Below are 288,358 nucleotides of genomic sequence, written 5' to 3' on the forward strand. Positions count from 1 at the left end.
AAAATAAATTTAAAAAACACATTAAACAACTCAGAAATTAAGTATAAAAAATAAATAAATAAAATAACATAAAGTAAAAATAAATAAATCAGAGAATCATTTAAAACAACAGCATTGAGGCACATCCTTATTATCTAAAAGGCTCTTAACACTACTGAGTCCGAGCCTGTTTTTCACTCTCTTAGGTAGTCTGCCATGCCTTGATATTTTAGTTTATTTCACCTAACTAAAAACATTGAGGCAAAAGTGGCATGTATGATTATATTCTAGAATACCTCAGCAATAATAACATGGGAATGAAAGGAATGTAGTAAAACAAGATTGAATTTAAATCAAATCTAAACAAACCCTTCCAAAAACATACTTTCAGAGGTGCTCAGACTTTGTACAAAAAATACATTGTAAAGATTTTGGAGCAAGGCTTTTGAACTCTGAACTTTGTAAACATAAGTGTTAGTTTTACAAAGGTGAGTTTAGCATTTAGAAAGTGTGTGTGGTTTCACTACTATATATTTATAATTTTAGAGTGACCTGTACCTTTTCAAAACTAGTGTCCCTACAAATGCATATTGATGAGTTAGGTGTAAACACACCTGGGACACCTCGGACAAGAACAATGGCCCTTACCTAATGGCCCTGGAATGGCCCTGGAATGTCTTTGTGGCCCGTACCCCCCACAGGATTTCTTGACACACCATGGCCCAATAGAGATCACTGAATTACCATACCCTTATCATATGAATAGCTGTCATTTGCTAATGGGCGGGTCGTTAGGAGCTGAAACCTCACTCAGAGACTGAAAAGTGCAAGAGACTAGTCCTATTCTCCTTACAAAGTGCTTATTTATATATTTGTTTCAAACTGTGTAAATTTGAAAAGAAAAGGGTTCAAGGTTTCTGGGGGTGTAATTTCTATGTCTCTCTGACAAAAACTGGCTGAGCTTTTAAAAGCAATTCCCCATAAAAACCACCATATCCCTGCACAGGGAGCGTGGACTTCAGAAAATCATGAATTTAGTCTTAGACTCATTCAGCATCAATTTGAGGGACTTTAGGGAATCCTGTACACAATCAAAAGCATGTTGAAGGTTTGAAACTGCTTGATCTATAGAGGGCGCTGAGGCATACAAAATTGTATCATCGGCATAAAAATGGACTTTGCAATGTTCTAGATGGTCACAGATATTATTAATGTAAAGTGAGAACAATACCGGGCCTAAAATAGAGCCCTGAGGGACACCAGAATTAATTACTAGGGCCTCAGATGTAAGGCCTGCAACATCTATACATTGTGTTCTACCCGTGAAGTAGTTTTTGAACCATCTGAGGGAGACATTATCAAATCCCAGGGAGTTCAGTTTGCCAAAAAGTATCTCATGGTTTACTGTATCAAAAGCTTTCGACAGGTCAATAAATAAAGCGGCACAACATTGTTTCTTGTCTACAGCAGAGGCTATGTAATTTACCACAAGGGTTGTTGCAGTAATGGTACTGTGGCCAGCTCTGAAACCTGATTGAAAGGGGCATAAAATTGAGTTTAAAGATAGAAAAGAGCTAATTTGCTCATTTACAAAGGATTCCAACATTTTGGCTAGGCATGGGAGCTTGGAGATCGACCTATAATTGTTCATATCATTTGGGTCTCCCCCTTTATGAAGGGGCACCACTAATGCAGATTTCCAGATGCTAGGAATGTAGCCAGAAAAAAGTGATAGATTAAAAATGTGGGTCAGGGGTCTGGCTATAATGGGGGCAGCAAGCTTCAAGAGACGTGGGTCTAACTGGTCTGCACCCACTGAGCTCTTCATACATTTAGAATTCCGAAGAGCAGAGAGGACTTCATGCTGTTGTATTGGTCTAAAAGAGAAGGATGTGGTTGGGTCAGTTCCCAGTGACCTGGCATCAACAGTGAAGTTATCTAGCACTCCATCCGGTACATCAGGGAAATTAGAAAGGTCAAACAAAGTGCCGCATTGGATAAAATGATTATTGAAAGCATTACAAACTTCCTTAGGATCATTAATTGCTTTATCTTCCAGCATGATCTGCTGGGGTAGTGTAGGTGGGGAAACCCCTTTAAGAGACTTAACTGTTTTCCAGAATTTTGTTGGATTACTACCACAAGCAGACAAATGATTCACAAAGTATTTGGATTTGGCCATTTTTACCAGATGTGTGCATTTGTTACGAAGGTGTCTAAAAGATTGCCAAGCTGCAGCAGAGCCAGTGGATCTTGCTAATGCCCAGGCCTTATTTCTATTAGTAGTGGCCTCACTTATATCATGAGTAAACCAGGGATTAAAACGATTTTTTTATCCTACATTTCTTAAAAGGTGCATGTTTGTCAGTGACAGCATGGTATGTTGTTGTTATGGTGATTGCTAGGATGCCACTAAAGTAGTTATGGCGGTTGCTAAGGTGTTGCTATGGTGGTTAAGGTGGTTGCCAAGGTGGTTGCTAGGGTGTTGTTATGATACTCAAGGTGGTTGCTAGGGTGTTGATATGGTATTTGAGGTAGTTGCTAGGTTGTCATTATGGTAGTGGTTGCTAGGATGTTGCTAAGGGGTTGCTAAGGGGTTGCTCAGGTAGTCAGGGGTTGCTCAGGTAGTCATGATGGCCTTCCTAAAAAGACAATCAAACAGCTTCAGCTTGTACAAAATGCAGCTGCTAGAGTTCTTACACACCTGCTAGATCTCTCAGATCACTGGAGAAAAATCTGTAAATCTGTCAGAACTAAACATGGTGACATCAAAGGTGCTCCAACTGTAGCCAGTTTCAAATCAAGACTTAAGACCCAACTGTTCTCAGATGCTTTTTGTTAACTGATCAAATGCACTCTACTTTTTTTTTATTCACTCTTTTATTAATGTCTTCGTATGTTCTTTTAGCTTCATTTTAAATGTTATTTTATAAAGCACTTTATTGTTGATCTCTTATTTTTCTATGTTCTTTTATCTGCTCATTTGTAAAGCACTTTGAAATGCCAATGTGTATGAGTTATATATGAGTTATATAAATAAACTTGCCTTGCCTTTCACAATTTATCATCAAATATTTATACCAACCGCATTTCAAGGGAATCTGATGAACTCTGATTTTTTTTTTATACAAGCCAATGTTTATACAAGCCAATAGGAAATATGTCTGACATGGTGAGGACAATGTCCCCGACAAATCATGTGCATATTGGATGAACCTTGAGGCAACCACAGCGCATTGAACTCATTCAGTGTTAGGGTGCGCTATGGTGTAGACTGGCCACACCCAAGGTAAATGTCCAAAGAATTATTTGCAAAACTTTGATGAGTCTTCAAGCATTCCAAAGGCATCAGATTTTTCTTTTTTCCGACTAGGGGGGCGTTATGTTCAATATAAAATCAAAAACTGTCCTGAGACAAATTGAAGTGTAAATATTCATGTGTTTTCAGAGATCATAAGCCCCTCAAAACAATGCGTGAATATTTCAAAAGCACGCATTCCATCCAACATGGCTGATTTCCTGTTGGGAAGAGTCAGATGCAACCCAACAAATTCAGCTTGATATGATGAGACCAATGACCATACCACATCTTGTGTGAGCAACTCCATCCCCACCATTCCTCGCGTTCGGAGGCACGATGGAAGTCCTCAACCAGTTTGATTTCCACCGGTTATGATGTGTGTGCCAATTTTCTTTCACTTTCAAGCATCACAAATGACTCAAGAATGAGTGAATGCATGCATGAATAAATACGAATATGCAGAAAACTACAGGGCCTTGCACCTCTGGTGCAGGCGCCTTCCAGTGGACACCAGAAGGCCTTGACTTAAGGAATGTATGAATTGAATTGTTTCAATGGATCACAATCCATAAGCCATAAGCATTAATAGAAAATGAATGCAAAAATAGAAAAATGTTCCACAGTAAATAATGATTATCACTCAAGAATGTTTCAACATTTTTTTAATGAAAATCTTATGTTTCCATATAAAAATTCACACAGGCATAGTAGTCATATCTTCAACTTAGCAGGCATTAAAAAACATTATACATGGAAAATATTAATTGCATTCAAAAACTCTACCAATTCCATAACATTCACATACTGCATGTAATCCAGTGGTTTGTTCATCTATTGTTGGGTCATTTGCTCGTTCATATGTCTTACCACAATATCAGTTGTCATTTCTTTCTCTAATTATAGGAGAACCTACAGTAAGTATTGTGAAGTAGTCTCGAGGACCAGTTTCGTCAAGTGAAGATATTCATTATTGTTTCTAAATGTGTGCTCTTTTTGAATGGAAGGCTGGGCTATGGCCTTTCAGAATATGTTGTATAAAGCATGCAGGGTTATTAAAAGTGATGCTTTTCAGTACAGATACATGTTATTTATTTAATATTTGTTGTAATTGTTTTAAAGATTTATCACAATGTGGAGTCAAAACACAAGCACATGTTGTGCAAGCTACATATTTCCTATGAGCCATTTTATCATGTATGAACACACAACACCAAGAGAATCTATGTACATTTACCTGATATTGTTATTTGTGTAATGTCATCCGTTTTAAGAGCAGTCGCTTCCTACAATTGTGTTCACCTTTTTGTCTTTGTAGATATGCTGCTCCTCCACCCCAGACTCTACACCCTTTGTTGCGGTATGGGAGCAGTTCAGTCCATTATGTGTTGGCTGAACAGACTAGCTTGGCTCCAACATACAAGTCAATGACAATTTTAGAACAGGTCACAAGAACATTACAACTATCTTACATAAGGTATAGGTATTTTCGAACGCATAATTAATTAAAATATAAACATTATTAATGGTTTTGGCTTCATTAAGAAATATTATGGTCTCATCCTTAAAAAAACCTATTCATGTTTTATTGTGATGTACATTAAGGTTCCTTTGACTTAGATTGATTTAATGCAGTAAGTAACATCAGACACACCTGGAATACAAAAATATATTACTGAATGTCTGTTCATGGCCTACTGAAAACAATGACTGCATGTAAAGTATAATTTGTTAGCTTCCATGAACAAACCAAGAACATCCACATTTATTTGTAGCTACTAAATAGTGATGTACATTGTTTTTTCTAACTTAATTTAACAATGAAATGTATGAAATAAAAAAAATGGTTTATGAATAACTCATTTAATTAATAACAAATCATTTTTCAACAAAAAAAAAGTCATGCCTGTTAAACTAAATTTCTTTAAGTTTCACAGTGTTGCTTAAATGATATGATTCCCCTACACCATGAACAAGCAACTAAATATATGACCAAAAATCCCAGAATGCATTCCAAATCATCTAACATGAATAGGCATATTGTTATACTGAAATAGCAAAAAATATGAACATGAAATACAAAGGATATAACAATAAACATAAATGTCCTGACATGTTCCAATCAGTATTTTTTTCTTGTTTATTTAATTTAATTTTGTATTACAAATCTACAGTGACAGCACAATAGTGCAAACAAAAATTCACAGTAAATACATGGCAAACGTTTGTGTTCTGTGTACATTACTTTATTAAATCTTTGCATCATTATGGTGCTACATTTTTTACGTAGTAGATATTCTGGCCCAATTTTTAATCGTACCATTTTAAATGAAGTGAAGACCTTAACCCTCCACCCATACTATGCCAGGTTTACCTAACAGTTGTACATTTCTAAAATGGCAGAACATGACCTCTTTCATTATAATAGCTATTTCCTTTTTTCTTCAGAATCACAGCTTTGGCATTTCTCAGCTTTTAGTGGACCTACAAATTGTTTCGGTCTCCTTCATAGTTTCTTATGGTCAGGACGTTCCGTCTAAATATGTGCACTTACAAGTTACTGACGGGTTTATACATTTATGCTAAGCCATCTATTCAAATGGCTTAAACCGTAATGTTGGCTCAAACCTGACTACTGGATTACAGAGTACAGTGGCTTTCTAAAAAAGTCAGATATCAGATTTGGAATGGAGGGATTGTGGTTGAAAGTCTGGAGGTAAAGAATGCCACTGAGATCTTATCACTACAATTTGAAATTGCATAATATTATTGCACAGCAACATGGAAGACTAGAAGAAGCAAACATAAGCATGCTGGTGTATGATATTGGCCTGGCATGAATCCCTTCTCTTCTCATTTACACAGAGGTGTTCATGTCTCTCCTTTTGCATACTGATTCCCCTTTCCATTCTGCTTCTAATATGTTACCTGATTGACCTTGATTTAGAATGGGATTGCACCCTAACCCTAACCCTTGATTTAGAATGGGATTGAAACTCAACACCTCAGACAAAACGAGTAACTTGACGGAATCTGAAAACAAATTTCCTGATGACACTACTATGACATCACAAATGTGAGGAAATGATCCCTACTTCTAAGACTCGTATGAAGACTAGCTATGGCCATAACTGTGCCTTTTGGAAAATGAGTATATTGCTGATTTAATAGATTCATTATGGCCATCAAATGTCATCTGTGTCTAACCTGCTCATATTCTATAGAGGAATTGTCATGAGAAATTCTGATTCTGTTAGTTTCCCTAATCAGTCCATGTGCATTAAAATGACATGGGTATATGGAGGGGGGGGGGATCTATTAATGAACATGTTTCAACCCTACTGACACATCTCTTCATGCATTAAAGCGAACTCTGATCGTATAATTCCTTTTATGAAACCCACACATTGGAGGCTACTACTATAGTGTCACCAAAATGTACTGATATTATGTTTTTGTGCATTTTGGCAAATTTGTGTAGTGTGAGAAACAGAAATGAATACATGTCTGTGTATGAATGTGTGCAGTGTGTTGTATTAGTGTCTGTATCAGAATGCTCCATCCACCTCCACTGAGTAGAGGCTAAAGTGGAGTTACTACATAGATATGAGCATGCCCTTAAATAAACCATCTAAATTGAAGGTGTCTATACATTTGATTATAATCATAACTGACATTAAGATTTATCACAGTATTGCAGGCTGCTCAAATAGAATAGTTAACTATGTACTGAAAAGGAAGTATTATCACTTGTTTTGGTATCTTTGTATAACTTTCAAATATAATAATAGCATTGTATGTAGTTCACATGAGGGTGTAAATATTAGGACGTAGTGGAAATGCTGTGCAAATAATAATACCTCTTGCAAGAAGTCCCCATAGCTCTACACACACAAAAAGGTCTGTATCACTGTTTGACTACGTTTTGTTAATCATGTTCTTGGTACCTATTTTTGGTCTTTATTACCTTTTTAGTCAACTTTTTCTACAAACGGAATTCAGTTGTTTTTGCCCTAAAAAACAAATAGAAAATAATATGGACAATTATTCTACATACTATACTGCCATTACAAACAAAAATATACCAGTTATGCACAGACACCATGTAAGCAACCTTGCAAAATAAAAACAAAATCCTCAGTAGATGCATACAGACAATATAGTGTCATGCATAAAGTCATTTTGGGAAATATCTGACCCTGCAGTTTATTTCTCAATGACGTATACTTTCATGCTGTATACACAAATGACATTGCATCACAAATTGAGAGGATACATTTAGTGTCATCATGAAATTGTGTCTCATAGACTCTGCTACAATGTCTAGATAAAAAAGGATCCCCATATTAAAAGTTTTCTTTGCAATTAATATTCTGACATTTTTCTGATTTATTTACAACTACAATAGGCAGTTTTCACCTACTGTGATCATTAAGCCTGAACAATCCTAAACATTTGAATATTCTTGGAACATCTCTGATTTTGGGCCTCACTTTCATTCATAAAATTCCACTGTTTGAAAATACTTCCCACTATATTTTTTCCTCATGCTATAATGCCATAAACATGATGAATCCTGTTACAGCATAATATCATAAACAAGGTGAATCATATTTTTGGATGACTTTTGGATTCATGTCCTCCTTTCTCCATTTCTGGAAATGGCAATCACCAAAAAACCTCATTCAACAGAAATAAACTATCATTCTATTTCCCCATATATTAGCAGCTGCTTTTCATTTCCTTTAACTATTTTCACACTGAACATGCATTCATTGCAGAATCCTCTTTTGGATGTAACGTCTGTCCTACTCTCAGTCAGCAGCCGATAACAAGCCAGCTGTCCCATTCGAATGAGAGCAGGAAACTTTACAACTTGAAATGCATATACAATACAGTAAATGGTCTGAAGTTTGAACAGTGATTTAAATGCCTTCTTTAAAATCTAGACATAGAACATATTGCTTCACAACAGCAAACTGTTATTAATAATAGCCATTGAGAGAAATAAAAGGGAATTAGGCCAACCAAAATCCAGTTATTATTTGTCAGAACGTATACATTACTGATTTGTCATCCTCCAAATGTGTCAAAAACATTTAAAAAAAAGGTTAGTGTATGTCCCTTTCTTCTTTTTGTTCTGAAAGTGTGTGATGTTCCGTCTCCTTCTTGTGATACATTGACAGAACTATTTTCAGTCCCAGTTTAGATCACTATGCCCTTGTCGTTGTAACTACACAATCAAGTCATACGGTGGAATGATGAGTAGCAACACATTGATACTTGTTCTAACATATTCTAAGTATAGGGTTAGGGTGCATATATGTACAGAGTGTCAATGAGCTATTACATACTAATAATGTATACTTTCATTCATTCTAAAATATAAATATATGTTACATTGTAATTACAATGTAACAAGGGCTGCCCTATTCTCATAAAATAAACAAATCTGAATGAGATAAACATGACAACACTGTAGAGAGGAATCTCTTGCCAAATTACAGCTCTCATTTCACAGAAGTACAGATTTCAGGACAGAGCAAAATAAGAGTCTTTCCCATACCGCAGTCTATCCTGCCTTTCAACAAATTCAAGCGATAAAACAGGCTATTTAAATTTTCCATTGTACACTCACACACCGCTCCATAGTCAGTGTTTCGACACATCACTGAGAGACCAGTGCTATGGATGCTGCTCCTTTGAGTGGAATTATAATAGAATTATAATGAATATCATCTGGACCACTGAACTAGCCTGTGTGTAGAATGTTGTCCATTTCTGTCCCTTTGTACCTACGTAATTTTGGCATGTTTTTGCATTTTATGAATGCTGAATTTGAATGGTATGAAAAGATTAGTTTCAGAATTATTGTTGCAGGTTTGAAAAAGTATCAACTGTGATGATTTAATGACACCCCCTCTTCACTCCATTTGAACTACACACCCTGAAACTTCTTATAATGGCCTGAACATTTGTTTACTTTAGTGACAAATCATGTAACCCTTATTGAAGACCCTGGACTAACAACACTGGCTTTTATTCACTCTTTTGCAAAGTATATCAAGCAAGTCAATAGGTAAGTCAATCCACTACTTTAGCGATGATGAGCTGAGAAGCGCCTCCATTCTGTTCTAGGATCAGCACCAGATGATGCTGTAGACTGATGGGATGTAGACAGTTTGGGAATAATTTAATTACCCTGCTTATGTGGCTATCATAAATGCTAACATCATATTTATCAAGAAAATACAAGCCAAGGCCACTCTTTCCTTTCTCTTTTTGGCTTCATCCAACCTGGACAATGACTTTAAATGATGTCATTACCCTGCTTGTTAAAGGAAAATGTAACCAATGGTATTGACACTTTCCTTTTTAGAGATTGGTTGAGTAAGTGGGTAGGACATTCAGCTATTATAATTATAATATTATTGGAGAACGGCCATTGTTAGAACTTTAAAAACACTTTCTTTACATACTACAACTGCCAGCCCTAATGGATGAGGAGGCACTATCATATTCATGGTTAATTTGGTGTCTGCCTCACACAGAATACTGAATAGTTAAGACCATTAAGTACTAAACTAAATATTGCTTTTCAACAGGTTCCAAAAGGACAGCAACACAGCTACATTACATTCACTATGCAGAACAGGAACTAGATTGTGTCCAGACATTATACACTGCTCTGGAGAATGTAGTGCACAATGGAAAATGTTTACTCCGGTCAGCATAGCTGTTTTTGCATGTTGAGCGCCATCTTTGCCTTACAGAGCAATAAGCTCTAGCAACCATGGACTTATGGAGCTGTGGGCTTCTTGTTGTACAGGACATGTCCCCTGTCACTCATCTGTTTTGGATCTTCAGACGTTGGTCACATGGTCGGGATTCTCCCTGACTTCGATGCATTCCATCTCTTCCCGCTCCCTTTCCCGCTCTCTTTCCCGCTCTCGCTCTTTTCGTTTGGCACGTTTCTTTTTCTTATGCCTTTTTTTTGATGGAGGAAAAAATGTCAAAAACACAGGCAAGATAACAAAACAATGCAGCACTGTAATACCAGCAGTCAGCAGAGAGCACTTGAACAGTGAATAGGTCAGGTTTGAAGGCACAAACAGCAGGGGAAACATCCCAATTACAAAACAACAGGCATTTTGCAAAATGGCTGCTCCATGCTCCTCTAGGGAGATCTTGATGCACTGAGTCCTCGTGTGCTCAGTGGCGAGTACAAAAGTGTAAAGATGGGGTGCACAGTGATCCATGGCAAAGTTGAGAGTGTAAATAAGGCACAGTATAGATATGCTGTCCATGTCTACATTCCATAGAGTCATCAAACCAAGCACTCCCAGCTCCACAGAAGTGACTGTCAAAATCAACCAAAAATTCCCCAATGGATTAATGACCAGGAAGAAAGTGAGGATGAGAATAGTTAACACGCTGAAACATGATGTTAAGATCGGAGCGATGACGGAGGAGCTGTAGCGGTCCATAAACACGAATGTGGGGTTGAACACGATGAACTTGATGCTGTTGATGAGAGAGAGTGGGCGCAATCTCTCAAGAAGTTCCACAACTTCCTCCCGTGTCTTTTCCGTTGTCCGTGCCACCAAATACATTCTGGAGGCAATTATGTCATACTCATCCCCATTTTTAGAGAAAATAATATCGTCGGTGAAATGCTGATATTCTGGGCTCCTAAGAAAAGAAGTTTTAAGGATGTTTATGAAATCACTTTTGGTTGATGCACTCACATTCACCACCCTCAAATAATGAAAGTAATTGTCAATCCATGAAATTTTATTGAACCCATAGCCAAGGGTTTTGAGGTGGTCTTGAACAGAAGAATTCCAGTATTCTATGGGCTCATAAATGTAGAATCCTATCACAGGGCTGTAATTGCTGAAATACTTCTGCTGTGTAAGGGCGTATGACACACTCGGGGAATCACTGGCGAGAAGGTTCACAATGTTAGATCCATCACTGATTTGTAAACATCCCATAAAAGAAAAGGAGGCATAAATTAGGTAGAGGATGACTACAAATGGTTTGACATAGGTATTAGTGATCCATTCAGTGTAGTGCTCTCGGAGAAAGTGCTGAATGAAATGGTTCTGATAGGGGACAGTGTCATGGTGTGTGGCGTGGTCGTGTCCATCACTCATCATGGTCTTGAACCATGCAGGCTGCCGGTCCAGGTACTCTATTGATGGTATCTTGCAGCAAAACACACTGTGGTATCGGTTCTGCTCCAATTGTCCTGCAAATACTAAGCAAGAACCAAAAAAGGAGAAGACGTAGAAGTAGTTCACCAAAATGGCCACACACATACTCTGGCAGAAGATCTTCACAGACTCAATATTGGTAAAAGGACTGGCACCCATTCCAAACGTGATGATATAGAGAGAACTTGTCATGGTATAGCACACCATTACATCAGCAAAGGCATCAGCAACTCTCTCCTTGAATGGCAGATTCTCTCTGGTTCTTCTCCAGCCAGCCAGGAGTTCGAATATTCCCTTAGTCCCATGCCCTGCAAAAAGAGAAAAGACAAATCTTAATCAAGTGGGTTTCAGATCAAGAACTTCAACATTTGTCAAAGGTTTGTAAAAAGGTGGCATGATGATTCTTTGCATAGACATTTGTAGGGATATTTGGTTGGTAAGTATTTGTATTTGTAATACCAGGAAGACCATGTCAACTGATAACATCAGAAATAAGTACCAAATAAAAATGTACCAACATACTGTGTTACACTCCCTCATGTACACACAAGCGTGGCGTGAATATGTCAGCATGTCAAGACCATTGTATTATGATCTAGTTACCATCATGTATTAAAGCCCCATTACACGATAATCGTGTTTCGAGACTCCCTAATGGACAGTGTGCACGTGTATTTGTTGACAACCTGAAGGTTATGGAACCGACAAAGACAACGGCAGAAGCGAAAGAAGCGTGTAGACTGACAAAGTAGAGTAATATCACAAGATTTTACACAAATATGACATTGTTTTATTTATCGGAGATGAACGCTAACATAACCAAAGAAATAATAAAAAAAGAATGACTAATTTCACATTTTCAGCCTATATACATTGTTTTCTAAGTGTTTGAATGTGGAGTATATGTAATCTAATAAAATGTTAGCGACATGCTTAATATACATCGGACAGGAGATTAACGAAGACTAATTAAACCTTTTGACGTGAAATGAACTTATTTGGATGCTAGCCTAAGACAGGACAGGTTGATGGCTTTGGGCATCTGGAAAAATTACAAATTTCCACGAGACAGGGACGACACATCTTTCATAAATAACATTGGCAGGGATGATGAAAAACTAGTGAGAATTGACAACTTTCGAACACAGCCAAACAACAAGCAAGCGCAACACAAGACAAGACATAGCAAGACAGCTAATAAGTTATTCCTGACCAGTCCAACAGTAAGAAGGCCAGCTTGACATCTGACTTGCATCCTTTTGTAACTTTTAGCTCTCGCCAACGACTAAAAACCAGTCCGAGACCGACTCTTTTTTGGTTACTCTCTTTTTTTCTCTTCCTATACTCCGACAAGGTATCGCGTCCTGTACCCCAGTTACACAAAGTTACAGGCATGCTGTGGTAGTGGCAGTTCCCAAAATAATTTTTAAGCTGTCATTTTAAGGTAAACTTGTAAGAAAGTATGTATATATATATATTATTTTATTCATAAGGTTGCGCCTATTCTTTACCTTTATTGAGTCCAGCCCCCCGCGGGGACAATGGCATAACCTCAAGATGACTACCTTATTGAGAGATGATGCCTAACATGTTCCTCATCCTTCCTCATGCAACAATTCAGCCCAACCGACAAAGGAGTTGGGGTATCTTTGTTTAGAACCAGAATATAACAGACACTGACAAATATACATAAAACATTTATTTATTTTATTTATGAATGTCTCAAACAAAAATGTATTAAATAACCAGGAACAACAACTTGTTAGATACATAACATAAATATATTTACAAACAGAAACCGTAACTGTAACAACAATATAAAAAAGTTAAACAGTAAAAAATGCCCCATTTCACCATTGGAGACGCTATAATGGAAAACAATTAAACAGTCTTAATATTTAGAACAAAATACAAGCAGTTAAATATATTATACAACATTACAATATATAGTCATGTTTAAGACCACCCTTGAGAAAATGTACCTTTTTTCTTCTGAACGCACAAATTGTGGTTCTTCACCAGAAGGGATATTCTAAATGAGCGATTAGTGAGAAGTTAAAGTGAAGTAAGACTACCGCTCACAATGCAGTCATGAAATTTGGGAATTCAGGGACTTATTCAAACAGAAAGCAGTCTGGGCATCCATAAGTGACACTCTTTTTACCCAGGGTTTCACAGCAAAATGCGGTGCAAGGAAGTGTCTGCTGTGTGATGGTCAATTGAGAAGTGACCACAATAGGCCCACGTAAGGATGACAAAATCTCATACAATCAATTTCATTTCTGAGGTAATCACTGCATTCAGAAGAAAAACTTAAATTTTCTCAAGGTTGGTCTTAAACCTTTGCCCATGACTGTATTTAATTAGAATTGAATAAATTACAAATATAAATTAGCATGTACCCTCTCCACGCAGAATAATAAAACTTGCCTGTGGAGAGGAATCATACAGGCAGATAGAAACACACACATACACACAGAGTGGGTGGGGGGTAGTTGACAGGACACATAATTATTAGAATTGTGGATATTGGACAGGCACGTGACTGCACGTGTGTCCTTCCACTGGACCACTCAAACTTCTCCCTCTATCCTACACCGCCTCATGTCCCCACGTCCTGATCTTCTTTCCCGTCTCTTTACATCTTTAAAATCATCTGGAAATTGCCTGTGAATAACCCTACACGTACCACATGCATTTAGCGCCCCCTCCCGAAGAGCTGGTGAAACTGTCACCGAACTGTGTGACCAATGTCTTTAAATAGTTGCACCAGCTCTTCAACAACCTTAGAAGCTAAATCGGTTACACACCCATCACGACTACCTATGTAAACATTAAAATCTAAAGTATAGCCTGAATCTGACATAGCAATAACCCACAACTTCAAACCCCAAGGAGTTGGTTTCCCCTGATATTTTAATCTGGATCGAGCTTTTGACTTTACCATGCGCTCATCTGCACTAAGATGTTGGCCTGCCTGTAAAAGCTGTTACATTTAGTTTAAGGTCCATTAAATAATGAAGAGGTTCTTGAATTGGTTCCCCAATACCTGTGGCTATCAGGGAGAGAAGTGAGCCCCATGTATATAATATCCCCCTTCAGTGTTGGCATACAACCCAATCTGAGCTGCATGCACGTGCACACACACAAACACACACATGCTTACTCCACTGAGGATGATGGGAGATCACTCTTCTCTTCGTCACCCAGCAGCTGACTCCAAGAGTCCTCTTCTTCGATGTCCATTCCTTCTCTCAGATGAACTGGAATCCATCTGGTGAAATGAGTATGGTCCATAGCATGAAACCATTTGGCCAGTTCTGTGAGGGCATCAAGGTACATGGAGAAAGATGCCTCTCGTAGTGACCGCACAAAGACCAGCATTAGCAGCCTTAGCTCAAGCAAACTTGAGCAACCTACCATTTTGAACTGGTGTTAGCACGTTAACTATTTATGTAGAACAGGGTATCAATAGGGGGAAAAAAAGATTACAATTGTTTTTCTTAATTTTAGATTTAAATGGGCTAGGCTACATCCATAGTGTCATGAGACCTCAGGACTCAGGTGGATGTTCTCGGGGAAAGCAGAGTTTATTCAGGTATACAGCCAGGGAAATAGGTGAATAGACACAAACAGGGCGGACTAACAAAAAAAGGGGTGACGCTCAGAAGTAATACAGAAATAAACAAACTACACTTAAATATGCTAATTAGAACGAAACCAAGGCACGCAGCGTAGAACGCCGGGAAACACAAACGGAGGGTAATTATTAATACAGTCAAACTAAACAAACTACCCAGAGTCGAACTCAGGTAACACAACGTCAGGGAAACACTTAATTTAACACACTAACGAGGGACTAAAGATGATACTAACAAAACCAAACCAAAATATACAGAGTCTAACGCTGGAGGAACACAAACGGGAATTAACTATATATCTAACAAAGGAGGAAGCTAAACAAACACATACAGAAACAAACTCAGGATTTTAAAAAACTACAGAGTCCTACTCTGTTTAACTCGCGCAAGGGCACGGAACTGACAATACACGCCACGAAGGCGGACTACAAAATTCACGGACGACCTGGGGTCGGGAGCACAGAACTGTGGATCAATCAGAGAATCACGGAATCAGGAAACTTTGGAACGACCTGGGTGTCGTGGAAACAGGAGAGCTCGGAACGACCTCGTAGCTGAACAATCAGAGAGTCGCGGAATCAGGAAACTTCGGAACGACCCGGGTGTCGTCCAGGTAGCCGTCCAACTACTTGCCCGCTGGACCCCATCCCATCCAATATCCTTCAAGCCATATCGCCTGCCGTCTTACCGGCACTAACACAGGTGATTAATGCTTCATTTAATTCTGGAACATTCCCTTCTTCATTTAAAGTGGCTCGGGTAACACCGCTGCTGAAGAAGCTGTCTCTCGATCCCACTCAGGTGGAAAACTATCGACCGGTCTCACTTCTCACGCTCCTATCAAAAACCATTGAGAGGGCAGCTTCCAAACAGGTCACAGAGTTCCTATCAAGGAACAATCTCCTCGATCCAAACCAGTCTGGATTCAAAAGTGGTCACTCCACCGAAACAGCCCTGTTGTCTGTGACAGAGGCCTTGAAAACAGCTAGAGCAGCAGCTCAATCCTCAGCTCTCGTCCTGCTTGATTTATCAGCTGCGTTTGATACAGTCAACCACCGCATCCTTCTGTCCATACTGTCAAGTATGGGCATTTCTGGCAAGGCGCACTCCTGGTTTGAATCGTACCTCACTGGGCGCTCGTTCAAGGTGTCATGGCAAGGTCAGCTGTCTGTACCTCACCACCTTACCACAGGGGTGCCCCAAGGCTCGGTGATGGGACCACTTCTCTTTGCCATTTACACCACTTCGCTGGGCCCTATCATCCGCTCGCATGGTTTTTCCTATCATTGCTATGCCGATGATACTCAACTGTTTCTGTCTTTCCCTCCTGAGGACACCACTGTCTCGGCGCGGATCTCGGACTGTCTTGCTGATATATCCACATGGATGAAAAACCACCACCTTCAGCTGAACCTGGCCAAAACGGAACTGATGGTCTTTCCAGCCAAACAGGCCATCCACCACAACATCAGCATCAATATTGACTCCTTGTCTCTTGTTCCATCCAAAACAGCAAGAAACCTCGGGGTCATTATTGATGACCAACTGACTTTCACGGACCACATTGCCTCTGTCTCTAGGTCCTGCCGCTTTGCGCTATTCAACATCCGCAAAATCAGGCCGTACCTAACCCAGTATGCCACCCAGCTGCTGGTGCAAACCTTGGTGAATTCCCGCCTTGATTACTGCAACGCCCTCCTAACGGGCCTGCCGGCTTGCGTGGTGAAACCACTACAAATGATCCAGAACGCGGCGGCGCGTCTGGTGTTCAACCAACCGAAGAGGGCACACGTCACCCCGCTTCTTATTGACCTCCACTGGCTGCCTGTAGCTGCTCGCATTAAGTTCAAGTCACTTATGCTTGCCTACAGAGTGCTTGATGGTTCTGCTCCCACCTACCTAAATGCTCTTGTAAGGGCAAATGTTACACCCAGGATGCTGCGCTCTTCTGCGCTGCGCTCTTCTAGTGAGCGTCGTTTGGCAGTGCCGTCTGTGCAAGTACGGCAGTCCAGACTATTCTCATTGGTAGTTCCACGTTGGTGGAATGAACTACCCAGCACTACCAGAGCAGGGGCGTCCCTCTCTACCTATAAGAAGCTCTTGAAGACCCAACTCTTCAGAGAGCACTTCCTGTCCTAACTGGCACTTCGACTAGTGCGTAACTTGCAATTACAGCAGTTACATTTCTGCACTTCTTTCTTTCTTTTTTATTTCATTTTGTTATATTTCTTATGTAAAGTAGTATTTATTTATTGTTACACCAGGTTCTATTGCTCGTAGCTTGAATATTCTCTCCCTTGTACGTCACTTTGGACAAAAGCGTCTGCTAAATGACTAAATGTAAATGTAAATGTAAATGTGTCGTGGAAACAGGAGAACTCGGAACGACCTCGTAGTCGTGGGATCAGGAAACTTCTGAACAACCTGGGAGTTGTGGACACAGGATAACTAAGAACAACCTCGTAGCTGCAGAAACAGGAAACTTCGGAACGCTGGCCATCTAGGGCAGTAAGTTCGACCAATTAACGCAAGACCAGACACCGGAGTGAGGGGAGTGAGGAGTATACTGTATGTAGGGACGTGCCAGGTGTGTGTGATTTGTGATTTGGAGAAGTGAAATGAAGTGCCGCTGGGAGAGTGGACGTGACTGTTGAGATGGATGATGTGCAGCTGGGAGAGTGCAAGTGTGCTGAAGGGGGCGTGGCCGGAGTGGATGTCAGCACAGACGTGACACACAGACCTAAGATTGACCTGACTATTCAGACTTGATTTAACTTTAACTGCCAAGTGACCCATTAAGGAAATCCCCAGTAAAATGGTCTTCTTTCAAAATCTAAAAAATGTATGTTTTCCTTGCACAGTATTCTCCAAAAGCTTTTGATCCTTTGGTTGTGATTGCTCAACCCGTATATTAAACTGGAGTGATAGGCAAAGTCATCCATAGCATCATGTCAAAGGAACATCCTCAATATATTTTGGAGGAATGTAAAGCACATTGTTAAACCATACTGATAGCTAAAACTTTTAAAAATCTCAATGTTGAAAGCCCAAACAGAACTACAATAAGATTTAGATCCATAATGTGTCCGTTGGGCCTTAATATTACCATTGGCATCTGAAGCCGGCAATCTTGCATAGGACCTCAAATGTTTGCTTGACCCAAACTAACGATCTTGTGAGGAAAGCCACATTCTCATATTGGACTATAAAACAGATGACTGTTTTAGCAGGCTCTCTTCCTAATGCCTTGAGGTAGAAATGAGTCCGGATATCAAGCGTTTCCAATCAGCGTTTGCAATGGTATTGCATTCCAAAATGGAACATATGGGAGTGTTGCCTCCCTCCTCCCCAGACTCAAAGCTCACAAGGGTTGCCAGGTTGAGGACATTGAACCTACACAAAGGAGTGCAAGACAAGCTCAACATCAAACATTGACAATGGCAAGCGACGAGGAGTCCTACACTATAAGTAGATCAGCAAATGTATACGTTTGCAGTGTTTCTATTGTTTGAAAATCATAAACCAGCTCATATGAATTTTTTATACCCTGTGAGTTGGAGTTACTTCTTCCCAGCCCCCCGATAATGATAACATATTGTTTCATTTAACAGATAACGTATAAATCACTTCACATCTATTTTGGAGTAGTAGCCTACTGTTCTTCCTTGTTGCAGCCCGATGCAGATCTCGGCTATGAAGTGCCCTCACCAGTGTCAAGTGAAGCCAGTGAGGGCTGGTCAGGTGCCGCTGACACGAGAGGCAGAGGGTGGAGAGGATGAGCTAGAGAGAGGAGGAGGAGGAGGAGGAGGAGAAGAAAAGGGTGCAGGTCCTAGTGGTACAAGAGGCAGAGGATCTAGAGGAAGAGCAACAGAGTTGCAAGTAAGTGTGCAGGTCCTGCATACCTGTCAAGTTAACATGACTTATACCAGTGAGGTCAGTGGTTAAAATCCGTGAAAATCCGTGAGCCATCCCCACCGCCCACACATACACACGGTAGACAACACGTGTAAGCATATTGTTACATTTGCGAAGCATTTCGTAAACAGGTCTGATTTGCCTCGAGATAAGTTGTTCTGTGATGCTGAATATGGAAAACTTTGTTGACTATAGTAGCCTAAAACGTAGCAGCCTACACATACATACTGAGCTGCACAGTGCAAACATGGCAGTCTCTCACTTGCACAGCAGTCTAATGTGATTCTGTGAGATTCTGTGAGATTCAGTGAGATCCCTGAGATTAAGTGTCATGTACATGAGACATGAGAAATGTTGAAAATCATCTCATGGATAAAATAAGACTTGACAGGTATGGTCCTGGTACAAGACACAGACTATAGTGAGGAAGAGCCAGAGAAAGGACGACAGAAAAAGGAGAGAGTGTTTAACGCTGGCGAAATTTGACAATCCATTGATTGTCACAAAATTGAATAAAGTCTTATAAAATGGGTATATGGTTTCCATTTGATAAAATAGACAAATAGCTAGTATGGGGATGATAATGAGTACTCTATTTGGACGTTAGTATCCGTTCAACATTGATGGTAATTTTTGTATGACCTCTAACAGAATATACAACCAGAAATCTTACATTTTAGCCTAAATCCAAAAGCAACAGTTACAAATGAATATAAGATGCATTGGATTATTGAATATTGAATATTGTATCATTATCAACTCTCGACACTAAATTCTGATTCTTCCAACTCCTTTTCCATTTCATTTTCTGTATTCACCTGGTCATTAGACAGTCACATGACTGATCACCCTAAGTACTTATACCTGGTCTCACTATACACCTGACATGGAACTTGCAAGTTTTTCACAACTTCAACTTTACAATTAACCCAACTGACTGCACACAACGTTCTAACCACCGAACGTAGTAGTTGACCTAGTCTGACTAGCTCCCTCCGAAGTATCTCCCTCCCCAAACGTCTGTCTCTCTTCTTCTCTGCTTCTCCACGTCTTCATCTCAATCCCATCTCAATCAAAATAAAAGTCCCTTCACACTTTCATCTCGATGAATGGATCTAAAAAAAATCCTTTCCAATATGAAACCTGGACACCTGTGACAAAATCTGAAATGCACTATAGCCGAGATTGAAAAAGTCACTCTTTCTGCTGTCAGATGGTGGCGCTATACCAGATACATATACTAGATTCTACATACACAACTATTCTCTCTCTCTATATATATATATATATACAGGGTGCGGTTTGTTGGGGGGGATGGGGGGAATTTACCCCCCTCTGGTTTTTACATCCCTACCTCAGCTGGATGAATTTCATCCACGGGGGGGACAACCCTCAATTATTTAAAAAACTATGAAAAAACAGGCAGGTTGTGACAGAGTTTTCTTACACTAATAGCCTACATCGCTGGCACTAACGTTAACCTGACCCGAACTGTCGGCAGTCTCGGAATTCGCGAACGTCCCCATGCACATAAATACATTGTATACATACTGAGTGCGAACGTGGATTTAGTGCCATGAATCACATCCTCACTGATGAGCGCAACAGAATGAACGTGTCCACACTGAAAGGTCTTCTTTTCATCACTGTTAATGGGCCAGACGTGCGTTCGTTCCCTGCTCAGAAGTTCGCAGAGATGTGGATAAAAGAAGGGCGACACGCTGCAGATGACGCGCCAACAGGAAAGCCGAAAAGGCCAAATTAAGTCCGACATCAGAGCAAACTATTCACTTAGTTTTATTAGGTGAATTATTTAAACATCCTGTGAAATCTTAATTGATTAGGTTTTGTTTTACAGTCTGATTGAGTTGCCCGTTGGCCTTATGTTCGCGTGATCGGCCCCTATCCGTGGTCCTGAAACTTAATTAGGCCACATCGCAGGTGTGGCCGTTGCAGAAAATGTAATATTTCATGTATTTTATATATTTTAGTTTGCATTAAATGTTCAACTGTTCAAAATGTAACCTAATAGGGCCTACCGTTAACTTGAAAAGAATTAGGCCTATTTATTGCTTTTTTTTTTTTTTTACAAATCGCACCCTGTATATACACACACACAACTATAAGTAGTCTACTTAAAGTATAAGACGTTTTGTACGCCCAATGTGTAAGGATGGCAGCAAGTCATCCTTCTGACGGTGAGCTAATTAAATCAAGCCATTACATGCAGTAATTACAAAATTGAAAATTTCACACATTCAAAATCAAGACTTTATATTGTACAGAACACAACACTAATAATATTAATAGGCGCTAATGTAGGATGTTGTTTAACTTCCAGAGATATGCTAAAACTACATATTTTTTTTTATTTGTTTCCATATAGGATAATAGTATAGTATGGGCCAAAAGGCCTTGACACGACTCTCGGCAGGCAGTCTCCTTTATCACTATACTGAAATGAAGCGATGTGGTCAACATGCACGTGTGAGGAGGCTCATGCCCTACACTAAACTTGTGCATGAACTAGCAGTTGTAAAGCCGGAAACATACACCAGTCTGCACAGGCAACATACTGTCCTTTTGTTATGTGGCACCTAATTGGCTTTTCATAGAAATGATGCCAGAAGTGACACCCATGGGACGACATGTTTAAAGATGTCGGTCAATTAGGTCCTTCCTGGGCTGAAGTAGCTAGCATAGCATCGGCCAGTGAAATGAATAGGGGTGTTACTGCCTCCTTCTCTCCAGGTCTATATAATACCTCCATGGTTGTCACCACCATTCATTTCAGATTCTTCCTGCTTGCCTTAATATCAGTCACTGGAACAACACCGTCCTCTTTTAATGTCCCCATCTAGTTTCACCCCCTCACACGCATTACAATCAAATACATATTCTTCTCTTGGTGTCCCCACTGTGCAGCAAGATTTCTCAATTTAGATGTTTCTATCTGCACTCACTCTATGCTTGACAACTCCTCACAACCATCCAGCATTTCAGTGTAATGTCACTGCAGTGTAGCTTTATAGCTGCTGTTTGTTTGTACTGTGCCTTAGTTATGAATGTGGAGGAAAGTGTCCAAATAAACATAATCGCGAAATGTTGTTTGATTCTGCTGAATTGTAATTGTACCTCACAATCAATAGGAATTAAACATCCATATAAATACATTTCTATTTATCTGTAGTATTGTTTAAATCAACCAGCTCTATCAAACCATGCTTGTCAGCAGCTGAGGCTGGACCTGAGAAGAGAGCAAGAGAAACATGGCATACGATTTAATATTGTTGATATGTTCTCAAAGGAATCTCTCCTGTCTGTGTGACACCAGATGGCAACAAAAAATGTTAGGTCGCAGCCACCATTTTTGTCTGTGGATGGTGCACCAGGTAGCCAGCTTACCCTACCTTTACATGTGCTATGACGAAGGAAATCTTTATGGCAGAATAAGCATTCCTGCATGCTGAAAATACCTAGTGTAAAAGTCAAAAACAGTACAAGTGTGGGATCATAACAGTATGTTGGAAGCACTGAACTGGATTGCACCATCAGTACATTAAAGGACCGAGGTCTCAAGGTGTGATTCAGATTTCATGACCTGGAGACGTTGGAACCACAATGCATTGTGGAGAAGAGAGAAAGTGAGCCTCACTGCTGGCCACTGATTGGTAGTTCAACTACATTCATATTTGCATAGTGATTCAAGAGGTTAAATGACTTCTTTTGCCATTTTCTGTCAACTTTATCTTTTTTTTTCTAAGTAGCTTTAGTTAACCAACTAGATTTCTCCTTAGGGTAGCTTTGCTGTAGTTCAACGTCTTCCAGTGTGAAGTAATAGGTAGCTTGCAAAGCTATGCTTTCAAAGTAGCTTCCCCAACACTGACAATATGTAGCCAACACATGTCCACCTATATTGCAAAATGGTATGGTCTTAAGGGTAGCTGTATGTTAATTCATCCACAGTGCCTTATTTACAAAATGTCAACTCACTAATTTGGCACTCATAAACAAAAAGGAAGTATGAAAAAAAGATGACTTTATACAGGCAATGAGGCAAATGGTTACTGCATGTTTCTAACACAAGACAGACATGCTGAAGCATCAACAGAGCAAAGGGAGACATTGCTGTTACTCTGTTTACCACTTAAGTCAACATGTGGTCTTTATCATGTACAGTAGCTACTACATTAGCTAGTTGGCTGGCCACTACAGAAGGCTATTCTTAACTTTGAGTGGTTATCTATCAAAAAAGTGATTGTCAACAACTCATTATTTTAACATCTACTAACTTTAGGTTTGGAAGTGATTAATATCTAAGCATTAGCTACTAATGTGATAGGATTTCACATAAGCCTGTATTTTGAATGAGAGTCAATAAAGCATGGTTTTGAATATTCCAAGCCTGCTGTCAAGTTGAGTATTTTTACTTTAATTGGGGTGGGGGAGGGGCCTATTGAAACACTTTTGTCCCAGGCCCAGGCATCATGCACGCCGGCCCTGCTAACACCACCACTGCAAGTCCGTGGTCAACCCTCTCCATCATAAACTAAATACCACCCCAGCCCCCCTCCAAATTCATTACATTTACATTCAGTCATTTAGCAGACGCTTTTGTCCAAAGCAACGTACAAGGCAGAGAATAGTCAAGCTACGAGCAAATTCATGTTGGGGCTTCCTCAGTTTCAAAAGTGACAAGCCGCCACTGGTCATTCCAATGATGCATTTGCCACCTAGTGTACTGAAGATGGTAAACACACCTTGAGACTTACGATTATGTTGTGATGTCTAAGAAAAACGGTTACTCATAGAAGTGATAAAATCATTTCGTTACCAAATAGCAGTGACATGATTAGGAAAACGTGATTAACAGCATTTTACATGACTCATCCTCTTCGATGAGAGTCAAACATCATAACCCTGTGCAATCAGCAGTATATAATTTGGAGACACTTACCCATGGCAAAGAATGGAATCCCAATAAGTGTAGAATTAAACTTTCCATCAGAAATGACAAATATTCCTGCTGCAGTCACATTGGCAATGCAAATAGTCAAGACTCCAAGCAGACCTAGGAAGGGTTTTCCTCTCAGGCAGTCTCTCATGGAGCTGGAGATGGTGGCTGCCAAAAGCACCAGGACCAGGCTGACCAGTACCTCACTCTTAGCAACCACTCCTGTTTTTTGGAAATCCCTCAAAAGGCTATAGGATGTGAGTGATTGGATGTGCAGATCCTCACTCATAGTGGACAAACGGTGGATGAGTTTGCAGAATTCATTTTCCCACTTCTCAGCTATAACATCCTGCACTGGCGGCCCATTGTTGCGGAGGTAGTAAGTTATCTGTACAGCTCTGGCAAACTTCACCTGCTGGTCACGGCTGTTGGAAATTGACACACCACCAAGCTGATGTCCAATGAAAGACACCCTACCATCCTGGAATACAAACAGTAAACTAAATTAAATGTAATCATTCAAGTGAATTTGTGATATTGTTATATATTTTTTTGGTTACCACTGGTGGGTAATTAATTAAAAAAAAAAAAAAACACGTACCACAAACAATTTGGTTACAGCATTAATAACACATAATATTTGAAAATATTATTATTAGCTGACTACTTTTTAACACTTAGGTAATCTAGTATCTTGAACATTATTCACATCACTCCTACTGAATTGTGTGACCTGCAAGTGTACCATTACCATCAAAATAATAATAGGCCTAAAAATGACCAGAGAATGACTTTGATTGTTCACTTGCAGTTGATGTAAGTTGTATAGTGTCCACTGCTCTTTGTTCAAAAATTGTAGCTTTTGGGGTAAAACTAACAAAACCAAGACAGCTGTTTGCATAATGTAGATTGAGTCACGTGAAGGCATGAATATTTAGTGTGTGACTAAAAATCATCTTTACAAAAATAATTTCATATTCCCACATAAACATTGCAAATGCTACTGGATGGGCCAAAGTTGTTTTAAATGGTAAGGACTTGAAAAGGTTAATTATATGAGGCTATGAAAAAATACTCTGCAAATATATAGCCTGTAGCTTAAGTGATGGGACTCAAAAACGGAATTTCTGCATGTCGACTTCAACAAACTGGGGGAAGGGTGTAAGGACTATAAATGTCCTTGTTAATTTAAAGTCAGAAAGGGCATTTTTGCGAAACACCTTAAGGGTTTTAGAGGACTTAGGAGCACAATTGAAGACAAGGTGAGCTGAAACACAGTCGCCAACAAAATAGGCTAACGCAACATCAGTGCGAACGACGTCAGTGTCTGTCTTCTTAAATGGAACGAATTGATGGTGATGGTGGACACAAATATAGTGATGCTGTTTTTAATAATGGCCTATTATTAACTATCAACAACAGCATTGCTACTGTCTTTGTAGCCTATTTGGTTGCACCACTCCAGCTAGACTATAATTTCTTTAAACAGGAAACCTGCGTTAATGTCACGTCTTAGCCTATATTCGGATACAGGCTAGGCCTACAAAAAACAGCCTATGTCGCCAAATACAGTCAGAAATAGAGGGCGCACATATCTACATCTGACAGCATAGCCCACTGTACACCTCTGTATGCGCTTCGGTGGTCTACTGAAGCCATGACCTGGATCATTAACAATTTCTGTGTGAGGGGCGCATATCAATGAAGCAAGCTTTCCTCCACTACGCCTGAACTGAAGAAAAGGCGATAAGGTTCATTAATAACTCGCGTAATCTATTCATCACCCTAAATAGTCAGCTCTCACAGGCTACACATTTCAGGGCCCATGAGCACAGTCAGTTTAGTTTGTCTCAAAAGAAGGCTGGGGATCAACACCATTCATTCATACAGCGTTAAAATTCCGGAATCTGTCAATTGCTGCGCCCCAGCATTGAGTAACCTAACCCAGACCTGGTGTTTTATGAATATATAACCGTGGTTAATTTGCATGTCTTACCTTTAATGTTGTGTTTGGATAACTTAATGACACCTTAGACAATGTGCTATTTGATAGAATAGCGAATCGGATATCTTCGAGTATTGCAATAACATCGTCCAAAAGACATCTCTTGTCCCGATGGCTCATGACACAAAGATGAGCGAAAGAATAGTTAAAACCCTTATAATTAACCCGCAAATCCAACACTTCCTTGTGAACTTGAAGGACCTGGTCGGCCAATTCAAGTACATTTCCACTAGATTTTGAGTGCAGGATGATCCTGCCATATCTGCCGGGAGTGTGTAGGTCTGAATATAGCTTGTTTTTAGACTGGTCGATCGGAAAAAGACTGTTGGCAAGACTCCGTTCTATTTTAGCCAGGCTGTGCGTCGGAGCAACCAGGATCTCGAGGTCTTTTTCTGGCTGTAATCTGCTCAGGACAGTGGATCCAAATATGATAGTCAACACTGCGGGAACGGTGAGGAAAAATACAGGGTGCCTGCTAACAAATAACCCAAGCCAATAGAAAGAAGCTTTGAGCCCTCTGTGTATCACTTGCCGCAGCATCCTCCTCCAGATCCAGCTTGCTGATGCCCCGTTTTGTCCTGAGAAGCACATGTGACACGTGGCTCCGATGTCCAGTCAGTTAGTCCATGTGAGAATAGGCTATAGCCTAATGTACCTCGTACAGCACTGCGGAAATGAGCAACTGATTATTCCAGGCAATTTGGTCGTTCATTTGATTTAAACCTGCCTCTCTTCTTTGAAGACACACAAGCCTCACTTGTTCATGCTGCAATGGCAGATGCGGTTTTCCCAGGAGCCTCTGTAGCTAGTGCTAACTACTCTTACGCTTGCGTAGGATTTATGACTGTAACCATGTGCGGTGTCAAGGAAAGACGAGAAAATGCTGATGGAGGGGCTATATTAAGAACAGATGCAAGCCATGTAAGAGAGATGAAATAATGTCATTTCTTAAATTGGTACTTAACCCAATAATTCTGAAATAATTTCCCAGTAGGCTACATCAAATTCATTGACCTGGGATGATTCACATTTTGTCTCAACCAAGAGTTTTTGCAGCTCTCGCTGTTTTTGTACTCTAAGTACCGTCACACAAATCATTCGTTGTAGTTACAGTTGTCGTTAAAGTGGTAGTGCTTGATTATAATCCATTATACTTTTCGTGAAAATCAGCGGAATTCTCTCACGTCCCTTTAGCTGCTTGTCCAGTGTCTTGGTTCTGTAACTGGGAAACGAAACCTTTATCTACCTTTATCTCAGCTCACATAACTACACCCGAGTTAAAGGAAAACTTTTGGATTTTTCAACCTGGTCCCTATTTTTATATCTTTTTGGTCCAAACTTTTACTAAAGACCATCGAAATCGGTCCAGTATTGAGTTAGAACACTAAAACCGGCAACTGCAAAACGGCTATACAAAGTAAACAGCTTGTTTTCACAAATAACAGGCTCGTAAATGTTATTAGAAGGGTATAATAACATGGAAAGGATCCATACAGAGATACAACTGTGTTTACCTCAATAAATGTACAGAAACTGTAGAAAATTACAGTTTGTACTGTTGTACTGTTAGGGTTTTACCTGTCTCGATCTTCTGGGTTCTGATGTAGCACCCCACTCAGTATTTTCTCACCTTTCCATCTTCACGCTCTTCATCTTACTCCCTCTTTCTCTTTCTCTCCTTTTTTAACGTCAATATATGAAGCCAGGCATTTCACTCCATCTCTCTCTCTTTCCCCACCTTCTGACACTCTAGCAACCACAATGACTACCTTAGCAACGCCCTAGCAACCAGCATAGCAACGACTTCACTTACCTTAGCCACCACCATGTCTACCCTTTTAACACCGTAGCAATCACCTCAAATACCCTAGCAACATCCTACCAACCACTACCATAGCGACACCCTCGTTACCACCTTAGCAATCACTTAAACCACCATAGCAACACCTTACCAACCAGCATAACTACCCTAGTGACAACCAGTAGCAACCTTAGCAACCACCTAAACCACCATATCAACACCTCAGCAACCACCATAACTTTCCTAGCGAGACTCTAGCAACCACCATAGCAAAAAACCCAACCACCCTATTAACACTATCTCTCTCTTTCCATCACAATTTAGCAACCACCCTGATTACCATAGCAACACCCTAGCAACCACCATAGCATAACAACCTCAACTACCATACCAAGACCCTAGCAATCACATTGACTACCAAAGCAAAACCTTAGGAAACCGCCATATCTACCCTACCACCATAGCAACTACCTCAACTACCATACAAACCCCCTAGCCACCACTACCATAGTGAAAACCATAGAGAAGACCGTACTGGGATGTAACTATCTAGCTCAAGATCGATTGAAATAAAAGTATAACATATAGTTACAGTGAATCATTTACTATCTAACAAAACAGCAACCACCTGCTGCACCTTAGCAACACCTTATTAATTGCCCTATTTACCCAGAGGGAAGAAATGGTGGAAATATTTGTTTTGGGGGATGCTGACTATAGCAACGGTGAATGCATATATTGTGTGGGTAACTCTTCAGAGGCTTCTGCCCCAAAATAGAAAGCAGTTTTCTTTGAAATCGTTAAAAATGAAACTTGTGCATTAGTTATATGATGGTTACAGCAGTATGAAGTCAAGAGCAAAGGGGCAGCCAGCCACTGGAGTGGAAAGGGTGGTAACTCCTAACTTCAAAGCAGGTCACTCCCTTGTCAAGTTTGATGGGCGTAAAAGAGGCTGTATGGCTTACATTAGGAATCGCCATAGAGCACAATCTGGGAGATGTGTGGAGACTTAATTTGGGTGCTCCACATGCTGTGTGCCGCTGTGTACAACAGGATCTTGCTTTTATGAATTTCACGGAATGTTGTAGCCTACATGTAGCCATGTATCTCTCACTCTCTATCTCTCTCTTGTTCTCTCTCTCTCTCTCTCTCTCTCTCTCTCTTTTGTTATCTATAGATAAATATTTATGTATTTATTTACAAAATATATAATAAATACTAATTAAATACATTAAGAAATATACAATGTAATAAATATGCCTGCAGTATTGTTCAAAACTTAAAACAGGATCCTATTCACAGGATGACAAAAAATAAAGAAATTGGCATGTTTTTCTCAGTAATTTGCTGCAGTTCTAGAATTCTATTGGGGTATAGAGGGGTAATATCTTAAAAAGTATAAGGTGCAGAATAATGGAAATAACATTTGCGAAGTGTCCTTTACAAGACCTACACAACAAAGTTTGAACAAAGTTTCTGTGTTACGCGGTTCAAGCTAAATTACACACTGAAATTGGTAAAAAGAATAACCAGAGAACAGTACAGTGCATTGCTTTACATGCGCTGAAACAAGAAGAAACTGAACAACAGTACTGTAAAATTAATAAGAAGAAGAAGCCTTGTATCCAAGATGACCTCCAATCTGGCTTTACAGTCCATCACAGCACTGAATCAGCCTTAGTCAAAGTTCTAAATGATCCACTTACTCATTGCATTTCATCATGGACGCATTTCAAACCTGGTTCTGCTAGACCTTAGTGCTGCTTTCGACACTATAGATCATCAGATTTTTTTAATACAGAGACTTGAACGCCATGTTGGTATCAAAGGTCGTCCCTGTTGGTTGTACATGTGCATGAGTCATCCAGTCATACAACATCTAATCTTAATTCAGCATGAATCTTTCAATGTAGAAACTTTGACAGACATCCAGTGGTATATACATGATACATACAAGACGAGTTTAGTGGGTATACACTGTGCTCATAGGGTTACTGTTACAGGGGTAAGGAGATTAGGAACTCCTCCCCCATACATCAATCAATGTATCTATCTATCTATATATTTTTTTCTTCATCTTAATATCTAACTTCCCCAGGTCTTTAATTTCTTTGTTCCTCCCCTTCACTCTCTCTCACTTTCCATCTGTCCGTATATCTATCTATCTATCTATCTATCTATCTATCTATCTGATTTCTTTCTTTCTCTGTCTTTCTAATTTCCCCATCTGTTTCATTCCTTTATCTCTTTGTCTCTTTACAGTCACTCTTTCATTCACTCTCTTTTTCAATACATCTATCCATCCATCAATCTATCTATCTATTCATCTATCTAAGAACACTTGCAAGGAGGCACTGGGGATTCATGTGGTTTGTCAAAAGCTGCAATCTGGGTTAAAACAAATTATACATATGGCAGAAGACACAAACACAAATTATACATATGACAGAAGACATAAAACACAAATTATACATATGACAGAAGACACAAACACAAATGAATACAACTTTGGGTACCTGCTTCTTTGTCACAGCATTGCTGTCACCCACTTCAGCTGTCTTTGTGTCACAGTGTCTTTAGAGTTAAACAACTCCTAAGTTACCAGCGATGTCTTGGTAGGTTGCATTCATTTTAATAGGGACATTTGTAGAAGAATTATAGAATTATGGCATTTTGTCACTATATAATATAATATAGTGCAATGGTCAGTGCTCACTAAATGAAACCTGTCCACAAACACTCAAGGCAACAATGTTTTGGTTACGTTAGTATTGCAACCACGGATACTCATCCTGACTTGTCAAAACTGATGTATGTTGCTCAACACACACAGACTCACAACATGTGTGTCGTAAAACTGGTTATATTGGATGAAGTCCGATCATCAGTTAGTCTATGCGGTGTATAAATCGATCACAAACAGATTATGTTAGTATGAAAGTTAGTTGTAATGTTAGTACGGAAGGTGGTTACCCCTACATAAGCACCGGCCCTCATTTTTAAAAGACATTGGCACATGGATTGCAAGGTGGGGCGACAGTGGTACAGTGGTACAGTGGTAGAGAAGTCGTTTAGTAATCAGAAGGTTGCTAGTTCAATTCCCTGTCGAAGCGTCCTTGAGCAAGACACTGAACCCCTAATTGCTCCTGATGTGCAGTGTGCCATCAGTGTAAATGTAAAATGTGTATACATTGTAAGTCTCACATATGTAAGTCGCTTTGGATAAAAGCGTCTGCTAAATGACTAAATGTAAATGTAAATGTAAGGTGTTTAAAGGGTGTTTAAAGACCATCAAAATCCTTCAGATTATTTCAATGAAATTCTATGAAAGACATCAATTATCATCTGAGGGAATTTAATATCTTTGGTGGCTGCTAAGGCGAGATGTTTCTACAGAAACTGAAATGTTCTACAGTTTCTTTACAGTTATTGAGGTAAACAAACACAGGTCTATCTCTGCAGGGATGCTTTCCATGTTGCCAGACATTTATAATGACATTATGAGCCTTTCAGTGGCAAAAAGATGGGATTACAACATATAGCCTAGCTGTTTTGTGGTTGCCGGTTATAGTGTTCTAACTCAATACTGGACCGATTTTGATCATTCATTGTCATAAGTAAACATTTTGACCCATAAAGATCTAAAAATAGGGCCCAGGTTGGAAAATCCTGAAGTTTTCATTAACCATCCCTTTATTTCTCCCTTCTCCTCCTGCTGAGCAGCTATTGTAGATGGGGTGTCCTTTCCTCGTTTCTCTGTCGATGTTGAGGCCACATGAATTTACATAGCCTTATGTCAGGAGAGGATTTTGAGACCCCATGATGACTACCTAATGGAAACGTTACCATTTTTTTTAATAAAAATACAATTTTTACCACTTTTTCACTTGTAGCCTAATATTAAAAGTGTGGTTTAATTCATAAAAGTACTGCAGTTCATTTTTGCTGGTTTGTGCCATAAAAAAAAATCATAATTTGTGCTGTTAGGGTTTTAAGTAGGCTACTTTCGAAGTCACTGGCCAAAAAATTTGAAGTTTATTGACTTAAAATCCTTAACACCACTAACAATGATTTTTACGAGACAAACGAACAGCAACTCTTTTATGAATTTACAGATGACATGGGGGATGAGCTTCACAGAGGCCTACGTTTGAAGCTGTGTTGCTTTTTTTGTTTGTTTTTTCTTTTTCAGAAAATCTGCTCATACTGGCCATAAAAACTTAGAAGCTGTGTTGCTTTTTTTGTTTGTTTTTTCTTTTTCAGAAAATGTGCTCATACTGGCCATAAAAACGTAGGCCTATGAGAACCTTCAACACCAGTGGGACGAAGGAGGACCATAGACATATTGTATATACATTTTTCTCTGTGATTTATTTCCAAAAGTGACAGGATTAAAACAAAGAAGGCTTGAAACATGCCACTTTATGTGTAGCTAATGGTTCTAGAATATATGAAGGTGTCACAAATGATGTGATTGATTGAAATGATTAGGAATCAAATATGTATCGTGTATAACACTGTGAGATACTTACACCTGTTCAAGTTGTTTTAAAGTATTTTTCTCTTCTATTTTAGGAAGTGGCAACTAAAACTACAAGCCTCAAGGAAGGCTGAAGAGAGCCTGTCAATGGACTGTTCTCTGCAATGACAAGACACTGAGGAGGACTATAGACATATAACATGGAGACAAATCTTTTTTGGGGAACTCCACGTAGATCATAAACCCTTGAATATAAAAATGACTCAGTGAAATCGGTTGCGAAATGTAAAGGCTATACTGATTTTTATCGAGAAAACCGCAGATCCACCGTTAACTTGCGTTTGTTTACAGGCCAGCTGTTCCCGAGGCAATATGGCGGCGACGTTAGCACGTCGCGGCAACGGGCTGAAGGGGTCAATGGGGCGTCTATGAGGAGGACGACCTTATTTCGCTGGTTGCCATGGTGACTCGTAGACGGCTTTTTGTGGTCGTTAATTCATAGTAAACGTACTCAGAGCTGATTGGACTAACTCGGATCAGCTGTTATGGAAGGGATAACTCAGTTTCCCATCCCTGGGTTTGTCAACTCAAAGTTAGACTCACAGTTTGTTAAATCTGCTCTCTGGAATAATGCCCAGTTGTATACACATTCGATCGCTTAGAATTGTGTGCTATCTGATATGCATTGCTTGTGAGACCGAGTTGGGCTAAACTGCTACCCAGCTTCTAACAGTCTTTAAAGTTATATGGTTGCCAACTGTACTACTGCCTTTGAAATCCATCTTCTCTGGCATCCCATACAATTCTGAATGCTACTGTCGGCCACTATACCTTTATGTGCTATACGCTCATTGGCTGTTTCAATGTCACTGTCATCAACATTTGCCCACTATAGGCAAGTAGCAACACACATTTAGCGTCTAGATTTCGAAAGATGATTCAGATTTGAATATAAATATTTTATAGGAGCCATAAGAAAGTTTTTAATATCCCAATAGCTTCTAGTCGTGTCTAGACCATGAACTCGTCACGTTTGACCCCGCGAGAACACAGAATGCCCTCGCTGCTTGAACTAAGTCCTACCAGTACGGGTGCTTGTTGGCTCCTGATGTTGTCTTTATTTCAAAGGTTATGTTGAACGCCTTGCTTGTGACTGCAGAATAGCTTGCCGGCATGTTTTGCTGGTATAGTGTACATGTCTCTGTTGGGCAATAATAGCGTGGGAAGCTAAGTTAGCTAGCTAGCGATGACACTGAAGCTGATTTTGCTTAAGAAGACAGATCTGCCAGTTGTGATTCGTTCCTCCATTCATTTGAAGAGAATAGCCAACTGTAGCACGGGTAAGTCTTTTACTTTGAGATAATAGCTTCCTTCTAAATTTGATATAATGCCAATCAATAACATGAATGATATGTTCCTAGTGACACGAATGACTCATTCACATTACATGCGATAATGTTAATGTCACATGCGAACCATGCGGTATGACAGGGAAAATAGCATAGGCTACATCATTTAAACTAACATTAATTCATTTCATCATTAACGTTTAACATAAACATTTAACAGTGTTCAGTGGGTGGTGTAATGAGAATGTTGACAATTTCTTCATACATCAGTGTTTATGTAAACGCCTGCCGCGAGGACATGCTTCTGATACTTGAAGGTTGCGGGGGACATTGAATCGACGTGCTTGTGATACCTTGTTTTCCATTATTTCTCTAGTAACATCTCCCTAGAGAAATGATAGTTGATCTAGCTACTGTAACTGCAACGCTTTGTTACCAAATGCTTCAACACCTTAGAAATGAGGGACGGTTGTGATCTGGTCGGTTGATTTGTAACCCTCAAGCGATTGGCTTGGTAAAAACTGACCCCATACTCAGGGCTGCCAGTGGAAATTTTGGGCCCCATTGAAATGCAATGGACTCCTTTGATTAACTCAGTCAATAATATAGGTCATAACTGTAAATGCATGCCGCACACACGTCTGTCATTGTGTCACAGATAGCAGTGGGGCTGCGTAGGCACTCATTGTGTTTTTACCTCTTCTGTTCTTCCTAAAGCAGCAATACGGAGTTCTATTCCAAAACTAGTAAGCTAACTTCCTCAAAGGCATGCAAAAACCTAGCAAACACCACTAAGAGTCCAGCTGACACTGATAGAAAATTGCCAACACACTAACTGGTGTCTTTTGGCAGTATAGCTGGCAATGTCTTGCCTGGGAAAGCTTTTCTTCCATTTTTGCAGGGGGTTCCAGCCTCTTACACATAGGGCATATCTTGGATGGCTAGTGGGGAAGACACAGGTGTTTATCTGTCCTTCTCATGACCATATGCTATCAAAATGAATTTGAGGATGGTACCAAAACTAGTTGCCTATAAAACCATACCTCAAAAAGTGTCAAATTGTTGCATAGTGTTACTTTAAGCTTTAGTAGAATTCTGCTGGTTTTTCTTGCATTATCACCCACAAGTTTCATGATATCGACACCATTGTAGAATTCACAGATCCGCCTTAATGCTTAATGCCGCTTACTTTCCTATTGGAAATGAATGGGCTATATCAGGGGTGGCTAACCAGTCCAGCTCAAAGAGCCACAACAAAACCCAACACCATTTCGAAGAGCCATCCAGACCATCAATGGCATGAAATGGTTCAAAATAACATAAGAGTCGAAGAGAAGAGAATATTAATTGTATTTAATAAATGATCATGTTTTCAAAATACAGGAGGGCAAGGTGGCGGTAAAATAACTGTAACAACCCACACACACACACACACACACACACACACACAATGAGATTGTTTTGAGAATAAAAAGATAAAGTATTAACCCACACGGGTAAAGTGCTTAAAGATTAACTAATAAATGTTCAAACTATAAACAAAAAGCGCAGTGTGCCAGCAAGGCACAACGCGGAGCTGCCCAGTGACTGCCAGAGAGAGTGGACGGGAAGAGAGTGGACGGGAAGAGTGTGGACGAGAGACCGGCCCAACCCATAATCAGTGTTCACAGCACCAGCATGACATGGCCTATAGGGGAGACAGATAGACAATAGCGCCGTAGCGCAAAACCAGCTATGCTAATAGCGTAACACACACAACTAACAAGGTGCCAACATCACAACAACAACATTAACAACAGTGACTCACGGGCCTAGTGACTTCATAAAGAGCCTAACTAACAGTTTCATTGCTATTTTCTTACCTGAATATTCCTATAATATTCACAATCTCAAGCAGGTCTGCTAACGTGGTCGATGTTCAGTTTTTTAGACACCAGGTGCTCTTGGTGAATGATACAGTGAAATGGAAAACAATTATCACTTTTGCACAGCCCTATGAGGCCATTTGCAGCCCCCAACATAGCCGGTGCGCCGTCTGTAGTTATTGCGGGCAGTTTTGAGAGAGACAATATCGCTCTTTGCAAACGCAATCAAATAAGACTGAGAAATTGTCTATGGATTTAAAATGGTTTTAACATTGAACCAGACATGGGTATGTATAGATTGCTAGCAGCGAGCCAAAGAAAGCAATGCTAATGTAGATTATATTTAGACTTGCAGTGCTTGCCAGTTATGAAACATTACTGATGAGAGTTTGGTAACTTCCTTGCACTTTCCCTGCTGACAAAGTGTTTTGCCGTCAGAGAACGCTAACTTCTTTCTATATAAATCTTCTGTGTTGTGTTTAATTTAGCCTGTTTTGTCTGCTGCAGTCTGGAAGTGAGCCCGGGCACTCTCTCTCTCTCTGAGAGTTGGCCCGTGCTGCTGTCCTGTCTGCCAAGCCCGTTGCAATAATTTGCTACTTTGTTTCTGATTAGCCACCTTCGTGTTCTCTAAGGATCAACTGATAAGACAGCTGTTGTTTTGGTGGTTGTTCCATGAGTTCAGGTTCTGTTTTTTTTCTAAATTGTCCCACTCACATAATGACTTGCACCTTAAATAATAATACTAACTACATTTTTTTTAACTTAAAATTGTGACACCACAATGTAAATGTTATAGATGACTATTCACACTGTCTACTGCTGGTAGAGGAATTTGCAACCACACAGTTCTACTCCTGTACGAGACGGCACACTACAGCACCATGGGCACAACTAGCGTTCGTTCCCTCCCTGTGGTTTGCACCAGTAAGCCACAACCTTGTTTCAAGCCACACACTCAGTTAAACATCCCTAAATAGAATAGCAGATTATATTTGAATAGACAGACAGGAAAAGCGTGTATAAAAATGAAGACATGTAATGTGCGACGAGGCGGAGGTTGAAGCTGGTGGCAGAAGTGCTCAAGCAGTATACAGACATTTGCCAAATAAATGTCTACCCCTGTGGTTCTGTTGTGCACCCATCTGGTAGCAAGTCCAGGTGACTGGGTTATAGACCCCAGAGATCCACCCTTTGGGCTGGTGGAGGTTTAGTGTCCCAATATCAATGCCATCACCAGGGCTACTGAGAAAAAGTATAAAGAATAAAGGACTCATTTGTCTGTTGTTGAACAAGTGTGACGAGCAAACATACAACGCCAATCTAATCAAGTTAACCTCCCTTAGCTACAAAGCAACAACAAGCTAACGTTAGATAGCTGATACTGAGCTAAACATGTTTGCTAGCCATCCATAGGCAGTAACATTATCTTTTACATTACCAAGTGACTGACCTCTCTGGGTGCGTTTTCAGGTTCCTGATAAAGTTTGATTTGGTTGATCCAGCATCTTTTGTGTTGATACCACAGACAGTTACATTTAGCGATTATTTCGTTTGGGCCTTGTGTGAAGTTATTATAGCCAAAGATCATGACAAATGGGACCTCAGCTGCAGGTGTTCTCACCATGATGTAGTTGCTGCATTTGAACGTCATTTGTGGCCATGTGCACCAGATGCGTAAGGTTATGTGTGATTAATAAGAGAGGGAAGGACATTCAGCATTGTCAATGTGCCAAAAATGATTAAATAAGTAGGTTGCAGCAAACTTGTGTCCCCATCTCTGGTATAGAAGAGCAGGAAAGTGAAAGTACTCCCTTGCCGTCACTAGCCTTGTCTTGTGTGCCACTGCAGTGAATCACAGTTGTTATTCCTGAAACACAATGTGTACACAAAAAATGAGATCACAAAACATGCTCAAGGGGAAGACCTAAGTAACCTGACTTGAAAGCCCACTCACCAATCTATTGAGCTGGAGCTGCTGGATGTCTGTCAGTCTTCTGGCCCATGGTTCTCCACTAGAGCTGTATCCAGTGCACCTGATTTGAGCACACAAGACAAGTGTAAGCATACAAAGAGTACAGGCAGAGTGGAAGAGAATTGTATCGATTTTGCTTTGTACCACTGATGCAAGTATTTCGACACGCTGTAACACCATAACCACATGAATTTGGTGCAGGTATCGTCCAGCTATCAGTAGCATGCCATGCTAAGAACCCCAGTCTTTCAGTTGGTAAGCTGTAAGCTAATAAATATTAAATAATTACTATTAGTTGTTTTTATAGAAAAGTTAGTTACGCACAAAAGTGCAATTACAAAATGGCAGCTGGTGAAATATTTGAGTGGCTGGTAGAAGAAAAAGTTCATTTCCATCCCTGCCCTGATGGCTCAAACTGAAAAAGCACCATCTTCACATGAGAGAGGCAAATGGACTCAGGACCCCATTTTGAGGGAACTCAAACATGTGTCATTTGACCACTAGGGGGTGCTACAATAAGGCTAATAACTGTTGATGTGTCAATGTGTTCAGATCATTTTGTGTGTCTGGTAATACTGTGGGAGGTCTCAAGGCAGAGACATGGCAGCTTGTCATATATAACTCTGGCCTTCAAGGGACCGCCTTATTACTGGGTTCCTTGCTTTGGCCATAACCTGCATCTGACTGTCAATAAGGTTGAGGGCCTTGGACTCAGCATGTCTTTCCAGGCTTAGAAAGACTATATGTGCATTCTCTAGGTCAAACTAAATGTTAGTGCTTTGGCACGAGAAACTAATTCTCCTTCATTCTCAATCCACAAAGCTTATCCCTTTTTCCATGTATTTCTAAGTAATTACTTTCAGCAATATTATCGTGACACTTTTGTGAATTATCATGATGTATTGTATCATGATACATGTATCATGATGTGTATTGTATCATGGGGTAGGTGGTGATATCCAGCCCTACAGTCATTCTAGGAATGTACTGCAAACGGTTGGAGTTGTGATTCATGTGCTGTTCTATGCCTTGTATCCAGTACACCCTTACATGAAAAATGTACCTTCAAACATATAGCGCAGATATATCTCGTCCTAAATGAGTGCAATTAACCTTCAACCCTGGCACTATCCATGTGCAGCTTATGGAATGTGACTTCTTTTCCAGTGGCTGTTAAGGGCTGAAGACTACTGGCAGTGCAGAGTTCAGAAGTTCATTTTTAACACAATGGTATTTACACTCCCCTAACTCCTGGTTGAATGACATTTGGTGAAGGTGCTGCGTGGATTTCAGAAAGTACTTAGTCACACACAGTTACAATAATCATTATGGGACATGTATAGAAACTTGATCATTCATTTCTGGAAGAATTGTTTACTAATCTGTACATTTGGTGGCATAAGAATTTTGCTTCATGAGGATATGAAAAAGTGAATACAACAGAATTGTGTTTTTATTGACGGGTTATGTTTTGTTCCATGTTATAAACTATCTTTCTTTTCTTTTTTCAAAGGGAAAAGCCATCTTAGACCACCTACACTTATGCAAATTCTGGAAACGGCTACCCTTGTCTCCCTCTCTGGTACTGGTTAGTTGCCTTGAAATGTTGCCTCCCATGCCCAGGATAATAAACGTACATCAGGAGAAGAGGAAGAGCTCCTTGGATTGTCATTTAATGGTCTGCTAATGAATCCAGAGGTAAGAGCTGCTGTATTTTCTATTTTAACTCAACCAAACACAACTAAGATGTTTCACTCAGTGAATGTTAAAAGACAGAGCATGAAGATGGAAAACAGAATTGGATTGTCAGACTCATTGCTTTTGATCTACCAAAGCCATCTGGGTTTCCCAGTGTGAACCACTACTTCCTTAATATCTGTTATGTCTTGGTATGCTATAAATCTGTTAAGCTTTTAAATAAGCGGCTTTTGCTTATGTAGTTCAAAATGTAGGTCATGCTGACATACCTTGCCCTTATCATAAAGCTTGTTATGGCTCTCATTATAACAATAGTTATATCAAGGGTAGTTAACTAAGATGTTCTCCATATCTTTCTCAGTTGTAGAGAAAATCCTCAATATTTGTGTTGCCAGACCTGTTAGAATGAAGTGATTGTTTAGAGGGAACAGTGAAAAGATATTTAACAGGTTTAGTCTTCCGTTATTCCTCTTTTCTGCATTTTTTTTTCAGTTTTTTTTTTCTTTTTAACAAAAGACTTTTTTGTCAGTGTTTGACAAAAAAAAATGTTGTCAGTATGTCACAGTGCAGTTTAAATCTCAAATTTGAAATATCAAAGCAATTACAAAAGCAATGAAGCTGCTCCTTTAGGCCAATCATTGTAGATTGTGCTCAAATGAAGGAACGGTCTTGTGAAACACCTGTTATTGGAAGTGTTATTCATAATTTACAATAATTACAAGTAAATTACTATATCAGTAGATAATGAAAAGGTATTTGAGTTTGAAGTTGCCTAAAAGAGATTGACAGCACTCATCTGCACTATTAAACAGGCTAGCTTATACAAGCAAAAGCTATTTAAAGGTATAGTCTATGATTCTGATCCAGTACAGTAATGCGGATGAATTACTGGTGATAGTGATTTTAGGCAATCAGTCCTCCTGAATTCCTCATAGCTTGCTAGAGTAGTGTAACGGCTGTGTTGGACAAGTAATATAACATAACACGACTTAATTACAACATAAGACACATAGTATTTGTATCTTCTGAGCCAGACATACCAATGTATATTCTAACGTGTGTTGTGATGAAAAGCTGCTAACAAGTACTGATCCTATTTGTAGATAGATTTGCTGTAGCAAGTAGCTTCACTGCTTTCCAAATAGCAGCAATATGGGGGCCAAGCAAATCAGCACGATGGAATGATCAGTCTAATTCTTAGGCATTAAGGACCATTTCCATCAATAGTGTTGTTGGAACAAAGTGTTACTGAGAAATGTTCACAAAATCACCAATGAATGATCCCTAATGTCTGGCCATATGCCCTCAACTCTTGGTGTGTTCACAACTCTTTTGGTGGCTTTTGATTGAACAGAAAACCAGAACTGCATGTACCGTAATCACATTGTGAGTTTGGGGTAATGAGATGGTAATGCTGGTGTTGTCATTTTCTGACATTCAAACACTCTGATGTTCAAAGTAAATTTGGATTACTGTAAACCTCAGTTTCTTTTAATTTTGCAAAACTACTAATGTGGTGCCTGACATAAACTGGCCTTTTAGCTATGTTAGCTAACATCAGTCAACATCATTTATTTTCTAACTAGCTAGCTCATCTTCCATCTCACTTGGATTCAGCATGGAAAGAGACAATGCTTGGTGTGTACTGGGTGTACTGGATTTCTCTCTCTTACAGTCATAGATCAGTTTTGAATGTTTGGAGACATAGACACATCAAATAACACACACATGATCAGATATGGCCATGTCCTTGGCAGTTGTAGACAACATAAGCACAGCATGGCGACACATGCATTTATAGCAGATCCTACAGAATGGCCCAGCTTGCAAAGGTCTGAGAACTCCTGCTGTTTCCTCTGTCCTTTTTTCTACATGAAATGTATTAAGCCAATCATTTTGCTCTCCTCTCCCCAGAACCTTGCCCTACTCTCTCGCTCTCTCTCTCTCTCTCTCTCCCACTCTCTCTATCACTTTCCAATTCCTCTTTCTCACACTATCTCTCAGTATCACTCCATTTTCTGTCCCTCTTTCCATCTTTACTCACTTCACTCTTTCTCTTCACCCTGTTTATATGAATATCCACTCTTTCACTATTCTTCACATTTTCCGCTGTCCATCAATTCCCACTCTTTTTCTCTTTCTTCATGTCGGCTTTCTTTTTCTTTTAGGTTCTTTATCCACTCTTCCATTTTTTCATCTCCTTCTTCCACCATGTCCTTTCTCTCACCATGTCCTTTCTCTCATTGCCACTTTCAATTGTTCTCTCTGACCGTGGTTACATGGATTCGAATAACTGCCTTAGTCGGACTGAAATCGCATTATCCGTTTCATGTAAGCACCTTAGTCGGATCGTAGTCGGACCGCACATAGTCGGACTAACACCCCTGGATAACTCGATCCGATCCAGTTGATAGTTCGACTATTGCGGCATGTAACGGTGAATTGGATAAGGAACTGGACTTTGCGTCTTTGCGCATGCTCCCTCTCTCCCTGCCAGGTCGTGACCCGGAAGACGAAAGAGGGATAAGTTGTCTCAACTGTTCATACTAATGACACGGTTTTTTATGAATATCCTGCAGACTGTCTCACAAGCTTATTCTTGTTGATTATGAACAAACATAACAGAAGAGGTCCGAAGATATGAGCACCTTTACAACCCCTCCTTAAACACGTATAAGGACGTTCCACATTTTATTTGCTTAAAACAACAGCAGTACTGTCAAATCAGCTGTCACTCGGCTATTACCTGACCAAGGTCCCATGGCAATGTTCCGAAAGCCCATTTTTCCGACAGCCTGCTGTTCCAAAATTGTGAGTACAGCAGCGTGAACCACTATAGCCCACATGCACATCCCAATGAATCACACAATCATAAACATACAAATGCCTTTATTTCACAAGCATTAACTTGAATTCAGAATATTATTATACACATGCATTTGCATCGCGATGATACAAAAATATTTTTATGATTGCCAACGCATGCATGCTTTGTCAGTGCTTGACAAGATCTGCGTAATGTCCTGCGACAATCTGCCGGTGATTTCCTTCGCATGAGTGGTAGCCTACCCCATATTCAAAACCAGAGTAGGCTAAGTTAACAAATATTGCCTAGGAAAAGTTATAAGCGTGATAGCCCGGTGAGCGTCTCCGCTCTGCTGTGCAAACGAAATGCTGTGTGTGTTTTTTGCCACTTAAAATATTTCTAAATTTTGCCTGCCCTCTAAAGACAGAGACGTGACAGGTGGAGCGCAATACCTTCCTTTATAGACAACAACGATCATACACTCCTATTGCACTCAAACAACCACACTCAAACGAGGAGATATTGTATCAATTAGCCTATTATGTATTGTATTAATTGCACAGAGTTCCAGTGGCGCATGCAGCCGTACACACTGTGCGTACCTTCTGCTACGCGAGAAGAAAAAAAAAATATCATGAACGCATATTTATTACAATGGGGAAACTATAAAATCGGAGTACGGACAACTAATGCCCAGCGTAGACGATGCAGATACAGAGCTGGAAACAGCTAAATGAGTTACAGCCAAAACGCAGTGCGTTTTATCAAGCCCTGGAAAGTTCGGCAAATTTCTACCCAAACATTCATTGTTTTTTATTAAACACTAAACTCAACACACTGTCAAAATGGCACGGGCTTTATGCCCTGGTGCAAGTTACCACGAACAGACTGTGCTACAGTCACACACCTGCACAACCTCTGTCCCAACACAGAACAACGACATGTACTTAGAACGGTAAGGAACACGGTCAGGGAACATCGCTGAGCGGCGCCAGTGCAGCACATAGAGTATAACAGTATGCTCCCGCCGCACGGCATTATGGGGCGACTATGCCGGCACGTCACAATATAAATGCATTTATTTCACAAGCATGAACTTTAATTCAGAATACTACACACATGGCATTTGCATCGCAAACATACTTTTATGATTGCCAACGCACGCATGCTTTGTCAGTGCTTGACAAGATCTGCGTAATGTCCTGCGACAATGTGCCGGTGATTTCCTTTGCATGAGTGGTACCCCATATTCAAAACCAGAGTAGGCTAAGTTAACAAATATTGCCTAGGAAAAGTTATATGCGTGATAGCCCGGTGAGCGTCTCCGCTCCGCTGCCCAAACTAAATGCTGTGTGTGTTTTGTGCCACTTAAAATATTTCTAAATTTCGCCAGGAGGACTATTTTTCGGAATATTGAGATTTCGGAATATGGGGCTTTCGGAACACTGGGCCGTCCCCGTGTGAATGTGCGTGCGTTTCTCTCTTGTTTCTTCACCTGTGAATAATGTAACTTATAAACACATCGGCCCAGCAGAAACAAACAAACAAACAAACAAACAACCCAAGAGGCAACACGCATTTCTGGACCGATGAACAGACGCGATTCATGCTCAATCAACTGTTGTTGTTATTGGTAGTGGTGAAGAGGTCAAGCGGAAATGGCTGTATCACCACTAGTTGTAATGAAAACAGCGCCACCTATCGTTATGGATATGACATGCTTTCGGCCAATGATTCGATTTATTCACTGCCATGTATATTGGGATAATAGCACTTGCCCCAAAAGATAGCATAGTCCGACTAAGCAAAGATTCGAATTATACCATCATGTAAACACACTGTCTGTCTCTCTGCCTCCCTCCACTCAAGAACATCAGAACAATCAAACCAAATCACAACCCAAATTAAAATACTATCCATATCTATCTATACTAGGTATCTATAAAGAGACTACGAATTAGTTAAGTATCTTTTAACTGTCAAAGATACAAAGCAGAGGCTCAGTGACCACAGCCTAGCAATTGAGAAAGACAGACACAAACATTCATGACTACCAAGAGAACAACACATTTGTGGTCATTGTATGACTGGTGAGATCAAGACAGAGATGCACTTTCTGTAACAGTTTGCTTTGGCAACACTGTACATGAACGGTCATGTTCTAAGTTCTAACCCTGTGCTTTGGCAACACTGTACATGAACGCTCATGTTCTAAGTTCTAACCCTGTGCTTTGGCAACACTGTACATGAACGCTCATGTTCTAAGTTCTAACCCTGTGCTTTGGCAACACTGTACATGAACGCTCATGTTCTAACACTTTGCTCTAATTTGCTTTTGTATAGAATCTATTGCTTGTTTTTTTCCTTTGTTGGTGGTGAAATTAAATGTGTTCTTATTGAAATTCTTAATGCATGCGTGGGGGGGGGGGGGGGGGGAATAAGTATACAAGATTGAAAAGATATTTAACAACTGCATAAGATTAAAATGGTATGTAAGTGGGCCAACGCATTAATGTACGAAATAAAACACAATATGAGGTGGTATTTCCAGTTCATCTAAGAGAGTGAGACAGTAGATTGTCTTCAATGATGACAAACATAGGGGGAGAGAGAGAAAGAAAGAAAAATAGATACATAAATTGAAAGTGAGTGAGTGAAAGAAAGACAAAGACAAAGAAGAGACTGAGAAGACCTGCGCAACACAATTTGTACAAAGTTTCGACGTTAAGCAGTTCAGCCTGAATAATTTGCAGACAATCAGTTCGAAAAATAATAATACTAACAATCGGAAGAAGCTTTGCAAGCACTGTAATAATAACACTAGGAAGAACAATATTGTGCTTCACTGTGCAAGCACTAAACATTCAACTGTCTTGCACCACTCCATACACCTGTATAACTAGGAATATGGGTCCTGCCACAATGATCAGTCAAGTGTCACAAAAGTTCACAGTGTGAAAGGTAAAAATGACCCGCATACCTTTTTTTTGGGTGTAAATACATTGTTTAATCTATAATCTATCCATTTTCAAAATATTACACTATGAAACCTATAAATATGACTTCGAGGTCAAATAAATGTGTATAATTTCATCTTTTCATGATATCCATCGTGGGTATGGAACATTGCATTGAAATGAATATGAAATGACACAGAGCAAGGCTGACCAGACAAGGAAGGCAAGGCAGCTATATCTTTTACAATTGATTTCTTTGCACCACGTATAGGATGACCCCTATATGCTCTTCATATTTCAGTTTATGAATAGACATTCAGTATTCATATGAAGTACAACTTTAAAAGAATTTCAGTCCCTGAATAAGTCACAGATAAAATTAGTCTTTCATTTTTCTATTTCAAAACCTGACAGGAAGTATGCATTCATTTTAATTTACACATCAATTACACAAGTTCACGGTTGATTTTCTCCCAACATGATTTTCTATTAAGATGATGTTACGTTAAATATTTTAGCTAATATTTCTGGATTAGCAGCACCATATCTAAAACATGATCCTTTATGTTAAAGATAATTAACTGTAAAGTTAAAGATAATTAATGATAACGATAATTAACTGTAGATTTAGAATATCCAATAAAGCAACTTTCCATTTTTTGACCAACTGGACTTATTTTGTCATGCATTGATAAGAGACCCCTTCCATACTTTCACACTCACACTCACACTTCTCACACTCCATCTCTCTTCATCACTCCATTTTCTTTCCTTCTTTTCATCTTCACTCACTTTACTCCTCACTCTTTCTCTTCACCCTGTCTATATGGATATCCACTCTTTTTCACTATTCCAATTTTTCTTTCTCCTACTCTGTTCATCAATTCCCAATCATTTTCTCCTTCATGTTAGCTTCCTCTGACTTTCAAGTTCTCCATCCTACCTTTCATTTTTCTTTTCTCTCTTTCCTACTTTCACTCTCTTTCCCCAGAACCTCCCTCCACTCTATCTATCTATCATTCTGCAGCTCCTTTTCCTCACCCTTGTTTTATTTCTCTATCCCTCCACGCTGTATCATCATCATTTAACTTCCCTCATATGGCAACCGTTGCTATGGTAGGATGGGACAAGAACCGTTCTGGGGTGGGACTTTACGAAAGGTGAATTGTATCCAGCTTCAAATCTAGGCTCAAAAACCAACTGTTCCCAGATGCTCTTTGTTAACTTATTTAATGCACTATATTTTATTCTCTATGTTCTTTAAGCTGATTTTATGCACAACTTCCTATCTAATCTCTTATTTTTTCCCTTTGTAAAGTGCTTTGAATGACCAGTCTATGAATTCTGCAATATATGTAAACTTGCTTTGCCTTGCCTGTATGTTATGCAAATCAGTCACCCTGTATATCCCCCATTGCTCATGTAAATGATATATGATTTAACTTCTTATTGTATATCCCTCATTGCTCATGTAAATGATATATGATTTAACGTCTTCCTGTATATCCCCCATTGCTCATGTAAATGATATATGATTTAACGTCTTCCTGTATATCCCCCATTGCTCATGTAAATGATATATGATTTAACTTCTTATTGTATATCCCCCATTGCTCATGTAAATTATATATCATTTAACTTCTTTTTGCAGAAAGGAGTCGTTAGGGGCTTGAAAGAGGATCGTATGGGTGTGGTCTGAGGGAAGCAATCCTGAATTCAGACAGAGCAGGTGTTCCCATCCACATTAGACATCATGGGAGATGTGGTCCAGATGCACTTTTCCACGCTGGATTACGTGATCTTTGCCATCCTGCTGGTGGCCTCCACAGGCATCGGGCTGTATCATGCCTTTTCTGGCGGACGCCAGCGGACCACACAGGAGTTTCTGTTGGCTGACCGCAGCATGAGCTGCTTGCCTGTTTCTCTCTCACTCCTGGCCACTTTCCAGTCTGCAGTGGCCATCCTGGGAGCCCCCTCAGAGGTGTACGCCCATGGCACCCAGTACTGGTTCTTGGGCTGCTCTTACTTCCTGGGTTTGCTCATTCCAGCTCACATCTTTATCCCTGTTTTCTATCGTCTACGCCTCTCAAGTGCTTATGAGGTACCAAAAACAGAGATGCCTTAATGTTGTTGATGAAGTGTATGTGGGTGTGTGCATGACAGTGTGTTTTGAGAGGATGAAATATACATGCTAGACAGCAATCATTAAAAGACGCACGTACTTTTAAGAAATCAGTGTTTCCAAGAGATACCGAGCTGAAATGTTTTGTGCAGCTGTGTGTTCTCCTAGAGCTAAAGCACATTACATAAAACTATGTACAGTGATAGTCCTTGGAATATGCTTAATGTGGAAGTGAATGTTTTTTGCTCCTGTTTGGCTGATTTCTTTTCATAATGCCTTTTGTCTGCTGCAGTACCTGGAACTGCGATTCAACAAAACAGTCCGCATCTGTGGGACCGCAACGTTCATTTTTCAGATGGTGAATGTTTTTATCCTTCTTTTGTTCTTTGCAATTTTCCTTTGTTTCCTTTCCTATATCGACGTTAATATAAATATTGTCTTGGTATTTTGTTTTTGTAGGTAATTTATATGGGAGTTGTCCTGTATGCGCCAGCACTGGCTCTTAATGCAGGTGAAAATGGAGCACATTTAGTCTACATTCTTGAGAAAATGTCCGCTTTTGGTAATGCTTGTTGTAATGCGTGAGCTTTGTCTTTACATAGTGACTGGACTTGATCTCTGGGGGGCAGTGATAGCGCTGGGTTTAGTTTGCACATTGTACACAACTCTGGTAAGTCGGGATCAACTTGTTTCTTGGCTTTTAATAAGCATTGTATTCACGCTGTCTCCTCTACCTACCTCATTGTATTTTCTGATTTTCAAGGGAGGCTTAAAAGCAGTGATCTGGACGGATGTATTTCAGACCATTGTGATGTTTGCTGGACAGCTGGCTGTGATTATAGTGGGAACTCACCAAGCAGGGGGCATCACTGAGGTGTGGAGGAAGGCCCAAAAAGGGAATCGAATCTCTGGTCTAGAGTAAGTGCCTTCTAGATTGGCTGGTGTGATAACAAATTGTAATCCACACCCTCACTTGAAATGCCCACAGGCTGTTTGGTGACATTGCCTTGAAGTAGGTCTGTGTTTTTTGAGACACATATGTATAACAGTGCTAACATTACAGCAACAGTGTTTTGGCAAAGAAAAATGCTGGTTGAAATAAAAACTTTGCTCCATTAGCATAGATTGAACATTTTTTTTAGTTGAAGTATTTAGCAGACGCTTTTATCCAAATAAACTATTTAACCCTCTGGAGTCTGAGACCTGTCAGCCACTTTTCAGCTAGTTTGACATGCCTTGACATTTTCATAGAGATGTTGAGATATTGTAAACATTTCAGTTTTTTCCAAAGCCAGTGGACTACACAATGAATATTGACGAAGTAGGTGTCAACACACCTGTGATAGTCCCTCTCCACACTATAATGGCCCATCAGTCTGGAATGTCAATGTGGCCCTTTCTGCCTGATGCACAATCATTTTACAAAGCCAGTGTGAATTGTAAGAAAAGAAGAGGGAATAAAGACGTTTATTGAAAATGCTGTAATCCCAATCCAAACATGTACTGGATCTAATTAAAATGTATAGAAGATGCAGTCACATAATACAATATGAAACAAATGTAAAACTAACAATAAAAGTTGTCAGTCCGTAGAATAGGATTTATGATCATTATAATAATAGAGAGAGAAGTTTAAGATGGAAGTTAGCTCACATTTACAAAATGAGTTGCTTTGGTCTGATATCGCTGACTGCAACATGTAGGCTAGAGTAGCATCTCGTACAGTTTTATGATATGCTGCACCAACACAGCAGAACTATAGGCAAAATGTAGAAATCAAAAATGTAGTCTGTGTGTATCAATCACGTGAGTTGGTCTGTGTGTACCAATCACATGAGTTGGTCTGTGTGTACCAATCACATGAGTTGGTCTGTGTGTACCAATCACGTGAGTTGGTCTGTGTGTACCAATCACGTGAGTTGGTCTGTGTGTACCAATCACGTGAGTTGGTCTGTGTGTACCAATCACGTGAGTTGGTCTGTGTGTACCAATCACGTGAGTTGTAGTCTGTGTGTATCAATCGCATGAGTTGGTCTGTGTGTACCAATCACGTGAGTTGGTCTGTGTGTACCAATCACGTGAGTTGGTCTGTGTGTACCAATCACGTGAGTTGTAGTCTGTGTGTATCAATCGCATGAGTTGTAGTCTGTGTGTACCAATCACGTGAGTTGGTCTGTGTGTCTGTGTGTACCAATCAGATGAGTTGTAGTCTGTGTGTACCAATCGCATGAGTTGTAGTCTGTGTGTACCAATCACATGAGTTGGTCTGTGTGTACCAATCGCATGAGTTGGTCTGTGTGTACCAATCACATGAGTTGGTCTGTCTGTACCAATCACGTGAGTTGGTCTGTCTGTACCAATCACGTGAGTTGGTCTGTGTGTACCAATCACGTGAGTTGGTCTGTGTGTACCAATCACGTGAGTTGGTCTGTCTGTACCAATCACATGAGTTGGTCTGTGTGTCTGTGTGTACCAATCACGTGAGTTGGTCTGTCTGTACCAATCACATGAGTTGGTCTGTGTGTACCAATCACGTGAGTTGGTCTGTGTGTACCAATCACGTGAGTTGTAGTCTGTGTGTATCAATCGCATGAGTTGCACAGCTGAGAAGTTATATTGTTCCTCCTATTATTCCAGCTTTTCAGCTGAAACCACTTTCATGTAGAAACTTCTTTCAAACTTTGTTGCTTAGGTACATTTTGTAAATAACACAAACTGTATTCATTTTTCTACACTTTATACTTTCTAAAATATAATCTTTAAAAATATTGAAAGCTCTCTCCCTCTTACTCATCTATCTATCTATTTCACTTTATTTTTATATCTTACATTTCATTACATTACTGTCTGTCTATCGGTCGGTTTCTTTATTTCTTTCTCTCTGTCATATATTTCAATTTTTTAAACTTAAATGTATTTCTCTTTCTTTCTCTTTATCAATTTGTCTGTGTTTATTTCTCTCTCCCCCCTATGTTTACCCCTAACACCCACTATAATCTGTATGACGTTTGTTATGTACGTGGGAATTGATTACGTTTGTGGGTGTAACAATGGGCTGTGTGTTCGTGTAAGCTGTTTATTGTATTCAGCAATTTAATATTCAGTTTTGTCAGTGGCTTTATTGGAAGAAAAAGTCTTCAAAGTGTATGTCAATGAAAGATTCAAGACAAAATTGATCTTTCTAACTTCTCTACTGTCTAAATACAAATCACGCTTTGAGACCCCTAATGGACGGTGGTACACATGTATTTGTTGACAAGCTGAAGGACAAAGACAACGCTAGAGGCCAAAGAAGCATGTTGACTGCTAAGGCAGAGTAATAATAAGATTGTACACGTCATATTTTATTTATACTTTTCTTTTTCACCCTATATTGTTTTCTAAGCTTTTGAATGTGGAGTATGTGTAATCTAATAAAATGTTGTTGTCGACATGATAAAGGCACATATTGTCCATAATATACACTGGACAGTGTCATTTATTACAAGCTATTGTCAAGGTTGCAAACTTCCAAGGCTTGGCTTGTTTGGCTTGAGATTGATTGATTTGGATGATCGCCTGAGACAGGACTGAGGTCCATGTCTACATCACATTCTTTCATAAATAACATTTGCAGGGATGTTTATAATGAAAAACTAGCGAGTCGACAACTTTCCTAACACGGCCAAATATCAAGCAAGCGCAACACAAGACACAGCAAGACAGCTACTGAGTTATTACTGAGTAGTCCAGCAGAAAGAAGGCCAGCTCGGTATCTGACTCGCATCCTTTTGTCTCTTTTAGCTCTTGCCAACAAATAAAAGCCAGTCGGAGACTGACTCTTGTTCGGTCTCATGCTCACTTCCTCTGACAACGTTTTCCTCGGTTTCTTTGTCGCCTCTGCCATGATGTCCTCACAGAGAATACTACACTAGCTTCTTATAGCTAGCAGAGGGGTCTACTTGTTGTGGGAAGTGGTGCCATGAAGCATTTCGTAGGTCTCGCGAGAGGTGTCTTGCCCAGTCCACCAAAGTTACAAGTTACAGTGCAATACCGGCATTCTCCGTATTACAAGTCAGTGTACTACCAAAAATATAGCTAAACTCTTAACAGAGGGACATTTTTTTGTGTATTCTTATGTGGGAGCTCTCTGTCACAATATTTATGTCAGAGATTCAAGATTTAAGTAAATGAAGTTTAGTCAAAAGCGAGGTACTCCTCCAATATATAGCACCCCAGCTCAGTTTTCACTCATACCCTGAGAATGAGTTAAGCTAGTCTGTTTCCTTGTCTGCTGTGCTGGGTCCACCAGCACAACAGACAAGCAGCCCAGCAGTGACTAATGGGCAGTGGATCAGTTTGGTTCAGGTGATGATGTCCAAAAGAAGTGTATTTTGAAAGACAGCGACACTGTTTGTGCTGGAGTCTCGGTATGTGGTTAAAGGCTGATCTAGTTGCCCAACACTCCATGGATGGAAATAGGGTCTCCATTTCTAAAGTGATTCTCTTTCTTCATGGTGGATTAACTTATGAGGGAAAACTGGGTCAGACTGTAAAAAGAACTGGCTAATTATTTACATGTGACCAAAGGTCATTGAGATAGTGACAGGAAATATACAAGCAAATTGTGGTGCTTAAGGCTGCTGAGACGTACAGAAATGAAACCAACCAGTCTTATTAGTTTTTCAACCCTTTCATATTGAAGTGATGGTGAAATGTTGAGGTTCCATGACTTCCCCACTGTTTTCCAGTCACATGACATAACAAAGACACTGTTGTTTTCCCTTCTTCTCCCCCGTCTCATTGCACTCCCCTGGTGTGGAGTAGCTTGAACCCTGACCCACTTGAGAGGCACACATTCTGGACCCTGGGCGTGGGCGGGATCTTCCTCATGCTGGCTCTGTATGGAGTCAACCAGGCCCAGGTGCAGCGATACCTCAGCTCCCGCACAGAGAAGGAGGCTGTGATGTAAGGTTCCAAAAACATGTTACTCTTTACTCTCACGTTTCATAACAAGAAAATGAGTACCTCCAGGGAACATGTATGAATAGGCCTTCAAAATATTTTTATGGGAAATCTGTCAATTTTATCATTATATTAGCCACATAAAATAAGCTAAAAGTTTGGCTGAATACATCATGGATGAGTTAAAGTGTTGAAGTTGCTACTACAGTAATAGATACATTGCTAATCTTTTGCTCTAATTAGTTATTGCCCTTTTCCACAGAAATCTGATCTAACATCTGTGCCTGTTTCCCCAGGTCCTGCTATGTGGTCTTTCCTTGCCAGCAGATTGTCCTGACGATGGGCTGTCTCATGGGACTGGTTATGTATGCACGATACGGAGAGGATAGTCCTTTGGATAAGGGCTACGTGAAAACAAATGATCAGGTTTTTGTGACACTAAAATTAAAGAATGTGGTTGAAGCTCAATTCCCTATTTCATTGATACATAGACAGCATTGTTATTGGGAAGACCCTCATCAGTAATGCCTGTTAAATCTAAGAATTCACAGAAATTCAATGAGACCAATTTCAAAATGGTTGTACTTTATTTAGTTCCATTTACATTTTATACTGGTGAAACTGATTGAGTTTGTGCCTTAAGAGTGGAATATGCAGCAGTTGTTTATAGCCATTATATAGGTACATAAGCAGACATACTCCCCTCCATACTATAATGAGTCTGTAGTCTCTAATCAAGAATTACAGTTTATTACAGAGATGCTGCATATGAAGGAAGTATGCTTTCTGACCTTATGTAACAATGCAGTGATGAGCCAGGCCAGCTTTGAGTGTATTAAGTATATTCCTGCACCTGCTTTCCCACTTGTGCTCTCAAGGGTGGCTCTATGAGGCTGCTGTTATTGTTAACATGTTGTTGAATTTCAGTGTGGTGGTTGTGGTGTACCCTGATGTGTTATAGTACATACTATATGACCGTAGTATACATAGTATAGTACATAGGTATAGTTGTAATTGTGAAAAGGGTGATGACTTTCAGGGGTGTTGAATACTTTTGAAGCCACTGTATGTCTGGAGAAAGTGATGGAAAACCACTCTCATTCATTTCAATGGTCAGTGCTATGCTAGCTCCAGTTCTTCCTCCAAAATATGAAGTCAACCACCTGACCTACAAACCTACCTTCCTGTACCTGCAAACACTGCATAGCCCATGACCACAGTGAACAAAACCCCACATAGCCCACACTCTTGCATGATTGAAACCAGCCAATGGAAAACAAACTACTTGGCACCAAAACAACAGGCTGAAACTAGCACCTTAAAGCCAACAACATCAAGGTTATGGGTTTGATATCTAGGGAGCACATATACTGATGGAAGATCATGTAAATCATAGATAAAAGTGTCTGTAACATGAATAAATGTAAATCTAATAAGCCCTAGTACTCAGATAGATGATTATTGCTAGTAAGGTAGACTAAGAATAAAAAGTGTCACCACAGTGAATCTGCTTTACGTAATATCTGGTAATGCAGTTTACATGACTAGTTTTAACCAAAACATGGCCTACTGTCCTCCATGTTGTATACTGTTCTAGTTCATGTAAAATTAGCTCATAAAAGATGGGAGCTGCTGTTTGTTAACAATCAGTGAGTTCATTTAATGTGGCTGACAGTGAAACTTAACCCTAGGTTCCATGTTGTTTGACATGCTATTGTCAGCCTGAATATGAAAAGGCTAAAGTAGTACTCCAGCTTGGATCTCTAGTTCCAGAATTACATCTTTCCCAGATCAGATTCTATTCTATAAAAACTTGAATGGACAACTGCCTCAGCCTGGCTAGGTGTTGATACTATAGATCTGGGGTTAATTACTATATCATATCTACAACAACTAATTTTACAATATCTGATTAGATGGTCATTTCATAATTCCATAGTCAGTATCTGGTCCAAAACATGCTTCATTATTTATTATATTCAAAAGGAAAAAAAACATCATACTTTTACTGTGTTCTTGTTTCTGTCTCCTCTCTGACTAGCCCTCTGTTGTTTCATTTTAGATGGTGTTGTACTTTGTGATGGACGTTCTCAGAGATTTACCTGGACTCCCAGGATTGTTTGTTGCTTGTCTGTTCAGTGGAGCTCTTAGGTAACCCCATCTCCTGCTGTCTCTCTTGTAAAATTAAACTACTCAGATATGTCACAGCTGGACAGGAATACAGTAATCACTTGTGAAGAAATTGGAGCACTAATAATTATTTTCTTACTTTGAAGTATACTTTACATACTTAAACGTTTTATTCAATTGCAGTACAATATCGTCTGCTTTTAATTCCTTGGCAACGGTTACTATGGAGGATTTGATCAAGCCCTACTTCCCTGCGATGAAAGAATCACGGGCCACCCTGCTCTCAAAAGGCCTTGGTGAGCATTGCAGTTATTTTACTGTTGCTAGGCTTGTATTCATGGGTTATTGAGTAGGGGATCAGATCTATGGTCTGGCATCTCTACCTGTACTTTACATAAACATTGTTCACAGGCACTACATGTTGCTTGCATTTAAGTTGTTACCATTGTCATATATGTATGCTTGTGTTGCATGTATTAGATATTTTAAACCAATCTAGCCAAATGAAGTGACCAGGCACTAACCAGTTACTTACCAAATTGACAAAGCCAGCTAAGGTTGTGCTAATCATATGTTAGTGTACCTGTTGCAATTTCTGTGTTTGTCTTTCAACCCCTGTTTTTCTTTACTGACTATTTGCTCTCTTTGATCTTCTCCCCACACTACTCCCGCCCTTGTTTACTTCTCCACAGCGCTAGGATTTGGACTGGTCTGCCTAGCTATGGCGTACATTGCCTCCCTCATGGGGTCCGTACTGCAGGTGAGATCAACTCATTTGTTTAGGAACATCCACTGCTCTCCATTTTAGAAGGCAATATTTCAGTACTCCTTGTAGTATGTACAATATTTTTCACCTAGTGTCACGATACACTAGGAAGGAACTCGGTTACAAATATGACACTCCAGAAATCAGATCAAAAGGTGGTTTCATCGAGACAAAGTCTCCAAGAGCAGAAACAGCCCAGGGTCAAACTGCAGAGGTACAAAGTAGCCACAGACACAATCCAAAAACAGATCAATGGAAAACAGGCAGAGTATCAAAAATAAGCCAAGCCTAATGAGCAATGGTGTAGAAAATCAGGCAGGCCTTCAGGCAGGGGCAGAGTCCCAAACAGGCAGAGGTCAGGAACAGTAAGCAGGCCAAGGTCAGAGTGAACAACAAATGAATAAGAATATTCTGGGAGAGAAACAGGCAAGCAGATTACCATTTAATGTCAACAGTAATGTGAAACTGTGCAGGCCTGTAGTTATCAGGCCTGTCAGAGTGGGAAATCGATCCTAGACGACCATAACTCAGAATGACATAATTCTGGTCTTACTTTTATGCCTAGTAATAAAAGCTAAATCTATTTACAAAGCCATCCTATGACACAAGCCAGCACGTAAAAATAAACGTGTTGTTTTTGCCACTGATTACTGTTGCACCACATTCAGTGCCTGTAGTGGATTGGCCTAGCGTGTAGTGCTGGAGTGGGCACTCGAAGGAGAGCACCTCCCTTTGATAATCGACTACAGGCGCTGAATAGGTTGCTATGTCAGAGACTGGAAGAAGACAGAGGTAAAACACTGACTGTACAAACAGTCATTTTCTACAGTTTCCTTCCAGTTATTGAGGTAAATAGATGCAGGTATATCTCTGTAGGGACAACTGAAGCTTTGAAGGCAAAGCTGGGCCAGACATTTGAGGCTATATTTGTATAAATGGAGTTGCATTGTAATACTGCATTGGATCCGTCCTCTAACAGCTCCACTACTGCCATAAGGTGTAGCCAGATAACTAACCCTGCAACCCCTCTGGAGCAGTGGTGAATGAAGAACCTGAAAACCATAGCTGAGTAAGAGTATAGATGACTATAGATTCCTTTACAGATTATAGGTCTTAAAGTATCTCATCTGAACAGTGCTTAAGTGTCAAAACTATGGTATTGCGTATAGGCCCACCTTATGATAGAGGTAGAATGTGTATCTGAGAATATCACTGTAACAGCACAAGTGACTCACTTTATGGCAGTGTGTTTTTGCAATAAAATTGGGGCTGAAATATTAGTGTCATAGGAGAATATATTCCGCAAATATGGCCGTGGGTGCTCTTCACCGCCTCCTATAACAGGTGGTGGCGCGGTTGGGGCAGCATCAGAGCTGCTGGCTTCTGTGTCCATCCAGGTGAAGAAGTCTGTATGGGAGGGCGGGGGAAGGTGTCACATGGATGGTGTCATTCCTCCAAAAGTAGCATCTATATCTCGAAAGTCAACTAGCCATATTGAGTCAACAACCTGTTACCTAGCGTTAATCAATGTCACTCTAAATTGAGGTGAGCACAATATTCCCACTTTTCTGTCCCGTCTGTGTGGAACCATTGTCAAAAAGCCAGCCAAACTATTCTTATTAGTATGCTAAGACAAAGACCTATGTTCTGCAAGCATTATTTTCTCGGACAGCCATGATTTACATGTGTTAGTAGGAGGCTAAGTAGAAGCTATGATACCTAATAGTTTGAAGGAAGTTCATGCAGATAGAGACAAAGGGAAAGGAAGAGGAGAGGTGTCTAAAGACCTATAGATTGAAAGATAGAGACATACAGAACAGGACAGAGATAAAGAGAAAGAAAGACAGAGACCATATAGAGCAGGGGTGGGCAATTAATTTCCCCAAGGGGCCACATGAGATAGTGGGACTGTTGTGGAGGGCCGGACCAATAGGCTGAACTCAATTCTGCTCAATATAAGTTGTATCTCTTTATAAAAAAACATTAAATTGTATGGTTTTGATTAACTGCTACTGGTAAGAGTAGATCTTACATTTAGGCTATCAAAAAAAATTGGTGCAGGCATAGTACGATCAATACACATGGCACACACACACACACACACACACACACACACACACACACACACACACACACACACACACACACGAGAGCAAGCTTGCAATGCAATAGTATAAGTATACAAATTAATAGTTATCAATTTTTATCAGCGCAAATGGTCACAGGCACGCCCACACGCACGAATGTAGGCCTACGGAAATAAAACAAATATCCCACTTATTATACGGTTACTTGCCAAAACAATAGAAGACATTTTTCCAAAATACCTTTTTTTAAGGATTTTGTTGCCGTTTAGTTCTTCACGCAAATGCGAAGCAACCCACCTTCTGCCTTCAAGTTTCAATGACTTTCAGTTACGTTAAATGACCGGACTACTTGCGTTGCGGAATGATATGAAAGATGTGAATTAGAAGCACAAAACCCGCCAATGACAGCAGTCATACATATTTCGCAGCAGTGAATTTACAACACCTGCCAACGTTGGGATGGCCCATTCAAATCAACGGAACTTTTTGGAACATTCTGAAGAGCCGTATAATAAGTACAGGTATTTACGTTTGATCCCTAATTTACAATTGACCTCCGCGGGCCGCACAGGGACAGCCAACGGGCCGCAAATAGCCCTTGGCCCGCACTTTGCCCAGGTCTGATATAGAGTGTAATAAGATTCCATTGAATTGAATTGAATTGAATTAATAAGAAGATAGAGTTAAATAAAGAAAGATAGGTAGTCATTATGGTAGTGGTTGCAGGGATGTTGCTAGGGTGATTTGAGGTTGTTGCTAGGGTAGTCATGGTAGTTGCTAAGCTAATTGAAGTTGTTGCTATACTGGTTGCTAGGCTGTTGCTAGGGTAGTCATGTGGGTTGTTAGTTTGGCATTATAGTAGTAGTTGTTAGAATGTTGTAAGGGTAATTGATGTTGTTGCTAGAGTAGTCATGGTGGTTGCTGTGGTGCTTGGTAGGTTGTCATTATGGTAGTGGTTGGATGAAAGGATGTTTCTAGGGTAGCCAAAGTGGTTGCTAGGTTGGCATTATGGTAGTGGGTCCTAGGTTGTTGCTAGTATAACTGATGTGGTTGCCGGGGTGTTGCGAGGGTAAACGTGGTGGTTGCTATGGTAATTGAAAGATGAAGAGATCGAGAGAGAGAAAGAATTTAAAGATATTGAGGAGTTAGATAGTATAAGATACAGAAAAAGATGAGATTGTAAGTGAAAGAGAGAGAGATACAAGAAATGAAAGAGATGGTGAACTTACACATTAAGGCAGAGAGAAAGAGACTAAAAGAGTGGTGCTTGGTAGGTTGTCATTATGATGGTGGTTGCTAGGACGTTGCTAGGGTAACATATGTGGTTGCGAGGTGTTGCTAGGCTAGTCATGGTGGTTGCTATAATTGAAGTGGTTGCTAGGCTGGTTGCTAGGGTAGTCGTGGAGGTTGCTAGAGTTGTCATTGTGGTCTTGGTTGCTAGGGTAACTGAGGTGGTTGCTATGCTGTTTATTGGGTTGTCAAAGTGGTTGCTGCGGTGGTTGAAAGAAAGAGAAATCGAGAGAGTGAACAAAATAGAGAGACAAAGAATTTAAAGATAATGAGGAGTTAGATAGTATAAGATACAGCAACAGTATCAGACAAAATGTTGTGTTTGGTGGTCTGGTTTATGGTGCAAGGTGGAGCATGTTCGGAGATATGGGGTCTGCTTACGTGTGAATGGTGTGAAGTCCTGCAGACAGAAGGTCTGGCTGACCAGTTGTATGTTAATAAACATGGCACCTCAATATACAAAGGCTTTTGGCGCCAGTTTACTTCATGTAAATTGATTTTGTGGGGGAAGCATTCACATGAGTTGTAGCTATTTAAGAAGGAAACACCAATATTATTCATGACTTACACTGTGTAATCACTCAACCCCTAAATAAACCTGTCAATTTTGATTTCAATCACCTTAAAATACAGTATTCAGACCACTTTGAGCTGTAGCTAGTGTTTGAAGCAACGTTTGTGATTAAAATTCAATTACCAGTATGTACAGGCATTGATGCATATAATAAACTTCATTTAGGAATAATCATTTCTTAACTGAACTAAAGAAAATGTTTTAAGTTTTTAAACTCACATTTTGAACTGCTGTTTGAAGCACTTTCACATTTAGTAATATTCAGATTACTTGTGCTGAATATCCTTACTCAAAGTCTTTAAAAGTGCTCTTGCTCATTGCAGTAATCCTGGTAGAAAAATGGTTCCATGGTGTCTTCCTTCTTTTTCAAACCCCTTCTCTCCTGGTCATCTTTCAGGCAGCACTGAGCATTTTTGGAATGGTGGGTGGTCCACTCCTTGGCCTGTTCTGTCTTGGAATGTTTTTCCCCTGGGCTAACTCCACAGTAAGTGAAGCGCAGCTTAAACCACCAATTCTAAACAACTATTGATTTGATTATAGATAATGTGTATAGGATGACCCTTCTTCTTTTCCCAGGGTGCCCTGGTTGGGTTGCTTGCAGGCCTACTTATGGCTTTCTGGATTGGCATTGGAAGCTTTGTTACACGTTTATCTAACACAGACTCTCTACCAGTTGTCAACACCACTACTATACCAAGTTTGGACAACACAACTATAGCCACAATGATGACCATCATAAATTCCACTGCATCCAGGTGATGTATGGATTATAATGTATAAAAAATGGACACCACTCCACACAAATGAACATGACAAGATAATCATATGCCTGAAGCTGGTATCGTGTGAAATTTGACCCATTTCACACAGAAACACTGATGTGATATGATTTAAGCATCCCCCACCCTCCAAAACCTGCACTTTTAGCATAAATACATTAAGCTTCTGATATTCACTATTTGTATTCCCTTTCAATACAACTTTAAAAGCCTTCCTCCTAAGAAAAGAGTTAGGAAGAGAACACAATCACTTTTTATGTAAAATAACATTACAATAATATCATTCATAATAATAATAAAATACCAACAGCTTTGTGCCTAAGTTTCTCTTGTCTGGTGTGCAAGTTTCAGCAATCTAATTACCTTTCTTAAGGTGGAGGATGCATTAACTCTGTTATGTCCCATTAGGGTTGTAATGAAGTTATTCATAAGATGATTAGCTCCTGCACTGAACAGAAGCATAACTAAAGAGCAACAGCTCTTTAAGTCTGAGAGTGATTGAAAATGTACTTCAAATACTAGATCAGGTCTTTGTTCAGCAAATTGACCGCAAATATGTTCAGACCAAAACCAGCGAAAAATAAACCACCTCCACAATCAATCAATCAGTGATTCACCGATCAAAGGGGTTCAAAGACAACCAAGCTGTAGATTTATTTAACAATGCCATCTTGACAACATTAAAACAACAAAAACAGAGGTGAACCGTAATGGTAAAGCTAGTTGTAAAATAAACTGTAGAGGAACTTTTGTTTGGGGTAAATTATGTGAATGAATTCACTGAAGTTGAATTGAAACTGAATTGAGGTTATAAATAGGGATGATGAAAATTAAGGTCCATCACAGGTCTGCCAGAGTTGTAGACTTGCTGGCGAGCAAACTCAAAATGATAAATGATTGGACTGTCATCCATGAATGGACTGCTTTGTAAGACACTGTAATGGCTTCCCTTGGCGGCCTGAAATGGGCTGCTGTTAAGTGAGAAACCTACAACGACCTTAATAAGCTTTCCTATCACCATAAAATATAAGGTAGGTCACTTAATTCAAATCCACACAGGAGCAGTAAACAAAAGTCTCCCCTGTAATCCCCGACTACGACTAGCAGGAAAGGTTAACAACAGGCTAATTAATACAATACAATACTTAACAATGTCTTTGTTTGAGTGTGGTTGTTTAGTGCGATGGGATAGTATGATCGTTATTGTCTATAAAGGCATTTCAACGGGAAAATCTCCCGTTCATCGCGTCCATTAGCGCCCCACCGGTCACGTCTCTGCGCCCCACACTTTGAGAAACGCTGGGTTAGCCTAATGTCATGATCATCAACATTTGTGGATCTTATCTCAACATATTTCAATACAAAACACCACTGGCCAAAATAAAGACAATGGGCCTCATTCTCGAACGCAGTTAAGAAGGAATTTCTTCTGAACTCCACTTACGATGTTTTAGGGCATTCATGAAAGTTTTCTCATCTGAGATTCGTTCTGAACTTAAACCAGAATTTCAGAACGCGAAATAGCAGTTGTAAATCGCCCAAAGTTTTCTTAAATGCAATGAGGCCCAATGGATGCTTACCATTACATTCAGATTGGATGATTATTTAAGCTAATGTATTGCAAGGAACTATTAGCATGCTCTGCAAGAAACATTTAGCATACTATGTTAGCCACGGTGAGCTTAACTCCGGCTAAAGTTACTTATGTAAACAATTGAGACTGTAACATTAGCTTACTATCTAACGTTGAACTATGCCTGTCCTGTTGCCTAGCCTATATAAGAGCTAACGTCTTTAGGCTACCTGTGATAAAGATTGCTAAATTATAGTTCCTGTGACCAGAAGTGTGCAGGCCTACTAGTTTTCCATCAAATAGTGTGGAAGCCAGGTCGAGGTCCTCGGAACAATACTCAGTCTTTCCTTCCTATTACGACTTCTGCAAATTGCAAATTCAATTGATGTTTTGGAACAAACAGAAGGCTGTGTAAGGTGTGAAGATTCTTGGAGTTTACCTACATCATTGATCAGGGAATTATGGGATCAGGCTATGGACACAGAAGGACTTCAGTCTTGTCTGAGCTTAGAACATTCACCATTATTATTATGTATCAGCAAATCATTTGTGGCCACAGAAGGCTAATTCCAGTGTGATGTAGCTAATAAAATCAGTTCTGTAGCCTTCAAAGGAAAAAGGGTGCAGTCATAATGGAGAGAGCTGGGTGAAATGAGTATATTGGTTCCTAGTGCCCCAGGATACAAAGGGGTCTGAAGGTGGATTTTTAAATGGTCTTTACTATTTATGGTTATTTACTATTTACGGTTATGGTTCAAAAATTTGGACCTAAAAAGATGGGAAAGAAGGGCCCAGGTTAAAAGTTTCCAGAAGTTTCTTTTAAAATTTCCAATGCAACAATAAAGTTTGTGGCCAAAAGTCCTGAATATGCAAACATATGTACATGTCTGAGCGCCTAGACCACCAACACCCTCCAACTGCCAGTTTAAGGGCTAGCCTAAAAAGTAAATCCCAGACGTAGCGTTAGTATCTCATCTGATCTGTCACTTGAACAGCTCAGTTTGGGTTGATGCAAAAACGAGTTTCTCACATCCCAAATATGAAAACATAACCTAAACCAGCAGATATCTTTTTACGTGGCAGTGCACCATTAATCAGTGTAGACCTTCATCATTTTACAATACTTTTATTTTAAATTGAATATGAAAAAAAAAAAACTCTCGTATACGTATACATAGTCTATTTACTATTTCTATTTCTAATAAGTGAAGAAGACAAAACATAGGTTTATATATTAATACAATATATCACCAAACTATGCATTTAGGATAATACTACTACTGATAAAGTCAAATAATATCAGTTGCATTACCAAGTTTTGTGCTCTTTGAGAGTATTTGATAAAAGTATTTTTTTCACTGTCTGTGAAAAAGGTAGAAGCTGTTTTCTGACCGAATATCTTTTTGTTGACAGGCCCACAGGGGTGCAGGCACTGTACTCTCTCTCCTACATGTGGTACAGCGCTCACAACTCCACCACAGTAGTGCTGGTCGGCCTGCTGGTCAGCCTTCTCACAGGTGTGGAACTGCATTTTCTAAAATGGAAAGTCCATTGTCGGCAATACCTCAATTGAAGTAACCTGAATCCAGCTTCTCCCTTACTAACTTAAATAAGAAAATAACCACGTGAATATGCCACACTATGGAAAATATTTAAGTCATTGTGAGCCCAGTTCTAATGCTCAATAATGTTTGGCTTTGTATCTATCAATTATTTGAGATGGACTTCTCTATCCATATTTGGGAAATACTTCCAAAGCAACCCGTTGTTATTAATATCATTAACATTTTACCAGATGTCAACATAGCCTGTGTGATTCTTTAACAAAAGCCTTTTAAATCTGCAGACAACATTTTAAGCGAGCAGGCCTGATAAACCCAATCCCATTGTTTGTTTCTCAGGGCCTATGAAGGAGAAGGAGCTGACCCCAGGGACCGTGTACCCTGTGTTGGGCAACCTGCTGTTCTTCCTACCAGAGCGTTACAGGGAGAAACTGTGTTGTACCACTAGTCTGGAAGACAAGGTAATGTTCACACACTTAGTGGCAGTTATTCTCAGTTGTTTAGATGCAGTTGTTTAGATACAGTTGTTGAAACTGTAACTTTAAACCCCTGTTGAGTGAACACATATACCCAATGCAATCAATAAGGACATGCTAAACCATGAGTTTCTAAAACATTTGTGACATACTGTACCAGAAAAGATCGACTACACACCAAAGAGCTCCAGGGTCATCTTAAATGCAATTCCTCAAAAAAACACCAGATGCCCCACGGGGCCGCTCCAGGTTAGAAAGGTTAAGGGCTGAATTTGTGAGAAATCGTTGGTGATTGCGTTCACATCAACCCTACAGACATCCTCAGATTTAAATAATTATAATAATAATAATAATAATAATAAATACGACAATATTTGTAGGTTAGGCTTAAGTGTCTGGAGCAAACTTTCCCCATTGATAAACACTACAATTTCATTCACACACCGTACAAGAGTTTTGTTGTCTTTGTTGTCTTTGGCACATCAGGCTGACTGATTACTACAATGTAGCATTAGTGTTATCCCTAACGTTAGAAAGCGTCCATGAATGACTATATATTAAACTTTATTACAGGCTCAAGGCCCACATGGAAGATGCACAATACATATAATCAATAAATTACATATAAGTACATAAATACATACAATCATAAATACATATAAATATACAAGGAAAGAAGGGCTAAAAAAGGCACTCATGCCAGTGTTCCCAGATCTTAGATGTGTACTTGACAGAGCTATATGACTATATAAGCACCACTGGAGCGCAGCATGGTCATGGAGTGTTTATCATGGAGTGTTTATCATGGAGTGTTTTTTTTTTTCAATTTGTGTTTCACGATATCATATTCACAAGCTGCATCACTACCACATTCTTTACAATGGCCAATCAAAATGTAGCAGCCAATACATGCCAGTGATGTAAAGGTTCGAACTTAATTCAATTTAGCTTGAACCCCGATGATTGCTGCTTGGGGCTGATTTTTAAACGTATCACTGTTATCACAGTGTATACCGTCCTGTCTCCATTGGTCTTGTGTGCGCTTGCCAACCTCATTCCCTCGCCTACGCTACCAGTTCCACATACTTTAGCTTTTTTTCTTTCAAAGGCTTCCTCAATCCCATCTCCAAATAGAAACTCAATAAATTAAACAATGCGCTCAGAATACAACACCATGCCTGGCCTCGTAGCAGTCACAACAATGCACAATATGATCTTGGGTTGTATCAGATGGATGTTAAGGCCCCATAGCTGCATGCTGCAATTGATTATGAAGTGTAAACCAGTAGGATTCGGGGTGAATTTGGACAAAGGTGAAAAACTAGTCCGTAAACTGATCAAGTCATGTTATGATCTGAAATATCCAGGTAGAAATTGGAACAAAATGCTGGACAATTCCCTAAGTGTGAAAGATTTTATGCAGAATCCAGCTGATCTACAGCAAACCAATGGGAAAAGAAATAGTAATACTCATAATTATGATTTTTTTTTAATGATGTGAAGGATCTTTGAAAACTGAAACATTTCCTTGGTATTGATTTAGTGATGATGAAGGAGTTGTGGAGTTGTACATCTCAAAGGTACTGGAACGATTTGGCAGATCAGACTATAAACCAAGGTCAAAAGGTCAACCCCATGTGAACAGAAGTTACAGCAAAACAATGATGCTGACCCTGTTGATCTTAAGGGATACTGTGAGGTAGTAGGGACACTAAATTGATGATCTGTGTTTTGAAGGCATATGAGTATTTTGCCAATGTTTTAAAACATCCCCATATGTGCTTCTATCTGTTGTGCAGTCTCAAGCATTGGACCAGCAGCCCTATCAGATGGCTCAGAAAGAGGGGAATGGTGTGTCTTACCCCCAAGATGAGGAGAAGTGTCATGGAGAGGAGGCGGTGGTGGTGCAGGAAACAGCCATGTGAGGCCTCTTACCCGTATCTTCTGTTCATTCTGTCCACAAACGGAGAAGAAGAGGAGGCGGCTGAGACCCACTTCCATATTTCTAAAAAAAAAGAATAGTTTTAGTCTCTTTGAGATATCCCTTTGTAACAAAGTTTGTCAATGATTTATGATGTGTGTACTACTTAGTAGCCATAAATAGCCATACATTTTCAGTTCATCTGTGACTGAGCTCCATTACCTGTATGTCTTAGAGCAATGGTTCCCAAAGTGTGGGGCGGGCCCCCGGGGGGGCGGAGCTACAGCAATGGGGCACATGTTGAGGGCAGAAAAACTGAACGGAAACCAAACACTGGTCAGATTAAGTATGGCAGTGCTTTTACATAGTAGCCTTTAAGAACTATTTGATGATGAGTTTATAACCTGCTTTGTACTTGGTCAGGGCCTACTGTTGCGCTTATATATTAGAAGGGATAGCTCGCCTAATTAGTAATACAATGGACATGTGTATAACTGATCCAACGAATGAAACGATAGCCAATCATAAAACCGTATGTGATCCGGACAGATTTGATCCATTGTAAAGAAGAGCTCTGATTAAATAAAATGTAATGCAAATGAAACAATGTTTAACTGATAAGTTTTACTGAATAATAAAAAAATGTAGCTGTTCAAATGAAGCAAAATGAAACCATGTTTAAAATAAGCTATGCAGAAGACTGATCTGTTTTTTAAATTAGTTAAATAAATTAGGGATAATCGTTAATTTATAGTTGGCTATATGAGCGTCTCAGGCTTTGCACCTCAGTGTTTTGGGGGGGGTGGGCGCGCAATGTTTTTTTCATCATCAAATGGGGGCTTGCCATGAAAGGTTTGGGAACCACTGCCCTAGAGGGATTGGGAACCACTGCCCTAGAGGGATTGGGAACCACTGCCCTAGAGGGATTGGGAACCACTGTCCTAGAGGGATTATGAACCACTGTCCTAGAGGGATTGGGAACCACTGCCCTAGAGGGATTGGGAACCACTGCCCTAGAGTGATTGTAGACCATTGTGATTCTGGCAAGGTTTTTCATATTTGATCTCAGCAGCCAATGAAAACAAATCCCTCCCATCTGTGCTGCTGAAACAACGTGTTGATTGTCTGAAATCACGTATGGCTCAGCCCCACACTCCTTGTTTGTTTCCCATTTCCAGAGTCAGGAGGTTTGCAGAGGTTTTTTGAGCACTCACACTGAATGGACGGAAATTGTATTTGATTAGAATCACGGACTCAACCATGAAGAGAACTATCTCGTAAAACTGTAGCAAAGTTAATTGGCTAATTTTCATTTGCAGAACTGGATTTAGCCAACTTGCTTTGCTCTAGCACGATTAAACGTTAGTGGTAGTGCTGTAAGTCAACCTTCTTTGCCTGAAAGTGCTGTTGCAAATACAAAATTGGAATATCAGGATAAATGATAATCCCCAAACTAGCTGTCCTGAAGATGGTTGACCAATAATTAAAATGTTGTTTGATTAATTTCCTCCCTTTTTGATGTTGTGACAACTGCTCTATGGAATCCATGATATGGGTTTGTAAATTAGTGTAAAGTGTTCAAATTATGGCTGGATGTGTATGTCTTGATTAACAGGTGAAACACTGTTTTATGGGTTGGTCTTAATCTGTGATTATTTCAATGGAGGAGGATGGCCTGTAAGATTCACATGTTTTGCATACCAAAGTGCAAAGTGAATGACATTCCAGAAAATCTTGTTAGAAGGCTTTTAAGCAAAATACTTGAGCCTTTAGTTTTCACCAGCCACTTGTCCTTCTTCACTTTTCATGTCTCTGTGATGTTAAATGTGTTTTTGTAGGTTGACTCAAATTGAAGTTGTCAGTGGGGTTATTTCTGGACATCTTATGTGTTTTAATGTAGAAACCTGACTTAATGACTCCATTTCAACAGATTTTGCAACATAAGATTGTGTCAAGACACACATCTGGGAAAGCATACAAGAACATTTCTGTAGCATTGAAAAAGCCCAAGAGCACAGTGACCTCCATCATTCTCAAATTGAAGAGATTTGGAACCACAAACATTTCCTAGATTTGGTGGCTCAACCCTCAGTGTGTTTTTAATGTAGGGCGCCAGACAGGAGCCATTCCTCACGGCACAAGGCGCATGACCATGGAGGCCCCACTGGGAGTTTAACTAGAGCACCTGAACGACTGAACGAACTCTAGTCTGATGAAACTATTTGGCCAAAATTCCCAATGGCATGTGTGGAGGAAACCAGTAATTGAGCTTCACCTCATTAATACCATCCCTACACTCAAACACAGTGTTGGCAGCATCATGCTGAGGGCCTGGAAGACTAGTCAGGATAGAGAGAAAGATGGATGCAGAAAGATATAGAGCCATTCTGAGTGAGAACCTCTCCCAGAGCGAAGGGTTACATTTCAACATGACAACAATCCAAAACATCCTGCCAAGAAAACACAGGAGTAAACAGTGTGGATGTCCTGGAGTTACATCTCACAGCAGAGCATCTCTGGAGAAACCTGAAAATGGCCGTGCACTGACCATCCCCATCCAACCTGGTTGAGCTTGAACGATTTTCTGCTAAGAAGAATGGGAGAAAGATGTGCCAAGCTTGTAACATCATTTCCAATAAGACTTTAGGCCATCATTGCTGCCAGAGGTGCTTTGACCGAGTACTAAGTGAAGGGTCCCAATACTTGTGTTTGCTTTGTCATTGTAGAGTATTGTGTGTAGATTGATGTGAAAAAATGAATTGAATCCATTTTAAGATGAGCCGAAAAACTTGAAAGTGTCTTAAATCATGCACTGCATGTCTGCTGAGATCTGTGATGTGAAACTGCACAAACATGTCTAAATGTAAATGCCACTGGAAATATTATGGGCTATCATTACCCAGTCACCATAATCTTACTATGTTTGTTAAATGGCCAGTGAGATGAGAGTTAGGTGTCCTGTATGAAAACTCAATGGAGGGTTGAGGGGGGGTTTCTTTTCTACGTATACATTGTGACATTGAAGTAAATTGCCCTGCTGTGATGTACAGGGAATTTCATCTAGTTGATAGATGGATGTATTTGATTGTAAAAAAAAATACAGAAAACAATTGCCATTGCAATGCCAAATATTTGTACTCTAGTTGTACATTAAAATATGAAACCTGCTAGTATGGCATACAAGAGACAGTTCTGTTATATGTAATTATACAATGACAAGATTGTATGGTATTTTTTGACAATGAAATCAGGTTTACATTCAGGATTTTGCTGGATTGCACAATGCCTTTGTTTCAGATAATGGTTGCTACTTTATATTTATATAATATACTTTATGTTTTATTCTGATGGCTATTGCATATGCCATATGCTCTGAGAATATGACTTCTCAGGAATGCTTCTAGTCTTTATATTCTGTGATGATTGAACACAGAGTGTATTTAGGACATCAAGAAACTTCTAGAATTGCTAGTTATATTGTGGATGAATAACAGGAAGATTAGACATTTATGAAGGCTTAGTCTTGCATAAGATTACAAAAATGCTAATGTGACTTGACAGAAATGTGAAGTTCATTTTCTGAAATCATTGTCAAATTTGCTTTGTACACACTGTATTTAGGGATCAGGATCAGCAAATAAAGTACTTGTTCTTATACTATGTAGTATGAGTGAATCCAGTGCAGTCCAATACATACTATGTGATGCTGAGGAAAAATATTTACCATGGTACTATGAATTTAATTATTAATCAATAATGCACTAATGGTTTCATGAAATTGTTCTATTCATCAAACTTCATTTTCATCAAAGAAAACTCAATTACAGGTTTGCAGCCATTTGGCACCAAAGCTTGTTAGTGTTCTGAGATACTCAGGAGAAATTTCAACCAATGCCTCTCTGATCTTACTGTGTACCTCGAAGGGTTAAACTCTGGTGAGTTTGCAGGCTAGTCCATCAAAAACTTTAAAAAAAAAAACTGCTTCAGGTCATTGACCTGCATGATGAACTCGGCACCATTTACTGGCCACAGAAGACCATTAAGATAGAGTGGTTACCTCTCTGGTGCATTACTCCTTGCTCCCAGTATAAAACTCCCACCATACCAGCACCAAACCACCCCATACCAGCACCATACCAGCACCAAAGCAACCCATACCAGTACCAAAACACCCCATACCAGCACCAAACCACCCCATACCAGCACCAAAGCAGCCCATACCACTACATTCTCTCCACCAGGCTTGCAGAGGGGATCAAGTACTCTTTCAGCATGTTCTTGCTTGTTCTGTCTCACAGTGGAGCCTGCAGAACCTCAACTTATAGTAGCCTATGCACATTAAAGGCTGGTGTGACCACTATCACTGCCATAGTGAGTCCGAGATTCATGATAGAGAGAGGCTGACTGTTCTGAAATAATATGATGAAGCACTGCCCTCTCAAAAATCAACCTTTAATCTCAGACATCAAATACATTGTGCTTGCAGTTACGTTGTAAAAACGACATGTCACTTGATCCATTCTATTTTTATATTGAGTATTGTTTTACACTGCGTATTCTTATATGGAGGATTGTTGTTTATATATTGAGTATTGTTTTTACTGTGCATATTTCTGTATTATATTGTCCTTGTTTTCTATGTCCTTTTATCCTTATTTCTTTGAGAGGGATGTTCAAAAGCACAGACAATACAATCTTGAATCTCCATAGTGACCATTAGGTTCATGGTTACCTGGCTGACCAAGGCCCTTCATCCCAGAAAACTCACCTTGGTTGGGTAGGCAGATCTGGGAAGACAGTCGGTTCCAAATCTCTTGGGCACTTTCAATGCTACAGAAATGTTCTTGCATCCTTCCCCGGATATGTCTTGACACAATACTGACTAGCAGGTCTACAGACAATTCTCTCGACCTCATGGCTTGGTTTTCACTCTGAAACCATGAACTGTGAGACTTCATGTAGACAGGTGTGTGCCTTTTGTAATTACATCCAGTGAATTCAGTTAGGCACAGGTGGACTCCAATCAAGTTGTAGAAGCATCTCAAATACCACTGATAGAAGTAAGATGCTCCAGAGCTCAAGTGTCATAACTAAGGGTCTGAATACTTATGTAAATGATATTTCAGTCTTTTATTTTTAATAAATTAACAAAACAAAAAATCTGTTTCCGTTTTGTCATTGTGAAGTATTGTGTGTAGTCTGATGAGAAAAACTTAAATTGAATCAATTTTAAGATGAGTCTGAAAACTTGAAAGGGTGTGAAAACGTTCTGTATGAACTGTATGGTACTACCTCACTATAGGGGGTGCAGCAGGTGCGGTGGCACATAATAGCCTGCACCTGGGCCCGTGGTTACTACGTTACGCCACTGTACTACCTATAATGAAATAGGTGGACTTCACTTTGAAGTACTGTCAGAGGGTTCATCTGATTTGCCTCAAATTTGGTCAACAGGCCAAAACAGGCAATCAAATTAAGTTTTTGTCGATATCAATTTATCCCATCAACGCAACCATTTTAAAGAATTGATTTAGGCCTTGCATGTCAAAATACAGAAACATGCGTAATCGGATACACATGCACTTAAATCATCTACATTTGTCTAAAGCAGGGGTTCTCAAACTTGCAAGCTGGGCCCCCCCCCAAAGCTGGTTAGGTGTAGTTGCCTGTAGCTAACTGTCTGTAACACTATGCGCAAATGCAAAATATATACAAAACAATATAGCACATCGATGCAGCAACCTAGAAATGCTAAGCCCCCTGAACTCCTATGCATACTACAGGTTATTGAAATCAGTTTCCGAGAATGGCAAACAAAAATATGTTTGCGAAGAAAAGAGCAACCTTCCTCGCAATTTGTTTGTAATGTTAGAGACAACCAGTCAACGGTTTTACAGAGGTATAGAAAACCTTGGTGATAGAAACTAGGTTCTAAAAAAGGTTCCCAATTAACGTCTTTGAAACCAATCTATTTATTTGATATAATCTTGACAGTGACACATAACTGCTCTAAACTTTGACTGACAGCTGAGTACTTACACATTACAGCCATCAGTAGAGCTAGCAATGAATACATTTTCCAAACCAAGTGCAGTAATTACACTAGGGTGCAGATGTATATGCACACACATGATAAACAACATCTGAATGAATTTAAATACAATTCAATAGCAAACATTTAAAAAACTATGACAGTGTATGTTTTTTTTGTTTTTTTTTCGATGCAAGACATTCAGTGTCGGGTGATTGCAGGGAGATAGGTGCCTGTCTTCAGGTGGAGTGTCTTGTATGCTGTGGTCAGTCAAAATTAATTGAGTCTTGATGTGTTCCATTTAGTAGACCTGTGGAAATATACTGCAAAGCATGTACTTGTTTTAAAAACATGATTACTAACACCATTCAAAGCAAGACCTGTTAAGTTGAAAGCCCACTCACCACGTCAAGGTACAGGTTATGGGGGGGCACTGTGGCGAGAGCCAATAAGCCCCCCATTTACGGGCTACAATGCCCGCGGGGACACAGGTTCGATTCCGGCCTGCTGTCGTTTCCCGATCCTCTCCCCACCTCTTCACTCCTCACTTCCTGTCCAAGAATACTTCACTGTCCTATCCAAATAAAGGCTAAAAAGCCCATAAATAAATCTTAAAAAAAAGAAGGTACAGGTTATGGGTGGGGTGTTAGTGAGACAGGACAAGACAAGACAAGGTTAATGAAAAAGCAAAGGATGCTTAGATACTTTTAAATAACAAATGTGTATGTATTTGACAAGGACATGTGACAAAGACATACAAACTTCACAGGGACATACATAGAACATAGTATACATATAACATACATTTAAAGGGCGAAATGGAGAGAGAACCAAACTTACCTGTCCCCTTACAAAAAACAGTAAATACAACCTGCGACGCACGTCTAACCCCAGGTGTGCGCTGACAGATTGCACGCTGCACTTGGGAACCGTAAAGGACTTCCTACAAGCGCAACGCACTCACTGCTCGCTGACCACACCTGTGAGACAGTACAAACAAGGCACATCTTTCTAACCCCAGGTGTGTGCTAACCACACCTGTAAGACAGTAAAAACAACCTGCAACCCCAGGTGTGCGCTGACAGATTGCACGCCGCACTTGGGAACCGTAAAGGACTTCCTACAAGCGCAACGCACGCACTGCTCGCTGACCACACCTGTAAGACAGCGTCTCTTCACTGTTCTCGATCGCAAAGTCATCCACCTTTGGATCGGCGCTGCTGCCGGGATGAACCCCATACATTGCAAAATATGGGCTTGTAGTGAATGTGACTTCATAATTCACCCTTGTTCTTAGTGTGGTTCTACACACTGTTGTTTCATGCAGTTATTTAAGTAATGTGTTATACACGTAAATATGAATGTTCCGGGATCGCGGTCCCTTTAAATATTCTGTTGTTGTGATGACGTCGAGCCCCATGCTTGTTAGATTACAGGGCAACGCCATCTTGTCATTCATTTGTTTCTGCATGTAAAAATAAACGAGACACACACTTGTGTTCTCAACTTGAGGAATTGCCTTTTGCTTTTAAATGCAACTTCCACAGGCTCACCTTTGTGGAACGCTGCTTTGAGGTGTTTATCGAATAAACAGCGTGTTGCAGATAGACTTCCCAGTCATTCTGCTCCTCATTACAGTACTTTGCAAGATGGCGCTTAATGTTCTGGTTTGAGCGCTCATCTTGCCCATTGCTCTGCGGGTGGTAGGCTGAAGTTACAGCATGCTCTATCCCAAAGGTGTCAAAAAGAGCTTTGTTACATTCATTAACAAACTCTCTTCCCATATCAGTGATAATCTTTTTGACACCACCATGTGCCAAAACAGTTTGTGTCACTATAAGTCCTACCGCTGGACCGTTCTTGCCTCTCAGAGGCCTAGCCATGACCCACTTGGAGAACAAATCAGTAAAACTTAAAATATGGGTGTAACCCTTGGATGTCTCTTTGAGCGGCCCAATTAAATCAACTCCCATGACCTGCCAGGGACCCTGGACCTTAATAGGGTGTAGCGTAGGTGCTACAGTCTTAATTCTGTCATGCCTCTGACATGGCTCACAGGAAACAACCCAATCCTCTACATCCTTTTTCAAAGTCAGCTAATAAAAATTCTGCACTGCCTTCTGTGCAGTCTTCTGTACACCAGGGTGCCCTCCAGTGGCTGCACTGTCATGGCACTCATACAGTACCCTACCCCTCTCCTCAGGGGTACGTACAACCAGACATCTCTTACCTGAATTATATAGTACAACTTACCCATATCTAACACATACTGCTTTGCTGCTCTACCGACAGAAGACATCTGCATCCTACTACTCCCTAGTTGGTGGGAACCATTTGCAAGGTAATAAAATATACCGTCCAGACGTGCAAAACTCTCCATCTCTCAAGGATGTCTAAATATAACACAATATGTCACTTACACTTCACAAACACACAAAACACAACGTCACAAACGAGAAGAGGGAGAGAGAACATTACAGCATTAGTTTTGTGAACACATAGAAAGTCTGTAAATGTTCATGTATATGTCTGTAAATGTACATGTATATAAAAACATGAGATTTAAATCCCTGATAGCTGCATTTAACGTGCTAAATGACACCTAGCGCTTTATTTTCCCTCAGGTAAGGTTAGGCACTGCCCACAACAGTTTGACAGCAGGCTATGCTACAATGTACAATGTCATTAACACATCGTGAAAAACTGAAAAAAGAGCAAAAACATCGATGCCCCCTCCCGGAAAAAAAAATATTGCAATAGCACCGGGAGATTTAAATCCCTGATCGCTGCATTTAACGTGACTGATTTGTGCCAAATGCCATCCACTGACCAGAAGCGTTTGACAGCAGGCTATGCTACTGTGGGCTAACATTACTTGTAAGAAAAATGTCACGAAATTAAAAGTGAAGGTCCTCTATTTAATAGCATTGTAACTAAGCATATAGCACTACTAAAGGGAAGGCCCGCTGTTGGCGACTTGTAACATTACCTGAGGTTATTTGTAATGCAAGTAAATCAACTTACCTTAGCTGGATGGGGGATGTGTAATCTGCTGATGAAGTTTAGCTAACTTCAACAGAGGCTTTTGTCTTCAAAAAAGATTTTCAAGGTCTTCAAGTCTTTCAAACTTTGTGAGTTGTGACTCAAGTACAATGACAGTGAAGAGATACGAGCTTGCATTGCGGGCTGTGTGCGTTGCGTGTGTGTGCTTGAGAATGCTAGCTTTAGCTTACCAAACACTGTACAGTATATAGCTAGGTAGTTAGCTCGTGTAAGTGACATAACGTAAAAAACTGAGGGGGAAAAAAACACAGATACAGCCTCGCTGAAAATCAATTGCAATAGCATGGGGAGATATTAACCTCTGTGTCACAGCATTTACATGAATGAGTCGTGTTAAATATCATCCATAAAGTTTAGGCGCACAACCTTGGTGTTTTATTTTCCCTCAGGTAACGTCCGGCACTGCTCAACTGTTTTGACAGCGGGCTAACTGAACACCGTATAGTATATAGCTAGTTAGTCAGCTTGCATAAATTACTGTAATTTAAGCTAACAAATTAACATTTTTTTTTACAAAAACCTATCGATTGTGTATGTATGTGTGTTTGTAAGAGTGCTAGCTTGAGCTAACCAAACACAGTACAGTAGCTAGTTAGCTAGCGTAGCAATGTCAGTTATCGGATTGTGTCAAACATCGGCCATTCAGTTAAACAATAAAAATGCTGAATTATGCTAAATTAACAATCGATATGCTCAGTTTACTAATGGATTAACATGACAACGTGAACGTTTGCCGATAACACACACTGTCCGATAATTAACACTGTTACGATAGGTAGTTGGCTCATGTAAGATACTGTAATTTAAGCTAACCAATTAAATAACTTTCACACAAAAAACCCATCGATTATGTGTGTTTGTGATGTGTAACATATGTCCTTTATCAATCAATCTCAGTTTATGTTATTTACCGCTTAGAGTACACCTAACACAAGTGTAATTCAGTTGCTTTTAATGTTGAACAGCAGCGTTAAACTTAATACCACATTAAATGACAGGCAAACGACGTTGTAGCTCAGCGGAAAAAAGTAGACGTCCTGGTATTAGCCAATCAAATAAATGGTGTTTTCTGTTCCTGCCTGGTAACTAATCTTAACCAATCAACATTCTAGAATTACATCCGTATGCGGATCGTTTTTTAGTTTACCCTTTATTATCATAATAATAATTAGTGTTGTGCTTGTGATCTCTTTAAAAATTGTTGCAGGTCTGTCAATGTGAGACATGAGCCTGCTTTGTCTTGGAAAGGTCCTCAATTCTTGGTGCAATGTTTAATAAACATAGCCTCAGGTCATCCTAGATCTGTGCACGGTTGCGATACAAAGTACTCCTTAGATTAGGCTACGAATAGGCCTACTGCAAGTGCAGGAAGGTAATCTATAAGTAAGGAAGGTGTGAGTCTTTAAAAACATTGAGCCTCATTCTCGGACATTTGTCTTAGATATCTTCTTACGGATTTCGAAAGACCAACTTTAGAAAAGATCTCCACCGGATTCATGAACGTCTGGAAATGTGTCCGTAGCTGTGCACTGATTCTTAAATTGAACGCACGTTCTCATGCACCTGAATTTTCATACAGAAACGCCCCGCCAGCTCCTTATAAGGGCATGCAACTGAAGAGACGTGTGGACAATCCACATACTCAACAGCAACACGAAAGCAACTTCAGACTGATCAAAATCACGTCAAAGCGGAAAGCGAGCACCGGTGGATTAAACACAGACCTAACTTCACCAGTGCAGCGGTAGATGTGTCCATTCTATTCCAATATCGCTACATCCACACGATTGAGTTTAGTGCTTATTTATTTATTCACTTAGTTTTGCAGTGTTCGTGTAGTGCTTTTATTTATTTTAGGACATTATGATGCCTCGTAGAATCATGACTATAAATGAGAAACGTAATTGTTAATGATAAAAATATTCTCATATTTTGTATTATTATAATTATTTAAATCTGAGGATGTCTGTAGAATTGACGTGAACGCAATCACCAACGATTTCTCACAAATTCAGCCCTTAAGAACAATCTGGCTGATTCACCACTGCTATTTAGCATTCTTAAATTCTGGTCCAAGTTAGAACGAATCCCAATGAATGAATGCTCAAGGAAACTAGAGAGATTGCAAAAACTCTGCAGGGTGTCGTCTCAGTGAGGGAAAGTTACATTTGGTTAGGCCTAAGAGGAACAATTGAATGAATGTGTGTGTGTGTGTGTGTGTGTGTGTGTGCGTGCGTGTGTGTGTGGTTATTCCTACAGTCATGAACACCAGTAGAAAGTCATGTGTATGTGTGTTTGTTTGATGTACAGTATGATTGGCATAACTTACAGGCAAAGTTCTACTATGACAGCAATACTGCTCTGTGATGTTGTTGTGCCTTCCCAAGCAATTTGTTTCCCTGGCTGTAATAGTACATTAAGAAATTACAAATAAGATAACAATTTAGCATGAGTTCTACACTAGTCACACAAGGACTCGTCACAAAAGGACACATCTATGTGACGTGAAGGTATCCATGCCATAATATTAAACACACTAGTCTAGTGCAGGTTTGCGCGCCCCACGTCTCCAGCCAGTCGCCTCAGCCCAGGTTTGAGGTCCTGTGGTCTAGCAGCCCACTCACAACCTCTCTAGATTCCAGCCAGCTCCGGTAGCGACAGCAATGCTATGCACTTTCCCCCCTCCTCCCTTGGTTGGGACCTTGTCCAACTGCTCCCTCCCTTCCCCTCCCCCTCCTCTCCATTCCCTTTCCAGAGCTGTACTGGATCCCAACTCAGCGACAGCGTCGGTTGTGTCCCACATCCACCAGGCAACAGCGAATGTTTCCCACATCCAGCCGACTCATGTAGTGACAGCGTTGCCCTGTTAAAGTTGTTTGCTACCATAAGCTAATGCTTGTTATTGTTGCTTGTATATTGAATTGCCTTTGAATAGAGTAAACAGGCTTTATCAATAGTGTTTGGGGAGATACCTATAATTTGAAACTGATCTTCATGTTTGCCAGAAGTAAAACCATCTGGCTAGAGGGAAGAAGGGGGGGGGGGGGGGTATTGTATTTTCTGTTGTTATAAGCATATATTGGTCCACCCATGGATTTTGGTCGGCACCCCACTTGTGGTGTGCCACTTCTGGTCCACTCTCGGACCATCATCATCTTTAGTGTAACTGTGTGGATATTAAGAACATTTGGAATTTCTCAATCTTATCCTTGGCATTTAAATGATAAGATTGAAGGCTTTAAATGAAGGCTTTCGATAGTGTGGACAGGGAGACCCTCTGGAAGCTTCTCAGGCACTACGGAGTGCCAGAGAAATTAACCAACATTATCAGAAACACCTATGAGGGAATGACCTGCAGAGTGATCCACGAGGGACAACCTACCGGTGCTTTCTGTGTACAAACAGGAGTGAGGCAGGGGTGCTTACTATCGCCATTCTTGTTCCTGCTAGCAATGGATTGGGTAACAAAGCAATCCACAGTAGAAAGAAAAAATGGCATACAGTGGACAATGTGGGCGCAGCTCGATGACCTGGACTTTGCAGATGACTTGGCCCTTCTCTCTCATACCCAGCAACAGATGCAGGAAAAGACCAGCACCATCGCAACCAACTCTGCTCGCCTCGGTCTTAACATCCACAGAGGGAAGAGCAAAGTCATGAGAGTCAACTCTGCCAACACTGCACCCATCATGCTGGAAGGCGAAGCTCTGGAGGAGGTTGAGGAGTTCACCTACCTTGGCAGCATTGTCAACAAGCAGGGTGGAACAGATGCAGATGTGAGAGTCAGGATTGGCAAGGCCAGAGTTGCATACCTCCAACTAAAAAACATCTGGAGCGCAAAAGACCTAGCCATCACAATAAAGATCAAGATCTTTAACAGCAATGTGAAGTCAGTCCTACTCTACGGAGCTGAGACATGGAGGACTACAGTGAATACGACAAACAAAATCCAGTCATTCATCAATACCTGTCTGCGACGAATCCTCCAGATCCACTGGCCTAACACCATCAGTAACAAAGAACTGTGGGAACGTACCAGCCAAAAGCCAGCAGACGAAGAGATCCTCCACGTTGGAGATGGATAGGCCATACTCTCCGTAAACCAGCCACAAACACCACAAGACAGTCCCTCAAGTGGAATCCCCAAGGGAAAAGAAAGAGAGGTCGGCCGCGAAACACCTGGCGTAGAGACTGGGAGGCAGACGCCAAGAAAATGGGCTACACTTGGGGACAGCTTGAGATGTTAGCTCAGGACCGAGATGCTTGGAGAACTCTTGTTTGCGGCCTAAGCCCCAGAAGGGGTAGTAGGCGATGATGATGGTACTAGAAGGCTCCCAAGGTGAAAAATGACTCAGCCAATTAAAGACTTATTATGCACTAGTGGTCCACTGGCCTTTTGCTATCAGGGTCCCTTTGCTTTAGTTTGTGTTCATGTTTTCAGAACCTCAATTGGTAATACATGTAATTAATTTGATTACATCTTTAGTTTGTTTGCATACTGCTGAAGTAGGAGAATGGAATACGGCTTATCTTCCCCAAACTCCAGACAGGGATGTAACCATTGTCAACACATTTAGTCTCTTTGAAAAATCCAGTATTTTCTACAGCCTTAAGAGAATGTCCATGCTTGAATGCAATAATATGTGATAGCTTGAATCTGTTGAAGGTTAGTCTCATAATTTGGTCTACATTTGTCTATTTGTTTTACCAAAATTCACCAGAAGTCCCCATTGAAGTGCTTATTTCAAAGTTGTCTTCTGGGGATATATTTATGTATAAATAATATATTATGTCTGATTTACATATAGAGTACCTTAAATACTGCTGTATTGTATTTCATACTTGATATATCCACCTTAAATACCTGCTGTATCATATTTGATACATACATTTCCAACTAGAAGTATGAAATATTAAGTAAATATAAGTTGCCTCAATACAGTAAATGTTTTCAAAATTGCCAAAGATTTCCCTGCTAAATACTTGAGAGTTAATACATGGTAGTCAGCCATTTTGGATATAGCATTCAAAGGCCCACTACTGCCTACAGTGCATCTACAATGCACTGGTAATCCACCAGAGGGCAGAAGACATGTGGCAGATGGCATACAACAGGTTTTTCCAGTATTTGTTCATGATGATGTAGACATTTCAAAATGTAGATATTTCAAAATGTAGCAATGTAGCAAATGTGATGCAAATATACCATATATTGGGTAAACAGAAGAGGGTGAATGTACAGTAATATTAAATATGAAGAGACTGACATCAATATGGACCAATAAGGAAGTGTCAAAAGAAGCCAAAAGTGGCTGTTGTAATGGCAAAACCGATACAGCATACGGCCGCTAATTCCAAGAATTGAAAAATACTCTGACCTTATAGCATTCTAACTCAATACTGGACTGATTTCTATCCTTTTTTGTCCCTAGTAAAAATTTGGGCTCAAAAAGATGTGAAAATAGGGCCCAGGTTAAAATGATTTCCCTTTAAGCCTTCTTGAGATATTGAAATGTATCAGTTGCAGCGTCCCCAATGGACAAAATTCATGAAATTTGTGTGCGTCCAAAAAATGTGGCCGTGTGTCAAAAACCTTTACCTTACAAGACTTTGGTTTGTGAAGCGGTAGATTCTTGCATGGATCATAATTCACTAGGTGGTGCTACCCCACAAATGGATCATAATTCACTAGGTGGTGCTACCCCACAAATGAATCGTAATGAACTAGGGTAATGCACATCCTAGAGGCCAACCTCCCATAAAACTGTCGTAATTTTTGACAAAATGATTGTTAAGCTATTGCCCACGAGTCCTTTGAGCATACCCCACCTAAAGGGGTGCTAGCATGAAGGGACGGTCACCTTCACCAAAACTCATATTCCATGGCAGCCATGCGGGGCTATAAACAAGTATTATATGGATTGGAGAAGTGTGTGATATCGTCAGCAAAATTTCAGTGAAAAATAAACATAATAATAATAATAATTAAGATGTTTTGTTTGTTTTTACAATTTTCCTCTTTTTTATCGTTTTCCTCCTTAGTCCTAAAGTTACTTGAACATTTTGAAAACTGTCTCCACTTTTCTACACATTTCCTTTATAAGGAATTGAAACAAACTCAATGGGGATTGCGGTTCATCTTTACCATCCTTAAACCATATTGGACAGCCAATGACCAAGGACCACAGCCTGGCTTTAATATCTTTCAATATATTTTTCCTGAATGCCATCGAGCACTGAGGTTTGACCAGCTTCATTGCTTTGTTTGTGCCTTCAATCAGTGTTTGTCATACAAGTTCTGGTACTGAAAAACTGCTACTGCTGGTAAGTCAAGTGATACTTCAATGATACTTAGCTTGTTTGTTTTCTTTCCAGACCAGAGGGGCATCTCTTTTGCTACACATTATTGATAATCATTTCTAATTGCTCATTAACTGTTTTCATGTGAAATGAAATGTTGAAAATGAAAAATTGTTTTCTGTTTTTCCTCTTGGTCTCTAATAGCTTGTGGTTATATGCTGCATGTACATCCCTTTGGAGTCAAAGATCAAATATGAGGAGGACAGATCTCATGCTAATTACAAAAGCCAGAAAGGAAGTTGGCTGGAATGAATGAGTGATCCATCTTGGCCAACCTTTCACACAGCAGTCTGGCTGTCTTCGGTGAACTTTCTCTTGATCTCTTATGATTATCTTGAGAGTATTGGTCTGCCCTGCTCCTTATGGCAGACTGACCAAGCCAAATCAGGGAGTGTGTCAAGAACTTGCTGAATGAATCCAACATGTGATAAAAGAGACACTAGAAGTATTTTAATTATCTTGAGGGTTCAAGGAAACTCAGCGTTCCAGACCAGAACATGTAGTGTGCTTACAAGAACACACACACTTATGCATCAACACTCCCCTAAGTAGATGCTTACCAGAACACACACACTTATGCATCAACACTCCCCTAAGTAGCAAAAACATTGGATTGGACAGCCATGACAACCTTCTTTCATCAGCCATAAGACAAGACATCGTGTTCAATCGTCAGTTTAATGCTATTCTTAGTTAAAAGTTTTCCCTCATCCTTTGGCACCCTGAATCCTGTTTCAGACATGCTTTTTGCCATTCCAATTTAGTCATTAGTATGAAAGAAGAGGGGATTATCAACTAGCTAGACAGATTTATAGAGTTAGCCTTGACAACTGCACCTTTCCTAATGGACTGAAGCCCATATTGTGCAAGAGCTCATGCTCAAGATTTCAGCCAAGTAGTAAGTTACTGTAATAATTCTGTACTTGTTCAGGGTGCTTTGGGGTATATTACTACGGTTCAGGACTGAAAGTATCACAGAACTATCTCAATAACTTATTATTGCATCCATTTTATCCAGTCCTATTTACTTTAACCCTTTCAGTGCCATTGTCAACTAAAATTGTCTAAACAATAAACATTCTAGAGTGCCAAAGGCGACTGTAGTCGACAGAAACGCATTCGCAATGAAAGATGTGCAATGGAATGAACTGATGAGTCAAAGACGATCTGTGTGGTTGTCATATAAGTTCTTGCCGATCTTGCAATCTGTACAAATGATAAGGGGCTGTATTTACTGTTTGTTTCAACAAATATAGATTATTTAAATTGAATGTTGTGCTTAATTTAGGAGGATACATTTTATAAATGTATTACCTTTTATATTGCCTCATAAGTTATTTATGCACTACTGTATATTGCACATACTCTTTAAATATGAACTACTGAATTTGCATTTATATGTACTTTTGTGTACTTGCAGTGTATTCGAATAATACGAATATACGAATGTTCACTTCATGCTAACTTACTAGCACTTGGACAGTACTTATATTTTCTATATGATAAGTTAACCATTGTGCTTGGCTTTTTAAGCCACATGTAATGAAAGAATAATGCTTTCAATCACAGTAAATAAATATTTGTAATGATTTGCTTTGTAGTGTACTCCCCATCTTCATCTTAGTCATTGTGGGAAATACATTTTATAAATTGGATATCCTTTTTCAGATATCACGTAATACTGGAATAATGTACCTAAAATTGGAGGTACATGTATTTTCATACATGTGGTTTTGCATTTTGAAGTTACTTTCTAGAAAGATAAATACATTGTTTTATTAGAAGTTGTCTTATTTCTGAGGTTCATTTTGTCCTTTAGAATGTTGGTGGCCATATTGGCGTGGCACTGTAGGAGGTCAGAGTTCATGATGGTTCATCATCAGCTTCTTGTCTTTGTTACATTATTTGACCATTTTACCTTTGACTTTTACATTATTTTTTACAGTGCATGAATGTATTTCATATTTGTTTATGTTCTTTGAGTGCTATGTATGTACACATATATTTTTTTTATTACATTAGATACCTCTTCTACTGCACATCACAGAAAATAAATGAAGACTTTAGTACAGTATAGGATCAATTTAATTCAAAGGGACATCTCTAAGTGCAAGGCACAAAAATATTGCAGGGTGGTTTAGTGGTAAAACCACTGGAAAATACAATGCTCACCTGCCTGTGACACACAGGAGATATTAAGGATTAACAGAGCGTAGGTTTATGGCACAAGTGAGGGTTGGAAATGTTTAATAATACAAGTTATTGCTTAGTCAATGGTCTTTGCTTTAACGCCTTTGAACTCGTATAACTCCTTGTTGTGAATTCACAGTATGTTAAAACAAATGCATTCCATATTTACTGCATGTTTTGGGCTCACTGTACAGGGGATGCAGTGGTCGTCTCCTGGCCGGCTGGAATGCCTGTCAGCAATTTTTCCATACTTCCACAATACAGCAGGGAGCGCATGGGCCATTTCTGTAATAAAGAACTAGTGAGCTTTCTCACAGACCTCTTTATCACAGACTTATTTTCCCCCTCTAAGTAAAGATGTTATTTTATCACAGACTTCTTTTTCCCCCTCTAAGTAAATATGTTATTTTGCACTACTGTGTAGTCATGAATAAATTACTTTAAGCAGAAACAATAGCATTTATGAAATAACAGAAGAATCAACCCACCTTTACCGGATGGAGAAATCCACCAGCCCTGTTTGAAAGAGTGTGATCACTAAAGCACCTGCTCTGGTCCAGTGTTTCTGTGAGGTGGGCAATGTAGTTTGTGGCCAGAACAAGTATATCCAGCTTTGAGAGCTTGGTGTCTGGAGGCACAGAGGGGAGAGCCGCCTGCAGACTGTGGAATGCCTCTCGCAGGTTCCTCACCCGACTCCTCTCACGAGCTGCATTCTCAGGAGAATTATGAGTCTTCATCCCTTTCGCTACGACCATTCCTGCTTTCATCTAAGCAAGAAACAGATTTGACTCTTGAAGGACTGTTCCAGTGTTTGATGGCACTGTCACAATCGAGACTATTCACTTGGTAAACTGTCAGCAGTCATGGATTGATCCCCTCATACTCAGTTTAATTTCAACTCCATCAGGTTTAATTAGCTACTTAGACTCAGCTGTTAGACTGCAGGTTTAACTCACCCATTTATTTGTGTCACTGCGAGGTGGCTGGGTAGAGCCAGGAGGGGCCACTGTCTTGGAGACCAGGCTTTCCCCCATGGTCGCATCCATATCCAGAGAGTCAGATGAAGTACTTCTCAGATACTTATCCATAGGAAGCTGTCAACTTTCTGTAAAACTATCTAAATCAATACCTACAATACTGCTTGTTGAAATGATCCACGTGTGTCTCCTTTAGCAGGCCTGATGTCATGATTCTCCTCTCTGAGCAGAGGGCTTGCTTTTTAATTCTGCATCCATTCCTCTCCCTCCTCTTCTCCTTTACTGGTGAGGTAATGCCAGGATCTTCAAGTGCGTTGTTATTTCCTCCCACCACTTCTTTGCCTCCCACGGGTCCAGGCTGCCCAGAGAGAGTCTGCCTGTGCTGTCCCCCTCCCCACCATGAAGTTTGGGAAAAGCCAGGCCTCTTTTTCAGCTGCAGGCTCTTACCTTGACCACTAACCCCAGTATGTGAAAGAGCCAGGATTTTAAAATAGTCACTGTAACTGTTCCTATCTTCCATGATCGAGGTCATCAGCTGTTCTGATACACCAAACAAAAGAAATAAGAAGACTGGAGCAAAGGAGTGAAATTTGTTCATTTATTAAACTAAAAACATTTAGTGACTAAAATACAAACAATACAGATTTGGAATGATTCATCAGCAAATAACATAACTTATATAACTCCTACTACTGGTCAAATATGTTAAATGACTGTGGTATATGAATTTTAAATAGTAAAATATTAATAATTAATAATTCAATAATCCATTAGTCTTTTAGCATCCTCTTAAAAAACTGACTATGCTATGAATATGTCTCAGATTATCAACTCATCCTTAAACACGGAAAAAATGTAAGTCTATTCAAACCATCCAGAAGTACAACGCAGAACACGGCGTCTCCCTCTTGCTAAAGGCTTATCTCCGGCTCTATTTCACTTCACTGACTAAATGAAGTTGATTTGTAGGATGCTGAAGGACATCATTATTTTCTTCTTCTCCAGGATCTTAATGAAGCGTTGAATGTCCTGCTGAAGGACATCATTATTTACTTCTTCTCCAGGATCTTAATGAAGCGTTGAATGTCCTGCGCCATAAGCTCTGGCTCCTCCATAGCAGCAAAGTGGCCGCCACGAGCCATTGGTGTGTAGGCCACTAGCTTGTGATACTTCTGCTTTGCCCAAAGTTTAGGAGTGTGCATCAGCTCGTTGGGAAAAGAGGCCAGGGCAGTGGGCACATAGACTGGAATGCTATGGATGTGGGAAGAGGGGGAAAAATCAGAAAACTTTAATGTTTAAAGTTAAAGTTTAACTTAAAATCCCAAAAAACTAAAATTACAAACCATGAGAATCAATTAAGGAGACAGTTATGTAGACCCATGAATATACTTAATTTGTGTTATGTACCTTGCATGTGGCTGGTTCAACCCCTGGCCAAAATTCTCTTTGTAGAACCGCATTGATGAAATAATCGACTCAGTCGTCCAATAGATCATCACGTTTGTTAAGAGGTCATCCAAGGAGAATTTCCTAAAAAAAAATTGTACACAATTGTTTTGGAGAGGTTAATGTAATGTTATTTAATAGTGCTGTATGGTAATGTGAATGATTATTTATTTATTTGTATTTATTATATTCACCTTTCCAGTCCTCCATCCTCAAGGTCCCTGAATTTATCATCTGTCCATGTGGAAAACTTCTCTAGTATGTATGCAGCTAAACCGACAGGTGAATCATTTAATGCCCGTCCTGAAAGATAGAAACACACGTTGGGTAAGAGGCGTTTGAGGAAACACATATTCTGATTCCCCTAGTGTCTAGTTCTCTCACCTGCAGTATCTGGCTTGGTAGACTGAATATGCATGTATCCCGTCTCCTTCACTGGCTCCACAACCAACTTCTCCAAGCAGGGGTAGAGCCGTTTCACATCATGGTCAGTGAAGCCAAATAACTTAGGGAATCGCCAACCCAGCATCAAAGACAGGATCATAGGAAGACCAGGCTTAGCAGGAGGTGCGAAATTAATGTGAAGGCCTCTGACTGCTCTGATGGACAAGAACATTTGGGGAAAAAAAGCTTCAAATCAATTTGAAGGGTCTTGTGGAAATACGTTTTTATATAAATACATTTTCTTTGTATAGTGCCATTAAGGATGAACTTTGCCCCATGTCACACCAGCAATAATAATTCTAGACCCTGATAATATTCCCGTCACTGTGAATGGCGATGGTGTCTCACAACAGTAACAGGCACTCACTTGGGATTCAGCTGCGCCATGTTTGTAGTGATGAGCCAGCCCCAGTCTCCACCATGAGCGTAGAACTCACTGAAACCTAGCCTCTTCATCAGCTTGTGGAAGATTCTGGCTGCACAAACAGAATCAAACCCTACCCACCCGCAATCCACATTCAGTTACTATCACAGGTATTAGTTTGGATAACTTGAGGCTGGACTCTGTAAAGCACCTTATGACAATGTTATTGTTTTGAAGGTATATGAATACAATTTAATTGATTTGAATTGAATAAATAAATGAATGAATGAATGAATGAATGAATGAATGAATTCTGTAAAGGTGATCTAACATGCACACCAGCTGTGACACTTCATGTCATGACTAACCTGTTTTATGTGGTGCCTCTGAAAAGCCATAGCCTGGGATGGATGGGCAGATCACCTCAAAGGCCACGTCATCAGGGTCGGCAGGCTCAGTGAGAAGAGGCAGAACCCCATAGAACTCGTAGAAGGAGCCGGGCCAACCATGGACCATGATCAGGGGAACACACTTGCTCTTTCTCTTGGGTTTCACATGGACATAGTGGACACTGATACCTGCATTTAACAGCAAAAATATGGTGATGGTTTAAATGGAGTGAATTTATTTTATAGTTGTATTATACAGTTGACACAAATACTTGTAAAATCAACACACCTTCAATTTTTGTTTTAAAATGTGGATATTTGTTTAATTTGTCGACTTGCTTCTTCCAGTCAAAGACATTTCTCCAGTATGTTACAACTTTCTGCAGGACTTTGGAGTTAAAGCCATAATTAAAGTGGCTGTTCTCCAAGGAAGGAAACGGCCGAGTTTGATCTATTCTCCTGTGTAGGTCCTACAAAACATTAAAGTACATTTTTAGTCTCAAATGACAAAATGTGAGAGAACATGCAAATGTGATTCTGTGAGAATATTTTAAATGTGTATGTCAGAAAACATCTTAAAAATGCAAAATGAAGGTCACTAATGGATGCATAGTATTCCAAGTTCTGATGACTGTTTTGACCTGGCAGGAGTTGTTATGTTGACTCATGAATATGCGTGACTAAATTATTAGGTTGTGAAATATCGGCCTTCCATTCCATAACAATAACCAATTCCATAATCTTAGGATCAATTTCACACTATAATCAAATGTATTTATACAGTGTCCCACAGCAATCAAACTAAAGCGCCCCAACTGCATTTCTAAGCACCTTATCTTTTACTAGGCATTCTGTTACATAGATGTAAACACATTAAAGAAATCCTTTGTATATTTTGTCGCACAACGAAAATTAAATGTACTACTCAATGTGCCATTAACAATGAACATCTCACTTTACCATCATTTTTTTCAACTATTATCCGCGGTTTATACATTGATTTGGCAACATTTCTGCAGCCCTGTGGTTAATACTTGGGTGTGTCCTTTACACAAGAATGCATTTTTCCCGCCTGATAGTTAGTAACACGCACAGTAACTTTGCACGATAAAGCATGAATGGGTCTCTTTCTCACTCTCCCTCTTTCACATAGATAACACATTTTCACATTTCACACAACACATTTTCATTCACGCTGAGTCACATTCAGTCATGTATTCCTATATTCCTACCAGACTGTATTGAACAGGATGCTATGGAGCGCGAACCTCCACAAGAGGTGTGCAAGGTCTATCCATCATTTGCAAATGGAACTCTTCCATTTAAACCGTTTACAGTTATTAAAAAGCTAGCATAGCAACTAGATAACCATAGCCACCAGGAAACACAATATTAGCTGCAAAGTTTAATTTCTCAAAATCAGCTCACCAATAAAGGGCTTTAACGGGTCCAAAGTGATTACAACCACTTGTGGGTGATGTGAAATGGCATTAAACAATCCTGAGGGAAATCTGTATTCCTGTTTTAAACTTTTACATAGCTAGCAGTGCTCGCACAACAACTACATGGTATTATGTAACGTAAAATAAATTGCGGTTAATCACGGATGCGGGTTTGTTTTATAAAATTACATAAAATACTGTAGTGCGGTTTATATATAGTGTGGTTAATAGTGGTTAATAGTCGGGAAAATACAGTACCTGAAAAGGCCCCAAGGCCTTTGCCCCCTAAAGGGAGTACAGAGTATTGCAAGGGGGGGTGCAGGTTGAGGGTGAAAAAACAGAAGGAAAACCCTGAACAACCACCTACTGGTCAAAGTAAGTATGGATGGCAGTGCTCTTACAGCATTGTAGCCTGAAAAGAACCTATTTGGTAATGAGTTTATAGCCTACTTTGTACTAACACAATATGGTCAAGGCCTACCTATAGTCTATATGTTAGAAGGGATAGCTAGCCTAATTATTAATAAAACGGACAATAGCTAGCCTAATTATTAATACAACATGAACTGATTAAAAAAATGGGGCAAAACATAGCCAAATCGTGAAACCGTATTTGATCCAGACAGATTTGATCTGTTTTAACAAGAGCTAAAAAAAATGTGTTGATAAAATATTTCAGTTGACTGATTAATTAGATAAGATAATTCCCTTTTTCTATGTCTACCTCTCTACCCGTCTCCCAGCAGATGCCCGATGTTTTCCTTGCCCCTATCGCCCTGAGCTTGCCCCAGGGGGTTCAGGCTCTGTAAAGCACCTTGACACAATTTTATTGTTTTGGCGCTAAATAAATCAAATTGAATTAATTAAATAAGACAGAACCTAAAACCTACCACTGCTGGTTTCACGGTACTGGTTTGTCAAAACAGATACATAATTCAATACACAAATAAAACCTCATAACGTTTCTGTATTAATGCTTGTTTACTGCATTGTTGTTGCATTTCTCTCAGTTGAATCAAGTCGCCTAATCTGCAGTCTATATGCGCTAATATACCTACCACATAAAACAGGTAGGCGGTCTGATTTAAGATAGCTTCGCAGGCAAGATAACAGTAAATTGTTAACTAGTATACATAATATTTCCTATATTGTTGCTATGACGGAAGCTAGCTGCATTTGGGAATGACACGATATCTACGTCACTTAACCTGCCACTGCAAATTCGCTTGTCACTACTGGCATGCAAAATGCCATGCATTAGCTATATAACTCACAATACTTAGCAAAACAGTATAACAGCCGTTACATAGTGCCACCTATTGGACTTAATAATCTTTGATCCAAGATGGCTGTTTACAATTACGCTGGCTCCTATGTTGTACCCTTGTCACTCGTCATATGTAGCAGGCTCTGTAGGTCCGACATCTTCAGCTGGAAGAGTGAAGGTCTCAGCCACCACATACAAGTGCGAAGCATCCCGAGTCTTCCCATCAGTCAGTGTGTAATTGTAAGCTCCTTTCTGCTGTGTCACATTCATAGGCTCAGTGAACCTCCTCCTTTCTTGATGTGCATAGGGTTCCTCATATGCACAAGGCATCCTGGGAGCAGCTTAGGAGTCTTGGCATTTCTCTTAGCATCAGTGCATGTTTTCATGTATAACTGTTTCGGTGCAACTCTTTCTTTTAATTCACAATCTTGAGCAGCTGTGAGCTTTGGCTGGATAGAGTTTGGTTTTCATCTTTCTTCTATACATGAGCTTGAAGGGTGATGTGGAGCCCTGTGGTTCTATGTGGTGTAGTTTTGTAGGCTTGCAGTAACTCAGTGACATGAGCTTATCACAGGGCTTTCTCCGGGCAGTAAGGTTGCATGAGCTTACCACAGGGCTTTCTCTGTGCAGTAAGGTTGACATGAGCTTACCACAGGGCTTTTTCTGTGCAGTAACTCAGTGACATGATCTTACCACCGGGCTTTCTCTGTGCAGTAACTCAGTGACATGAGCTTACCACAGGGCTTTCTCTGTGCAGTAAGGTTCCTTTCTTTTAACACCCAGGTTAGGCTCTCTACAGCCCCATTTCCTTCTGAATGGTAGATTGCAGTCCTGGTGTGTTGGATATCTCATTCTTTCAGGGAAGAGGACTGAAGAGGTTAGCCCTCGGTCATTATCTGTCACAGGCACCACATGTTTCTTTTTTGGCTGAACACAGATCTCATGAAGCCAATCACTGTAGCCCTAGTGCACTGTGGAGTCAAACACACCTTTGGCCATTTTGAATAGTAGGCCACCATGGTAATAGCAAACTTGCAGTCACAAGGACACAAGGCTAGTGTAAGTTTCTGCCAGGGTCCCTCAGGCAATGGGACTGATGTCACCAGTGAAGGGGCTGTTCTTGTGGTCTTCTCATTCAGCTGGCAGGACACACAGGAGGCCATGACAGACTTCACCAGCGCATCCATCTTAGGCCAACAAGACAAATCTTTGAGTCTCTGTTTGGTACTGACAATACCTTGGTGGCCCTCATGCGCTAGGTGTACCATGTGGGGGAAATTAAATGGAAAATTAATGTTTTATGTTGTTCTCACAAAACCCCTTGGTGCGTATTTCTGTACTGAAACATTCTGCAGATTGGTTGTTGAGAATAACATATCACTTTACATTTTTCTGTTTCAGTGAGTTGTATCTTGTCAAGTATCCTTGAACGTTACCTTGCCCGGGACCAGGAGCACGGCCTTGAAGGGTTCACCCCTTATCAGAACATGTGCGTCCTTGAACGGGTGCAACGGGTGCACTCCCAATACGAATATATTTCTGTCAGAGACCAGCTGCTTAGGTGTCCTTGAGCAAGACTATAAAAGTTGTGTATAATCAGTGTTTGGGGTTCTTTCTCGTCTCAAGCTTGTTGGGACGGGGAGATCCCTGCTTGGCCCACTGGAACCAAATAAAGACAAAAGAGATGCTACTCACAGCTGTGGGGGTTGCCTGTGATCATTTCTACCACACCTTTTTTTCCACCACTTAGTTTTACCTCTCAGCCGGAACGAGAAGCAACAGCCACTGTTCTTTCAGTTCTCTAGATGTAATTGTGTAAGGACACCACCTATGCTATAGTCTGAGGTATCTGGGGGCTGTGAGGGCTCAACCAGGACAAGTGCTGGACTGTCAGTAAAAAGTAGTTTGAGTGGCTGGAAGCTATTTTGTGCATCATTGGTCCATGTGAATGTAGTGTCACATAGCACATCCCTCATTGGCTCTACGACAGTTGCATAGTTCTGTATGAACTTGGAGTACCATGCTGTCAGGCCAGGGAAGGACCTGTGAGAGGTGGCATCACTGGGTGCTGGAGCATCACAAACAACAACACAAATGATGTGGTCATCATTGGGCAGCAGTGGAGACCTTCTTACTCATGGTCTGGCCCAGGTACGTCAGTTATCCTGGTAGAATCTGCATTACTCTGTATGTTAGCGCTTATACTAATGCTACGCTATAGTACTCAAGTAATCAGTCAGCCTCTCCTGATGTGCTGTAGACAATGACACTCTTGTACGATGTGAATGACATCATAGTGTTTATGAATGGGGAAAGCTTCTTTCAGACACTCAAGCCTAACTTTGGGTAGTGGCATAACGTTAGCTTGTACCTACGTGTTCACCTTGAATAAAATATCAATTTTTCGTTTCTTGTAGTGCATGGTTCCTTAGGGGAGGGTTATGCGTCTAACCCACCAATAATTACTGTAAAGTAATTTTGTTAGATTGATGAATTGATGGTCAAAACCTAATTTTTCTAGAACCATCCATAAATAATCTCATTCCAGTCGGTCACATGCTTTTTCTGCATCTAAAGACAGCACCGCACATGGCGACTCAATATCCCGAGCTGCATGGATGATATGTAGCAGTCGGCGCATGTTGTCTGATGCTAAACGAGATTTTATAAAGCCCGTCTGGTCCTGATGTATAAGTTTGGTCATGTATAAATCTATCCGTGTGGCTAGCACTCTGGGGAATACCTTTATTTCTGTGTTTAAGATAGAGAGGGGGTCTATAGTTGATACACAGTGTGGGGTCCTTGTTGGGTTTTAGTAGCACTACTATTATGATTGCCCTTTTCTATCGGAGTTCTCAGGAATCTGAAGCACTGTTGTAGAATTCACCTGGGGTATAGACCAAGAACCAACATTTTCACAAATGGCTGCATGTCAAAAACAACAAGTGGTTTATCAAAGTGCTCTACCCAGCAAAAAGTAAAATTTACAGAGAAAAAAACACATATAAGCACACCTTTGGGGTTTTAGCCACTGGCAGGAGGAGCGGTGCTTGGCAACAAATTATTCCTATTCTTTGCATTGCATACGTTTATCAATAGGCCTATCAATCATTCTATTGATTAAGTTTATCAATAGGCCTATCAATCATTCCATTGATTAAGTTGCATTAAATCAATCCTGCCTCCAAGAGTCCAAGAGTAGCTTACAATTAATGAAGCACCATGTTCATCAACCATCTTCATCAACCATGTTCATCAACCATCTTCATCAACCATCTTCATCAATGTTCTATTCAATGCTGCATTATTAGAGTTCACAGAAGACAGTTCAGTCAAAGAGGGCCCAGGTTGGCCTTCCATGGATGGAGTTTGAAAAAAACAAAATCTCTAAAATGCGCTTAGAACAGCTGAAATCTGCATTAGGGTCTATCATCAAAAAAAGTTCCTTTTCCATACCTGTACATATTACCCATATAAAATGTAATTCACGAGTATGTGGAAATATATTTATATTTATTATACGGCACCAAAAGTTCCATTGATTTGAATGGGCCACCCCAACGTTCGGAGGTCTGATATTTCTTTACATTGACCACTGCAAAAAATGAATGACCGCTGCCATTGGTAACGGGTTTTGTTCTTCCAATTCACATCTTTCATATAATTTAGCGTAACAGTAATTCATTGTAACGTGGAGTCAGCAAGTAATGGGTTGCTATGCAACACCTGACATTTTTAAGTTCTATTTGCGTGAAGAACTATTTTTTCTTAGTGGAAGTCACAAAACGGCAACAAAATCATTCAAAAGAGGTATTTTGGAGGAATGTCTTCTATTGTTTTGGCACGTAACCGAATAATAGGCTGGATAATGGATAGTCCGGGATGATGGAAAATAACTCCCTTCAGGACCTTTCGTTCCTATTCGTCCCGCCGTACTCTACATTATCCCTTACTTATATAATAAAGAGGCATGTATTAATAGAAAACACATTTCACTTGTTTAAATTCTCTGACCTGAATCTCTTCTTGAGATGTTTCTACCATGAAGGTGCCAATGCTGTCATCCTCGGTCTCCTGAGGTTCCTCTCCAACACCCCACCAGCCATCTTCTGTCTTCAGTACCACTGTCTTTCTCTTGAGCAGCACAAGATAGACTACAATACCCAAGATTAGAGCCACCAGTATCTCAGTGAACATGGTGCTGAAAAAAAACACAGAGTTAAAATCATGTTTATATTTATGGTATTTGGTAACTCACAAAACATATTTAAAAAAAATAAAGCATTATGCATAATACAACAAAAAAACACTATTAAATATCAGATTAGAAAAAATCACAATGATGAATAAGAAGAAATAATCCGACTCGACAAATTGTGACAGCGTCATATCATGGCAAAACATGTATATGTGCATGTATATGTATATATATATATATATATATATTGTACAAAAAAGCCACTAGAAATTCATAATACGTGAACATTTGAATGTCAAACTGTATGTATTGAACGACCAGGGAGAGTGACTCATCTTCAGTGACAGGCATAGCGCCTGTTGGAATATGGTTGGAACTTGAGAAAGACTTTCTTTTCAACAGACAAATGATGAACCAAACATAGAAAGGTGGCAAGCGAAGCCAGGTGAGGATCCAAAAGAGCCTGATCAGTTTGAACTTTGGTAGAGAAAACTCTATTGCTCTAGTGCCATTGCTTTAGTTTTGGTCTCCGCACAGGGAAATCCTGCCCTTGCATTTGATTGGCTGTCTGATGAAGAGTAATTTTAAGCCCCTTGAAAATAAAACAGTTGAGAATATTAATGTTTTAATGGTTCTCTATTTATTGTTTTTCTGTGTTATGTCCTTATGTACCCAGATCACATTTATGCTAACAAGAAAAAAAGTCTAATTTGTTACCTATGCATTCAAGTATTTCTGTAATAAACACAGAATTTCAGAAATTGTTGTAAGAAAAATGAATCATTCCGGGCTTAATTGGCCAGGTTCATTCTGGTAATGGCAATGGGGATGGCGGAGGTCGCCTTGATCAAGCGGTGTCTGCCTTTTGTCTTCTCATTTTGCCTCAGAAATTAATTATCAGAATGTTTAGGGCTAGAATATGCTGATTACACCCATACAGGAGGCAGCAGGTGAGGCTGGGTGAAATAACATCCAGCACCCGGTCAGTCAGCACTGGTGCACCTCAGGGATGCGTGCTCTCCCCACTGCTTTTCTCCCTCTACACTAACGACTGCACCTCAGGAGACCCATCTGTTAAACTCCTGAAATTTGCAGACGACACATCAGTCATCGGTCTCATCCGTGATGATTACGAGTCTGCATATAGGCGGGAAGTTGAACAGCTGGCCTAGAGCTGAACACGCTCAAAACTGTGGAGATGACAGTGGACTTCAGGAGGAGCCCCCCAGCACTGCCCCCCCCTCACCATACTCAACAGAACTGTGTTGGCTGTGGAATCCTTCAGGTTTCTGGGATCCACAATCTCCCGGAACCTGAAGTGGGAACCCAACATCAACACAGTCATCAAAAAGGCCCAGCAGAGGATGTACTTCCTGCGCCAGCTCAGGAAGTACAACCTGCCTCAGGAGCTGCTGATCCAGTTCTACACTGCAGTCATCGAGTCTGTTCTCTGCACTTCCATAACTGTCTGGTTTGGATCGGCCACCAAACTGGATAGGAAAAGACTCCAACGGACAGTCAGGTCTGCAGAAAAGTTTATCGGTGCCAACCTGCCCACCATCCAAGACCTGTACACCTCCAGAGCCAGGAAACGCGCAGGAAAAATCACTGCAGACCCCTCACACCCTGGACACAACCTATTCAAACTCCTCCCCTTTGGTAGGCCCTACAGAACACTGTTCGCCAAAACATCCAGACACAAAAAACGTTTCTTCCCCCACGCCGTCTCACTAATGAACAGCTAACCCACTGTGGCACTGTGCAATAACCCTGGATCAATATAATAACCACTGTACAATTACTCCCACAATCATATTTATTTATTTTATTCTCAAATAGAAAATGTGCAATACATTCCACCCTTACTGTATAACTGTATATATGTATCTTTGTCTTGTCCCATGTAGTTAGCCTTGCTCTGATAGAGAAGGTGTAAGTGTGATTCAAATTTCTCACATTCGTCCTCTGGCTTTGAGAGGCTAGCAGATTTGTCAATCCATTGCAGTTGCTGTATTTTGATTATTTGTTCTTTTTTCTATCCTCTTCACGGTTTGGCAAATTAATGGATATTTTTCTTGATTTAGATGTTTGTCAAGCCTTATTAAAATACAAAATCTTTTTGTAAGCGTACTCTGCCTCTGAGTTTTTGGCCAGACCCACCCGCACACGGTGACACCTCTCGGTCCTGTTACAACGCGATAAAAAAAGCAGTGTATCATTGGTCTTACTCAGCCCAGGGGATTCTCTAAGCCAAACAAACACCCTTAATGTACAGTACAACACAAGCGACAGTAAAACCATCAACATGCTGCACATTCTCTGGCGGACCCTGACATCGGCCCCTATTTTGAGGACGATAACGGCTGACAAATTGTCTAAACATTCTCAGCTGAGGCACTGAATTTTGAATATGGGCGTGGCAAAACATTCTTCTCTGACAGGGAACATAACAATATGCCACAATCACAAACCATCATTGCCCAAGTGTGATTGGTTTATCTATCTGGAAGAGTGACGAAAGACTTGAGCGTCAGGGAAGAGGTAGGCCTAGACTTATTTGTCCAACTTGAATTTAATGCTCAGGCAGCTGTAAACAAATGTCATCCATGACGTAAATACGCAATAATGATCTTGTTGTTTATATTCACATATTGTAGTCTAATTAGACTAAGGTAGAAGAAGAAATGCCACACAACGGCAGCGTGTTTTCTGCAAAAGATCTCTTTTCTTGGCCGCAACTAAATGCAGAGATTGCATTTAGGTTGTTTCAAGTGTTCAAGTGTATCAACATAAACGTAAAGGAGCAATCAAAAAGTTCTGTGACTGCGCGTATTAAAAGCAAGAACTGATTTCGCATTTGGCCGCCATCTCCTTAGAGGTAGTCACCCAAATGTCAACACGCCACAGTTCTAGTCGTTTGCGCCGAATGTTCTCCCTCAGACCCTCGAATGCCTCAGAACATTACAGTAGAACTTGTGACAGTCACACGACTTTTCAACACGATTGTTGCTCCCCACCACCCTTCCACCCACTGGGTCCCTGCACTTCTTCCTCCTCCCTAAGATGAAGTTCAAGCTGAGGGGGTCTCCATTTTGACACAGTGAAGAAGATTCAAAGTGCATCGCCTATTGTGCTTGAAACGCTTAAAGAACAGGACTTCCAGGGAGTGTCCCAAGCATGGCAGGAGTACTGGGAATGGTGTATCGCTGCACAAGGTAACTATCTCAAAAGAGGGGTACGTTTTTTGCTTTTATAGGCGCAGTCCGGGACTTTTAGATTGCACCTCAAAGCTCACAAGGTCCTATATCTTATGCATTTCCCATTTGTGCAGGCTACAGGTCACCGTCTTCTGCTCTTGCATTTTACACATCAGATCACTTCCCTGCCTTTGGGATATTCCATACGGTTAAAAGTAGCCTCATGTTCCACAAATGAATAGTCTACCTTTATGTCACCGTGGTAAAGTTAGTTTTATATTCAACATTCGATATACGACATATTGAAAAACAAGTATTTCACACTTGCTCTGATTGACGTATTTATGTCAAACCAACTGTAATGTATTCAAGCACTGGTCATATATCACAAGGCCAGGACGTGAGCGCACTTCCTAAGAAGACAAGAAAGACGTAATGGTGGCAAGGTACTCAACATTGTTTGTTGAACAAACAGGGTACAAAGTCATTCTTTAACATATGCTGTATGCAAAGCCAACCTAACAGTGATTTGTCTAAGCAACATTTGTGCAATAAAACAGAGATTCTGAACAACAGCAAATGAACGAACATAAAGTGAAATGTTTAGCGTGGTTCATTTTAAATCCTTTTACAAATTTCACGCTACTGTGGCACTGAATGGTAGGCTATTGGTTACTTCCACACTATGCCCTCTAAGCAAACAAGATTGACTGGAGTATAGTTTTGACATTCTGAGTGGGTGGTTTTAAAAAATGGGGACGCACCAGCGAAAACAACAATCACTCTGTAACAATCACATCAAGTTCAAGTCACTTATGCTTGCTTACAGAGTGATTGCTGGTTCTGCTCCGACCTACTTAAATGCTCCTGTAAGGGCAAATGTTACCCCCAGGATGCTGCGTTCGTCTAATGAGCGTCGTTTAGCACTGGTAATAGAGACTAATCTCATTCGTAGTTCCACGTTGGCTGCCTAGCACTATCAGAGTAGGGGCGTCCCTCTCTACCTTTAAGAAGCTCTTGAAGACCCAACTCTTCAGAGAGCACCTCCTCTCCTAACTCGCACTTCATCTCCATTCCTCTTTATTTTTCTACCTCTCCTTATCCTTCCTCTAATTTTATCTCCTCTCACTAGTACTTAACTCGCACTTACAGTTGTTACATTCCTGCACTTTTTTATTTCTTATGTAAAATAGTATTTATTGTTACACTAGGTCTCTATTGCTCGTAGCTTGATTGTTCTCTCCTTTGTACGTCGCTTTGGATAAAAGCGTCTGCTAAATGACTAAATGTAAATCTTTCACAAAGCAATCAAGCAAGACTCATGTTGCCTAACTTTATGGTTGTTTCACCCCAAGTTAAGGACAATTATCCATAGGACATATCCATCAGAATGTGTAGCCTAGTTTACCCGTTATTGTGTTTGGGGAGTCTTCATTTAGACTGTTTTTATTATGCTTTATACAACAAAGAGTCCATCTTAATTTGGTTGTAGGACAGTGCATTGAAATACATCATTACATAAATTAAGTTAGGGCTATTTTACTACACACTATTGTAATCTACAATATATGCATGAATCACCTAACACGTTTGTATAGTTATCAACATAAAGGCCTAGACTATAAATTATTAGAATGAAAGTTATGACGGTCAGAATTTGTATATATTACTTAGTTTGATAACAGCTTGTATTAACAGTGCTTTGGCATTCACATGAAGTGATAATGAAGTTCAATAAAACACACTACCTAAACGTCAGCCTACTTCTTCATGTTTGTTTATCATGCCCCAGCTCACAAAACAAAGCCACTGCATCATTGCAATCATTAATATCTCAACGCAGTTTTAACAAACATTTAATCCACCTGATCAAAGCAACAGAAAAAATGCAAGAGTGAAACAATATGTCTCACTTGACACTAGCCTATCCATCTCATCATACACAAACCAGCGTACCGAAGTGCAGACAGTGGTTGTGATGCCTCCTGAACACTCCTTTTAGAATGTCAGTGTGGTGATATTTTCTCTCCCGACTGCTCAGACCAAGGTTCATCAGCGTTAACATTCCAGATGCTAAACAAAGACAAAACCACTGTTTCGCGTACTCTGTAACAAAACTATTATATCATATTAAGGAAAGGGCATGTGATGCCTCCACAGTGGTAGAGATTTAGGCGATGTCTGCCCAATGTTATTACTTTTACTTTGTTTACCATTGTTTTACTGTTTTACTGTATATCTATATATATATATATATATATATATATAATGTGTTCTTTTTTATAATGTTTGTAATTTTTTTGGTTCACTTTAAAATACACTATTTTATTTCATATTATAAACTTAAATATGATTTTATTTCATATTATAAACGTATACACTATTTTATTTCATATTATAAACTTATATACTATTTTATTTCATATTATATCTGGCAAAAAGCCAGAGAACACAGAGATATATCTGCTACTGTTTTTGTGATGGGAGTCAGATGGGCTTTTTAGACAATTACGTTGATTCAAAAAAGTTCAAAATAGAAGTAGTTCTATAGTAGCCTATATATTAAATATTTATCTTAATACCCATTTCCCTGAACTACTAATGAGGGAGGGAGAGGAGGTGCAGGCTAGGGGAGTAGGGGCAGGCTTCAGTAATCAGCCCCACCTATACCTGAAAACCTCTACGTTTACGTTTACTATGTTATACAGATACTCCCAAATACACTTTTCACGCAGTGCATCCCAACTTTCAGATGTCTGATATTTCTTGACAATGAACGCTGAAAATGAATGAAATGAACAGGTTATGTGCCGCTGATTCACATCTTCCATCACATTCTGCAAGTAGTCCGTTCACTTATCGTAGCAGAAATGGATTGTAACTCAAAAGTCAGCAAGTAATAGGTTGCTATGCAACACCTGAAAGTGTAAGGTTTTATTTGCACAAACAGTGGAAGCCACCAAACAGCAACAGAATCATTAAAAAACTGACTGGACTTGAAACTGTGTTCAGGAGGAGTGGGTACTGTCAGTAGGTATCATTGCAAGGGTTGTAAAATGTACATGTGTGTCATAACAAGTCATATGAATTGCTAACACTCTATCTGCTCCTTTCCCAAAGAAAATGATCAGAAATCTGACTCTCTCACACACACAGACACACACATTGTTATTGACTGACTGATTGCATTTTTAATGGTATTGTATGGGAGCCGAATCACATTTTGTTTATTAATTGACTGATTATCTATTTAATATATTGTATTGAATATTAATACGATATAAATATAACAAATATAATTGTAACCGTAATATGTATTGAGCAAATTAATTGTAATTCACTAACAGCTTCGTATTTTTAATAACAAATAAATATTTTCTAAACAGGTATGCTAACAAATACTGTAGAGCAGTGCAGAACAACAATAACACAGGATATATTGTAAATAAACAACAATAATACAGGATATATTGTAAATAAACGATATGCTAATGGTTTAATGGCTTCCAGAGTACTGTAATTTCAGAGACCATCATGGTAATAGCACAGTTAAATTATGTAATTAGGTACACGGAAATTTCCTGTAATTGTATTTACTGTATCTAAACCATAGTATGTTGCTAGAGAAATTGCTGCTAGTATACTACTGTCATTTTACAGATTTTGTTTTTTCAGTGTTAATGTTGACATGTAGCCTATTCAGCAATGTTGGAGGTCAAGGTAATTAATGTATAACGTATATGTAGAATCACGTTCATGTCATTCATATGCATTAAACATTCTAATGGCTTTTTTGTACGTTACATACTGATATGAACCTTGACCAATGGATCTGAAATCAACCCCTCCAAAGTCCGCTCCGACTCCGCTTTACAGCTTTATTTTTTGAGTTCAGTGCAAAACAAATAAAGACCTAATAGTTCATGGGCTTTAAGGCTGTATTTGCCTTTCACTCACTACATGTCTGATTTAAATATAACATTACGGCATGCAACTTCAATTGTATGATGATACCAATTTACAACTCAACTATTTTTTACTGCAATCAACCACATTTTCACTGCTGAAACTCACTGTTGTCCAACATTCCTGGTACTGAGGAAGGATTATGTAAATACAACGAACAAGGCCCCAATAAGAGCATTAAAGTAAAATAGGCCCAAAAGCGTGACTCAAATTGAATTCCCTCGAAAAGAGAGCAACACTGCGGTTTGACGATACAGATAAATGCCATTATATTGTTTACTGTGATCCTCTGGAAACAGTGAAAAGCCCATCATAACCACACTAAAGAACACACTAGACAGGCTAGTATTCTGAAAATTACAGTTAATCAAATGAATGCAGAGCATGGTTTATTTAATTAATCAAATTAATGCAGAGCATGGTTTATTTAATTACCCTCCTCTTACATGGTGTCATAGTAGGCTTGGGCCATTAGGTTACCAGAGAAACTTGTTCGCACACACACACTGGTTAGGAAACGAACAGCAATCTAACCAGTCTCGGGAATCCGATTGATTAAAACTGAAAAAGTTACAGAGCTGTAGAGCAACAGCCTATTGTACATGAGTTCGTGAGGAACACAAAGGTATACACCAGTAATCTAAAATCAATCACCTGTAAGAATAAGTAAGAAGTTAGAGTATGCACCTACTTTATGTTACAACCGTTGCAGGACGAGGCACACAACAGTAGAGGCAACACAAGTGATTCCTTTCTGGCTAAAACAGTCACAGCGCTAATACGATAAGGCGGTCAGCTTCGACTCAGGCGGCCTTATTTATAAAACGCTGCTACGCACAAAAATGTTGCATGAAAAAAGTTGGGATTTGCAGAACATTCTAGGCATCCCTTCACCCATGCCTAGAGTTAACGTAAAGTTTTCCAGACACGCGAATCTGCGATGTCCGACGATGCGGTCAGGAAATAAAGCTCAGTTCCGGATGGGGAAAAAACGGATGAAATATATATCACCACACATCACTACATTTCATAGTGTATAGGCCTACCTCTAACTGCGGATATGTATCACCACTCAAAACAGCCTAAAACCAAACACCTGCGCCCTGCGTGTGCCCAAACCTCCTGTCCAATAGTCTAGTAGGCTATTGGTCTTTCAATGTCATATTGATATTAATCTCGTTCGCTATGAATGAAAACGTGCTTATAGTGACTTGTGTAATGTGAAATAAGTGCGAATTAATGCAAATAAGTTAAAGAACATTATGGACACGAAGGCAAACGCTGCTTGAACTTTCGTGGACTTGAACTGACACTGGCGCCTACTTAAGTTTAAAATACCTTTGCTGTTGTGAACAGAATGCGTACTGTTACCTGTCGACTCACGTAATGTATTGGAACAAAGCCCTTTCCGGTACATCATAGCCTAATTCCAGTAATATCATGGGCGAATCTTATTACATCAGTGATTTATACACGATCGATTCCTGAGGGGACATCAAAAGTAGCACCAAATGTAACATACTGCTGCGGTGATGTCATATATTCACGAACGAACACATTAAAACGCACAAGCATAGCTTTCAAGCAGACAGTGGACACTCACCCAGTGGCGGTTCTACACGGAGTCCTGGGGTGGCCCGTGCTCCCGTAGACATGTCACTGGCCACCCTGTGGCCACCCCGTGCTGACCAAAAACAAAAAATAATGTATTATGATTTTACACCCGAGCGCCAAACGCGGAACTAATGCGACGCAACGTTCTACACGGGTAAATTAAAGCGGCGCACCCAAACACTGTAGTCTGCCAGGTGTGGTGCTCGTCGGTGAGCAACCAAACTAATTAGCTTTTGTCTTTGAAATATACCTGACAACGGGATTGACAAACATACAAATTATATTTGAAATGTATATGACAAGGTAGGCTATTGCTTAGAATGGGACACAGACAGGAAAATCAAACAAATCGCAGTGTAGATAAGCTAGATCTTCACACTATTTAGTTACTTTGACTCTGTTAATAGATAGCATTACCTATACTAGCTACTTGCGTCTTGACAACACATAGCAGGTGAGGTTGTTAGCTCACTGTGGAACTTTCAAAATAAGATTCAAAAAACAAAATCCCACAGCAAGGCTAGCTACTTATAGGTTGTTGCTGCTGTTATTCACAAAACCTGCAGAACTGTCAAAGCTGTGCAGGTCCATATTGTCTGAGCTAGAAAGTGGGTGGGAGTATGTACATGTTGGGGGCATAAATATGAATGAGGAAGGAATATGACGGCATACTTGGGGACTGTTGGAATTATTAGCCCTTTTTAACCACCCTCTTTTACATATACAGGATTTGCATTTGAAGGTTGAGACTAGTGCTTGAGGTTCATGGTATGTCAGTTGCATGATGTACCGAACTCTCCTTATTCTACTATGCTTAGGTAAATAGTTTTGTGTTTGGAACTTTTCAGCTGTTCAATGAGATGACAATCACAAAACAGACTTCTACATGGCATATGTGTATGGCCTACCCTACAGCCTGACTGCTTGATTCGGTCAAAGCACATAAACTCTAGTACACCACCCTCACAATATTTTGGTAGCTTAACCTTCCCTGTAATGTTGCTGGCCTTCAATGCATCCTAATAGACATAGGTCTGTAGTGTTAGCTTGGCTAGCGTTATATCGGGACATCTCGTCATAACATTTACGTCAGTGAACATTTAATGATTGTTTTTATTGCTAACTTTCACTGCTTTAGAATTTTGATGTATGCGGTCACTCTTGCATATTATTAATTATTCACAAAGACAAGCACCAAAAAGCACTCTGGAATCTTTGCACAGTTCTGTTGCCTGGGCGAGTTTTTGACAGGGGCAACAAACAAAATAAAAATAATAAAATCTGCCGCATCAGTCAGCTTCCCAAAGTAAAATTCTACAGTTGGTGAAATGTCTGCCCTAGTTGACCATGCTGACTTTGAGGGGGTATCCTAGGTACTTACATTTCCTGAAGTGTTCCAATACAAGGCCACCCTGCACATGTATGATTCCATGAATGTTTAAGTAACAACTGGACATCACATGTTATTTAAGGGGAATGTCCACAATATCATTCACACCTACATCTGCTCAGAAATAAAGAAACACTTAAGGTCGCTGACCAACATTTATTTAGTGACTGTGGAGATGGAACAGGCACACCTTCTCTTCACAAGAGATTGTGCTTCATCTGCTCGCCTCTGATGACAAGTGGCCAACATAGTACAAAACACCTTATATGAAAAGCAAACCTAACCCTGTAAATAGCAGCTTCCATTGCCTGATTTTAGTCCACTGTGAAATTCAAAATATACACCAGCTAAATGTCACAGAATTCCCTCAAATGGCACAACTCATTCAAACAAAGTCATTGTAATCCACTCCTTTTGATTGTTGATGATATTGTGGCCCACCTGCTATTACTTCACAGGACTCTTCAACTGAAAGTTCATCAACCCATGTGAATCTATGGGTACAGTGATTAAAAAAAGGCCATGACATCAATCTGTTTCCATTGCACCACAGTGAGACTCTTTTGAGACCATTAGTCTCATCAGTTTTCCATGTAGCTTTTCAACCTTCTTCACATCTTGTGCTTGATCAGTCTTGTACTGCAAACACTGAAATATATGAAACAGAAAATGTGGAAAAGTGAACATATAACTTTGAGTAGTTCATGAATGAAATAAAGTAAAATAAATGAATTCTGAAATGTTGACCTTACCACGGAGTCGTCTGTAACTTTTATGCAGAGGTTCCCGTCACAGTGTCTGTACTTCAGAACCACTCGAACCTTAAAAGGAAAGAGGCAAACATTAGCTCAAAAGAACTGGTAAATGGTAAACTGGTCAAAGGTAATGGGCAGTGAGGAACACTGCTGTAACTGAACGTTCAGACACGGCATATGTCCAGGCGGAATTCGGCAGGTGAAATTCCGCCTCGAGTCCGTGGTCCGAAAAATCAAGTTTGGCTGTGAAGTAGCAAGTTAAGCTGCAGTGCAGCGTCCGGCTGCCGACGCTGGCGGCTAGGAAGCTAAAGAGCTAAATAGCTAGTTAGTGGATTATTTGCCCCAAATATGTTCATGAGCAACAATCAATCAGTCATTTTGGTATGGCTGAGACAAAAGGCAGAAACGAAGTATGAAATCAAGTAACGTAAGATAGTATATGAAACCACCAATATTCTTCAGAAATAGTCACACCAAGATATGGCGAACTATTAAAGCGGGCAACCCGCCAGGCAGCAATAGGCATTAACAACGCTCCAAACGAGAGGCCTGACTAGTAGCGACAGTCAGAGGGATGCTGGGGCCTGGACCACAGTCAACAGGGAGAAAAGCCTTACGGGTGGTCGTTGCCGGTAAGGCTGCTCAAAACACATTCTGGCCGGCCATCCAGGGTGACGGCAAGAGGCTGGACCAGAGTCCACAGGCCCAGCCAGCGAGAGCAGCGAACAGTCTTCTCCCGCCTGCAGGAGCAAAGAGCAGCCCTCTCCAGGCACCGGTAGCAGCGATAGTGATCCGCCACCGGTGAGCATGGCACGTTGGAGTACCTTGACTCACCGGGTGAGATTGAGGCGTTTCTGGTCATTCAGATTAGCATGGGTTTGACGGAAGAAGGGAAAAAAAAAAAAATGTTCGCCCGTGTGATGATGGGGAAACCGCTTTCAACTCTTGTCCTCCGGTCTTCACTTCACAAACATGCTGAGGATGGAGAAAGGTCAACTAGGCTCAATGGATCAATCGTTTCTTTCCGCAAAAGAGTGTTTTTGTTAGGTCAGTACTACAGTAACTACATGCATCTGTGGCACTGGAGGGGCCTTCAGCTATGACATGGCTCTGGGTATAGGCCATGGTTTCATTACACGTGTAAACAGGAAAGGCATGCCCCCTCAACTCCATGCTTTGAAACTGTGGCCATCCGTCCCCCCCTGTATTTTTTTTTTTTAAAACGTCCACTTCTAACCGTGTCCTTTCGAGATGCTGTGTAAAAACACAGTCACGGTCCTCTCCATCGTGCATGACAACCTAATAATAAGTAAACGAGTGCAGAGCAGGGGTCCTGATCCCTACAGAACTTTATGCAAACTGAAGTGAGTGGAGGACTACAATCGTTTCATGAGAGGGGTAGACGGAGATCAACTCTACTCCTGTTATAGTTATCAACACGAGGTCACACTTGTGAACGCCCATGTATTGCACAAGGAGAGTGGCAGCTCAATGCCAACTGCTTGTTTCAGAGAGCGTGTGAAGGGGCTTCTGAGACGCAGGTAGATCCACCTTACTCCACCTCCCAGGTTTTATTGTTCATTTTTACAAATCTATACAAATGCAGAGGTTTTACACATGTATACAAAACCTGAACTGATAGTTATTGTTCATTTTTTGCTTTTTGCGTGTGTTTAAGATTAATTTCAACCTAAAGATTGAATTGTACTGCTGTTTGCAATGACTAAAATGAAGTAGACAATGGCTTTGAGAACCCTAAATAAAGCATGTGGTGTTACTCCTTTGGGGGGGGGCACTATCAAGAAGATTCTTTTTTTATTGAGAATGTAGGTTATCCATATTTGTCTGGCAGTGAGAGGTGCAGTATTCTACAATTCCGTAGCAGTTAGAGTTAAAGCAGAACCCCTTCCGTGTAAAGTAAGGCTGCCAGTACTGGTCACATGATAATGGACTAGATACGGGTACCATCCATCCAGAATTCTGTGGTCCGATTCGACCCACCCCACGAAAATTCACACCACGACATCGCCAACAATATCGCCAAAAGACGCAAATTAGAATGATAAGCTTTTATCAGTGGCAACTGAATGATGTTTGCAAGGGTTTTGTATGCTAGCTAGATAGCCCCCTAGTTTTAGACCGACACTCCACAATGCTCCCTTGACGTTTCGTTAACCTATAACGTTACACCAAACCCACGACAAGCTAGCCCTGGAATTCGGGAGCCCCGCAGCCTCTGAAAAAACACGAATGCAGTGGATTCGTGTTCAAACTTAATAGTTCAGTACCCACAAACGTAGTTGCATTTAGCGTAAATACTTAACAGACATCATTCCCAAGTGTGGCTGGCTAAAAATGAGCTAACATTAGATGGAAGTTAGCTAGCTAGCCTAGGTAACATATGCTAGCAAGCTTTCGGTAGCTATTGAAATTCAAGAATGTCATTTTTACCTTCATTGGATCTGTAAGATACAATTTCTCGGCAGCCCGGGCAAATTCGTCCCATGCTTGATAGTATGGCATGATTTGGTAGATAAATGGACGCTCGGGTAACTTTTAATTCCTCGGCCTTCTTGATTACCCACTAATTCCACCTCATCAAAGTAACAGCAGTTATGGCTGAACTTAATTGCGTGTAGTCAGCGACGACGAAAATGTCAATATGGCCACTAGCAGTCTGTAAGCCAGCAACAATACCGATTTTCTTTCAAAATAAAAGTCTAAACGTATTCATTCGTTTTTAATTATACAATGACGAATTCAGACCTCAGTATTTATGTGTTTCCTGAATGTACGTGTTATAAGGATTTCACTTCACCTCCATATCAAGGATGCACAATTAGTTTTTTTCTCAGCCACACAATTTAAATGAATTCAATACATGTGGTGATCTATAATAGATTTATTGGAAAAATGAATGATAATTAACAACGAAAAACGAAATGTTTTGTATCTAATAGGCTAAATGACTAAATTCACAGATACAATATGCAGTGTATTTATCAGGAGTAGCACAACAGGCATATGCTGTGCAAAACGGCGAAACATTTATCAAATCGAATTTTCAAACAAAACTTTGAAGCGGACTTGAACGTTTTCCGCCTTCATATTGCCACCTATTGTCGCTTATTGTCGTTGGCTCCACGGAACTCACGTTGCAATTTTTCTTCTTCTGTTTTTTTTTTTATGGCGGTTGGCAAACAACTTATGGTGCATTACCGCCACCTTCTGAATAGGAGTGTGGGTCTGGTTCATTTATCCTTCATTCATTTAAATCCTTTCCAATTAATCCTGTTACTTTTAGAAAATAAAAAACACATGGTTGGTTTTCAAAACACATTTCACCTGAATTCCTTTGTAATATTTCTTTTAAATTCAATCTTATATAGCTTAAATAAGCTAAAGTTGTTAGCTAGTTCACTATGGAACTTTCAAGTTAAGATTCAATCGTAAAAAAGTGGATTAAATCACACAGCATGGATTGTTACTTGCAGGTTGCATTTAGGGTTGTGATGCCAATAAAGTTGGCACTACCCCACTCAGTGCCATTCAGTATCAAACGCTGAGAAAAGCCTGCTCCATATTGTCCCAGGTTTGAACTGTCCAGAGTGAAATGAGCAGAGCATTTCAAATGACTGTTGTTGCGAGATGTTGATAAAGATAAAAATGCCTATTGACAGTTCAGTCCTTTTTGAATGGGTATGAAAAGTGGTGGCATCCCCTTCACAGCCTGGAACAGTACATTTCTACACATGGTCTACCATTTTTGTTGTTGTTGTTGTTAATTGTCTTGCTCACAATACCTGCAGATCTGCTTAAACTGTGCAGATCCATATTGCCTGGGCTAGAAAGTGTGCGGGAGTATGTTCAGATTGGGGGCATACATATTAATGAGAAAACCAGTTACGACACAGTGGAGGGTTGTTGGAATTGGCCCATTTTGAGATTCACGGTATGTCAGTTCCTTGCACCTAACTGGAAGGTAAGGTAAATTCAGTTTTTTTCATTCCATGGTACCTTTAAGGGGCCAACATGGTTGACGGATTGGTCATTGCACATCTACACTTCATGGAAAGTGACATGCGCCGAAGTAGAGCACAGTGGAATGTATGTGACAATTAACTTCACCAGTATTCATGTGTAGATTAACTGCTGGAAGCAGCCATAAGAGAAGGTGTGCCAAACAGAGCACAGTTAAATAGCCTACGCAACATGACAAAGTTCAAAGTTCAAAGTACTTTATTTGTCATTGTCACAAAAACAACGAGACAGACGAGGGAGCTTCAGACAGCTAAAAACTTAAGTTGCTGTGGACATTAACTGCCACAGCTAAATAATAATAAATAACAATTAATAAATAGATAAATGAATATCCCTGAGTAAATTAAAAAAAGCAATATATATATACATTGAGGTGCATCAATAGTTGCAGGGTAGAGTGCAGTCCATGGAGGCGGGGCGGGCCGGGCCGGGGGGAGGTGTTTTTTTTTTTGGGTGAGCTGTTGAGAAGCCTTATTGCACGAGGATAGAAGCTCTTTGCCATTCTGGAGGTGTGTGCTTTTGTGGATCTGAACCTTTTCCCTGATAGGAGTAACGGGAACAGATGATGTGCATGGAGGGAAGGGTCAGTGAGGATGCAATTTGAATGCTGCAGGCAACGGGAGGAGGAAATGGCAGTTAAACTGGGTTATCTGTATTCATATAAACTGGACAAGTCCTTAAAGTTTCTGTTTAGTGTTAGTCACCAGCAAAAGTAGCCTGCTTACTGTAGGTTAACATAACTTGTTATGGTAACATCTCAACTGCACTGTCAGTGTTTTTTTTTCCATCAGCAGCCTACAGGCAATGTTTTGGCCCACAGGTCTCCATCAGCCAAGTAAACCACACACACTTTTCTATAATTGTTGCAGTAATACTCCTGCATTGAAGGGTCATAGAGATGCACAGATACAGACGGAGCTGCGACTTTCGGCCCCTGCTCATTCATTTTGCTGATGTGCCAGCCATGCAGCGCGCGGCCAGCCGAAATTACACTAAAGCGTCAGCGGAAATGGCGTCATTTTTGGTGCACGCAACCACAGGAACTACAGGTTTAAATGTCTATGGTTTAAATTCCCTTCTGCACACCCAGTCCAGTTGGTGGCAGCACTGAAGCATTACAACTGCTATTTCAGCAAACAGAAGAAGAACAAGAACAAGAACTCGGAAACAACGTGATGGCGGAATCAGAGTATGTATATTGTGTTATCACATTTAATCCGTCATTGTTTATTAATGAATGTATTAATGTATTAGCTGTAACGCAAGCACAGAAGTTGATGTTTCACCGATGGCAAACATTTATTTGTTTTGGAGCTGAACGAACAAGAAAGAACAAGCTCGCTACCAGTGTGCACACAGGAGTAACGATTACGTTCGACAAAACAACCTTGTCCCTTATTATTGCCTCGGTGATAACGTTAGAAGCGCTTATTGTTGATATCGACAAAATCAATGTAAACCTTCAAATTTCAATAATGTTACGTTATGTTGTGAGAAACATAATGAACAGATTTCCCCGTATTTTTTGTTGTCAATATAAACTCGGGAAAAAGTTTGGACATTTGTGTTTGGTCGATTATTTCTCTATTATTACAATGCTAATTGGCATTGTATTTTATATCGTTGGAAAGCCTGTTTGTTTACCTTTACAATGGTGTCCAACTTGTAAGGATCATGCATTTGTGGGATGAGCAGCAAATCTGGTTATGTGGGTATCGCCCAAGTAAAATTTGCCATAATTGTCTGCCAATGCTAAACAGTGTATTCTCCTGTTTGTATTGACTCTTGTTTTGAGTTGTTTGGTGGACTGTATGATTGAACTATCGATCAGTAACAAGGAACAAACAAGACATATTGGCCGTTTAAGACTTTATTCATTTAATACACCATCATACATATGCAGCCACAACAGCCTGGCACCTCCTCCTCATGCTGGTCACCAACCTGGGCACACGTTGCTGTAGGATGGCATTCCATTACTCATCCAGGAGTAGTTGCAGGTCAGCCAGCGTGGTAATGTTGGTCACTCTAACACGTACAGCATGCCCAAGCTGATCTCACAAGTGTTCAATTATGTTGAGGTCTGGACTCATGGCAGGCCATCCCATTCTCTCTACTCCCACATTCGGGAGGTAGTCTGTGATAACCCTGTCTTGTTTGTTCCTTGTTACTGATCGAGAGTTCAATCATCCAATACACCAAACAACTCTAAACAAGAGTCAATACCAACATGAGCATACACTAACGGCATTGGCAGACAATTTTGGCAAATTTTACTTGGGCGGTACCCACATTACCAGCTGTACTTTGTCATCCCATCGACCAAACACTAAATTCCAAACTTTCTTTTCCGAGTTTAACTTGTAACGACAACAATATAGTCATAAAAGGTCATCAAGAAATACTACTTTTCAAAATTAACAGTTTGGCAGATGCCATTGATATCATCATGAGGTGGTGTTGTGCCATTGTACTGTCTACACAGCAATTTAGATATAGATTTAGAGATAGATGTATAGAAATTATAGAGAAAAGATTTATAGACTGGGAACTTGTCTTTGACAAAATTGCCAGTCTTGTTTTTTTTATGAGAAACATGGTAACTGCTTATCTGATCCCTTGTTCTGAACTTTTTGAGAATCCATGGACTATGTGTTTATTCAGTAACTCTTTCATTAAAGGGTCTGTTGATGAGTACTGCAGGTAGAAATGCTATTAACATTTAAAAGAGGAACAGAGAAACGCGATCAAGGCATTTGTCGATCGAAAAGCTGTTTTTGCCGTCCTTCCTACGGGATTCGGTAAAAGTTTAATTTATCAGCTGACCCGGTTCACATACTACGTTGCTCTGATTGGTTGTAGGTCTATCCAATTGAGCGAAGAGGCATTTTTTTCCCCCTGGTTCGGTTAAAACACGCCCCATAATCACAGCCCAATGGAGCAGTCTATCGTAGCTAGCTGAAAATGTCAATTTACTTACGTTTGGTGTGATTTTGGGTGAAACTAAAACAAACACAATGTTTTTTTCCCTATTTGGTTGGCTGTCAGAACCCCGAAGGTCATCAAATTGGTTCCTGAGAACCTTTTGAAGAGAAGAAAAGCATATCAAGCTATTAAAGCAACAGAGGCCAAACTTGCACTACTTCAAAAAAGAAAGGTGAGTCAATTATATAGCCCATGCATGCATGTATGTTTTTTTTAATGTTTACTTCTTGCTCCTGGTAGTAGCTGATATTTGTAATGGCTTTGGCCCTAATAACATCCTCCAGGGTCAGCTGCCTGTAGGCCATGGTCAAAAGAAGCATATTCTCACTCAGCTAGGGTACCCTTTAAGCATCTCCTCTGCAACCTCCCGGATTACTGACTACCTGACAGACAGACCACAGTGTGTGACTGAGGGTGTGTGTGTGAGTAGATGGTTAGCAGCACAGGAGTACCAAAGGGGACTGTACGCTCACCTTTCCTCTTCGCCTTCCAAAACAACGAAGATTCCTGTCCTGTCAACTGCAGACATTTTCAGATTAGACTGCATCTCCCTGTCTACTGTAATACTATATACAGTTATATACGGTTTGGTTTTTGTTATCATCAGGTATCGAAAGGACGACCGGTGCGGTTCAAGCGTTTGGAAGATTTCCTCAAGCATGGAAAAAGACAGCATCGTGATGAGAGACGTCTTCAAAGAGCCAATCACAGACCCCCTACTGACCTGCCACCGCCTAAAAACAGCCTGGCATTTGTTGTCAGAATCAGAGAGTAAGAGAATCTTGAAGCCTCTATGGCTGTGGCTGATTGACTGCCTCTAAGGCTATGTCTGATGGACTGCCTCTAAGGCTGATCGAGATATTTCTGTACCATGACAGACTAAGCACGAATAAGCAATAATTAAAACTTCTTCTTTCGCTTGTTTTTCTGCAGGATAAAAGGTGTCAGTCCCAAAGTCATGAAGGTCCTCCACATGTTTCGACTGCGCAAAATCTTCAGCGGTACTTTCATAAGAATGAACCAATCATCAATGAAGATGCTGAAGACCATTGAGCCATATGTGGCTTGGGGGTGAGTTCATTCTAAACATCACCGTGTTTCTCCCAGGAGGTTCTTCAGCAGCAATGCTGTGGAGTGAGCGGCCATGAGTCTGCAACAGTGGGCCCTTAGTGGTAAAGACGGGTCGATAGTTCTCAAGTTGAGCAGGATTAAGTGAAGGTTTTTTCAGAAGCAGGGTTACCCAAATCTATGAATGCAATTGGAAAAGTTCCCGAAATCTGTGAAGCTAATTAGCGTGATTGCTGGCACAGTGGTGGGAGAAATGGCTTGGAGTAGGAATGGGGCCCAGTGCAGAAGTAGTAGGGCGGCTACATGACGGGAGTTTAGATTTGTTTCTCTCCGTGAGAGGAGTGAGTGAGGAAAGAGATGCACCACTGACCGGAGGAAACAAGAAGGGGCATTTAGTCATACTGGTTCATGTTAGGCTTTCTGGTGCCCTGCCCTCAGTTGGACTGGGTGTCTGAGTGGTTCAGTGAATTAGTTAGTGACTCGGTACAGAAAGAAGCAGAGATATCCACTGAAGGGGTTTGTATGGTAGTGGAGTTCTTAAAAAGAGATATTTTGTGGCACTGCCTTTGAACCTGTGTTACCCTTCCCATGGTTTCATAGGCCAAGCTGCAGTGCAACAGTAAGTGCTCTTGTTATAACTGGGGCTTCTTGGCTCTTTCACCAAGTTGCTCTTTTAAGAGCAAGCTACATCTATGTCTGAAGGTATGTACTTGACTTGTATGGGTTATTTCTTCTGCATTTGGAGCAGATAGATCATCTGACTTGTATTGTAATATTACTATTCTGCCCAGTCCAAGCACATGTGGTTCCCTCTCTGAGTGTGTAATTTGGTAAATCTATAGTAAAGGGGTTAATCCACACCTGGGTTGTTGAGGTGCTGATAGACTAGAGAAACTATCATCTCACACTAAAATTTTGATGCAGAATGATGATAAAAAAAAAAAACCTTGATGGCCCACAAAGAGATATTTTGGAGGAATGTCTTATGGTTTTGACAAGTAAATGTGTAATAAACAGGATAATGTATAGTTCGCCAGTCAGTATTGGAAAATAAATACCTTCAGGATGAAACAAGTCCTGTTGGTCCTGTCAGGATTTATTTCCTGCCACTGACCGGCAGACTATACATTATCCCTGGCTTAAACCCTGGTCCCTATATACTATACATTATCCCTGGCTTATACCCTGGTCCCTATATACTATACATTATCCCTGGCTTATACCCTGGTCCCTATATACTATAATTTATCCTTTACTTAAACCCTGGTCCCTATATACTATACATTATCCCTTACTTAAACCCTGGTCCCTATATACTATACATTATCCCTGGCTTAAACCCTGGTCCCTATATACTATACATTATCCCTGGCTTAAACCCTGGTCCCTATATACTATACATTATCCCTTACTTAAACCATGGTCCCTATATACTATACATTATCCCTTACCTAAACCCTGGTCCCTATATACTATACATTATCCCTTGCTTAAACCCTGGTGGTCACTCGGGTATTTTGGGGAAAATGCATAGCCCACAAAGGAAACATTTGGTTAAAAAGAAGCCAACCTGTTAAGTTTGTAGAACTACTTTATTTAGTCAGGACAAGGTTAACAGTGGATAGTTTGCTTGATTTTTATAAATGATTCCCTTGTTGCTAAGCCTTTAGCTTGCTAGCTGTTTCTGATTCGGTGATTCGGTGCCCGGTTGAAGATCAATGTTCTAGAGCAGGGGTCTTCAACCTTTTTCAGCCCAAGGACCCCTTGGCTGAGAGAGACACTGAGCAGGGACCCCCACCCCCGCCGCCCCAAATTTAGGCCTGATATTCATATATTTTATCTGGAACTAAGTATCAGACACACACACACACACACACACAAACACAAACACACTCCCCTACACGTGTTTGAACATAATGATACATAATTTGTAACACACAACTCGTTTCAATTTATTCTGTTTATAATTTTATGATTTTTTTTTCTCCCTTACAGTTAGCCATTACTCTGTATTCAATGAGGGGGGGACAAAGAATTGAGTAGCTTGAGAAGCTTAAGTATGGATGAAATATCTCATGATCTAGTGAGAGGCCTGACGTTTGACAATTCATCACTCATGTCTTTGGCAACAAGATTCTCCCTATGAAGCATTCAGTGAGTCACACATGGCTCTTACACCGTCTGTGCACATCGCGACACATTTTGGCCAGGGTATATCATGTTCACGGAAAAAAATTGTCGATCACTTTGAAAGTCTCTGAACTCTTCTGTACGTCCATGCAGCTGCTTACAGAATATAAATTCCTCCTGCATCTCATTTTGGTAGACAACCACACAAACGCTAAAAACACAGGGTCGTTTGACATGTCTGTGGATTCATCTAATTGTAGTGCAAAATAATCTGCTTTCGGGAGTTTCGCGACTAGTTGTGCCCTCACATCAGCTGCCAATTCATCAATTGAAAGGGGGGAAAAAAGCAAAGGGATGCTTTTCATTTTTTTTCACGTACTCCTCCTTCCCAAACGTTGTTTTTCACATATTACTAGCTGCTGGCAATATTAAACTTTACGCAATTATGTATGGCGTTTTGGTCTGAGCGACACGTAATGCAACTTGATAAGAGGGTTTTAAAGCTAGCTCGCCAACTGTGGCTGATTGTCTGCTGGCCCTCAAAAGATTTTAAACGGGAAATATTAAATGTTTGTTTCTTTCAAGTGAGCATGGGTTGTCTCTAAGTCTACGTGTCGTTGCAGCTTTGATGGCTTCATACTTTCGTTTGATAGCACGGGAGAGCAAACCACGCACACTGGTAGTTTGTCACCATCGGTCTCTTTGTAGGTGAAGCCAAACTTCAGATAATTATTTGAATATTTACGTGTTTTCTTCAGTTTGCGTTTTTGGGTATTAAGGCATGTTGGCATCCTCTGAAGGTAGATCATCTGAACCGCCATCAGTGCTGTATGACGTGGAGCTTTCGTTCCGAGAAATTACAAAACTTTTAAATTGTATGGTTATGGCAGGTAACGTGTTTTGGCACCAGATAGCTAAATGTAGCTAAAAGTGCATATGTTGCCATGGTAATCAAATGATCGCGTGAAGATTCATGGGTAGCCTATGTATTATTTTATAAACGAATAGAAAGCAATTGTTACGATCTGTTTATGTTTATGTAGCCTATTGGACGTTTTTAATTTTTGGAAGAGGGAAAAATGCTTCAGATGAAATAATTTGGCGGACCCCCTGCAGTACCTCCGCGGACCCCCTGGGGGTCGCGGACCCCCGGTTGAAGACCCCTGTTCTAGAGCATTGATATAGAACAGTGATTTTAAACTTTTTTACCTGATACCTACCTACTTCATAGGTGTCGTGTTATAAAGATATATCAGGACACCAGCCAGCAAGTCAGAAAAGAGTATTTCTCGTCTCTGCGGCATAATTCTGTTGAAAGCATATAGGGGAAACATTGAATCTCTTGACTTTCATTTCAATATTTGTTTGAATCTTGAGTTGATGTTGTGACTTGATTTGGATTGAATATATTGACACTTATGTTACTAATATCAGTTAAATTGATCATTTTGAAGGTTTCCAAATCTGAAATCAGTCCGTGAACTGATCCTAAAAAGGGGACAAGCAAAGATCAATAAAAGGAAGGTTGCTCTCACTGACAACACAGTCATTGAAAAACATATGGGTAAGCTTAATGACCTGTTCTACTCAAATAATGGCTATGGAGCAAACACAAGTTGTATATGCAGATTAGGATGTGGCATAATCCTAAAGAAATGATCACTTTTTATCTCACTCATCAGGTGACCATGGCATCATCTGTTTGGAGGACCTCATCCATGAGATTTATTCCGTTGGAAAGAACTTCAAGGCAGCCAGTCATTTCCTCTTGCCCTTCCGACTGTCAGTGGCTCGCCATGCAGCCAGAGATCAAGTTGGGCTCTTGAAAGATATTGGGGAGGCTGGAGCACGGGCGGAGGACATCAACAAAGTCATAAGACAGCTCAACTAAGTGGACTTCACTTTTTGACTTGACTTTGGTAAATGTTATTGTGTTTGCAAATGGAAGGAGGGAAAAGGAACATTGTCTGCAGCTATATTTCCATCCATTGATCTTGATTGATATTGATCGATATCATTTGGGCCATCTTTTGTCTTTCATAAAGTAATGGCAGCATGATTTCTTGGGGTGACAGTAACTGGTTTTGAAATGTGTTTATATTCAATAAAAATCCATTGTAATTTTGTAAGGACTTGCATGTTGAATTGGTTTTATAAAATAATACACTCTGTGTGAAATCTGTCATGCTATGGTACACAAGAGGCTCTGTTAAGAGCACTGATGGCTCAATCAGAATAAATACTGAATCCATATACATGAACACTACCAATATTATTGAGCATATTGAAATGTCCAGGTGTTCAATTGGACTCAACTAAACAAGTCGGCATGCATTATACCCTGTGTGAACTTTCATAGGCCTCATGATTTTGATTTTGAGAAATTGATGTGCTGTGAAGCCAAACCAACCTTTTTCAACGTACAATCTTTTATTTCAACCATTGAAGAGGGCAATGACACATGACACCATCAGCTCTACAAAAAAAACTTCTCTTGTAGCCAAAATACATGCAAGCAAAGTTTTGTGTTCCATCCATTTTCTACTGGTGGCAGGCGAGGACGACGTGGAACAGCGAGTTGTCTGAAACGAGTTGGAAAAGTTTAATCCTGTGTAAAAGAGTGAATTTTGCTGCCGCTGGCAGCTTTGACAGTTTGAGAATTGTGGGACTATGGCATTGTTTGGTCATTTAATTTGCTAAAAATAGTTTGTAGGGCCTGGGTTTGTAAGGGAGGGGGTTGTTCCTGGTACGTTAGATATTTAATCCTGGGCTTACATTAACTAAAATGACCAGATTTCTGAAATGAAAACCAGGGAATTCCAGTGGTCAATGTATTATTGAAATCATTATCATTTTTTATTATAAAAATCCTGCCAACTAGAATATGTAGTGAACTTTGTCATGTATGCTAAATATTTAGTCAATAGGGTTAGCCTAACCCCAAGTCAGATTTCAAATATACTCAAATCTCTTAAATCAAAGAAAATTGATACACTTCAGATTTTTTCAAAAGATATCTTTAATAAACATAGATGAAAAATGATAATGAATTCTCTCCTTGTAATAGTTTGTTTTCCTTGTGTGAGTGTGTTTGTGACGACAGCATGAATGCTCTTCAAGAATCAGATGCTCAATGGTTTGATACAGAGAGCATCTCCTGTGCCCTGTCTCTCACCATGCCACTGCCTGAATCTTCAGATAAATGCCCTCCCCAACAAATGGCAAAAGCTGAGGTAATATCTGAGTAGGCCTACAGCCGCTCTGAACGAAATGTCACTAAACTGATGCAGGTGAAATTCTCAACTAAGCTGTGACAAGCTTGACCATACATTTACTAAGATAGCCGCCATTGAGAAGACATAAGATATTTCATACTCGAAGCTAACTGAACTGAAAACTAGCCTTAGACATCAAAGAACATGGTGACAAAATAAGCTCATTGGAACAAAAAATGGAAAATGCTACACTAAAACACAACAATCTACGCATCTCCAAAGCGCTCTCCCCTAACGATCAAGCAGCTAGGGAGCTGCTCTGGCCATTTGTCGAAAAGGCAAGGTCAGCAGGAGTAAGGTTTCCTTTTGGTGTCCGTTTACATTTGTGAATGGAAAATGAACTCCAGTGGCACATATGCAGAGGACCCAGGAGGATGAGACCAGCAGCTACGATGATTGATCATCACAGTTTGCCAAATGTAACTCAGACTTTCAATGGAACCGAGTTATATGGTCAGATGAGACCAAAATAAAGCTTTTTGGCAACAAACATCAAAGGTGGGTTTGGCGTAGAGAGGAAGATAGCCATATAGAAAAGCACCTCATATCCAATGTGAAGTATGGTGGCGGATCTTTGATGTTGTGGGGCTGTTTTTCTTCCAAAGGCCCTGGACATCTTGTTAGGGTACATGGTATCATGGACTCCATCAAATACCAGGAGATATTAAATGAAAACCTCACAGCCCCCTCCATTAAGCTTAAAATGGGCCGTGGTTGGACCTTCCAGCAGGACAATGATCCGAAGCACACCTCAAAATCAACACAAAAATGGTTCACCGACCGCAGAATAAAGGTTTTGCCATGGCCATCACAGTCCCCCGACCTAAACCCCATAGAAAATCTGTGGGATGAGCTGAAGCCGAATCTTCAAACGTTGACCTCAGAATCTGAAGGATCTGGAGCGATACTGCATGTAGGAATGGTCTCAGATCCCGTGCCATGTGTTCACCAACCTCATTACGCATTAAAGGAGAAGACTCAGAGCTGTTATCTTGGCAAAGGGAGGCTGCACAAAACATTAAATTAAGGGGTGCCAATAATTGTGGCACACATGTTTTGGGGAAAAATATGTATTTAATCTCAACAGTTTTTTTTCTTTCAATAATTTTACTTCAATGAAAAGGTAAGATTTTTGTGAATATTTTGAGTGAAAGACCAAGAGGATAAACAGCAAAGACATATTTTTTCATAGCCTGTTTTGCTCATATTCACTAGGGGTGCCAATAATTGTGGAGGGCACTGTAGATGGCTTTGGCCCTACTGAACACAGCTCTGAGATCCAGATACTCCAGGCACATTAGAGAGGTTAGACAACAGCGCACAAGAAAAACACAACATGACAGGACATGGGCAAAAACATGGAGGTACTGGGCTGGATCTTGACATTTTGTAATTTTTTCCCCTTGTATGTTGTTATAAGACCAATGTTTATGTTGACTTATGTGCAATAAAGAAGAAAAGAAGTAGAAGTAAGGGAGTCGCCCCCTGGTGGTAGCATTCTGGGTGCAGGGCAAATTAATGGGATTCTCCATAGAGACGATGTATCGGTCCACATTGAGAAGTTAGTGTTATGATATGTTTGAGATACTTTATTTAGTTTGACATAACTTTTCAAATTGATTTTGGTGATCATATTTATTATTTCGAATTGTTTCAATTTTTAACAAGGTGATAAGAAACTACAGTGAATATGTTGTATAGGCGCACCCACCTGTACACAAAATATGCACACTGCATACCCTAGCAATGGCACAGGATTGTTTTGTTTTGATTAGTAGCATATTGAGGCCAGTAGTGAAAAATGTTTAAAATATAAATAAGCAATGCAGTTTAATTGAACTTTTTAACACCGCAAAAAAACAGCAGGCGGTGGAGCCTAACTTAGCTGTCACTGAGTTATCATGGTGATGCCCAGTCTGGACTTGGTAATGGTCGAGCTGGAACTCCAGCTGGCGCAATACAACGATGCAACAGGGAACTGATTCTGATCTGTGCACAGAGACAGTGGAGATGTACTTAAATGTTCACAATATAATGAAAGTTCTACTGACGATACTCTCAACTGCTTTGGTGGAAAGGTAATTCTTGAGACATTTAAAGACATAACTGAGATCGGAGCAATATGTCAGAGACATTGGCTCTAAAAGCAGGACTGATTCTAATGAGTATTCATAAAGACATTGAAATCAATACAGAGAAAGTTTTGAGGGAGTTTGGCAGGGACTGTGAGAGTCAATCTTTCATTGTAAGTTCCCTTCTTGTAATGAGTGTGTATAAAACCTGGGTCTGTGAGAGTCAATCTTTCATTGTAAGTTTCCTTCTTGTAATGAATGTGTGTAAAACCTGGGTCTGGTTGCTGTGGGTACACAAAATGAGCTAGCGACCAAGAAACACATTTACTGCAGACAACCTATTTTTCAAATCAATGTTTTTTCTTTCTTTCAAAATCCATAGACGCTAGTCCTCCGTCACTGGGTTCAGTGCTAGCAAGTTTCCTAGCTGGCGTTTCAGTGACCTTAAATGGAGAGAAAATGTGTTCATAAAAAACTGGAGTAATACATTTTTTTTGAAAAAAGACTAAACATGGCTTGACATTTTCACAGTTAGATGAAAACAAAAAATGTTCAGTGTTTGTACAGTAATACCCTACTAACTGTGAAAATGATACAAACAATCAAATAAACAATATTTGCCTGCTCATCACTGCATATGCCTTTTCCTTCATGTTGGCCCTGACACTACTGGTCATCTCTCCACTGCTCCATCTGCCCTGACCTATCATGGGGATCACCATGACAATACTGGTCATCTCTCCACTGCTCCACCTGACCTATCATGGGGATCACCATGACACTACTGGTCATCTCTCCACTGCTCCACCTGCCCTGACCTATCATGGGGATCACCCTGACACTACTGGTCATCTCTCCACTGCTCCACCTGCCCTGACCTATCATGGGGATCACCCTGACACTACTGGTCATCTCTCCACTGCTCCACCTGCCCTGACCTATCATGGGGATCACCATGACACTACTGGTCATCTCTCCACTGCTCCACCTGCCCTGACCTATCATGGGGATCACCCTGACACTACTGGTCATGTCTCCACTGCTCCACCTGCCCTGACCTATCATGGGGATCACCATGACACTACTGGTCATCTCTCCACTGCTCCACCTGACCTATCATGTATCACCATGACACTACTGGTCATCTCTCCACTGCTCCACCTGCCCTGACCTATCATGGGGATCACCATGACACTACTGGTCATCTCTCCACTGCTCCACCTGCCCTGACCTATCATGGGGATCACCCTGACACTACTGGTCATTTCTCCTGACCTCTCATGGGTATCACCATGCAGGCTTTTTTATCACAAAAATCTTCTTGAAACTTCAAATTGAGTCTGAAAAAATGATCACTAGAATCAATTAAGTTTATCCCAAAGTATATGTCAAGGAAGCCATTGTTAGCTGAGATGTGTTTTTTTCTACAAACATCTGTCATGATTTGGGACCTCCTGGGGTACGTTCGTCGTAGGATTGAAGCTAAGTTAATCAATTGGCCTTTTAGCCCGTTAAGATTAGCGAGCTGATTGAGGACAGCAAATATCGGTTCGTTAACGACTGATGCGCGTCCTAATCATGTGGTTAATTTCAACCAGGCTAAAGTTATCATGGCATTTGCGCGTGCACGTCCTACTTCAAAAGGCAGGAAAGGTCGATCACCAAAACCATGATTTTCTAACGGTATAATGGCTCTAAACTCAAAGAAAAGGGCTCTTTTTTTTCTCCGCTGGCGAGTAGGAGATGAACATGAACGCTTATGAAGAATACAAGACCATAATCATGGCAAAATTCAACACCACCACCGCTGTGAGAGCAAGGTGTGTTGGGATGTTTATATGGTGATATCTATGTATGAATACCTGACAGCAAGTGTCAGCTGGTACAGAGGTTTCCTCTACTGGTTTGAATCTGCATGGTTGCTAGTTCAAATCCCCTCACCTCCTTCCTCGATGTAGTTTTACATTTCCTTGGAAGTCGCTTTGAATAAAAGCGTCTGTTAAATGACTAAATGTATTAATAACAAATGTAATAAATTGAAGCAGTGAAAATAAATTGTTTGTATTTCTCTCTATTCTTATCATGAGTCCACCGTAATCATTTTCTACAATAATGATATGCTATGGTGTACTAATAACACTCATATAATTATGAGTGCTTAGTTCTCCGCATCACCGACACTACAAAAATGTACCACTCGCAAAAAAGCGCAAGACAGTCAATGTGGTGTTTGCAATAAATGACTCGAGAAGGTCTTGTAAATTAATGATTCCTTGTCGGCTGAATCGGTAGCGCTCATACAAGAATAATGGATCTTGGCGATCGCAAAGAACTCTCTCCCTCCGCTAATCTAACTCTAATATCAGTCCTTGGTCAATGGGATCCCTTCTTTTTTCCGGGGGTGTGGCAAGCTTATCCAGCTACACTTAAGTTAGCCTGCCCTGGAGCAGGTTAGTGCTAATCGATATGTAACTATGGTGATTTATCAAAAGTTGCTTCCACGAACCAAAAAGAGGGGCGTTTTTTATCTTAGCCTGAAAATTAGCTCGCTAAACCGTTTAGCGAGCTACGACGAATACCCCCCTGGCCTCTAGAGGCTGCCAAGCAAGAGACTCTATCACTGTTGTGTTTGTATGTTTGCTTTCACCTGCTAGTATATTGGTCACATTACCAATTAACTAGAGTATTTATTCCTGGCCATTTGTTCTGTTCGTTGCTGTGTCTTTCTGTCAGGGTGGCTGTGACTTCAGGAATCGAACCTTAGCCGCTGGTTTCCTAGTCCAGTGACGAACTCACTGAGCAGTAGTAGGTAGTAGGACCCAAGTGCAGAATGTGTGAAATGTCGTCTTTTATTTTCACCAACAAAAATAGGAAAATCCAAAAACACAGAAAAAGGTTCTAACTCTCAGAAGATTTAAAAACGGTGGGCAAAAACAGAGAAGTTGATTTTAACAAGACACAAGGCTAGGAATTACAAGAGACTTACAAAAACCACAAGGCCGGTGACTGGCGACTAGAAGACTGGATACTGGAGACTAGGGAACTTGGAAACTCGAGATCATAGACCTAGAAACACCAGAAAACAATACGACAAAGACACAGCAACGACCAGAACAAAAGGCCAGGAATAAATGCTCTAGTTAATTGGTTATGTGACCAATTAACTAGCAGGTGAAAGCAATGAAGGGAAAACAGAGACAGGAAGTCGACAGAAGCACATGTACAAACACAACAGGGATATAGTCCCTTGCTTGGTGGCCTCTAGAGGCTAGGAGGTCCCAAATCATGACAACATCTCTATGGAGAATCCCATTTGTTTTTCTCCAGCTTTAGGGGCGCTACCACTGGGGGGCAACTCGATTACGTTCCCCTCCCACTTTCTGTGACAATAGGAATAGCATTGTGTGCCCAAACCTAAAAGGTGTTGAACTTATATGATCAATTTCCTGAACTTAGTTAGCCTACATAACACTGAACAATATGCATTGGGAAAATGAAAAGAGTTGAGGCCAGCACAGTCAAATCATTAGTAAATTATGTGTCATGTAGCGTGTTGGTCAATTTTACCATTACGTCAGCAGTGTTAATCTAAGAAAACATTATTTTACAAAGCAGAAATCTATGGGTGAATTGAAAAGTCAAACAAGTTGCTTTTATGAGAAGATAACAGTCACTGGTTATGTGTAAATTACATTTGATAGCGAATGGCATTGGCATCAGTTTCGCTCGGGACATGTCCCCATCACCAAAACTGAAAGTAAAGTGAATAGCTTCTCAAATTGCTCAGTCAGAAGAAAATTCATTTGATACACAAAAATGAAAGTGGTGTGTAACTTTAGTCTAAGTCTTAAGACTACATGTGTATGTAGCCTATCTTTTGATGACTCCCAGTCAGATGATCATCACCTTTGTTCCAGTGCCGGCTAGCACGTCTAAAATGCATGCTTTTCTATCGAATGTCAGAATGTCTTCTTGGCTTCTTGTGCACAGTACTATTATTGTGCACAGTCACACACTGGACTTAAGCCCACGCCCTTGGACACAGGAGGTGGGCATGCTGATAATTACACTATAATCCGTAGGCTTCTCACTTGACACTAGCACAACTCTTACAGTTTTGGGGAATGCCGTTTTTCTTCTGTATCCGCTGGCCGCAAATTGACAGAGATATATCCCAGTAGTTTTAAAGTGTATTTTAACACTTTAGCAAAGGGAGAATGCAACAGGCCAGTGACAGATAGAATGGCCAATGTAAAATTCCACTGTCCCAAACCAAACATTATTTTATAAAGATATCTTATATTTTATTTATTTAAATTGAATATAATCTGTAGTGTATAATAAGTGTATAATATCTGTCTGAACATCGGGGGCTTGCTAAAGGCAGTATAGCTGCAGCCAATGTATATATCTTGTTGTCACTGCACTGTGACCCATAAAAAACCTTTTAAAAATGTTAACGATATTTCACAAACATTGATTGGTCATCTGTAAGCCCTAACATCTGTGTTTCTATAGGGGCCCCTAGAAATATCTTGCACTGAGGCCCATGCCACAGTTGAACATTAGCTCTATTAACAGAGATACATTTCAGAATCAGAATCAGAATCAGAATTCTTTTAATGGCCAAGTATATTTACATATACAGGAAATTATCTTGGTGGTTGGTGCATAGGACATAAAACACATAACATAACAACAATAACGCAAAAACAAGAATAAAAGACAAATACAGAATATTAAATAATAATAAATAATTTAACAGGCATGTCATTATTGTTGGTCTTGAAACATTTTTTTTTTTCACTACAAAAACCCCTGATCTAATCACACAGAAACACTATATCAAACTCGCAAAAAGACATTACTTTTAAAAGCATCCCGTTCGTATAATTGGATTAAGTCATGGGAGCAGATCAGTGACATCTCTGCAGGTTTTCAGTGGAAACTAGCAGAATAAATCTGCAGAATAAGGTATTTTGGTAGAAATGCTTAGCCATCCGGACCTCACGGACTTGCGCAAACGAAAACCTGAAGGCCACAAGTGCACCAAGTAGGACCATAGACATAAGATGGAGCAAGAAGGGGGACGTACTATGAGCTGTACTGTACAACCCTTCCACTAGTAGTGCACGATTTCGCGTGAGCGCGCTTCATTGACGTCATGGTACGTGCTTGTACGACATTGCCCTGTTTATTTGTGTAAAGGTTGAAAATGGCGGTGGGCAGACACCAACGCGAGAATTAATGCTTTTAAGCAGCTTGTTTTAACAATTGATGCAATACAAACAAGTTAAGGCTGGAAAAGTATTCATTTTTAAAGATATTTTTGGAAGAAATCAACCAATGGAAACACAACAGACGATGTGTGGGACGTTTTAGGTAGGGAATATCTTTAGGCAGCCATCAACTGGGTAGTTGTAATTGCAGGGTTGTTCATTTCCAACCAGTATAATGTCTCAGAATTTTTTTGTAACTTTTTTTGTTAATCACGTCTTTCTATTGACAAAATTATCATATCGTATTGAAAGCGGTCTGGTGAGGGGCGCAATCTGTTTCTTCAGCGTTTGCATCTGAATGTATGCAGATAAATAATCGTTTCATCAGGTAATGTTAGTAAGCTAGTTGCTTTCTCGCTAGCAAGCAAGAAATTAGCTAGCTGGCTAGCTAGCTAGCGTGAAGTTGCTAGACATTTGGAGATCTGACAGCTAATCGATTTGACAGGTACGTAATTAAAACAACCTCTCTCTTTCCAGCAATGCAGTGCTTACAATCCGTTTTAAGTTGGTAACATTAGTTACACGTGCAACACAATACTGCTTTGCAAGTCCAATGTGCAACAAATGTTTGCATTTCAGCTCAGAGCAACCTAATTTTGCATGTGCGTAACAGTTAGCTGCATCCAGGTTGCAAGCTACATGAAACAGAAGATATAATGTTAACTTGTTAGCACGTGATGACATTTGCGTTTTATATAGTCAGCGTTTCGACGTGTAAATATCTTAATTTGAGGTTGATCTAAACTGTTGTAAACATGGCTACCATACCTACGACACTTAGCAACATGAAGTGATGGTTGTTAAAGTTAGGTGGGTAGTCAAACTTACTTAATCGAATGTATTAGTATTCTGTCAGATTTAATTTGTGGCTAGTGTTTAGTTATAAATCTAGTTGGGCTTAAATTGAGTAACTCCTTCCTACCCTGAACTGTGATCATTTCAGTAAATGTAATCACAAAAAGTAAATAGAAAACGCAATTGAAGAATATTAAACATAAAAGACAAGCAAATCAAACGTAAAGAATACATTAGGGTAACTTCAGCTGTCGAGGTTTACGATGCTGTTGTTTACGGTTTGTTATGGCAGCCGTTGTGCACGGCAGGTTCATTAGGTCCAGGAATGAAAAAAAACCCGGACTATTTTAAAATTACCTTTCGAAATGGAAACTGCAATTGCTAGGTTTCACATCGGTCAGTGTCGTGTGTTTTAAACAATAGCTTAAGAAGCAAGAACTACCACCTCCAGGTGACTTTCCATATCCCAATGCTGAGATTCTTCAGTAGGTGATCTTGACGTTAATAATTCAAGCTGCTGGAGCCTTAAAAAATATTAAGTGTGGATATATTGTTATGGTAGTACATGTTTACACAAACTACTTTTCTACCACATCACCAAAACAGTGTCATGCTGTAAAATCTGTTCTTAAAAAGAAGTATAAAAAAATAAAATCTGTTCTTATTTGTTCATGGGGTTTCCAGCCCACGATACAAAACCACATAGTGTTACGGCACGTGTTTTCCTGTTTTTGTGCTACATGCAACACACTGTAAGGAACAGTGATACCTACATAATGTCACAGTTGTCTATAAATCAGATGTCCCCCCACCCCCCCAAAGTCAGTATTTGGTGGCAAAACCTTTTAGGGGTGTAAGAAAAAAATTGCGATTCTTGTCACAGACAATTCTCCCTTTATGATGCAATAATTATTATTATTTAAATAGACACAGCTATTCCGTAATTCACATTTTCAAGCCAGATTCAGTGGTTAAAAGCAAAAAGTTCAATATAGATAAAATGTATTGTAATGGCAGTTAACTATTGTAATATCGAATGGGGGAGGTCTCTGGCGATTTACACTTCTAGAACCTTTGCGATATATCTCCAATAAATGGGTCTACTGTGTGTTCACAAGGCTCTTCAGTAAGACCTCTGGCCTATTCCTCAAGTACATAAGCTTCCAACTTGATATACTTTAATGCCTGTGGTGCCACTACTTTCTTCAAATTCCTCGATAGATTTTCAATTGGATTGAAATCTGGGACCAGGACTTGCGACACTCGCAATCTTCTATAAAATGCAAAGGTTTTTGCAATGGCAAAACCTGTTGGGTCAATCTATCTATCCAACACATCACCTCATCTCTTGCCCCACCCAAGGTTGGGAGAAACCTGAGTGTCATGATTGATGACCAGCTAACCTTGCCTGACCATGTTGCTTCGGTCTCCCAGTCGTGTCACCGGCCTCCTAGCATGCACAGTGAAACCCCTATCGATGGTCCAGAACGCTGTTGTGCATCTGGTTTTCAATTAATCAAAAAGGGCACGTCAGTCTGCTGCTCATTAACCTACACTGGAGTCTCATGGCTGCATGCATTCAATTCAAGTCTAAAATGCTTGCATACAGAACGTCTGCTGGGTCTGCACCCATCTACCTGAATTCCATCATACAGGCTTAAGCTCCTTCTCGCTCACTGCTTTCCTCCAAGGATCACCATCTGGCATTGCCATCTCTTCACACAAGGCCATTGCATCTAATGAATCGATGTACACAGAAATCTCAACACTGGTCTCTTGTAGGATACACTTAAGAGGAATGTTTTTGTCTAGACTTAAAGATGGAAAGGATATTCACTTCTTGGAAGGAGACAGGAAGATTATTCCACAGAAGGGGAGCTCTAAAGCAGAGGGCTCTGCCTCCTATTTTGATTTGTGATATTCTTGGAATTACAAGAAGACCTGCACCCTTGGAACGAAGGGGTCTAGGTGGGCAGTAGGGGACAATTCATTCATTGAGATCATTTGGAGCTAGGCCATTTAAAGCTTTGTATGTTAGAAGGAGTACTTTGAAATCAATTCTGTTTTTGATTGGGAGCTAGTGTAGAGAGGCAAGGACAGGTGAGATGTTTATATTTTTTAGTTCTAGTAAGTGTGCAAGCAGCAGCATTCTGTATTAGTTGGAGGCCCTATAGTGAGTTGTGAGCAGGGAATTGTTATTCACCCATGCCTAGGCAAGCTTCTCTCTTAGGTAGTTGTATAATTTCATCAGGTTTTATGGATAGGTGCAGTTGAGTGTCATCAGCATAGCAATGAAAGTTCTCCCTTATTACAGCACCTAAGGGTAGCATGTACTAAGAGAAAAGCAGGGTTCCAAGCACTATGTTTTGGGGAACTCCATAACCTACTTTTGTATAATTGGATGACACATTGTTGACATACAAACTGAAGACAGTCACAAATGTAAGACCTAAACAAGGATAAGGCACAGCCTTTGATACTAACATGGTGTTCAAGCCTCTGTAGTAAAATAGGATGATCTATAGCAGGGGTTCTCAAACTTTTGCAAGCTGGGCCCCCCCAAAGCTGGTTAGGGGTAGTTGGGGCCCCCCCGCCGCCTGCGGCCACCGCCCTCAACTACACCACCATGTAGGCTATAGATAGATAGATAGCATATTGTTATTGATAGGCCTGACATGCTATTGTTATTGTTAGGCCCATACAGACAATTATTATTACTAGTGATGCTCCGATTGATCAGCCGCCGATCATGATCGGCCGATATTGGTAAAAATGGCTTGATCGGCGATCGGCCAAAAGAGCCGATCAAAAAAGCCGATCACGTGACGTAAATTAATTGCACGACTTTTTGCATGCGCGGAAAACGGGCACTCAACAGCAGAGCGGAGCTTGGCAGTGGCAAACATGTGTTCTCCCGTCTGGAAGTTTTAGTTAGTTAGTTTAATTTCTACAAATGGTGCATATAAAGGCCCTGTCCCAATTATCTTCCCTTCACCCTACCACTTCATTGAAGTGCCCTTCACTGGGGTGTCCCCCTTCACAACGGAGTGAGAAGTGTAAAGGGATTTAAATCTTTACCTGCGAATTGGGACACCACTCGATGCGTCACTGTAGGCTACGTTTGCCAAAAACTCAAGGCAAACAGTGTTCCTATGTTTGCGAATTTGAACACACGTCATGTTTTCAGGTTTTGGCAAACATATTTACCCACATGTCATAATAAAATAGCGTTTTTTACATCCTAACGTTAACGTTACTCGGCTACTCTCAGCAGCCTAGACAGAAGTTCATTTGTGAAATAGCGATTTTTTTTCTAACAATCATATTCTACTCAACTGTAAGGAATATTATTTTGCATAATGATCAGCTAGATATCCCGATGTGTTACACATTCTTTTTATAGTTATTTGCGAAGATATACTACATTTATAAACTTTTTTTTCTGCACTGGCAGCCATCTTTCTTCAAAATGTTTGGAGTCAGTCGGTTACCAAGGTGTTCGCAAGGCATCCTGGGAAATGTAATCTTTCCCTTCAGCCGTAGTCTGCCTCTGATCGCACTCCGCTTGAAGGGATTGTTTGAAGGGTTGAACACAAATAGGGGGATATTTAGCTGATTGAATCCCAAAAGGATCTGTATGAAGAATGATGAAGTAAGAACGGTATTTATTTTCCACACACACACACTCGCAAGACATGAATTGGAAGGATGAATATGAATGACTGACGACCGTGGTTCAGAGGTTCCGCTAGAATTTTGTTTTCAGAGTTTCATTTTCCGGACATTTTAATGATAAGCCGGTCAAATATCTATTACTGCTACTAGATTAGCCTATTGAAGCTGACTGCAGGATATGACAGCAGGATATGTAGCTTAAAGAATGACATAATCAGGTCGTCTAGAATGCAACATGTTTATTTGCCTAAGTTTACAATGGGGGGGGGGGAATGAATGTCTGATGCGCGTCAATAAGTGGCCTTTAATCGCAACCTGCTGTGGCGTTAAATTGAGCGCCGCAACATGGTAATTGCTATGACTATGTTCAATGAGAGCAGAGATTCTAAAATGATTCGACCCTCTTGTGAATCCGTTGCGTCGTCCTGCCTTTTCGCAGTGCGAACAGAACATTTTATCGTTACTATCAATTACCTCGCACCTTAGCCAAGGGAACTTGTCACTCCAATCCGACCTAAACGCCCGACACTTCGGCCTTTTCTTTGGTGGAGCTGTCCGAACATCTATGGCTTCAGGTATTACAGGTTCATCCTCATCAGACGGTTCACCCTCATCAGTTGCGATTGGCCTCTGAAAAAAGCTTTTAAGGCTAGACTGCTTGGCCATGTTTGATCCTTCTCACTCAGTTCGCTCCTTGTTTATAACCGACGGTTTGCGCTTTATTTAAAATGCAGCATACGTGTTGTTTAATAACTTTCCAACGGCAGAATAGCCTGTTCCTTTAAAAAAAGGGCAGTGCATGTTTGCTTTATAGGCCCAAATATTAGTGTTATTCTCAAATTCCGATTGTGTTTGGGGGACGGGATTTTCTAAGCAATTCCAATCGAACAATTTGAACGGTGAGATATAATATTTTCGGATATTTCATTTTTTTTTCGGACAAAGTCCGGCAATTAGCCTACCGGACAACGGAAACGCTGCCGTGGTTTCTACAGAAATGATAAATAACAAGACATACAGATATGAACAATTATATATACAACAAATATTTACACACATGAAGAATGTTACGGCTATAACGTGAAGGTGGATCTGTCCCTTTAACTCCATGCTGCGTTACGGTAAACATTCCATTTACCTGTTAACAACGGTAACCATTTTAAATAGTGGAATAACTAAATGATGTAAACAATAATAATAATGAAACAGTGAAGGATTAAAACCCTACATGAACTAATATCTATACTATATACTGTTGACATGAAACAGACTAACCGCTGGTTGATAGCGGCAGCCTTTTGAATAGTGCGAACTCTGCTAGATTATAGATAAAAGATTATTCCCCTGCCATTCTGTGATCGGCAGTGATCGGCAATCGGCCGATCATGATTTTGGTGATCGGTAATCGGTGATCGGCCCCAAAAATGCTGATCGGAGCATCACTAATTATTACTATTTTTTATTATTATTATTATTGTTATTATTATTATTATTATTATCAGTAATAGGCCTATTAGTAGGCAATCCATTATTATCACCATCATTATGTTACTATTATTATAAGGAATGATTATCGACCAATTATTATTATTATTGTATTATTATAATTATCATAATAATAATAAGTCATTAGGATACTGTTATTATTATGGGCCTTTATAAAAAAAATCCTACAGGTCTGTCAATGTGAGACATGAGCCTGCTTTGCCCTGCAAAGGTCTTCAAATTTTGGGGCAATGTTTGACAAACATATCCTCAGGTCATCCTCGATCTGTACCGTACGCGGTTGCGGTATTTAGTTTTGAGCGCAGTCAGTCTTGAAAAGCCTGCCTCGCACAAATATGTTGACGCGAAAAGGAGGAGCATTTTTAAGGCTATGTCGCAAAGCTGATCATTGCTACCCAGAATGACGAAAGAGGGGAGATGCTTCAGTCTACTGTCACTCTTCAGCTGCTCTTTCACGTCTATTGACAGCTCGTCTGCTGAGCACAGAAATGGATCCCGAACTCAGGCGAATGAACGGTAGTCCTCTTTGAAATAGGACTTAAACTGATTTCTGATATTCGGCGTGATACAGTGTCATTTGACATGAGTTTAGCAGCTGCACGCTCTCATGTTTTGCGCGGCCGGCAAAATCAGTGTTTCGGCAATTGTATGGGGTTTGCCAAGCTTAGCAATTCTATGAGCAACTACATAAGATGCCTCCAGACACTGCTTGGAGATGGTGGTTCGTTGTTGCTGGAGGCCATCACGTTCATGTTTAAAGAAGTCCACAGGCTTCTCTTTCTGACGTTTACGAATCAGAAACGTGTCCATAGTTGTGTTTGTTTGCTGATACAGTGTGTGTGAAGTTAATACAGTTCTAATTTCAACGTCGTGTTCTTGTGAGTGTGTTTGTATGTGTGGCTGTGAACGAATTGCACACGAATAATGGATAAGGCTGTGCTAGGCAATGGTTCCTAACAAAACGAATTGTACACAATGTAGACAGGGACAGCACAAAATAGTATTCAAGTGCTGGTGTTTTATTTGTTGCAACATGGTGGATGATCAAAAACGGTAAAGGTAGGTGTTAAGGAGAAAAGGGCTAGCTGCAGTTGGAAGAAGGTAGCTAGCTCTCGGGGCTACGAGCTTTTTAAAAAGACTGTGGAGCAAATTACTCCTTAGAATAGGCTACGAATAGACCTACTGCAAGTGCAGTACGGTATTAGGCTACTAAGGAAGGAGTGAGTCTTTAAAAAGACTGTTTATAAAGCAATGACTGTCTGAATGATAGAGGAAACAAGAGAAATCGAACAAACTGCAGTGTCGTCTCAGGGTGAGCGCTTACCATGCCTGCGTTTTTTTTATATACTCGGAAGTGTAGGTGCAACTCGCGTTCAAATGATAAGACTCCGTTTTGATTGGTGGATCAGGAGCAAAACAGTATTTGATTTGTTTGGGTCAGTCCAGCCCCTTGCATTTTGCCTCTGAGGGAGCTTTCACCAGTGACAGGTCGGCGGTCGGCGCCCCCCCCCACTTTGAGAACCACTGATCTATAGTGTCCAAAGCAGCACTAAGGTCTAGAAGAACAATACAATGAGTAGATCATTCAGAACTTCGACTAAGGCTGTTTCAGTGATGGGATGGGCTCTAAAGCCAGATTGGAGGTCGCCCGGGATGTTGTTTCTAGGAAGAAAGGAAGTAAGAAACCTTTGGTTGTTTTTTTTTTTTTTTTCAATCATTGAAGGATAATAGCGGATTTGGCATCAGAAAGTGCTTTTTTTTTTAAATACTTACAAGGTTATCCTTACAGGCCAGGCGAAATACCTCAAGTTTGGTGGAGTACATTTTCTTTCTAGATTTCAAGTAGTTGGTCTGGTCAGTGTACCATGGGGGCCAGGGTGCAACAATGTTAAGGGTTGAGCGAAGCGCGTTTCTGACACCGTCTGTTAGTAGGTCAGCATGAGGTGGGGATGTGCTAGTGGCACATTCTGTGCTTGGAGTAAGGTTTGAGGTGAATGCGGCTGGTAGTTTTGACATGAACTCTGTTGTGAGATAAACAATGGCTGAAAAAGTGGATTGACTCAGGTGGTGGGCAGAGCTTTAATTGCATATTGAAAGTAATTAGGCGATCTGATAGGACAGTATTTAACTATTAGATGGTAGATTTCTAAACCCTATGTTAATACAAGATTAATGGTGCGGTTGCAGTAATGAGTGGCCGTGTTTGTAAGGCGATTGATTTCATTGTCCATGTGGCTGTTAAAATCTCCCACTTCATAGCAGCACTACGGAGTTTTTGGCTTGGAGCTCCCCCTAGCTGCTAAACCTAGCGAAACCTGTTGAAATTTGCTTTCCTCGTTTATGACAAACTAGCGAGTCAACAACTTTGCTAACACAATCAAGAAAAGATGGCTAGCTCTGAATCGACCTTGTATCCAAATGTGTCTTTCAGCTCTCGCCAACGTGTAAAAGCTGTTCCGATAGTGACTGTCACTACCCGATCCTAGTCGCGCATGCTCAGACACAAAGGACCGGGGGCGGCTCCAGAAATCTTACAGAGCGCAGTAATTTCCCTACAGACCCCCGATGGCAAAGGCGGAGAGGCCATTCTCCTTATTAAAAGTAATTGTAGCGGCACAATTTTTTTTCAAGCTGTTATTTTAAGGTAGAATTGTTACATAATGTTACTTTAAGAATGTGCATGCTTCTTTGGCTTCTGATGTTGTCTTTGCCGGTTTCATATCCTTAAGCTTGGTGGGGAAAACCTGGCCAAAACGGCCTATTCCGCCTGGGCGGGTTGTCTTGCACTCCGGTGATAAATAAAACATTCTGCCAAGGCGTGGGTTTTGGATATAGGTGTATCAATATAATCCTCGCAGGCAGAATATTTAATTGCGCCAATCATATGGAGACTAGTTTTGATAGTGGTTGGTACTATGCTGTTGATTAGCCAACTGAAATAGCCCTAACCCTTGATAAAGTTAGACAAACGTTTCTTTTTTTTTTTTAAATATCTCAGCACCTCTGAAAATAGTTTTTTCAATATGTGTGCTTATATTTAATTTAACCAAAAATTATCATAATGACGGGCTTTGTCCGATGTGAGACCTTAGACAGGTGTTTGTCTTTCTAAATCAACTACAATCATAACAAAATGTTAAAAAAGGTGAAGGGGTCTGAATACTTCATGAATGTACTGTATTGTCAGGAGTAAAAATGTAGTATTCATGCAGCATATATGCATTCAAGGACGCATGCATGGGGGTCAGTTGAGTAGCCAGCATTCAAAGCAATGAACTAGACCATATCAATGATGGGAGTTAGTGTAGTTACAGGTAAACCATATCAATGATGGGAGTTAGTGTTACAGGTAAATAGGCTGGCACTCAAGATCAAAACAGATCATGTCTGCTTGGCCAGGTGCTTTATGTGCTGCGGTTCTGCTTAAGGTTTCTTCCTGATTAACAGGAAGTTGTTTCTTGCCCCTGTCGCCATTATGCTTGCTGTAAGGGGGGTTCAGACCCTGTGCTCTGTAAAGCGCCTTTAGTACATTTTATTGTTTTGGCGCTATATAAATAAAATAAAATGAATTGAATTGAATAAATAAATTGAGTCGCGTTTTTTACTAGATTTTGTTAGCCTTATTGGCTTAATTTTCTTCCTATCTGTATTGTCTTTGCAGTCAGATGCCATTGCCAACTGCTCTTCCATGTTAACAGTGGGATGGTGATTGATGAAGGGAAGGGAATGGCCCTGGAGCCCCATCCCCACCAGACCTGACCTGAGCCTGCCTGCCTGCTCCTGCCCCCACTGCAGAGGATCCCAGCCACTGCAGCCACCCATGAGTGCCATTCTGAAGCCATAGATCAAGTATGTTCAGCTCTTCACTTCAACTCCCTTGATGTACAGTTGTTCTTCACTACCTCTAATTGTGTTGAGACAATGCAGATCAGAGGACTTGGAGTATCACAGGATTTAAATTTGGGTTGAAACTATTGTAGCCTTCTTGTGATTGTGATTTGCCCTGTAGAATTCAATAATAGCCTTTCGCTGTTTTTAAAGGACCAGTTCAATCAAGATTGATTTTTAAAACTGTATTCAACCCAGTGCATGTTGATAGGTGAGCGATGCTATCCATGGCACTAAAGGGTAGTAATTTAATGTATAATTGGATAGAGCTGGAATCCCTACAAAAGACCAAAAAGGAAAGACAAAAATCCCAAAAGACATCTTCAAGCTCCTGAAACATCCTGCGAGTGACCGGCGCGGCCAGCCCACGATTAGGGATGTGGTAAAAAGAATTGCCGGAGCAGTGGTTTACGTTTCAATGTAACAACAAAATACTTAAACAAAAACAAGCTTCAATAGCAAAATGCAGCATAACGGTGGGTGTCCACAGCACAAATTACATGCGTTAAATCGCTAGGCGTAAAGTTGCCTGGGGGGCATGGTCAGAAAAATCACTGGCTGTAGCAAAGTTCAAGTAGCAAGTTCAGGTGCAGTGCTGCGCTAATGTAGCACATTACCTTGTGAACTCCCCAAAAAATAATGATAGATGTTGCGGCAGTCAGTCATGGGCTGATTCATTTAATGTATCATTTGTTAATTTATTCTATCTAATTCATATATCAGCCAGTTAAATCACGAAAACGTTATATGTAACTTATTTAGCAGCTAGCTAGTGTTTCCAATGGGTTTTCGGTTAAAGTGTTAGCGGCAAGCTAACAGTAATAGTCAAGAGCTTCAGTTAAGACCTACGATATTCTGTTTGACCTCACAGCATTCATGTAGCATATAAACAACAAACCAAGTCGATTAGACATATAAAAAGTCGTGTAGATAACCTTTATTCACATAAAATATTTCCCAGTAACAGAGTCCCGAGACTCCGCCATCTTGTTTCGATATTTTTGATTACTCCCGCCCCTATGAACTACGTTGGCTTCCAAATCACACTCACGCCGAACTGATTGGCTCTCAGCAGCAAGTTAAAGAATGCCCAACTTTCAGCAGGCAGCAAAGACGATTTTTTCCTCAGCAGGCAGCAAATCGCTTCCATTCTATCCCAATGAGAGCAGCACGATAACGCGTGCCGTGGATACCCACCGTAACAGTGTTACCTTCAAGAACAACTCCTCACAACAGGAAAGCTGTCCTTCTACCTCAGCCTCCCAAATGGCACTGAGCTAGCCTCTTAAGAAGGCCTAGCTATTGCCACTAATTGCCTAATAGGGCTGACCTATGAATATGGGGAAGTATAGCACATTGTGCATATTATTAACTAAACCATTTATTCCTGAATTATACATTCAAATAGCATATCTCCATATAATCACTCAAACACCATTGAACCCAATAGCACATCACCCCACAATGCAAAGTCATTACATAAGTGAAATGTGAACACGACAAACACCCCTGTGACATAATGCCCCGCTCCCTCCACTAGTGACACAATGTAAAAGTGTTAACCCAGCGCGAGCGCGCTTTCGTGTTGGGACCAGTATGTGAGAGAGTGAGAACAAGGAAGTGTGAGTACATGTATGTTCACTAGTTCATGGATCTTATTGCAATGCACGTGGTAAATGGATGAGATGGTGGGTACCCAGTATATACAGTATATCAATATAATTGAGCAACAGCAGGTGTATGAACATATTATGTATGCATGATGTATATCGCGGCAGACCAAACAATTCACCAAACTCGCGGTACACCCGACACCATTACAGTCTCACACCGTGTAACAAACAAGCACCACAAACACCCCACAACACTCTCAACAATGTTCATGGTTTACATATTATGCGATCTCCGGGAAGATGCTGTGTAATGGTGGCTGCGTGCGTGTGTGTGAGAATGAATGGAGTCACCGTCTTTTACTCCCGCATTTCGCGGCAAAGCAAATAAACAGTCGGGAATGTTCGTAACAGTGAGAAGGAAATGTTCAGCTTCTCACACATCCCAAAACTTCTGCTGCAACATATTAAGTGTTACCAGCCATATAATAGTGCACGAGAGTTATGAAGTCTGAAATCGATTAAAATGAACTGCTTTGTAAAACGTGGGCTAGATGCAGAATAGAATCACATTGTTCTAGAGTGGAAAAGCACTGGACTGGGGATGGGGTTTTTGGAACTCTGAATGTCTTCCCGTTGTTATGCACAGGTAATGAGACATGCACTGCCCATAACCTCAGCTAACCAAATTTTTTTCTTTATTACCATAGAAATTGCTGTGCGGTGAATTCTGGCAATTGCACGGTGGGCATAATGCCACAAAAAATATGGTCTTTACAGGACATTCTTTACTGAAAGAAGTTTCTTGGGCTGAAGTACAAACCTTTAGAATTGAATATGACACACTAGAGAAACTATAGAATATTAAAGAGGAGCAAAAGCTGTCTTTGGCCGCCATTGTTTTTTTTACTCAAAAAATATTATTAGACTACAGGAAATTTAATAACTACACACCCTCAAGTCACAGGTTGTTGCTAAGCAAACTCTCACACCACATTATCACTAGTGGTGGACCGATTAATCGGGCCGATATCTGGCATTTTTAGTTAATCGCATCAGCGATTGCGATTTTACCTGAGAGAAAACGGTAACACTAAAATTCTTAGTTTTCAAAGCTCAATATATTTAATTGGCCACTCTTAACAATGTTTACTGTCTGTATAATTAGATTGTTTCCGGCTTTTTAGTGAGAAAATGCGAATAACGTTAGTTAGTTCGAAATATTTACTGTAGCAAGAGTCATAAAACATTGATCAGATTTGTCATTTGAGATGGTTGTGGGGACGGTAAGCAAGTGTAACTGTGAAGCCTTTTATTGTTGGTGAGCATGTGATCTGCCGCTGTTAAGCATGTTACATAACATAAACATATTTTCTTCATCATGGTGCTCATATACATGCGCAAAGTTTGCCCGCAGTAGAGTAACATTAATAGCCAGCTAGCAGAACTATTCTCAAGTAGGCAAAGCCAGCAGCACCTGCTGTCAGCCAAGGCAGAGAATGAAAAAAGGATTGATGAACCTCTCCTCTCGTCTCAAGTCAACAATCTGCTAGCGTAAGCGATTGATTTGATAGTTATTAGAAACCCAACGTTAGTTACAAACTGTTGCATTTGCTAATGGGCTAGAGATAGCTTCGATTCAACAAGTGTGCTTACAATAACAGCAGTCCGAAAGCTAGCGTGAACGTTATCAGCTTACCAACAACTTTATGGGGAACGAATGTTATGGGCTTCTAGCTAACATAATGTTTCTGCACTTGTGTGTGTGTGTCTCTCTCCCTCTGCGCGTGCTTGCGTGCGTGGGTGTGTGTTTGTGCTTCAATACACCAAGCTAACTTGGCAGTGTTTAAAAGCCTCTGGGGTCGTCTACAATTGCAAAAGCACTCGTTACTTTTAATAATATTTCTGTAACGAATGTATGTAGCGATTTACAAATGTGATTGGAGAGATCTATGCTGTGTCCTGAAGAGAAATTGTCTGAAATTTATTGAGCTACGTAAAAGACATGCTCCTACCTCCGTGAGAAGGGATGCTGCTATTGTGTGCACTACACTCATTTTATTTATTTTTTTATTTCTACAGGTATTCAAAAATGTTAGTTGGTGATGTTATCTGTTGATAAATGCTGCTGTTAATAACATTTTTTATTTATTTTGTATTCATAAAAGTTTATGTCTGTAATGAAGACAAACAATGTTAAATAAATGTTAATTTAAGTTTAGCAATTTTGTGTGTAATTTGTTGTTATTATTATTATTATTATTATTATTTAATTGTTGTATTTTCAGATGAAAATCCCCCCCCCAAAAAAACATGATATCAGCTTTATATATCGACCATCGGCCTTCCTGTTATCTTAGCGATCCCCCACCTTAAAGGCTTTTCCTTCTGATTAATACACTGACAAATAAATGAACTGTTTGAAAAGTACCTCAAATAAGTGAAATGTTCAGGTATACACATCTCTGTCAAAGCACGAGTAGGACAGTGTACACACCCACCCCTTTATTAGCTTTTCTTCTGACATGCTAAGAACTTCGTCATTACCTGTGGCTTTGAGAAAGTGAATATACCACGTGGCAGACCATCCACTGTTTACAAACAAAACTCTACCCAGATATCCAAATATAATCCCTTTATTTTGAGGTAAGATGTGCCATTTAGAAGTAGATGATGGAAGATATGGAATTCCAGCATTCGAAGAAGATTTAATACGTGTCCGCTGTATGTGAAAACAGAGATGTGGAAAGGAGTGGAAGGAGTACTTTTTTTTCTTACCAAGGACAATGACACATAGTGTATTGAGCTACAACTTGATGAACTGGCTATCTGGGGAGGAACTGGATTAGAAAATGTTCATATTTCTAACCATCACACTTGGAGATTGTATGCTAACGTTTCTAGCTCGCTTTGCTTTTGATTAGCCTGCTACACCTGCTAGCCTAATACAGTATTTTAGCTTCCTATCCTGTTGATTAGGTAGATGGTTTATCTAAGCTCTGCAACTCATGTGATTGGTGCACACAACACTTAGACAAAAGTGTTTTACTCTCTCCAAAGTGGTACAGAGTGCACCCAGGTTAAGACTAGACTGGATTATTTCAGCATCAGTATTGTGGGCCAGTGCAACGACCCCAAGAGGGCAGTAAGGGCAAACCTTAATTCAAACAGGTATATAAAATCGTAAATGGAGAGGCAAGGGATGTGCTACAGATATTAACTTCATATATTGTACAAATTCATGTCTCTTTTTAGATTAAGCTTGCCTTGCTTGCCCTGGCACACCACTGCTATATTGTCATTGTAATAACTTTTATTGTTAATTTTATGTTTGTTCCATATTGTATTATTCTAGGAATGCAATGCCATTGTTTATTCTATACATCAGAGGTCTTCAACCGGGGGTCCGCGGAGGTACTGCAGGGGGTCCGCCAAATTATTTCATCTGAAGCATTTTTACCCTCTTCCAAAACTGAAAAACGTCCAAAAGACTACATGAACATAAACAGAACGTAAAAATTGCTTTCTATTCCTTAAAATAATACATAGGCTACCCATGAGTCTTCACGCGATCATTTGATCATAATGGCAACATATGCACTTTTAGCTATCTGGTGCCAAAAGACGTTACCTGCCATAACCGTACAATTTGAAATAATTGATCGTTTTGTAGTTTCTCGGAACAAAAGCTCCTCGTCAGACACCACTGATGGCGGTTCAGATGATCTACCTTCAGAGGATACTAACACCCCTTCCATGAACAGCGAAAAGCGCAAACGGGAGATGACACGTAAATATTCTGAGAATTATCTGAAGTTTGCCTTTACCTACAAAGAGACCGATGGTGAAGAATTATGCGTGGTTTGCTCTTCCGTGCTATGAAACGAAACTATGAAACCATCAAAGCTGCAACGACATTCAAAGACAACCCATGCTCACTTGAAAGAAAAAAAACATTTAATATTTCCTGTTTAAAATCTTTTGAGGGCCAGCAGACCTTGATGAGACAATCAGCCAAAGTCTGCGAGCCAGCTTTAAAAGCCTTATCAAGTTGCATTACGTGTCGCTCAGACCAAACAGCCATACATAATTGCGGAAAGTTTAATATTGCCAACAGCTAGTGATATGTGCAAAACAATGTTTGGGAAGGATGAGTACGTAAAAAACTGAAAAGCATCCCAATGCCCGCCCTATTGATGAATTGCCAGCTGATGTGAGGGCACTACTAGTCGCAAACTCCCGAAGGCAGATTTTTTTGCACTACAATTAGATGAATCTACCGATGTGTCAAACGACACTCAGCTTTTAGCTTTTTTGTGATTTATCGACCAAAATGAGATGCAGGAGGAATTTCTATTCTGTAAGCAGCTGCCTGGAGGTAAAAAAAAGTTCCGAGATTTTCAAAGTGATCAACAATTTTTTCCGTGAACATGATATACCCTGGCCAAAATGTGTCGCGATGTGCACAGACGGTGCAAGAGCGATGTATGACGCACTGCATGCTTCATAGGGAGAATATTGTTGCCAAAGACGTGAATGATGAATTCTCAAACGTCAGATCTCTCACTAGGTAGGAGATATTTCATCCATACTTAAGCTTCTCAAGCTACTCAATTCTTTGTCCCTCCCTAATTTAATACAGAGTGATGGCTAACTGTAAGGGAGAAAAAATGTCAATAATAAACAGAATAAATTGAAACGAGTTTTGTGTCTCAGATGATTTGTAATTCTGTTAAAACATGTGTAGGGGAGTGTGTGTGTGTGACTGACACTTAGTTCCAAATAAATTATATGAATATCAAGCACAAATTTGGGGCGGCGGGGGTGGGGGTCCCTGCTCAGTGTCTCTCTCAGCCAAGGGGTCCTTGGGCTGAAAAAGGTTGAAGACCCCTGCTATACATGATAATTTGATCGATTCTATGTTTCGATTTGGACTACAGCTTTTTCAATATACTCAGTGTGTTTACATGATGGTATAATTCGAATCTTTGCTTAGTCGGACTATGCTTTCTTTCGAGGGTAGGTGCTATTATCCCAATATACATGGCAGTGAATAAATCGAATCATTGGCCGAAAGCATGTCATATCCGATACGATAGGTGGCGCTGTTTTCATTACAACTAGTGGTGATACAGCCATTTCCGCTTGACCTCTTCACCACTACCAACAACAACAGTTGTTTGAGCATGAATCGCGTCTGTTCATCGGTCCAGAAATGCGTGTTGCCTCTTGGGTTGTCCATCACGTTGTTTGTTTGTTTCTGCTGGGCCAACGTGTTTATAAGTTACATTATTCAAAGGTGAAAGATAAAAGGCGAGAGAAACGCATGCACATTCACACACACACGCGCGCAAATAATGGGTTACAGCCAAAACGCATTGCCCTTCTGCCAGTTGCATCAAATTGTTTTAGTACTTCTTCGCTGTCGATTTCCAAATCTGTGTGAATATTCATGAGAGCAAGTCCAGTCAGTCTTTTGTCAGTCATCGTACTTCGTAAGATATGTCTTAAGACGCCCCATTGTACTGAATGACCGCTCAGCAGACGCTGTGGAAACGGGCAAATGTGCCGAACTTTCCAGGGCTTGATAAAGCTCACTGCATTTGGGCTGTAGCTCATTTAGCTGTTTCCAGCTCTATATCTGCATCGTCAACGCTGGGCATTAGTTGTCCGTACTCCGATTTTATAGTTTCCCCATTGTAATAAATATGCATTCATGATATTTTTCTATGACCGAGTTTGACAGGTATTGGTCAGATAATAGCCGAGTGACAGCTGATTTGCTTTCTGATTTGACAGTACTTATTCGTGGGTTTTTTCAGTGCCAGATAACCGAACAGAACTTAACTCAGGCTTGCCTCACGGGTACAATACCAAATTTCATCATATTTGATAGAATGAAGGACAAATTAGTTGTGAATACTATGACCGAGTTTGACAGGTATTGGTCAGGTAATAGCCGAGTGACAGCTGATTTCACAAGCATTAACTTTAAACCAGAATATTTTAACGTGCCGGCATAGTCGCCCCGTAATGCCGTGCAGCGGGCGCATACTGTTATACTCTATGTGATGCACTAGCTCAACGACGTTCCCTATATGTTCCTTACCGTTCTAATTACATGTCGTTGTTCTGTGTTGGGACAGAGCTTATACAGGTGGGTGACGGTAGCACAGTCTGTTCGTGGTAACTTGCACCAGGGCATAAAGCCCGTGCCATTGTGACAGTGTGTTGTGTTTTAGTGTTTAATAAAAAGCCATAACAAATATACCACGCTTCCGTGATTTGTTACAATATAATGGTCTTGCTTCTATAATGTATAAACACGTAGGTTACAGGGTGGGTGTGGCAGAGAGAGAGAGGGAGAGCGATGATGCACACGGATATATCAGATTTAGCGACCGGAGCAAAGTTATGTTGCTGTAACGTTGAACTCTTTGCAATCAATAAATACAGTACTTAATAGGCTAATTGATACAATATCTCCTCGTTTGAGTGTGGTTGTTTGAGTGCAATGGGAGTGTATGATCGTTATTGTCTATAAAGCAGTGTTTCTCAAACTTTTTCAGACCAAGGACCACTTAGCCAATAAAAAAAAATTCGCGGACCATTTAACTAAATATCCCCGGAACAACATGCCTCCTACCCAAGACCTGGCGCCAGACAATTGTTAGCGCACACATGATTTTCGCGGGTGGGCTCTCCTTTTGTACGTACCAGTAGGCTAGTTATAGATATGACAATGCGCAAGGCAAAGCATCTGGAACCCTGCTCCATGCGTGACTTGGTTATGTTACAAACTATAGTTCGCTCACAGCCTCATACTCCCATCACACACTCAGACAGACATCACAAAACACAACGATGCGCATACTGACCGCAGTATTTCACTACCAACAGTAGGCTAGCCCACTGGCATTAATACAGCCATCCTAGTAGTCAACTTTTCATAATTAAGAGCTGTCATTATCCAACGTCACACAACACAGAATATAGCCTAGTTATCATCTTGCTGTCTCAGCGGGAGAAAAACACAGTGTTTTGAATGCAACTCCACGGCGAGATAATTCCCAATGAGGCTGAACCACTTTCTCCTTGTCTATGTTAGAGGCTTTCTCATTTAATTTTCTTTTCATAGTTCCTGTCTTAAGCCACCAATCCATGACCTTGTTAATAGATTAGGCAACTCTTTATTAGATTAGGCTACTACTGGCTGTGTTCTCTTCGTTCTGAGTTGTATGTTAGAAATGTCGCAATAATTTACTTGTGGCCGTCGCGGACCACACTTCATCGTATTTGATAGAATGAAGAACAAATTAGTTGTGAATACTATCACCGAGTTTGAAAGGTATTTGGTCAGGTAACAGCCCTTTGACAGCTGATTTGCTTTCTGATTTGACAGTACTGCTGTGTGTTTTAAGCAAATAAAATGTGGACTGTTTACAAGCGGGCACCTGCTATCGTTGATTATACAGTAAATACGTTGTGAAATGAAACAAAAACACATCACAGTTAAAGATGTATTAGTATTGATTGATTCACATCGATATGAATGGATGACATGACTAACAAGTGGTGGGAAATTAATATGAAAGTATTTGTTCGGTGAATTAGCGCGTTCTGTCCAAACAGTCGCAGTCAACGTTTTTGTCAACACTGGCACCACATAAGTATCGTAATTTGAACGTCCTTATACGTTTTTAAGGAGGGGTTGTAAAGGTACTCATATCTTTGGACCTCTTCTGTTATGTTTGTTCATAGTCAACAAGAATAAGCTTGTGAGACAGTCTGCAGGATATTCATAAATAAACGTGTCATTAGTATGAACAGTTGAGACAACGTATCGTCTCTTTCGTCTTCCGGGTCACGACCTGGCAGGGAGGGAGGGAGGAGGGCGGCGGGATCTCAAGCATGCGCAAAGACGCAAAGTCCAGTTCCTTATCCAATTCACCGTTACATGCCGCAATAGTCGAACTATCAACTGGATCGGATCGAGTTATCCAGGGGTGTTAGTCCGACTATGTGCGGTCCGACTACGATCCGACTAAGGTGCTTACATGAAACGGATAATGCGATTTCAGTCCGACTAAGGCAGTTATTCGAATCCATGTAACCACGGTCACTGTTAGAGGTAAAGAGAGTATGTAAGTGAGCCACACTTTATGTAGCACTTTTCATTCGAAGAACGCAGCTCAAAGTGCAATACATTGCAACAAAACAAAATAAAAACAGTAATACATAGATGATTAGAATAGATTTAGGAACAGTCTGCGTGGTACTTGACATTGTTGTCTTCAGAAGTATCAGTACATACCCTGTGATGTCTACCAGGGAGATAGTAATCCAGTCTGTTTGTAATGTCTGCCATGAAGATAGTAATCCAGTCTGTTTGTAATGTCTACCATGAAGATAGTAATCCGCTCCACTTATTTACTCAACTTAATATTGGGAAATAGTTCAAATGAGCTCCATGCTGGAAGATACCCCTGTTTAAATTTGAATCCTTGCCCCTGGTGTAAATTGGAGGCAGTATAATGAATGTATGCTTTTCTGTATAGTACAATGCGAAGGCAAAAGATATACTTTGGTCTTCCAAGTGGATGTTGACTGACCACTGACATTCTTCAGCACTGGGCAGATCTTTTATGAATTCTATGCTGGTGATTTACCTTATTTCTTGTGATTTCTGTATTTGTCATGTCCAGAATATAGCAAACTCTTCTGTTGATGTATGCACTTAATATTAATGATAATAACATATATTTTTGGTAAAAGTCTTTTATATTTTTAGAGTTATCAGTGAAGTAGCTTGTTTGTTATATTTTATGTGTAATCTACTCAGTCCTGTTCCTTATAACTGAGATTGTGTCTCAGCTTCCCTTTGTTCACTATTCTTTGTTGTATTACCAAGGTTTCTGTTGCAAATTAAATTGTATTGTAGGTCCCAGTAATTTTTTTAAACATGCCTCAAAAATCTTTAATCAGTGATGTCATTAAAGAATGCTTCCCCAGAGTGTTTCACAGCCTCCTGTCACTACCAAGCATGTTTCCCTTCCGGGAGATTTGCGTCTACATTCTACTTGTCCTATATTGGTCAGGGGATGTGGTCAGTCAAGAGTGACTGAGCAGCTTCTCATGGACTTTACCTATCTGGGGCGGCAGTGGTACAGGAGGTAGAGAAGTCGTTTAGTAACCAGGAGATTGCTAGTTTGATTCCCTGTCGAAGTGTCCTTGAGCAAGACACTGAACCCCTAATTGCTCCTGATGTGCAGTGTGCCATCAGTGTAAATGTAAAATGTGTATACATTGTAAGTCGCACATATGTAAATCGCTTTGGATAAAAGCGTCTGCTAAATGACTAAATGTAAATGTAATCTGGTCATGGAGAAGGTGTTTGAAGCAAAGCATAGAATTCTTCTGCTTTAAGAGGCTGTCACTGCCTCTTTTTCCCACCCAAAGGGTTTCGCGTCAGGCCCCCCTCTCATGCTCTTACAGAACACTTACCGTACTTCTTCTGGAAATACACATAGTTATTACACATATATTGTGCTGGCTATCTTTTGAGCGCTCGTGACCTTTCTGTGTGTGGTGGTATGGTCCTCTCCCTCACATACCCATTTGCTGCTCCATTTGCACGTTTCTTGGAGTAGCAGGGTGAGAGAGAGCCTACGTTGCATCGCCTGGGATGGGGAGCGGTCATCCCTCTCTTACACCGACTCCAACTCTGCTACTGCTGGAGGGGTGGGCTATGTTGGTGTAAGTTAGGCATTGCTCGTGGGCTACAGCATGACTGCAGCCCATCTAGTCAAAAGTCAAAAGCGTCCTCTGTCCTTAGTATCACAGGCCTGAGCTGTAGCTCTAAGGCTTTGGCGTTATATTGTTAACTGCATTAAAAGACCACTATGCAACAATTTGCTATTTTGGGTTTCGTACTTTTGGTATCTTTTTCAAATGTATTTTGATGATGTATGGTCATGTGAAGGACCGATAAACACAGCCAATCAAATCACACCCCTATCATTCTGTGCCTTAAGAAAACGTGTTGATTGACAAGAATATGTATGGCTTGGTCCGAACCACTTTGTTTCCCACTTACAGAGCCAGGACTGTGTATTACACTGGATTTGTTTTGTACATACCCCCAGAACAGACAGCTAAAGGACAGGGACAAAAAGTGTATTGGATTAGAATTCCAGACTGCACCTTTAACTTGAGTTTGAAGATGTATGGTTTTGTACACAGCCACATCCCCAGTTATAAAAGGTCGTGCAACCAGGACAATTTAAGATTTTTATTCTCTAAAATATTTCATTTAGTTTTTTTTAATAATGTAAATTTAAAATATTATAATTTCACCTTAAAGGTGCTAAATGCATTTATTTTCTGACTAGTTAGCTAAATTATTTCCTACTCCACACTCCAGGCAGATTGGAGACGGTGTATCACTAGGTTTGTCCACCCCTACCTCCTCTCCCTTTTCAGAAGTTACCATAAAGTTTGGCCAAGATGTGGGGGCTAAAGGTGTGAAAACATTTTTTGCTCGATATTTGTTACATTATTTTAGTCAAGGCTAACACATTGATTGCCATTTATGTTACATTCATTTTAAAAATTTAAAATCTAAGCACACAAGCTTTTGAGCTAGTTGATTAATGTTAATCGATGGGCTCTGTACTATTTCTGCTACAGTGACGCACTGTCACCTTTTGAGGTACGTAGTGGTATTACGAAAAAGGCTGGACCAACACTAGCTGGTTAGCATGCTAACTTTAATAGATATCTTGGCAAACAAGTACATAGGAGTTTTTTTAACTATAAAATTGTTATTTCTTCACATTCTGTTAATATTTCCAATTCATTTTTGTATGAACATATTAACAGAGAACAATAAAACTTACCTATGGAGAAAAGAGTTATTACAAATAACCATACAAACAGATATAAAAAATCGAATATAGTCTGTGTCTGTGTAGGAGGGATAGGACACAGCATCAGAGAAGCACTTTCTACCTGACATGCGACGTTGACAGACTGAGAGAAGACCCCTTCACATTTCTTCAAAAACGTTATGTTACTAAATATGTGGACAGTAACCAGAGGCGGACCTAAAGCCGCAAAAGATCTACGACCACTTCTGATTTCGCTGTTCTCAAGGGGGAGAGGGGGTTTATGCAGTACAGTTTTCAAGCACCTTGTTTGTATTAGTAGGCTACACTCACAGTGATATTACGCTACTTAGGCCTACTTGTAGTACTGGGACATGCTACACCTTTCATGGAAATCAAGCCAGTAGTTCATGCGTAATCCTGCATACAGACAGACAAACTAACAAGCAAACTGCACCGAAAACTTGGATGGCGGTAATAGTGAAGACAGCGGGAGTCTTTATAGCCAAAGAGTTGCAGCTCTATTTGGTGGTTCCTGACGTGGGAACCACGTTAGAGCTTTACTGCTGAAATGTGTGCAAGAGGGAAATCACAGAGAGAAATTGAAACGAATTGACTTGACACCCTATCTAGCTCTCTCCACAATGAATTCCTTGAGGTAATTTGTAGCTAAGCCGTTTAAAGCTTTGCATGCTAGAAGGAGTACTTTGAAATCAATTTCACTTTTGACAGGGAGCCAGTGCAGAGAGGCAAGTACAGGTGAGATGATCATATTTTTTAGTTGTAGTAAGTGTACGTGCAGCAGCGTTATGTATTAGTTAGAGACTCTTTATTGAGTTGTTGCTACATCCGGACAGAAGAGCATTGCAGTAGTCTAGTCATAACGTAATAAGAGATGATGTGGACAAAGCTTATTTTTTCATTCACTATTGTTCAAAGGAAGAAGGTATCATCATGCCTCATATTGCACCTTAATTTAAAAATTGAGTATTGAATTTTGTATTTATTTTATTTAAACATTGGATGTCTTGAATGTTGTTCTCATGTAAGGGCAGAAGTCCATTGATTGAAGTGTTCTTGAAGTAATAAATGGAAAGCAAAGTTATATTTGTCTCTATTTTATCCAATTTGTGACTCAAAAACCATAAAATGGTGCAAATTTTGAGTTTTGTGATCTGTTGCACCCCTACCAAATATTGCAGAGTCAACAGAAACAAATATAGAGAAGCCACAACATTATGACCACTCAAAGATTAGGCAAATGTTGATTATCTCAACGGAACTTGTCAATTTCTGGGATATAAGAGATGTTAAGCAGTTTATTCTTGTAGGTCGGAGACATTTTGGATGATTGTTACAGGAGGAAAGTGTCACTGCTTCGTATTTGATTCCCCATTGCTGCCGGTTGTTTAAGTCACTTTGGATAAAAACGTCTTCTAAATACCTGATCTTTAACTTTACCTTTACCTTGAGGAATGTCAAATCAGATGAGATGTTGAAGTCCATCTGAAGTGTGAGAGACAGATGCGTAGGCTAGGACATGTTGATCATGTTTTAAACAACTTCAAATAGACCACACACTCACTAACTTAAATGATGGCTAGCATTAGCTTTTATCCCATAGACTAGTCTAGAAACATTACATTTAGCTTAGAAGATCTTCAACTTTCTAACATTAGCTAGCTAAACCTGGACGGTTCTTGCCTGGTAAGCACACATTGGGTAGGGAAATGTTCCAGTATTTTAAGAATTAACACGTTCAGTCGGGTAACCCTGCCTTGCCAAAGTATTTGTACAGTAAAAGGAAACCAACATGGAAGCTGGTGGTTCTAACTCCATTTTATATCTCCATGCAATACCCTGTGGACGGCACTTGACTGGGGCCCAATTTCATCTTACAACAGGCCAGTGACCCAAAGCACTGCTTCACATGGAAGAACGATTTAGTGAAGAAGCAGTCATGCTGTAGTTTTTATTAATTTTGCACCTTATGGTGGATGAAAATATAAGTTGGATATTCATGAGTGATTTCAAACCAAACAGTAATGTGTACACAAAAACATACAAACATTTTGAACATTTCATTTTTGTTTTGAATAGGTGTGCTGAAGCTCAAGATGAGTGCCAGTGAAGACGGCACCCCTGAACCTGTCTCCCTAGAGTCCCGCAAAAGGAAAGGCTCACCATGTGACACATCTGGCCAGAGGTAAGGATATGGCAGCCAATTAGGACCCACCACCCACTAAATGCAGGTACATATCTACCAAAGATAGGGGAGATTTGAATACAGATACATATCTGCCAAAGATGGGGAGATTTGAATGCAGATACATATCTGCCAATGATGGGGAGATTTGCTCGACCATCTCACCACTGTGGCAAGTGGGAAAAAGTATACATGTGTAGCTCACTCTGCCTGCCTGCTGAAGCTGCATTATTATTCTCAGAACTTTTTATGTAAGTTTACAAAACAGTGCCATAGACTGACCTATGGCTAACTATAAATTAGGCAATAGCGATTAGAATAGGGATTAGAGATAGCTCAGTGTGTAGTAGAGGTTTTATGTGCAACCTGGTATTTCTGAAAGTTTTAGTCGTTTTTTCAAAGCTACGAAGGAAAGCTACATGTGCTCTTGAGTTCTCGTATGTGTATAAATTACAGATCCAGTTGAAGACTGTATTGTAAACGTTATGTTCACAACACTGCAAATATGTTTGACAAAATACATGTAAAGATGCTATGGTATTAGAAGAACATTTTACCCATTTAAAATCATTATTATTGTGATGGCCTACCACACTTTGCGCAGGCATTGTGTTTTATAAATTATTTAATCATCTTATGAATTTGTTTATTGTCTGGGAATACATTATGGGGTTAATGTATATAATTTCTATTATCTACAGTTTACACATGTACACATTTATAAATAAATCTATTTGATAATAATTTTCAAATTAAACAGGGAGGATCAACTATGTAAACAAATCTCTTATATAAAATAGAAATCTCTTCTAAAACGAAAAATTAAAAATAAATAGATCAAAGCGAGTAAAATAATTGAATTGAGACTGAAGCATTGAGAGTAGAATCAGTTCTAATTCTACTAGATTTGTCAGCAGCCTTTGTCTGCCTTGGTCAGCGAACCATGGCATCCTCCTCTCTACGCTGTCCTCAGCGAACCATGGCATCCTCCTCTCTACGCTGTCCTCAGTGGACATTCAGTTAGTGTGCCATGGCATCCTCCTCTCTACGCTGTCCTCAGTGGACATTCAGTTAGTGTGCCATGGCATCCTCCTCTCTACGCTGTCCTCTGTGGACATTCAGTTAGTGTGCCATGGCATCCTCCTCTCTACGCTGTCCGAATTGGTAATGTAAGGGAAAGCCCGTCAGCTGGTTAGAATCGTACCTCAGTGGACATTCAGTTAGTGTGTCATGGCAGGGACAATTGTCAAAATCTCACCAACTCTCCACTGGTGTACCTCCAGGATTGGTACTTGGGCCACTCTTTTTGTCTATTTACTCCACTTCCATTAGTCAGATCATTCATTCCCATGGGTTTTCCTATCACTGTGGGGTTGACTCCAACCTCACTCTGTTATTGCCAGGGTTATACATCCTCAACCAGTAGCCCATAATATCGCCTAGACATTAATGTTCCTGACTGTGTGAACTTGTTTCAACCTCACTTGGTGGTCGTGTCCCTTTTAAGTTGCGGTATGTATGAGCCTGTGCTGTCACTAACTTGTTTAATGTTTCTACCGATTTTAAACGAATGTAGAAACGAAAACAACAGTGACAAATGTCTGTGATTTTAATAACTGACATGTACGGTAGTCTCCTAAAGCCTAAATATTAGCAAATATTTACACACAAACTAAGGTTATTGCTTAGTTTGTCCACACGGATATAAAGTAGCTAGACAGCTGCTAACCTAGCTAGCAAAGCTACGGTTAGCAATGTAATGGTACTCACCATAGGCAAGGGAGCTAATACTATAGATTAAATTGCATGGGAAACCACTGAGAAAAGTCGTGCCGCTCATAATGCATACTCAACTTGAGCCTGCTAGTGGAGTACTTTTTGCGCCCCAGACAAATTATTATTATTTTTTCTTCTTGAATATCTCGAAAAGTGACGGTTTTAGAGCTTAGAAACCTTCATAGTGCATATATAAACATGCGTATGCTGGTCATTTAGAGACCAAATTCAAGGGTCTACAACCTTCAGAAGCTGAGATACAGATGCGCTGGACGCGCGCTAAAAGGGCGTGGCAAAATCTTGATGTTCGCTCGGGTTACAGTAAATGACAGCACCCTAGTTTTGTTCCTCATGGTCAAATTAGACAGAAACCGTTGAGAAAAGTCATGCCGCTTATACTTCATACTCAACCTCGGGCCTGCTACTGGAGTAGTTGTTACTTTACTGTAAATTAAACCTCGACCGTTCGGTCATGCCGGGAAATATCAAACGTCGGCTCGCTGTCGCTCGGTTGATACATTAAAGCCTCAGTCTGATATTTCCCGGCATGACCTCACTCTCGGTTAGTAAGTAGTTAATAAAACTTAAGAAGAACAATATCTATGCAAAGGCTTTTGGCACTTGTGTACTTAATGTAAACGTGTCACATTCTTGTTGGGGAAGAAATGTGGACAATGGATGTTTGATCTTTAGGTGGTTTTGTCACTGCACCATTTGTTTACAGGATGATTCACATGAGGTGCAACTGATAAAGTAATATGATAAAGCCACCAATATTCTTCACTATGAACAAATGGACTCTAAAGAGTCTACTCACTATTTTTATTAACTATTGTAAACTTCCGAATGTCTGTTTCCAGTAAAACTGATACATGTTTACTTTGTCTATATGCTGTGGTATTGGAACTACTGTTATATGATATAATATGGTCATGAAACACGGACATTTGCTACATTCAACAGCCAACACCCTTGTTCATGAATTGTGCTATGAATGAGTGATGAGTCTAGCTTTACAGGGATGTATTGTTCCTGTGGATCGAGCAATCATGGGTCCAATTCCCAGGGGGCCTACATGGGCTACTGATGAAAATGGGTATCTGTACTCTAAGTTGCTTTGGATAAAAGCATCTGCTAAATTAGTAAATTGGATTGGAGTAAACGCTTTGGAGGATGGTCTCTGGCTGTAGATCATCATTGCTCTAAAGACAGTGAAGGAAATGATGAACCTGCACAGCAGTAATGTCACCTCAGTACAAGTATGTATATGTCTGTGTAGATCGAGGCTGTAGGTTGTTTATGTGTTTGTATGTTTGTGTGTGTGATTGCTTCTATGACCAGACTGGTCTGTCTGTATCAATGATTGTAGCTCCCTCAGCAGACTGATGTAACTGCTTGTTTCCATGGCAACTCCACGCAGTGCCTGACCCCAGTACAGTACATGCACACAGTTTTGGCAGTGCGCTGACCTACTTTTAGTGCTGTGTTCTCCCACACACACAGATGCACTACACTGGAAGAGCTCATATGCACTGCTATGCACACCCACAAGCATGCACCCGTACATGGGCCCCTATACACACACACACACACACACACACTTAATAAGCTGGCAAACATGTAGGTTGTGTACACATATCTACTTATGTCCCTTCACAGACACATACTTCCAGTATAGTACGCGTGTAGGCCTACATAGCTGGAGATTGAATGTCTGAAGGGGTACGGGACTGTAAAAAGTTTGGGAACCACTGGCCTACAGCAATGAATGATAAATAAATAGATAAATATTTCACACAGGCTACAAATAATAATGCAATATGCTGCCCATAGACCAAGTTTCTTCACACAGTTTTCAAAATGCATCTTTATGATGACACGCGCTAGTTTGCACAATAAATATTACATTCCATTAAGTGGGTGATTGAAAACACAAGGGCTTGGTTTTGGCACAGATACCTCGATTTTATTTGATTACGATTCAGTCCATGAATTTTACAGATCAATATTGATTATCAGACGATTAAAAAAATAAATAAATACTATTTAGCGCAAAACTATGTTATTGCACACCCCTAAAAAACACTGAACAAAAAATCATTTGAATTGTCATAATTCATGCATGAATGTTAAAGATGTGTTTGTCTCAACTTTGTAGCTATCTAATTGTGAGCATACATTTCTAAAACTACTAACGGTTTGACTTTAAAAATTATTATTTTAACCTTATGAGCTTTGAGGTATAATATTTGTAAAGTGATATTGGACTACTTTCCCTTCAAAGCTTCTATGTGGTAATTTTTGTCTTGGAGCTATCTAGGACTATCCATTTCATTAGATGCAGATTACTTACTGTTTTGTGTAGCCTTCATATGAAGAAACTAAGAAAAAAGAGAGAACCAGTGGAACAGTCCTTCCCCCTTGTTACAAAGTTACAAATTAAGAAAACATCAAAGAGGCTCTTAAACACAAACTCGCCATAGGCTACAATGTACTATTTCTGTAAAATACTATTTAACATCTATGGATGGAAATTGGCAATTTCAACAACTGGGCCAAGGAAAATTGGGCGACTGTCAAAAGAAAATCCATTGAAAAGAAAAAAGGTACATTACCAGTAGCCAGTGAAAACAAAAGGCATTAACTTATCAGTAAAGACTTTCTGGACAAAATTAAAAGAAGGGAGAAATTACAAGGAAGTCCACTGATTGGGCAGTAAGTGTGTTTGTTGATCTACAGACATTTTATGCGACCAAGCTGATGGTTTGATCAACATCAAACCAAACTGAACAGAGTTCTCACAACTCACAATACAGATTCATTTTTGCCCAGCGCAGTGACCCCCTTTATATTGAAAACCTACTCAGTTTCTTGGGCCTGCCTAGGTCAGAAAACATGTGATTCAACAAGCCATTCAGGTTTGGCTCTCTACCTCGACATCTAGATGGGAGGCTCATTAGAATTATACTGCCCGAGTATCTGAGTATCTCCACCCACGGCTTGAGAACTACCTTTGCGACGGTCCGTGTTTTTCTTGCAAGCGCCGGACTCGCTTGTATTATGTTAAAGCTAAGCGCTAAGCTCGGAAACTGCTCTACTCTCGACTGCACAGACCAATACATCGCTGAATCGGCCCTGAGCCTCAGAGGACAGTTTATTTTTGATGGCAACGTCCCAGCTACAGTTGGCACAAACCTGTACGTGTGTGTTAACCACTTTGTGTTTTTTCCAACCTGGTTCAGTACAACATTGGATTGGCAGCGAAACTTTTCCTAAAAGAGGGATCAATACCAACTGTCCGTGGCAAAACTGCAGACGGGGGAAATGTAAGTATTGAAAATATCATTATACTATGGGTTTCTTTGGCTGTTTAGCACTAGCCAACTCTAACATCTGAGGTCATTTTCTAGAAAGTTATTGGCCTTCCTTGCTGCAGGATCCACAATACCATTAAAACTGTTTGTTTGTTAATTTAATGTCTTTAAGATGAACTTCATCTTATAAACACTCTTAAAGAACCTGAAAGTAAAATGAGAGAATGGTTGTAGATGTTTCCAGAGTGTTCCTTGGTGATGATTTTATAGAGATTCACAAGACTTATCAGTTCAGTTATCGCTGAATCACTGAAGCCATTTCAGCTGTGCCTACTGTCCCTCGTGTAGCTGGTCTGCAGTCAAAGTTACAGTTGTGTTCCACTCAGATAATCAGAGGTTAGCAATATTAGCATGTTGTGGTAGAGGAAAGTGTTGTTTACGTCCACCTATAATTTGGCAAACTAGCACGCTATGCAGTGTATGTATGTCGGTGAGTGTCGCTGCTAGAATGAGGCCTGACCTCGGAGCAAACTGGGTGTTGTATAGCAATCACTTAATTCAGTTCAGGAGGCACATCTGACCTACTATTAAACTGGCTGCTACACCAGAAAGAGAAAAAGCAAGTTGCAATCACTCTGATGCAGCTCGATCATTAGTATTGTCAATACAATTTTTCTTGCTTCGCCAAAGTCTATTGCTCACTTGAAAAGCTCTAGGTCATGCTTAAGGATGTGAGTACCTGTGAGGTTTTTACTGAGAGAAAACATGAAATGGACTATCATCATTATTGACTGTACCAACCATGGAAAGCTTGCACTGGCCGAAGAACAAAACTGCAAAAACAGTAAAGTTCTAATGGAATATCTTAAATGCTTATGAGAGATTTGCTTTTACTCCATGTTTGTAGGCATAGGTTTGCAAGGATTATCTGTCAGATGAGTTCCCTACTAATTATAGTTATATCTGCATTTATGTTTGCAGTGTATTATTGCTTTTTGTGACATTGGAGCACATACAAAAAGCACATACATTAAATATGGCTGCCCTTGGTGTTTAGGGAAGCACATCTGGACAGTTGGCTGTGTTGCATCATATGGCTTGCCAGACGGACCCACCGAAGGGATGCACAGTTGGCACACAGCTTTCTATCCAAACTCCCCAACCTCACTTCTGAAGTATAGGTTGGTTGACCTACACTTACTTTATTAAGGGCCCAAGCAGAAAGCTAATGGATCCCTGTTGTATTTGTTCTAATTCTTCTCTTTTTTTCTCCCGTAAGTCGCACACGCCTGTAGTTTTTTTTGCCTGTAGTGGGCGCTATAACAATCAAATTGATGTTTTTGCTCATATCTCGGGAGCCATATGGCCATATTTCCCGACATTTTCAAAGAATCAAAAGGGAAAGTGAATCAAAATTGTTGGTCTGTTGTTCCGATTTTCACAAAACTTGGTATACATCATCTTCAGACCATGCGGACAAAATTTATTAAAATAATTCTGATCCGACAACCCCTTTCAATAGCATACGTCAATCACATTTGTAGGTGAATCTCATAACTAAGTTGACACTATGGCTTATATCTTCTGATGTAGTGGTTACTTAACTTGATACCACAATCACTAAGACATTCTTTAGATGCTCGCCAAATCTTTGTGTTTTAAAAAAAACAATTCCATAGGGGGTGCTACTACGGCTTATACTTGGCCCGATTTGCCTACATTTCCAAAAGTGCCAATCAGCTGGCTTGCCAAATGGCCAGTCAAAATTCAGCAGCCTATATTTGACAGTGTAAATGGCTGGTCGTCTTTAGACTCATAACCAAATATGAAAGAAATCGGCCACAAGTGGGCACTGTAATATGCACATTTACGTTTTGGCTCATCTCAGCTACCACATTGGTTAGAACAAAGCTACTTCTTTCCTCTGATTCTTTATAATTCCCCAAATCAAATGGGCCTAGAACTTCTAATTTACACCCCCTACATTTCCCACCAATTCAATATCAGACAAAGGGCAGGAAAACAAACGTGTCTTAGGCACTTCATCAGATTACAACAAAATGTAATGGGCCTTATCAAGACCATGCTGATAAAAAGTTGTTAAAAGTCAAAGTGTTTCAAAGTTTATGGGCCAATGAAACTTTAAGGTGTGGCCACTGGCTCGATCTAATTTTGTGTGGTTGTTTTTTGCTACTTATGCTAAGAAGTCATGAAATACCAATCGGCTCCCTCGACAATAATGGCTGCCAATGGGCAATCAAAGTTCAGCAGTCCATATTTGCTAGTGTGAATGGCTAATCTTAATGAAATTTAATAGACATAATGAAACGTTTTCCCCTTTTGATGTGGAGCTGGCATCAATGTTTTGGGCAGTATTGGTAATTGGATGTTAGATCTACAGCCTCATCAGAACTTCGAGCAAAAACCTCTGGAAATCCCCAAAGATAATTTGTAAATATGTTTTTAAACATAACTGTAAGAACAAACTTGTCTTTAACTATACTATATCAAAAGACAACCATGCCCATGCCATGAGTGTTTTTGGCAAAATAAGTTGGCAAACTAGCCAAATTTTGATCTGTGCTTTAGTTTTTGGTGTACTACATTACCTAAGTTAGTTATCTTGCTAGTTTTAGACCAACATAGACAAACTATGAGATGGGTTAATCAAAACAATGTAAATCAAGTCTGTTGTTTGCCATGAGTGTGTGGTGACAACTCTCTTCTCAGGCTTATTCACTTTGTCTCTTCACGTCAATGGCACATCGGATTTTTAAATGTTTCTGACTGAATTGATATATCACAAAGCATGTCATTAATTACATTAATTTACTTCATCACTTGACAGCTCTAGTTGAATCGTATCCATCAACTCCATCACTAGCACAATCTTTGGATGCTCGCCAAATTTCATGAATTATTGTCCATAGGGGACACTGCAACTTACACATTGTAATATCTCAAGAACCACTTAAAGTAACACTATGCAACATTTTGACACTTTTTGAGGTATGGTTTTATAGGCAACTAGTTTTGGTACCATCCTCAAATTCATTTTGATAGCATATGGTCATGTGAAGGACAGATAAACACCTGTGTCTTTCCCACTAGCCATCCAGGATATGCCCTATGTAGTTCTGTGTTCCGGGCTGGAATACCCTGCAAAAATGGAATAAAAGCTTTCACAGCATGACATTGCCAGCTATACTGCCAAAAGACACCAGTTAGTGTGTTGGCGAGCTTCTATCAGTGACAGCTGGGTTGTTGGTGGTGTTTGCAAGGTTTTTGCATGCCTTTGAGGAAATTAGCTTACTAGTTTTGGAACAGAACTCCTTATTGCTGCTTTAAGCTAAAAATCTGAAATTTGGTGTATTTACACGGGTCAATTTGCTCACATTTCCTAAATGCCAATTCCTAAGTGCCAATGTCCTTTTTCACCTGCGGAAGCTGTCAAATCCTTCTACCTTTTGCCACTCAGGGTTTTTCACACATTCTGTTTGGACCCTTATGATCGCCGCTTGCAGCTATGTTTATAAGTTGTCATTGCTTCTCATTTTTGAATTTGGCGTAACAGGAAATTGAATGTCCGTTTTTATGTATCATAGGCACACAGAAAACTGTCCTGCACTGATGTTTGTGTTGGCACCCCTCAACAGTTTCCTTCACGACTTCACAACCGAAGTGACCACAATTGGAACTGGAGGAGGAAGAGGAGACCCCTTTAGAAGGCAGCTCATCTATGGTCAATCGAGAGGCTCTACATGTGATCCTGCAGACTTGCAAAGCCTCTATAGGCCAAGTATTCAAGTATCTGTAACGGCTGAGCAAAGTGTATATGATATTAACAGTCAATGGTGACACCCATTTATAGTGTGTCTATCTTTTTGTAGTATGGCTTCTTTGAAACCTCACTGATGAGACAATATTTTTTTTATAATTTTGCCTATTGCCTATAAACAATCAGGACTACTGTACAAGGTGTAACATTGAATAACTTTTCAAAAGTGGTGTGGTTTTTGCTGTAGCAATAGTTCAATAAACAATAAACTTCAAGTCTATATAAACCGCTTTGTGTGCTTTCAGTGTTCAATGTTAACATGTTAACAAGTGACCCTTAAAAAAGATGAACATCACGTAATGAAAGTTAGAGGGAATTGTTATTTATTGTGTTTTTACTTACTCATATTTGTATTACAATTTATATGCATAAAAAAAGTACTGCCCCATTCCCCTTAGTAGGCTCAGTGGCCTATCGAGTACAGGCCCAGGGGCCCTAAAGACCTGCACTAAGTTAGCCCCGCTGTTTATCCTTGAGAGACCCTAAAAGATCCCTCGCAATACACAAAGGGACACATGGACCCCCATCCTGAAAGTGGTCTAGAGCTAATCTGATCCAGTGGCCTCATTAGGTCTGATCCCGTGGGGCTATTGGGGATCATTAGGTATGATCACGTGGGGCTATTGCCCAGAAGATTTGAAGCCTAGCCCAGAGTCACACAGTTGAACTTGACTTGTACTGTCCAAAGGATGGGGGAGTAATCAATCTGCACAGTGCACACAAAGTTGGAAAACGCGCATACCTGGATAAAAAAGCTTCGGTTAAAAAAAATAACAAATATAGCCCTCTTGGCTATTTCAAGAAGAAAACTCAAGGTAAATCATTAAGCAATTAAGCAAAATAATTTTTACCACCTAAGCTAAAAACCTCTCTGGCTCTCAGACCAATAATGAGCCTATAGTGAACTGACGGCTAGGTCTGTCAAGTGAAGGTTTCTCTCTCTCTGATCCTTTCAATAACTCCAAATGCCCCTGGTCTAATCATTATAGACATGTACTGCTTTAATTGTATGTTTTGCATCATATACAGTATGTTGTCCAGTATGCCCTTGACTGCCTAGCGTGTGTGTGTCGGTGACAGGGGCATATTACTCCCTGCAGCAAAATGTTTAGATTCAGATTATAAGGGTTTCGGAGGGCCTCTGGTAGTGATGGGAGATCTTCAGATTTGGAATTAGCTATAAAACTCAGGTTAATCATTTTTTTGTGCTGGAGTTGGTTCTTGCTGTGCGCACCTCTGTGTTATGTCTAGTTTGAATGTTTTGTTACTAATAAGGACTTACGATTAATTAACGTTATTAATGTTAATGAGTACATTAAGTTTAAACATACATACATTACTATGAGTTACAAGGTGTTGGCAGACAATCCTACACACCCCCTGCTTGGCACATTGACAGGTATTGTTGTTGAGAAAACATTGCTTGCTGTTGCCTACAACGTTAAAGCTGGTGAAATGGGAATAGCTTAATGGCATTTACGTTACTTGCATTTATTCAATGCCAGAAATGTACCTTTTGATAACCAGTACAGACACAAGCGATACATTTAAACAAGCGATTTCAACGTTTTTTTACATACATACACAAATCCACTCTCAAATCCACCACCTATCTCACCAGCCACCTCTCTCTCTGCTGAGTGTTCTATACTGAAAAGGTGTCTAAACTTGTCACTGGCAGACCGCTTGCCTTGTTATGTCCCCTGCAATGACACATATAGTCAATATTTTACTGACTTCAGGTGCCTTCAACCTCTCAAAAAACCTTCTCTTAACCCCTCTTACGTTTATTCTCTTCTCTTCAAGAGGTTTTAAAGCAAATCTCCCCGAAATTTCTCTCATAATAATCAGCTCACTCTGGTTTCAATGGTGGTAAAGAAAGTATTGCAAATGTGACCACATCTGTTCTGACTTTAGTGCAAGGCTAAACGCATAGCCTACAGCTAACAAGTTAAATAGAAGTTATACTTGTGAGTAGATGTTGAGTAGTATATGTGAATTTGTATTGTAATTTGTATGGATAGATATCTCTATGGATAGCTTAACTACCCATCCTTACACATGTTAATATGTGTGTTCCTTTTGTTTTCAACCATTGCTCAATACTGCAAACCCTGACTGAGCACCACTATAGCTACTTGATGTGAAAATAATCATCATTTGATGTAGACTTGCTCTGTATGTGTGGTTGGTGTAATATATGGTGTCATTAGTCATAAGTAAATGGATACACGTTGTCAAGGGATCAACTTCCTGAAATTGCAGTGATGGTAGAGTTGTTTAGAATTAAAGATGTTACAGCTAAGCCACGGAAAATATACAATACAATACCTCCTTTATTTAAATATCTAAACATCTAGAACAAGAAGATTAATTACACATACGAATCCCACAGATCAACTCAGATTCCACAGTACACTGGATTTAAACCTCGATGACCTTTCACGCTTTGAAAAATATATATTTTTTTAAGAAATGCATATACATCAGTGGAGAATGCTGAAATGCTCAGAGGTCAAATTCAAAGAGGGAGCTAATGTGAAGCATTTTAACAGTTTTCCTGGAATTCTACTGAAATATTAGATACATGTAGCATGATATTCAAAAAAACTTCTACACCCCTTTAAATTGAAGCACTGAGAAGTTGTTTTGCCTAAGCTGTGGCCCTCTCTAAAAGCCTTTCGAAGCAGACAGCAAGACAGCTAAAATGTTTCCAAAAATCAGAATGCGTTAGAGTGGGAAACATTGCAGAAAATACAATGAAGTAACACTTTATTACCACTATAAATGGTAAGCTTAAATATTATAGGGATCCGTCAAATTGAATGTAAGGTAACAAACAAATTGATAAGTGCAACTTTAAATAATAGAAATTGAATAAACAAGTTGGATGCCTGGATGCCTGCATCAAATGGAAAGAAAATAAATTAAAATGAGAGTGTGTAAGATGAAGAGAGAGAGAGAAATAGAGAGAGGGAGAAACACATGGGGAGATGGAGAGAAGAAACAGCAGCAGAGGAGAGGAGCAAAAGAAGAAGAGATCTAATGATACAGGATATCTGATTTGATCCTCATGCAGCTGTCTTTAACTTGGGGTGAAACAACCATAAAAGTTAGGCTACAGGATTCTTGCTTATTTGCTTTGATTGTGAAAGACGCACCCCCATTTTTAAAACCACCCTCTCAGATCTAAGGTTAAGGCTATACTCCAATCAATCTTGTGTGCTTACATGGCATAGCTTGAAAGTAACCAATATCCTGCCATTAAGTACCACAGCAGCACCACATTTGTATTGGGGTAGGGGAATACCTGGTATGTAAAAGGATTTTAAATGACCAGTAGGCCTACATCATATCAAATCAAATCAAATCAAACTTTATTTTTTAACGGCGCATTTCATACCAGGAGGTAACACAATGCGCCTCACAGTAGGGAAAAAAAAAGGGGGGGGGGGGGGGGTTACAAACACTTGTAAAGACACACAGATTTTTCAGAGATAAATAAACAGGAAATGACGTACTAACCATACTGGCACCGTAAAGGACTGCTCAGCATGGTTATCGTCAAACTAAGAGACAGCTGCTGGGGTGGGTTACAAACACTTGTATAAACAGGAAATGACGTACTAACCATACTGGCACCGTAAAGGAGTGCTCAGTACGGTTATCTATCTATCTACGGTTGCTATTTCGGGCGAAATTCGGTTTTCGGTTAGCTGTGGCTTATTTTCCTTGGGTATATTAGAGTAGGCTAATAGTTACTAGTACACTCAGCTATCAGGGAATAGAGTCAAATATTTAGTGGCGAAATTCGGTTTTCGGTTGGCTAATCTGTGGTTAATTTGCCTTTCCTAACAGTTTGGTGAACTGTTCTACCTTGTACTTACCTTCCCGTTGACTAAGCTATGGCTAAGAGTCCTTTCCTATTGGTCATGTCTTTTCATGCCTTTTTAGGTATTTTCTCCTACCAGCTTATTTGACGATGGCTCACAAAAGAACGCTGGAGTTTTCGAATGCAGTTACTCCTACATGCTGGGAATACTCAATTATTCTATGAAATCCAAATGTAAACTATCAGCTGGTAGCCCTGCTAAATGCATTTTTAAAGAAGATAACTGAACAACTTATTATGGCGATTGGGTCGAATCGGACATTGAGAGAACTGAGAGGTGCAAGAGGTGTCGCTGCAAAGAGGATTAAATGAGCTAGAAACTATTGTGGTAAGTTTATTTCTGTGGTCTGCTGTTTTTTGCATAAATGCCACAAATTCCAGTATGTTTGCATTTTTTTACGTGCTCTATGCCCTAAGAATGGTTGAATTAAACGCTAAATAAATGTACTTTTTTCAGGAAGCCTTATGCATAATACTGAAACAACACAGCACATATGATCCACTGATAAGGTATGCTTGGCTAACATGTTTTGTATGCATATCCTCATGATTATTTCATAACTGTAACTAGAGCAATTTAGATGAACTTCTAATCAATCTTCCTTTCTTCTCTCCAGTGAATCTTCCCCACAGAACAAGGCTGTAACAACAACATATGCTACTGAAAGGCATGTCAATGGCTTTTGCGAATGTGAATGTTGAAGTTATAATTCAGTTCAATGATATTTATGCACTGCCAAAACAATACAATTGTCTTAAGGCGCTTTACAGAGCTCAGAGCCTGAACCCCCCTACAGCAATCACAACGGTGACATGGGCAAGGAAAAACTCCCTCTTAACAGGAGGAGACCTTGGCTCATAAGGGGGCGAGGGGGGGGGCATCTGCTTGGAGCTGTTTGGAAGAGAAGAGAGGAGAAAGGGAGGTGAGAGAATCCTAAACATAGCAGATGAATTCATATACGTATCAGGATAAGTATGCAAGGATACATATGTGGCAAATTTACACAATACATAAGGAGGATTTACACATGACGCATACAAAATTGATAGTAAGATGGGGAGAGAGAATTCATAAAGTGCTCAGGAAAGTTCTAGCTGCATTCACTGCTAGAATGAATGCATGACATTGTGGTGGGGATGAGTAGGCAGAGAGTTTCTGCAAGTAGATCTGGTGGAGAGACTACAGCAGTGTCACACAGCGGAGACCGTCTAGGAGGGGAAGAAAATAGACAAAGTGAGTAGGCAGAGCTCAGTTGCCTAATATGTCTATAAGTACTTAATGGTTATGGTGATGAGGAGCAATGTTTTCACAGCCATCGCCAAATGTCACGATATAAGAGAGAGAACATTTGGATAGTCAACATCAATTTGATAAACAGATAAAGAGATACCTTTAGGTAAACAATTAACAGTAGGTAATATGGCCATTTTATCAGTAGTAATGCCTTAGCATAGTATGATGTAGCAGGAGGTGAATAGGGAGAGGCTGCCCGGCTTGGTGTGTCGGAATTTTGTTTATGATTCGTTTAGTTGAGTTCTGTTTTGTTAAGTTGGCTGACAGGTGCATGGGGATTTTAGTTACACAGGAGGGCAAAGGTGGCAGGATATAACCCCAGTGCACAAGAGGCTGGCGACAGTCGCAACATCGACCACATGCTTACCTGGGATCCGTTAAGACCTTCCTTCAGAGCACAGCATGCAGTAGCCCAATTTTATTCATGTTGTGAATTTTATATATGTTTAAAATAAAAGGTGAGTCTATCCTTGTAGGTGTATAGGTCTAATGTCCTTAACCATACATTTGTTCAATGCCCAGAGCTGGGCTTCTACAATCAAAGAAAGGGGCTACCCTATGGAGGACAGCAACAACAGATCTGATGTTGAATGATAAGGACTCCATCTTGAATTGAAGGCCAATGTGGGTTGTCTGACCTCCATTGTACAGAATCGTTTACAGTGTTTGGGGAGCTACAGAAATGTCTACATTTGCAATGAAGATCAGAGTGAGGAGCTGTGTCACAAGTGATGAGTGCCTCTATGCTCACTAAAAGCCTTTTTATATTAGATTATATTCTAATACATCATATATGTCATGTGTAATTGTACATTGCTAATGTATATGTCTAATAAATTGTATTTAACTGTATTTTATTCATTTCTAATAAAAACATTTGTGTAGCTAATTTCTGTTTGTCAGACAATCAATATAACCTACCTAAGAACACAACACCAACAGCAATAATAATATATAGTAAAAAGAATGTAATAAAAATAAACTAATCATGCCTGAGGACACATGCAGGACCAATGGGAAGGGGGTTTAGAGGAGGGGCAAGACATTGTACCTAGGGTGACCAGACGTCCTCTTTTACCCGGACATGTCCTCTTTTCGGGACCTAAAAAATGCGTCCGGCAGTGATTCCAAAATTGTCCGGGATTTTGCCTTGTCGGATATTTGTGTTTCTCTGGGTCTTTCACAAACTAGTTATTACGTCCTTACAAGTTTTGGAAAGGGTATCTCCCTTACGTTCCACCTTCTTGCAAGCTCTGACTGCAGAGAGAACTGTCATTGGTCGGCCGCCTTCCCAGTGGTGCCAGATATGATAATTATCCTCCAAATACGATCATTTTGAGCCTTTGATACGATACGCCATTTCTAATCTGGCAACTGAGCACCTTGCCGCGTCCACTAGTTGCATCGTTTACAATAGTACATGACATCTGCATGTGAATTTTTTTTTTCAAAAACTCCGTCGCGGGGGAGGGGGCGGGGTCCCGCGACGAAGTGTCCTCTTTTTCACAAACTCAAATCTGGTCACCCTAATTGTGCCACCAATCCAAGGTAATACTTTTGACCAATTGAAGAATACCTGGCAGCCCAAGGTGTGAAATGCAAATGTTCCTAGCATCTACTTTTACATGTAGCCAAAGCAGTCGATGTTGTAGGTTGGAAGCTGCGCGTTTGTGAATAAAAATAATCTAATATAAAATTAGCGAGACATATGTAATGTTAATTGTAAATGTGCTCGAGTAAGAGTGAAAAGTGTTCTGCATTAAAGTAACACTATGCAACAATTTTACACTTTTTGAGGTATGGTTTTATAGGCAACTAGTTTTGGTACCATCCTCAAATTCATTTTGATAGCATATCGTCTTGTGAAGGACAGATAACCACCTGTGTCTTCCCCACTAGCCATCCAGGATATGCTCTATGTAGTTCTGTACTGGCTGGAATACCCTGCAAAAATGGAAGAAAAGCTTTCACAGCATGACATTGCCAGCTATACTGCTAAAAGACACCAGCTAGTCTGTTGGCAAACTTCTATCAGTGTCAACTGGGCTGTTGGCGGTGTTTGCAAGGTTTTTGCATGCCTTTTAGGTAGTTAGCTTGCTAGTTTTGGAACAGAACTCCTTATTGCTGCTTTAAAACTACTCCTATAAGTACAATGTATCGGGAAACAAAATACTAAACTATATGTAACTGAGTAACCATAAGGCGTTACTACCCTCCTCTGAGTATATATCAGCAATAACGTCACTCTTGTAAAAGTCAGTGCATTCGGAAACGACCTTGCCATGCAGTAGGTGACTTAGGGTTGAGCATATGCAGATAGCGCTCTAACTAGCCTATTGGTAATAATAGTCTATTTTAATATTAAAATGCTTATAGCATATGCAGATAGCACTCTAACTAGCCTATTGGTAATAATAGTCTATTTTAATATTAGAATGCTTATAGTATGAGATACTCATGTCCTGTTTGTGAACTTCTCATCTACCATTGACCTGCCCTCTGATAATTCCTTTGCTCGTGACTGTCCTTGAAAACTAAAATCTAAAAGGAATATCCACCAATATAGCTACAAAACTAACAGGTATTCAGACTGATCCTGCCAACCTCAATGAATATACTTGTCACATTTAGCACAATAAAAAAAAAAAATTGTCAAAAGCTTTGTCTTTGTTCACACCTTTCTAACTATGCCTTTACCTGTACTTGTTTGTCCTTTAGTGTGGAGAAGCAGCGACGGGAGCTGGAGTGCCGCTATATTGATGACCTGGCGGACTTGCTTTCAGACCACATGGGCGACATTGCCAGCTTGAGTGTCAAGCCAGACAAGTGCCACATTCTCAAGAGTACTGTGGACCAGATCCAGAACATCAAACGCAGAGAGCAAGGTACAATAATCAGGAGAAGAATGTACATACTTACAGAAGATTCTCTTTTACAAATGAATCCAAATTATTGATGAAGTTCAATCACATAACGATTGGATCATTTTGGTGTTCAAAATGTAGGCACCATTTTCTTGAATACATTTTTAGAAGGTGCCATGTTACTTCTGCATGTTAGTCATGCCATTGTAAAGAAGTAGTAAACCACGGATATACCTTATGTTATATATATGTTATATACTATATATATATATATATATATATATATTAGTGCTGTCAGTTTAACGCGTTATTAACGGCGTTAACGCAAACCCATTTCAACGCCGTTAATTATTTTATCGCGAGAATTAACGCGAGAGATTTAAAAAAAAAAAAATAATAATTATTATTATTATTTTTTTTTGATTAACGTTCTTTTTGGCCTCGCAAACTGTGTAGTAGGCTAACGTTACAGTTTGAGTGAATGGTGAGCGCCATACGGCGAAATGGATGATAACCTTCTGAATGGAAAGTTTACTTTTAAAAGTTGTGTTGTGCAAAAGAAGCAAGCTTCACTGTTGTCTGAAAATGTCAACAGGCAGCTGGCTGAAAGCAAAGAAGTAGTAGGCTTACCTTTTATTGGTAACCTAACTGTTACGGTTCATTGTTTCTGAAATAAGAGGCCTGACTGCTATGTTCCCAGCAAACTTGGAAAAAAAAAATACAATAATAAGCCATGGTTTAACTGCACTATAGGCTGAGTCCTTGTTTACCTGAAATGTGCACTTTATAATTTTATTTTGTACCGCCCTATTTGGCAATGTTGGTTTTCAATCAAATAAAACATTTGCATAAAGCAAGCCAATCCACTTTTCCATGTTGATAAGGGCATTAAAAAAAAAAAAAAATGATGGAAAAAATAAATAAATGAAGGGACATTTAGAATAGATAAAAATGTGCGATTAATCGCGATTAATTTTGAGTTAACTATGACATAAATGCGATTAATCACGATTAAATATTTTAATCGTTTGACAGCACTAATATATATATATAACATCTAACATACTGTATGTTACCTATATGTTAAGGCTGTTCTTACCATATTAGCCCTCAACAGTGGGGCAGGAGATCCAGGCACTTTAGTGATGCTCAGATATTTTTTTTTTTTTAAATATCTTTAAGCTTCAGCACAAGTCTTTTACAATATGATTGGCAGTACCAGAGACACTGAATTAGACACTACACAGTCCTCCACAGTCCTCCACCAGACACACCTGTCTGTGACACACCTCTCTGTGATACCTTTGCCTCTTTCTTTACAGAAAAGGTAGCGGCCAACGGTAGCCAATTCTCTGAACCACTCCGAGACAACCAGTGTACCCCGCTTAAGAGTGCACCACTCTCCCTGCTCAACCCTCTAGCTAAGGGCAAGGCACCTGGAAGCCAAACATGTAGCAGTCCTACTCCATTCTCTTTTCTGTCTCCCTCAGTCAATGCATCACTGCAGTGCTTCACCTCCTCCATTCACCTCTCTCACTGAGAGAGATATCAAAACTCAAAACTGACTTGTAGCCATTCTAGTACATATTTGTTGGGCCCCATTTCTACCAGCCATGAACGGCCCCTGTTGCTGATGGGCTTGAAGTGTTGTGTGGCAAGGACTAATGTCCAAATCCCATGGCCTCTATCCAACAGAATATCAAAATTAAAAAAATCACCTCTTCATCTTTCACCCCAACTAAAGTGACAATAAACCTGGGTCATGACTGATGGCCAGCTATCCTTCTCCATCCATGTTGCATCTGTCTCCTCAAGTGGCCACTCTTAAAGCCCAACTGATTTAGATCAAGGAGGTCATTCTGTGAGAGGAATTCTGAGACCTGTTTTAAAACTGCGCTTTCAATAGCCTTAATAAATAGGAAGGGAAGTAGTGAGTCCTGCTGATAGTGATCAGTTTGAGCAGGGTTGAGTGAAGGCCTTTTGAGAAAGGAGGTTACCCAAGCCTGTTTGAATGCGGTTGGAAACATTCCTGAAGCCAGTGAAGCATTTATCATGTTTAAATTGCTGGCACAATGGTTGGAAATATGGCTTGGAGGAGTCTGGTCAGAAAGGGATCTAGCAGACATATAGTAGGGCTACAAGTCAGGAGTTTTGAAACCTCGCTCTTAGTGAGAGGGGTGAATGAAGGATGTGATGCACCATTGACCAGGGGTGACAGAGAAGGGCTTGTAGTAAGACTTCTACATGTGAGGCTTTTTGGTGCTGATATGAGTATGTGGTTCTTGGCGGAATCTTTGATGAAACGCCAAAGTTGTCTTCTTGGTCCAAGTTAGATTGCAGAGAGTAAAGCACTCGGAAAGTAGCTTAGCGAAAGAATCAGTTTATTCCAACGCGCAGCACACTAACCTCGGATAGTCACATCCTTCTTAGAATCTTTCAAAGATCTTACAGAAGTACATAAGTTATATAAGGTAGAGTTAACATATTAAACAATGACAAGCATATGGAAGGGGGGTGGGTGTCTGGGGGTCAAGGAATGTGTGAATGTTAGGCAAGGAGGGGGGTGTCTAGCTTAACCAAGGACTATCTAAATGCTAAATATGTCAGGCTCCAAACATCAACTCTAGCGGCCTGGCCCCAAACATAGACAAAGGCCAGGAACCAAGCCTGAAGGCTCTGGCTTCAGAATCCTGGTGTTATTCAAACTGAGTGCTGGTGTCTATTTGAGATATGGTCTGGTATGTGAAATGATGGTCTTATATGTGTGTGAGTGTGGGAAGGGAAGCGGTGTGATATTGACCGGACGACACAGAGAAGTCAATGTGGTACCACTGCTACGTGTTTGGCTTACAGGTGCTTTGGTCTCAGCTAGAGACCTGAGCAAGGAGAGTGGTGTGTCCTTAACTGGGAGAGACTGGCACAGTTTTGAATGAAGATTAGGTCAAGTTCTTTACCAGCTTTGTGGGTTTAAGGGGTTCAGAAAAGAGGTGTTTGTGGGTGAGGACTGTTGCAATTACTAGAGACATAGTGATACTTTTTGCATTTACCAGAGATGACAGGAAGAAGTGCTTAAGGTAAATAGGGCAGTTTGACTTGTCAGCAGAGGCCTTGCTCAGTCAACAGCTTTTAATTTGTTCCGCACCTCACAAAGCTTCTTCTCTGTGATCCAAACACCTCAACAAATGGTACACATTAACTCCATAAGGGCTATTATGGAAACCTAATTGACCTATGGAGACATGATTTACTGACGCTCGAGAAGACAGTTAGCCTACTGTTTAGGGGTGTGTATCACTTTCGGAGTTGATTGCATTTTGTTGCGCTTTCCATTGTTTATTATGGCAAACTACTGAGCTACCCCGGAAGTTGCAGAGTTTAGCTCACTTTTATACCACTGTCATGAATACAAATTGCACTTCGAGACCTCCTAATGGACAGTGTATACGTGTATTTGTTGACAAGCTGAAGGATTTGGAACCGGCAAAGACAACGGCAGAAGCCAAAGAAGCATTTAGACTGACAAAGTAACATCACAAAATTTTACCCAAATATGACTATGATTTTGCATGAAATACTGCTTGCATTTTCAGCCCATATACATTGTTTTCTAAACGTTTGAATATGGAGTATGTGTAATCTAATAAAATGTTGGCAACATGCTTAATATACAGTACATTGGACAGTAATGTATTACAAGCTAGGTGGGTTTTCAAGGTTACAAAAGTTTATTGGCTGAAATTGACGAAGACTGATCAAATGTTTTGACGTGAGATTAATTTATTTGGATGCTAGCCTGAGACAGGATAGGTCAATCACTTTTGGCATCTGGAAACACTTCAGATCTCCGTGAGACAGGGATGACAGCCTTTGTCAAATTCTTTCATAAATAACATCGGCAGGGATATTTACGATGAAAACTAGCGAGTCTGCAAATTTCCTAACTCAACCAAACATCAAGCAAGCGCAACACAAGACATAGCAAGACAGCTACCAAGTTATTACTGACTAGTCCAACAGAAAGAAGGCCAGCTCTGCATCTGACTTACTCGGTTACTTGTTCGGTCTCTTGCCGATTGTGGTTGTTGTATCTATATACAACAACCACAATGCACAACTGGCTGGAGACAGCCGCAACACACTCCACTATGTTGTTCATGTTTTAATGAGCCAACACCCACAACACAGCCTGCAGCTTTTGTCTTAATCCACCCACTGACTGAGGTTCTGTGGAGTGGGAGGACAACATAAGTGGCTCCAACAATGAATTGAATGCAGTTAGCGTCCATAGACCAAACTTCTCTCCAGCTGATCTTCCTCGTCTCAACACCATGCCGGTTCCTCCTTTGCCACCTTCTTGCTTGTGAACAAAGCTAGTTATCATATGCCTCCTCTCCTCTGTACCTGCCCAGTGTGACCTTGTGTGTGTGACTACTGGATCCTTAGACTGTGGCGAAGTAATCTACAGGCTGGTCTGTGCACATTGCCATATTCATGACTCAAATGACATCGTGACAAATTTCTCCACCTCTGAAATACACAGTCAAAGGCCAACTTACGTGTGACGAAACCCCAGAAGAAGAAAATCATATATTACATAAACATAATATTAAGAAAAGTCAGAAATACAAGCCTGACTGTGACTGGAAGGGTTTAACAATACAGCAGTATTGAAGTAGGTATACAGGGCATTGGGTCACAGAACTTATTTAGTCAGAAGTTGATTTGGGCGAGTGATGGATAAGTAAGATTATTATAGAAAGTGAGCTATAAGCTGTGTTTCATGTGTTGTTCTTTCTTATACAACTCAGTGTGTTTTTAGCTTTGCCCTCTGCTTTAACTATCATAATAAGGAAATGGCTATTCTGTGTCATTATGTTATTGTTATGTGTCTACTTTGTTATTGTAAAATTCAGTTTAAAAATGTTCTGCATTGATGATATAGCAGAGAAATGAATGTCATGTGCTGAGAAATGTCTAAAAGTGTTCAGGAGAGAATCAGGCGAGGTTACTTTAATTTGGTTCATGCTTTTATGTGTCAGAAAAAGCAGAGAAAGCAGATCTGGTTTCTCCAGATGATGAGGTGCAGAAGAGTGACATATCTTCCAGCAGTCAAGGAATGGTGGAAAAAGAGGCTCTAGGACCACTGTTATTAGAGGTGAGCAATTGTCTGCTGATGTTCATAGCCCTGTTCCATTGAATTTGGGGCGCTGTGGTCTTGTGTGAGAGTTTCTTCCAGATGGGTTTCACTCACCTCTTGTTGTGGTGCTGTGTGTCCTTCTCTTCATTTTTCTTCCAGGCCCTGAATGGCTTCTTTTTTGTGGTGAATCGAGAGGGTCGTATTGTCTTTGTGTCTGAGAATGTGAGCAGTTACCTGGGTTACGCCCAAGAAGAGCTGATGACCTCCAGTGTCTATAGTATCCTCCACGTGGGGGACCATAATGAGTTTGTGCGTAGTCTGCTCCCCAAGAGCTTGGGTGAGTCTCTCTGTCTTTTCCTTCATTCTTTCTGGATAGAAGTTTAATAGAAGTAAGAGTGAGTGTTTCCCAATCAACCAAGAAAATGAATTCCTGGAATACTACCTTCTCACCTGTCAGCTTTCAGTATCTTGGCATCAGCAGGGCACATTTTTTTTAACATTACTTAAGGAAAACAATTTCCAAATGAATGTATTGTTTAGATTTCTCTTTTTCTTTCAGTGTCTTCCCTTGTTTTCCCCTAAATCATTCTTTAAAGGGATAGACAAGATTATATATTTTTTCATCTGCTAAAGTAGATGACCAAGAGTGGCAAAAAGGCGCAAGAAACAAGACAGTGGTCTTGCCTTACCTAATTTGAATTGTAATGTACCACCACTGGGTAGCTAATTAGCAGAATATTTGTATGTGGTGCATGGCTCCTGACACTGACTGGTGCCAGCCAGAAGCTCACTCATGCTACTTGTCCTTCCATGCTGCAGTCTGTCCTCCCCACATCCCATCTGTGAGATGCTCCAACCCTTTAGTGCAATCGTCACTCAAATCAGATAACACTTTCAAATATCCTTCATATCCCCCATACTCATATTCATAATAACCACCTACTTCCACCATCTCCACTGGACTCAGTATTTCCATTATGGGAAGCCAAAGTCATCAACTTTGTCCATGACGTATTTGTAATTGTAAATGTCCCACATTTCTTATATGCTGGCTATGAGTCTTGAGCAAGGCCTTGCTGCCGTGCCCCGTAATAGCTGTTTTCTGAACCATTCTGATACTCACCCTCACAAGTAAGCAAGCTGATGCTTTAGCCTTTGCCTCCCTAATTAACGTAAGAGAACACTGCCCATCAGTAAAATAATGATGGCAGACTAAATAAGTCAAAGACCATAGACCAATAATGCGAAGACCATAATTCAAATTCATCGCATATCATTCGTCTGATGGGTCCTTTGCAGTGTAGTGCTTAATGTGATGCTTTGTTGCCTTTTTGATTTTCCCAAACTCGCTGTGCACACTTTCTTCTGCACTGGCCTTTTCTTCCTCTGCCTACAAAGCAGGGATTTTCAAATGCCCCTAATGAGCCCAAATGCCCCTACTGAGCCCAAGCCCAACTCTTCCCCTGGCCATGTTCAGTGAATGTTCTTTTGCTCATTTTTATCCCAGCTCTTATTCTTTGAGCTTATGAAAGATTAATGTGGTATAACGTATCCCCTGCACCTACTGATCTTGTTTTGAATGGTTTGTGAACTGAGTTGTATCTGGTAATTCACATTGATCCCATAAATCCTTCATTTTTCAACATTTTAGCAATGTACGCAACTGTTCTGTAGAAAGAACAATGGATTCGACTTTTTATTGCCCCAAAAGGTGTTGTGTGTTTTGGTTGTGTGAACAAACAAAACACAGCAATGGAAACATGCTTTTTGTTTTTTCAAAGCAATGTTTTGGTTTTCCTGGTTTTTCATCATTTTTGGTGTCAACATTTCAGTCTTGAAGTGTCTTTATGCACATTAGCACCATCTCCATGCTAAGTTTCCTCCTGAATATCCTCAGAAACCCTAGTTGTGTGTGTGATATTTGCAGTGAACATTCTCTTAGAAACCATAGTTGTGTGTGTGATATTTGCAGTGAATATCCTCAGAAAGCCTAGTAGTGTGTGTGATATTTGCAGTGAATATCCTCAGAAAGCCTAGTTGTGTGTGTGATTTTGCAGTGAATATTTTCTTAGAAACCCTAGTTGTGTGTGTGATATTTGCAGTGAATGGAGTGTCATGGCCTCAAGAATCAGGGCGGAGGAACAGTCAAACCTTTAACTGTCGTCTGCTGAAGAGGCCACCAGACGAGGCCGACTCGGATAATCAGGAGGCACGTCAACAGTATGAGTCCATGCAGTGCCTCACTGTGTCTCAGCCTCGCTCTGTGCTGGAAGAGAGAGAAGGTAAGAAATGTCTTGTGTGGCAGGAGGTTGAGATATAATATGTCCAGTAACAACATAAAGAAGGGGGCAAAATATAAGTCATAACCAACAATATTTATTGACTGATCTTGAAAGTATTGGCTTACAAAAGCAAAATAAGTCATCACATAGAAAATAACTCGGTGTTAGCGCAAGTAGCGAACATTCACACTGTGAAAACTATGAAAAGGGACAGTGGTATAGAAATACAGACCGTGTTCACAGCCTGCTAGCCACGATTTTCTTTCGTTCCAATTCCTGGAAAATCCTCGTGTGTAGGATTTCCCTAATAGGTCCTAATTGTTTTGTGGTCAACTTATCTTCATTAGTACGCCGACTAAAAGGAGTTTCTTTCAAAGAGCGAATCGAGTTGTTGCACTGAACGTTAGCCATCTTGACAGAATGTGACTTGATTAAAGCCTTATGACGTCCTTATACACAGTTTCGTATGACGAAAGTACGGCGGGGCGAGCCCTCCCGGAAGCCATAGAGATTGTATTGAGAGCCCTGTTTTTTGAAAAAGTGGATTTACAATGAGAGTCTATGAGAGAGTTCTTGGGCGATTTTTATTTCGCCCAAAATCGCGCCAAAAGGGGCGGGGCCATTTGAAACACGACTTTAGCCTGATTGGACAATGACGGATCAGAAGATCTAGTGGTAGAATTTTTTTTTCTCCTTTTCCCGTTTGGCAGTGCATCGCCCTTATGGACAAACAGCCCCTGGACACAGGTGCATGTATGTGTCCACACTGTGTAATTTGTAGAATTCCAGAGGTGAATATTGTGCTCAAAGAGCATCGTTGGTTTGATAAGAACTGGCCGAAACATTGTTGGTAAATTGAACCATATTCGAAACATGATTGTGTTAGCCTACGGAGGAGGAGTGGGAGTATGATGAAGAAATGGCCAAGGACTTCACTGGCTTCACAGTGATCAATTTCTTCATTTCTTCAGAGACAGTTAAAACACCATTGTGAGTATTTAAATGCTTCCCATGTTTGGTCTCTGCTAGTGGTTAACCCTTTACTTAAACCCTTTTTGCACAGATCTGCAGAGCTGCCTCATCTGTGTTGCCTGCCGAGCACCCCGTCCACCACAGGTCCCTGTTAGTACAGAGTCCTTCATCACAAAGCAGGACCCAACAGGTAGCCCATTTGAATGCCTGACCTGATGCCTAACACTTGCCACATTGTGCCTGGAATAGTGGATTAGATGCCTTTTGTATGGCACTGGGGAACTAAGGCTGGAAGCATATTGATCAACGACTTTAAATGTTAGTATCACACTGGTAGTAACATACAGCTCCAATTTGGTGTCATTCAGTGACCCTGCTACAGCCGAGCCTAAAGTTATTCAACAGTGTTAAACCATAAGGTATTTTGGTGATTTAAGAGCAGTTTAATGAAAATATGTCAATTAAGGAAACAGTCAATGAATGTTTGATGGCCTCATATTTGAGTGACTTTGAGAATCAGAATAAACCAAAAGAAAAAAAACAGTTGCATATCCATCAAAATATCCATCAATAGTTTGAGTCTTTGATTTAGAACATTTTTATTTGATATTTGATAAGGCTAGATGAATCAATCATTCAATCAATCTATCAATTAATTTATTTATTTGATCAAGAGGGACAGTGTGCATTCATGAACATTAAAATGTAAATGCACCCAATTATAGCCAAAAGGCTAGTTTCCATTGGCAGTCCCCCTGCCAGAGTGAAAAAAGGCTATACAACCTAAAAAATAGGCATTAACGTATATATATCAAACATAACATCAAAAATAAAATAAAATAAAATCCCAATATACAAGCTCCACTTAGTCCTTAACCATGGGTAGAAGGGAAAGAACAAAGTGGTAAACAAAAATAATTCTACTGCTTACCTACTAATGATCACATGTTTTTGTTATTTATCAACCATGTTTTGAGAATTCTTTTAAAGCAGTTGAATGAGGTTGATTCTCTAATGTTCTGTGGGAGATAGTTCCATTCCCGGGCTGACCTAACTGAGAAGACCGACTGTCTAAATACACTTTTTATGTGTTATTTGTATGTTCCATTCGTAAAAATCATGTTATTTTCATAATAAAAGTCACAGGTCTATTATGCCATACAGAAATAGATGTATTAGGCTAGAGCTAAAATAGAGACTTTACTGTAAAAACTTGACTGTAAAATACAACATTGAAACACTTAAAATGAACTAAAATGAAAAGATGGTTCTTTTGGTTTATTCTGCTTTTACAATTTTCTGTTTGTTTCTGCATCTCAGCCTTTTTCAGTGTGGTATTTGTATTTTTGTAGATGTCAGTACTTTTCAATACCAAATTACTGTCTCTGTTTTGGTGTGGAAGGGGTGGGGTTTGATGGGGCGGGCAAGAAACATATGTTTTGCATAGATCCTGTGGGAAACGCACAAGAGGTGCGGCCGGATGTAGGGGGATTGTAAGAAGAAGAAGAGAAAATCCCACATTAGACTGTTCAATGGCACATCTCATCCACAAAGAAGAATTTCCATTGATAATTTGACACTTGATGAGAAACTACAATACCTAGCCAAACTAGACACTTTCAGGATGAATTATTGTCCATACATTGTGTGTCCTTGGTGAAAAAATGCCATAATATCATCCACCTAGTTAATGTTATGATAGCAGACTGGCGTTAGCTTTTTAGAGACTGGCTTTAGAGACTGGCTTTAGAGACTACTTTTGAGACTACTTAAAAAAAAAATACCAAGCCATTTTGGAGAAGCAGCATATAATGCCTTCTGTGTATACATTGCAAACCGTGGTGAACAGAGACCTTTCCAGGAACACAGTGATCCCAAGCACACATCCAAGTCAACCAAAACTTTTCATCTCATCCAAAAATGTTGGCATTTAAATCGAGCAATGGCAGCATGGAAACCACACTGACCTGTAATCTTTTGCATGTGAGGAGTGGGCCAAGATACCAGTTTAGTAGTGGCATGACTTTGTGAGTCCGTACCAAAGAGTGTAAGAGTGTAAAGGGCACTCTACAGAAAACTGACTTTTGTGTGTTGAATGATTTTGCACATTTGCTTTTTTGACCCAAATTCGATTTGATCCACTTGTAAACTCTTTTTTGGCAAATTTGTCAAATAAACTTTCTTTGACAATTTATTAAGGCATTAGTTGATATATTTCTATGTAACTGTTAGGAGTTAATAATTTAATAATTTTCAGTTCAGCTGTATGTATTATTGAACTACCCACATTATCAATGCTGTTACTCAGATAGCTTGCATATCCTACAGGGAAAATAATCTCCATAGAGACGAGTGCTCTAAGAGGCACTGGTCGGCCGGGTTGGGAGGACCTGGTCAGGAAGTGCATCTATGCCTTTTTCCAGCCGCAGGGCAAGGAGTCCTCCCATGCCAAGAAGCTCCTTCATGAGGGTAAGGACCACACAGCTTGTTTTCTTTCTTTTTTCATATTTTTGGCTGTGCATTGATTTGTTTTCACATTGATATTGTTTGCTGTCTGCCTGTCACTAGCCTCAGTTGGTTTTATTTTGGATGTTTATAACCAAAGAAAGTAGGATTGATTATTTAAGTGTATTTGTCTCTTGGTAGTGATGACCCATGGCACAGCCATCAGTCCACTGTACCATTTCACACTCAGTGACGGAACTTCTCTTAGTGCCCAGACACGTTGCAAGTTCTGCTGCCCTCCCAATCCTGATGTACAGCCCTTCATCTTGGGCATCCACACCATTGACAGGTACATGTCCAAATCAGTCAGGATCTCAGCAAAGAGAGCACAACCAGATCAGATTCTAAGGTTCAAATCAAACTTGGTGTTGTATTTCAAATGACCCAAAGATTTCAGGGCCTCTCTTAGTGAAGGTGAAGTAAAGTGTTCATATCTTTTCTTCTCCCATTCAGGGAACACAACACTTCTAGCTCTCAGGAACACGCTACCCCTAGCCTTCCCCCATCCCTCAGCAGTCCCAGCCAGTCCCTGTGTCGATCCCCTGCTGTCCAACCAGCCAGTGACATTGGCACCAGCCTCCATCTGAACAATGGCAACAGTGCTACTACAGGCCCTGCCACGCCCACTAGCCATGGAGGGTACCTGACCCCAAACCGTGTTTGCCCCCAGCAAGTCAGTAGCCCCTCTCCGCTGGGGAGTCCCCTCACAGTAACCCCTACCTCTTTCATGTCTCCCAGACCTCCGCGAGGGAGCCCTGGTCTGGGTAGTCCTCGTGTGCCTGCAGGGTACGCTTTTTCCCCACCTTCTTCTGGAGCAGGTGGCATGCCCTCTCCAGCAGGTATGCTGGCCCGCCAGCAGGTAGGTGGTGAAGGTACAGGTACCTCCGTAAGCTTCTACCTGTCCTCTCCCCCTCCCTCACAGCAAACACTCACCCCCAGTAGCTCCCCTACGTGTTCACCCCATGGGAAACCCATAGAGGAGACCCGGGTTGGGGATAGTGGCTCCAAAGTAGCTGTGCTGGGCACCTTGAAGCTCCAGCTGCTGGACGGGGCAGTGTTGGTCTCAAGTAGCCAGTCAGCCAATCAAGACTCATCTCCGCCTCCACCTCTATCTGCCCAGTGCCCTGCCTCACACAGTACGCTGACGGAGCGCCACAAAATTTTGCACCGTCTCCTGCAAGATAACAGCCCTGGGGACCAGGCTGATGCCAACAGGAAGGAGCCTGACATCAAGAAGGAGCCTCCAGCCAGCCCCAGTCTGCTGACTCTCCCCACCTGTGGCTCCAGGGAGCCTCAAGACCACCAGTTGTTGCGCTTTCTCCTCGACACAGATGAGAAGGACCTGGGAGACCTGCCCCCACCAGCTGCTCTCAGCCTGCAGACAGTGCGTGTGAAAGCAGAGAAGAAAGGGAATGGAGAGACCGAGAGTGCGTGCGCTGCAAGCACAGCCATTAACTCTCCTAAAGCAAGCAGGAGGCCCAGCAGCTCGGTATGGCACAGTGTACACATACACACAAACATATCTTTCTGGGGAATATGAATGCTAGCGTTGGTTATTAGTTGTTGTATCTATCTTTTGTGGCTCTTGATGCCATAAACTTTAGCTTTTACTTCATTTTATGCAGTTTTTTTATTGAAATTATTGATTGATATTTTTGTTGATGTGTTTATCTGGCTAATTTTCCTAACAGACAAAAAATAGTGCAAATCCACTGACCACACTATTTAATGTCTTTTAAGCATAAATTGCATGTTTAGCGTGTGGCGAAATTATTGTTGCTGTTGTTGTGTAATTAGCACTTCCTATGGGGGCACAGTCTAGACTTTTCCATGGCAAGATCGCTTGTGTGAATGAGCGCCATGTCTTAGATGAACTGGCTTGTATGTTTGAAACAGTTTGACATCATAATTCCTTGAACAAGTTTTCGTCAATAAGGATTGGAAATGGTGCACACTAAGTTTTGTGAGAATCAGATGAATGGCCAAAAAGGGGTCTGAAAAAGTGGGTCAAAAACTAGAAAATGGCTGGGAAATGTGTTACTAAACTAAAGCAAAGATTTAAATATGCTTATTTTAAACCAGCACAGTGAGTGACAGGCAGATGTAATTACAATGGGCTGGGATCTGGGGCATCTCAAGAACCTCTTTTACAAGTTTTTTGTCTTTGCATCTCACAGATTCTCCTCAGAGACTTTTACAAAAGAAAAACGAGAATTAATAATATAGCCGAAAGCAGCATTTTGGATAAATAGAAAATCATACAGCATGTCACATATTCATATTCAGCATGTCTAAATCTGTTGCTTACTCCAAAACATGAATAATATAGGTAATATATGTTAAATGACAATGGAATGCCTGTGAGTTTGTATCAAAGAAACATTTAAAAAAATAAGAAACCTTGCACAGCCTACTTTTAAATGTGTATAGTTAGAAACTAAATATATTTTTAGAACATAATTAGAACATGCACATTTCAGTCTTAGAGTCAAAGGACAGCCCTTGATGACCAACTAATTTGCAAACAGAGCATAACCAGGGTTGGGCAGTAACTAGTTGCAAGTAATTACATAATTATATTACAAAATAAAAATTGGAATCTGAATTATGAATAAGAAACATGTAATTAAATTACAGTTACAATTAGATTACAAAGGAGTTACTTCTGAATATATTATTTTTGGTAAAAAGGTTCTTTCTGTTTCTGTTGCTTGCATCTTTTCGCCGTCTAGACAGTATCCATTCGTTTGGCAGTATGCCCTCAAATAGTGTAATCGCTGTAAGTGACGACACCTAGTGAAAAATAAAGCCTGACATATTAACAGTATTAAAATTTGGAGTGGTAATGGTGTAAGCTCATCTACAATTTGACGTTGTCTTTTGAGGTATACTAAAACATGCTAAAATAAACTTTTAAAACATGTGAACTGCTGCCCCCTATTGTACATGACATGTAGAGCAAGGGAGCAGCAGTTACATGTTTTTGCAGCAATTACACATTTCAACTTCAAATTGTAGACTTATAATATGTTCTTGATAATGTAAGGGTTTCATTTTCAATGAAAGATATCTCAAGGTTACCTGTCAGTTTCAAGGACAATTTCAGGGTCCAAAAGACAATGTATATATGTCTAATATTGATTCAGTGAGCTTTATCCTGTTGCTGAAATGCACTTTGCATACAAGGAAGGATGTTTTGTCAATAGAACAGTTTAGTGGTGACATTAATCGTTCCAAATTCTGCAATGTGTGCTTGGATCCCAGTGGACTTAACTTGTGGTTATAGTGTTTATGATTACAGTTCTTGGTGATGTACATTACTCAAATCAAACCCATGCTTTACTCTTTTTCTGTATGTGTGTGTGTATGCAGCACTCTTCTACTTCTGACCTGGACACACTCAACCAGCTGCTTCCATCAATCGGGGCTGTTGGAGGGCTAAAGACAGCAGAAGAGCAGGGGGTCCCCCCTCCTGCCGAGGACGATATAACAAAGAGTGTCAGTGTCAAAGAGGAGCCTCCTGGGACCCCTGGCCGTGGTAAGACCAAACTCAATGCACTACTTGCCACTATCAAAAGCTGCTTTTTTTGGCAATGAGCACTGGTGATTTTGTGGGATTGTGAACATTAGATGTTAACTAGATGTGCATTTCCTGAAGGAAATACTAGTGCTCGTAAAGCAAGAAATAAAAATAAAATGTAAAACAAATATAAAGTAAAATATCAGAAAGTTGAAAATATATTTTATGTATGCACACAGAGAGAGATAGAGAAAAGCAAAGCTGTGTGATTGTAGGGAAGAAGCAGTCAACCTGTAATGCTGCAAAGTTTGTACATACTGCAAATTGAGGATTCTTTGATAGAAGCTAATTTTAAGCGCACAGTTGCAGAACCAGAAGTAATTTTTTATTTATCAATGTCTTGACTATTTCCGAATCTTTTTGCACCTTGTTTGATTGATAAAAATATGAGTTTTCCTGGAAGACGTGTCAGTTTCTCGGTGATTCCAAACTATTCAATGGTAGTGTATGTCAGCGGTGGACAGGTGAACTGGGTTGTGGCTTAGTGTTGGAAGAAGCACACGCTCTTGAACGTGGCCAAAGCAAAGGAGATGGTTATGAACACGCACACCATTTCCATCTTGGGAGAAGAGGTTGAGTTGGTGGAGGGACACACATACCTAGGTGCTCACCTCCACAACAGACTGGACTGGAAATATACCACTGAGGCAGACTCTACTTTTGAGACGAAGCTTAGGAACCGTCAATGTGCGCGGCAAGATGTTGCATATCTTTTACTAACCTGTTGTGGAAAGTGCAAGTTTAACTTTAGGCATTTGGCAGATGCTTTTGTGACAAAACATATATCCCCCTGTCCCCATGCAGTGTTCAGCGATGGATCCACTGCTCAGAGGCACGCTCCATTTGACTTCTGCAGTCCATCCACTCCCACACAAGTGCAGGTCCAGAGTCCTGTAGTAGGACCAGGCCAGGGCCAGACAGACCTCGACCAGCAGCCCAAAGGTAGCAGCAACCCGTCCTCAGAAACTGCATCCATCAACACATTTAGTGCCGACTCAAATATACTCACTTTATATTGTGCCCTTTGTAACCATGGGAAACGATTAAAGCAGCAGAACAAATATATTAGCAGAACAGTACTTTCTTGGAACAAATTATTCTAGTTTGCTTTAAATGTGTCCCTGGATAAATAAGATCCATTGTGTGCCTATATATATATTACCTTTTGCAGCTTCCACAGTTTATGGTATGCATATCAATGAGCAATGGTAAAGAGCACCAGGATATGATCTTTTCTCAGATTAAATATGAATTAATATCATTTCATGTGAGGATTAGAAGTGGTATATAAAAGTATATAAGTATACACAATTGCTCTACATTTTATTGCATTTCATGTACAATCGGGAATCGGGAATCGGGAATCGGGAAATTCTGTAGGTTTAGTGGTTCTTGTGATTGAGAGGTAAATGTGTCACAGCTTGGGGCTGATTTGTTTCAAATTTGGTACATAACTTATATATGCCAATATGAATGTGCCTACTAAATTAAATAGAATTCAAATTGGACATTCACCTTGGGATATATTGAGTGGATCAAGTTTTGTTCATTCAGAAAGTGAAAACAGGACCATTTCTTTTAGCGGTGTTCAGGGACGTTTTGTTATAACCCATGTGGTTCCTCAGATATTAGCCAAAACGTGAATGTGGTTGTTATAGCACCCCCTAGTGATAAGAATGGGTCATTTCAAGGGCGACCGCCACCGTCGGTGCGTGACCTGCCTAGGCAGGGACCACGCAGAGGGCGCGCTTTCGGGCAAAGCCCCTGTCTGTTCCATCTGTGCTAGCCTCCCGCTAGCTAAGGCTACCAGGCGCCTTGCGTTCTGGAAGCGCAAGGACGCCGAGGAGACTGCACTGGTTTCATCCGGGGCTAACGCCCCCGTAGGAATGAGTGCGTCTTCAGCCTTGGACTTGGTGAGCGTGAGCAGTCGCCTTGCAGCGGCAGCTCCGCCCCCGGGTCTCTCCCCGTCTCCGCCGCCTGTCAGCCCTGGGGCTGCGGGCAGCGAGGCTGAGGAGCTTCAACCAAGCGGTGTCCAGCCTGAACTCGAGCTGGACATCAGCCTGGATGATGATAGTCTGCTAGACTTCTCCGATGAGCACAGCTCAATCGCTGAAGCAATGCAGACGAGCCATGACGTTAGGATGCGGGTGGAGACGCCTCCTACCTCGTCTCGGCTCCTGGGCCAGCAACTCCACGAGGTTGCGCTGAGAGCAGCCAGCTGCCTCGGGCTCCCTCTCCCTCCCCCACCCAGTGTGCGGTCCTCGCTGCTGGACGGGGAGTTTTATGCTGGCTCCGCCGCGTCAGTTCCCAGCTGCATCCCCTTTTTCGAGGAGGTGCACGAGGAACTGCAGGCGACATGGGCGATACCCTACTCGGGCCGAGCCCCGGTGCCGGGGTTCGTGCCCTACATGCAGCTCCACATGGCTAAGGAGAGGGGCTACCTCTCCTTTTCCTCAGGTGGAGGATGCAGTAGCGGGCTACCTCTCGCCCGCATCCCCCACAATGCGTCTCGGCCAGAAGCCTCCTGCCCACGCGGGTGGGCAGACACCAGGCTCAGCTGGCAGAGAAGTCCTACTTGGCTGCAGGGCAGGCTGCCTGCACGACCAATACGGCTGCATTGCTACAGCGCTACCAGGCAAAGCTCCTGACTGAGCTTGCCTTGTCGCTGGGGGAAGATCACCCGTCTGTGGCAGAACTCCGTCGCGCGACGGATCTGTCGCTCAGACTAACTCGGTGCACGTCACAGGCACTGGGGAGGGTGATGGGTGCCGCGGTGGCTACCCAGAGGTCTCTGTGGCTATCACTGGCTAAGCTGTCAGACAGAGAAAAAGCACCACTCCTCGACGCCCCGGTCTCTGTCCAGGGCGCCTTCGGGGAGGCAGTGGTCAAAATGGCTGCCAAGTACGAAGAACAGCAGAAGAGCAGAGAGGTATTCCAGGCTTGGATGCCTCGCTCTAGTGGCACGGGTGAGACGTCCTCCTCAGGACACACCACACCCGCACCGGGCCAGAAGAGAAGCGGGTTCCGCTCGCCAGCGCCTCCAGCAAAGGTGTCCACCGGGCGAGGCTGGCAGAGACACCCCTTCTGCCCTCCAGCGCAGCCTGCAGCACAGCGACTAGCTGTGCGCCCTGCCCTGGGCGCAGCCCAGGCTCCGCGGCAGCACTCCGCTCGCCGCGGGCGAGGCAGAGGGAGACCTTAGGCTTCCTGATCATGACAGTCAGCCACTCGTCACACAGGGGGGAGCGGTGGAGTCCACACCGCCTCTGCAGAAATCAGCCCGTCGCTCACATGTGGAAATCATGTCCAGCACGGTAAGCAGGTTTTCACAAGCACCACAATGTCCTAACTCCTGTCCCAGATGGCGCAGTGCCCAGGCATGCTTGTGCAACTCCCCCCGCGATGCACACAGTGCAATCGCATCCCCACATTTTTTTCAAAAACATGAGGGGGCAGCCCCAGATCTCGTCTCCCTCCCTAGGCGGAGTGGGTGTAGATCTAGGCTTAGACTCATTGACCATGAGCGGGTTAGTCCCCGACAAATTCAACTCAAAGCACAACCTCCCTGGTTGTGCGGATAGTTGGCGCGCATGCGCAGTGTCACCATGGGTGCTAAAGACGATCACAAGGGGTTACGTGCTGCAATTCGCCCGTTCCCCTCCGCCATTCAGCGGATGATACAGTCTGTGGTGCAGCGAGAACAGTCTCACTTCCTACGAGGAGAGATAATCTCCCTGCTCAGAAAGGAAGCTATTAGCAGAGTCCCTCCCAAGGAGGAAAATGCAGGCTTCTACAGCCGTTACTTCCTCGTACCCAAAAGAGACGGGAATTATCGGCCAATATTAGATCTACGTGTGTTAAACAAAGCACTCATGCCGCTACGGTTCAGAATGTTGACCCCACGCAAGCTTGTGCAGTTTATAAGGCCAAACGATTGGTTTATCACGATAGACTTAAAAGACGCTTATTTCCACATTCCGATCCACCACAGACATCGGAGATATCTGAGGTTTGCGTTCGGAGGAATAGCGTACCAATTCAACGCACTCCCATTCGGCCTGTCCCTAGCGCCGAGGGTATTTACAAAGTGCGTAGAGGCAGCCGTCGCCCCATTACGTCTACGCGGCTTACGCGTTTACAATTATTTAGACGACTGGTTAATTGCTTCTCATTCAAAGGCTGCAGCAGTGCAGGACGGCCATCTAGTGGTGGCGCACCTGTATCGACTGGGCTTTGTTATAAACAGGGAAAAGAGTGTTCTCTGCCCCAGGCAAGTTACGCATTTTCTGGGTATGATTTTAGACTCCACCTCCATGGAGGTCAGGCTGTCTCAAGAACGGATAAATGCCATCAAAACATGCGTGCGCCAGTTCCGACTGGGACAGTCAGTCTCGTCGCTGTGCTGCCAACGCCTGTTAGGAATGATGGCGTCGGCCGCTATAGCGCTCCCGCTGGGGATGTTGCGCATGCGGCCATTCCAAATATGGTACCTGTCTATGAAGCTCAACGCAGTCACAGACAGGCATCGCAGAGTAGTGGTGTCCTCCAGATGCAGGAAAGCCCTGGCGATCTGGAGAACCCCCTGGTTTCTCGCCGCGTCGGGCACTATGGGCATAGTGTCGCGTCGCGTGGTGGTGACCACAGACGCTTCCACCAAAGGCTGGGGAGCGGTCTGCGAAGGGAGAGGCGTGAACGGTCTCTGGTCAGTGACAGAGGCCGCGTCTCACATAAATGTGTTAGAGCTGCGAACAGTAGTCCTAGCTCTACAACACTTTCTGCCCAGGCTGAGTGGTCAGCATGTACTAGTGAGAACGGACAACACTGCGACCTTGGCGTATATAAATTGCCAGGGCGAAGTGCGCTCCCCGTCACTACACCATTGGGCGACTCGCCTGCTCCTGTGGGCAGCGAGGCACGTCCTATCCCTCAGGGCAGTTCATATACCAGGTCATCTCAACTACGGTGCAGACCTGTTATCGAGGGGCGATCCTCGAGCAGCAGACTGGTGCCTTCACCCACAAGTGATAGGTCAGATCTGGGTGCGTTTTTTCAAGGCGCAGGTGGACCTGTTCGCGAACAGGCAGAACACCTGCTGCCCGCTCTGGTTCTCGCTAGGGGGCGACGATCCCCCACTAGGCATAGACGCGCTGGGCCACCAGTGGCCAGCTCTACCCCTATATGTTTTTCCCCCGATCCCGCTCCTCCAGCAGGTGCTGTGCAGGATTGCGGACGAGGGCAGGGAATTGATATTGATAGCCCCCCACTGGCCCAATCAGCCGTGGGCGGCAGATCTGGTCAATATGTCAGTGCAGCAGCCTTGGGAGCTACCTCTGCGGAGAGACCTCCTAACGCAGGCGCACAGGACAGTGTGGCACCCACATCCGGAGTGGTGGCGTCTCAGAGCCTGGCACCTGAAAGGTGCAGGCTCATAGCGTCAGGCTTGTCGGACGCGGTGGTGGCTACAATACAGAGTGCCCGAGCTGTATCAACACAGGCTCTGTATACGCTGAAGTGGCGCAGTTTTGAGCGGTGGTGTGCTGCGCGTCAGCACGACCCCATTAACTGCGCGCTGGGCGTTATTCTAGAATTCCTACAGCAGTTGTTTGATGAGGGGAAGGCGGCTTCTACTCTCAAAGTGTACATGGCTGCCATTTCAGCCTGCCACGCAGGCATTAATGGCAGTTCTCCTGGCAGTCACCCGCTAGCGTCACGTTTTATGGCGGGGGTGAGACGGCTCAGGGTGCCAGAGAGACACCTCATACCCTCTTGGGATCTGCTAGTGGTGTTACGTGCTCTCACAGGGCCTCCGTTCGAGCCCCTGGAGACAGTGGACATAAAGTTTGTCTCTTTAAAGACCGCGCTGCTGCTGGCGTTAACGTCAGCAAAACGCGTTGGTGACATGCAAGCCCTGTCAGTCAGTCCATCGTGCCTTCAGTTCTCGATCGCTGGTGACAGAGTGGTTATGCGACCTAATGCTGCTTACACACCTAAAGTGGTGGTAACCCCATTCCGCAATCAGGTGATTGAATTAGCAGTTTTCTCGCCTCCTCCTTTTGCGTCAGCAGAGGAGGAACGTTGGAATAAGCTCTGTCCAGTGCACGCTCTCCGCTGTTACGCAGAGCGCACTAGAGCTTTCAGACAGTCAGATCAGCTATTCGTGTGCTTCGGTGCACGCGCAAAAGGCAGACCTCTATCAAAACCGAGCCTCTCCCGTTGGATAGTAGAGGCTATCGTGTTGTCTTATAAGAGCTTGTCTTTAGATCCCCCGGAGAAGTTGCATGCGCACTCTACGCGGGGGGTCTCGTCTTCCTGGGCCTTACTAAAGGGCGTCTCAGTGGAAGATATTTGCAAAGCTGCAAGCTGGAGTTCTCGCCACACTTTCATTAGATTCTATATGTTAGATGTGGCTGAACCTAGTTTTCTTCATAGCGTTCTGCGGGCAAGCAATCTCTGAATCCCTTGGCCTGAGAACGATATATATGATAAGTGTGTTCATTAGTGTCTACATGTTATGTTGCACATGAAACATCCCAGGGTTTTCTTACGGGCGCAGGATCACGGCTCCCTGTCGCCTATGATAAAGGTGGCCCTGTTAAATTCATGGTGTTCTGCAGGCAAGCGATCTCTGAATCCCCTGACCTGAGAACGATGTATATGATAAGTGTGTTCATCGATGTCTACATGTTTGTTGCACATGAAACACTCCAGGGTGGTTTCCTACAGGCGCAGGATCGCGATCCTTGCCGCCTATGACAAAGGTTGCCCTGTTAATATGTTCACCGCCAGCGGCCGTATGAACCTCTATGAGGGCAAAGGCTTCAGTAAAGCTGGTGTGTGTAATTGGCTGCCACTGTATTATCACGCGGGAATGTATAGGGTCCCATACTGTTATATCGCAGTGAACTGCGATAAGGAACGTCTCGGTTACTTACATAACCTCGGTTCCTTAAGCAGGAACCAGATATAACAAAGTTGGCGTGTACAGTGTTACCTTGGATTGATTGTCTTGCTCAGTTTCTTTCCAAGGCAGATCTGAGGGCGCGTAATGATATTATAGTACTCCTGGCAGGCGGGGCCAGGAGCGCGCGCTGACAGATCTCGCGGCCTTTCAGGCGTGAATAGATAAATGCTTCGATTTGTACCCCATGACTGACGTCATATACCATACTGTTATATCTGGTTCCTGCTTAAGGAACCGAGGTTACGTAAGTAACCGAGTTGTTTTTGCTGTTTGTTGCCCATGCGTGAGAATGAAAATAATGAGGGGTTCCAATCACAAGGAGGTAGGGCCCTCACACTATGGGGCAAACCACAGCTGGGGCACATGGCAGAGGGTGGATGTGGCATTTATGCGATATTCATAAGCTTCGCTTACCATCTCAGATGTATTGCTCATTGACGTACTAGCCCTGCCCAACGTGAAGTCAGCCTATTTGCATTTTTGCCATTTTTCCCAACTCTTTCGAATGCCATGTAGACTTGAAATTTGGTTGGTACAAACTTCAGATGATAACTTGCAAAGGAATAGTGCATATCTCTAACAAGGGTGTAATGGTGTGTACCGTCTCACAGGGGGTATTTAGGGCTAACTGCAGAGGGGGCGAACCTCACAATGGTCAAAACCTATGCCCTGTGAATATGTCCCTTGAACATGCACTTTGATTTAAAGGTTGAATGGACAGACCTCCATGTTTTTCATGTTTGTGGGTGTTTATTATACCACTTCATGCCTTTATTAGATATAGATAGATTTGTGTTGGTTTGATGGCCAAATGTAATATGCATTCCCATCCGCAGCATCCTGACATGAACATAAAACACAAACACAAATGCACTTGCCTTTCTATTGGTATGCATGACGGTACAAGTTGTACGTGTACAAAATACACAGAGGCACTCATTGAAATTGCACACACACCCACACACCCGTGCCATGTGCACACACACTCACACAATAGTTCCTCCTAGGCGTAACCAAATTCAGAATGGTTTACAAATGAGGGGATGAAACATAGATGAACAGATGAGTAAAACTACTGTTAAGTACATTAAGTTGGTTAACAGAACCATATAATAAGACTTCAAAAGCACACCCATTGTGTTTCTACCTTTTCTTATTATGTGATTGCCATTTTGAATCGCTTAATTACCCATCAAAGTTGGATTTAGTGATCATAGAGCTTCGGTAAGCGAGGTAGATGAACTTTACAACTTACTAGTAACTTTACATGAGCCACACTAAAGTCACAAGGAAATTTTGACGCCCCCTAAACTAAATTAGCCAGATGATCATGATCGAGTTGCAGCACGAGCCACTTAGGAAATCTCATTTGTATACTGTTGTTTCGGTTTGGAATCAAACAGCTCATATTGCAACCATCTCGTAAACAATTGAAGTGGAGTAGCCTTCAGTAGACTTGACGTGGCTGTCTTGCACTGTCGACTTTAGGCTGCCAATACACGCAGGTCTCCGGTTGAACTTTCCATGCCTATTGTGATAAATTATGCTTTGTAGGGCAACATGTGGTGGTTTGGATTTGAAATGGTCTGTCTTTATCATCTTGTCGCAAGCTGCGATACCCAGGAGTGCAGGTTAGTGAAAACAATTTAATTTGAGTGATAAGATTCCCTAATTCATACAACTTTGAAATGGCTTGTAGCGCTTGCACCACAACTGCACAGCATTTCGTTTTACGTGACAGGATGATGTTAAATAAACTGCGGTTAATGCACGGGTGTGGTCAATGCACAAGTTTGTTTTTATAAAATTACATAAAATACTGTATTGCAGTGTATATACGGTGGTCCAGAAAATACGCTAACCAAAATTTGGAAAAACATATTGAATGGGTAAAAATGTCCTGCTTTGGGACTTGCCTGCAGGGCTAGACAGCTACATTAATCTAACATTAACAGGAACATCAATAACACCCGCAATCATTTTGTTCACCAGAACCTCTTTCCATAGACAAATGTAGCTGTCCAACAGACCATCAACACCACAGTCAAACAATAAAACTATGACATCTCTGCGACCACCTACAAACTATTTGTCACAATTTGATACAACTGACCAGAAAACTTTAGATGAAATCAACATATTGTCCTGACACAGTGCCGTCTGACTTTTTAAAACCTATTTTTAACTTTTTTTAAACTGATTTGGTTAATGGCTCACTGCTATCATGGACTTTCCCAACGTCACTAAAAACAGCTAACATTAAGCCACTGTTGAAAAAGAAAACTGTAAGCTCTATAGTTAAGATAATTGAGAAAGTTGTTTTCAACTTTCCGACCTCACCACAGTACTGAAACAGCTCTTATAAACGTTTTAAATAATACACAGCTGAATATTGATTCAGGTAAAAGGTTAGTTCTGGTACTAGACTAGTGCTGCATCTGACACTGTAGATCATAGCATACTGCTGAACAGGTTGGAAAATTGAATCGGACTCTCCGGAGCAATCCTTAATTGGCTCTGGTCTTATTTAGAAGGACAAAGTTACATTGTCACCATTTTTTCAGTTATGAATCTGATGGAGTGGCATATGGAGTCCCCCAGGGATCAGTTCTCAGACCTCTTCTGTTTAATCTCTATATGCTGCCTTTGGTTCTCAGACCTCTTCTGTTTAATCTCTATATGCTGCCTTTGGTTCTCAGACCTCTGTGTTTAATCTCTATATGCTGCCTTTGGTTCTCAGACCTCTGTGTTTAATCTCTATATGCTGCCTTTGGTTCTCAGACCTCTGTGTTTAATCTCTATATGCTGCCTTTGGTTCTCAGACCTCTGTGTTTAATCTCTATATGCTGCCTTTGGTTCTCAGACCTCTGTGTTTAATCTCTATATGCTGCCTTTGGTTCTCAGACCTCTGTGTTTAATCTCTATATGCTGCCTTTGGTTCTAAAAAAAAAAACATTGTAAAGATTTCGGACCGAGACTTTTCAACTCTGAACCTTGTAAACATAGGTGTTGGCTATACATACTGTATGTGAGTTTAGCATTCAGAAAGTGTGTGTGGTTTCACTACTACATATTTATAATAGCAGAGTGACCTGTGCCTCTCCAAAATGTGTGTCCCTACAAATGCATATTGATGAGTTACCTGGGACACCTCAGACAAAGACAATGGCCATTACGTAATGGCCCTGGAATGTCTTTGTGGCCCACTACCCCCACAGGTTTTTTCGCCACACCATGGCCCAATAGAGATCACTGAATCGCCATTACTTATCATATGAATAGCTGTCATTTGCTAATGGGTGGGTCCTTAGGAGCAGAAACCTCACTCACAGACTGAAATGTGCAAGAGATCAACTCTACTCTCCTTACAAAGTGCTTATTTATATTTTATTTTCGAACTGTATATATTTTAAACGTAAAGGGTTCAAGGTTACTGTGGGTGTTCTTCTGTTTTTATGTCTCTAGGACAAAAACTCGCAGAGTTTTAACAACAAGATTTTTTTTCTCCCACTAGTGGGAAAGGGCCTCTTAAGCATTGGGTAAGACTCCCTGAGTAAAACTTGCAGCTATGTAATGTTAATATGTTAGAGGCACATCTCTCCAGTCAATGTATGTACAGAGTTTTCACAGCTTACTGAGTAAGTCATCATCACTGAGTAAGTCATCACAATTAGCACATGCCCAACGGTCAATGGTCATTGTTTTTGGTCATTGTGTAATTATTCTCACATCTGCAGATGCTCTATAGCCATGATCCCTGCTATGTGATTCAAATGCTAGTCACCCCAAATTACATTTTAATGCAAGATGTGGCCTCTTTAGCTCTTGCAGTGACAAACAGGGGCGGACTGGGGGAAAAAAGTGGCCCGGGAGTTACTGTCAGACCGGCCCACTCCATTACACGCTGCGCTGCCCACTCAGTACACGGCGCGCTGCCCACTCAATACACTGCGCGTTGCCCATTCAATGCATCGCACGTATAGACCAGTCAGTGGCCTACTTGGAAAAATACCCATACACTTAACATTATTTTGGATGATTACAAAGAAATTACATCATATATGTTTTTTTTTTAATAACATTTGGATCCACCAATTTGTCTGGGTGGACACATGGAATAAAATGATACTGGCTATTGTAACACTCCAAGGTAGGTATTGGTTGCTAGATGAATAGGCTTAACTCTGGGCTAGTATCAGATGGTTATACGTATAACTACAGAACATTAAGGAATGAATATTCACACAATAAAGAAACTGGAATCAGAGGGTAGAATTAGTATGAACTATATTGTAGAAATGAACAGAATAGAACATACGATGGGGTGTGAACATCAGTGGTATCAGTAGTATTGCATGCTGGGTGTGTGATTGTGTGTGTGTGTAGGGGTGTTGAAGGTGCATAACAAAACAATAAGTTAAGTAACAGAACCTAAACTAACTCTGCTGGCCCGGGCGCATTATAGTCACATGATAATACAAAACAATATCATTATACTCATGTGTTAGTATGACCTCACTATCTAATCTAGATAACATATTAACATTGTTTATAATGTTAGTGTTGTGTGTAACACGGTGATTATAGCATAACAAGCTAGCTGGTTAGAAATGATAAGATTGCTCTCTTTACAACTTCCACCATGGATAGCTTGCTCATCGATGGTAAACAAGTGACTACGGCTAACATGTTAAAGTAGATCATCTCGATGATGACAATAGCGCCAGCTTGCTTATTTTACCAGATCATAACGGTCTCAATTTTGGACATTTATCTACCTAACGTTAGCTAGGCTAGTTGGTAGTGAACGTTACCTCATCTGTGAAAAGCAAGCTAACATTGGCCAAGTCAACACCACAATTTACCTTGTATCACTGTCACTGTCACGCGAAATAACAGTCATAAATGGCCCAGAGTTTTCCTAAATGCAATTCCTCAAAACTACCAGATGCCCCACGGGCCGCTCCGTGTTAGAAGGGCTGACGGCACACGTCACTACGGTTGCGTGCCCTGGCGGGTCGTATATGCAAATCCAGGTGCGTTTAATTTAAGAATCCTCATCCTCAATCTGCACAGCTGAGAACACTTCGGCTGTGTAAGAACCCATTTTCAGGTGTTCATTAATAAGGTGGAGATCGTTTCTTACGTTGAATTTCTGAAGTCCGTAGGAACACATTTCAGAAGACACTTCAGAACATTTTCGAAAAATAGGCACCATGAGTGTGAATACAGATCGCGAGGAGGAGTATAAAAATCAGTCAGTGATTTAATTGTCATAGTTAATAGAGCAAATTACACGTGTTCTGAGAAGTATGGAAAATAGTTGAAGGTGCTGGCGGTGAAAGTGGGAGGGCCGGTTAATGATAGACGTGGGCTGGTATTTTGGACCATCCCAACCTCATCGGCCCACCGGGGATTCCCCCGGTATCCCCGATGGCCAGTCCGCCCCTGGTGACAAACCAGCTTCTCCAAGCAATAGGTGTGTCACCTGGTGATAATAAATCTTAATGAGCGGACAAGATTTGAAATGTTTTCATTCCCAGCTGGGGGAAAAAAAGAATTTTGACTCAAAATTTTTAAATATTCAAACAGAATTACCATAAGAAATGATTTGTAGCAAAAAGCAAATTGTCATGCTAATTGCTAGCTACCAGTCACTGCTTCACAGGGTCACTGTGTTTTAGCTGAATAAGTTGTTTGGTGCCATTCATTTGAATAGGCATCATGGGGAGCACAGGTTGTATTAGAAACTTAACTGTCTTGTATCTTGCTTTTCTTGTATGAACAATTTTCAATTCCATGTATAGATTCAGAAAAGCAGACTCAGGGCCTCATTTACTACCAGAATTGCGCCCACTTCAGGCATGGAACCGTATTTACAAAGGCGGCGCACTTGAGTATAAACGCATATTACCCGCTGCTGGGAGGGTATTAGGGAAAGTGGGTGTTCGTCACAAAGAGATGGGAGGAGATGCGTAAAGTGCGCCTAATTATGATTCCGTGGTATTTACTAAAACTGCCTGACGAGAGCGCGTCTTTAATTTGCGTGAGAATTCTCTGCCTCATAAAAGCAGGTTTAAACCAGGTCAGTTCCATTTGTAACGAAGCAAGAGGTGTTTTAGCATGACATATCAGTTGCTAAATGAAAATTATGTACGTGCCAGAAATTTGACGCAATTCATTTGAAAAAAAAAAATACGAACATCAGAAATGATATTTGTTTAAATGTTTATATTTGATATATAATTTAATATAGGCATACAAAAATTGTCCCACCAGCTAGCTGTTCGGCCAGGTCTTACCCAGAATCGCCACTCCATGTAGGGTTTAAACAGTATTCCTTGCCTTTTCCACCCATCGTTCAAGCACACCAAGTACAACGCTCGCCTTCTGCGTAGGAGTAACGCGTATCTATTCAAGTACTTGTACCTGAAGTAAACTAACTAAACTAAGTAAATTGTAGAGACAGAGCAGCATATTCATTTCACCTTCCATGTTTATTTTGACGTTATAGCCTCTCGAGCGCAAGCTACCCCCAGTGCCATGGCAACGTCAGCGTATCTGAAAACCTCCGTTACCCCTGACAACGTAGTGTTGACGGGGTCTAAGTTTGCTGTAACCTCGCGAACCAAAAGCTCTAATTCTAATTTTAACTCATCATCCATGGTGGCAGGAACACGCAGGCCCTTTCTTCCCTATTTTAGCGGCGTGCTATTAACTCTAGAGGGCGGAGTAAGGCGCTGATTACGCAACAAGGTTCTTGTTTGATAAATACTACGCAAAATGCGTGCACTGTATGCGGTTTGGCAAAGACGCTGATTACGCTGCGCTCGCAAATGTTAGTAAATGAGGCCCTCAATGTCAATAGGCCCACTGAAGGAGTGTTTGTATTTTGGCTGTGTAGTGTTCTCTGGTTGGTTATTTGCCGCTACTGTGTTATAGGGTTGCCTAAGGAGGAGATACCAGATGCAGCTAGGCATCATGGGGAGCCCTTCCAGCCATTGTCCTTGGGTGATGCACAGCCCTTCCAGCCAGTGTCCTTGGGTGATGCACTGCCCTTCGACAGTAGCTTGGCATCCCCAACACCTTCCCACTTGCCTTCCCCACAAGAGTGAGTGGCCCCACAAATCACAAACACTGTTTATGCACATGTCCATATACCTATACCCTTATACATACAGAAGGTTTCCATTTAAACTGACCATGGTGGAAGAGCAAGCAAACTATGTTGAATCAGGGGTTTTGAGCTAAAATTCTTTCCCATTCTTGCTGCTCACCAAATGTTCCAGCCATTTGTCTGTGTTATGTAAAATCAACTTCAAATAGTTACATTCATATTTAATGTAAGACTAAGCATTTCAGTCACCATCTTAGACTTAGTTTGCTTAATCCTACTTTACCCAAATACATTAACTACCATTAATATTAGGGAGCCATTGATTTTCATGAGGCTAACTAACTAACATGAACTGGTCAGCAAATACATATCAGTTTAGTATTGTGCATGAAGGTTGATGAGTAATGAAACAGCAGTGGTTCCGATAAATTCATCAGCCATGCTAATGTTTCCACCTCAAATTGATGGACGTTAGATTGTGGTGGGCTAATACCAGTAGATAGAAATTTATAGAAGAGACAAGGTTATTTTACTCATATTTTTTAAATCATGTTACTTAAAAGTCATTAGTTTCCTTATCCAGTCTATTTGAGCCATCTGATAAGTAGTGCTTGTAGTTGTAGTTCTCCCTTGTACGTGGCTTTGGACAAAAGCGTCTGCTAAATGACTAAATGTAAATGTAGTTGTTTGTTCCTCATTCAATGCTAAGTAGTGTGATTGCTCAATCAAACAGCATTGGGGGGAGAGAGAGGGTAAAGGGTGTAGGCAAGAGAAGAGGGACAGGCCTCAGCCCCACCCAGACAAATGGTATAATACAAAAGGAGAAACTGGTGTACAGGCTGGGTAGCTGTCTCAATGAAGCCACTTAGCTGTGGGCAGGATTGAGTTGCTTTATACAGTTCTCTAACTTTCTTCACTGCTGTCTTTTTGCCGTATTTCCACTGTAATGGCCTTATTAGATGCTTCTAGCTATCCACTTAGTTAAACCGTTAAGGAGATCATAATGTTTCATGTAGTTTTGAACATTTTGTGTCTTGTTGTATAGCAATGGTTGAAGCTAATATGTATCTTACTGAACTCGCTTAAAACTACAACAACACATGACGAGTTCAGCAAAGTATTTATTCAGTGCAAAAACATTGTGGAAGTATTGTGCACATGTAACTTTTGTTTACTTTCAAGTTTTCCTTTGAGAAAGGTCAGAAGAGAACACAGGGTCGAAATGCATTCTAAGTGCAATACTAGTTACCAGTTGGCAACATAAAACCAAAACAAACTTGATTAGAGTAGAGTAAATTGAGTTGAGCTGAGCAAAACTTAAACATAATTAATCAATTGTAATTTGTTTGAAAAAAGTACTTAAATTATAGAACTACAACTATTTTTTTTTACATTAGATTGGTACATTCAACAGTCACAGAACTATAATAATAATAATAATAATAATAATAAAAAAAAAATAGAGAGAATATACTTACATAAAACTATGAATAATGAATAGAACAAAATGGTTATGATGATATATTGGCTATATAAAAGGGTATAGAAACAAAAGTTAACTAAACAAATGCAGTCCATAGACTGATTCAGTAATAAAAAATGTGTTTTAAAAGGGATTTGAAAGAAGTTTCAAGTTTATTATCATGTACTCATATCAGTATTATCAGTAATGAAATTCCTTGTGCTCAAGTGTCTGCTCAACTCAAAGGAATACATTAGGTACAAGAATTTAAAAGCTAGAAAGAAAGTACGAATGACAGGATGAAGAAGATATAAATTAAATGAAAGTGGCAAGTGCAAGTTGTATGAGGTTGTCCATATTAAGTGTGAGGGGGTGTAGGACAGTTCATCATCCTGATCTCTGCATCATGATTTAACTGTAAAAGGTTTGAAGCCATCCGATCTTTGACTTCAAGGTAGGTCATTTATTAAGCTCTGTGGCTTTGACAAAAGTATACAGCTGCCAGTGTCAGCATATCAGTGAGAAGATATATATATACTTGCGAATCATAAGGAATACATTTGGGGGGGCAAATAAATATTGTTGCATATACCACAGCAGATTTTGGACAGGGTTTCCATTATTCAGCATTGGGGTAGGCCAAGCTTGTGAACCCCTTCCCCCACACAATGACATTACAATCCGTGATATAAAGCTAAAAATATCTTACATACATGTTTTCCCATTGGTAAAGTAGGCAGGGTGTTCCTTGCCCGCTGGATGAGATGCTGTGCCCCCCTACCACACCTGAGGGCCGCAGTGATGAGAAAGCCCTGCTGGAGCAGCTGGTGTCTGTCCTGAGTGGCACAGATGAGAGTGAACTGGCAGAGCTGGACCGAGCCCTTGGGATTGACAAGCTGGTACAGGTGAGGGCCAGTACAATACAGGAAAAGGGTTCTGGAAATTCACGATAATCTCATGTGTTGTCGTGCATTGAAATGATTTCCCCCATTTTATACGTGACTGACGAAGTTCTTAAAATATTTAACCCTATCAAAAGTCAATAGTGGGAGGGGTACATTGGAATACTGAAAATGCTGAGGGTGCTGTTATCCTTTGCTCATGAAAATGGATTTCAGGTTTTTGGAGTGGGACACCAGTCCTCTTTAATCTCTAAAAGGACTGGTAGGCCTCAATCCATTCCCAAGGTGCAAGAAAAGTGAATGAAAGTCACCAGTCCATTCCCTCTGCTCCCTTTCCTCACTAGTGAAAACTGCCTTTTCTAACGTTGTTCCAAGGCTCTGGAACTCATTTCCCTGCCACATCCAATAGCCAACAGCCAGTTGGTTCTCACATAGCAGTGGATCATCAAGTTGTAGTTACATGTCATTGAAATTTAAAAGCTTGGTAAAAATAAAATACTCCCCGCTCTCTCCATGCGACTGTTCACAAATTGTGCACGGTAGTGAACTTCCAAATGGAAAGGATTTGGAAGGAGTTATGCTTTGACCTGGGTGCTATTCTTTAAGGTGGACTTTCACCTGTATGATTTATCTCCTCCCTTAAAACCAAAGGCAATGACAAAGTTTTTAGCATGTTAATAGAACAGCTAATGGAGTGGTTGGTGTTTACACTGTCCTACTACTGCTGTGAAGTAGATTCACATGCATTACATTAACATTTGTTGTTTTACATACTTTTCAAATGGTGATTTCATTTGCTAGTGGATTTATTGGAAGAGAGCGCCTCCGAGGCTAATGTCAATGCTATTATCACGCTGGTAGAATAATGTGGTGCGTATCTTGGAATCAAGATGCAGGACAAAATTGATCTGATTTTTTTGGCATCACTGACAAGGAGTTACACGTGTCCTCTTTGGCCGACTAAACACATGGCCGTGTTCTGAATCATGTGGGTCTGATATTACAGATCACACCTGTGGTATGTGACAGAGAGGTCCCTCTCCTCCTCAGCCCCACTGGGTGGATTAGTTATTCAGCTTTAAAAAGACAATACTGTGGTTTTGCAGCAGGTTTTAATTGAAAGTGAATCACAAAGTTGATTGTGGAAAAGTAATGGAGAAAAGTACATTAATTGATGAGGACTAAAAATCACGTGTGCCTGTGTGGAAAAGCATACCTAATCACAGCAAATTTGCCACAAACATAATTATGTTTAATTTCAAAACCAGGGAAATCCGAAAGGATTATGCTAACAAAGATGTATGTCCCTACTATAATGAGCAGAATGTAGTATAATGGTATGAACATTCTAAACTGTACATATTTCAAATCATAAACTTGAAAAAAAACTCTTAAAAAAGTAATGTAAGATATCTCACACAGCCATTTCATTCCCAGGGTGGATGTCTCGAACCCATGGCCCAGCGAGTCCCCACGCAGCCTTCATCAGCCCCCAGCATGACCATGGATCCTAAGCTGCCAGCATATTCAGCTCCGTTCTCCCAAGGTCCTCCTGGGTTCCCCACAGACATGGCTGGGGCACATGGGTTTGGCCTTGGCTCACCACGAGGATCTTTCCAAGGGGTCATGGCTCTCCGGCCTGGACTGTCCCGTGCTCCTACCACACCCAGTCTGCTCCGCATGGCCCCAAACCAGCTCAGACTCCAGCTCCAGCAGCGTCTCCAGGGACCACAGCAGGTAACACGAGAACAACGCTGTCTTCACCCACTCCACACATGAGTTTGGCTCCTTTTCATTTCTGAATGTGCTTGTTTTTCACAACTGTTTAATATCCAGAGTCAGAGATATACGGTTCATACAAATGCTCTGCATACCCAAGCCATCTCAGAGAATGCATGTGGGTATTTGCTGATTCAAATTAACATTAATCAAAATTGCCTTGTCATTTGAGGTTTTATATAAAGCTTTCTTACATAATAAAACCTTAAAATTAGGGTGAATGTATCTAGTGAATTACATGCTTGTGATGAATACATCTAAATTAATTTGGATGTATCAATTCGCCATCAGAAGCATTTAGAAATCTGTCAGATTTGCCATTGTTGTGAAGTGACAAGCAAGCATGAGTAGTGTAATTTTTACCACATACGTAAATGGCAAACAACAGATACTTCAATGAACTTTATTTACATTATTGTTTAACACATTTTCTTTATTCACCAGACCTCATTTAACCCTTTCAACATGACCATGACACAGACCTCATTAAACCTTAATTGACAGCGATTAACTGAAAGATGAACCGATTTGGCAGACAAATTTGTTATTTCAAATTGGATTTTGTTTTAGTCAACTCTGGAACAAGTTCAGGCTCACTCAGGTAAATAAGTCTTTCCTGTACAGATTGATTGCTTTAAAGTACCCTAAAGCTATTAGCCATACAGCTAAACCTAAAATCGAAACCTGCTAATCTCTGTATCTCTCCAACATTATGTTGCCAGCTAAAATCATAGTGTTGCAATCAGCAGAATGATGGGGAAGAACAGTGTGGTACAGCCTGTACCGCTCTCGCTTGTGGAATTTGTGGGCAAAAATCCATTTTGTGTGAGTGGCAGTTAATATCTGCGCATGTGGAATAGTATAATTAGCCTTTGAGCAACTTTCCATAAATCGAATGCCATTTTGTTTCCGTAGTTTAGTTAGTTTGTTCTAGTTATGTAGGGTGAGCAGATCAGCACATATTTTAGTCCCTACGCTCTGCATCATCCTCATTGTTCCGTGTGCTCATTGGTTGGTTGCCGTGTAGGTGATTTCATGCACTATTAAACCTGTAACTGAATTCCTTGTAAAAAGTAAAAAAAAAAAAAACGACATACTGTAACCAGCAAATCACCTAAATGAAGTTGACTCCAAACAAAACAAACAAACAAAAATACAATACATCAAAACTATTTTCAAGGTTTTCTCAAACAAAACAACACATTGTCCCCAAATTTTAGACATACGCAAAGTATAATCTATCTGTCAACATGGACTAAAAACGGATTATAACAACAGCCACGTAACAAACAGAATGGCTAGGTCGTAAGTAGTAACTAATTTTCTGTCTATAATAATTGACGACCTACCTGTCAGTTCTTGATTGATTGATGGCTTGGTTTGACTGTGTTATCATTCTAGTGGTCCTATGTGACAGGAAATGTGACATGTGTGACGGAGGACTAGGGGGGCATCGAAATGCTTGTGTGTGCACTTTAAAAGCACTTCTCATCAGCCCATAGGCAGTCTTCAGATCTCTAGCCTGACGTGCTCCCAACTGAGCTAGCTGGCAGGTTATACTCTGTGCATTCTGCCTCCAGGGTGACAAAGAGTGTGAAGAAGGCACCTCCCCTATACTATTGCTGACATTGAAATGACTGTTGCACCAAAAAAGGGGGAAATCTGAGAGTTTGATACAATTTCTTCAAATTGTGATGGATGCTGATGTAGGTACACCTGGAATGGTCCATTGTGTTTGACTTTAATCAGTAGCTTGCGTCTGATTTCAGCCGGAACCTACGTCAGACTTTACCTGTCATAAAAATGTAACCGGATGCATTTCTTAACCACGCCCACCTGAGCGTGGATAATAGCCGCATCTCCCCAGATGTGACTTTTTTTTCTCTTTCGCCGGCCTTCCAGCCAGGCGCACACCTCTCCTCACCTCCAGCAACGCGTGAGAACACCGTCAACCGGTGAACAACCAACTCTCTTTGTTCTCAACTTCTTACGGCCGACACACGCCTAAGATCTCAGTCACCGAACTGATAAGTGAGACGCAGTAAGTGCAGAGGAAAGCAACTAACAACAGACCTGCTAGCTAACTCCACACAACGGGAACAAAAGGCAGACTGCAACGTTCTGAGCGATCAAATCCTCCGACCTAAACTGCAGAAAAACAGAAACATCACAGCAAGGACAACTTTCTCCATTTACGGACGGCATCATCTCTTCTCTGCCTCATCCACGTCGGACCAGCTTTTCCCAAAGGACTGGTAACTCTGACATTAACTGGGCATTTAGCTATCCTAGCTATTCACAACCTGGCTAAGCATAAGACTGTTTACATGCCATTGTTCATGTGTTTCATATGTTTTGTTTACTGAACGTAACTGTTTATATATATGTTCATTGTTAGCTGGTAGTTGGCTTCGCCACACCATCTAAGGGTTATCGTTAGGATTGCTTCTCAGACACATCGGGTCTTGCATGCATCATTAACCATTTCCCTCTTCTAAACATGGCATCTTAATCGCGCACGATTACACATACATTGGCCTTCACATAGCCTCACACGCGAAGAGAATACTCGAACTTCGCGCTGCATATAGGCTCGTCCTTGTTCACATCACATGTATGTTCGCGTACGTGCACACACATGCACGCGGAACTACGGTGATCAGACAAAGGAACACACACACACATTCTTTCTGGCGCGCTCCTAACAGCGCAACCCCGAGCTCACAAGCTCACACACACACTCCCTCTCGATTACACATACACCTATTCCTTCAATTCATTGGTTAGTTACATTTAGCTAGATTACATATTGTGTGTTATTTTCTTATCATTGTGTAAATAAATACTTTGATTTATATACGCTGGTTTATTTAATGTTGCACAAGAATAGACGTTGCCAACCTCTTCTATTCAGAATTCTAATGACCTTCAACCATATTATTAGTAAGGTAACTTTGGTTGTAGTTATTAATTTAATTATTAATCAGAGTTCCAAATTGATAGTATAATATATTTTATGAGACTGATATATTTAACGAGACTGATTTGTGGATTATCATTATTTTGACCACGTGGAGGACACTACACTTTGTGTGGCGCCCCCTAGGTGCTCAACTTAATTGATCTGCCTTTGTGTTGAATGGTTGATGCCTGTCCAATCGGGTGAGATTACCAACATATTGTTGCTGTTGCAAGGACAGCACCGGTGTGTCTTGGTGGCCCTCGCAAAGACGGTATCACAATTTCCACACAATTGCACCCACATTCACCCGGCTCCTGCTCACAGGGTAAGTTACCTACATAGTCTGGTACTCCCATGTGAGGCTGGTACCAATTTCACCTACACTGAGGATTACGAATGGATGGTGTCTGATGTGCGCATTGGCGGGTATATTCTTGGAAAAGTTGCGCGATCTGTGATTCTGGCTGGGAGACCTTTACAGACGACATACTGTATATTTCATTCTCTGCTAAAGACTGGAGTTTGTTTAGAAACAACGTTTCGAGAGACCTTGAAGCACCTGGTTTGGACAGCGTCTACATCGCAGGGTTGAATAATGTGACACCACAAACAGGCCACTTCATCTTTGCTAATTGCCTTGAAAAGAAACCTGGTGATTACATTTCTATATGTTGCTGTAGATCCTCAGAAGACCATGCATGACCTGAAAGACATGCCAAATCTACATGATGCTTCAAAAAGATTGATAGGAAGATTGACAGTTTGACAGATGATTTTTCAAATGGTGTAATGCTATGGATAGAAGTAAAAACCTATTTAGGAGAGTCCCGCCAGCAAGTGTGACTATGGGGGATGGCCTCTGGAATCACTGCCCATTCTCTACACTAAAAGGTAGGCCCCTCCAAGACAGTTCATCCTCAAAAAATTGTTGCCACACGTCATGTCACAGGTACATGAACCTGTATTGCCTGAAGACTGCAGCTGGCTTGAGTGTGCTGAACCACTTACAGCATTGTCTCCAGCAGGATACGATAGTGCTGACGCAGCCTCTTCATCCCCTGGAGAAGATGTGGTTGGAGGCCTTGCCCCGCTAAGGGTCAGACTCATAAAGACAGCTGTGAGCATCATACTAAAACACATCATTGAAGAAGAGCTTTGTGAATGCTGTTTCGGCTGTGAAGTGGATCACCCTAGTCAGATGAAACACTCATGCGAGTGACGCTACAAACATTTTGAACATGTTATGACAGGATCAAGGAATGACAGGAGCCAGGACGGGTCAGGCATTTTGGTGATGCAGCACAATTTGTAAGAAGATGTCAGTGTCAAATACAATACAAGACAATATTCTAAACATGTTGCTGTTACATGATATGTCAGAAGAGAGTGTTAAGTCAGAACAGGACTTGCTCCGTTGACACAAATGACGATAGAAAAAAAACACATATGTAGAAGTGCCACCTATTTCAGCAAGGTGAAAACTATCATAAGGGACTGATGGGACAGACATTGCAGACAGGATGACTGTTGGGTTGATAAACTCTGTAAACTCTACTATTTTTTCTGAGGTTGATATATCGTTGGGCATAGTTCGAAAACGTATACATATCGTAGCATCATAGAATGTCCAATGAACTATGATCATCACACCCTGGAATAACTTTTCTCTGTTGGACTTTTGGATGTAACTTACTGGACTGACAAAGAGAGCTGCCTTTATCAATGCCAATTGTTGACACCGATCACCAGCAAAATATTTTTCATGAAAAACTGCGTTGATATTAAAATACAAATGACCCGATCAAAGAATGACTTCTGCCTAATGACGCCGTGGCATACAAAATAAACATTGTTACAGCATCGTTATTTGTGAAAGTTTCTGTATCTCCCGCTGTAAGACTAGGTCACACTTAGGCATTGCTCTCTGCACGGCAAAATATCCCATTGATATTGAGTATATCTAAAACATTTCTCCATTCCAGCTGGGATGCATGGAGGAAGATGTAAGGAACACTACCCAAATCTATTGTGATAGGCCTTGTTGACAATGATGCTTTTACAGGTGCTTATGATTAGAACCGGTTAGTTCATTATGACTTAGTTTGTATATATATATACACTCACCGGCCACTTCATTAGGTACACCTTGCTAGTATTGGACCCCCCTTGTCCTTGGCGTATTCAACAAGGTGCTAGAAACATTCCTCAGAGACCTTGCCCCTGTTGCCTTTTTGCTTGATTTTAGTCCATATTTGGATTGGAGGTGCTGCTGATTTGCGGGCATCTACATGATGCATATCCCCTGTCCCACCACGTCCTAACTATGCATAAGAATGCTCAATTGATGCTCAAAAGGGGCCCAAAGTGTGCCAAGAAATGATCCCCCAGGCCATATGCCATAAAAATGAATTTGAATATAATACCAAAACTAGTTGCCTGATTAAACCATATCTAATGTTACGAAGATGAGCAGTTGAACAGGTATACCTAATGAAGTGGCCGGTGAGTGTGTGTATATATATATATATAATTTGTAGCTACCTATGTGGATGGACAACAATTTACAGCTGAACACCTGCAGCCCCAATATCTAGCTGGGTCAGCTGTGTGTGAATTTGACCCGTTATTGCCTGCCTCTGGTAGACACCTATGCACAAATAGACATAGGGCCCTAACCATAGAACGAGAAGATTTTTTGAACAGATACACACTCTATGCATTTAACACAGAATGCAGTCAACGCTTATCTCTAATTAAGTCTGAACATCTGTGGTTGGAAACTCAATTCAGACAGCTATCAATCTGATACTTTACACTATAGGCCTATATGATGGCATAATTGAAGTATCGAACCGCAGGCAGGTGCTAGTGATTACTACTGAGACAATGAATACTGTTGAACTTACTGCCATTAACAGGTTCAAGACCTTATGTCAGTCAGATGTGGTGAACTCTGTGTTTAACTTAAACTATTCTACTATTAAAACTATTAAACTATGAAGATGTAATGTTTAATACTCAACTAATACTCATTTAGTTAAAAATGATAATATGGTTTCTTTATTTATGAAAAAATGACAACCCTGTGTGTGTATTTCTAATATGTTCAACTGTATTCAGCATGTACAAATGGTGAAATGTTAATAAACAAGTTTGATGTACCATGATGATGGAAAATCAAACAAGACAAACAAAATTATATGAGTCAAAGTTCCATTTATTAACAAATGTTGGAATATTCAAAATCAGTCATGCACAAAACACATTTCAGAGTGAGAATTAAAAACACATTTCATAGTTAGAATTTAAAAAAAAACACATTTCATAGCAAGAAAAAAAAATACATTTCACAGTAAGAATAAAAAAGCAAAAAAATTAAAATGCAACATTTTACAACAGGAGTACATCCTAAAGGTTGAGTGTAGAATTGTGGAAAAGCAGTGACCTAAACAGGTATCAGTAACACCTTTTACTAAATCAAATATGTGAGGACCAGGAGTAACGGTACCATTTACAATACATTTGCCTGGTCCATTCCACAAAGCCACATCTTTCGATTTAAACAACTTATCTAAAATGTACTGAGCATTCTTTCTGCTTCTTCATTCTTGAATCTTATAACTTTGCTCACCAACAGTGCCAGTTTGTGTTCCTGGCAAATCTGGTATCATTCTTTACAGGAGTTGGTCCAGCCAGCGGTGAAGTGTGCGTTCTCCCTGTTTAACCAAGGACAAATATCTATGCAATAATGACATGTACTGCTTGGCTATCTCGTGCATGATGTATCTCTACTCAAAATATTCTTTATAGACGCATCCAAGTCGTCTGTCTTATTTGAGCACTGTCTTAATTGGTGTTGGGGGACTAAATACAATTTCTCAGCATACTCCATCAGATTTAGCTCTGTCTCAATGCAGTTAGACTACTTATAAATGGAATGAAGGAATCAGCTTGTTTCTTCCTATGTACGACAATCTTTGTACGCAAACTTGTTTGACACCACTTGCAAAATGGCTCGTCTCTGTGCAGGTTTAGAGACATCACTCACAAGTAAGAGCTTCAAAAGTGGCAAGTTTCTATGAACTCTCACAGTTTCAACTCTTTTTCTGGACAAAACAGCCAAAAACTCTGAAAACAAATACGTTCTGAGATGAGTCCTGTGTTTTTGGCTTTATAAGCAATCAAAATATATCCGTAAGGCTTTTTCGGTGTATAAAACATTGTTTTAAATGTTGTGTTACCAGAGAACATTTGTCTGGCCAAAACATCAATTTGATTATTGTCTCTAAGATTTTTAAACACTAGATAATGTGTGTTCAAACTAATTGATCTGCTAGATTTTTAAATGAATAAATACATTCTGAACCAGGTAGACGGTGCTGAGGTGGTGGATATGTACATATTGTGTAAACACCTTTTCAACCTGGGTGTTGCAACACGCATCTTTCATCATATCATCAATGATTAATAAATTGTTCTTGGCCGATGATATGTAAGGGATAATGTATTGTCCGGCGGTCATTATCCAAAAATAAATCCCGACGGGACGAACAGGCCCCGAGGGTTATTGTTTCATCCTGAAGGGATTATCCCGCTTACGGTTACTTGCCAAAACGATTCCAAGACATTCCTCCAAAATACCTCTTTTTAATGATTTTGTTGCCGTTTCGTGATTTCGGCTAAGAAAAAATAGTTTGTTTTGTTCAAGCAAATATAACTTTAAAGTTCCACGGGTTGCATAGCAACCCATTAACTGCTGACTTCAAGTTACAATGACTTTCCGCTACGTTAAATGACCGGACTACTTGCGGAATGATGCGAAAGATGTGAATTAGAAGCACAAAACCCGTAGCCAATGACAGCGTCATTAACTTTTCGCAGCGGTGAATATCAAGAAATTACAAATCTGCGAACGTTGGGGTGGGCCATTCAAATCAACGGAACTTTTTGGAACATTCTGAAGAGCCGTATAATAACGCCATTTAGCACGCTAGGTATTCCTTCAACAAATTTGATGTCTCTTATCTTCGTTAACTCATCGTAAAGTTTTTGCCAACAGTCAAAAATGTACACAATGTTTTCAATTTGATCAGAAATCATCTTGTCAGCATTTGCAATTATATTGCAATTGGATATATAGGAACCATATATAACTATAGGAATCTTTTCCTGTGTCAAAAACCACACAATAAGTGAATTCACATGAACACATTCTTATAAACCACCACACGTGGTTTTTTATATTTTTTCATTGTTTTTAAACTCACACATGAAGTTCATACATTTAGGAGGGCTCTACACCAGCATCATGGAACTTATTAATTTAGATATTTAAAAAAATATTTACAGATGTCTGGAGCAGCATAGGAGGGTTTCAGGGGGCCATAGATGCTATATTTAGTTTAGTTGTAAATCATAGGGTCCAATCTTGGAATATACAAACCATGGGAAACACTCAGAAACACTAAATCATTGTACCACGGTTGGAATGACCATGGTTAGACAATTGTGTTGAGTAAGCACCCCTAATCAGTAAACCACATATTTCTGTGTCTCCAGAATCGCCTTCTGGCTATGGGGCAGTTTCCACAGGGAGGACCTGTTTCCATGGGACTGCACCAGTCAGGCTTGCAAGCACCACAGCTCTCATCGCAGGTGTGCATCAGTGTGTCTTCAGCAGAAGTGCTTATGTCAGTATGTCTGTGTGTCTGCCCATGTTTTTTTTGTATTCAACTCTTTGTTCTGGTTTGAGAGGTATTTGTTCATATACATAGACATTCATTGTTTTTACTGTGTATGTATGCTTGTGTTAATATATGTGGCCATGTGAGGATCTATGTGTTAACCTGTTCATTATTACTCTGTATGTATGCTTGTGTGAATATATGTGGCCATGTGAGGATCTGTGTGTTAACCTGTTCATTATTACTCTGTATGTATGCTTGTGTGAATATACGTGGCCATGTGAGGATCTATATGTTAACCTGTTCATTATTACTGTAGCAGCCTCCACTGAATGCTCAGATGCTGGCTCAGCGGCAGAGGGAGCTCTACAGCTTCCAGCACCGCCAACGACAGCTTCTGCAGCAGAAGGTGTTGATGATGAGGCAGAGCATGGCCCCGGGGCAGCTGGGCATCCAGCGACTACCTAAGGGTCTCCAGCAGCCGCAGCCAGGCCAGGGCCCTTCACAGAGCCAACAACAGCCATTTGGCTTCTCCGCTGGATATAGCACTGTATCAGGCAGCACCCCCTCCTCGCCCAGTCATTTCAGTCCAATGAGAGGGCCTCTCGACCCCAAACTTCCTGGAAGGGGGGCCTTGGGGAACCAGAACATGATGGGAGCTGTACAAGGGCAGTTTGGGGCCGCAGTGAATTCACTTGGACAATACGGTATGTTTCAGCAGTTTGAAGGTAAACTCCCTTCACATTATTTGATTGTTACTTGATCATATAGAGCTTTGTAAAATGTTCTCAAAAATGGTGCCATGTTCCTAGTCCTACTGATTGACCTTGACTTTGCTTCCAGGCCTAGTTCAGCCAGGAGAGCCATCTTTCCCACCTGAACTCAGCCCAACCAGCCCCCTTCTGTCACCGCAGAATTCCACCTCACAGAATGCTCTGTTGCAACAGGCCCAACAGTCAACCATATACCAATCAACAGATATTAATACAAATTGGCAGCAAGCTGGAATAGGCAACAACAGGTATTGAATCCACCCGATCTAACTTTTCCCATTTTTACATGGAATACCATTTGTTATGTGTTTATTGACATGTATTTCTGTTTTCTAAGTTTGTTTAGCCAGACTGGACAGAATGCCCCCCAGGGCTTATACAATAACATGAGTATCACGGTGTCCATGGCTGGGGCCTCAGGGGCTGTTGGAGCAATACCTCCAATGGGGTCTCCTGTTGCCATGGGCAACAGCAACCTTGGCAGTGTCAGCTCCATATGTAATGATCAGGTAAAATAAATCTGTTGTTGGAGTTTTCAGCTTGATGTTGATTCTGACTGTGTTGAACACTGTATGATATTCTACTTAATAATGTTTAACCAACACAGAGAGTGTGCATATTGGACTTATTGACTGATGCTACATGATGGTATTTGTTTTCTTCCAGGTACAGCAGGTTCAGGTGTTTGCTGATGTTCAGTGCACAGTAAACCTGGTAGGGAGTGACTCCTATCTCAAGCAGCCAGGTCCTATGGGGCCCCATAAAGGGCCAAGTGGAGCTCAGTCGGCCCAGTCACAGCAGAAGAGTCTCCTGCAGCAGCTCCTGACAGAGTGAACCCCTGAGGAGAGTGGAGAAGCTTCTCCACACATAGAGATCGATTTTCTTCACGTTTTGATTTCTTTACAGTGTATGAGCAGCATTACTGAGTCTTGGGCTATACTCCGCTGATGGGGTGTTCCCTTGGCAGTAAAGGTATCTTGGAGCCTTCTATTTTGACCACCGACTTTTCAAAATCTACTTCTGTGTGGAGGAGGATCCTGTTCCAGACCAGCTCTGTGTTTGAGGGACGTGCTACCTCTCCCTAGTTTTGCCCTCTCAGTCAGTTTCTCCTAGTGCTGCTTGGAGACCAGGGGAGTGTCTGAATCCAGATGGGTCAAAATGGGAAACGTTGGCCTTTTTCTAGGAGGATTTGTTAACACTGGCTTTGGCCAAGTATCGGGGATGGTGTTTCTTTCCCGTGCATTGAAGGCTTAGTTTCAGCTGGATCTGTGACACATGGCTCCCTGCAGTGCCTGATGGGATACCTTTCCCAGTTTGTTATTTTTATTATTATAATTTGGGGGCAGTTGAATTCATATCTATCTGTTGTCAATGGCAGAAGGAACAGATGGATACTGCACTGTAGTATAAAGTCTACTACAGGTTTCTCCTGGGAGAGCGCCCCGCCCCTCAGCAGCTGTGAAGAAGAGCCTTGCAGGCTCCTGTTGGCCTCCGAGTGTTGTGTGCCAGGCAGGATGGCATTGTTGTACAGCACAGGCAAAGACATTCTCTTTCTACCTACCTACCTTAAAACAACTGTCACTTTTAAAACATCAATATTGTGGATTTCTTAAATCAGGTTTTCTATGCTATACATGGGACATGTGCTTTTCTGATGTCAGAATTAAGAATGCCCCAGAATGAAGTGATGTTTTCCACAGAGAAAACACATCGGCCTACAAATGTAACTTAACTAAATCTTGTTTTGTCAGGGGATATTGAATTTGACAAAAGAAATGATCATGTTATTGGAATATAGAAAATGTATCTAATCAGGTGTGTTAAGTAAACATTATGATTCACCTTCAGTTCTTTAAAGCATCTCAAGGAAATATAAATACATGCTCAGTGCAGCAATGTGATGCACCAAATACTATATTCCCAAGAGTAAAACACCCTTGCGTTCCTTTCCTCTGGATCTGGTGTGATAAGGTCCCTGGTCCTCCCACTAAAGGCTGCACACTACAGCTTTTTGACTGCTCCTGTGACTACTGTGTTTCAGTCAGACACTGTCTATCGGCACTACAAGTTTTTCTTTCCGTATTACTCAACTGCTTAGGATCCACAACTCCAAGTAGTCCAATATTCCCACATACCTCAAGGCTGGGAGAAACAGTGTGTCTTACCAAGCAATAACCCTAGACAAGAGGATTTAGGGATCATTAAGATTCCTTCAGATCTCATTCATTGTGGTGTATCAGTATTTGGCCCTGAGGAATTCAAAAGCTTTTTCAAGGGGATATTTCAGCCGTTCTTATCGATGTCTTTTTCTGCATATGCAAGGTTCTTCACAGAATGTGCAGCATTACTCTAGGATGACAGATCAACTTAGGTTTTTGATTCTACTCAATTAATATTGATCAATGTAGGTGATGTGTCCAGTTTCTGGTGTGTGTGTGTGTGTGGGGGTGTGTGTGTGCGTGCGTGCTGCGTACGTGTGTGTGCGCGAGTGCATGCATGCATGCATGCGTGTATTTGTGTACTATGTATTCAAATACTGACTCAGAAGCCCTCTCTTCTGCCATTCCACAAGACAACCTTTTACAATTGGAAAACAGTTTGATGTCGTCTTGGTCACTTCGGTTACATTAAGAAATAACTGTCAAGGAAAACTAAAAACTCTTCCTGTCCATTTGGTACAATATACAACAGATGTGAGTACACCCCTGTGCAATATACCTTAAATGTCAAATGATTCAAAATTCTATCACCTCTCAATTATTACATGACTTCTTAGTTGACAAGTAAAATGTTTCATCTTATGATTAATCTTTAAACACTTTAGAAAGACTATATTGAAAATACTGGCCTCAAAGTAGAAACTCAATGCAACAAAGGTGGATACACCTGTGATCACTCACACAAATTATAAACCCTTTGATCATTGAAACAAAATGGAGTGCCTATGAATATACCAAAATACTGGCTAACAAGATGACTCACTGTCTCCAGAAGCTTGGCAGAAGAGGAATATTCCAGCATGATAACGATCCAAAGCACAAAAATAACGGCCAAAAAATGCAAGAGGTTTCTAAAGAAGAAGAAAATGGAAACTATGAGCTAGCCAAGTATATTGCCTGACTTGATTCCAATAAGACATCTTTGGGGTATTTTAAAGTACACAACCCCTTCAGCAAAAAGCAGCTGCAAAAAAATAGTCTGTGAAGAATGGCAGAACATCAATAAAAGAAAGAAAAGAAAAGAAAGAAAATGATCGTGAAAAAATGAAAGATTTGAATCTCAGCAATGAAAGTTGTACTGACTTTTGTTGCATTGAAATTCTACTGTGGGGCCTGTATTTGAAATATAGAAACAGAGTAAATACCCTACTGTTCAACTTTCTACATTCTAATTGTCAACTTAGAAGTAATGCTATTATTGTAAGGTAGTACCATTTTGAATGATTTGACATTTAAGTGAAATTGCACAGGGTTGTACTCACTTCTGTTAAATACTGTATGTCTAAATGTTTTTGTTGGAGATAGAAATTGTATGGTTTGAATTGATGGATGAGTGATGAATGTTTTTAAATAAGTCCTGGAAATGGTTTCTTACTAATGCATAAGAACATATTTGTGTACGATGGACAGGAAGAATCTCATATATACTATATAAACCCTGTAGTTTATTTCTGTTTTGTTTATCTGTCCAAGAAATGGTGAAGACAGAGGGTTCCTGAGCCTGTGTTTAACTGATCAATCAACCCTATTTTTATAAGATGAATGAATTGATGGATAAAAATATACTCATTGGGAAAATGTAGAAAAGGAAGCCACAAAAATGAAAACTGCTAGTGACTAGTGTTTTGCTAGTGTGTTGACCAGCTGATGTTGCCTTCAAAAAGTCAGAAAAAAAAAACATATGGTTTCTAAGATGGTATTGTAACATTTCTGTTGTGCCTCTCTGGGAACTGGCTTTCCGGTTTTGAGAGTTGGTCAAATGATTCCATTCATCTGATTTATCTACCCCTGTAACAAGCCCTTTTTCCCACCATATTGGACTTTATGCCAAATATCCAGCACTATTTTACCGTGCCTGTTAACAATGGGTTAGTCTGTTATGCAAGTGATTAGGTGGCGATGGTTTACATTCAGTACAGCACAGAGATACAAAGAAATTAGAAACTTTGCTTAACCAGTAAGCCTGTATATAACAGACAATGTGAATATTTACCTGATCAGAATCAATTATATGTAGTGCTTCAAGTTTGTGGTCATAACTACTCGCTTCCATTTTTCTTTGGTTCTCTTGTCTTTTTTAAGTTGTATGGTTGGTTGTGTGTGTGGGGTTGTGGGTATGTCTGTCTGTGTGGGAGAGAGATAAATACTGTATATCTGATGTTACAATTGGATGTCCAAATTTAGATTTCTTGCAAAATGCCTGCATATTTCCTGTGGGTGATCAGATTGCTCTATCCACGAGAGAATGGTTTTAGCGACTGCTGAATGTGATATTGCTGAGAGAAAAGCAGCAAGGACTGGCTTTTGTACGGGTTCATTTAAAAAGGCCATATTATTTAATTTCTCTATTGTGAAAGCTTAAACAAATCTGAAAAGGTGGAACCTTGGTTTTTCAGAGAACACTACTGATGTGCTTTAGCAAGCTTGTATTGGTTATCTGATGTAGTATGGCTTTTCATGAGCCATTGCAATTTGAGAAGTAATGACCAAAGCCTCACGATGTTCAAAACCTCGTGTCATATGCAAGCCTCATCTTCCTGGATGAGACAGAAATTTAGTATTGATTTCCTTTGAGAGATGTTCTCAACCTAACAAATCAAACACACTCACACACACACACACACACACACACACTCTCTCTCTCACACACACACACACACACACACACACACACACACACACACACAGACACACACACACACACACTCACACACACATAACTTATGAAATACACTACACTGTTTTGCTTATGCATGGTAGAATTAGAATGTTTTTTTTTTTTCGTCAATTCTCTCCATCCTCCTTCCATGTCCTGCTGACTCACTGGACACAGTTGCCTCTCTCCTCTCTCTCTCTCTCTCTCTCTCTTTCTCTCTCTCTCTCCTTCTCTCCCTCTCTCTCTCTCTCTCCTTCCATCCCTCTCTCTCTCTCTCTCCTTCCATGTCCTGCTGACATACTGGACACAGTTACCTCTCTCTCTCTCTCTCTCTCTCTCTCTGCATCTCCCCCCTCTCTCTCTCTCTCTCTCTCTCTCTCTCTGTCTCTCCTTCTCACCCTCTCTCTCTCTCTCTCCTTCCATGTCCTGCTGACTCACTGGACACAGTTGCCTCTCTCCTCTCTCTCTCTCTCTCTCTCTCGCTCTCCTTCTCTCCCTCTCTCTCTCATTCTCTTTCTCTCCCTCTCCCTCTCTCTCCTTCCATGTCCTGCTGACATACTGGGCAGTTGCCTCTCTCCACCTCTGCAAGATATGAGCCCCTCTTTCCACATCTTTTGGTCACTCAAGCGAACATGCTTACTGGGCAGGACTTTTACTTCTGGTTTACGAAGAGTCAAATCAATGCTATGCACCTTCAACTAAGCATTTCTCTGACACTTTCTTTTGATTTCATTTTTTAAGATTAGTAATTGACAGTCAACACCATTATTTTCAGAAATGGCAAATGTTTGTTTGTTTTTTTATTTGAGTTCTTTATACCAAATTTGAAGTGTCTCTTGTATATATATTTTCGCATAGAGGACTTCTCACTATTTAATGAAAAAGTACACCTTAATGGCAATCTTCTTAACCTTTGTAAAACATATTTGCTGTATTTTACATACATTTTATACTCAGAAGTATCCAGGAATTTGCAACAAATACAATCTAGTTTTGCACTTTATATTAGAAAATCATGTTGAGGGGCCATTACTAGTAAAAAAAAAAAAAACAGTTATAGATCGTGATGGAAAAGGAGTCCCATGAATGTAATTTAATGTCTATTTTACTTAATAAACACTGAGACAGTAGTGCTTACAATTCTCAGGTTCTTCTGAGAGAACTTGGCCATAGCCCCTTGACACAACTACAGGCTTCCCTGTTCTATTCTGGTGGTTTCTCAGTGTTTCTGCTGTTCACTGCAGATCCACTCTTCACTATGCCTATCTAATCTAATCTTCAGGTGTTTCTTGCCTCTCCCCTCTCTCTCTCACCATTCTCCCCTGCTAGTGTGGTTTGGGATTCAGCCTTTCAGTACATTCCTTGTTGTCATGTACTATCTATTTTGCCGTTAAGTAAATCAAATAATGTAGATGAATGCAGGAGTTGTATACAACGATGTATACAAGGAACCTTAGAAAGAGATATATGTGCTGTGCTTTCATCAGTCAGACATGCAGTATGACGTGTCATATTGATCTAGCAATGTTAACCCCTTCTCCTCCCATTTCATGCTATTTCCAATGGGTTTGGTGTTGTATGAATCACTTCTTCACTGTCTGAAAACAGGGGGAACATTGGACCTGAGATGTGTTGACTAATGTGTTGCCTTACTGATAATTACAGCTTGCTGTTTGTCAGCAAGGGGTTGAGAGATTATCTATTCCCATTGCAATGGTAGTGATTGAAACAAGGTTCCACTTTTTCCATGTAAAAGTAATATAAATAATTGAAATATATATATACATGTATATATATGTGTGTGTGTGTGTGTGTGTGTGTGTGTGTGTATGTATGTGTGTGTATGTTTGTGTATATATATGTATATGTTACTCCTTTTGTCCAGTTTTGTATATCATTCTTGTTACTTCTTCTGGAGAGGCACCTGTGCAGCTGTGTGGGACGATATGAATGAAGATGTTTTTTTTGAAAGACTGCATGTTTCTCTCTTCACGACTCACATGGAGGCTTCATTTTAATTGGATGGTTTAGACAATCAGTCACATACTGGGTCCAGCACCTGCGGGATAATCCTGGAGGCTGAAAAACAGTCTATTGATTATCTACTGAAGTCTTATTTGGAAGTCCATATAATGGAATTATGTGGCTGCTCAAACTGAGATAGTTCAAGTTTACTCATGTACACGTACACATCTTGTGCATATAGCCCCAATGTCTCTTTTCCAAGGTGAACATGCTGACCTTGAAGGAAATGGTGATGCTTTGACTAACAAAATCTCTTAAACATCCATGAATGTGAGAATGCAACACATTGCAATAAAAGCACCATTCAAAACAGAATTCACAAAATTCATCCAATACCTGTCAGTTGTGTTTGTGTATCTGTAAAAATGACTGTATGGTGTCTAAATGTATATATAACATATTTTTCTGAACATGTTAATCATATAATAACTTGACTGTCATGTTTAAGTTTGTATAATACCAGGGAATGAAACATTGATTTGCTTTACCAGTTCAGCGAACTCGGACTACTGTCTGCTCTATCAAATTGTTGCATCAGAGCAGCCAATACTAAAGCGATAACTTACTGGACAGTGACTATATTTCCTTCCACCTTACTAATAAGTATGTACAGTGAGGTCAAAAAGTCAGAGACCACACCAGGACCCTATGATAGTTTCATGTAAAGAACCAGTTTGGACCAGTAAAATTAAGAAATATTTAATATTCTGCACAATTTCTAGAACAGCAATCAAATTTAAGCAAATTGGTGGCATTGACCATGTTAACAGCTATATATAGTAGGTCATATCTTGAGTTCTACCCCTTACACTGAAGCACTCGTGGACTTTATCTGTTCATCAGAGGATTCTTCAGGTAAGTGAAGCTTGTGGTGGTGGGAAACACTGCATCAAAAGTGTTTTTCTAAGGAAAGAGGTGCTTTTCCAGATCATGGCTAAAGGTGTATACGTGGGTAGTGAGCGACACTCTAAAGGTCAGCTGCATTAAGAGTACGATCAGGCTAAACAAGTGACCATATCATCAGAAGGTCAACACATCAAGCTTGTTTCACCAGGAAGTGGCACAGTAACTTAATCACAGATCCAAAACAACAGTGAAACATTGGGGGGGGGGGGGGGTCTGAAAAGTCTCTGGTGCCTCTGAATCTGGATACCTGCACTGAATTGACTACACCCTGAAAAAAGTGAACTGAATTGACTACACCCTGACAAAAGTGAAGTGCCTCTCCATTCTTCAGACATGCTGTTCATTCTGGCTCCATTTTTGTGGAGAAGAGTCATACTGCAGCAAGGACAATGACCCTCAAAGGTTTGCAAGAACTATTTAAATACTCGTCTCCTGCACAGTCACCTGACCTGTAAACAGACATGTTCCAATCCTATGAACGGTGGTTTATGGATGAAGTTATCTGCCTGCTCCTCCCCTCTAGCCTCAGGCCAATGGGTCCCAGCTTCTCTTTGCCAGCGTTGCTTCTGTGCTTCTCTAGGGGGTTAAGCCCTTGGGCGTTGTAAAGCGCCTTGAGACAATGTCAGTTGTTAAAAGCCTACATGTATAATTAATAAAACGGAAAACTGAATTGAGTTTGATGCACAAAATTATTTCATCATTATGTCTAACCTTGTCAATGTCATTATACGAGTTGATGGATAAGAGTAGGAGTCATTGTGAATGGTAGTGTGTATTGGCCTTGTCTTCTAGGGTGTTGGTTGTACAGTGGTTAACATAAACACTCTCTGAATGGCCAACCCAGGTGTGACTTTCACCACTGCGGTATGCCTATGGAAGTCGCTTTGGATAAAAGTGTCTACTAAATACCAGACTTATCCCCTTATTTCCCATAAACAGACATATTTTCAAATTGCCACGTGATGGACTCACCATCATGGCTCTACCCCCATACTCTACATACATCTGAAAAGATCCAGATCCGTCCATCAATTTGAGACCCCAAACTAGAGCAATTTAATAAGACAAAATAGTTTTCATTTCATGGCAGATAGCACAGACTGTTCTGGGGGAAACAAAAACATACAAATATAGCATGATAATGCCCATTTTTACAACAAAAAATAAGCCCCTGTTGTACTTCAGTTTAAGAGACTTAATACTACCACACAATATCAATCAACTGTTAATGAAAAAAAAACATATTTGCAAGAGCGTTCAGCATTCAGTATTTGAAACCAGAAATAATGCAAAGCACTCATTTCCAAAACAAAAAAAAACAAAAGCGGTTTGGGCATACAGCTGTGTCCCATTTAAATCAACACTATACAAAGGGAGTGTCAACATCCTAAAGCTTTTGAAATTGATTGTTTGTACTTTAGCGTGGGGGAAATCCTCTGTGGGGTCCTCCACGGCCCCTGAAGCCACCCCGGTCCCCTCGGAAGTTGGGTCGATTGCGCTCCCGCCCGCGGTCCCCTCTTATAGCTGCTGGGCCCCCCCTGCCGCCCCGCTGAGCCCCCCCACCCCTCTCAGTCTTGGATTTGGGGGGTGGAGACTTGGGACGAAGCCTCTCAATGTCTTCTGTGCAGCCAGAGAGGTGGGACATCAGGAAGTGGGAGGAGTATGCTTCTGCATTCAAGTTACTATTTGTCAGTGTAGGGCCAACAGTTAGCCATCCTGAAATAAACCACACAGAAAAACAGAGTTAACTCAACAAACAGAAATAAAACAGAAACACTATTCTATATACAAATATGGCAAACAAAATGACCAAGCTTACTTTTCTACAATTTTACAATAATTCCATTAAATGTTCAAGCTATCACTATGTTGGTCCCACCCCCATCTGCATGGTAACTTTTACTTTACTTTACTTGTCAAAACCTACTTCTTTACATTACATGTTCATGCTAAAATAAATGCAACTGCAATGAAAGTAACAGATTGTATTTGAAATACTCTTTGCTGGCAATGCCATATGCCATTGTTTGATAATACAACAAAATGAAAGGAGGCATATGCAGTTCTGCCTAGCTGTCAGCTAGCGAGCGGAATTATTTCATTGTCTAGAAGCAAATTTGAGGTAGATGGAAAAACGCAATCCGAGTCACACTGTTAATATGGCTAGTGGATACACAAAGCTGTGCATCATCAGCACTGAACCCTGTGGAACTCCATGGTGAACTATGGAGTTTTCTGACCGGTAATTCTGTATTTGTACAAACTGTATCCTGTCTGCCAGATAATGCACAAACCACTGATAAACAGTGCCACCGACTCCAATGGTAGTGAGACGATCCACGAGAATCTGATGGGATATAGGATTGAAGGTTACACTGAGAGCGAGGAGAATGATAGAGAGTAGACCAGCATCAGCCCAATGGAAGAGGTCCTTGGTGATCTTCACTAGGGCTGTTTCAGTGCTGTGTTTTGGGACGAAATCCAGATTGGAATGACTAAGGTTTTTTATGGTTATGGTTTTCCATGTGATCCTGGACCTGAGATGCTGTCGGTAGGGAAAACGTATGGCTAAGGAATGTGTATTAAAACCGGATGTCGTCACTTTAATCCGGTCTCTGGTTGGATAAAACTTTTCAACAGAAATGGACAAGGACCTTTGATTTATTCGTTATACTTATTAGCAGCGAGGCTAGCTAGCTACTATGTGTTCCAATGGATTGTTGGTCTAAGCGTTAGCTTCAGTTAAGTCCTGCAATACTCTGCAACATTCGTGTACCACATGAACAACTAACCGAGTCAATGTAGACATAGGTTAACAAGTCACTTGTGTGTTTAGTTGTATGACTTCGTAAAAGTTCGGTTAACAAGTCAATTGAGCATTAAGCCACCTGACTATAATGGGTCTATTCATATCAGCATGCTAACGTTAGACTTATTAGCAGCGAGGCTAGCTAGCTACTATGTGTTCCAATGGATTGTTGGTCTAAGCGTTAGCTTCAGTTAAGACCTACGTGTACCACATGAACAACTAACCGAGTCAATGTAGACATATAAAAAGTTGTGTAGATAGCTTTATTCACATAAGCCGTATAACTTCACAAAAATAATAATAATTTAAAGAAAACCGATCGTTTGCATGTCAGGCGATCAACACAACTTCTCAACTAAAAAGTAAAGGTCCTTGTCCATTTCTGTTGAAAAGTTTTATCCAACCAGAGACCGGATTAAAGTGACGACATCCGGTTTTAATACACATTCCTTAGCCATACGTTTTCCCTACCGACAGATGCCACTATCCTCTCAAGGACTTTTGATATAATGGTAGGTTGGGGGCCTAAATAATCATTTTTTAATTATATTTATTATAACTGTTAGATTTATTATCCTATAAAAAAATGTGACTACATCTACACTGGAAACAAAATGATTTATTTGTAGAACACTTTCCTCTTGTGAAAATTAGGATATTTATTTTTATTCAATCGATATTCCTGTAGTGGAAATGTGGTTACAAAGATAAGTAAAATGACTCATTTACACACTATACATACATACGTACAGTCAAAGGCCATACAGTAAACAATGTTCTATGTCTGTTCATCACCTGGCCGTATGGTGCTGTCACGCCCAAACAGATGCAGCCTTCTGCGTCCAAGACAAAAGTGCTCAATGATGTGGAAGATTTCCACTGGTTTCTCAATGTTCCCAATCTCGGGCTCGTCCGTAATGATCAGGTCAATGTCCACATTTGCATGGATGAAGTCACCATCAGTACTGCGCCGTACTGTACCTTTAATACCCATCAGACAATGTTCCTGTACACAAACAATGACACAGCACATAGGTATTTACAGTTCAGTTTTGGGACTACACTATTATTGGTCTGAGAGGGGGTCTAAATATTGAAAAGGTTGGTTTTGGACTTAATGAAAAATGGTTCAACACCCAAATGTATAGCAATGCTGTAGCATTATGTGATGACAAATGCTTATGCTAACACTGATTAAAAGGTCATTAGTTATAAAATAGCAATTAAACTAGCAGATTATAATGTACTCATTATAGAAACAGGCATTTTCAGCAGGTTTATTCTCTCCAGTATGGCTTCATCAGTGCATACAAACCTTTCATGGCTGATTATATATTTCCAAACAGAACACTTTACACATTTCCATGTGCACTCGCCAGAACACTCTTGGTGTGTATCAGATCAAAATGGGAAGTGTTAGGCACTTGTTAGGCACTTTAAAGGAATTGTGGAGTTGCCGATGACTAACTTCGTGGAGTAATTTGAATGTGCTAAAGTGAGCCTGGAGATGGGCAGGAAGAGAGGACATTATCAGAAAGAAAGAAAGAAAGAAAGATATTGGTACAACTTTGATTTACCGATGTGTATGAATTGTCCTATATCAATAAACTGGCCTTGCCTTGAAACTGTATAATATTTGCACTGTTCCAGTCTGATTCCAAAAGGCCAAAGCCTGTTTCTAAAATGTCAAAATCTCATCACGGCTCTCCCTTCTAGGGGAGCCAGGTTCAGTCTGGTCTTCTGGCCACTGATCCAGGATCAGTCTGGTCTTCTGGCCTGACCATGAGATTCAGGGCTCAGTTTGCCAGCCATGCATCCATCCTACAGATGTGAATTGTTTCATGGTGAAGCAAGACTAATATGCCTTTGTGTTAATAGTGCAACTGGAATATATGAGTTGTATCAAGTTTTTAGTCAAACAAATACATGCCTAGCTGCGAAAGACACCCACTAAACCATGATATTAAAATGAGATGATTGGCTCAGAAAGATTTTTTAAACCCTCAAACCTTTGTTCTTTGGAAAACAGCCTTTGGGTCCAGTGTTTTAGTTTTCCCAGGATTGTTCTTATTGGTCTTGATCCAGCATATATCTTCACATCGTCTAAAGCCCCATTTACGCAGGCACTGCAAAAACACACATGCTCCTTAACACACATGCTACTTAACAGCTCCTCCATATTCACAGGCTCTATGCACCATTCATTTCAAGAGGCAGCTCAAAGAAACATTTTTACAAAGTATATGAGTGCGTCAGGGGGGATTTCACCTTCTCACAGTGTTACTGAAATGAATTTTATAGTCCTGTCTTGACTTCCTACTTACTTATTCGTTTTTGATAACTATAAAAAACTATATTTTTCCTCTCATCATCTGCTCTATAAGACGTTTTTCCTTTCAACACTTACAGTATCACTATCCAGCAGTTTTAACTTTTCTTAAGTTTTATTATTATTATTGTTAATCAACCCTTACACCACAGTGTTCACGATATTAAAACCATTCTATAATGCATTCTAGATAGCTGCTCTGGCAAGCTAGCAAGCTAACATAAGCTATTCTAAGCTAACCTGGAAAGCCAACAGTAAAGACAACAGGGGTCTGACAAATTATAGTTTCTAACATTACAGTGTGATACTTTGTACGTTCTAAATAACAATCAGTAGAAACACGGCCCAGAAACCTAGCCATATTGATAGCCAAGTTAGTCTAATTCTACATCCATCCCTACACATATATAATGTTTTGTGTATCTTATGCATGTTTAATAATACAGCAGATGAACTTGAATTGTCATTTGTACTTTTTTCTATGTAATATTATAGATTTACATTTGGAACCTTCCGGTGCCTGAAGCTTTTTTACTATTATTACCAAGGCCATTCCCCAACCTCTTCCCTTATCCTAAACCTGGGTTTGTATCCAATTCCTCCCCTAAAACTGGTTTGTACTCCTGAGGGGGTTACCCGTGCAACCCTCCCACCCCTTATCCGGGTGAGCCTGCGGCATGCCACAATATAAAGAGATTGATGTAGTACATGGTACACCTGATATTCTCTTTACTAACCAGTCTCAGTTATATCCCATGTAGTGGGACCTTTGCCTGCAAATGCTGATGGGTGTGGTAACATTGTTCCTCGTCACAATAACCTATAATTACATACAAGCATATAAGGCAACCTAGCCCTAGCCCTAGCCCTTATCCTAACCCTAGCCCCCAACCCTAACCTGTGCACCTAAACCTTATCCTAACCCCCAACCCTAACCTGTGCACCTAGCCCTTATCCTAACCCTAGCCCCCAACCCTAACCTGTGCACCTAAACCTTATCCTAACCCTAGCCCCCAACCCTAACCTGTGCACCTAAACCTTATCCTAGCCCTAGCCCCCAACCCTAATCCTAACCTGTGCACCCACTTTGTTTCTTTTCGTCCCCTCCTACTTTAGAACATTGCCACTCTCCTTCAAGACAATAGAGTTCCCTAATTAATGTGAGGCTTACCATTCTGCCCAGGTCCAGGCCTTCTCCTGAACCACACCATAGAAATACGAATGATCTGAGAGCAGATATCTCTTCAATTTCCAGCTTCATAATCTGAAAGAGTTGCAATTTGAGAGCACCATAATGAATTGTTAGAGAAAGGCACACACACACACACACACACACACACACACACACACACACAGCACAAGCACTGCATTACTCAACCACATAAGACCTTTAAAGAAACGCATCCACTTCATCAAGCAGTCACTTACATCATCCCAAGTCCAAAAGCGTTCACTGGCGATGATGCCTGACTCTCTGTAGTACTCCTCTAGGGGTGGCTCGATGAGGATCACATCAAACTTGCACTTCAGATCTCGCAGGTCGAAAGCATCCAGATCTGCCTGCAAATACCTACCACACATACAGCAAATGCCCGTAAGAGATCAGAAATATTGAGTACGTTACAGAACCCAATACGTTGGCCTGCCTAAATAGAGATTTAATCTGAGGTCGATGCAATATACCACACAAGATGAAACATTTGTGGTGTAATATTGAAATTTATCTTGGAAACTTGCATGGGTGGTGTATTTGTGGTGGAAATGAGTTCATCTTTCAGTCGAATCAGCTCTCGGAGTTTGGGGTACTCCTCAAATCGGTCGGCCAGACCTAGGGAAAAAGAAAAACACACACACACACACACACACACACACACACACACACACACACACACACACACACACACACACACACACACACACACACACACACACACACACACACACACACACACACACAAAAGTACTTCAGGAACAGAATTTGATCAGGTATCAGATTTGATCAGGTCAGGTTTTATTGAAACAGTGGACATCATCTGAAAGATATTTATACAATGCACCGCACCATTGGTAAGGTTAAACATATGTTGATTCAGACAGAGCAGCCAAAATAACTTAGTTTTCATCTTGTGGAACAAACTTAAAAAAAATGGTCACAAAAACTACTGGCAGGATTATTTTAACATTTTGCATATCTACGGGAATGAAATGGATAGATTTTAACTGATTTTATTTTCTTCATGAAACTCCATGGCATGATCTGGGAGGCTCTAGGTGGAATGACCCAGAACGATTTAGACCTTTTCTCTAAAACGTCCTTTTACAGTCCAGTCCAGTGCAGCTTACTGAGTAAATTGTCATGTTTTACTTAGGAGTGTTGCAGAACGTACATGGTCAAAGTGTGTGCTGATTGCATGGAAAAGGGAATAATCTATTACAAATCATATAGTGAGAGCCTGATAATACCATTGAAACGAACAAGGCTTCCTTTTACAGTGTAGTTTCAGCTTTGTTTGTAAAAAATATCTGCAGGAACGTACCCAATATTTAAGATGTACCATGATACCATGGCACCAGGCAAGTATAAGGTAAATTAAATAAACCCTTTAGAAATGGGTGTAGCCATGAACAATAGCTATGTAAGAAAAAGTTATATATTGGAAAGTGCCATCTTAATTTCTAGATGGTATATAATTAAACGTGGGCTGGTGCCTAAATAAAACTTGGATAACTACAATTGGATAACAAATTGATGAGTAACAGAGGAAGTGTTACCAAGCATTGGTTGCTTACTTTCCTAGAACGCAATTATATTTGAGTTATTACCAACCAAATGGTCTTATTGAGTTATTACCAACCGTCAGTAAATGGAGTTATTGCCAACCACATTTATTTGTATTTGTGGAGTTTCTGGGCAATAGTGGAGGTGTTTCTTAGTATTCAGCTGTAGTCCCTCTGTATTTACCTACTTGTTACTTGTATTAATTACCCAATAACATACAATAATTTCCAATTTCCCATATTACCGGGTAAATACTTGGTAATTAGGGGACTGTTTAAAAAAAAAAAAGGGGGGCTACCCAGTTTCATGATGACTTAAACAAAATCTTGATCTAATTAAATCTAGAAAAAAAAAAATGGATACAAATTGGCATTTTGGGAAAAAGGAAATGTGTGACTTAAATACCCCATGCTTACCTACGTCTCGGATGAAGTTCTGTGGACGATGCCCTGTGTCCACAAAGTGTTGGCAATAATCATTATGAGGATTCAGGCTTTGTGTTCCCTAGAACAATGTAGAAGGGTCAAAACTGAGCATAGTTTATTCATTTATTTAACTTTAATGCTGTATTTGCCTAGGATAAGTTGACCGAGCACTCATCAGTGCTTCCACCATCCCTGTAACAGTGACCGTACACATTACAAATCAATTTTCAGAAACACGAAGATCGTTTAAAATTGTTTAAACCTCACAACATGCATACTAATGACAGGAACTCTACCTTAAGGAAGGTGCTTGAGTCTTTGTAAACTTCATCATACGGCCCGTTCACATCTGGCTGCTGAGGTTCCATCTCATCCTTTTGGAAAGAGGCAATATCAAAAGATTTGTCACTTTAAAGTTACAGCACATAAATAACTAAACCACATTGCTGAGTGCTTTAAAACAGCGCGATGTAACCAACACTAGTGTCTTCAAGGTTCACAGCTCAAAAGTCTTGGTCTATGTGTGTGTGTTTTTTTTTTGTAAGTTCTCAAGTGTCGCTGACCACTGCCAGATCTGTTCTACGCATGCAGCAGCCAGGCAGCCTAAACCAGAGCAGTAGGAACACGTTTTAGACACTCTGGCCCAACAGCCTAAACCAGAGCAGTAGGAACACGTTTTAGACACTGGCCCAACAGAGTATGATGTGATATGGACAAACCAAAAACAATCCCAGCGGCCTTGTGTCATCATATTTCTTTCATTTCTCTACTGATGGCCTATATATGATATACAGTTTTATGCAAAAGTTTGGGCACCCCTGATAATTATCATTATTTCACATTATAAGCTGCTGGTCAAAGCAGCAACTTCATTTGGACATAATGTATACCTTGTGGGAAAAGTAACATTTCAGATCTGTAATTAAATGTATTGAATCGACAGAAACAGTGCAGTGTAAATCTGAATACTTATGACCATGTGATATTTCAGTTTTTATTTTTTAATAAATTTGCAAACATTTCTACATTTCTGTTTTTTTCTGTCAAGATGGGTTGCTGAGTGTACATTAATGCGAAAAAAAAATGAACTTGTTCGATTTCAGCAAATGGCTGCAATGAAACAAAGAGTGAAAAATGTAAAGGGGTCTGAATACTTTCCGTACCCACTGTATATATATTGTGGCATCACGATGGGCCAGCTGGCAGAGGGGTGTGGTGTTCGTGTGGAGGTCTGGCTGCCACACCACAAGATGGCTGCCAGTGGCACTACATCTCCCAGAATGCAGCAGCACCCAACCAGGTGTAGTTGCTTAAGGCACCTGATGGACGAAGCATTTAAGACAGGTGGTGCCTGTTGTGAGAGAGCGAGCCACGAGAGCAGGAAGTGCCAGGAGGGAGAACAGAGAGGACTTGACGTGCGGGTGAAACCCGTGGAAACGTTTGTTGAAGCGCTTGTTGAAGCGCTTGCTAAGCCGCATCCGGAAGGGGGAAGGCTAGCCCCAAGCCGGGAAGGACCTGGACGGAGGAACTTTAAGCTGCAACTACAGTGGGCAGGATGTAAGTGAGGAGCACCTTATGAAGCCTATGTTTTTGCCTTTGAAGAACTTTTATGTTTGCTTCCTGAAAGACTTTGTGTTTGGTGAATAAACCTGATCCTCGTTTGAAAGCACTTTTGCCGGCTCTGTCCTGTTAATTACGCACTGCCCTACACCCAGCTCAGTGGTAAAGCCTCTCATGATGCCACAATATATATATATATATATAGTAGAATACATTATGTGTGATACTTGCTGTGCCACTGGCAGCCACACAATCCTAAAGCAACCGTTGACAAGGGGTTCTTCACATCAAATGCTGCTCCCATTTTCTCTGTTTGTTGACTAATAGCTCAAATGTATCCTCATTTATCCACAGCACTGCGTTCCAAAATTACATTGACGTATATCAATAGGTTTCCTCTGATGACACGTCCTGCAGGTTTGTTGTAGGTGTGTGGCCGTCTGCTTTGCCTTTCTGACCAGCAGAAATCCTGTTTTATCCAGAAGTTTATACGTTTTCACCTCGTCTCGACCTTCACAGCATAACCGTGCTTTCTTAATGACATTTTGGTCAGTGGGAACTGATTTCTGGACAGCTTTGCTGTCTTTACACAGCCTTCCCCTACTTTGTCAATCAATTAGCTTCATTTTCAGATCATTTTCAAATGATATTTGAAGAAGAACTGGAGGGTGCCCAAATGTGAAATGTATCAAATCAAAAAATAGCAGTGAATGTGAATCATTTGAAAAAAAACATCTGTGTACTGCTTGGGGCTTCATTCAATTTAATTTATATAGCGCCATAACAATACAATTGTCTCTAGGCGCTTGTCATTCACTCATCACTTAAACAATTAAATATGGAATCTGCCCAGGGGTGCCCAAATGTTTGCATACAACTTTAAGTCTGCAACAAAGGGTACAACAAAAGGTTTCTTATTGGTACTCACCCGGTGATCCACTACATCATCTTCAGGATCCTCTCCCTCCTGGCACTTCCGTTTTGTGGCTGACACCGATGTGTCCAGAGATACCCTTCACAATGACAATAGACAGAATCCAAATACCTTTTAAGAACTAATACATCCAAATAATGTCATTTACGGTGACCTACCACCGTAAACCGTCTTTCCCTCCTGAGGACACCACGGTCTCGGCGCGGATCTCGGACTGTCTTGCGGATATATCCACATGGATGAAAAATCACCACCTTCAGCTGAACCTGGCCAAAACGGAGCTGATGGTCTTCCCAGCCAAACAGGTCATCCACCATAACATCAATATCAACTCTTTATCTCTTGTTCCATCCAAAACAGCAAGAAACCTGGCGTTCAATCAACCGAAAAGGGCACACGTCACCCCGCTACTCATTGAGCTCCACTGGCTGCCGGTAGCTGCTCGCATTAAGTTCAAGTCACTTATGCTTGCCTACAGAGTGCTTGCTGGTTCTGCTCCCACCTACCTAAATGCTCTTGTAAGGGCAAATGTTACACCCAGGACGCTGCGCTCGTCTATTGAGCGTCGTTTGGCACTGCCGTCTGTGCAAGCACGGCAATCCAGACTATTCTCATTTGTAGTTCCACGTTGGTGGAACGAACTGCCTAGTACTACCAGAGCAGGGGCGTCCCTCTCTACCTTCAAGAAGCTTTTGAAGACCCAACTCTTCAGAGAGCACCTCCCTTCCTAACTGGCACCTTGACTAGCGCTTAACTTGCACTTCAGCAGTTACATTCCTGCACTTCTTTTTCCTTTCTAGGTCGTTTTTCTAATTCTTATGTAAAGTAGTATTTATTGTTACACCTTGTTTTTTATTGCTCTTAGCTTGACTGTTCTCTCCCTTGTACGTCGCTTTGGACAAAAGCGTCTGCTAAATGACTAAATGTAAATGTAAATGAATAAAACCTGATATAATGCTCCAAAAATGAAAGATATTCCATTCAGATTCTAGGCCAGAAAACGGTAACCTTTTCATTAAATTACCTCGACAAATAATTTTATGAACATGATGACCCATAAACTTTTTGGTCAATTCTCATTCAATAGCAATCAAGCATGTAGTTGTCCAAATGCAACCAAATCTAAAAAAGAACTACAAAATAAATGATTGAACATTTCCAAAAGGGGAGATGATGCAGTAGGAGAATTGATCATGCATGTTATTTGGCCCCACGGCAGTGTCATGAGAACTCCTTATGGAGTACAAGAGCTCCTCCATTGTGAAAAGCTGATTCTATGTCATTTTTGCTGTTCCTGCACCAACTTGAAAATTAGGACGACAATTCTCAATAGATGATTCTTTCCAACTCTCCCTGCTAGGTGGTTTGCAATTTTTTTCTTTTGTGGTTATTAGATTACCTTGATATCTAATATGTTGTATTTGTGATCCACTTCCCTTGCCCTTCATCTATTTAATAAAGTCCCAAACCTCCTTTGTAGGTGTGCTTGATGTGTGACTTGGTCCACATCTCCTACAGCTCTTTCTCTTTGGTCCACATCTCCTACAGCTCTTTCTCTTTGTTTCATTGATGATTCTGCATGCTTGAGCGTGACACATTTTCAGCCTGGTGAGGTTTATAAAACAATCTCTCTGCTTTTTCCAGGCCTCAATCGCCTTTTTACAGGCATAATCAAGCCATGGATTAGGCCTACAGGCTTTGCTGAAGTCTTTCATCTGGAATTGCAACTACAGTTTCAGTGAAACTCATCAGGTGGCACATATGGTATGTAAATAGAACACAAAGTTATAGCTTCAAGGAGTTAGACGAACTGCCACTGCTTGTTAATTGGAATCTACTGCAGAATGGCTGTGAATGACGTCATTTCTTACATCAAGTGATGGCACATGAACGTGGTACTGGAAAATCCATTAAGAGGGTTGAATTTCAATTTTGCAACTCACCTGCAAATCTCTCTCGTCTCCTCAATTTCCTTCTGTTCATCTTTGCTGTTGAGCACAGCACCAATGCTATCTGCACTCTCGGCCCCAAGCTGCAAGAAAAACATACAAAATATTATTAAAGGCAGGACAGACAATTTATATTTTTGGTATATTTCTTAAAATTATCTTTATATTCCGATAGCAATAAAAAAATGAAATGCTCTAACAATAAAAAAGCCCAGTTGCAGTCACAGGGCTGTAAAAAGCTTTTAAATGATTGATGGCTTACCTGCCTGTCACCCTATCTACCTGTCTGCCTACTTATAGTCATTGAGCATGATCGCGTGTATTCCACAAGGCTAGGCAGGCAGACTAATAGCTAAAGCTAGCAAACCAGTCACACGATGGCAGAGAAAATGCCTACAACAACTTGCACAGCTCGCAAAAGAAAGACAAAATTAGAGAAAGCTACGACAAAAAAAAGAGGTTGGATAATGCCAGAAATAAAGTGTGAACATCGGTGTGGGTTTTCCATTAAGGAGACAACTGAGGGAACAAAAGGGCCTGAGAAGTGATGCCATGGTGGCTGTATTTCTGCTGGACAGGTAATTATCGTTATTGTTTTGCAGTGCATTTGTCATTTTCCTGAACTATGTAGCCAAATTGGTACGCTAACTATGTAACGTTACCTTATGTATTAGCCCAATGTTAACATTAGCTATGCTGTAGGGTAAGCTAGTACACTATGTAATTTAGTTATGCGTACCTTGTATGTAATAAGTATATACATACACAGTATGTTTGACATACTGTAGCATTTCTTATATTAGTCTTTATTGGCTTTGAACAGGACATTTACAAATTTGGCGATGTAGCACATTTGTGTTTTTGTAGGCATGAGAAAGACCAATGCGGCGCGGGAGAGAACTGTTGTAAATGTAGTATACCCCCATGAGTTTTCTGTTGTCCTGCCCAAGATTTTGTGGCCTTCATTTTATTAGTTATAATGCTGTTGCATGTTTGAACCAATAGACGGCATTCTGAGCTAATAAATGATGCAGTTCTAAACCACTTTAGTAGGCCTAATGAAAGAAAAAAAAAAGACTGTGATAACAGTTATAAGTGATAACTGTGACAACAAATTCGTAGCCTAATAAAAACGTTCTCTACACAAGTGAGCAGTACGTAGCAGGCCTATTACATTTCCTCTGGGATGTTATTTCACTCTAGGCTACTTAGGACCTTCTCAAACAATGGTCATGTTGTATTTTCCCCTTTTTAATTAACATATTTAACACCTGTCAAGTGTCATGATTCATCAAAAAAAAAATCTCCACGTCTGACGTTTGAATGCAAGCCCAATGACATGATGTGATACCAGGACTGCTAAGTGCTAAGACCAAATGATGGCGCTGTGTTTGCTTCTTTATAATTTAATTTAATTCTAGTCAGTGGAAGAGCTTTTTAGGCTATTATCATTGGCATATTATTAGTAGAAACATACAGCCTATTACACTGTGACATGACAATAGCTGTGCGTAGGCCTATGTGTGGACACTGTAGAAGGCTGTCGCGGACTTCGAGCATGAACTTGAGAACATCGGACATGTTCACACTTGACAGGTAGGCCTATGATATTCTGATCATATGCATCATACTGTGTTCGTTACATGTTGCTCCTTGGTGACTGATGTCAATATTGACATTGCACACAGTGCAAAAAGCATGGTGGCGAAGTCTGAAAAGAACGGAGGCATGGCCATCTCTCCCGGTGACTATCAATGATTTTTTTGAGGCGCATGCGATCTTTTTATTTTATCCGGTGGTTCTGCCATGGTAGCATACTACAAGAGTTTGTCTGAAATTAGTAATATCAAAAACACCAAGAAAGCGTAACGTCAAACTATTTGTAACACAGCCAAGACACTTAGATATATTTGCCATTTTAAATCGATGGCAAACATAACGACCGCATGGTTAACATCGTTGGGCTAAAATTAAATTAATTTAACGTCTTATCTCTGCATTACTCGTTAGTTTACCTTTCAGTGATTTTTAAACTTGAAGAATTGGCCAGATGTTGGCGAGAAGGTAGAGTTAGGTAAGTATGAATGAAAAATCGCTAACTGAGACCTAAACAGCGGTTGATTCTACTGAGTGCAGAGTAACCTAGTACTTCTACTGATTTCGAGGGTCATACCTCTGTATAGTAACGATAGTAATGGCAGGGGGTCTGTGATTGGTCAAACTCCTCTTCTGCTTCTTTGCTCTGCTGCAGCTGCCTATGTACGCCTTGGCGACTCGACACACAGATTTTGAAGGTTGAACCCGTTGAAAACCGGCAATGCATTATTGAGCGTTATGCGTACTTAAAAAAAAAAACGTATTTTTTTAAATGTTTTGTTTTGCGTAGTTTTAGAGCATCAACTCGTACCAGCGTACTTTGATGTCAAAATGCGTGCCAGGTACGCAAAATGCGTACATGTTGGCAGGTCTGGTAACTGATGTGGTTGCTAGGGTACACATGGTGGTTGCTATGGTAATTTAAGTGGTTTCATATGCTGTTGCTAGGGTAGTCATAGGTTGGCATTATGGTAGTGGTTGCTAGAATAAGGAGAGTGAAAGAGTCAGTGAAGAGACTAAAGATGGAAGGAAGGAGAGAAAATGTGATACAGGGAGAGGGAGTGTAAGAGTAATTGTAAAGGATGGATAGATATATAGATACAGAGATGGAAAGAAAAACAAGTACAATATGGAAGGTGCCTCTTCTCCTAGTTATACAATTAGGCCTATATTGACAGGGACAGAAAGAAAGGGAGCCTTCATATTGGGGCAGGTGTCAGTGAACCAGGTGCATACCAGTGTACTCAGGCCCAATTTAAGTCTATGGGAGAAATGTTGTTTCCTTTAATATCTTAAAAAGTACAAAGTTCAGGGAAATGACAAATACACTGTATACGTGTCCTTTACCAGATATAGACAACAAAGTTGGGTTCGAAGAAAAATGTAAAAAGAATAAGAAGACGACGAAGAAGCCACCTGATACAGTGCAATGCTTAGCATGCACTAGAATTAAACTGGCGTTCACCTGTGTTTCACTGTCACCTGCGCCAACATGAAGGCTCCCTTCCTCTCTGTCCCTTAGCGCATGGTGTTGATTATCTTAATATTGACGGTAGTTTCCACTGTAAGTTACTTTCACCAAGGTCTACAGACTATTCCTCTACCAAAACAGCCGCTAGTTAGCTATGCTAGGTAGGTGGACTAACGTTTAATAGCTATGCACGTTTTAATTATATTGTTGAAACAAGAACTTGAATAAGCTATAATTCTCCAAAGCATCGTGTTTCATTTGAAATACGTTTTTGAAATCTAGTTTTGTCGCTGGGTTTACCATTTAAAAAATATTAAGTGATTCATTGCAGGTTTTAAGTATTGTAGCTAATAAACTGTTAGCAAATTATGCTAGCCCAATTTGTTTTAATAGCCTACGACGTTAGGCTACTTATTCAATACTGAATTAGAAAAGGAGTGAGGCTTATAAAAAGACTAGGATGCATTGTCCCTCACACAGTGACCAAAGGACGGTCACCACTGTCCGCAAGACACCCCTTGTAGCACATATGGAGGGAAACCAGCGTACAGCTAAGCGTTCACCATGTTTAAGTGATAAATCGAAATAGCCGGCGTGAACGAATCTATGTTAGACGTCAAACCCAACTCCCTCGAAACAACGATCTTGAAAGAAAAGCCATCCCATTAAAGTGACAAGAATGAATTTGTTTATTGTTGATAACTGGGTCATTGAAGTCATTCAAATGCACAACAGTCAGCCTTCGGGCCACCTAACCTTTGAGGTGGCGAATCAAAACTGCGTACAAACTTTGTAAGGTTGACGTTAGGAATAAACTTCACTTTCTAACGATACTAATCTGCCCAAGACCAACTTGGCTGAGCGAGAAACTGTTGATGTCTGGCTACCAAACATGTTGAAACTTTAACTTACCTGTTGTGCCAAAAGCTGCCGCCTTAGCTTCTGTCTCTCTCGAATTTCTTGAAGTCGACTGTTCATTCTGGAAAAATGTATTGTAATATACTACACAATTCAATTATCACTAACGTTACTCCTCGAAATAGCAGTAAGAAATCAGCGTCAATAGGAAAGAAAGCCACGCTACTTTAGTGAAGAACTCTACACAACAACAAAACCGTCCGACTGGGCGCAAAGTAGCCGTAGTATAGGAGAGGGGGTCCTTTTACTGTCTATGGTGGATGGGTGCACAACCGCTAAGTACGGATGCACGGTACTATTGTTACTAGCAGAGAATTTCTGGTACTACACAACACCCCATTACTCTCCTCATAACAGATATGCTCACAGTTCCGGTTTCAGCGCTATCAAAATAAAAGCCCGGAACCTTCATTTCGCTATTTGAACTACAAAACGTTTGTGAAAAGTATGTCTTATTAAATAACTATCGACCGCAGTTTGCAAGTCTGCAAAGCCCCACGTAGACTACTAAATCAAGGTTACACTGACTACCTTAAATCAAACAAGCTGAATATGTGAATTTGTACACAACATAAATGCAATCGTTTAAAAACAGTACTTATTTCTAAAACAGTAAGTGCATTTCTTGAATCATTTCGTACAAACAGCAACACAAAAAATGGTTTATGCCTTAAACCTTATTATGTTAATAAATGTCAGTGCCACCATAATGAAATGTCATGTGTCATTGTTTAGAGCCAAGCCAGTCAAATGCTTATATATGTTATCAATATAACAATTGATCATTGATAATAACAATTATTTCACAAGTTGCCTTTTACTGTATATCTGTTGCACCTACACTGATTGATGACCAAACTAGTTTATTGCCAATGTGTTGAATATTATTTATAGCAAGTTGCTATTAATGCTGTTAATGTATTCAACACAATCTGGTGGTTGAAGAAGGATGTAGGAAACAAGCACTGAAACGGCCTTAGTCAAAGTTCTGAATGACCTACTAATCGCATGTGATCATGGGTGCATTTCAGTACTGGTTCCTCTAGACCCTAGTGCCACTTTCGACACTATAGAGCATCATATTTTGCTACAGAGACTGGAACATCATGTTTGCATCAAAGGCTCTGCCTTATCGTGGTTTAGGTCTAACCGTTATTGTGTTCCCATAACTTACCAAAAAAAAGCAACATCGATGCGGCTAAGGCAATCATTACCCAATGAATGCTACTATCGCACTGAAAACATGCCACGGCTGTGGTAAAGCTGGCCATCTGAAAGGGGTGTGCAAGAAAACAAAGCATAGAGACAAAGCTCAAATGGTAACAGTAGCAACTGAAGAAGCGGGCAGCTCAGTTGATTGTAAGGATGATGCACTGGATCTATTTACAGTGTACACTACTCAAGAGATTTTTATCAAAGTTGTCTGGAAACACATGTGAACATGCAAGTGAATACAGGTGCATAATTGTCTTCCAGAGTCTGTTTATCATAAGCATCTGAAAAACTGCCCTCTGCATCCAGCAAACATTAATCTGTGTTCATACACAGAGGACACCATCCCTGTATTTGGGGAAATCCTAGTTCCAGTGATGTATGATGGAAATAAATAAGTGGAAGCTGCCACTTGTGGAGGTAAAAGGCAACAGACAGCCATTACATTACAACATAAGATAAAACTAAACTGGGAAAAGATCTTCAGTCTTCAAAGCTATAAAAATCATGTACAACCCACACTGAAAGCTAAGCTTGAGAAGCACATCTTTTCTTTGACGGCTATAGGAACATCAAAGACTTCAGAATAGAATAGAATAGAATAGACTTTATTTGTCATTGTGCATTGGATACACAACGAAATTTGTTTGTGCAACCACTAAAAAAAGTGCAGTTGTGCTGGGTGGAGGGTATGAGGGTTGTGTGATTGTTTAGTTCTGTGATGGCCCTGGGGATGAAACTGTTCTGCAGTCTGGAGGTGCGGGCTGTAGTGGCCCGGTAGCGCCTGCCAGAGGGTAGCAGGGTGAAGAGATGGTTTGCGGGGTGAGTCTCATCCTTCAAAATGCCACATGCTCGGCAGAGGCAGTGTGTCCTAAAGATGTCGTCCAGGGGAGGCAGTGAAAGTCCAATTATTCTCTCCGCAGACCTTATGACCTGACTGAGGGATTTCCTGTCCTTGTCTGTGCAGTTGACATACCATGCAGTGATACAGTATGTGAGGACACTTTCAATGCAACAGTGGTAAAAAGACTCGGAAGACAGGTTGTTTCTCTTCAGTATTCTCAAGAAGTAGAGACGCTGCTGTGCTTTCTTGACTGTGGCGGTTGGGTTACTCACCCATTTCAGGTCCTCTGAGAGCATAACCCCCAGGAACTTAAAGCAGGAGGTCCTCTCCACTTCCTCACCATTGATGATGAGGGGTTGAGGGTTTGCCTTTTGCCGTCTGAAGTCAACTATGATTTCTTTTGACATTCAGGGTCAGGTTGTTTTGCTTACACCATCCTGTCAGTCTGTCAACTTCGTCTCTGTAGGCACTTTCATTTCCGTTGGTGATTTGTCCTGCCACAGTCGTGTCATCTGCAAATTTGATTACTGTATTTGAAGTATGGGTGTTGGTGCAGTCATATGTGTAGACGGAGTAGAGCAGGGGACTCAATACACAGCCTTGTGGAGCTCTGGTGCTGAGGGACAGGCTCGAGGATTGGTGAGGACCCAGTCTCACTGTCTGGGGGCGATCTGTTAGGAAATCCTTAATCCACATACACAGGCTGTAGCTGAGGCCCAGATCAAGGAGTTTGGTGATCAGCCGGTTGGGGACGATGGTATTAAAAGCCGAGCTGTAGTCTATGAAGAGGAGTCTCACATATGCCTCCTTCTTGTCCAGGTGTGTCAGCGTTGTATGGAGGGCTGTGACGATAGCATCCTCAATGGACCTGTTTTCCCTGTAAGCATACTGATGCTGGTCCAGGGAGCGAGGGAGGGCAGCCTTAACGCGCTTCGCCACCAGCCTCTCAAAGCACTTGGCGATGATGGGAGTGAGCGCCACAGGTCTATAATCATTTAAAGTGCTGATGTTGCTTTGCTTGGGCACAGGAATAATAGTTGCTGTTTTAAAACAGGTTGGTACGACCGCTTTGGCTAAAGACATATTAAAAATGTCCGTAAAGACATCTGCAAGCTGGTATGCGCATTCTTTGAGCACTCTTCCTGGAATGGCATCTGGTCCCTCTGCCTTCCTTGTGTTCACAGACCTGAGGATGTGTCTTACCTCCTCTGCTGTTACCCTGGCTGTGTGGTCTGTGCCAGCAGGTGGGGGAGCAGCTCCATTATCTAGCCCAGATGTCTCGAAGCGGGCATAGAAGTGGTTGAGCTCCTTTGCTAAGGAGGCATTGGTGTTTGTGGGTGGGTTGCGGCTTCCCCTGTAGTTGGTGATCTGTTGTATGCCTTGCCACACTTGTGTTGGGTCTCTGTTGGTGAAGTGGCCCTCAATCTTCTCCCTGTACATGGCTTTGGCCTGCTTGATGCCTTTTTCAAGTTGTGCCTGGATATGCTGTACTGTGCTCTGTCACCTGATTTGAAAGCTGTGTTGCGCTCCCTCAGAAGGGCCTGGACCTCCCCAGTCATCCAGGGTTTCCTGTTAGGGGGAATCCTGATGCGGGTGTTGGTGTTGATATTTTCAACGCAGGTCCTGATGTAACAGAGGACAGCAAAGGCATACTCATTCACATCCTGATTAAAAAACAAGGTCCAGTTTGTTCGTTCAAAGCAGTCCTGGAGCTGTAGAGATGCATCTTCAGGCCACTTCCTAACAGTTTTGATGGTAGCTTCTTGTTTTTTAATGATGGGGCGATATGCTGGAATCAGGGATAGTGACAGGTGATCAGACTGGCCCAGGTGTGCGAGGGGTGAGGCCCTGTATCCCTTTTTAATATTAGAATACACACAGTCCAGAATATTTTTTCCTCGAGTTGCACACTTTACGTGTTGATCAAAGCTGGGCAGCACCGTCTTGAGGTTGACATGGTTAAAGTCACCAGCCACGATAAAAACGCCCTCTGGATAGGTGGTCTGCTGTTTGTTTATAGCTGCTAGTAGATAGCCAAGTGCTGCATTAGCATTGGCATCTGGTGGGATGTATACTGCTGTTACCACGGTAACGGAGAATTTGCGTGGTAAATAAAATGGTCTACATTTGACTGCTAGCATCTCTAGATCGGGTGAACAGTGCTTATCGATGACAGTGGAGTTTGTACACCAGTCCTTATTTACATATGCACATAGTCCTCCTCCACGGCTCTTACCAGAAGCCTCTGTTCTATCGTTGCGATGAAGTGAGCGACCTGACAGCTCCACCGCTGTGTCTGGGATCCCCGAGAACAGAAGATAAGAGTGCAGAGTGATGCCAAGCCAATCTTTCACAAGCCACGACCAGTATCGTATGCTCTGAGGAAAGCAGTGGAAAAAGAGCTTGGGTGCCTACAGAGAAATAGAATCAAAAGCAGTGAGAGTGTGCGGTTAAAGTAGGCTCATGACAAGTGAGCAAGGCCACTCCGGATGTTCAATCTAAGAGAGCGTGTTAGTTCGTGATTCCAGACATGTAAAGGAACTGTGGATTCTAGGGATGATTCTGCAACGCAAGGGACCTTTAACCTGTGAAGTTCAAGTTGGCCATCGTCAGGTCAAAGTGAATGTGGATCACCTGCTACCATCTAAGGCTTCAAGACAATTCAGCCGAGGGGATGACAGTGATTTCCTGGACTACTCAACAGGCTGTGAACAGGAAGCACCGCTCAAGAAGATGTTCTGGATGGTCCATCTCAAGAAGTTCCAGACAAACACTGTTATCCTGAAAGGCAACGGACAGCACCAAAAAGACTTCATCTCTAAGTGTTAATGTAGAGATAATCCCACAGGCCTTAATGACTATAGACCAGTCGCCCTGACCTCTGTGGTAATGAAGACCTTTGAGCGCCTCGTGCTGACCCACCTCAAGGCCATCACTAACCACCTCCTCGACCCACTGCGGTTTGCCTATAGAGCCAACAGGTCTGTAGATGACGCAATCAACATGGGACTCCACTTCATCCTCCAGCACCTTGATTCCCCCGGCACCTACGCCAGGATGCTGTTTGTGGATTTCAGCTCCGCATTCAACACTATCGCCCCAGCTCTCCTCCAAGACAAGCTAACACAGCTGAGCGTGCCTGAGCCCACCTGTAGGTGGATCACTGACTTCCTATCAGACAGGAAGCAGCGCGTGAGGCTGGGCAACCTCATTGGACTAATCTCCAATGGGGACGAGGCCGCCTACAGAAAAGAAGTCAACAGCCTGACTTTCTGGTGCAGCCAGAACCACCTGGAGCTGAACGCCCTGAAAACTGTAGAGATGGTAGCAGACTTCAGGAGGAGCCCAGCCCCAACCATCCCCTTCATCATGTGTGACTCCCCAGTTAACACTGTGGAGTCTTTCAGATTCCTGGGAACAATTATGGCACAGGACCTAAGGTGGGCGGAGAACATCACCTCCACAATCAAGAAGGCCCAGCAAAGGATGTTCTTCCTTCGGCAGCTAAAGAAATTCAACATGCCGCAGAAAGTGATGGTCGAGTTCTACACAGCCATCATTGAGTCCATCCTCACCTCGTCAATTACCATCTGGTTCGCTTCCTCTACTGCCAAGGACAAAGGCAGACTGCAGCGGATCATTCGGTCAGCCGAGAAGGTCATCGGCTGCGACCTGCCGTCTCTCCTAGACCTGTTCCACTCCAGGACCAGCAAGAGAGCATGCAAGATCATCGCTGATCCTTTCCATCCACCTATTTCAGAGACTCCAATCCGGCAGACCCCCCCCCACACACACACACACATATACACATTCACACAAATGCACTACAGCGTAAATTATTTATATACTGCACTTTGCTAATTCCAATTCACTGCATCTTAGCCCTGCCCGTGCCCAAATTATTTATTATTATTTATTATTCTATCTTGTAAAACATTTATCTTTTATTCTTATTTTTTGCTATTTTGTTGGTATGTTATGTGTTTTATGTCCTATGCACCAACCACACCAAGTTAACTTCTTGTATGTGTAAATATACTTGACCATTCTGATTCTGATTCTGATTCTGATTCTGAATCTGAATCTAGTATTCAAGTCCAGTGTGCTTAGTGTTATGTCAGTGACAAGTTGTTTGTATAATTCAAGCACTGCATATGACATTTAACAAGTATGGTTATAATAGTACAGTTATTTAGTCTTGTTGTCATAGGTTATAATCTAGGGGGGAGGAGTGTAGTAGTTTGATACCAAAACATTAGGTACAGTAATAGTGGCAGCTGTAGTAAGGGTAATATGGTAACTGTACAGTCACTTGTATTGCCTGTCTGTGGCAGAACCTAAGTACTACAGTAAACAGCTCTGTGTCTCAGAGTATAATTATTCTTACACAAATATTACAGGGGGAAGAAAAGAGACAAAGTGCGTGGGCAGAGCCCAGTTGCGTATAAGTATTTAATGGTTATGGTGATAAGGAGCAATGTTTTCATAGCCATCAGCTTCAGCAGGCAAAGTTCATGCTACAAGAAAGAGAAAACTTTGGTTAGTAAACATTAATTTGATGAACAGATAAAGAGATACATTTTGATAGACAATTAATAGCAGGTAATATGGCCACTTCAGTATTAATTCTTTAGCATAAATTGATATAGAAGGAGACGGAGAGGGAGTATGGGAATGAGATGGGGACCGGCATGGTGTATGAGGAATACATAGCATGGTGTATGGGAATTATGTTTATGTTTAGTGTTGTTGGCTGACATGGTGCATGGGAATTTTAGTTATTATGGGATAGCAAGGGATACAACAACAGTACAAACTGGCTGGTGACAGCCGTAATACGGGCCGCATGCTGGACCCTGTGATTAGTTTTGATGAATTATGTAAAATGAGGAGGGTAAAACACTAACTGTACAGTCATTTCCTAGTTTATTTATTCTTCTAGTTATCTGCTGGATAGCAAAACTGGGGCAGAACTGGCGGTCCGCTGGCCTTTTGCTCATCAGTTTTCTGGCTCTTCACTGGTGAGTTACCAACATTTTTCCAAATGCTTTTAACTGACCATGTCATGAGAGCCTAGTAGCCTACCATGAACTATTTCTGTTTAGCGGCTGATATTTTAAATAGACTATGCCAAGGATATTATTTAGAACTTCAAGTAATTGATTACATTTTATGTTGTTTTCTTAATAGCCACACCTGGTTACATTAAAGATGATGGTCCAAGAGCAGAGCAGAAGTGGCACACCACCAGTAGGGTGCCGACCTATCTGGGTACTGAGGTGTATCTCTGTAGGGTTCCTCTCCATGTTATCAGACCTTTATGATAATATGTATGAGCCTCTCGGTGTCTAAAACAACTAACTTCCTTTGACAAGCATGCTTGCTTCATAGGATTCCATTGTAGATTCCGGTTTTTGGGGTTGTAACTTAATACTGGACCGATTTCGATATTTTTTATCCGCAGTAAAAATTTGGACCCAAAGAGATCTAAACAATATGGCCCAGGTTTGAAAATCCCGAAGTTTCCCTTTAAGTTCCTGGGCTGATGTGAACAGGGCTAATATGAACGCCCTCTAACAGCGGTGGTGATGCTGCCAGTGGCGATGACGCTGGATGGACGGAAGCTGCCTGTTGCTATAGTAACTACTGCCTTTGTTCCAGTGCTGACCTGCGTGCTCTACGTAACCGCACGGGCGCATTCACCTCAAAGACGAGGAAGGATCCCTCGTCACACCCCACGGATGAAAACAGTAGGGTTAGGTTATATTACTTGTAGACAGGATAAAGCTAGAAAATGGCGCTCATCCCCTCTCAAATATTGAGAGTGGCAATTCTTCTGTCGTATTTTTCTGTTCTGTGCAATTATAAAGCCATCGACATGCCCGCTCATCAAACATATGGTGGTAGCTGGAAGTTCTTAACGTTTATAAATCTGGTAAGTGAAAACTGCCCTATTCTTTCACCGTTGCAGTATCATTTTGGGAGTTTTGTTACCCACAGTGTTCTTGGAAAAATCGTTTTGAAGCTATACATAGCCTTGTCTTAGGCTACAAAAAGCTTGAACAAATGTTGGGTCAAGATGACTAGGCAGAGTGTCTGAAAAACAATAGGCAAACCACTTAAACTGTAACGAAATGTTGCAGCCTTACCATACGAACGAGGTCAAATGTGGTGTGGTGTTGTGTGGTGAATTACATCCAAGGTTATCACAGAATATTATCTGGATATGGTTAAGTAAATGTGGGCCAGGTTCATCAGTGTTGCACCGAAGGCTGCTCTGGCTGTGGAATAGTAATGTGTCCACCATGGACCTCTGGTAACAAAATACCTAGAAAATATTATTAGCTATAGCCTACACCCGCACTATTGATATGGAGCCATATTGACAAATAAATGCCATGCGATTCACAAATGTATTTTGTATAAATGTATTTCACATATAAATTACTCTCCATAAATAAATGTTTTATGCAGCCACAAATGTAAATTAAAAATTACTATCCACATATAATAACTTGATGTTCCCAAATGCATTTCGCACTGAATGAATGTCTCTTGCAAAGCAAACGCTTATTCATTAGCTTCTTATTGTTTTCACAGTGCTTGCAAAGCACTATATAGTTTTCCATAACTATCTTTCTATCCATCTATCTATCTATCCCTGTAAAGGAAAGGTCTGGTCTGTGTCTTCATGGTAGGGTGATCATTTTCATGTGAAATGCATTACTTAAACCAGGAGTCTTAAACTCAAATTAACGGGGGGCCGATGAGTGTCCAGTCTGGTCAGTGGGGGGCCAGATTTTTTTGATCTGTTGGCTTGCCTATCACAATACTGTAGATACCACTTTTGAGTGTGGCAAATTTACCATGTGTGATTAGTGGTACAATGGTTAGTGTTGTTGAATAACAAGTAGCTGACCTGAGTTTCAACTCCTTGGCAATGCAAGATGCTCTTTGGATAAAGGTGTTTGTTATAGTTGCATTTTTAGTTCACTTTGTCTCATTGACAACAAAGATAACAAATTACACAAAGTAATTCCTCTGTCACTTCAAACTGGTTGTTAACACTGCGGGAAAAAAAATGAGAGCTGAGCATCATCATTTATGTCAGTACTCCAGTACGTCCAGAGCCACAGAATATGCACTGAAACTTTTGCCTTCAACACACAGCTAGATTTATTTTCCGATAATGACCGCCTGACTATACATTATTCCGCTTATTATTCGGTTACTTGTCAGAATGATAGAAGACATTCCTCCAAAATACCTATTTTAAATGATTTTGTTGCCATTTCGTGACTTCCGCTAAGAAAAAATAGTTCTTCACGCAAATAGGACTTTAATGTTTCAGGTGTTGCGTAGAAACCCATTACTGGCTGACTTCAATTAAGTTTCCATTACGTTAAATGACTGGATTATTTGAGAAATGATATGAAAGATGTGAATTAGAAGAACAAAACCCGTTGCCAATGGCAGCAGTAAACGTTGGGGTGGCCCATTCAAATCAATGGAACTTTTTGCAACATTCTGAGTAGCCGGCGAGACCCCTGACTTAAACAGTAATACATTTCTCCTTTAAAGGCGCAGTGTGTAGTTTTTAGTGACATCTAGTGGTGAGGTTGCTGAATTGCAACCAGCTGAATACAGTTCCCTTTACAAGCCAGTGCGAGTACATACAGTGGTCGGCAAATGCCATAAAAATGTAAAAAGCCCCATCTCGAGCCAGTGTTTTGGTTTGTCAGCTCTGGGCTACTGTAGAAACATGACGGCGCAACTTGGAGGACCCGCTTCTTATGTAGATAGAACTGGCTCATTGTAAGCTAACGAAAACACAATGATTCCTAGTTACAGGTAATTATGCGCTAATCCGCTAGTCCATTTCTACTTATAGATGCCACTAAAAACTACACACTGCACCTTTAAGCGTAAATAAACCTGAGAATGTTCATGTCAACCATTCCTGGTTTTGGTGCAGTAACGTTAGAGCCAGTATCATCAGTCACCTTAGCTTACATTTGACAGCAATGGAAGAAAATATTTGTCAGTGGAAGAAAACATGAGCAGTTAGTAAGCTATAGTGTAATTCAGCCTTAATTATGTAATGGTTAATATACCCGTGATCCGCTTGTCAGTTAGTTCTTGGTAGCCAGTTTAGGTGGCTCACGCTGCTGAAAATCACACAATTTAATTTATGTTCGCTTCTTTCATAGGCTAAACTTCTCTCAGCTGCCTTAAAAAGTCAGGTAGAATTACTGTAAAAGGGATAAACTGGATAAGTGAACACATTGACATTAATCATTGTGACTTATTGGTTGTGAGGTTATAGCTATCAAACAACAATAACAAAAAGAAAACAATAGGCCTACCTGTACAAGGCTCAACTTTAAAGTGCTTGCCAAGCTCCGGCCAATTATTATAATTCTTTTTTCAGTTATCACTTTTTTAATCTACCATCTTTCCTGATTATTAACCGCACTGTATTAAACTGCATTACAGTATTGTAATTTTATAAAAACAAACCTGCATATTGATTGTACCTGTGTATATAACACAGTTAATTGAACATTAAGTCAAGCCATGTAGTTGTTGTGTGAGTGCCAGTAGCCACTAAAAAGTTGTATGAAGCAAAAATACTACGCCTACACCCCCTCCCCGCATGCCCATACACACACACACACACACACACACACACACACACACACACACACACACACACACACACACAAATACCCCATTCCCACCCATTTATTGAGTTTTCTTCTTCAGTGTTATTGTGTGGTGTGGGAATGGACGATAAATGTTAGAGTAATTGTTAATTGATCCCCTGTGTGTGTGTGAGTGTGTGTGAGTGTGTGTGTGTGTGGTGAGTGTGTGTGGTGAGTGTGTGTGTGTGTGTGTGTGTGTGTGTGTGTGTTTGTGTGTGTGTGTGTGTTTGTGTGTGTGTGTGAGTTTGTGAACATGCGGGGAGGGGGAACAGGCGTAGTATTTTAAATGGAAATGCCCATCCCTACTTCACTTTTTAATGGCTTTTAATGTGGTAGAACAACAACTCCTGGCCGCAGTAGTTGAGTGGGAATGGACAGCAGCAGGCTAGGAACAGTGGACAGGCTGAAGCAACACCCCGCAGCGGAGAGGGGAAGAAAAGAGACATAATGAGAGAATGGAATTAGGTATTCTAATAGACTGACTTGTGCACGTATATGTAAACGTAAGTTATAACGGTAGAGAACAATGGTCGCGGTCATCAGCGTTGCACGCAAAGGCCTACTACAGGGAGAGAGAAGAGAGACAACTAAGTAAATATATTAAAAACAACATATTACAGAAGCCAGACATCAGACAGACATCTTTCTCTCCATGTATCTATCTATTTCTCTTTCTCTCTATGTATCTATCTATCCATCCATTCACCTATATTTCTTTATCACTCTATCATTATATTTTTGAACACCTTTCCCCATCTCTTCCTTCTCTTTATACTCTATATACCCTGTCTCTGCTTGTGTCTCAATCTACATATATATGTTCAAAATCTCATTCATCTCTTTTTTTAGCATGTGACGGAAAGTACTTTTAGATAGTATTTAGATTGTATTTCCTTCACGTTAAGTTATTATTGTGAATAAAAAAACAAGAACCATAGTTTGTTTAAATTGCGTATCATAGGTCTTTTAAGCAACACTTGCTATGGCCTCTTTCATTCTAAGACCAGGGCCAGTGTGAGGCTGCACCAGTGTATAGCCCTGGTCTTGTATTTCCATCAATGAGTGCATACACTGGGGACCATCTGCTTGGAGCCGGCTGGGGACAGATTGAAAAAAAGGGGGTGTCTTGTGACAGAAGGGGAGGGAGGAGAAGGTGAGGGTAAACAATTGGAAGCATGGCAGATGAAATCACGTTTCAGGATGAGCATGCTAGCATACATGTGCTAAATGTACACAATACATACACATAACATGATACATACAGAATTGATAGCGGATAAGGTGGGAACAGCTGAGTGGGTATACAGTGTGCTCATAAGGGTTATTGCAAGGGTAAGTAGGGTATAGATATGACTAATTAACTGAATGCCATCCACTGAGTTTAGTCAATTAACTGCCATTGAAAACATGCATCAATAAAATACTAATATGTTGATAGATTTCTTGTTCATCTGTATGGTCACGATGCCTTATGGACAACTGGAATAAATGAAAGGGAGGAATATGGACTAGTTGTGCTAAAAACAGAGAGTAGGATAAGGTTCCCTAGGCTGCAGTTCAACGCTACTTAAGATAACTTACTGTTGAAGAGGACGACATGAGGACATCGTGTGCAAGTGAATTAGCCTATTTGTCCAGGTCAGTAAACAAACACGAGACAACAAAGTCCATTGGTAAAGGTATCTGTGAGATACTAACATGAAATTCACTAGATTAAACCAGTCATGGCAGCACCACTGGAATTGGTAGTCAACACTGTATCATATGCTAAATACCACCCCATCGCCTTCCCCCGCACACACATCCAAATTGACGTTGGGACTTCCTCAGTTTCAAAAGTCACGCACATCTACTGCACAGTAGCTCTGGTTAGAGCACGCAATCGTATTTTGAAAGACAAATACACACAGCTGTGTTATTAGGGGAGGCCGGCTGACTGCTAGTGACAGATGCTTTGCCGAAGCAACGGGGCAAAACACAATGTTGTTTATGTTATTATGACAAGTGTAAAGATATTTTCAGTCCATTACAAAACTGGTGGGACAAATAAGACGACTGTCCATTAGCGGGCCATCAGTGTAGTTAGTGGGAAACATTGAACTCAAGGACATTAACAAAACAGAAAAGATATGCAGAATAGATTTGGCTGACTGAAAACAAATCTTATCAATCTATCAGCCCTCTGTGGTGCTGCAAGACATTGCCTCAAAAAGGTCCATAGACCCCAAGGTCAAAAGGTCCAGAGACCCCAAGGTCAAAAGGTCCATAGACCCCAAGGTCAAGCCCCCTTTGTTGATGATGGTCTGTCTCTGAGAATGATATCCATGGTGTCATAACTTTTTGAAATACCTATGATTATTGCCACTTTTATTTTTAGGGTCTTTATATTGCGCTTTTAGTTTTTTGAGCTTCTCTCTGCACTGTTTGACAAACAGATAGGCTACTGTTCTGATGTCTACATACACAGTGGAAGAGAACATCTAAAAACCAGGAAGGAATACAAGGCACTCAATTCCAGAAGAAGTGAAAGAGTTCAAATGCCTTTTTTGATTTGCCATGGTTAACAGGATCTTTAAAAAACGCATTTCAGCCTTCTGGGCCTTCGTCAGGGAGTGAACAAGAACCTACAGAGACAATAACTTAAATAAACCAGGACTACTAGCACGTCTTCAGCTAACGGTGCAAACCCATGACAGCAACGCGATACGCTTCAATCGCTTTGAGTGGCCGTGTTGTAGCGTGTGGAAATGGCATAACAGACTGGACTAGTGAGCTAGTTAGTAATCTGATTGGCCACTGCCGGGAAAAATCGCCCCTCATTTGCATAGGATTCAACTTTTTCCAACTTTTATCGGTCGCATCGCCCAAAACGGTGGTCTACGTCACAATGGATTGGCTCCCGTTGAAATGCATGGGATTTAGAATATCGCGTCGCTCGTAACGGTGTCATGGGTTTGCACCGTAACAATCAATATCAGTGTCAATAGGTCGGGTGTAGTCATCTCATTACCCTGTAGGGGGTGCCAAATATAGAATAAAGTTGTTTCTCATTATGTTAGATAATGCTACAGATGACAGTACAACATATCCTAACACAGGTACTATTACATCTTATTTAAACTATATGCTATCACAGAAATCTGAAACCTAATGTAAGCCTGGGAACTTAGTTGCCTGCAATTTATAGTTCCAATAATGTTCTTATTGTTTGAGTAATTTCATATGATTACCCTTCCTAATTTATACAGGTATGTGGTCTATGCCCACAGCTTGCAGTGAAGGGGTCACTAATGGTGCTCTTTCTAATGCTGTGCCATGGGATAATCCTGATTACCCACCCTAACCGCATATTTATGTTCTGCCAGATGATCCTGTAGGCGACTCTTTGTACGGCCTATATAAAATACTCAACACTGTGGGCACTAGTTCTGCTATTAATACAATGTTTCACTTCGTACTCAATATTTTAAATTGAAAAATTAATTTGGACAGTGGTTACACTGGTTACATCTATATGAACCATTTTGTTTGTCCTGTAGGGTTTGGCTTTTCTTAAAGCTTATAACTGGTGGCTCTGGAAAAACCTCCCGGAGGGAGGGATCAATTTCTTTCAATGGCCTGTTTGTTTTTTTCAGCTTCTGTACTATATTTAGTTACAAAATATATAAGTACACTCATTATTCTTAGATGTTCTTTTGAATAGACCAAACAATGACAAGCACTGTGCTCTGGAGCTGGTATTTCTAATGACTTGGCCAATACAACCCAGATTTAATTTCTGTTGATCTCTCCATAAAGTCATTATCTTGGAAATATGATTTTTAACTGTATTTGGATGGACTCTATCTGCTCTTAAAAATGTGTTTCTGTTCGTTGGATTTCTCCAGATGGACATATGCAAGAAACGCTCATCATCTTTGTTTACGTCCAAGTCCAGATATTGTATGTTGTTCTTGCTGAAGTCCAGAAAAAGTTTATTATATATAGTTCATTAATATTTGTGGTCTTGAGATTCTGATGACAAGCCACACATTCAGATTCAGACCCTGCCCAGCAGTGACAAAAATCATCAATGTACCAACCATACCAAATAATGATTAATATACCAACCATATCAAATAATGATTAATATACCGACCATACCAAATAATGATCAATATACCAACCATATCAAATAATGAAAAACAAATAAGTTGTTATCAAGGGTCCACTTTGTCAGTGACACAATACAATCTCTATGATCTCTCTGGCAGTCCCCCAATCAAAGCTTAAATCCAGGGGTGACCCCTCTCTATAAGATCAGCCCCCTCTATTGAATCCTTCAAGTCCAGGCTCAAAACCCACTTTTATTCTTTAGCATTTGGATTCTCCTGATCTGAGTTGATCATTTGTATATTTCATTTCTGTGTATATAGATGCTTAGTTGAGTGTTTTGCTTCTGTTTTTCTATTTGATTTGATATTTTATTGGGAATTAATTGTACAGCACTTGTCGACGTGAGTTGTTTTTAAATGTGCTTTATAAATACATTTGACTTCATTTGGCTTGACTCTCTGGGGCATTTCTGCTTCTGGTTGTGTTCTACAAAAATGATTTAATGCTGCTAAACCTTGTTCGTGTACTTTGTTTGTGTCTAAATATTCCATTCCATGGTAACCAATAATGATTCAGTGCCTTTATTGCCTTGATTTCAGTGGCAATATTTTTCCATTTGATTTTGTTTACTACACCAGTAGAAGGAAGGGAAAGTAAAAGAGGCCTCGATCAATACCATTTTTTCATACAGATTCAGTGAGACTCTCAATGCCTGAAATGACTGGTGTTAGGTTATGGAGCATGTAAAAGAGGCCTTTCATAAAATAGGACAGTCATTAAACATATATTTAAATTCAGTAATCCATGCATTTTCTTTAGCCATTTGAAGATTATTTTTCATTCAGCTTTGAGGAAGTCTGTAGGATTAAATGTCAAATACTGATACAATTCTGTATTCATGTCTTTTCACCTTTGGGCACCACCTTTGTCTGCGTTTTTATTGACAATTTCATCATTCTTAGATAGAGATTCAAGGGCTGTTATCTCTTCTCTTGATAGATTATGCTCTATGGATCTAGGCACATCTTTTATTTTAAATATCTGTTCAACATCATAATTCACCTTTTTATCCCATGTATTTAGTGTGGCATTTTGAACAATAGGGCACAATGTGGATTCAGACACAAGGGAAAAGGCCTGACCACTAGTGCTCGTGGACAGTAATGTATGTTGTCTACTTGAGGTGCATGCTTCTATAGGATAGTCCATTTTTCTGTCAACATCTTTAAATGCACTGTAATATGTAGGGTGGAACAATAGTCCTTTGGACAAGACTTCTACAGTCATCAGAGAGTGGTATACCCGAGATGCTTATTACTGCTTTTTGGTCTTGCTCCATGTGAGGAGACTTTCTTGGTTTAAATGGAAATTGATTATATGTCATTCCCTATACCTATATTTATACTTCTTTCATGCATCTCATGTATCTTATGTTTTGCTTATCTTTCTTTAGATGAAGAAGGTGCTCCTGACAAAATCTTCTATTCTATTTTGGAATTGATACTTTCTAAATAACTGTTGTGGCATGCAGTACATTGCATATTATAGCAGCATATAGTGAAACTTGTGGAACTTTTGACTATTTGAGACAACATAAGACACCATCTAACAATCACACAATAGTTTCATTACACAAGGTTACTGACCCTAATGTTTCTCCTTTTCCTTAGGTAATCCAAGCAGTATTCTTTGGTGTGTGTGTGCTGACGGACTTGACCAGCCTCTTGACTAAAGGCACCATGTGCCAAGAACAGGAGAGGCAGCGGAGGAAACTAATTGGTCTTAGGGACTGGTTGATGGCTGTGCTGGCATTTCCTGTGGGTGTGGTGAGTAAATCACACTGTCCAGTCATTATCCCTCTCTGATCTGTCTCAACATGAATGATTTATTAACATTCTCCTGCTGATATTGGATTAAATGATGAAGGCTGATGCACCGAAGATGCACTAAATCAGTTTTATGTATGCAAAGGTTTCAAAAAGGTTGACATGTATGAGTGTAATTTATTTGTCCTACTACACATAATTTCATCTGTTATGTAACCACCAACAAATTTGTTCAGATTAACATTTATCAATAATTAGAGGCAGTGTATTACAAGGTTTTTCCAACCCTAGCTCCTCTCTATTGCAGAAGTAATCCAAAAGTGTGGCCACAATGGCGGAGGCTAAAGTCTAGAGCATGAAAACATTTTGGCTGAAAGGTATCTTGGCGACCAGTAATGTCTCCTTGAACAACTACTGTTATTTATGTTACAATAACTTAGTTGAGGCAAATAGACCCCTGCAGGTCTCCATTTAAGCTTTTCAGATAGCTGATAGGCTAACAATTAATGTGAACCAATGGGCTTGCTACAAACTACAGGATTGCCAAGCTTACTTGCTGTTTTTGTACCTAAGGAGAAGGGAAGGGAAGGGAAGGGAGAGAATCAGAAACATGGCAGGATAATGCATACACATAGCAAGATAATCATGCTAGCATTCATGTAGCAAATGTACACGATACATACAAACATAAGATGGTATATTTGTCACAGGGTGATGGGTAAATTTCCCCACTGAGGTTGTGTTTCCTCTCCCAAGTTCGTGCAGTTTTGCATTTATTTTCTATTTTCCCACACCTCGGGGGTACAGTAGGGGCTGTGGCGTGAGTTGTTCCCGCAGTTGGAATCCCTTAACTTTTGGCATTACTCCCACTTCTGCCTGTTTTGCTACTGTCCACTGTCAGAGGAGCTGTATGCACCTGGCTCGCTCCCTACCTGAGTTTTCTTTTCTTTGAATTCAGTATTTATTTATAGTTATTTCGGCGTCCGTTACTCAAAACACATCAGAGAGAGACAACACTCCCGTTACATATACACGAATGTACACGATACATACAAACATAAGATGGTATATATATTATGTACATCTACCAAATGCATGCTGTGTACAACACTTGTTGTTTCCCTTCCCCTTCTGCCACACAACCCCCCCCCCCCCTTCCTATCTCCACCCGGCCAACCTCAAGCAGATGGGTCCCCCCTTATGTGCTGTGGTTCTGCTTAAGGTTCCTTCCTGACTAACAGGGAGTTTTTTCTTGCCCCTGCTGCCATTGTGCTTGCACTAAGGGGGTCCAGGCTCTGGGCTCTGTAAAGCGCCTTGAGACAATTGTATTGTTATGGCGCTATATAAATAAAATTGAATTGAATTGAATATACATTATACAGACAAAATTGATAGTGGATAAGATGGAGAGAGAGCATTCAAGTATTGTAGAACAGATTAGTGGATATACAGTGTGCTCATAAGGTTACTATTACAAGGGTAAGTAGAGCAATGAAACAGAAAACGATGGTGATAATTATTTACATTACAGGTAACTAGGGTAGCACAGATGTTGATGTATCATTAGCAGGGTATAATTAATGCAGGACAGTGTGGTGGGGATGGGTAGGTATAGACAGAGGGTTTCTATAAGTAGATCAGGTGGAGAGACTACAGAAGCATGCCACAGGGGAGACAATCTACACTAGGAGGGGAAGAAAAGAGACTAAGTGAGTGGGCCTAATGCCTAATATGTGTATAAGTGTTTAATGGTTATGGTGATGAGGAACAATGTTTTCATAGCCGTCGGCATTAGCGAGCAAAGGTCACACTATAATTGAGAGAAAATGTGGTTAGTAAATATCATTTTGATAAAGCGGCAGCATCCTGTATTAGTTGAAGACTCTATATTGAGTTGTTGCTACATCCGGACAGAAAAGCATTGCCGTATTCTAGTCGTGATGTAATAAAGCATGGATTACTTTTTCTGCATTTTTGAGAGCTCTTGGCAATATGTCTTTGAGATCTGTTTTATGTGTGAGTCGAGTAAGAGGTCTTGGTGGATAATTACACCGAGATTTTTGATGCTAGTGTTGGATGTTAATGAGATGCCATCAAGTGTGGGTTGATGGCTGGATAATTCTCAGTTGTTTAGGGCCTGCAAGCACAACCTAATTTTTCTCTGAATTAAGGAGCCAAGCTTCTATCTTAGGTAGTTGTACAATTTCGTCAGGTTTAATGGATAGGTAAAGTTGGCTAAGCATAGCAATGGAAGTGAATGCCATACTTCTATATAACAGCAGCTAAGGGCAGCATATACAAAGAGAAGAGCAAGTGTCCAAGCACGGAGCCTTAGGGAACTCCATGACTTACTCTGATGTGATTGTATGGTGAACATGAACAAACTGAAGATGGTCAGAAGACCTAAACCAGGATAGGGCACAGCCTTTGATACCAACATTATGTTCAAGTCTCTGTAGTAAAATATGATGATCAATAGTGTCGAAAGCAGCACTAAGGTCTTAGCCTGGGTGCCAGCCGAACTTAGCCCCGCCCACAACATTTGAGGTCGGGAAGTTCGGTCTGGCATTGCTCCGTTGGGGTGGAATTATGCCCGCACCAGAGCTGTTCGTACCAATCAAATTGTCAGGGCGGGCTTTATACGATGATGGACAGATGATCAACAGTAACGTCACCAAAGAGCGCTTGGGTTGAATTCGTTTTCAACAAACATGGCTGCCGCTGGAGAGCTGAGATGTGTAGATTCTGCCATCGAGTCTGTTTTAGAAGACATCGACAGCGCATTCATTTTGAAAGAGGAACAGAGAAACGCGATCAAGGCATTTGTGGATCGAAAAGATGTTTTTGCCGTCCTTCTTACGGGATTCAGTAAAAGTTTAATTTATCAGCTGGCCCCGATGGTCGCGAAGAAGATGGGACGTTGCTCTGATTGGTTGTAGGTCTATCCAATTGAGCGAAGAGGCATTTTTTTTCCTGGTTCGGTTGAAACACGCCCCATAATCACAGCCCAATGGAGCAGTATCAGACTCATATTCTGACTAGAATTATGAGTATGACAACGTCAGGCTACTAAGGTCTAGAAGAATCAGTATTGAAATGAACTCATGATCAGATTTGATTAGTAGATCATTCAGAGCTTTGAAAGGCCGTTTCTGTGCTGTGATGGGCTCTAAAGCCAAATAAGAGGTCTTCTCGGTATTGTTTTTATGTAGAAAGGAGGCAAGTTGCTTTGCTATTACTTCTTTGAGTATTTTTGACAAGGAAGGGAGGTTGGATATAGGCCTTATAGTTAGTCAGGTTATCAGGATCAAGATCTGTTTTCTTTTTAGGGATAGTTTGATCCCTACTATTTTGAATGATTGTGGTACATATCCTGAAATTGGTGAATTGTTCATTACATTAAGTAGTGTCTCGTTTAATAAGGGCAGTGCATGTTTAAGTAGTTTTGTAGAGATGGGGCGTAGTAGTCACGTTGATGATTTAGATGAGGAGATCAGGAAAGTGAGTTTAGGGAGGTCAATGGGTGTGGTGTTAAGGATTCTATGAGTACGCCGGTTATGGGGGTGTTACAGAGGTAGTCATAGTGCATCCTGGAAGGGCTATAGGGTCATGGAGGGGGAGGAGACAGATTTTTTACTATTGTTGTTAAAATTTTGTTATTGAAAAAAGTCATAAAATTGTTACTGCTACTGGATATAGGAGCAGAATGTTTGATTGTTATGTGTTTTTTGTTAGTCTAGAAATGGTGTTAAAGAGAAACTTTGGGTTGTTTTTATTGTTCAATCAATGAAGAATAGTAAGCTGATTTCACATCACAAAGTGCTCTTTTATAGCTTACAAGGCTATCCTTCCATGCCACTTTCAGTGTTCAATAGTTTTTTTACTGTTTATTTGAGTCTTAGTTTTCGTTAACTACAATAACCTTGTTCACGATATAGTAGAATAACATTTTACCAACTCATTTCTGGGGGTAAATTAAAAATGTGTAGATCAGCACAGGGCTGGGAAGAACGCTAGTTGGAAAGAAAAATATTGGAGCGTTTGTTGTCACTGCATCTCTATGTCTAAATGTCTAAACAACGATGGGTATTTTTCTGGCTTGCAAGCCATGAGCTCACCGAACATAACTGAGGAGTGTAGCCTGTATTTTATCTCCAACTCTGTTCTACCAAGTACTATCTTACACAGAATCCAAGAGCCTACTATTATCTATCATAATGACCATTAAAGTTATTCATAAAACCTTGAAAGCATTGGGACAACCTATGCCTTGTGACCTGGTGAGGCTGGACTTGATATCCCCCTCTGGTCATAATCTTGTCATGAAACTCACCTCTTGCATAACAGCAATAAGAGGATCTACTGCAAGGTTAGTTTTGACACTGCCATCTAGTTGTCATATAATGGTAGTATATTAAATCATATATATTTATTGTGCAGGTTACTACAGTGACAATGCCTTGTGTATTTCAAATGTTGACTCCTACATCCTATCCTAATATCCTGATATGCAATCCCATACATGGATCTATTTTTTAAGGCTGCTTTGGGACGCTGATTTAATGCTGATTGCGACAGCAGGTGGCCTCACCAGGAATGCAATGGTCATGTAGATTTGGAAGTTATTCTTGGAACAAAAAAGCATTAAAGATCACGATGACCAAAATAATTTCTATTTAATATGCAACATTTAAGGGTAACATTGGAGAACAGTTGCCCAGATCCTAACAGACAACATTTGTTGTGCTCACCTAAAGAGGAGTCATATAACAGAATATACTGTATGAGTCTGAGTATATAGAAAGGGATATATAAATGCATTTAATTAGTAAAAATGGTATGAATGATAATAATATGTATATATGTGTCTGTGCATTACAATCAAAGTACATAAATACAAATCTTCAGTTACATATTACACATCTGGAACCAGTTCATAGTTATAGTCATAGTTAAGATATTTAGCAGACCCTTTTGTACAAATTTCAAATTCAATTTAGTCCTTTTTCTCATCCATACTGTATGTACATACTTCTGGTTCACAGAATGAACAATATTTACGCTCACAATTTTCCTCACTGCTTATCCCAATGTATTTCCTAACATCTATTTTGGTCATTTTCTTTTTTTATAGTTTGTCGTGACCATGTTTTGGATCCTCTACCTGTATGACAGAGACTTAATATACCCACGACTCTTGGATAATTTCATTCCACAGTGGCTAAACCATGGAATGGTAAGTGTGAAGATTTTAGATTTATGTCTCAGGTCTTACTTGGTTTAACTTACCTAATTAACTTAACACATAGGCACATTCATATCAGTATTGTTATTGTTATATATCTGTTATTGTATTCCAGTTTTTTTCTGTTTCTCTGTCAGTTATTAGATGCCTGTTACGAGATCAATGTTTGGTTTTCAAAACTTGATTGACTTTTAAATTGGTGCTAATGTATACCATGGCTTTGTGTTCAATTAACTGTTGATATTTGCACACCTATGAAGTCATTTTTTGACAGTATTACCCATGTATATCAATTCACCAAGTCTGTTGTGAAGTTTAAATGAACTGTCATGTTTACAAATTAGAGGACCGATGGCAGTAGCAACAATGTAGCATAGCATTAGCATTAGTAGTAGCATAACCATGTTATGTCAAGTATGTCTGAAATAGCATTTAGTACCGTTACAATACAAGGGCTAAGGACCACAGTGAGTTTACAAAGCTAAGGCTCAACAAAAAAGCTAAGGCTCAACAAGAGGTATGGAAGTTACAACTGGGCTTTGGCCAAAGCAGTCATCCATTTATAATTAGTAACATCAGTTACAGTTACTGTCCTGTAAGTTAAGAACGTGTGGTGGAAAGAAGTAAAGCTGCAAACAAGTCAGTTTCTAGCAAACCCAATAAAACGCAATATATGATACTACAATGACAGGGTCATACATTTTAGATGGCCATTAATCTGTTCATATGAATGGAGTGATTAAGAGCTTTTATTTGTCCCTGTGGTTCAGTGTTGTGTTGTGTTATGTTTTTGCACATATTCCAGCACAGGTTTAAAAAATTAAAACAACTTTTCACAGTATGATTATTACTACAGATGTGAAATGCATACTACTTCCATATTATTGTACCTAAACTTGTGCAGAATTCAAACAAATAAATGTAGCTTTGGAACCACTGTTTAAAGTTGCTTTCATTTTCAAAAATATCAGAACCAAAAGAGTGCCTGAATCTAGCCCCAGACTCCTTAGGATTAAGTGTGATTAGTTTATTATTTTTAGTTTGAAAAAAAGGAAAGGAGACCATGCAAAAGTTAGGTCGCCCCAAGAGTCTCAGACCTTAATTAGCTTGTTAGGGCTATAGCTTGTTCACATCATCTTTAGGAAAGGCCAGGTGATACAGGTGTCCAAACTTCATAAATACTCTGACTCCTCAAACCTTGTCCCAACAATCAGCAGTCATGTGCTCTTCTTGGCAGCTGCCTAGCACTCTGAACATTAACATAATCACTACCCACAAAGCGTGAGATGGTTAGAAGAAGATGGCAAACAGGTTCAGGTAGCTGTTTCCTCAGTTCAAATTCTGGAAGCAAACATCTCACTATCTGTAAAAAAGCTTAAGATGAAAAGAGAATGGCTTCTACAACGGGAGAATGATCCTAAACACACCTCAGAATCCACAATGGACCACCTCCAGAGGTGCGAGCTGAAGGTTTTGCCATGGCCCTCACAGTCCTCCGACCTAAACATCATCGAAAGTCTGTGGATAGACCTCATCAAAAAAAAAGATCTCGAAAGAGCAATGAATGCAAGGCAACAATCTCACAGAACTAGAAGCCTTTTGCAAGTGGGCAAAAAAAAGATTTGACCAAAAGCGTTTACAAGCTGTGATACCTGCCAAAGGGGTGTTTCTAAGTACTGACCATGTAGGGTGCACAAACTTTGGCTTCTGGCCCTTTTCCTTTTTTGTTCTTTTGAAACTGTAAAATATGGAAATAAAAAAGCAATCTTGCTTAAAATATTAAAGAAATGTGTCATCAGGTCATCTTTTACTCGCTTAGCTATTCACAGTAACACATTTTGACTAGAGGAGCTAAAACCTTTCCATGTTACTGTATATAATACACATTTTTACAGGTTAATTCTAATTAGTGTTAACTGTCATAAATGTTGCCTTTGTCTTTCTGTCAAAGCCAACATGAAATACTGAGTGGGCTGTCTGTTCTACTGTATGTTCACTGTATGTGATACTATGCATTTGTTACATCACCAAACCAAATTTCACATATTGACAAAAAAGAATGAGGGTTTAATGGGCGGAAGTAATTTCAGTAAACTCTAAATTAAAACAAATAAATTACAAAGTTAGTTTTAAATTAAAACTAAAATGACAAAGTAGATACTTTTCTGTAAATTCCTTTCCCAAATACAATAACTTCACCTGAAATACAAATGAGAAAGTAGTATTTTGTAGATAGAAGATGTATTTCAAATGCATGTAATAGAAATGCTGTCCATCATTGTCTTCACCTAATAATTCATTTCTTATTCAAGCACACAACAGTACTCCCCTTCATCATAATTGAGATGAGAACAACACGACACCAGTATCCAAGTCGGCTGTGCGGACTTCTGACTGTTTGCAGCTTCGCTATGGGATATGTACTATGGTAACAGCAATCCACCTTGAAGCTTCATTTTGATGATTCGTCTTATAATTTGTCAGAATTCAGTTAAGTGTTTGACAATAACTTCAGTCATTATAATAGGCACTTTCGGAACTTTTTCATAGTTCTTAGAAGTGTTGGAGTATACACTTTGTTGTGTGTCCTGCAGGACCTGAGGACGATCATAGTTCTTAGAACACTGTTTTGAGGGACTTCTTAGTATGGAGTTAAATTAGTTTCAGAATTCACAAATACATGTCACACGATTCACAAAGAAATGTCATGCAATTCACATATGAATTATTAGTTACATTTATTTACAGACTAAACAACGTGCTTTTACAGACCCCTCACCATTTGTGAACACCCCTGCATTTATTTCTGGATTTTTTACATTTTCCAGAGGTGGCTTAATTCACAAATGCATTTTTTTCCTTCAAAATTTCAGCCAATCACACAGACATAAATTTGAGAGCATGATTGAATGTGACCACACTGTGTTACATCTGCGTAGTGTCCAGTTATGTGGACTACTACACCACAACAGACATCAACATACAACTGATTACACACAGAGGAATCCATGTTTCAATGGCATTTGGTAGCTGCCCACCAAGTGGGAATATAATGTGTTTATAAACCCCTTGCCATACGTGATTGAACATGCTTGAGCTACGAATATTTGAAAGAATGTCCAATCATCCAACCTGCCATCTCAAGCAACTTGCTTCCCCGAAGAAGAACAGTTGCAGAGGGCACTCTAAGCCACTGGGTAACCATCGGACTAACCCAGCTAAGCCGGTTACTGTTTGAACCCAGCCGCTGGGTAATTAGTACTAACCCCATGCTGAGTCAATCTAGCCCACTGGATAAATTGGACCAACAATGCTGGGTAAACTGAATCCAGACAGATGGGTTTATTTCACCCAGCAACTTCAAACCATATGCTAGTTCATGTTAAAACACAAAACTTCGTCCGTACAAACTCAACATTTTCACTAAGTCACACCTCCTACCAGCTCAGTGTATAAGCTAATGTATCATAAAATCAGTTATCTAGGATAATATTAATTTACAGGACAGTCTACACAGTCAAATAAAACAAGTTAGACAGAAAGAATTTCAGGCAATAGATTTTTATTTTACAACATTACAGGCCTGGTTTTTAAAAGCAAGTTTTAGGTTTCATCGTGAGGGGGAATTCCACTGTTCCATCTGTTTTTGGTGTAACTAGACCACCTTTAAATGAAACACAAAATAGATGAGCATCAGTCACTATTTATGTTGGCCAGGAATGGCTAGAGAAGCTCTTGTACCAGAGTGAGAATTTAATGTCCATCTTTGGGAATCTCAGCGATGGAGACAGACTAACATGACACTTTGAAAATAGGCTTTACAACACTATATGGTGTAGAACTAGCTTAATGTTAGCCCTGTTCGCATTATTAAACATTAGCTATCAACCAAATTAGTCAGCGAACTGCAATAGTATCAATCATCATTCAATCATTTTACAAAGGACATGTCTGTGCTGGATTCCAAAAAGTTAAAAGTAGATAGAAACCTTTTGTACTTGCTCAAATAATGAAACAATTGAGTTTAAGCAAAGTCAGCCAGCTGTAAGGTCTCAGACTTTTTGACCCCTTTTTCACCCCAACTCTATACTTGAACAGATGTCCGTTATGGTGTAGTAGTCCACATAACTGGACACTGCACAGATATAATGCAATGTGGTCACATTCAGTTAAACCCTCAGTTATATTCATGTGATTGGCTGAAATTGTAAGACATCTGAAAGGCTGCAGAGAATGTCGTGCAGGGATGTTCACAAATGGCCAGCAGTTTGTAAAGGCACGTTCGTTAGTCTGTAAATAAATGTAACAGTGTTTACATTTGGGAATTGCATGACATTTATTTGTGAGTTCTGAAACTATTCTAACTCCATATGTTAGCTCTTACTTTAGGGAAGGTACTCTTCCAGCACAAGAGGAACCATGAGTTACATAGCGTACGGTTGTAATACCAACCGTCATTTCAGCGTTCTTACTGGCGGTGCAAATGCAAACAGAAAAAAGCTCCACAGTTGGTAGTTCCTCTCGATGAGTCCCGAGAACAATTTGGTCAGAAAGCGCCTTTTGTATCTCAAGACATTTTAATTGTACCAAAACCTTCTTCATAAAAAGGATTTATTGACTTATTAATTCATTTGATACATTTATGCAACATTAAATGGCCTTTGTGGAAAAAAGCATCAAGATGATGGAAATTGGACCCATTTCTCCCCAGTTCCTTCTTGCTCGCTTGCATGACCCCCTGCTTCAGGCCCTGTCACTTCATTTCTGTTTTTTTCTCTGTTTTGTAGTGTCTGCCTGACAGTGTAATCGTTTAAATCAAACTTGTTTGTAATCTTCTCCAGCATCATAACCCCCAATGGCTCCTTTTGAAAGGTCCTCTGAAATCTCTTACTGTTTCATGGCACACATTCAAATCTGTGTGGTGAAATCCAGATTTTTATAGTGAAGATGCTTACATTTAGGCAGAAATCAATAGGGCAGAACCACCCAAATCACATATCATCTCATCAATTTAAAGGTGCAGTCCTCGATTAGGTAATAAAAGGTTGATTTTAGTTCAAAAGCCAATCATATTATATACCTCCCTTCTGTGCTCCTAAAATAACGTGTTGATCGGCTGGAGAAGTTTATGGCTCGGTCCGAGCAATTTGATTTGTTTCCCATGTACATAGCCAGGACTGCGCACAAACATCAAACAAGTCTTTATGAGTGCACACACTGGACGAGAGCTCGAGGAACGTGGGGACAACAATGTGTAATGGATTGGAATTAAGGACTGCACCTTCAAGTACCCCTTTATAGTCAACGGAAGTGGTTCACATACTGTACTTTTTCCCACAAAGGCTTTTAATTGAGAGTTTTATTGAGATCTGTTTTTATTACTTACATACAGATCCAATAACATTTTATGTGAAATCTATGCAGAATTTTCTATCCCTCACTGATGACCCAAAAGAAAGGTGTGTTTCTTTGTCTTAGCATGAATGAATACAGTATGAACTCCTCATACTCTGTCACTCTTTCTTTTTCTCAGGATGTGTTGGGTCCATCATGTGACTGGAGTATGGGTCTACCCGCTGTTGGAGCATCTTGGCACCATATCCAAAGTCCTTTTTTTCTTATGTCTGACCGTTATCATCAGTGTATACTATGTTCTTGGAGAAATTCTCAATAGTTATATATGGGACTTCAGAAAAAAGAGTAAGTCCTCATGAATCAGCATAACCTATGCTGATTTTTTCTGTCTACATGTTTCTTCAGTCCCACTATTGAGAAAGCAATAATGACTGTGTTACATTTTGTGGCATGATTCATGACACAATATAGCACAAAATCATAAACATCAGAAATTGATCAATAAAATCATGCTAGCAAAGGAATTCACTGTTAAAGATGAGCATTTCATTATATATTTTCATAATTCTATATAGCAAACATGTGGTATTCATTTGAAAGTACATTAATCAGTTCAAGGCTACTTAAATCATATTGAGCTTGAAAGCTTTTTTTAGAAGCCCTAATTTTATTGATTTTACAATGCATGTTACATTCCTCAAGGACTAAACCTAATTGTATTACTAGGCAGCAGACAAGCCGACTCAAACTCTAGTCACGTTATTTGTGACTTCTGACTTGACTTGACAAAATGAAAAATATTTGCGACTTGATTTGAAAATATTTGAGACTTGATTATCAATGACTTGGTACTTGAATTGACTTTCAGGTCATTGACGAGTTACGATGAGTTGTATTTTTGTTAAAAGAATGAGTTGTATTTTTTTAAATACAATCAACCGCAGGCAGCTAAAGACAGGATTACAAATGTCATTTTCCTGTGCAGACTGGACAGTTCCTACTCATATTTAAAGTATGAAAAAGTCACTTGAAATTCGTAACACACATAGGAATTACATGAACATAATCGTACATATCATATGTTTATAACCCCGATCTCCAGGAACTGCCGTGAGTAGGTTACGGTGCAGCAGGTAGCAATGTAGCACTATGCCGAATAGGCTAGATGTTGACAAGTAGTGATTGTACAATTAAAGGTCTGATTTTTCTCATTTCTCCAGTGTGAGACCAAGAAGTGAATATCTTGCAACCCTTTTTACCCACCTTTACCAGGGGTGCCAATAATTGTGGAGGGGACTGTAGTACAAAATCGTTTCTATTCCTGGTGACAAATATACGCAAAGTTCCGACCACTCAAGAGTTCTCATTAGCTAAGCTTTGAATGTTTACATCATTATGTTTGCAGCAGGTTATTTATGTTTGATGGCATTTATAGCCATGATCAGTGCCTTGTTCATCTGTTCATCTGTCATCATTTGGGTCACTTCTGAGATAGTTTTATTGGGTGTTTTTCCTGCACAAAGTGACATGGTTGTGCCTACTGGTTGTGGCATAATGACAATAAATGAGGCTGATCAGCACCAGGGATTGAAAACAAGGTGTATGTGTCTCATTTACGGGTCATTGTGATTAATTATACTTGGTTCCTGCTTTGTACCTATTAGGTGCAGCAGTACCCTCAGGTAATTGTTAGTTTGCATAGCATGTAAGGGTTGAGGCTTTTTTTAAATATTCATTGACCGCAATTTATTTGGTCATCCTCTTTTTTGTGAGCCTCAATGATTAGTGAGGTGCCAGTCTACGGTTAATGAAAAAATGCATCTCAAGATGTAAAATGCACAACATTGACAGCCATGCTTAATATTAGCAGCATCAGTGCAGAAGAAAGGACAGACTGCACAATGCTGCAGAAGCCTTCAGAACCTAAATAGTCGACCACAAATGTCAGGATTGGAATTTTTAACAAACACACCTCATAGAACAATTCATTTAAAACAACACAATTTACAACTTTTTGGGGTATGTTTCTTCTTAGCAACTATTTCTGGTATCATCTTCAAATGAATTTTGATGGAATATGGTCATGTGAAGGACAGATAAACACACCTGTCATTCCTACTAGCGGTCCAGGCTATACGGATGTGTTTCTGTGGTTTGGGTCGGAACACCACACGAAAATGTTAGAAAATCCTTCACAGCAAAACATCACCAACGATATCCCCAAAAAAACAATTAGCATGTTCAGAAGCTTAACACCAATTAGCATGTTCACAAGCTTAATACCAGTTAGCATGTTCACAAGCTTGTTTATGCATAGGCTACTTTTTAGGTTAGTAGCTCGCAAGTTTTTAGACCAAAACTCCATAGTGCTTCTTTAACATCCAACTATTATGTGAAATATGGGAGCAATGTGGAATCACACCTCACACGCCCCTCAGACCCTAGTGCCCTAGGAAGGTCATTTTTGAACACTACCAGCTAGAGGTCTGAAGGTCAGCAAACAAGTTCATTTTCATTCCCCATATGTTCCTTTGTGTGCACATCATTGATATGACCCCAACCAAGGTCTGTCTGACCCACATCATTCATGTACACAAAGCTAAGAAGGACAATGAGTTAGTCATGTCACACCTCATGTCACACCTCCCATGCTGTCCCCCTAAAGTTGCGGAGTGTAGCTAACTTTTACGCCACTATCGTAAATGCAAATTGCTCTTCGACACCCTGTAATGGACAGTGTACACGTGTATTTGTTGACAAGCTGAAGGATATGGAACCGGCAAAGACAACAGCAGATGCCAAAGGAGCATGCAGACTAACAAGGTAGAGTAATATTACAAGATTTTACACAAATATGACTGCATAGTTTGATTTATTATGACATTGGAGATGAACGCTAACAACCAAAGAATAACAAACACAAAAAAGAAATGCTGCTCATGTTTTCAGCCCAATAAACATTGTATTCTAAGCATTTGAATGTAGAGTATGTGTAATCTAATAAAATGTTGGTGGTGAATTTATTACAAGCTAGCTGAGTTAGGTTTTCAAAGTTACAACCTTCCAAGGATAATTGCCGTGAGATTGACGAAGACTGATCAAACTTTTTGACGTGAGATGAATTTATTTGGATGCTAGCCTGCGACAGGACAGGTGGGCATCTGGAAAAATTAGAAATCTCCGTGATACAGGGATGACATCAATATCAAGAGAAGGTTTCTCTCTCTTTCTTTCATTAAGTTCAAATAGACATGCTTTATTGACATGACCATAAGAAACAGTATTACCAAAGCACACTTGGGGAACAAAACACATAAGCTACATATAGGCTATATAGGGATAACATTTCTGATTTCTTTGTCTTTCTCTCGTTCACTCACTCACCCTCTATTCCATCTCTTAAATGGCTGCCATGTCCTCCAGTTTCACTGTTATGCCGATGATACTCAGCTCTACCTCTCCTCCAAGACCATTACTGCTGCCACCCACTCTACCCTCACCACTTGCCTAATTGAGATTAAAACATGGATGCAAAGAAACTTTCTAAAACTCAACTGTAATAAATTTGAAATTTGAATTATTGGCCCAGACTCCCTTACCCGCTGCATTCAGGATTTCGCACTCAATATTGATGGATCCATTGTCAACCCCTCCTCCCAAATCCGTAACCTGGGAGTCACCTTTGACCCCACCCTCTCATTCCTGCTCCATGTCAACCACATCACCAAAACAGCCTTTTTCCACCTCCGTAACATTGCCCGCCTCCGCCCCTTACTGTCACCCACTGCTGCAGAAACACTCATTCATGCATTTATAACATCCAGGCTTGACTACTGCAACAGTATCCTCTATGGTACCACAAACAAGATCCTTAATTAACTGCAGTACGTACAGAACTCTGCCGCCCGCCTACTTACTAATACCCGCTCATCACCCCAGTACTCCATGATCTGGAACTGGATCCCGGTTAAACAAAGGTTACATTTCAAGATTCTCCTCACCACCTAAAAGGCCCTCAACAACCTGGCTCCCCCCTACCTCTCCGACCTCCTCCACCAACATGCCCCCTCCCGATGCCTCAGGTCTGCGGATGCTAACCTCCTGCAAATACAGAGGACCAAGTGCCGAACCTGGGGTGATAGGGTGTTTTCAGTCGCCGCCCACTTCCTGTGGAACTCATTACCACACCATATAAAAAATGCCCCCATACTGTCAGCATTTAAAAGGGCCCTCAAAACCCACCTCTTCAGACATGCCTTCCCCAACCAACCCCCCCCACACACCCCCCATGTTTTTTTTATTTTGTATTCTTTTCTTTTGTTATCTGTTTTATTTATGTCTTTATTTTAAGCTTCTTTGAGAATTGTGAAAAGTGCTATATAAATGTGATGCATTATTATTATTATTATTATTATTATTAATAATAATAATAATAATAAATGTTTGTGTTTATCTCTCTTCAACTCACTCTATTTATCTATCAATCTCTACCCTTATTTCTCTCCCTATTTTGCCTTTATCAAAAACACTATACTGTCTCACTATCACTTACACACTACCACCCTATCACTATCACTCTCTAAAATAATGAACTTACTGCCGCGAGTGGCAGCCTGTTTTAGCCGCTCTCCTTTTTACGCTCTCCGTCAGTTCAGGCCCCCAACTCCTAACTGGATAATCTGGAGGCGGTTGCGGAGGAGAGAACGCGGATGAAGCTGGACTATTAAAATTTTTGTACATATTTGATTCCTATTACCTTGCTGCTATTACACCTGGATTTCCCTAACGGGATTAATAAAAGTTATTTTTTTTTTTTATTTAAAAATGAATCTGTCTGATGTTGACCTTTTGTTCTGTAGAGGAAAGGCAGATGGCAGAGACTGATAGTTGCCAAGATCATTGGCATCTCGATTTCCAACATTTTCTCTCATACTTTTGTATTTTATATTTCTCCATATTTATGTGTAAACCATTAGAAAAAGCTTTTTTATGTGCAACCTGGTATTTATGAAACTTTTAGTAGCTCCTATTTTTTCGTAGCTACAAAGTAAAGTTGTGTGCTCTTGAGTTACAAATCCGGTTGAAGACGTAACTTTTTACTAAATACATGTAAATACGCCATTTTATTAGTATGTATATAAGAACATTCAACCCTAGTCGTTTGGTCTTTCCCCTTTCCTTTGGCTAGTCCTTGCACCATTTTGGCATATGTGCATGTTAATCAACACTTCTTCTTTATTATTATTATAAAGTTGCCAGCCGAGTCGAGAAAACAAAAGCTACTAGCGATGAACGCCACCTCCTCCATGGATGTCACCCCCCGGCCCAACGGCTAAAGTCGAGAAGAAGTTTTCTCAGCCAGGTCCAGCCCCTGACAAAGTCTCGGGAAGAAACCAGAATACAACTCTGGATGGAAAAACTTGAGAATGACCCACCTCCAACTGACATGGGAATACCCCCCACTGAAAACCTACCCCCTGGCCAAGAAGCATCATGGGCTCAATGGAAAACACTCAACCGCCTTAGAACAAGAACGGGACGATCCAAAGATGCTCTGGTCAGATGGGGCTACAAGACTGGCCCAACCACCTGTGAATGTGGACAAGCAGACCATACAATGGAGCACTGCCTTGTCTGCCCTCTACTACCTAACCCTTGCAGCCCAAAAGACCTTGCAGTATTCAACAAAAATGCAAAGGACTGTGTAAAGAAATGGGAAACTGCCATATAACCATCATGCTTCAGTGAAACGAAAAGAAGAAGAATATTATTATTATATACTTATATATGATTTTAGGAGGAGAAATCATTGCTTGGAGGTTACGCTGAAACAAGGCCACAGGAAGAGTAACAATATGATGTTGCCGCACAGTAAGTCTAATCAGTCCCTCCAGTTTTTTGTGATTCTGCAATCACGGAATTCAAAGCAAAATCAGCAATTTACGGCATTTAATTTCATGATGCTGCAGGTCAGCTTATTTACTGAATAGATTTAGCCTAATATTGCATAAAATAAGCCTTGATGTTACATTGCAAGTTGCTTCTTTTAGCCTCCTGGTGGCGGTATAAGGTTTTGCAGAGTCTCACTCACTGCCACTGCTTCATGCATCATCGTTTGATTTAATGTGTGTGATGGATTGACTAACGCAGTGTTTGCTTGATACTAGACTTTTGCTTGACATTCCCAACATAGCTGGATCTGTAACTCATTAAAAGGTAATTTGACAACCTACACTTATGTTATTCGGCCATGTAATCAGTTTGAAACCATTGAAAATATGGAAAATAGTGTTCGAACATGACATCAAACTAGTGAAAATAGTGTTCGAACATGACATCAAACTTGAGGCATTTTGTTGTGTCCAACTGTTTATTCTACCGTTCATCTTGCACGGAGATGACATTTCAAAATAAAGGTCCCTTCCTAAATTCATGCATATTTAAGGGTAATTTTGGGGAGTAAAATAGATGCAAGACCGTAGCATATATAAGGTGAGGTGCATAGGACCCAAGATGGATCCGAGAATCTGTCACACCAAGAAAGAAATGCCCAGGAACATATCCAGTAATGAAAACTATTTGTTTTATTAGGTGAAACTGGATCAAAAAGCCTTCTTAGGATTATCTTTTAGACTCAATACCCACCTACCAGATGGCTTTTCTCCATATACAAAGTCCTAAAGTTACTATTAGGGTTGTTGAAAGCCGGTGGTCTTGAAAGATGTCCACTGATGCTTGTGCTGTGCTTTGGCTCCACTGCTGGATAATCACAGCCCACAATCAGCATCATGTCTAGACTTTCCTCACCTTACATTTTGGAGCTGAAAGAAAAACAAGGTGTTTAAAAATAAACATGAGGGGGAAACATTTATATGCCTTGCAAATGTATGTGCTCATGAAACTCTGGAATAACAATGATCCCTTACCGTTTGGATTTTCTTGCTTGTAAAATCTTTTGAGCATTTCAACCGCCTCCTCTGCTTGATAGCCAGAAATACACTGTAAATTGAGTCAGATTATTTTAAAATGTCTGAAACATCTACAGTGGTATCAGAGCATCAAACAATACAGCTTGCTTTCAGTTACAGCACATTACTGTCTCATCCTACAGTGCTCTTTCCAATTATGTCAAATGAGTAATTACCTTAAAGGATGAGCCAGTGAGCAGTTCATCGTCTGAGGCAATGCTAAGAACAGAGCCACAGCCACCAAACCTTTCATTCCTGCAGCCGTACACAATCAGGGGGATATCTGCCATGTGTCAAGACAATTGCCATCACATAATTCAGTGCAAAATATTTGTTTTCATTAAACTTTAAGTTTTCTACAATTTAGGATTTGAATTTTGTTTGTGAATGTGTTAGCTAAGGATACTGAGTAAGCGCAGAGCTGAGGAACACATGATGCAGGGCTCAACAGTCACATAGAGTGTGGTCTGTGCACAGACCTGATTGAGATTAAGATCTCTAGAACAACACCACTCCACCACATGATCAAAGGCCACCATCTCTGCATGGCGAGTTGCCTGTAATACACACCACAAAATGAACTACATTATTTTAAGGACACATGAAATACGTCATAAAAGTCAAATTGTACTGAACTGGGAAAAATCTGTTATAGGTGCCATTATACAGTATTAGAACAGTTTACACACACACACAATTATTATTGTCTCGTAGATATACACAGTCAGAGGAATGTTTGGCTTTTTAATTTATTTTCTTTTTCAGCTTCTCTACTACACATGCAGTGTATCCTGAGAATATGGTGTTTCTCTTGATGTAAGCTATTGGTGAAAACCTTGTTTATTCAAGGGCTACTCATACTTCGAACAATGGGACATGCTGGCACAGTGCAACACATTCTGGCAAAACCAACGCACACGCACCAGGACTAGACAGCTGGTGCTAAACTAAGGACTAAGGTCACTATTGGTGAAGCATTGAAGGTTCAAGCACTCTATGCTGTCAGTGGTGATGGGGAATGTAAATAAGGGCCAATAAGACCAATGAGCTAGTAATCCTGGAAAGGAATCAGAGGACCTACGTCAATTCATGCCTCACAGAAACGTGGCTAACCTGCAACACCTCAGATGCTAAACATGGATATTCCTGAATGGAATGATGTGAGCGCAGACAGGGACACTAAGGTGCTAATCTGCTGGTGAGTCTCTGACCATAAAACATAGTGGGAGTTCTCATACAGTATTGTTGTTGTTTGTGTTTGTCCAGACAGACACAGGGACAGCATGTGATGTCATCCACTCATCCTGTCCACTCATCATACAATGCAGCAGCCTTCATAGCCACATCTGGTGACTTCAATCCTGTGCCACTTGATTTGATGCTCACTGAGCCTCATGGTTCAATAGTGTGTATGCAAAAAATGAGCTGAGCTCTTTTGTTTGCTTAAATTGATATTAATGAAAAGATACTGGACAGGAAAGTATCGTACCACACTGGCTACACCAAGAGGAACTAACGGTGATGCAAGTAGGCTAAATGGTAAGTGTATCAATCAGTGTAGTGATAAGAGTATGAATTATTGATTTTTTTATTGATTGATTTTGTAAGAATAAAGCTTTGTCCTCTGACTGGTCATCATTGTCTCAGAGTCTCCTTCTCCGTGGTAGTAAAAATAAACACAACAACATGGCTGACAAGAAGCATGTTGTGACTGTTGCTGGGTTTTTGATGTATTATTCAATGACCTTTAGGATGCACTAAAGAGGAGAGTCTTTAGTCTACATTTAAAGATGGAAAGGGTGTCCACGTCTCGGATGAAGGCAGAAAGATGATTCCACAGGAGGGGGGCTCCATAACACAGGGCTCTGTGTCCTATTGTGCTTTTGGAGATTCTTGGGATTCTGAGGAGATCTGCACTCTGGGAATGAAGTGGTCTTGGCGGGCAGTAGGGGACAACTCATTCTTTGAGGTAATTTGGAGCGTTTGGGAAGTTTGGGAACCACTAGGGAGTGGTTGCTGATTTGCACAATGCTGCCATTTGGTCCACCGCCGCTCTGTAAGGCGATTCATCGGTGTTGCTGATGAGACCGATCACTGTAGTGTCATCAGCAAAAAGCACAAGCTGTCTTCATTTCTATCCTGCCCTCTCACTGAGTGCAGTGCCCAGTATGAAAGCACAGTTGAATGGAATCATGAAACAGCCAACCAACAGAAGAAGCAAACCAAAGCTTAGCAATCAAAAAATAACTAATGAGGTGTCATCAGTAAAAGCTGTAATTGTACACCCAGTCAGAAAAATACTAGGCCTATTTGGGTGGCTAGAACAAACTAAATAAATGCTGAAGCAGCCACATGAAGTGGGTGAAAAAAAAAAAGGAATGGCAAGACATAAGGCGAATGAGAGAAACAAGGCACAAGTGAGAAAAACTGGTGCTAGGACTACTGCTGCAATTGTTTCTGGAAGTCTCCCCATAGAATGTGCTTCCTGGATTACACCTGTTTTTGAAAGGCACACATTTCACCTAAAAAAAGATGTGTGCTTTCCCCCAAGTTTTCATACATCCAACAGAATATGTAAGCAGCCACTCCTCACACATCTCCACTCATGCATCTCATGCCAACACTCCACATCTCTCTTGACCTTCCCGTGACACATACGCATATGCAATTTGTCTGCAAATGCTAATGGCTGTGATCAATTTGTTCCCCATCACCATAACCTATAACTACATACATACATGCATACAATGCAACCTAGCTCTGTCCACTCCCTTTATCGCGTTTGTTCCCCCACTACTCTAGACTGCCTCTACTGTGGGAAGCTTTTCCCACCTGAAGAAACACAGAACTATTACAAAACTACTCTCTACTCTGTTGGAAACGTCAGATTCATACAGTGTGCCAGCCTATGTACCTGTAATTAATGAATGCCATCATTGACATAGTTTTCTACTCCATTGCTCTGCTTATCCTTATAATTCTTATAGTAGTATAATGAGCACACTGTATACCCACTAAGCTGTTCTACAAGCAATACTTTGCATGCCGGCGCTCTCCATTCGTATCCACTTTCAATCTTGTGTGTGTCCTTGAGTGGGTGAGTGGGTGCTGGACTCTTGTCCATAGAGATAGAGAGTCTGTGAAGGGGTCATAGGTCATAGGTCAGCTCCTCTGCAGCGGGGTGGAGAAGCAAACTGACCGGCTCAGGAAGGAAGAAGGCCCACAGCAGTAGCATCGTTGTTTGTAGGCTACCTGCCCAAAGTTGGTAGGAATGACATTTCCCCTTAATACCGACTGACATCCAGAACCTTGATGCACTGACCTAGGCAGAGCATCCCAGTGCGCAGAGGTAGATGATGTCGAAGCCAAGACTGACAGCCATGGTAAAAATTCAGCCACTGTATATTGTAGGATGTTAATGACACCATCAAGCAAAAACTCTGAGACAATCTGAACAGGAGGTACACCACAGTTAGCATGCCATCCAACATGACTCTCCACACAGCCCAGCAGGAAGTCAACCGACCATACAGCCACTGGAGCTCATGTGGAGTAGGTGGAATATGTCGAGTCGTTCAACAGCTGAGCAGAACAGCATCCAGGAAGTCAGTGTGGTGGAAAATATGTGAATGAAAACTCAATAATCTGTGTGTAGAATATTAACCATCAGTATAACCACAATAAGTCATGATAAGTTATTAAAACTATTGTGCCACTACAAAACTATTAACACTATTGATATGAATTAAGTTTAAATGTTTGAATATGTACCAAGTCTAACAAACATATTGATGTGTGGAGGAGAGTTTTAGGGGAACCATCCACATGATCATCCACCTTCAAAACTCTGCTCTACCCTCCTCCTCCCCCCCCAGCTACTAACCTCACTGCTGATAACTTTGCTTCCTTTTTCACAGAGAAAGTGGCAGCCATCGGGCAACAGTTCGACCAACTGTCCCCCTCCCCTAAGGGCGCAACCGTCAATAGCTCATCTTTTCCTTCTTTCATCCCTCTCAGCGAGAGTGAGGTCTCCAAAATCCTAACAGGTAGCCGTCCAACTACATGCCCGCTGGACCCCATCCCATCCAACATCCTTCAAGCCATATCACCTGCCGTCTTACCGGCAATAACACAGGTGATTAATGCTTCATTTAATTCTGGAACATTTCCTTCTCTTTTCAAAGTGGCTCGGGTAACGCCGCTGCTCAAGAAGCCGTCTCTCGATCCCACTCAGGTGGAAAACTATCGACCGGTCTCACTTCTCACGCTCCTATCTAAAACCATTGAGAGGGCAGCTTCCAAACAGGTCACCGAGTTCCTGTCAAAGAACAATCTCCTCGATCCGAACCAGTCTGGCTTCAAAAGCGGTCACTCCACCGAAACAGCCCTGTTGTCTGTAATGGAGGCCTTAAAAACAGCTAGAGCAGCAGCTCAATCCTCGGCTCTCGTCCTGCTTGACTTATCAGCTGCGTTTGATACAGTCAACCACCGCATCCTTCTGTCCATACTGTCAAGTATGGGCATTTCTGGCAATGCGCACTCCTGGTTTGAATCCTACCTCACTGGGCGCTCGTTCAACGTGTCATGGCAAGGTCAGCTGTCTGTACCTCACCGCCTCACCACTGGGGTGCCCCAAGGCTCGGTGATGGGACCACTTCTCTTTGCCATTTACACCACCTCGTTGGGCCCTATCATCCGCTCGCATGGTTTTTCCTACCACTGTTATGCCGATGATACTCAACTGTTTCTGTCTCTCCCTCCTGAGGACACCACGGTCTCGACGCGGATTTCGGACTGTCTCGCTGATATATCCACATGGATGAAAAATCACCACCTTCAGCTGAACCTGGCCAAAACGGAACTGATGGTCTTCCCAGCCAAACAGGTCATCCACCACAACATCAAGATCAATACTGACTCTTTATCTCTTGCTCCATCCAAAACAGCAAGAAACCTCGGGGTCATTATTGATGACCAACTGACCTTCACGGCCCACATCGCCTCTGTCTCCAGGTCGTGCCGCTTTGCGCTATACAACATCCGCAAAATCAGGCCGTACCTAACCCAGTATGCCACCCAGCTGCTGGTGCAAACCTTGGTGAGCTCCCGCCTTGACTACTGCAACGCCCTCCTAACGGGCCTGCCGGCTTGCGTGGTGAAACCACTACAGATGATCCAGAACGCGACGGCGCGTCTGGTGTTCAACCAACCGAAAAGGGCACACGTCACCCCGCTACTCATCGAGCTCCACTGGCTGCCAGTAGCTGCTCGCATTAAGTTCAAGTCACTTATGCTTGCCTACAGAGTGCTTACTGGTTCTGCTCCCACCTACCTAAATGCTCTTGTAAGGGCAAATGTTACACCCAGGACGCTGCGCTCGTCTAGTGAGCGTCGTTTGGCACTGCCGTCCGTGCAAGCACGGCAATCCAGACTATTTTCATTTATAGTTCCACGTTGGTGGAACGAACTGCCTAGTACTACCAGAGCAGGGGCGTCCCTCTCTACCTTCAAGAAGCTTTTGAAGACCCAACTCTTCAGAGAGCACCTCCCCTCCTAACTGGCACCTGACTAGCGCTTAACTTGCACTTCAGCAGTTACATTCCTGCACTTCTTTTTCCTCTTTTCTAGGTTGTTGTTTTTCTAATTCTCATGTAAAGTAGTATTTATTGTTACACCATGCTTTTTTATTGCTCTTAGCTTGACTGTTCTCTCCCTTGTACGTCGCTTTGGACAAAAGCGTCTGCTAAATGACTAAATGTAAATGTAAATGTAAATGATGGCTGAGAGCGCTCCACTGTCTCACTGCACACTTATTCTTGGCCTGAACTTGGCACATTTCCAACAATGGGTTACTTTATAATATGCCAGGCAATATCTGTTGGGCCATAGATTTTACAAGCCTTTTGACTGACATTTCAATTTCTAGCTTTCCAGGATTGTCATACTGCGCAAATTCTGGATATTGATGAAAAAAAGGGAGGATGGCTTTGAGGCCATAACTTATGTGGTGGGTATATGTTGTCACAGCAAACTTACATTTTTGGTGTCATTCACTTCATTTCCTCCTTTGCCAAGAACCTCATTTCTGTATACCATGAGACAACCAACAGGTACTTCACCATTTTCCAAAGCCTCTGTAGCCTGCAAAATATCCAAGCACAAATACTTTCTCATCCACATTGAACATTTGAGCCAGATGTTACATTGTAAATGTTGCATATGTGAAATGTTACCAAATCAAAAGCGGCTGCCATCCACCGCTGAATATCATCCATGTTAGGTGGAGAAAAATCTTGCTTCACTAGATCATTGCCAATGGATGGCATTCTGATCTTCAATCCTCTGCCTCTCATACCTGCAATACATTTACATTTACACTTCAACCAAACTACATCAAAACTATAAAGCATGGCATCCTTGTAATGTTATGCCATTTGACCCTAGTCACAAACACACTTTGAACAAAAGTGTCAATAAACAAAATCCCGAATCAACTAATGCATACATGAGAGCCAAGTACTTGCAGTTGGCGTGTTTGAAATTGAATAAGTTCAGTTTGTATGCCCTTGTAAACGCCCGGTGATCCACATCATACTACATACCACAGGAATCAGTCCTGGTTGGTTTGATTTTCAACTCCAGAGTTTAACTCATTTGAAGACAAACTCTGTATTCAAGAACCCTTAAATTGGAGTGAATTATATCACACAAACTTCTCATGTAGATTAGTCATGGGAAATGAGAACCATGTGAGTTTTCCTTTTGTATCAAGCAGCAAAAATGTAATCAGGAAGAACAGGTAATGACCGTGGGACATATCTGTTACTTTAGACCTAGTTCTCCCCTATTGTCCGTCCATGACTGCATCACTGTAGCTCAAACCAACTGACACTAATAAGTGTTAGCCCCCTGCAAAACAGTCGCCTCCTCCTAAGCAATGCATTTACAAAAAGAATCCATCAGAATCCATGACAGATTATATACCTGACTGTTATCAGTGTCAACCGTTGGTGTTTGTAAGCTTTTCGCATGTTTTTTTTATGTAGTCAGGTCGCTTATTTTGTTGGCCATAACGCTTAATGCTGCTACACGGGGAAATAAAGCGAACACATTTGCACGCGAAATCATGTGGTAATCCAGCGTGCCAGGCTCTGAAGTAAAAGGCACACTCTATTAACATAGATACCTACCTCCGTTTGGACGTCGGTGAAAGGAAGTTGTGTATGTCCAACACAGCGATACACCATAACAATTCCGTTGCAACTTACCAAAAAATCAACAAAGATTCTTGAGAAGATTCCTGAGAAAGACTTGGCGTTGGTTACGCTGTGTTTGAGCATTTAGGACTTAACCAACATAATGGAAATGGTCAAGTCAAGTTTGGAGACTTCTTCTTAATGTTGTTTATTGGCAAATTACAACAGACGTATGATGCATACCGCCACCTACTGTACAGGAGTGTGTACAAGGACTTAGCAGCGTACATGTGTCTTTTTTAATAAAATAGCCCAGTCTTTAAGGAAGACAAATAAAGCCTTAAAATGTTTCCATCCCTTGTTCCCCCAGAATATTTTTTTCCCCTGTGATTCTCCCGATTTGTCATTGTTTCCTGGATTTTTCGTATATGGAATTTTTACACCAAAAAAAAAAAACTTTTTTATTTTATACTATTTGATAAGTAGATCCAGCGCATCTGTATCAGCTTCTGAAGGTCGTAGACAATTGAATTTGGTCTAAAAATGACCGGAATATGCATATTTATATATGCACTATGAAGGTTTCTAAGCTCTAAAACTTTTACATTTCGATTTTTTTTTTCAGCATGAAGATTTCTGTGAAATAGTTCTCTTATCCAAAAAGCCTGAAAAGGTTTTGTGTTGGGGTGGATAGGGGTGTTAACAGTCCCCCTGCATATAAGATTCAAGGCCATTAGCCCTCTCATTTATACTTTTCGACACTAGTTAGATGGGCACTGACTGTATTTGTTCATGAACGACGTGATTAGCAGCTTGTATGGGTAGAGCATACTCAAGAACTTAGAGACTCACCTGCAGTAACCAAAACATGTATAGTGTTCCACCCTGATCTTCCGGCCCAGAAAGCCCAAACACTAGCTTACAAAGCTTCTATAGGCCAAATACCTGTAGCGGCTGAGCAGAGTTTACATTGTATTTAGAGAACAATAAATGCTGACACAGATTTATAGTGTTATAGTGTAGTATAGTGTTTCTGGTATGGCTACTGATGGCACAAATTGTATTTTTGCAATACATTTTTTTATTATGATTTCTTTTGTATTTATTACCTATAGAAAATCAGCTTACGTACTAAGCGGTACGTTGGATAATAATAATAATAATAATGCTCTGTGGCATTCAATATGGCAATCTTTCTGACAATGAAAGTCTCTTAAGTTAATATGGACATGTGACCCATCTGTATATAACCGTGTGTGTTCATGAATACATTCTCTTTGGCTTCCGAAGAAGACGTGTCTAAGTCCCTCTCTAGGTTATATCAGTAACTGGGTATGCACAAGTCTCCATGCAATTCAATTCTGACAACAAAGTCTATAGAAACAGTTTTGTGTGCTTTCAGTGTTTGATACGTAACATGTTAACAAACGAACACACATGTAAGATGACACATGTAAGATGAACAGTAAGCAAAGTAAGACTAAGGAAGAAAATACAATAAATGACTGTTCCCTCTGTCATATTTGTATTCGTATGCACAAAAAACCCTTACTGCTTGATTCCCCCAGGCCCATATTCTGCTTTATAGATGTTGAAAGCATTCTGTAGTGAGAACGCATTCAAGCACACAGGTTTGAGGCCAGGATGATCGACCATGCACGCTGTTTGGTTCTGAAGCTGCAGTAGTCTTCTTGTAACCTTGAATATTCGAAAGAGTAAGTGACATGGAATATAAAACAGATGATGACTGCATAATTACAATGTCATTCACAAATAATTAATTTTGCCTGTGGTATCTCCCTGCAGCAGTCATTCTCGGGCTCTGTAGGCATTTTTTCACACATATACACCTGTACACGTATTCTCCACGTTTTCTCCCTAGTTTCCGTGTTACGTAGTTCCAGAGTTTGTTCCCCAGTTTGCATGCTTTGGATTGCCTTAATTTCATCATTACCTTCTGAGATTTGTAGTTTTCTGAGACAAACAACTTTTGCAGTATCAGTGTATGTCAATTCAGCCCATAGAGGTCAATAGGCCCCGTGCTTGAAAGGCTGCATACGCCACACGGACGATAATTCCCCACTTTTTATTTCAAAATCATGTTCCACACCTTCCAGTAAAGAAATATCACCCTTATATTGAGGGGGTACAATTTGTAATTTTCTCAGTCGCACAACTTTTGCAGCATCAGTCTATTGGACTTTAGAATTATTGTTCTATGCTATTGGGAGTGAAAATCCATGAGATGTTTTTGAGTATTTCTTTTTTACTTCATTGTGCAGTGACACATGTGCCGTCAGAAAAGTGGTAGGCTATGTTTTATTTTATTTTAAGATGAGACATTTCTCTGAACAATTGCGAAATTGGTGTAGTTTGATATATCACAGCATAGAAATAAAAGCATAGAAATAAAACCTAGGCTAACAACATTGGTGCAGTGGAGATGTGTTAGGCCTACATATGTTTTAGAGCATTAAATGTCAAAATGCTTCACCGTTATATGGATTAAACTAAAGTAAGATAATTTCGTTCGTGCTGTTTATACCGCAGTATTCTTAGACTTTTACTTTGAATAGTTAACGTCGCCGATCCAGAAATCAAGACCGGAAGCGACCTGCTCTATGGTCACTGCGACCTCACACCTCTTCCGGGTTGTCATATGTCTACGGTATTGTTTAAACTTAAAAAAAAAGCCACTCAACATGCGGCTGGGGAATTCTTAGATATTGCTAAACCTGCTAATGGAATTCATCATTATCTACCACCCCCTTTAGTAACTCTATGAGATTCGGAGTAACAGTATGCTCTCTTCATGGAGTTCCCTCAAGCGCCACAAAAGGAAGTTCCTTTTCGCTGGTGTTTTCATTGGAGGTAACGTTAACTTACTTCTGTAGTTCTCCCACTGCACTGCACTGCAGCTGGCAAGATTGTTTACAATATCTGTTATGTTGGTTACTCAATTCAACACCGATTATCAACAAGAGCATGCTGTTACCAAAGTATGCCTTGGGATGAAGACTAAACAATTAAATGGTGTGTCTGGCCATTTCGGTTTTGTGTCCTCAGGTGGATATCTATTGAGTAAATATGCTCAAAGAAAATTACAGGAATTCCAGGACCAAGAGGCTACAGAATACATTACTCAAGCCAGACGACAGTACCACTTTGAAAGTAACCAGAGGACATGCAACATGACCGGTACAGTCACCAAAATTATTTTTATTATAGCAATAGTTCAGGTTCAGATATTAAATACAATATATATATATATTTTAAAGAATTCATTGTATGGAACTTGTTTAGATCATTTTGTTTATTCTGGGCACAACCACTGCTCAGCTCAGCCCGAAACAATGCAGATGAAATACCTTTTGACAGGCATTGCACTTTGTCACCTTGGTCTTGAGGTTATTTCTCTATAGACATATAGTCTGAGCAATCTCAAATTGTTTTTTGAGTTTGTGAGTGCAAATGTCCATCAGGATGCTGTCTGTAAGAGTGGTCCAGTTTAGGTTTGATTTGAGCCCAGCCAAAAGTGTCTGCTGTATTGGTAAAACCGATCCAACTGTAGACTGTGTCTACTACCGCTTACTTTACGAAGTACACTGCAATACAGTGCGTAGTGCACACTAAGCACTTACATCTGTAGTGCGTTCTGTCGCTGGTTAGTGTTGTCTCAAATGGAACACTGACGGACGCAAATGTGCAAGCCTTTTACCCATAAATCTGTGCGCCAGCTTCCTCCGGCCAACTGGAAATTTTAAAAAAAGATGACGGACCAAACTCCACTGACGGCCGTGTTTTGTATGTAATTGTACATCTTTTGGCGTTTTCTCGCTTAGATTTTTCAGAAGTTACCGAGAAATAGACACTGTACTATCAGATAACACAGTTATTGTAACCAGCAATAATGCTTGAAGTTATTTGCGAGGCGTCAGTCAGCCAACTTTCCAAACTGAAAAGCTCCCGAAAGGGCTCCTCCTCTTCCGCTACGTAGCCAAGATGGCACCCGTTTAGGGCGAGTAGTGTCCATCGTTTCACACTGCATTATTTTACCGTTTGCAGTGCGCCATCCGGGTACTTTCAGTGCCCTGAATTCTGCTGGTTCTGTCAGTGTGAACGCCCTAAGCACTGAAAGTCAGTGTTTGAAGTGTGCAAGTGCGCGGTAGTAGAAAAGACCACAGCCTCTAGTCGCAGGGAACTGAAAAATACTCCAACCTTAAGATGTAACGGTTTAGTCATATTTAATCATTCTGTGAAGACACAAGTTTTAAGAAATGTGCTAAGTAAAGTTACTTACCTTTCCTGTATTTTGACTCATATATATATATATTTCAGACCCTATCAATCTTTAAAATCAACTAGAAGTATTGCTTAGCGGTGTGTAATATAACCACCACACAAAGTGAGAAGGGATGATGATGATGATGATGGATTATTTTCATAAATCAAGGGCCCTGGGCCCTCCAGCTCCTGTCCAACCACGCTGTGCTTACGTGACACTTAAAAGAGTTAATACAGGAGTCACACCACATCAACACATGATGCGATAAGCTATATTAATGTATTTTAATTGCCAACTAATAGCACATTAATGGTCAAAATAAAGACACATGTAAAGCCCATCTTACAGGATTTATGAGTAGGGATTTTTATCCGATACCGGTACATAACCGATACTTTTAAAACGATACCGGTGCCTAAACGGTGCCGGAACCGATACTTTTATCAAAGATAAAAAAAATAAATAAAAAAAATTACGATTTACGACATTTAAGAAATGCTTTTTTTATTGCCAAATATATGAACTGTTTAAAGTAGATTATATATATAAATAAATACAAAACACTTTTTAACTTAAAACTTAAATTATATATGAACTGTTAACAAAAGTTTAGACTATACTTAAATAAATACAAATAAATACAAAACACACACACACACTCTGTACACACACTACAGCTTCAAATATCAGCATATTTGCCTTCTCCGGCAAAATGCGACACCTTTCCTGACTAATCGCATGACCTGCACAGGAGAAAACCCTCTCCGATGGTGTCGATGAGGCCTGTACACACAGATATGTATCTGAAAGTACAGACAATTAGGGATGGGTATCGTTTGGGTTTTTTCCGATACTGGTGCTAAACCGATACTTTTAAAACAATACCGGTGCCTAAACGGTGCCTGAACCTAAAAATTTTTTTAAAAGCACAAAGCGACGATCAACGACATTAAAGAAAGGCTTTTTTTATTGCCAAGGCAATTTTTTTTCTTCAAATTAAACAATATATTAACTGTTTAAAGTATATTATAAATATAAATTCATACAAAACACTTGGCTTCCAACTACAGCTTCAAACTTTTTAACTTCAAACTATGAACATTATATTAACTGTAAACAACAGTTTATAGCATACTTAAATAAATATAAATAAATTAAAAAAACAGCTTCAAACTTCTTTTGCAAAAATATGAGCATATTTGCCTTTGGAGTCAAACATGTATTATTTTGTTTGCATTGATTTCATGAAATTTCACCATTTTATGATTTGTTTATACCTATCTTTTCTATCTTGTTCATTCATGGATACCATGTGACGTCACTGCGTTTAAGCGCCGCCATCTTTGTGTCCGAAAGTCTAGCTGAGCGTCGGTCACAACACAGACAATAGTCGGTCACAACCCGCAGAAAGTTAAAATGCCCTGCTTATTTTGTGCTGATGGATGCGACAATAGTCGCGAAAATTACCCAAAGAAACAATTTAATTGTATACCAAAAGATTTAGATCGGCGGAATAAATGGTTGGCTGCAAATTAGAAGAGACAACTGGCAGCCAACATCTAACTTCAGATTGTGCAGTCAACACTTTGTATCTTCCTGCACCACTATCCACGGACATGTTGATTTTGTGTTCAGAGCCTGGGAATGACTGACATGTTAAGTGAAATGCAGCACGTTGATACAATCGTGAATAATTGCTGTGTCTTATCAGAGCTAAACTCTCCTGAGCAAGCTAGAGTGCTAATAGTTAGCGAGCTGTTTAGCCCTTCACTAAAGGCTTTAGCTACACCTAGCTAGCCCACATTGGCACTCTTAACCACCACTAAAATAAATCGGTTGATAATCGCTGTTTGAATTACTAAGATGTCATGTGATGACATACATATTTTTTGTCTCCAGATGCCATATCTTGGTGTCGTTCACCCATCCTGCAACTGCATATTGATGTACTTTTGAAAGCCTTCAGGCTATCTCCGGTGTATGGGGATGGATTGTGTACAAGATAAATATATATCATCATCATCATTGTTTATTCAGGGAGAAATTGACTGAGCACAGGGCTCTTTTGCAGCAATGCCCTGATTGAGGCCACATAGTACAGAAGAACAATACATAAACAAACCACAACAAAACGAAACAGACAAAATACATTTAAAAAAAAAACCACACCAAACAACTCAGAAATTAAGCATAAAAAATAAATAAATAAAATAACATAAAGTAAAAAAAATTAAATCAGAGAATCATTCAAAACAACAGCATTGAGGCACATCCTTATTATCTAAAAGGCTCTTAAATTGGTTGACAGACAAATACTTGGTTAATTTCAACTCCACTTGAATAGTGTTCCATTTATGGGAAGCAAAGAACTTAAAAGCTATTTTACCTATATTAGTTTTTGTAAGGGGGATTTCAAGGGAGATGAGGCTCTGTGACCGTGTATTATGACAGATGGATTTTAATTTTAAAAGTGACATGAGATAATTAGGCAGTTTTCCCACTAAGGCTTTATAAACAAATAAAAGACAGTGTTTTTCCCTCCTGTCTGCTAGAGGGGACCAACCAACATTCTTGTATAAGTTACAGTGGTGGGTCCTGAAAGTGTCTCCTGTAACAAAGCGAATAGCACTATGGTAAACAGAGTCCAGGAGTTTTAAGGTAGAGGGTGCAGCATACATGTAAACAATGTCACCATAGTCAAGAACTGACAAAATTGTTGATCGCACTATTTCCATTCGGTTTTCAAAAGTAAAACAAGATCTTATTCTATAAAGAGCACCCAGTTTAATTTTAACCTTCTTAGCTAGGTCAAGAACATGTGATTTAAATGACAGCCTATCATCTAGCCAGATACCTAGGTATTTATAGCAAGGAACTTGCTCAATATTAGTCCCAGAACGGGTGCATATCCTATGGGTGGAGGGGACATTATTTCTACCATTGGAGAAAATCATGAATTTAGTCTTAGACTCATTCAGCATCAATTTGAGGGACTTTAGGGAATCCTGTACACAATCAAAAGCATGTTGAAGGTTTGAAACTGCTTGATCTATAGAGGGCGCTGAGGCATACAAAATTGTATCATCGGCATAAAAATGGACTTTGCAATGTTCTAGATGGTCACAGATATTATTAATGTAAAGTGAGAACAATACCGGGCCTAAAATAGAGCCCTGAGGGACACCAGAATTAATTACTAGGGCCTCAGTTGTAAGGCCTGCAACATCTATACATTGTGTTCTACCCGTGAAGTAGTTTTTGAACCATCTGAGGGAGACATTATCAAATCCCAGGGAGTTCAGTTTGCCAAAAAGTATCTCATGGTTTACTGTATCAAAAGCTTTCAACAGGTCAATAAATAAAGCGGCACAACATTGTTTCTTGTCTACAGCAGAGGCTATGTCATTTACCACAAGGGTTGTTGCAGTAATGGTACTGTGGCCAGCTCTGAAACCTGATTGAAAGGGGCATAAAATTGAGTTTAAAGATAGAAAAGAGCTAATTTGCTCATTTACAAAGGATTCCAACATTTTGGCTAGGCATGGGAGCTTGGAGATCGGCCTATAATTGTTCATTTCATTTGGGTCTCCCCCTTTATGAAGGGGCACCACTAATGCAGATTTCCAGATGCTAGGAATGTAGCCAGAAAAAAGTGATAGATTAAAAATGTGGGTCAGGGGTCTGGCTATAATGGGGGCAGCAAGCTTCAAGAGACGTGGGTCTAACTGGTCTGCACCAGTTTCATACATTTAGAATTACGAAGAGCAGAGAGGACTTCATGCTGTTGTATTGGTCTAAAAGAGAAGGAAAGGAAAATATGTCGGGAAAGGACAGTTGGGGCAGACGTTTCGCAGACTTTAAGGGACAAAATAAAGTTGCCGATAATAAATATGGATCGCAGCCAATAATCAATGTTTTTTCTAAATATCGTTGTCTTTCTGCTTCATTCCGATGTGCTGTGTTCGTAGTCATGACTCTGTTCGTTGGCTAACTATGAAAGCTAACTAACTAACCACTAGAATTAGGCAATACTACTTTTAAAAAGTCTAAATTTTAAGAACCTATCAATAGAAAACAATACCATTATTATATTTATATTATTATTATTATTATTATATTATTACTATATATTAATATATATGACTAACTAGCTACTATTGGGTACAAATACAATGGGAATAACGGTAGAGTTGGACACAAAGATGGCGGCAGGCTTCACGGAAGTGACGTCTTTGGTACTCATGAATAGTTAATCTTGTTACTTGAACACACTGAGTACGAGAAAATGTGTACTGCCCCTTTAAGAGATTACCGTTGGTAGTTTAGCTGTCATCTCCGTATATTTTTCAGTCTTCGGTTGCTGATCTGCCGTTGACTCTTGCCTTCTCCCCTCTCTTTTCACGCAAATTATTTTGTTGCATTTGCTGCACGTCGCGATGTTTTAATCTTTTTGTGCGAAATACAGCCACACTTTTGACCGTTTACCTTTCGGTATTTTCTCTGTTAAAAGGTTGATGGCTAGTTTTGTTTGTGCTTGCCTGCTCTTCACTGTCATAAGACTGTTGCTATGAAAACACCAATGAGCGTGAGCGACACAGGACAAAGTTTACATTGGGTGCTGGGGCAGTTTTACTTGTGCCCCACAGAATCTGCCTAGCGACCGTGTTCAATTGGCTCAGGCACCGAAATGAAGCACCGAAATCTGCGTTGCATTTCGGTCCGGGTAGGTACCGTTTGTATTGGAACCGGTTCCATATTGGTACCGGTTCTCGGTACCCAACCCTATTTATGAGGCCAGTATCCCAGGCTTTGTCTGTGTTCCTGGTCCGGCTTGCCACCGACCCAGCCTGACCTTTCAAAAACGAATCAAACAAGGCAAGCTTGTTAAGTGTCATTCATTACAGTGCATGAAATGCCCTGTATTGTTATTCCTAGGCTTCTTATTACAGTGCATGAAATGCCCTGTATTGTTATTCCTAGGCTTCTTATTCTTCTTCTTCTTATTATTCTCTTTACCGACTTCTGCGCTTAATTCAGCTTGAACCGCTTAACGTAGAAACTTCGTTCAAACTTTGCTGCATAGGTCTTCTAAACGACACTTATGCTATGTATTTTTCATTTGTCTAAACGTTATACTTTTTAAGATATTAAATAAAAACGAATACAAATTTTCCCATTGACTTACATTGGGCCATTATGACATCATAATAGGGTCATTAAACTGGCTTGCACCTGTGCTTCACTGACACCTGCGCCAAGGTTCCAAGGCTCCTCTTCTCTCTGTCCCTCTCCATTCAACTGTATAACTAGGAATATTATTATTTCCTTCTTCCACTCTTCTTTCCTTCTTCCACTCTCCTTTCCTTTCTTCTTTCCTTCTTCTACTCTTCTTTTCTTTCTTCACTCTTCTTTCCTTCTTCCACTCTTCTTTCCTTTCTTCTTTCTTTTCTTCTTCCACTCTTCTTTCCTTTCTTCACTCTTCTTTCCTTTCTTCTTTCCTTCTTTCACTCTTCTTTCTTTTCTTCTTTCCTTTCTTCACTCTTCTTTCCTTCATTCTTTCCTTCTTCCACTCTTCTTTCCTTCTTCCACTCTCCTTTCCTTTCTTCACTCTTTCTTCCTTTCTTCTTTCCTTCTTTTACTCTTCTTTCCTTTCTTCTTTCACTCTTCTTTCTTTTCTTCTTCCTTTCTTAACTTTTGCATTTCATGCACTGGTATTTCCTTCAGGAAATGCATTTTCTAGTTCTTCTTCTTCTTATTATTCTCTTTACCGACTTCTGCGCTTAATTCAGCTTGAACCGCTTAACGTAGAAACTTCGTTCAAACTTTGCTGCATAGGTCTTCTAAACGACACTTATGCTATGTATTTTTCATTTGTCTAAACGTTATACTTTTTAAGATATTAAATAAAAACGAATACAAATTTTCCCATTGACTTACATTGGGCCATTATGACATCATAATAGGGTCATTAAACTGGCTTGCACCTGTGCTTCACTGACACCTGCGCCAAGGTTCCAAGGCTCCTCTTCTCTCTGTCCCTCTCCATTCAACTGTATAACTAGGAATATTATTATTTCCTTCTTCCACTCTTCTTTCCTTCTTCCACTCTCCTTTCCTTTCTTCTTTCCTTCTTCTACTCTTCTTTTCTTTCTTCTTTCCTTCTTTCACTCTTCTTTCTTTTCTTCTTTCCTTTCTTCACTCTTCTTTCCTTCATTCTTTCCTTCTTCCACTCTTCTTTCCTTCTTCCACTCTCCTTTCCTTTCTTCACTCTTCTTTCCTTTCTTCTTTCCTTCTTTTACTCTTCTTTCCTTTCTTCTTTCACTCTTCTTTCTTTTCTTCTTCCTTTCTTAACTTTTGCATTTCATGCACTGGTATTTCCTCCTCTTCTCTCTGTCCCTCTCCATTCAACTGTATAACTAGGAATATTATTCTTTCCTTCTTCCACTCTTCTTCTTTCGTTCTTCCACTCTTCTTTCCTTCTTCCACTCTCCTTTCCTTTCTTCTTTCCTTCTTCCACTCTTCTTTCCTTCTTCTACTCTTCTTTTCTTTCTTCACTCTTCTTTCTTTTCTTCTTTCCTTTCTTCACTCTTCTTTCCTTCTTCCACTCTTCCTTCCTTCTTCAACTCTTCTTTCCTTTCTTCACTCTTCTTTCCTTCTTCCACTCTTCCTTCCTTCTTCAACTCTTCTTTTCTTCTTCCACTCTTCTTTCCTTTCTTCACTCTTCTTTGCTTTCTTCTTTTACTCTTCTTTCTTTTCTTCACTCTTCTTTCCTTTATTCTTTCCTTCTGCCACTCTTCTTTCCTTTTACTCTTCTTTCCTTTCTTCTTTCCTTCTTTCACTCTTCTTTCTTTTCTTCTTCCTTTCTTAACTTTTGCATTTCATGCACTGGTATTTCCTTCAGGAAATGCATTTTCTAGTTTGATTTGCTATTTGTAGAATGGAAATGAATATGCCTGTGTCCAAAAATTATGATTTATTTTCCAGTTCGATTGCCAGGCATGATAAAAGATTTATAGAGACATTATCTTCATAATTATAGTATCAACAACAACAATCTGAGTACATGCATGACAAAAAGCTATTTTGTTTTGTTTTATCCCTATATAGCCTATATGTATTTGTTTTGTTCAAGTTTTCTTTGGCAATACTGTTTGTTATGGTCATGTCAATAAATTATTAAACTTAAATGAACTGAGAGAGAAAGAGAGAAAAAGAAACCTTCACTTGACAGACTTGGTCGTCACCTCACCATACGCTAATTATTGGTGTAAGGGCTATCTAGCTTGGGTTGCTGTATAGTCACGTCAGTAAATGTTTTTTTTGGCATCAACATAATTTGATTCATTGTGTACATACCAGTGGCAGCTGGTGCCCAAATATTTTGGTGAAGGCCCCCCCCCCCCCCCCCCCCCCCCCCCCCCTTTGAAACACCTTTTCTTATTTGAAAAAGGGGCGAGATGGTATAAGATATATGTCAATGTGAATGTATAAGTGGGGCGTTAGTAAGACAGGACAAGACAGAAGACAAAAGTTCATGGAAAAAAAATTCTTTCGATTTTGTTAGACGTGGCACTGACAAGGATATACAAACTTCACAAGGAAGTTTCAGGCACCTTCAGTTTATTGCTGGGTTGAATTGGTGACATTTATCACTTAACCTAAACAAGAGCCAAAACAAGAGATCACTGCCTCACAAGTTTCAGCTATCGGTTATGCCATCTCCTTCTCTACTATCGGTTATGCCATCTACTTCAGCTATCGGTTATGCCACCTCCTTCTCTACTATCGGTTATGCCATCTACTTCAGCTATCGGTTATGCCACCTCCTTCCCTATAAAATGAAACATGCATGAGAAACATGGGGATTTTGGGCTTGATGTATATCAAATACCTACAAATACACATACAACCTACACGATACATGGGGTTCATCAGAAATGTATCTTCTTTTCTAGTTCTATCTATGCTGCCATCTCTCAAAGAAGCCATTATTATGCGCTTAGATTCAGAGGATCTGACGTCTTTGCTGAAGAGAAGGTATGTTGTGCCATCATCATTGAAAGTTATAAATGAACAACAGAGCAAACACCAATGTCTAAATTATTTTATCTTGCAGGCCAGCAAATAAGTTTGAAATCTGGGAGGACCTTAAAATAATCAGTAAGTTTTGTCATACCGATTCTCAGTTTATAGTTCAATTGAATTACCATTTCCCCATCTCATTGTCTTTAATATGCTATCTAGGTTTTTCTAGAAGTGTAGTAGCTGTGTACAGTACCTGCATGTTGGTTGCACTACTGCGAGTTCAGCTCAACATCATTGGTGGTTACCTGTACTTGGATAACTCGGTGAACAAAACTGGAATGGTAAGTCCTGGAAGATTTATTTTTTGTAGATGTAGAATGAGGTATTTATGTTATTTTATTATTTGATTATAGTTTTTGGGAGCCCTATTTTCAACATTGTCCCAAAAAAATGATTTAATGTGCTTTGCAGTAGGTTACACTAGCTTGAATAAAACTGCATGTTGGGTGGGATTTTCAGACAGTGGAGTTGAATGAGACGGAAAACTGTAACTGCTTTGCCAAACTGTTGTGTAAAAAAAAAATAACAGAGTCTTGAGCATCTTGGCTTGGCTTGCACCACTGAAGCAAAACTACGAAGAGTTACTATATGTCAGTTTAGTCTCTGCCCTCTACTCTTTAAAGATAATGTTGAGCCCTGATGTAGCAACCAGTGGAAGAATAGACTTCACAGAGTCTGTGAACTCTGTTGCACTACCACCTCAACGTTGTCCATAGAAACATGGATAAGAAAGATGGGGAAAGATAGCTAGTTTTATACGACCTGAAAGACTTGTTATCCTTTGTCCTTTACATAAGCAATATTTGCATTTTATTCAGTTTGAAATGGTGCAGACTGCATTTCATATCGAAAAGATCTTGACTAAGGCAATGTACATTTTAATTTTGTAAAATGTAAAAAAAATTAAACTTTCCCATAGAAATTAATGGAGTAGTATTTGTGACTTTCCACTGCTGTTGTTATTGATAGGCAAAACTGTATGAGTAACTATAAATCTGTAGAAGTTCTTAGAGATAACCCATAACCAGTAATCTGACACAGAATGTATCCTAAAATGTCATGACTGTGTTTTTTGTTTTCTAAGATCCAATTTGCACCACCTGATGTCCAACAACAGTATTTGTCCAGTATTCAACATCTTCTTGGAGATGGTAGGTGCAAAGTCTGCTGTGATTTCATATTTACCTCTGCCAAGCGGGATTT

At 40.5% G+C, this 288,358-nt stretch overlaps 11 protein-coding genes, 1 long non-coding RNA gene and 1 other non-coding gene across 23 annotated transcripts in view; 7 read left to right on the top strand and 6 right to left on the bottom strand.

Annotated features, from left to right (window-relative positions):
• Window positions 1-3,925: 3,925 nt before the first annotated feature.
• On the bottom strand, window positions 3,926-27,207 carry ptchd4 (patched domain containing 4). Its single transcript, XM_012827332.2, has 3 exons — window positions 26,003-27,207; window positions 24,010-24,487; window positions 3,926-11,804 (listed from the first exon to the last, which is right to left on the bottom strand). Exons 1-3 carry the CDS (start codon window positions 26,600-26,602, stop codon window positions 10,141-10,143), a joined length of 2,742 nt encoding a protein of 913 aa, XP_012682786.2. The 5' UTR covers window positions 26,603-27,207; the 3' UTR covers window positions 3,926-10,140.
• Window positions 27,208-33,316: 6,109 nt separating this feature from the next.
• slc5a6a (solute carrier family 5 member 6a) lies at window positions 33,317-69,129 on the top strand. 2 transcript variants are annotated; one of them, XM_031581205.2, is made up of 18 exons: window positions 33,317-33,632; window positions 38,646-38,708; window positions 38,992-39,176; window positions 46,591-47,040; window positions 47,354-47,419; window positions 47,521-47,572; window positions 47,664-47,731; window positions 47,825-47,979; window positions 51,868-52,008; window positions 52,302-52,431; window positions 54,068-54,156; window positions 54,319-54,431; window positions 54,828-54,895; window positions 59,250-59,336; window positions 59,429-59,607; window positions 62,618-62,721; window positions 63,106-63,227; window positions 65,042-69,129. In XM_031581205.2, the coding sequence occupies exons 4-18, from the start codon at window positions 46,693-46,695 to the stop codon at window positions 65,165-65,167; spliced, it is 1,848 nt and encodes a 615-aa protein (XP_031437065.1). In that variant the 5' UTR covers window positions 33,317-33,632; window positions 38,646-38,708; window positions 38,992-39,176; window positions 46,591-46,692; the 3' UTR covers window positions 65,168-69,129. The 2 variants fall into 2 exon arrangements, with proteins under 2 accessions (XP_031437065.1, XP_012682780.1); XM_012827326.3 differs by lacking the exon at window positions 38,646-38,708.
• Window positions 69,130-82,684: 13,555 nt separating this feature from the next.
• Window positions 82,685-84,253, bottom strand: LOC105900084 (transcription factor 23-like). The gene is made up of 3 exons (XM_012827336.3): window positions 83,764-84,253; window positions 83,296-83,574; window positions 82,685-83,092 (listed from the first exon to the last, which is right to left on the bottom strand). The coding sequence occupies exons 1-3, from the start codon at window positions 83,893-83,895 to the stop codon at window positions 82,991-82,993; spliced, it is 513 nt and encodes a 170-aa protein (XP_012682790.1). The 5' UTR covers window positions 83,896-84,253; the 3' UTR covers window positions 82,685-82,990.
• Window positions 84,254-84,368: 115 nt separating this feature from the next.
• Window positions 84,369-102,276, bottom strand: ephx1 (epoxide hydrolase 1, microsomal (xenobiotic)). Of its 2 annotated transcripts, none has more exons than XM_012827334.3 (9): window positions 102,101-102,276; window positions 93,151-93,337; window positions 86,717-86,897; window positions 86,407-86,616; window positions 86,042-86,171; window positions 85,615-85,829; window positions 85,425-85,533; window positions 85,192-85,314; window positions 84,369-85,035 (listed from the first exon to the last, which is right to left on the bottom strand). In XM_012827334.3, the coding sequence occupies exons 2-9, from the start codon at window positions 93,331-93,333 to the stop codon at window positions 84,834-84,836; spliced, it is 1,353 nt and encodes a 450-aa protein (XP_012682788.1). In that variant the 5' UTR covers window positions 93,334-93,337; window positions 102,101-102,276; the 3' UTR covers window positions 84,369-84,833. The 2 variants fall into 2 exon arrangements, with proteins under 2 accessions (XP_012682788.1, XP_012682787.1); XM_012827333.3 differs by lacking the exon at window positions 102,101-102,276 and adding an exon at window positions 101,189-102,007.
• Window positions 102,277-103,642: 1,366 nt separating this feature from the next.
• Window positions 103,643-106,918, bottom strand: srp9 (signal recognition particle 9). Its single transcript, XM_012827337.3, has 3 exons — window positions 106,708-106,918; window positions 104,254-104,322; window positions 103,643-104,149 (listed from the first exon to the last, which is right to left on the bottom strand). The coding sequence occupies exons 1-3, from the start codon at window positions 106,777-106,779 to the stop codon at window positions 104,030-104,032; spliced, it is 261 nt and encodes an 86-aa protein (XP_012682791.1). The 5' UTR covers window positions 106,780-106,918; the 3' UTR covers window positions 103,643-104,029.
• Window positions 106,919-109,373: 2,455 nt separating this feature from the next.
• rpl7l1 (ribosomal protein L7-like 1) lies at window positions 109,374-116,609 on the top strand. Its single transcript, XM_031581840.2, has 6 exons — window positions 109,374-109,486; window positions 111,346-111,454; window positions 111,890-112,053; window positions 112,216-112,353; window positions 115,935-116,044; window positions 116,163-116,609. Exons 1-6 carry the CDS (start codon window positions 109,473-109,475, stop codon window positions 116,369-116,371), a joined length of 744 nt encoding a protein of 247 aa, XP_031437700.1. The 5' UTR covers window positions 109,374-109,472; the 3' UTR covers window positions 116,372-116,609.
• Window positions 112,906-113,042, top strand: LOC116223951. Its single transcript, XR_004165357.1, has one exon. It is a non-coding gene; the product is annotated as a small nucleolar RNA SNORA50 (small nucleolar RNA).
• Window positions 116,610-124,990: 8,381 nt separating the features above from the next.
• Window positions 124,991-213,021, top strand: ncoa1 (nuclear receptor coactivator 1). 6 transcript variants are annotated; one of them, XM_031581076.1, is made up of 21 exons: window positions 124,991-125,551; window positions 134,744-134,931; window positions 149,567-149,672; window positions 166,505-166,671; window positions 171,690-171,805; window positions 171,947-172,124; window positions 173,890-174,069; window positions 175,133-175,231; window positions 177,370-177,510; window positions 177,688-177,835; window positions 178,000-179,035; window positions 180,919-181,084; window positions 181,931-182,068; window positions 195,027-195,195; window positions 197,397-197,568; window positions 199,003-199,302; window positions 207,866-207,961; window positions 208,310-208,697; window positions 208,834-209,011; window positions 209,101-209,272; window positions 209,430-213,021. In XM_031581076.1, exons 3-21 carry the CDS (start codon window positions 149,584-149,586, stop codon window positions 209,595-209,597), a joined length of 4,101 nt encoding a protein of 1,366 aa, XP_031436936.1. In that variant the 5' UTR covers window positions 124,991-125,551; window positions 134,744-134,931; window positions 149,567-149,583; the 3' UTR covers window positions 209,598-213,021. The 6 variants fall into 6 exon arrangements, with proteins under 6 accessions (XP_031436936.1, XP_031436941.1, XP_031436940.1 ...); XM_031581081.1 differs by having other exon boundaries at window positions 208,313-208,697; XM_031581080.1 differs by having other exon boundaries at window positions 197,400-197,568.
• On the top strand, window positions 151,868-158,826 carry LOC116223655. 2 transcript variants are annotated; one of them, XR_006152820.1, is made up of 3 exons: window positions 151,868-154,774; window positions 155,820-155,943; window positions 158,368-158,826. It is a non-coding gene; the product is annotated as an uncharacterized LOC116223655 (long non-coding RNA). The 2 variants fall into 2 exon arrangements; XR_004165206.2 differs by having other exon boundaries at window positions 151,868-155,943.
• Window positions 213,022-217,601: 4,580 nt separating the features above from the next.
• mettl14 (methyltransferase 14, N6-adenosine-methyltransferase subun) lies at window positions 217,602-233,698 on the bottom strand. Its single transcript, XM_012827339.3, has 11 exons — window positions 233,334-233,698; window positions 229,349-229,437; window positions 227,400-227,484; window positions 225,208-225,285; window positions 224,903-224,990; window positions 223,445-223,535; window positions 223,136-223,277; window positions 222,879-222,971; window positions 221,388-221,504; window positions 220,174-220,384; window positions 217,602-218,285 (listed from the first exon to the last, which is right to left on the bottom strand). The coding sequence occupies exons 1-11, from the start codon at window positions 233,397-233,399 to the stop codon at window positions 217,987-217,989; spliced, it is 1,359 nt and encodes a 452-aa protein (XP_012682793.1). The 5' UTR covers window positions 233,400-233,698; the 3' UTR covers window positions 217,602-217,986.
• A 7,294-nt stretch (window positions 233,699-240,992) lies between these two features.
• On the top strand, window positions 240,993-262,218 carry aig1 (androgen-induced 1 (H. sapiens)). 2 transcript variants are annotated; one of them, XM_012827322.2, is made up of 5 exons: window positions 240,993-241,330; window positions 249,866-250,021; window positions 255,156-255,257; window positions 257,579-257,694; window positions 260,800-262,218. In XM_012827322.2, exons 1-5 carry the CDS (start codon window positions 241,190-241,192, stop codon window positions 260,978-260,980), a joined length of 696 nt encoding a protein of 231 aa, XP_012682776.1. In that variant the 5' UTR covers window positions 240,993-241,189; the 3' UTR covers window positions 260,981-262,218. The 2 variants fall into 2 exon arrangements, with proteins under 2 accessions (XP_012682776.1, XP_042565864.1); XM_042709930.1 differs by lacking the exon at window positions 240,993-241,330 and adding an exon at window positions 246,992-247,198.
• Window positions 262,219-267,187: 4,969 nt separating this feature from the next.
• On the bottom strand, window positions 267,188-275,011 carry adat2 (adenosine deaminase tRNA specific 2). Of its 2 annotated transcripts, none has more exons than XM_012827328.3 (7): window positions 274,858-275,011; window positions 273,823-273,944; window positions 273,626-273,730; window positions 267,996-268,146; window positions 267,766-267,872; window positions 267,548-267,620; window positions 267,188-267,442 (listed from the first exon to the last, which is right to left on the bottom strand). In XM_012827328.3, exons 2-7 carry the CDS (start codon window positions 273,940-273,942, stop codon window positions 267,414-267,416), a joined length of 585 nt encoding a protein of 194 aa, XP_012682782.2. In that variant the 5' UTR covers window positions 273,943-273,944; window positions 274,858-275,011; the 3' UTR covers window positions 267,188-267,413. The 2 variants fall into 2 exon arrangements, with proteins under 2 accessions (XP_012682782.2, XP_012682781.2); XM_012827327.3 differs by having other exon boundaries at window positions 274,780-274,994.
• Window positions 275,012-277,396: 2,385 nt separating this feature from the next.
• pex3 (peroxisomal biogenesis factor 3) overlaps window positions 277,397-288,358 on the top strand; it is a 13,918-nt gene continuing 2,956 nt past the window's right edge. Inside the window, exons 1-6 of the mRNA XM_012827342.2 lie at window positions 277,397-277,656; window positions 277,852-277,983; window positions 287,026-287,107; window positions 287,187-287,230; window positions 287,315-287,436; window positions 288,240-288,306. Coding sequence (XP_012682796.2) covers window positions 277,587-277,656; window positions 277,852-277,983; window positions 287,026-287,107; window positions 287,187-287,230; window positions 287,315-287,436; window positions 288,240-288,306 — 517 coding nt within the window. The 5' untranslated portion in view covers window positions 277,397-277,586. The remainder of the gene's footprint in view (window positions 277,657-277,851; window positions 277,984-287,025; window positions 287,108-287,186; window positions 287,231-287,314; window positions 287,437-288,239; window positions 288,307-288,358) is intronic.

Source organism: Clupea harengus, chromosome 15, assembly GCF_900700415.2.
Source record: "Clupea harengus chromosome 15, Ch_v2.0.2, whole genome shotgun sequence".
Classification (NCBI taxonomy): Eukaryota; Metazoa; Chordata; class Actinopteri; order Clupeiformes; family Clupeidae; genus Clupea; species Clupea harengus.

Coding starts and splice junctions, on each gene's coding strand:
- ptchd4 (XM_012827332.2), bottom strand. CDS start 26,602: ATGTGCTTCTCAGGACAAAACGGGGCATCAGCAAGCTGGATCTGGAGG. Junction 24,488..26,002: donor ATCCAAACACAACATTAAAG/GTAAGACATGCA, acceptor TTTGTATTCCAG/GATGGTAGGGTGTCTTTCAT. Junction 11,805..24,009: donor GATTCCATTCTTTGCCATGG/GTAAGTGTCTCC, acceptor CTCTTTTTGCAG/GGCATGGGACTAAGGGAATA.
- ephx1 (XM_012827334.3), bottom strand. CDS start 93,333: ATGTTCACTGAGATACTGGTGGCTCTAATCTTGGGTATTGTAGTCTAT. Junction 86,617..86,716: donor TTTTAAAACAAAAATTGAAG/GTGTGTTGATTT, acceptor TGTTAAATGCAG/GTATCAGTGTCCACTATGTC. Junction 85,036..85,191: donor TTGAACCAGCCACATGCAAG/GTACATAACACA, acceptor CCACATCCATAG/CATTCCAGTCTATGTGCCCA.
- aig1 (XM_012827322.2), top strand. CDS start 241,190: ATGGCGCTCATCCCCTCTCAAATATTGAGAGTGGCAATTCTTCTGTCG. Junction 241,331..249,865: donor TCTTAACGTTTATAAATCTG/GTAAGTGAAAAC, acceptor CCTTTTCCTTAG/GTAATCCAAGCAGTATTCTT. Junction 255,258..257,578: donor AGTGGCTAAACCATGGAATG/GTAAGTGTGAAG, acceptor TTCTTATTCAAG/CACACAACAGTACTCCCCTT.
- mettl14 (XM_012827339.3), bottom strand. CDS start 233,399: ATGAACAGTCGACTTCAAGAAATTCGAGAGAGACAGAAGCTAAGGCGG. Junction 223,536..224,902: donor GAACTTCATCCGAGACGTAG/GTAAGCATGGGG, acceptor CTTTTTCCCTAG/GTCTGGCCGACCGATTTGAG. Junction 221,505..222,878: donor GCCTGGACCTGGGCAGAATG/GTAAGCCTCACA, acceptor GTGTTTTTGCAG/TGCCTGCGTAAATGGGGCTT.
- rpl7l1 (XM_031581840.2), top strand. Junction 112,054..112,215: donor TTTGTTGTCAGAATCAGAGA/GTAAGAGAATCT, acceptor GTTTTTCTGCAG/GATAAAAGGTGTCAGTCCCA. Junction 116,045..116,162: donor AGTCATTGAAAAACATATGG/GTAAGCTTAATG, acceptor CTCACTCATCAG/GTGACCATGGCATCATCTGT.
- LOC105900084 (XM_012827336.3), bottom strand. CDS start 83,895: ATGGATAAGTATCTGAGAAGTACTTCATCTGACTCTCTGGATATGGAT. Junction 83,575..83,763: donor GCAGTGACACAAATAAATGG/GTGAGTTAAACC, acceptor TTTCTTGCTTAG/ATGAAAGCAGGAATGGTCGT. Junction 83,093..83,295: donor GATTTCTCCATCCGGTAAAG/GTGGGTTGATTC, acceptor TCTTTATTACAG/AAATGGCCCATGCGCTCCCT.
- adat2 (XM_012827328.3), bottom strand. CDS start 273,942: ATGAGAGGCAGAGGATTGAAGATCAGAATGCCATCCATTGGCAATGAT. Junction 273,731..273,822: donor TGGCAGCCGCTTTTGATTTG/GTAACATTTCAC, acceptor GATATTTTGCAG/GCTACAGAGGCTTTGGAAAA. Junction 268,147..273,625: donor AAGTGAATGACACCAAAAAT/GTAAGTTTGCTG, acceptor TGTGTATTACAG/GCAACTCGCCATGCAGAGAT.
- ncoa1 (XM_031581076.1), top strand. CDS start 149,584: ATGAGTGCCAGTGAAGACGGCACCCCTGAACCTGTCTCCCTAGAGTCC. Junction 174,070..175,132: donor TGTGCTGGAAGAGAGAGAAG/GTAAGAAATGTC, acceptor CTTTTTGCACAG/ATCTGCAGAGCTGCCTCATC. Junction 209,273..209,429: donor GCTCCATATGTAATGATCAG/GTAAAATAAATC, acceptor GTTTTCTTCCAG/GTACAGCAGGTTCAGGTGTT.
- slc5a6a (XM_031581205.2), top strand. CDS start 46,693: ATGGGAGATGTGGTCCAGATGCACTTTTCCACGCTGGATTACGTGATC. Junction 54,157..54,318: donor CTGTTCAGTGGAGCTCTTAG/GTAACCCCATCT, acceptor ATTCAATTGCAG/TACAATATCGTCTGCTTTTA. Junction 62,722..63,105: donor GCTGGTCAGCCTTCTCACAG/GTGTGGAACTGC, acceptor TTTGTTTCTCAG/GGCCTATGAAGGAGAAGGAG.
- srp9 (XM_012827337.3), bottom strand. CDS start 106,779: ATGCCATACTATCAAGCATGGGACGAATTTGCCCGGGCTGCCGAGAAA. Junction 104,323..106,707: donor ATCTTACAGATCCAATGAAG/GTAAAAATGACA, acceptor TTTCCTTTTAAG/GTTCGAGTGGTTCTGAAGTA. Junction 104,150..104,253: donor AAGTTACAGACGACTCCGTG/GTAAGGTCAACA, acceptor CATATATTTCAG/TGTTTGCAGTACAAGACTGA.